Source organism: Cololabis saira, chromosome 10 (assembly GCF_033807715.1).
Source record: "Cololabis saira isolate AMF1-May2022 chromosome 10, fColSai1.1, whole genome shotgun sequence".
NCBI classification, from domain to species: Eukaryota; Metazoa; Chordata; class Actinopteri; order Beloniformes; family Belonidae; genus Cololabis; species Cololabis saira.
The window spans coordinates 241,789-487,090 of record NC_084596.1 but is presented as its reverse complement, the minus strand read 5'-3'; the positions used below and the strand labels follow the sequence as shown (position 1 = coordinate 487,090).

Sequence of the window (245,302 nt, the reverse complement as noted above, 5' to 3'; positions counted from 1 at the left end):
GTCGGGGTTCTGGGAGTAAACGGGTCGGGGAGTAAACGGGTCGGGGAGTAAACGGGTCGGGGAGTAAACGGGTCGGGGAGTAAACGGGTCGGGGTTCTGGGAGTAAACGGGTCGGGAGTAAACGGTTCTGGGAGTAAACGGGTCGGGGAGTAAACGGGTCGGGGAGTAAACGGTTCTGGGAGTAAACGGGTCGGGGAGTAAACGGGTCGGGGTTCTGGGAGTAAACGGGTCGGGGAGTAAACGGGTCGGGGAGTAAACGGGTCGGGGAGTAAACGGGTCGGGGTTCTGGGAGTAAACGGGTCGGGAGTAAACGGTTCTGGGAGTAAACGGGTCGGGGAGTAAACGGGTCTGGGAGTAAACGGGTCAGGGAGTAAACGGTTCTGGGAGTAAACGGGTCGGGGTTCTGGGAGTAAACGGGTCGGGGAGTAAACGGGTCGGGGAGTAAACGGGTCGGGGAGTAAACGGGTCGGGGAGTAAACGGGTCGGGGAGTAAACGGGTCTGGGAGTAAACGGGTCGGGGAGTAAACGGGTCTGGGAGTAAACGGGTCGGGGAGTAAACGGGTCTGGGAGTAAACGGGTCGGGGAGTAAACGGGTCGGGGAGTAAACGGGTCGGGGAGTAAACGGGTCGGGGAGTAAACGGGTCGGGGAGTAAACGGGTCGGGGTTCTGGGAGTAAACGGGTCGGGGAGTAAACGGGTCGGGGAGTAAACGGGTCGGGGAGTAAACGGGTCGGGGTTCTGGGAGTAAACGGGTCGGGGAGTAAACGGGTCGGGGTTCTGGGAGTAAACGGGTCGGGGAGTAAACGGGTCGGGGAGTAAACGGGTCGGGGAGTAAACGGGTCGGGGTTCTGGGAGTAAACGGGTCGGGGAGTAAACGGGTCGGGGAGTAAACGGGTCGGGGAGTAAACGGGTCGGGGAGTAAACGGGTCGGGGTTCTGGGAGTAAACGGGTCGGGAGTAAACGGTTCTGGGAGTAAACGGGTCGGGGAGTAAACGGGTCGGGGAGTAAACGGGTCGGGGAGTAAACGGGTCGGGGAGTAAACGGGTCGGGGAGTAAACGGGTCGGGGTTCTGGGAGTAAACGGGTCGGGAGTAAACGGTTCTGGGAGTAAACGGGTCGGGGAGTAAACGGTTCTGGGAGTAAACGGGTCGGGGAGTAAACGGGTCGGGGAGTAAACGGGTCGGGGAGTAAACGGGTCGGGGAGTAAACGGGTCGGGAGTAAACGGTTCTGGGAGTAAACGGGTCGGGGAGTAAACGGGTCGGGGAGTAAACGGGTCGGGGAGTAAACGGGTCGGGAGTAAACGGTTCTGGGAGTAAACGGGTCGGGGAGTAAACGGTTCTGGGAGTAAACGGGTCGGGGAGTAAACGGGTCGGGGAGTAAACGGGTCGGGGAGTAAACGGGTCGGGGAGTAAACGGGTCGGGGTTCTGGGAGTAAACGGATCGGGGAGTAAACGGGTCGGGGAGTAAACGGGTCGGGGAGTAAACGGGTCGGGGAGTAAACGGGTCGGGGAGTAAACGGGTCGGGGAGTAAACGGGTCGGGGAGTAAACGGGTCGGGGAGTAAACGGGTCGGGGAGTAAACGGGTCGGGGAGTAAACGGGTCGGGGAGTAAACGGGTCGGGGAGTAAACGGGTCGGGGTTCTGGGAGTAAACGGGTCGGGGAGTAAACGGGTCGGGGAGTAAACGGGTCGGGGAGTAAACGGGTCGGGGTTCTGGGAGTAAACGGGTCGGGGAGTAAACGGGTCGGGGTTCTGGGAGTAAACGGGTCGGGAGTAAACGGTTCTGGGAGTAAACGGGTCGGGGAGTAAACGGGTCGGGGTTCTGGGAGTAAACGGGTCGGGGAGTAAACGGGTCGGGGAGTAAACGGGTCGGGGAGTAAACGGGTCGGGGAGTAAACGGGTCGGGGAGTAAACGGGTCGGGGAGTAAACGGGTCGGGGTTCTGGGAGTAAACGGGTCGGGGAGTAAACGGGTCGGGGTTCTGGGAGTAAACGGGTCGGGGAGTAAACGGGTCGGGGTTCTGGGAGTAAACGGGTCTGGGAGTAAACGGGTCGGGGAGTAAACGGGTCGGGGAGTAAACGGGTCGGGGTTCTGGGAGTAAACGGGTCGGGGAGTAAACGGGTCGGGGTTCTGGGAGTAAACGGGTCGGGGAGTAAACGGGTCGGGGTTCTGGGAGTAAACGGGTCTGGGAGTAAACGGGTCGGGGAGTAAACGGGTCGGGGAGTAAACGGGTCGGGGAGTAAACGGGTCTGGGAGTAAACGGGTCGGGGAGTAAACGGGTCGGGGTTCTGGGAGTAAACGGGTCTGGGAGTAAACGGGTCGGGAGTAAACGGGTCAGGGTTCTGGGAGTAAACGGGTCTGGGAGTAAACGGGTCGGGGAGTAAACGGGTCGGGGAGTAAACGGGTCGGGGAGTAAACGGGTCGGGGAGTAAACGGGTCGGGGAGTAAACGGGTCGGGGAGTAAACGGGTCGGGGAGTAAACGGGTCAGGGTTCTGGGAGTAAACGGGTCTGGGAGTAAACGGGTCTGGGAGTAAACGGGTCGGGGTTCAGGGAGTAAACGGGTCGGGGAGTAAACGGGTCGGGGAGTAAACGGGTCGGGGAGTAAACGGGTCGGGGAGTAAACGGTTCTGGGAGTAAACGGGTCGGGGAGTAAACGGGTCGGGGTTCTGGGAGTAAACGGGTCGGGGAGTAAACGGGTCGGGGAGTAAACGGGTCGGGGTTCAGGGAGTAAACGGGTCGGGGAGTAAACGGGTCGGGGTTCTGGGAGTAAACGGGTCGGGGAGTAAACGGGTCGGGGAGTAAACGGGTCGGGGAGTAAACGGGTCGGGGAGTAAACGGGTCGGGGAGTAAACGGGTCGGGGAGTAAACGGGTCGGGGAGTAAACGGGTCGGGGAGTAAACGGGTCGGGGAGTAAACGGGTCTGGGAGTAAACGGGTCGGGGAGTAAACGGGTCGGGGGGTAAACGGGTCGGGGTTCTGGGAGTAAACGGGTCTGGGAGTAAACGGGTCGGGGAGTAAACGGGTCTGGGAGTAAACGGGTCGGGGAGTAAACGGGTCGGGGAGTAAACGGTTCTGGGAGTAAACGGGTCGGGGAGTAAACGGGTCGGGGTTCTGGGAGTAAACGGGTCGGGGTTCTGGGAGTAAACGGGTCAGGGAGTAAACGGGTCTGGGAGTAAACGGGTCTGGGAGTAAACGGGTCGGGGTTCTGGGAGTAAACGGGTCTGGGAGTAAACGGGTCGGGGAGTAAACGGGTCGGGAGTAAACGGGTCGGGGAGTAAACGGGTCGGGGAGTAAACGGGTCGGGGAGTAAACGGGTCGGGGAGTAAACGGGTCGGGGAGTAAACGGGTCGGGGAGTAAACGGGTCGGGGAGTAAACGGGTCGGGGAGTAAACGGGTCGGGGTTCTGGGAGTAAACGGGTCGGGGAGTAAACGGGTCGGGGAGTAAACGGGTCGGGGAGTAAACGGGTCGGGGAGTAAACGGGTCGGGGAGTAAACGGGTCGGGGTTCTGGGAGTAAACGGGTCGGGGAGTAAACGGGTCGGGGAGTAAACGGGTCGGGGAGTAAACGGGTCGGGGAGTAAACGGGTCGGGGTTCTGGGAGTAAACGGGTCGGGGAGTAAACGGGTCGGGGTTCTGGGAGTAAACGGGTCGGGGAGTAAACGGGTCGGGGAGTAAACGGGTCGGGGAGTAAACGGGTCGGGGAGTAAACGGGTCGGGGAGTAAACGGGTCGGGGAGTAAACGGGTCGGGGTTCTGGGAGTAAACGGGTCGGGGAGTAAACGGGTCGGGGAGTAAACGGGTCGGGGAGTAAACGGGTCGGGGAGTAAACGGGTCGGGGAGTAAACGGGTCGGGGAGTAAACGGGTCGGGGAGTAAACGGGTCGGGGTTCTGGGAGTAAACGGGTCTGGGAGTAAACGGGTCGGGGAGTAAACGGGTCGGGGGGTAAACGGGTCGGGGTTTCAGGGAGTAAACGGGTCGGGGAGTAAACGGGTCGGGAGTAAACGGGTCGGGGAGTAAACGGGTCTGGGAGTAAACGGGTCGGGAGTAAACGGGTCGGGGAGTAAACGGGTCGGGGAGTAAACGGGTCGGGGAGTAAACGGGTCGGGGAGTAAACGGGTCGGGGAGTAAACGGGTCGGGGAGTAAACGGGTCGGGGAGTAAACGGGTCGGGGAGTAAACGGGTCGGGGAGTAAACGGGTCGGGAGTAAACGGGTCTGGGAGTAAACGGGTCGGGGAGTAAACGGGTCGGGAGTAAACGGGTCGGGGAGTAAACGGGTCGGGGAGTAAACGGGTCGGGAGTAAACGGGTCGGGGAGTAAACGGGTCAGGGTTCTGGGAGTAAACGGGTCGGGGAGTAAACGGGTCAGGGAGTAAACGGGTCGGGGAGTAAACGGGTCGGGGAGTAAACGGGTCGGGGAGTAAACGGGTCGGGGAGTAAACGGGTCGGGGTTCTGGGAGTAAACGGGTCGGGGAGTAAACGGGTCGGGGAGTAAACGGGTCAGGGTTCTGGGAGTAAACGGGTCGGGAGTAAACGGGTCGGGGTTCTGGGAGTAAACGGGTCGGGGAGTAAACGGGTCGGGGAGTAAACGGGTCGGGGAGTAAACGGGTCGGGGAGTAAACGGGTCGGGAGTAAACGGGTCAGGGTTCTGGGAGTAAACGGGTCGGGAGTAAACGGGTCGGGAGTAAACGGGTCGGGGTTCTGGGAGTAAACGGGTCGGGGAGTAAACGGGTCGGGGAGTAAACGGGTCGGGGAGTAAACGGGTCGGGGAGTAAACGGGTCGGGGAGTAAACGGGTCGGGGAGTAAACGGGTCGGGGAGTAAACGGGTCGGGGAGTAAACGGGTCGGGGTTCTGGGAGTAAACGGGTCTGGGAGTAAACGGGTCGGGGAGTAAACGGGTCGGGGAGTAAACGGGTCGGGGAGTAAACGGGTCGGGGAGTAAACGGGTCGGGGTTCTGGGAGTAAACGGGTCGGGGAGTAAACGGGTCGGGGAGTAAACGGGTCGGGGTTCTGGGAGTAAACGGGTCGGGAGTAAACGGGTCAGGGAGTAAACGGGTCGGGGAGTAAACGGGTCGGGGAGTAAACGGGTCGGGGAGTAAACGGGTCGGGGAGTAAACGGGTCGGGGAGTAAACGGGTCGGGGAGTAAACGGGTCGGGGAGTAAACGGGTCTGGGAGTAAACGGGTCGGGGAGTAAACGGGTCGGGGAGTAAACGGGTCGGGGTTCTGGGAGTAAACGGGTCGGGGAGTAAACGGGTCGGGAGTAAACGGGTCAGGGTTCTGGGAGTAAACGGGTCGGGGTTCTGGGAGTAAACGGGTCGGGGAGTAAACAGGTCGGGGAGTAAACGGGTCGGGGAGTAAACGGGTCTGGGAGTAAACGGGTCGGGGAGTAAACGGGTCGGGGAGTAAACGGGTCGGGGAGTAAACGGGTCGGGGTTCTGGGAGTAAACGGGTCGGGGAGTAAACGGGTCGGGGTTCTGGGAGTAAACGGGTCGGGGAGTAAACGGGTCGGGGTTCTGGGAGTAAACGGGTCGGGGAGTAAACGGGTCGGGGTTCTGGGAGTAAACGGGTCGGGGAGTAAACGGGTCGGGGAGTAAACGGGTCGGGGTTCTGGGAGTAAACGGGTCGGGGAGTAAACGGGTCGGGGAGTAAACGGGTCGGGGAGTAAACGGGTCGGGGAGTAAACGGGTCGGGGTTCTGGGAGTAAACGGGTCGGGGAGTAAACGGGTCGGGAGTAAACGGGTCGGGGAGTAAACGGGTCTGGGAGTAAACGGGTCGGGGTTCTGGGAGTAAACGGGTCGGGGAGTAAACGGGTCGGGGAGTAAACGGGTCGGAGAGTAAACGGGTCGGGGAGTAAACGGGTCGGGGAGTAAACGGGTCGGGGTTCTGGGAGTAAACGGGTCGGGGAGTAAACGGGTCAGAGAGTAAACGGGTCGGGGAGTAAACGGGTCGGGGAGTAAACGGGTCTGGGAGTAAACGGGTCGGGGAGTAAACGGGTCGGGGAGTAAACGGGTCGGGGAGTAAACGGGTCAGAGAGTAAACGGGTCGGGGAGTAAACGGGTCAGAGAGTAAACGGGTCGGGGAGTAAACGGGTCGGGGAGTAAACGGGTCGGGGAGTAAACGGGTCTGGGAGTAAACGGGTCGGGGAGTAAACGGGTCGGGGAGTAAACGGGTCAGAGAGTAAACGGGTCGGGGAGTAAACGGGTCGGGGAGTAAACGGGTCGGGGAGTAAACGGGTCGGGGAGTAAACGGGTCGGGGTTCTGGGAGTAAACGGGTCGGGGAGTAAACGGGTCGGGGTTCTGGGAGTAAACGGGTCGGGGAGTAAACGGGTCGGGGAGTAAACGGGTCTGGGAGTAAACGGGTCGGGGTTCTGGGAGTAAACGGGTCGGGGAGTAAACGGGTCGGGGTTCTGGGAGTAAACGGGTCGGGGAGTAAACGGGTCGGGGAGTAAACGGGTCGGGAGTAAACGGGTCGGGGTTCTGGGAGTAAACGGGTCGGGGAGTAAACGGGTCGGGGAGTAAACGGGTCGGGGAGTAAACGGGTCGGGGAGTAAACGGGTCGGAGAGTAAACGGGTCGGGGAGTAAACGGGTCGGGGAGTAAACGGGTCGGGGTTCTGGGAGTAAACGGGTCGGGGTTCTGGGAGTAAACGGGTCGGGGAGTAAACGGGTCGGGGAGTAAACGGGTCGGGGAGTAAACGGGTCGGGGTTCTGGGAGTAAACGGGTCGGGGTTCTGGGAGTAAACGGGTCAGGGAGTAAACGGGTCGGGGAGTAAACGGGTCGGGGTTCTGGGAGTAAACGGGTCAGGGAGTAAACGGGTCAGGGTTCTGGGAGTAAACGGGTCGGGGAGTAAACGGTTCTGGGAGTAAACGGGTCGGGGAGTAAACGGGTCGGGGAGTAAACGGGTCTGGGAGTAAACGGGTCGGGGAGTAAACGGGTCGGGGTTCTGGGAGTAAACGGGTCGGGGAGTAAACGGGTCGGGGAGTAAACGGGTCGGGGAGTAAACGGGTCTGGGAGTAAACGGGTCTGGGAGTAAACGGGTCGGGGAGTAAACGGGTCTGGGAGTAAACGGGTCGGGGAGTAAACGGGTCGGGGAGTAAACGGGTCGGGGAGTAAACGGGTCGGGGAGTAAACGGGTCGGGGTTCTTGGAGTAAACGGGTCGGGGAGTAAACGGGTCGGGGAGTAAACGGGTCGGGAAGTAAACGGGTCGGGGAGTAAACGGGTCGGGGTTCTGGGAGTAAACGGGTCAGGGAGTAAACGGGTCGGGGAGTAAACGGTTCTGGGAGTAAACGGGTCGGGGAGTAAACGGGTCGGGGAGTAAACGGGTCTGGGAGTAAACGGGTCGGGGAGTAAACGGGTCGGGGTTCTGGGAGTAAACGGGTCGGGGAGTAAACGGGTCGGGGAGTAAACGGGTCGGGGAGTAAACGGGTCGGGGAGTAAACGGGTCGGGGAGTAAACGGGTCGGGGAGTAAACGGGTCGGGGAGTAAACGGGTCGGGGAGTAAACGGGTCTGGGAGTAAACGGGTCGGGGAGTAAACGGGTCTGGGAGTAAACGGGTCGGGGAGTAAACGGGTCGGGGTTCTGGGAGTAAACGGGTCGGGGAGTAAACGGGTCGGGGAGTAAACGGGTCGGGGAGTAAACGGGTCGGGGAGTAAACGGGTCGGGGAGTAAACGGGTCGGGGAGTAAACGGGTCGGGGAGTAAACGGGTCGGGGAGTAAACGGGTCGGGGAGTAAACGGGTCGGGGAGTAAACGGGTCGGGGAGTAAACGGGTCGGGGAGTAAACGGGTCGGGGAGTAAACGGGTCGGGGAGTAAACGGGTCGGGGAGTAAACGGGTCGGGGAGTAAACGGGTCGGGGAGTAAACGGGTCGGGGAGTAAACGGGTCGGGGAGTAAACGGGTCGGGGAGTAAACGGGTCGGGGAGTAAACGGGTCGGGGTTCTGGGAGTAAACGGGTCGGGGAGTAAACGGGTCGGGGAGTAAACGGGTCGGGGAGTAAACGGGTCGGGGAGTAAACGGGTCGGGGAGTAAACGGGTCGGGGAGTAAACGGGTCGGGGAGTAAACGGGTCGGGGTTCTGGGAGTAAACGGGTCTGGGAGTAAACGGGTCGGGGAGTAAACGGGTCGGGGAGTAAACGGGTCAGGGAGTAAACGGGTCGGGGAGTAAACGGGTCGGGGAGTAAACGGGTCGGGGTTCTGGGAGTAAACGGGTCTGGGAGTAAACGGGTCGGGGAGTAAACGGGTCTGGGAGTAAACGGGTCGGGGAGTAAACGGGTCGGGGAGTAAACGGGTCGGGGAGTAAACGGGTCGGGGAGTAAACGGGTCGGGGTTCTGGGAGTAAACGGGTCGGGGAGTAAACGGGTCGGGGAGTAAACGGGTCGGGGAGTAAACGGGTCGGGGAGTAAACGGGTCGGGAGTAAACGGGTCGGGAGTAAACGGGTCGGGGAGTAAACGGGTCGGGGAGTAAACGGGTCGGGAGTAAACGGGTCGGGAGTAAACGGGTCGGGGAGTAAACGGGTCAGGGTTCTGGGAGTAAACGGGTCGGGGAGTAAACGGGTCGGGGAGTAAACGGGTCGGGGTTTCAGGGAGTAAACGGGTCGGGGAGTAAACGGGTCGGGAGTAAACGGGTCGGGGAGTAAACGGGTCGGGAGTAAACGGGTCGGGAGTAAACGGGTCGGGGAGTAAACGGGTCGGGGAGTAAACGGGTCGGGGAGTAAACGGGTCGGGGAGTAAACGGGTCGGGGTTCTGGGAGTAAACGGGTCTGGGAGTAAACGGGTCGGGGAGTAAACGGGTCGGGGAGTAAACGGGTCGGGAGTAAACGGGTCTGGGAGTAAACGGGTCGGGGTTCTGGGAGTAAACGGGTCGGGGAGTAAACGGGTCGGGGAGTAAACGGGTCGGGGAGTAAACGGGTCGGGAGTAAACGGGTCTGGGAGTAAACGGGTCGGGGAGTAAACGGGTCGGGGAGTAAACGGGTCGGGAGTAAACGGGTCTGGGAGTAAACGGGTCGGGAGTAAACGGGTCGGGGTTCTGGGAGTAAACGGGTCGGGGAGTAAACGGGTCTGGGAGTAAACGGGTCGGGGAGTAAACGGGTCGGGGAGTAAACGGGTCGGGGAGTAAACGGGTCGGGGAGTAAACGGGTCGGGGAGTAAACGGGTCGGGGAGTAAACGGGTCGGGGAGTAAACGGGTCGGGAGTAAACGGGTCGGGGAGTAAACGGGTCGGGGAGTAAACGGGTCGGGGAGTAAACGGGTCGGGGAGTAAACGGGTCGGGAGTAAACGGGTCGGGGAGTAAACGGGTCAGAGAGTAAACGGGTCGGGGAGTAAACGGGTCTGGGAGTAAACGGGTCGGGGAGTAAACGGGTCTGGGAGTAAACGGGTCGGGGAGTAAACGGGTCAGGGTTCTGGGAGTAAACGGGTCGGGGAGTAAACGGGTCAGGGAGTAAACGGGTCGGGGAGTAAACGGGTCGGGGAGTAAACGGGTCGGGGTTCTGGGAGTAAACGGGTCGGGGAGTAAACGGGTCGGGGAGTAAACGGGTCTGGGAGTAAACGGGTCGGGGAGTAAACGGGTCGGGAGTAAACGGGTCTGGGAGTAAACGGGTCGGGGAGTAAACGGGTCGGGGAGTAAACGGGTCGGGGAGTAAACGGGTCGGGGAGTAAACGGGTCGGGGAGTAAACGGGTCGGGGAGTAAACGGGTCGGGGAGTAAACGGGTCGGGAGTAAACGGGTCGGGGAGTAAACGGGTCGGGGAGTAAACGGGTCGGGGTTCTGGGAGTAAACGGGTCGGGGTTCTGGGAGTAAACGGGTCAGAGAGTAAACGGGTCGGGGAGTAAACGGGTCGGGGAGTAAACGGGTCGGGGTTCTGGGAGTAAACGGGTCGGGGAGTAAACGGGTCGGGAGTAAACGGGTCGGGGAGTAAACGGGTCTGGGAGTAAACGGGTCGGGGAGTAAACGGGTCGGGGAGTAAACGGGTCGGGGAGTAAACGGGTCGGGGAGTAAACGGGTCGGGGGGTAAACGGGTCGGGGAGTAAACGGGTCGGGGTTCTGGGAGTAAACGGGTCTGGGAGTAAACGGTTCTGGGAGTAAACGGGTCGGGGAGTAAACGGGTCTGGGAGTAAACGGGTCGGGGAGTAAACGGGTCGGGGAGTAAACGGGTCGGGGAGTAAACGGGTCGGGGTTCTGGGAGTAAACGGGTCGGGGAGTAAACGGGTCGGGGTTCTGGGAGTAAACGGGTCGGGGAGTAAACGGGTCTGGGAGTAAACGGGTCGGGGAGTAAACGGGTCTGGGAGTAAACGGGTCGGGGTTCTGGGAGTAAACGGGTCGGGGAGTAAACGGGTCGGGGAGTAAACGGGTCGGGGAGTAAACGGGTCGGGGAGTAAACGGGTCGGGAGTAAACGGGTCTGGGAGTAAACGGGTCGGGGAGTAAACGGGTCGGGGAGTAAACGGGTCTGGGAGTAAACGGGTCGGGGTTCTGGGAGTAAACGGGTCGGGGAGTAAACGGGTCTGGGAGTAAACGGGTCGGGGAGTAAACGGGTCGGGGAGTAAACGGGTCGGGAGTAAACGGGTCGGGGAGTAAACGGGTCGGGGAGTAAACGGGTCGGGGAGTAAACGGGTCGGGGAGTAAACGGGTCGGGAGTAAACGGGTCGGGGAGTAAACGGGTCAGAGAGTAAACGGGTCGGGGAGTAAACGGGTCAGGGTTCTGGGAGTAAACGGGTCGGGGAGTAAACGGGTCTGGGAGTAAACGGGTCGGGGAGTAAACGGGTCGGGAGTAAACGGGTCGGGAGTAAACGGGTCGGGGAGTAAACGGGTCGGGGAGTAAACGGGTCGGGGAGTAAACGGGTCGGGGTTCTGGGAGTAAACGGGTCTGGGAGTAAACGGGTCGGGGAGTAAACGGGTCGGGGAGTAAACGGGTCGGGGAGTAAACGGGTCGGGGAGTAAACGGGTCGGGGAGTAAACGGGTCGGGGAGTAAACGGGTCTGGGAGTAAACGGGTCGGGGAGTAAACGGGTCGGGGAGTAAACGGGTCGGGGAGTAAACGGGTCGGGGAGTAAACGGGTCGGGGAGTAAACGGGTCGGGGAGTAAACGGGTCGGGGAGTAAACGGGTCGGGAGTAAACGGGTTGGGGAGTAAACGGGTCGGGGTTCTGGGAGTAAACGGGTCGGGAGTAAACGGGTCGGGGAGTAAACGGGTCGGGGAGTAAACGGGTCGGGGAGTAAACGGGTCGGGGAGTAAACGGGTCGGGGTTCTGGGAGTAAACGGGTCGGGGAGTAAACGGGTCGGGGAGTAAACGGGTTGGGGAGTAAACGGGTCGGGGTTCTGGGAGTAAACGGGTCGGGGAGTAAACGGGTCGGGGAGTAAACGGGTCGGGGAGTAAACGGGTCGGGGAGTAAACGGGTCGGGGAGTAAACGGGTCGGGGAGTAAACGGGTCGGGGTTCAGGGAGTAAACGGGTCTGGGAGTAAACGGGTCGGGGTTCTGGGAGTAAACGGGTCGGGGAGTAAACGGTTCAGAGAGTAAACGGGTCGGGGAGTAAACGGGTCGGGGAGTAAACGGGTCGGGGAGTAAACGGGTCGGGGAGTAAACGGGTCGGGGAGTAAACGGGTCGGGGAGTAAACGGGTCGGGAGTAAACGGGTCGGGGAGTAAACGGGTCGGGGAGTAAACGGGTCGGGGAGTAAACGGGTCAGGGTTCTGGGAGTAAACGGGTCGGGGAGTAAACGGGTCGGGGAGTAAACGGGTCGGGGAGTAAACGGGTCGGGGAGTAAACGGGTCGGGGAGTAAACGGGTCGGGGAGTAAACGGGTCGGGGTTCTGGGAGTAAACGGGTCGGGGAGTAAACGGGTCGGGAGTAAACGGGTCGGGGAGTAAACGGGTCGGGGTTCTGGGAGTAAACGGGTCGGGAGTAAACGGGTCGGGGAGTAAACGGGTCGGGGAGTAAACGGGTCGGGGAGTAAACGGGTCAGGGTTCTGGGAGTAAACGGGTCGGGGAGTAAACGGGTCGGGGAGTAAACGGGTCGGGGAGTAAACGGGTCGGGGAGTAAACGGGTCGGGGAGTAAACGGGTCGGGGTTCTGGGAGTAAACGGGTCGGGGAGTAAACGGGTCGGGAGTAAACGGGTCGGGGAGTAAACGGGTCAGGGAGTAAACGGGTCGGGGTTCTGGGAGTAAACGGGTCGGGGAGTAAACGGGTCGGGAGTAAACGGGTCGGGGAGTAAACGGGTCTGGGAGTAAACGGGTCGGGAGTAAACGGGTCGGGAGTAAACGGGTCGGGGAGTAAACGGGTCAGGGAGTAAACGGGTCGGGGTTCTGGGAGTAAACGGGTCTGGGAGTAAACGGGTCGGGAGTAAACGGGTCGGGGAGTAAACGGGTCTGGGAGTAAACGGGTCGGGGAGTAAACGGGTCGGGGAGTAAACGGGTCGGGGAGTAAACGGGTCGGGGTTCTGGGAGTAAACGGGTCGGGGAGTAAACGGGTCGGGGAGTAAACGGGTTGGGGAGTAAACGGGTCGGGGTTCTGGGAGTAAACGGGTCGGGGAGTAAACGGGTCGGGGAGTAAACGGGTCGGGGAGTAAACGGGTCGGGGAGTAAACGGGTCGGGGAGTAAACGGGTCGGGGAGTAAACGGGTCGGTGAGTAAACGGGTCGGGGTTCAGGGAGTAAACGGGTCTGGGAGTAAACGGGTCGGGGTTCTGGGAGTAAACGGGTCGGGGAGTAAACGGTTCAGAGAGTAAACGGGTCGGGGAGTAAACGGGTCGGGGAGTAAACGGGTCGGGGAGTAAACGGGTCGGGGAGTAAACGGGTCGGGAGTAAACGGGTCGGGGAGTAAACGGGTCGGGGAGTAAACGGGTCGGGGAGTAAACGGGTCAGGGTTCTGGGAGTAAACGGGTCGGGGAGTAAACGGGTCGGGGAGTAAACGGGTCGGGGAGTAAACGGGTCGGGGAGTAAACGGGTCGGGGAGTAAACGGGTCGGGGAGTAAACGGGTCGGGGTTCTGGGAGTAAACGGGTCGGGGAGTAAACGGGTCGGGAGTAAACGGGTCGGGGAGTAAACGGGTCGGGGTTCTGGGAGTAAACGGGTCGGGAGTAAACGGGTCGGGGAGTAAACGGGTCGGGGAGTAAACGGGTCGGGGAGTAAACGGGTCAGGGTTCTGGGAGTAAACGGGTCGGGGAGTAAACGGGTCGGGGAGTAAACGGGTCGGGGAGTAAACGGGTCGGGGAGTAAACGGGTCGGGGAGTAAACGGGTCGGGGTTCTGGGAGTAAACGGGTCGGGGAGTAAACGGGTCGGGAGTAAACGGGTCGGGGAGTAAACGGGTCAGGGAGTAAACGGGTCGGGGTTCTGGGAGTAAACGGGTCGGGGAGTAAACGGGTCGGGAGTAAACGGGTCGGGGAGTAAACGGGTCTGGGAGTAAACGGGTCGGGAGTAAACGGGTCGGGAGTAAACGGGTCGGGGAGTAAACGGGTCAGGGAGTAAACGGGTCGGGGTTCTGGGAGTAAACGGGTCTGGGAGTAAACGGGTCGGGAGTAAACGGGTCGGGGAGTAAACGGGTCTGGGAGTAAACGGGTCGGGGAGTAAACGGGTCAGAATCAGAAATACTTGAGCAGCAAAACGTTGAAGGTATCAAATAGGATGATAAAAAATAAAGATAAAATAAACAGAGAAGTGGGGCGTGTCTCATATGTACAAGAAATGTGCAAAGAAAGAATGTACAAAAAAGTACATAAATATAAGAATGTCAGAAAAATGTACAATAGAGTGACTGTGGTTTAAATAAAATATACAGTGTAAAGTGTAAATATACAGTGTAAAGTGTAAATATACAGTGTAAAGTGTGGACAGTGAAGTAAACAATTTAACAGAGTATAGAGTAGTCCGGGGGGGCGACTGTGGATGTGGGGGATGAGTTTAGCAGCTGAAATTAAAAAGCAGGGTAGCTTTGGGGACAAAAGTGTCTCTCCTCCTCTCAGTCCTGCAGGCGACGCAGCGCAGGCGCCTCCTGGAGGGGAGACACTGGAATGCAGGGTGGAGTATGTGGGAGGGTCCTTCATGATTTTATCTACCTGGCTGAGGGCCCGCTGGTTGAAAACCACAGACAGAGTTCTGACCGGCACGCCGGTGATTTTCGAGCACAGGGATGCTCTGCAGTCTGTTCCTGTTCTGGTGCTGAGGGAGTGGAACCAGCAGGAGAAGCTGAGGGAGAGGAACCAGCAGGAGAAGCTGAGGGAGAGGAACCAGCAGGAGAAGCTGAGGGAGAGGAACCAGCAGGAGAAGCTGAGGGAGAGGAACCAGCAGGAGAAGCTGAGGGAGAGGAACCAGCAGGAGAAGCTGAGGGAGAGGAACCAGCAGGAGAAGCTGAGGGAGAGGAACCAGCAGGAGAAGCTGAGGGATTGGAACCAGCAGGTCATGGAGAAGCTGAGGGTCTGCTGCATGTTCTCTGCTCAAGTGTCCTGCTGCAGACACGTTTAGCAGCATGTTCTCTGGACCTGGAGAAGACTTGAATGAATCCTGACCTGAGAGACTCCAGGTGACAGTGTGGACTCTCCAGTCCAGGACACAGCTGCTCCAGTCCAGAATCCTGCAGGTCGTTATTGCTCAGGTCCAGTTCTGTCAGACTGGAGGACTGAGAGCTGAGAACTGAGGACAGAAGTGGACAGATGTTCCCTGAGAGATTACAGAGACTCAACCTGCAGAGGAGATTAAAGAGAGATCATGAAGTCATTTAGGAAAGTTTGTGTATAACATTTCATGTACAAGACAACTCAAAGGGCTTAAAATAAAAACATTTAAAAAAATTACTTGAAATTTTAAGAATGTGAATGCAGTAATTAAAGACAGACAGACATAAGTCAATAAAAAGGTTTTCAACTTGACTTAAGGCTACAGATGTTTCAGCATCCCTGCACCAGACAAAACCAGAAACTCTACAGAAGATTATCATTCTTTTCATACACAGACAGTCATTTGTCGAGGCGAACATCATCAGGTCAGTTTCTGTTGCCTCCATGGAGAAGTAACTTAAAACAGAGGAAATTAATCACAGAGCGATGGCATTTAAATGCATTTATTTGCCCTCTAGTGGACATTAAAGTTACTGCATTTAGATGCATTTATTTGCCCTCTAGTGGACACATAAATTACTGCATTTAAATTATTTTATTTGCCCTCTAGTGGATACACGAATTACTGCATTAAAATTACTTATTTGCCCTCTAGTGGACACATACATTACTGTATTTAAATGTATTTATTTGCCCTCTAGAGGACACATAAATTACTGCATTTAGATGCATTTATTTGCCCTCTAGTGGACAATAAAGTTACTGCATTTAGATGCATTTATTTGCCCTCTAGTGGAAATATAAATTACTGCATTTAAATGCATTTATTTGCCCTCTAGTGGACATTAAAGTTACTGCATTTAAATGCATTCATTTGCCCTCTAGTGGACACAAATTACTGCATTTAAATGTTTTTATTTGCCCTCTAGTGGACACATAAATTACTGCATTTAAATGCATTTATTTGCCCTCTAGTGGACATTAAAGTTACTGCATTTAAATGCATTCATTTGCCCTCTAGTGGACACAAATTACTGCGTTTAAATGTTTTTATTTGCCCTCTAGTGAACACATAAATTACTGCATTTAAATACATTTATTTGCCCTCTAGTGGACACATAAATTACTGCATTTAAATGTATTTATTTGCCCTCTAGTGGACACATAAGTTACTGCATTTAAATGTTTTTTTTGCCCTCTAGTGGACACATAAATTACTGCATTTAAATGCAATTATTTGCCCTCTAGTGGACACATAAATTACTGCATTTAAATGTATTTATTTGCCCTCTAGTGGACACATAAATTACTGCATTTAAATGCATTTATTTGCCCTCTAGTGGACATTAAAGTTACTGCATTTAAATGCATTCATTTGCCCTCTAGTGGACACAAATTACTGCATTTAAATGTTTTTATTTGCCCTCTAGTGGACACATAAATTACTGCATTTAAATGCATTTATTTGCCCTCTAGTGGACATTAAAGTTACTGCATTTAAATGCATTCATTTGCCCTCTAGTGGACACAAATTACTGCGTTTAAATGTTTTTATTTGCCCTCTAGTGAACACATAAATTACTGCATTTAAATACATTTATTTGCCCTCTAGTGGACACATAAATTACTGCATTTAAATGTTTTTTTTGCCCTCTAGTGGACACATAAATTACTGCATTTAAATGCAATTATTTGCCCTCTAGTGGACACATAAATTACTGCATTTAAATGTATTTATTTGCCCTCTAGTGGACACATAAATTACTGCATTTAAATGCATTTATTTGCCCTCTAGTGGACATTAAAGTTACTGCATTTAAATGCATTCATTTGCCCTCTAGTGGACACGAATTACTGCATTTAAATGTATTTATTTGCCCTCAAGTGGACAAATGAATAATTGCATTTAAATGCATTTCTTTCCCTCTAGTGGACACATAGATTACTGCATTTAAATGATTTTATTTGCCCTCTAGTGGACATACAAGTTATTGCATTTAAATGCATTTATTTGCCCTCTAGTGGACACATAAATTACTGCATTTAAATTACTTATTTGCCCTCTAGTGCATAAACGAATTACTGCATTTAAATGCATTTATTTGCCCTCTAGTGGACATATAAATTACTGCATTTAAATTACTTATTTGCCCTCTAGTGGACATACAAGTTATTGCATTTAAATGCATTTATTTGCCCTCTAGTGGACACATAAATTACTGCATTTAAATTACTTATTTGCCCTCTAGTGGACACGTAAATTACGGCATTTAAATGCATTTATTTGCCCTCTAGTGGACACATAAATTACTGCATTTAAATGTTTTTATTTGCCCTCTAGTGGATACACGAATTACTGCATTTAATTGTATTTATTTGCCCTCAAGTGGACAAATGAACAATTGCATTTAAATGCATTTATTTGCCCTGGAGTGGACACATAAATTACTGCATTTGAATGCATTTATTTGCCCTCTAGTGGACATAAAAGTTACTGCATTTAAATGCATTTATTTGCCCTCTAGTGGACATAAACGTTACTGCATTTAAATGCATTTATTTGCCCTCTAGTGGACACATAAATTACTGCATTTAAATGCATTTATTTGCCCTCTAGTGGACATAAAAGTTACTGCATTTAAATGCATTTATTTGCCTTCTAGTGGACATAAAAGTTACTGCATTTAAATGCATTTATTTGCCCTCTAGTGGACACATAAATTACTGTATTTAAATTAATTTATTTGCCCTCTAGTGGACAAATAAATTACTGCATATAAATTAATTTATTTGCCCTCTAGTGGACACATAAATTACTGCATTTAAATGCATTTATTTGCCCTCTAGTGGACATTAAAGTTACTGCATTTAAATGCATTTATTTGCCCTCTAGTGGACATAAACGTTACTGCATTTAAATGCATTTATTTGCCCTCTAGTGGACACATAAATTACTGCATTTAAATGCATTTCTTTCCCTCCAGTGGACACATAAATTACTGCATTTAAATACATGTATTTGCCCTCTAGTGGACACATAGATTTTCTGCATTTAAATGATTTTATTTGCCCTCTAGTGGATAAACGAATTACTGCATTTAAATGCATTTATTTGCCCTCTAGTGGACACACAAATTACTGCATTTAAATTACTTATTTGCCCTCTAGTGGACATATAATTTACTGCATCTAAATGCATGTATTTGCCCTCTAGTGGACACGTAAATTACTGCATTTAAATGCATTTATTTGCCCTCTAGTGGACATAAAAGTTACTGCATTTAAATGCTTTTATTTGCCCTCTAGTGGACACGTAAATTACTGCATTTAAATGCATTTATTTGCCCTCTAGTGGACATAAAAGTTACTGCATTTAAATGCATTTATTTGCCCTCTAGTGGACATAAAAGTTACTGCATTTAAATGCATTTATTTGCCCTCTAGTGGACACATAAATTACTGTATTTAAATTAATTTATTTGCCCTCTAGTGGACACATAAATTACTGCATTTAAATTAATTTATTTTCCCTCTAGTGGACACATAAATTACTGCATTTAAATGCATTTATTTGCCCTCTAGTGGACATTAAAGTTACTGCATTTAAATGCATGTATTTGCCCTCTAGTGGACACATAAATTACTGCATTTAAATGCATTTCTTTCCCTCCAGTGGACACATAAATTACTGCATTTAAATACATGTATTTGCCCTCTAGTGGACACATAGATTACTGCATTTAAATTATTTTATTTGCCCTATAGTGGATAAACGAATTACTGCATTTAAATGCATTTATTTGCCCTCTAGTGGACACATAAATTACTGCATTTAAATTAATTATTTGCCCTCTAGTTGACATACAAGTTATTGCATTTAAATTCATTTATTTGCCCTCTAGTGGACATATAAATTACTGCATCTAAATGCATTTATTTGCCCTCTAGTGGACATTAAAGTTACTGCATTTAAATGCATTTATTTGCCCTCTAGTGGACACATAAACGTTACTGCATTTAAATGCTTTTATTTGCCCTCTAGTGGACATAAAAGTTACTGCATTTAAATGTTTTTATTTGCCCTCTAGTGGACACGTAAATTACTGCATTTAAATGCATTTATTTGCCCTCTAGTGGACACATAAATTACTGCATTTAAATGTTTTTATTTGCCCTCTAGTGGATACACGAATTACTGCATTTAAATGTATTTATTTTCCCTCAAGTGGACAAATGAATAATTGCATTTAAATGCATTTATTTGCCCTCGAGTGGACACATAAATTACTGCATTTAAAACCCTTTATTGCCCTCTAGTGAACACATAAATTACTGCATTTGAATGCATTTATTTGCCCCCTAGTGGACATAAAAATTACTGCATTTAAATGCATTTATTTGCCCTCTAGTGGACATAAAAGTTACTGCATTTAAATGTTTTTTTTTTGCCCTCTAGTGGACACATAAATTACGGCATTTAAATGCGTTTATTTGCCCTCTAGTGGACACATAAATTACTGCATTTAAATGCCTTTATTTGCCCTCTAGTGGACATAAAAGTTACTGCATTTAAATGCATTTATTTGCCCTCTAGTGGACATAAAAGTTACTGCATTTAAATGCATTTTTTTGCCCTCTAGTGGACACATAAATTACTGCATTTAAATGCCTTTATTTGCCCTCTAGTGGACATAAAAGTTACTGCATTTAAATGCATTTATTTGCCCTCTAGTGGACATAAAAGTTACTCAATTCAATTCAATTCAATTTTATTTATATAGCGTCTAATACAACATATGTTGTCTCTAGACGCTTTCCAGAGATCCAGAACATGAACATAAACATAAACATAAACATAAACATAAACCCCCGAGCAATTATTATATAAACAATGGCAGGTAAAAACTCCCTTAGTGGGAGAAAAGCCTTAAGCCAAACAGTGGCAAGAAAAACTCCCCTTTAGGAGGGAAGAAACCTTGAGCAGGACCAGGCTCATAAGGGGGGACCCTCCTGCCGAAGGCCAGACTGGGGGAGTCAGGGACGTCGACAGCACACAGCAGGCAGGTGGAATCAGCAGCGGGATGACCAGAGGTGGGGGGGGGGGGCGTCAGCAGCACACAGCAGGCAGGTGGAAGCAGCAGCGGGATGACCAGAGGGGAGGGGGGGGCGTCAGCAGCACACAACAGTCATGTGGAAGCAGCAGCGGGATGACCAGAGGGGGGGGGGGGTGCAGGCAGGCGGAAGCAGCAACAGCAGACATCCACGTAGGCAGGTGGAAGAAGCAATGGGATGACCAGAGGGGGGGGAGGGCCGGGAACACAGGCCAGAACGCAGCTCCTGAGGCTCCGGCCTGCAAACATACACAAAAGAGAAAAAAGGGGGGCCGGCACAAGAAACTACAGGAACAATGGACAAAAATGATAGCTATGAGATATTTATAATAAATAAAAATGGTAATGGAGAAGAGAGGCAGGGAAAAGGAGAGGAGAAGAAGGGTGAGAGGCACCGCCCAGCGGATCATGTCGGTGCCCCCTGCAGCATAAGCCTATAGCAGCATATTTACCGCGAAGCTATATTTGAGACTAACTATTATAGTCTTGTTCTATAGCTGCGACAATGACTACTGACTCTAACACACTAGAGTTTACACTACCTAGAGATTTACCAACACCAGCTAGAGGTTTACTTAACACTAACTATAAGCTTTACTAAACAGAAAGGTTTTAAGTTTAGTTTTAAAGGTGGAGGTGGTGTCAGCCTCCTTAACCCAGATTGGAAGTTGGTTCCAAAGTAATGGTGCCTGATAGCAGAACGCCCGCCCTCCAAATCTACATTTAGATACTCTAGGAACTACGAGTAAACCTGCACCCTGGGAGCGGAGAGCTCGGCCAGGAACATAAGGCACTATCAAATCTTGTAAATACTGCGGAGCTAAGCCGTTTTGGGCTTTATATGCAAGTAATAAAATTTTAAATTGAATTCTGAATTTTACAGGTAGCCAATGGAGCGACGCTAACACTGGAGAGACGTGGTCTCTCCTGCTAATTCCTGTCAGTACTCGTGCTGCTGCATTTTGGATCAGCTGGAGCCTATTCAGCAAATTACTTGGACATCCTGCTAACAACACATTACAGTAATCCAGTCTAGAAGATACAAACGCATGAACTAGTTTCTCTGCATCCCTCTGCGAGAGGATTTTCCTAATTTTTGCAATATTACGGAGATGGAAAAACGCTATTTTACAAACCTGATTAACATATGGTTTAAACGACAAATCCTGATCGAAAACAACACCAAGGTTTCTCACAGTTGCACTGGAAGCCATCGCAACACCATCTAATCCCTTCCTAAGATGCTCTGGACCAAGAATGATAACCTCTGTTTTATCTGAATTTAGAAGCAGGAAATTTCTGGACATCCAGTCCTTGATGTCCCTAAGACATGCCTGAAGTTTAACGGTTCTGTTTCATCCGGCTTCATAGACAAGTAGAGCTGCGTATCATCAGCATAACAATGAAAGTGTATGCCGTGATTCTGGATTATACTTCCCAACGGCTGCATGTATAAACTGAACAAGACTGGCCCTAGCACTGAACCCTGCGGAACACCATAACAGACCCTTGACTGTTCTGAAGAAACCTCATGTACATGAACAAACTGGAACCTGTCAGATAGATATGATTTAAACCAACGTAGAGCTGTCCCTTTAATCCCAACAACATGCTCTAACCTGTGCAGTAAAATGCCATGATCAACAGTGTCAAAAGCAGCACTGAGGTCCAGTAGAACCAGTATGGACACTAATCCCTTATCTGAGGTCCAGTAGAACCAATATGGACACTAATCCCTTATCTGAGGCCATAAGAAGGTCATTCGTAACTCGAACCAGTGCTGTCTCTGTGCTATGATGCATTCTGAACCCTGACTGAAAGACTTCAAACAGATCATTTCTATACAAATAGTCACATAACTGGCTTGAAACTGCCTTTTCCAGAATTTTAGATACAAATGGAAGGTTAGAAATTGGCCTATAATTAGCTAAGGTGTCTGGGTCAAGGGAAGGTTTTTTAAGTAAAGGTTTAATTACTGCCACTTTGAAAACCTGTGGTACATATCCTAAGCTTAGGGATAGGTTGATTTGGTCCAGTATTGTCACACCAATAAGAGAAAAAACATTTTTGAATAGTCGAGTCGGGATGGGGTCTAACATACATGTGGTAGACTTAGCTCTATTAACGAGTGAGGTCAGCTCAGGGAGGTCTATAGGATCAAAACAGTCTAGAGACAAGTCAGAGCCTAGGGAAGTCGCTAAAGCTGAAGAAACGCCCACAACCGGCTGGTTGATTTCTTCTCTAATTCTCGTGATTTTACTGTTAAAGAAGCTCATAAAGTCCTCACTACTGAGAGCTGCAGGAATACACGGCTCCACAGAGCTGTGACTCTTTGTCAGCCTGGCTACAGTGCTGAACAGAAAACGTGGGTTACTTTTGTTATCCTCTATCAACGTTGAATAATAAGCTGTTCTTGCTTTGCGAATGGCTTTTTTATATACTATTAGAATATCTTTCCATTCACGATAAGAGTCTACAGACCTACAAGAGTACCACTTCCTTTCCATTTTACGCACGCTTTGTTTCAACATGCGAATATCTGAATTGTACCAGGGAGTTAAGCTCCTGTGGCTAGAAACCCTCCTTTTCAAAGGAGCAACTTCATCTAAAGCTGAGTGCAACAGATCAGCAGTGTTACTAACAAGAAAATCAACATCAGAGGTAGAACCCAGGTCACTGGCCTCTATTGCTTCAGTAGAGGCTTCACTATTTTCCACTGTCGCAAGACGAGCAACGGTCTCCTTAAATTTAGCAATAGCTTCATCAGACAAACATCTGCTAAAATAATACCTCCTGCCCTGCACTTCAACATCAACAACATTCAATTCCAACGTTATTAAATAATGGTCGGATAAAAGGGAGTTAACAGGTGACACCAACAGACCATCAGTTTCAACACCGTAGGTGAGAACGAGATCGAGAGTATGACCAAAACAATGCGTCGGCCCGTCCACTTTTTGTGAGATACCCATTGATTCTAGAAGAGAATTGAAAGCTAATTTAAGATTATCGCTTTCAACATCCATATGAATATTAAAATCACCCACTATGATGAATTTATCTGTACTGATCAATAATCCAGAAAGGAAATCTGAAAATTCAGACAAAAACTCTAGATAAGCGCCAGCAGCGGGCCGATACACTACCACTAACACAACTGGCTTCTCTGATTTCCAGCTCGGAAATTTCAGACTAAGCGTGAGGCTTTCAAACGTATTATGATTGCACTTAGGTTCAATTTTTGTTTGGAGACCGGAGTTATAAATTGCTGCGACTCCTCCGCCCCGGCCCGTGTTTCTAGGAATGTGATGATTAAAGTAGCCGGGCGGAGTTGATTCATTCAAACTAACATACTCTTCATCCTGTAACCATGTTTCTGTTAAGCAGAAAACATCACTCCTGCTCTCTGTGATTATATCGTTTACTAACAGAGACTTGGAGCTTAATGATCGTATATTTAGTAGTCCGCATCTAATTTTTCGGTCTCTTATTGGTACCAAATGTGCATTGGTTTTAATTTTTACAAGATTATTTTGGTTAACGCCTCTATAACGCCGCACCTGGTGAACTAGTGGAGGGCGGGGAACTGCAACTACTTCTATTTTGCTAGGCACCTGGTTAGAGTTACCAGTTACATCATGTAATCTTATAGTTTTGTTGGCAGGCGTTGGTCCTCGAGAAGCAGCAGAGAAGTGTGTTAAACTACAGCTCTGCATCCTGGCCTGGACCCTGCGATGTCAGGGAGAGGGTCTAATGAAACAGGCCAAATTACTAGAGACAAGAGCAGCACCATCCCGGGTGGGATGAATGCCGTCTCTTCTAATCAGACCGGGCTTTCCCCAGAACGTTTCCCAATTGTCAATAAAGGCCACGTCGTTTTCTGAACACCACCGATACAACCAGCGACGGAGCGAGAGCATGCGACTAAACATGTCATCACTGGTCAAATTGGGGAGGGGGCCAGAGAAACCTACGGAGTCCGACATGGATTTAGCGAAGTTACACACCGAGACAATATTCATTCTGGTTACTTCCGACTGGCGAAGACGGGAGTCGTTAGCTCCGACATGGATGATAACTTTACCATATTTACGATTACCCTTTGCCAGTAGCTTCAAATTTGCTTCTATGTCGCCCGCTCTGGCCCCCGGGATACACCTAACTATGGTCTCTGGAGTCGGCTTCACATGTCTGACTATGGAGTCGCCAATCACCAGGGTCGGCTTCTCAACGGGTGTGTCGCTGAGTGGGGAAAATCGGTTAGACACGTGAAGCGGGTGGTGGTGTTCCGTGAGCCCTTTACTACGCTTCCCCCGAACCGTCACCCACCGGTCCTGACTGGCCGGCTGCTCGGGAGCTGCAGGGGAGCGGCTAGCCTCAGCTGCTATGGGCCGGTCCGCCGCTAGCTTAGCCTGGTTAGCTGAGGAGGCTATCGGACTATGGTCAAATTGGCAGAACCGGACCTCTAACTGACTGAGCCTCGCCTCCAGCCCTGTAAATAAACTACATTTTAAGCACTTACCGTCTTCACTAAAGGAGGCAGAGGAATAACTAAACATTTCACACACTGAGCAGCAAAGAGGTGAAACGGTGGGAGACGGAGAGCCCATGCTAAGATGCTAACGGAGGCTAACGGACAGAAAATGTATTGGTGATTGGTGACAGTGAAAGTTACGGAAGAGAAAATGAGCGAGTGTTGAAATAAAGACAGTAATGTACCAGATATAGTGCTATTTTACAGGAAACAGTCTAAGTTTAAGACAAAAAAGTCGGGAGAGATCTGTGCCCGCACGCCGTGCAGCAGCAACGGACCGCAACACCAGGAAGTGACGCGATGCGTGACGCAGTACGTTACCCAATCAGCAAGCACGCAACAGTTACTGCATTTAAATGCATTTATTTGCCCTCTAGTGGACACATAAATTACTGCATTTAAATGCATTTATTTGCCCTCTAGTGGACACATAAATTACTGTATTTAAATTAATTTATTTGCCCTCTAGTGGACACATAAATTACTGCATTTAAATTAATTTATTTGCCCTCTAGTGGACACATAAATTACTGCATTTAAATTAATGTATTTGCCCTCTAGTGGACACATGAATTACTGCATTTAAATTCCTTATTTGCCCTCTAGTGGACACATAAATTAGTGCATTGAAATTACTTATTTGCCCTCTGGTGGACACATTATTAATTATTATTATTATTATTATTATTATTATTATTATTATTATTATTATTATTATTTATTATTATTATTATTATTATTATTATTATTATTATTATTATTATTATTATTATTATTATTATTATTATTATTATTATTATTATTATCATTATTTTATTACATGACCAGAGAGACAGAGACGTTGCAGACGCAGCGTCAGCGAGACATCAGATGATCCAGATCATTATCTGCAGGAATTCTACACATCGTCTCCATCACCAGCACCAGGAGATCATGTGACCTCCACCCAGGAGTTGGAGGTCAGAGAGGAAGAGGAGTCACCACTTCATCTTCACTCTGTTTCTAACACCGATGGAGTTGGAGGTCAGAGAGGAAGAGGAGTCATCACTTCATCTTCAGTTTATTTCAAGAGTACTTGACTACTTTTACACATGTTGCTGATGTTTTACATGTTGGATGTTACATGAATATTTCCATCTTCTCACTTCATTTTTACATCAACCACTTTGAAAACTGAAGTAATCAAATTAAAACAATCAGATAAATCAATCAAATATTATACAAACTGGAAAAGTTGAATGTAAAATGTAAAGGTTTAGATTTGAAGCTAAAACTTTCTTTCAGGGAAGACACAAGACTTTAAGAATCTAAACGTGAAGTCAAACATGAAAACATTTAGAGACAGAATCCAGAATAAAACAAGAATCATTGTCATTATTATATTATACAAAGATGGTTATTATTATTATTATTAGTATTATTAGTATTATTATTATGTATAGTATATCATATTATTATTAGTATAGATATCGGATAGGTGAATGGATGAATGAACGGGATGCCTGGGTCTGGGGCCCTCCGTTGTCGGGCCTGCGCGGGTGTCGCCTTGTTGGGGGGTTCCCTCTCTCCGGGCCCGTCTCCGGTCCCCCCCGCTGCCTCTGCGGCGGGGCACCCCTCTGGTCTTGGAGGGCCACTTCGTGGGGGGCGGGTGCGCCTGCCCGCGTCGGCGGCCGGGGCGGCTCTGTCTCTCCGGGCAGGCTGGCCCCCTGCCGGGTGGGGGTCGTTGGCCTGAAGGGTGAGGGCCTCCTGGCCGCGTGTCCGGCCCGGACCGGGTGGCCGGGGATTGCCTGGGTTGCGGTCCGCCGCCGCGGGATCCATGGCTGCTTCTTCCCGCGCCGTGGGGGCCCCGCCCGCGGGCCCCCTCGGCCGCCGCCGGTGGGGGGGGGGTCCTCGCAGGCGGTGGGTTGCCTCCCTCCTACTTCTCCCCTATGTGGGGTTGCCGGTGGCCTGGGTTCCGGGCTCTTCCGTGTCGGCCTCTGGTCTCGCGGGTGGCGGGGTTGCTCCCCCCCCTCCCCCACTATAGATACACTTCAGGTGGAGCTTTGTTTGGTTTATTACACACACACACACACACACACACACACACACACACACACACACACACACACACACACACATACACACACACATATAGTCATTTAGTCACATGCATACACACACACACACACACACACACACACACACACACACACACACACACACACATGATCATATACATACACACACACACACATAGACATACACACTGGCATGTTCACCTGCATGCTGGCTCTCTAGTTTTTGGGTTTAGGTAGCGGTAGCGCTAGCTTAGCTCAGACTGCAATCAGATCTCAAGATTTAGGTCGATTGCTGTTATTGTTTTGGTTGGCTCCATGCCGGTTTCGTGCTTTGTTTGTGGTTTTTTGTTGCAGATTTCCATTTTTTGACGTGTGTTTCCGTGTGTTCCTGCTTCCTGGATTGGCAGTGGATGTCGTCACCCCCCCCCCCCCCCAAAAAAAAAAAAAAAATCACTGGGTTTGTATGTGTATATTTATGTATGTGTACGCATATGTACGCGTATATATATGTATATATATTAAATATAGTAATAATGCACATATATATATACTTTTGATTTCTACCGTCATGGTATCAATCATTAATATGTGTGCAGACAAGGAAAAAAAAAAAAAAAAAAGAAGAAAAAAGAATACAACAAGAATAATGAGATACAAATCTAATTCATGATCAAACATCAACAATCCAGTAAATGATTTAATGTTTAAATGTGAAAAAGATCAAATAAAAATACAATAAAGCAAAAAACTAAAGATAAACAGTGATCATCATCATCATCATCATCATCATCGTCATCATCATCTCCATCACCATCATCATCATCATCATCATCATCATCATCATCATCATCATCATCATCATCATCATCATCGTCATCATCATCTCCATCATCATCATCATCATCATCTCCATCATCATCATCATCATCATCATCATCATCATCATCATCATCTTCATCATACAATACAATACAATACAACTTTATTTATAAAGCACTTTAAAAACACCAACATGGTCCAAAGTACTGGACAGGCAAATGAAAGACAACACACCATAACGCACAGGGCACATAAATAAATCAATCATGATAAATGATAAAAAATAGATTTGACAACCACCCTGATCTGGCTGTCAAGCTTTAGAGCTGCATCCACTTTGGCCCCTAGGTTGGTGATGGTTGGCTTTACATGCTGGGCCAAGGGCCCCAGATCTGGAATGGGTGTTCCAGTGGTGCCACCAAAAACCATCACTTCAGTCTTTTTCTCATTGAAGTTTAAAAAGTTCAGAGACATCCAGGCCTTTATGACATCAAGACACTTAAGTAGGGCAGTAATTGAGTAATTGTCTTTCTTCTTAAGTGGGACATAAATCTGATTGTCATCTCCATAAAAATGATTTAAAAAAATCCCATGCTTCCTAAGTATGGAGCCAAGCGGGAGCAAATACAGGGAGAACAAGAGAGGGCCGAGGACCGAGCCCTGCGGAACCCCACAAGAGAGAGGAGCGGAGGAGGACACAGAGTCGCCAAGGCTGACACAGAAGGTTCGGTCTGCCAAGTATGACCTGAACCATTCCAGTGCTACGCCCCTGATGCCCACCCACTGCTCCAAGCGAGAAATTAAAACTTTACGGTCCACTGTGTCAAAAGCTGCCGTTAGATCTAAAAGCACAAGAATAGCACAGTCACCTGAATCTGTGGCTAAAAAGATATAATTAAAAACTCTTAAAAGGGCTGACTCGGTGCTGTGCAAAGATTTAAAACCGGATTGGAATACCTCAAGAATATTGTAGTCTTTCAAAAAGGCCATTAATTGACTGCAAACTATCTTCTCGAGGATTTTTGAGAGAAATGGTAGTTTGGAGATCGGCCTGAAATTGGCAAGAGCTGCAGGATCTAGTCCAGGTTTTTTAATCAGGGGTTGTACAACTGCATGTTTAAAATGTACAGGGACCACACCTGAGGACAGACTACTATTTATAACTGCAAGAACAGAGGTTCCAACAGTGGGGAAAACCTCTTTAAATAGTCGAGGAGGGAAAGCATCATTTGGAGAACCTGAGGGCTTCAACTGACCAACAATCACCTGTAAACCCATCATGGAGACACTGAGGAACCAGAACCAGAACTACAGTCCAAATTCAGGATCCAACAGAAACAGTTTCTCTGACAGGAGACTCTGGAGACTAAACTGGACACAGATACACTGAGGAATCAGAACCAGACCAGGGCGAGGTCCAGAATCCAAATCCAGCACAGAGAGGTTCGGTGAAGGTGGTGTTGAAGGTGTGGAGGTGGATCAGTCTGTCAGAGACGACTTCATAGAAGGACAGAGTTCCAGCAGGAACGTCCACGTACACTGCTGCTCTGCCAGAGCCTGGACATGGAGATGAGGAGGTGAATATTTGTCTGTTATTGTGACGGACATGGTACTGACCACGTGGATCACAGTCCAGACTCACGGAATGATCGTTTCTTCCAAACATACAGTCATCAGAGAATCCTATCCTGCTGATTCTTCTGTAACTCACTGATACAGAAACCTTTCCGCTCCACTCGACCTCCCAGTAACAGCGACCCGTCAGCTCTTCTCTACACAGCAGCTGAGGAAAATAACCATCAAACCTGTCTGGATGATCAGGATATGACTGAACCTCCTTCACACATGTCATCTCCCTGTTGTCATCATACAGTTTGATGTATTTGTGGACTGTGTTTGGGTCGATGTTGATTTGACAGGAATCTGATGGAGAGAACCAACAAGCAGCTGCAGTTATTATTGATCAGTTATTGATCACTGATGGACTCATGAACGAGTTAAGATGGTTGAATAAAAACACACTTACACTTCCTCAGACCTCCTGGTGTCATCCATCGTTGTCCAGCAGGCTCCACCCTGGAAGGAGGAGGGGGATCAGACCACCTACAGACCACTACACCCCCCCCCCCCCCATCACCTGTTGGACACTCCTGTATCCAATACATCACCCCCCCATCTGTCAGAAAAACCCCCACACCTGTGCCACCATAACTACCACAATATAACCCCTCTCCACCACCCAGCAGTGTGTCCTACCTGAGAGTGTCCTACCTGAGAGTGTCCTACCTGAGTGTGTCCTACCTGAGAGTGTCCTACCTGAGAGTGTCCTACCTGAGAGTGTCCTACCTGATTGTGTCCTACCTGAGAGTGTCCTACCCGAGTGTCCTACCTGAGAGTGTCCTACCCGAGTGTCCTACCTGAGAGTGTCCTACCTGAGAGTGTCCTACCTGAGAGTGTCCTACCTGAGAGTGTCCTACCTGAGAGTGTCCTACCTGAGTGTGTCCTACCTGAGAGTGTCCTACCTGAGTGTCCTACCTGAGAGTGTCCTACCTGAGAGTGTCCTACCTGATTGTGTCCTACCTGAGAGTGTCCTACCCGAGTGTCCTACCTGAGAGTGTCCTACCTGAGAGTGTCCTACCTGAGAGTGTCCTACCTGAGAGTGTCCTACCTGAGAGTGTCCTACCTGAGTGTGTCCTACCTGAGAGTGTCCTACCTGAGTGTCCTACCTGAGAGTGTCCTACCTGAGTGTGTCCTACCCGAGTGTCCTACCTGAGTGTGTCCTACCTGAGAGTGTCCTACCTGAGAGTGTCCTACCTGAGAGTGTCCTACCCGAGTGTCCTACCTGAGAGTGTCCTACCTGAGAGTGTCCTACCTGAGAGTGTTCTACCTGAGAGTGTCCTACCTGAGAGTGTCCTACCTGAGAGTGTCCTACCTGAGAGTGTCCTACCTGAGTGTGTCCTACCTGAGAGTGTCCTACCTGAGTGTCCTACCTGAGAGTGTCCTACCTGAGTGTGTCCTACCCGAGTGTCCTACCTGAGTGTGTCCTACCTGAGAGTGTCCTACCTGAGAGTGTCCTACCTGAGAGTGTCCTACCTGAGAGTGTCCTACCCGAGTGTCCTACCTGAGAGTGTCCTACCTGAGAGTGTCCTACCTGAGAGTGTCCTACCTGAGAGTGTCCTACCTGAGTGTGTCCTACCTGAGAGTGTCCTACCTGAGTGTCCTACCTGAGAGTGTCCTACCTGAGTGTGTCCTACCCGAGTGTCCTACCTGAGTGTGTCCTACCTGAGAGTGTCCTACCTGAGAGTGTCCTACCTGAGAGTGTCCTACCTCAGTGTGTCCTACCCGAGAGTGTCCTACCTGAGGGTGTCCTACCTGAGTGTGTCCTACGTGAGAGTGTCCTACCTGAGAGTGTCCTACCTGAGTGTGTCCTACGTGAGAGTGTCCTACCTGAGAGTGTCCTACCTGAGAGTCTCCAGTCTCCAGCGGGGATCCTCCAGTCTAGACAGAAGCGTCCCTGCTGACTCTCCTGGATGGTTGTAGCTCAGGTCCAGCTCTCTCAGGTGGGAGGGGTTGGAGGTCAGAGCTGAGACCAGAGAAGAACTTCCTTCCTCTGAGATCAGACAGCCTGACAGCCTGCAGACACAAAACACAAGTCTATGCATGTCCTCTGCTCAAGTGTCCTGCTGCAGACACGTTTAGCAGCATGTTCTCTGGACCTGGAGAAGACTTGAATGAATCCTGACCTGAGAGACTCCAGGTGACAGTGTGGACTCTCCAGTCCAGGACACAGCTGCTCCAGTCCAGAATCCTGCAGGTCGTTGTTACTCAGGTCCAGTTCTGTCAGACTGGAGGACTGAGAGCTGAGAACTGAGGACAGAAGTGGACAGATGTCCTCTGAGAGGTTACAGCCACTCAGTCTGCAGACGGAAGAAAAGAACAACCAGGTTACTTCACTGTGATGGAAGAAAATGTAGTTGTGTCTTCAACTGTTCTGCTGGTCTTCAGCTCATCCTGCCCCGCCAGGACAAACAGAAATGAAAGTGTTCCCTTGTCAGAGTTCATGTTTGTGTTTGATTTTAGGTCCAATGTGTCATTAAAGTCTCTGGAAATTAAAGACCCAGCGTAAACTCACTCATGTGAGATTGTGCTGAAAAAAAGACCAAAACAAGTGAAGAAAACATGACGTCTGGAGGTAAAACCAGACGTAGTCAGAAACTAGCCTCCACTCCAGAGGTCCAACATGTGTCTGTTGGTACTTACAGAACTTTCTTGGAGGCTTTGACCACCGGCAGCAGCCTCCGTAGAACCTTCTCTGAAGATGAGAACTTCTTCAGGTCAAACACCTCCAGATCTTCTTCTGATGACAGTAAGATGAAGACCAGAGCCGACCACTGAGCAGGAGACAGTTCATCTGTGGAAAGACCTCCAGACCTCAGGGACTGTTGGACTTCCTCCACCAGAGACCGATCGTTCAGTTCATTCAGACAGTGGAACAGGTTGATACTTCTCTCTGCAGACAGATCTTCACTGATCTTCTTCTTGATGTATTTAACTGTTTTCTGATTGTTCTGTGAACTTATTTGTTTTGGTTCCAACAGACCTCGTAGGAGGTTCTGATTGGTCTCCAGTGAAAGACCCAGGAGGAAGCGCAGGAACAAGTCCAGGTGTCCGTTGGGACTCTGTAAGGCCTTGTCCACAACACTCTGATGGAGCTTAGTCACGGCTCTTTTTTTAAACAACCTGAAGGTGTTTCTTTGTTCCTCCAGCAGGTTGACTTCAGAGCTGATGAAGGTCTGATGGACATGAAGAGCAGCCAGAAACTCCTGGACACTCAGATGGATGAAGCAGAAGACCTGGTCCTGGTCCTGGCTGCTCTCCTCTCTAAAGATCTGGGTGAACACTCCTGAGTACACTGAAGCCTCTTTGACATTGATGCCACACTCTCTCAGGTCTGATTCATAGAAGATCAGGTTTCTTTTCTGCAGCTGCTCAAAAGCCAGTTTTCCCAGAGACTCCACCATCTTCCTGCTCTCTGGACTCCAGTGTGGATCCGTCCCAGCTCCTCCATCATACTTGACCTTCTTCAGTTTGGCCTGGACCACCAGGAAGCGGATGTACATCTCAGTCAGGGTCTTGGGTAGCTCCCCTCCCTCTCTGGTTTCCAGGACTTTCTCCAGGACCGAAGCAGTGATCCAGCAGAAGACTGGGATGTGGCACATGATGTGGAGGCTCCGTGATGTCTTGATGTGGGAGATGATCCTGCTGGTCTGCTCCTTTTCTCTGAACCTCTTCCTGAAGTATTCCTCCTTCTGTGGGTCAGTGAACCCTCTGACTTCTGTCACTATGTCAACATAGTCATACTCAGGAGGGATCTGATTGGCTGCTGCGGGCCGTGTGGTGATCCAGAGACGAGCAGAAGGAAGCAGGTTCCCCCTGATGAGGTTTATCAGCAGCACGTCCACTGAGGTGAACCTTCTGGGGTCACTGATGATTGTAGAGTTGTGGAAGTCCAGAGGAAGTCGACACTCGTCCAGACCATCAAAGATGAACGCGACCTGGAACTCTTCAAAGCTGCAGATTCGTCTGGTTTCAGAGAAGAATCGATTAACTAGTTCCACCAAGCTTAACTTCTCCTCTCTCAGCACATTCAGCTCTCTGAAGGTGAATGGAAGCAGGAACTGGATGTCCTGGTTGGTTCTGCCTTCAGCCCAGTCCAGACTGAATTTCTGTGTTAGGACTGTTTTCCCGATGCCGGCCACTCCCTTCGTCATCACTGTTCTGATTGTTCCTCCTCTTCCAGGTGGGGGTTTAAAGATGTCTTCCTGTCTGATGGTTGTTTCTGCTCTGTGTGGTTTCCTGGAAGCTGCTTCAATCTGTCTGACTTCATGTTCATCGTTGACCTCTCCGGTCCCTCCCTCTGTGATGTAGAGCTCCGTATAGATCTGCTCCAGAAGGTTTTTCTTTCCTTCTTTAGCAATCCCCTCAGACACACACTCGTACTTCTTCTTCAGCTTAGACTTCAACTGCTTTTGACAAACTGCAACTATGTACGTTAATGAAAGAACGTAGACAGAGATTTAGTGTTTTATGAAGTTCACTAAACAACTTAATTCTAAAAACAATCAAGATCTGGGTGTCATCAGCAACGGGGACGAGACGGACTACAGGAGTGAGGTTAGCCACCATGTGGACCAGACTACAGGAGTGAGGCTAGCCACCATGTGGACCAGACTACAGGAGTGAGGTTAGCCACCATGTGGACCAGACTACAGGAGTGAGGTTAGCCACCATGTGGACCAGACTACAGGAGTGGGGTTAGCCACCATGTGGACCAGACAGACTACAGGAGTGAGTTTAGCCACCATGTGGACCAGACTACAGGAGTGAGATTAGCCACCATGTGGACCAGACGGACTACAGGAGTGAGGTTAGCCACCATGTGGACCAGACTACAGGAGTGAGGTTAGCCACCGTGTGGACCAGACTACAGGAGTGAGGTTAGCCACCATGTGGACCAGGCTACAGGAGTGAGGTTAGCCACCATGTGGACCAGACTACAGGAGTGTGGTTAGCCACCATGTGGACCAGACTACAGGAGTGAGTTTAGCCACCATGTGGATCAGACTACAGGAGTGAGGTTAGCCACCATGTGGACCAGACTACAGGAGTGAGGTTAGTCACCATGTGGACCAGACGGACTACAGGAGTGAGGTTAGTCACCATGTGGACCAGACTACAGGAGTGAGGTTAGCCACCATGTGGACCAGACTACAGGAGTGAGGTTAGTCACCTGTGGACCAGACGGACTACAGGAGTGAGGTTAGCCACCGTGTGGACCAGACTACAGGAGTGAGGTTAGTCACCATGTGGACCAGACAGACTACAGGAGTGAGGTTAGTCACCATGTGGACCAGATGGACTACAGGAGTGAGGTTAGACACCATGTGGACCAGACGGACTACAGGAGTGAGGTTAGTCACCATGTGGACCAGACAGACTACAGGAGTGAGGTTAGTCACCATGTGGACCAGACGGACTACAGGAGTGAGGTTAGCCACCATGTGGACCAGACTACAGGAGTGAGGTTAGCCACCATGTGGACCAGACTACAGGAGTGAGATTAGCCACCATGTGGACCAGACTACAGGAGTGAGGTTAGCCACCATGTGGACCAGACTACAGGAGTGAGGTTAGCCACCATGTGGACCAGACTACAGGAGTGAGGTTAGCCACCATGTGGACCAGACTACAGGAGTGAGGTTAGCCACCATGTGGACCAGACTACAGGAGTGAGATTAGCCACCATGTGGACCAGACTACAGGAGTGAGGTTAGCCACCATGTGGACCAGACTACAGGAGTGAGGTTAGCCACCATGTGGACCAGACTACAGGAGTGAGGTTAGCCACCATGTGGACCAGACGGACTACAGGAGTGAGGTTAGCCACCATGTGGACCAGACTACAGGAGTGAGGTTAGCCACCATGTGGACCAGACAGACTACAGGAGTGAGGTTAGCCACCATGTGGACCAGACGGACTACAGAAGTGAGGTTAGCCATAGCCACCATGTGGACCAGATGGACTACAGGAGTGAGGTTAGCCACCATGTAGTGCATACACAACCATCTCTCTGAATGTGGACAAAAGAGATTGTTGTGGACTTCAGGAGAGCTCACTCCCAGCATGCTCTTGTTTCTATCAATGGAGCAGCACCAAGTTACTGGGTTTACATGTCACCTCTCCTGGGACACCAACACGGCATCACTGGGCAAGAAGGCTCAAGAGCGCCTCTACTTCCTCCTGAAACTGAGAAAAACCAGAGCCCCATCAGGAGCAGCTTCTACAGAGGCTCCATCGAGAGCATCCTGACGGGAGGGAAACACACCCATTTCACAGGAGAGTTTTTGTGAAGTGAATCAATGCGACTGGAAACATTTACCTGTTGCACCAGCTGGAGAGACTGGACCGTACTGGAAATCGTTTTTTTCTGTTGGAGATCAATGAAACATATTATTATCAGTTATTGTTTAAACAGGATACAATCCTCATAGTAAGATGTTTTTTGTGTTTTTTCCTTCTCTACAACACACCTTTATCACTTTTCATCTTCTTTAAAATCGTCTTGGCCACCTCTCTCGTGTTTGAGGAGAACCTCTCCATCATCAGATTTACTGTGTCCAATCTGTCCGCCTTTTCCAGATAACACAGTGGGATCGGTTTGAAACCATCCTTTGATTGATCTGCATTATTCAGGTACCAGTGGAATTCCTTCAGCCCACTGGAGTCCAAATTCTTCAAAGTGTCCTTCAACCACATTTTTACCTTAAAGAAAGAAATCATCATAAATTAAGTCTTTAAATCTGAATTCTTTACAGAGAATCAGTTGGACTCAAACAAACTCAGGAACATCCAGAAATCTGAAAATGAGTTACAGACCAGTGTTTCCCAACTCTGGCCCTCATGAGTCGCTGCCCTGCATGTTTTAGATGTTTCCCTGCTCCAACAGCCCCACGTTTGGACCTGCAGGTCTCCTTGGCAGGAGCAGACTCCAACCAACCCAGTAAAACCAAAGATGAGTCTGGCAGTCAGCTGGACCAGTGACCCTGTTGCGTCCAGTCTGGTAGTAATGGGCTTCCGATCGTCTACATCCATGTCATATCACAACATAACAACTCTTGTGCCAACTGACTCGCATGATGAAGACGCTCATGAAAACTACTGACATAATCTAGCACATTGTGCTCAGTGTGAGATGTTTCCGTCCACCATTTTCCCTTGAGAAGCTGAAGAGGACGACCCGCCGCACAACCAAAGACTAAAGCTGCAGGACTAAATCCAAGAGATCCCTGTGTGGTCTCTCTGATGGCAAAGAGCAAAAGTGGAAGACCCTCGTCCGTCTCAAGACAGACCTGGACAACATAGACTTTAAAATCTGATGAAATCGTTCCCCCAAGACTCGGAGTGACAAGGACTCGATGTTTGATGCAAATACTGTGAAACTTCTCTGATGATTTCAGTGAACTGCTGTCTGTGATCTGTGTTGATTTAACCGTGGAATCATTGTTGCTGATTTTAACATCCATGTGGACAACAATCAGGACATGTGGACAACCCTCAGGACATGTGCACAATCCTCAGGACATGTGGACAACCCTCAGGGCAATCCCCAGGACAAGTGGACAACCCTCAGGACATGTTAGACCCTCCAGGAATCCGCGATTCCGTGATCGCGGAAATTTTCGCGGATTTCACGGCTGTCCGTGGATTTACAGACCTTCCGTGGATTTCAATGTCTGGTGCAGAAAAATCACTTTTACTGGGGTTAATATTGCATATGTCCGCGCTGAATATGCAAATTATGCGGGGCTCGCTTGATTCCACCGCATCATCGCCGCACATTTTCGCATAAAGTTTGGAAAAAGGGGGAAGTGTTGTGAGTGACATGTCGGGACGCCCGGTCGCGACGTGCGGGACCCGCCCGGGGACCTCCGCACCCCTTGCAGAAAACTGCCACCCCCCAAACAGCAGCTCTCACCCGCGGGGGTGAGAGGAAAAAGAGAGTGCCCTCTCCGTCCAGCCCCCCGCTTGCGTGGTGGGCGCGGCTGCCGGGGGACTCTGGATCCGCGCTGACCGCGTACCACTGCGCCTGCGAGGGCCGGCAGAGGCGGAGCTCCCATCCACTTGGGGGACGCGTGGGGTGACGGAGCTCTGTCTCGTCCCCCTCGTCGCGCCGGTGCGCCCGGCAATCACCCGAGCACTGAGCCGCGGGCTGGAGGGAGAGAGGTGGCCACCGCCCCTCTCCTCTCCACCCGCTCTCTCCTTTTTTTTTCTCCTACGAGCTCAGATCAGACGAGACAGTCCGCTGAATTTAAGAGGGAAGAGCTCAGCGCCGAATCTGCAACTTCCTGCATATTTCGCATATTTTGCAACTTTCCGCATATTCCACGACTTCACCGCATAAAAGCACATAAAAAACCCGCACATTTAATCGCATAATCAATGATTTTAGCCCGCAGAATCAATGATTTTAGCCCGCAGAATCAAGGATTTTAGCCCGCAGAATCAAGGATTTTTGCCCACGTTTTTCTGGAGGGTCTAACATGTGGACAACCCTCAGGACATGTGGACAACCCTCAGGGCATGTGGACAATCCTCAGGACATGTGGACAATCCTCAGGACATGTGGACAATCCTCAGGACATGTGGATAACCCTCAGGACAACCCTCAGAACATGTGGACAACCTTCAGGACATGTGGACAACCCTCAGGACAATCCTCAGGAAATGTGGACACCCTCAGGACATGTGGACAACACTCAGGACATGTGGACAACCCTCAGGACATGTGGACAATCCTCGGGACATGTGGACAACCCCCGGGACATGTGGACAACCCCCAGGACAACCCTCAGTACAATCCTCAGGACATGTGGACAATCCTCAGGACAATCCTCAGGACATGTGGGCAATCCTCAGGACATTTGGACAACCCTCAGGACAATCCTCAGGACAAAGGGACTAAAGACTTGGGAAAATCTGGACAACTTTGGGCCGACGCTGCATGTAACAGAGAGCAAACACAATAGGGGGCGGAGCTAGACCTGCTGGCTCTGACGGTCTGAGCATCTCAAAGGTTAGTGTGTCTGATGTGGACATGTCTGAAACAAACAGATCCCACACCACCAGGGATCGTAGAACTTTTCTCTTTTCTTATTAGAACAAGGCTTGCTGCAATCAGGTGTCTTTGGTTCATGGCAATGAAAACACTCACGGTCACCAATGGCGGAACATACATTTTTACACACCAATTTCGACGTGCGTCTCCGTTCAGCAGTTGGGGATTGTGTAACTTTAGAGGAAACACATTTTTATATGTTAGAATCAAGTTTCTAAAACCTTGTCCATTTCCTTCAGGGACAAGTTCTTAGGCGTGCAACACCGTTCTTTTCAAGTTAGCACTGCAACAGCAGACACCAAAACTAATTTATTGTAGTAGCCATGTGCTCAAAGGCACCAAAATAAGAGTCAACGTCTGACTCTTAAGATCCATAAGGTCCATAAGAAGTGTTGGGAACACTTAGAAATGTGTGGGAAATATACATATATGTAGAGGAACTGGTTTTAGTAAGTGGGGATGATTTGCTCTCCCAAATACTTGGAGATATATTTAATTTTAGTAAGGATCTGACTCGCTCTCCTTACATCAACAGGTGTTACGGCCCCCAGCCGTTAGTGTCTGTGATTTAGTGTGTAATTGTATTTATACTTTGGCTTCTGTATTTTTTGTACTTCCCACTGACAGTTCTGATTGACAGGTCCCGCCTCCTGCCGCAGCCATTGGTTCTCCGCAGCTGGGGCAGATGAGACTGACGAGCTGACAACAAGCTGCTGGTCCACCTCAAAAGCAGCACACCTCAGTCAGCATGGGAGGGCTGCTACTGTTCAGTGTGGCAATCCTCCTCGCTGGTTTCTGTGCATGTGTGATCTGTACCTGTGTTAGTCTGCTGTCTGCTTGTAGTCCTTAGTTTGTGCTCGAGAGTGTTGTAACTGGCTGTAGCTTGTATTTTATTTTATACCAAAGCAGTAAGGGTAAACCGCCATTTAATTTGATCCCCTTTTTGTCCTGTTTTTGTTAGTTTAGGAAGTTAGGCTCAGAGATTGTAATTTTGTTTGATCTTTTGTTTCCTCCCAGGGCTTAGGTAGTCTGGTTGAGAAGGTAGTTTATTTTGTTTGTTATTTTAGCCTAGGTTTACCCCAAAGTGAAGCTTCATTTTCATTTGGTCATTTTGTTTCTTTTGTGCTAACCCATTTAGCACTAATTTGAACTGGTATATTGAAAACCTTGAGCTGTGCAAAATAAATACAGCCTTTTTGTTGTGAACCATCTCTTGCTGCCTCAAATTTTATGTTGCGCCTCTGTTCCCCTAGCCTGGGACATAACAACAGGAATTATTTGTATCCTCTGAAGTAAACTGATGATCGGAAGAATTAGCAAGGGATTTGTGGGTAAAAGTAAGTGTAATTGAGTTTTTTTGAAAAACTAATGCTTGCCCAAGTGTCTCACTACACAGGTTGAGGGCAGAGAGGAGGATGCAGGGACAGAGGAACCAACCAAAGACATGGGCCAATGAATCATTCACACCACAACAAAGGCCACACGTCACACTTCTCAAACAAAGACAATGGGAACTGCTTCTATCATGGTGAGCCAAAGCATTGGATAAGGAATCGCCATTATAGAGCATCCCAACCTAATCTTACCCTGCCTACGGTAACTCCATCAAGTAAGCACATGGAAATCCGTCAAACATGTGTTTACCTGTCTCTTAGCCTACTATAGTGTCTATTACTGCATGTCAAACTAATCCTTAACCCTGCTACACTACTATCAATTGAAGATGATGGTGAACCCCATAACTGGATGTCACCTCATGTTCATCTAAACCTCGTCCTGACCTTTCTGAAACTCCTCTCTCTAACTCTGATCTTGTTTTCTTCACTGACGGCTCTGCTTAAAGAGAAAATGGAATACCATACGCAGGTTATGCAATTTGTGATAATTCTCAATTGTTGAAAGCGCCGCCCTGCCCTCCTCCAGCTACGCCCAAGAAGTTGAATTATATGCACTGATGAGAGCCTGTCAACTAGCAAAAGGTAAAACTGTTACAATCTATACAGATTTCAGATATGTTTTTGGTTGTGTACACGACTTTGTATATGTATATTGTGGGCGAACCGAGGATTCATCACATCCTCGGAGACACCCGTTAAAAATGGTGAGTTGATTGGTGAACTGTTAGAAGCATGTCAACTACCTTCATCTATTGCTGTTGTTAAATGTGAAGCCCATACCAATCCAAAGATCCTGTTTCACAAACCAATGCTTCGGCTGACCATGCAGCAAAAGAAGTTGCCAAATTTGGCTTACCTGTCCATGTAAGGCTCTCCCCTTCTATACCCGCTAACGACCTGGTTTCTCCTAATGATGTAGCCCTCTTAAAAGAGACTGCTGATGTGAAGGAGCACAGATTGGGGCTTTCCCATGGTTGTAAAAATGTAAATAATTTGTGGGTCAGCAACGACGGCCGCGTTGTGGCACCCACATCCTTGTACCCATGACTAGCACGCATGCCACATAGTTTGTCACATGTGAGCAAAGGGGGGATGTGTCGGATAGTGTTGAAAGACTGGTATGCTCCAAGATTTACATCCTATGCAAAAATATTGCGAACATTGTCAACATACACCCCCCCCCCCCCCCCCCCCCCCCCACGGGGACCTTTTGAAGCTCTACAAATAGACTTTATTCATATGCCAAAATGTATGAAAATGTTCTTGTATGTGTAGATATTTTTTTCAAACTGGACTTAAATGGGCAATGTTGTTGCCTTTGGCCCTAATGTCAATGTGGTCAACACCCATTAGGAAGCACAAACTCATACCTCATTAAATAATTACGGGTAGACCTATGACTATAGCAAGCAATTCAGTTCGATGTATGAAGAAGATGGACCTCCATGCCATGGATGAATCCATGATATAAATTTGCTCTACTTTAACCTCTGCCGTTCAGTTATTCCACAGCAAAGTAAAAGCTGTCCAGTCTCCTCCTAGTGGCAAACCATGCCATAATCTCCAACCCGGGGACTGGGTCTGTGTCAGAGAAAACCTCGCTGGTCCAAACCTCAACCCGTCCTGCTCACCACCGACACTGCAGTCAAGTGTGAGGGGCGTCTAACCTGGATCCACGCATCCCACTGTAAGAAAACAACTCCTCCGCCATGCACCAGAAACCGGCTGATTCCCTCTTCTTCCTGTGGCTCCTTGTCCTCACCACCATCGGAGCCATTGAAAGGAGCAATGCAGGCTACGAAAGCCCAGAAGTAGACGCACTCCAACACCCAAGACATCTACAACTGGCAGAGGAGCAGAGGAGCAGAGGAGCAGCGCACGCTGCAGAGGCCCAGAAGCAGACGCACTGTACACACCAAGACACTCACACCTGTCACAGGCACAAGACAGAGAACCCTACAAATACCACAAACGAGACCTATATATTACTTCATGTGACACCTGTTACATTTTGAACTTCAATTCCTCTTATGAGCACTGCACCTGTCACAAACCCCCACAAACGAGACAATTATACTGTGATAAACTTCACACCAAATGTTATTCCTGCAACACCCCTATTTACCCTCACCATGGTCCCAAAGATATTAAAGTGGTGTGTTGAAGGCAAAGGAACCATTCACCTAGGAACATCAAAATGTGACTCCACATACTCTCCTTCTGAAGAACCATTTGTTAAGCCTAAAACAAGCCAAAATCCACTGTCCGGTTCTATTGAGGATTATAGCTACCTTGCTACAATGGTTAATCACTGTTCTATACCTCTACCAAAAGGTATTTACTGGGGTTGTGGCATGAAGGCTTATGAACATCTACCAAAAAAGGTTGGTCTGGGGTTTGTGGTCTCGGCTATGTGGTACCAGCCATGAGAATCCTTACTGTACCACCAAAGGTTTGCATTGTTAAAAGATATTTTTACATACACACACACACACACACACACACACACACACACACACACACACACACACACACACACACACACACACACACACAAACACAATGGACAAGATTTTTTGGTGCCCTCGTTCCAAATTACGGAGTCACGGCAGCTTTTGACCAGATAAGAGACTTATCCCATGCAGTTGAAGACTTAGAAAACACTACTGCAAAAGGCATGTCTATGCTCTCACAAGAAATGACTGCTGTAAGGATGATGGCCTTACAAAATCGTGCTGCATTGTGCTACTTACTAGCCTCTCAAGGGGGAACTTGTGCTGTCATTAAAACTGACATACCCCTGTGATCACTGGTTTGTTTGACTGGTTTAAAGAACAGTTTGGACACATTGGTTACTTGATTTTTGACCTTGCTTTGCTTGGGTTTGGATTCCTAACTGTTATTTGGCTTCTGATCACATGTCTAAGGTTCACTTGCAAAATATGTATGACTCAAACTACCACTAAAATTATGTACTCCACTGTAACTCAACCTGTTCCATCAGTGGAAAATTCAGACTTTCGGTTCAACATTGAGATTAACTGTAATTAAATGACACCCAACAACAATTCAATTCAATTCAATTCAATTTTATTTATATAGCGTCTAATACAACAGAGTTGTCTCTAGACACTTTACAGAGACCCATACCCAGAACATGACCCCCGAGCAGTTATTACATAAACAATGGCAGGTAAAAACTCCCCTAGTGGGAGAAAAACCTTAAGCCAAACAGTGGCAAGGAAAAACTCCCCTTTAGGAGGGAAGAAACCTTGAGCAGGACCAGGCTCATAAGGGGGGACCCTCCTGCCGAGGGCCAGACTGGTGGGTCAGGGACGGCAACAGCACAGCAGGCAGGTGGAAGCAGCAACGGGATGACCGGGGGTGGGGGCCGCAGGCCAGCACGCAGCTCCCGAAGCTCCGGCCCAATCAGCAAGTCCCAGGTTGGGGTGCAGGGTCGGGGAAAGACTTGTGCTTCGTAATGCAAGCTACAAGCCACCCACGACCACCTGCAGGTTCCGGTGTCCGGCAAAGGATGCTGCAACATGGACAAAAGAGAGAAAAGGGAGGAGAAGGGGGGGCCAGCACAAGAAACTACAGGAGCGACTCTGACACACTAAAGTTTACACTACCTAGAGATTTACCAACACCAGCTAGAGGTTTACTAAACACTAACTATAGGCTTTACTAAACAGAAATGTTTTAAGTTTAGTTTTAAAGGTGGAGGTGGTGTCAGCCCCCTTAACCCAGATTGGAAGTTGGTTCCATAGTAGTGGTGCCTGATAGCAGAACGCCCGCCCTCCAAATCTACATTTAGATACTCTAGGAACTACGAGTAAACCTGCACTCTGAGAACGGAGAGCTCTGACAGGAACATAAGGCACTATCAGGTCTTGCAAATAATGCGGAGCTAAGCCGTTTTGGGCTTTATACGCAAGTAATAAAATTTTAAATTGGATTCTGAATTTTACGGGTAACCAATGGAGCAACGCTAACACTGGAGAGACGTGGTCTCTCCTGCTGATTCCTGTCAGCACTCGTGCTGCTGCATTCTGGATCAGCTGGAGCCTATTCAGCAAATTACTTGGACATCCTGCTAACAACACATTACAGTAATCTAGTCTAGAAGATACAAACGCATGAACTAGTTTTTCTGCATCACTCTGCGAGAGGATTTTCCTAATCTTTGCAATATTACGGAGATGGAAAAAGGCTATTTTACAAACCTGATTGACATATGGTTTAAACGACAAATCCTGATCGAAAATAACACCAAGGTTTCTCACAGTTGCACTGGAAGCCATCGCAACACCATCTAATCCCTTCCTAAGATGCTCTGGACCAAGAATGATAACCTCTGTTTTATCTGAATTTAGAAGCAGGAAATTTCTGGACATCCAGTCCTTGATGTCCCTCAGACATGCCTGAAGTTTAACTAACGGTTCTATTTCATCCGGCTTCATAGACAAGTAGAGCTGCGTATCATCAGCATAACAATGAAAGTGTATGCCGTGATTCTGGATTATACTTCCCAACGGCTGCATGTATAAACTGAACAAGATTGGCCCTAGCACTGAACCCTGCGGAACACCATAACAGACCCTTGACTGTTCTGAAGAAACCTCATGTACATGAACAAACTGGAACCTGTCAGATAGGTATGATTTAAACCAACATAGAGCTGTCCCTTTAATCCCAACAACATGCTCTAACCTGTGCAGTAAAATGCCATGATCTATAGTGTCAAAAGCAGCACTGAGGTCCAGTAGAACCAGTATGGACACTAGTCCCTTATCTGAGGCCATAAGGAGGTCATTCGTGACTCGAACCAGTGCTGTCTCTGTGCTATGATGCATTCTGAACCCTGACTGAAAGACTTCAAACAGATCATTTCTATACAAATAGTCACATAACTGGCTTGAAACTGCCTTTTCCAGAATTTTAGACACAAATGGAAGGTTGGAAATTGGCCTATAATTAGCTAAGGTGTCAGGGTCAAGAGAAGGTTTTTTAAGTAAAGGTTTATTTACTGCGACTTTGAAAACCTGTGGTACATATCCTAAACTTAGGGATAGGTTAATTTGGTCCAGTATTGTCGTACCAATAAGAGAAAAAATATGTTTGAATAGTCGAGTCGGGATGGGGTCTAACATACATGTGGTTGACTTAGCTCTATTGACGAGTGAGGTCAGCTCAGGGAGGTCTATAGGATCAAAATAGTCTAAAGACAAGTCAGAGCCTAGGGAAGTCGCTAAAGCTGAAGAAACACCTACAACCGGCTGGTTGATTTCTTCTCTAATTCTCGTGATTTTACTGTTAAAGAAGCTCATAAAGTCTTCACTACTGAGAGCTGCAGGAATGCATGGCTCAACAGAGTTGTGACTCTTTGTCAGCCTGGCTACAGTGCTGAACAGAAAACGTGGGTTACTTTTATTATCCTCTATCAACGTTGAATAATAAGCTGTTCTGGCTTTGCGAATGGCTTTTTTATATACTATTAGAATATCTTTCCATTCACGATAAGAGTCTACAGACCTACAAGAGTACCACTTCCTTTCCATTTTACGCACGTTTTGTTTCAACATGCGGATATCTGAATTATACCAGGGAGTTAAGCTCCTGTGGCTAGAAACCCTCCTTTTCAAAGGAGCAACTTCATCTAAAGCTGAGTGCAACAAATCAGCAGTGTTACTAGCAAGGAAATCAACATCTGCAGAGGTAGAACCCAGGTCACTGGCCTCAACTACATCACTATTTCGCACTGTCGTAAGATAAGCAATGGCCTCCCTAAATTTAACAATAACTTCATCAGACAAACATCTGCTAAAATAATACCTCCTATTTTGCACTTCAACATCAACAAAATTAAATTCAAACGTTATTAAGTAATGGTCGGATAAAAGGGAGTTTACAGGTGACACCAACAGACCATCAGTTTCAACACCGTAGGTGAGAACGAGATCGAGAGTATGATTAAAACAGTGCGTCGGTTTATTCACTTTTTGTGAGATACCCATTGATTCTAGAAGAGAATCGAAGGCTAATTTAAGATTATCGCTTTCAACATCTATATGAATATTAAAATCACCCACTATGATGAATTTATCTGTGCTGATCAATAATCCAGAAAGGAAATCTGAAAATTCAGACAAAAACTCTAGATACGCACCAGCAGGGGGCCGGTACACTACCACTAACACAACTGGCTTTTCTGATTTCCAGCTCGGAAATTTCAGACCAAGCATGAGGCTTTCAAATGTATTATAATTGCACTTAGGTTAAATTTTTGTTTGGAGACTGGAGTTATAAATTGCTGCGACTCCTCCGCCTCGGCCCGTGCTTCTAGGAATGTGATGATTAAAGTAGCCGGGCGGAGTTGATTCATTCAAACTAACATACTCTTCCTCCTGTAACCATGTTTCTGTTAAGCAGAAAATATCACTCCTGCTCTCTGTAATTATATCATTTACTAACAGAGACTTAGAGCTTAATGATCATATATTTAGTAATCCGCATCTAATTTTTCGGTCTGTAGTTGGTACCAAATGTACATTGGTTTTAATTTTTACAAGGTTATTTTGGTTAATGCCTCCAAAACGCCGCACCTGGTGAACTTTTGGAGGGTGGGGAACTGCAACCACTTCTATTTTGCTAGGCACCTGGCCAGAGTCGCCAATATCATGTAATCCTACAGTTTTAGAGTCGCTAATTTCATAATGCAATCTTACAGTTTGATTGGCAGGCGTTGGTCCTCGAGAAGCAGCAGAGAAGTGTGTTAAACTACAGCTCTGCATCCTGGCCTGGACCCTGCATTGTCAGGGGGAGTGTCTAATAACATTGGCCAGATTTCTAGACATAAGAGCTGCACCATCCCGGGTGGGATGAATGCCGTCCCTTCTAATCAGACCGGGCTTTCCCCAGAATGTCTCCCAGTTGTCAATAAAGTCCACGTCGTTTTCTGAACACCACTGAGACAACCAGCGGCGGAGCGAGAGCATGCGACTAAACATGTCATCGCTGGTCAGATTGGGGAGGGGGCCAGAAAAACCTACGGAGTCCGACATGGTTTTGGCGTAGTTACACACCGAGACAATATTCATTCTGGTTACTTCCGACTGGCGAAGACGGGAGTCATTAGCTCCGACATTGATGATAACTTTACCATATTTACGATTACCCTTTGCCAGTAGCTTCAAATTTGCTTCTATGTCGCCCGCTCTGGCCCCCGGGATACACCTAACTATGGTCTCTGGAGTCGGCCTCACATGTCTCACAATAGAGTCTCCAATCACCAGGGTCGGTTTCTCAACAGATGTGTCGCTGAGTGGGGAAAAACGGTTAGACACATGAAGCGGGTGGTGGTGTTCCGTGAGCCCTTTAAGACTACCCTTCCTCCGAACCGTCACCCAGCTGCCCTGCCTGGCCGGCTGCCGGGGAGCTGCAGGGGAGCGGCTACGCTCAGCTGCTACGGGCCGGTCCGCAGAGGATTCTATCGGACTATGGTCCAGTTGGCCGAACCGGACCTCTAACTGACTGAGCCTCGCCTCCAGCCCTGCAAATAAGCTACACTTTAAGCACTTACCGTCTTCACTAAAGGAGGCAGAGGAATAACTAAACATTTCACAGACTGAGCAGGAAAGAGGTGAAGCGGTGGGAGCCGGAGAGGCCATGCTAAGATGCTAACAGAGGCTAACGGACAGAAAATGTATCGGTGATTGGTGACAGTGAAAGTTACGGAAGAGAAAATGAGCGAGTGTTGAAATAAAGACAGTAATGTACCAGATATAGTGCTATTTTACCAGAAAACAGTCTAAGTTTTAGATAAAAAGTCGGGAGAGATCTGAGCCTGCAAACGCCGTGCAGTAGCACAGACCGCAAACACCAGGAAGTGACGCGATGCGTGACGCAATACGTTACCCAATCAGCAAGCAGCAAGCAGCATCTTACAACAACACACAAAAATAAAAATGTGAATATTGTTGAGGCATTGTCACACCATTGGTGACGTGAAGCTCCAGCTTCCTACCCCCTGCAGGGCCCACACCTTTGAACTGGCCTCAACACAGACTTGAACCACGGGAATGCCATATGACAAAGTTCCTCACTGATTGATATAAAGTCATTTGGCCACAGACTTGAACCACAAGAACACCCTATGGGGTAATTTACAACTTAGTGACATTCATGCCAAATGCCCGATAACGGCATTTGGCCACAGATCACATCTGACTGTAATTTGCTTTTTGTCTCTCACCTTTGGCTTGTTGATTCTCACCTTTTGTGCTTTGAACTTACTGTATAAAAAGCCATGATTCCAACCACTCTGGGTCAGCACACCAACCCAGACACGCTCCGAGTAGGTCTGCTCACCACCGGCTTCCTGAATAAAACTCACTACACCATGGCGGACTAAAACTCTCTACACCACAGCAGACTTCTGAACTGGATTTTATATTATTCTTCAACAATATGAAAGGGTTAAGCGGAAATCTTCGGGGGGACAGACCTGGTTGAGGTTCAGAAACTGGATCTAAGTCCACTCTGGATCACTGAACACTTGAGCAACCTCTGCTACCTTCGCATCCGCCCCGTCTACGGCGGTAGACGTTCCTAACAGCCTCTCAGACGTTAGCTGCTCTACTTCAGCTTTGTCACAGCGTTTGTCCGGTTCTTCCTCTACAGACTACGAGACTGCCTCACTTCTGGAGCCTCTGGTGGTCAAATTAGGAATTGCAAAAGTTGGCCCTTCTGCGTTAGCATCGACAGACAGGTCTGTTGGAATGATGATGTATTTGTTGTCTGTAACATAATTTGCTCTGAAAGAGAGAGATCTCTGCTTCCATCAGCTGAAGAAGCTGAAGAACAAGGAACTCTTGAGTTTCTCATTCAGGAACAAAGGAGGTTGTGATTTAAGACTGGAATCAGTTTGACTTACAGTATAGCTGTCATTCCTGGAGTCATCCTGTTCCTGACACGTCACATCTTCATGTGTTTGAGGCTGGCTGCTGCATAAATGGAGAGAAAAGAGGATTGGTCTGCAGATGCTTGACTGTGATTGGTTGACAGGTCCAAGTAACAGCTTCTGAAGTCTTGTTGTGAAGCGATAACACTCTATGTACAGACGGCTGCTTCAGTCATCCACTCAAACACGTCAGTCAAGGTTTGTGTTATTCACCTTGAACTCTGCATCACAGACGATCTCTGCTGCACCTTAACTGCTTTATTCACGTTCTGTCTCTTCCTCTATTGTTTGTGTTCTGAACAAATCATTACAAACCTCTGAAGTGGATTATTTTTGAATAATTAGCTCTGTTCTGAGCCTCAGCTGAGGATACGGAGTTTGCTAAAGCTACTGCAAGACCACAACAGCCAACGTTAGCTCAGGTTCTACAAAAGCAACAGACAATGGCAAGAGACAAGAGACAAGAGACAAGAGACGACGCACGGTGTTGGGACTCAGCGGGCTGTCGGCGCTTCCCGGGGGGCTAGCGCTGCTAGCGCTCCCAGCGCTCCCAGCGCCACCAGGCCACGGAGGAAAGCCCAGCTGGCTGAGTTTTGTTTATAATAGTTATTCTACTCATTTTATTTATTTTTATTAAATGTATCTGTTGCAAATAAAATCTGCCTTCCAATTCATTGCATTTTTCATTGTATTTTCCACCTAGTTATTTTTGTCATAGAAGTATCGTATCAGTACTTGGTATCGGCAAATACACAAGTTAAAATACTCGTACTCGTACTCAGTGTGATAAAATGGTATCGGGGCATCGCTACTCTCTGGTCTTGGTCTGGGTTTAGGCGGTCTTGTCTCACCTCTGAGCTCCTCGTCCTCTCATCTGTTCCGGAAGAACTGTCTCATCCTTCCTCTTCCACTCCCACTTCCACATGCTGCTGCCTTCACACACTTCCTGCCTTCATCTGCACAGGAAACAACATCAACTCACAATTAATTCATTTTCAATTCAATTTTAATTTCAATTGTATAGCGTCTAATACAACAGATGTCTCTAGACGCTTTCCAGAGGCGGGACCACAGGCAGGTGGAAGCAGCAACGGGATGACCGGGGTGGGGGGGGGACCGCTGCAGGTTTGATCGCAAGACCCATTGCCTCTATTTTAAATCTTAGTCTAAGCAGTGGTTTGATTCCCAGCTACTGGAAGTCAGCATTTGTTTTTCCATTATTAAAAGGTGGAGATTCTTCTGTCCTGGATAATTATCGCCCTTTTTCCAGACTGTTAGTTATAGCCAAAATCTTTGAATCCCTTGTAAATGAATAGCTAAAGCATTTTTTGACTGCAAATTATTATTTTTTTTTTTAAAGATTTTTTTGGGCTCTAGTGGCCCTTTATTGAAGATGCAGATATGAAAGGGGTAGAGAGAGAGAATGGGGACGACATGCAGCAAAGGTGCGCAGGCTGGGATTCGAACCTCAGTATATGAGCCGCTGCTTAACCCACTGCGCCACCGAGCGGCCCTGAAAATGATATTTTATGTCAAAATCAATCAGGTTTTAGGCAAGGGCATAGCACTATAACTGCAGCCACGTCAGTCACAGATGATATTATTACAGCTTTGGATGAAAAAAAATCATGTGCTGCACTTTTTATTGATCTTGCCAAAGCGTTTGACTCAGTGGATCATGGTCTTCTTCTGCATAGACTCAAATATATAGGTTTTAGTAACCCTGTACTGAATTGGTTCTCCAACTATCTGACTGGGAGAAGTCAGTGTGTGTCCATAGACAATTATAACTCTGCACCTCTAACTGTAAAGACAGGTGTTCCTCAAGGTTCTATCTTGGGACCAATTTTATTTTCTATTTATATAAATGATCTTAGGGTAGGACTAAATCCAGCAAAGGTACATCTCTATGCAGATGACACAATTATCTACGCTTTGGCACCATCTGTAAAAAAGGCAATGGATTCCTTGCAGTCTGCTTTTAATATATTGCAGGAGTCACTTCTTAAATTAAAACTGATTTTAAACTCTAAAAAGACTAAATACATGATTTTTACGCATTCCCGGTCATTAGATTCTGATTGTGAGATCTTAACAGTAGATGGCGCTCACCTTGAGAGGGTTACCTCGTACAAATATCTTGGGATCTGGTTGGATGATAAGTTGACCTTTGATGTTCATACTGATAGCCTCCTAAAAAAGCTCAGACCAAAGTTAGGTTTTTTTTTTTCGTGCAAAAAAATGTTTTCCTTTTGTTGCTAGAAAAAGATTGGTACAAAGTACCTTTTTGTCAGTATTAGACTATGGTGATGTCATTTACATGCATGCATCTTCATTTCTTTTGAAAAAACTGGATGTCATCTATCATGCTGCCTTGCGGTTTGTAACCGGTTCAAGTGCACGTACACATCATTGTACTTTGTATCAAATGGTTGAATGGACTTCACTGAGTCTAAGGAGAAAATCACATATGTTAATATTTATTGCAAAAGCATTACTGGGTAAACTACCGCTGTACATATCCAAATTATTAAAATATTACTCTAGTATATAACACCAGATCATCAGAAAAAAATCTCCTCAAGGTCTCAAGCACTCCAACAGAGTTGGGTAAATCAGCCTTTTCTTTTTTTTTATGCACCGCAAGCTTGGAATGAGCTACAACACATACTCAACCTTAAATATTTACCCTCTCTTAACATGTTCAAACACATGTTAAAATCAGTTTTTACAGAACAATGTCATTGTTTTTAATCAAGTGTCATTCTTGTCATGAATTCTTTTTAGCTTTCTGATCCTTGTATGTTTTATGTTTTTTTTGTTTTGATATTTTTTATTTTTTGTAAAGTTACTTGTCCTTGTATGTATTCTCTTTTACATGAAACTGAATTTATTTTTTGCTGCTATCTTGACCAGGACTCCCTGGCAGAAGAGATATTGTATCTCAATGGGACTTTCCTGAATAAATAAAGGATAAATAAAAAAACATGCTCTAACCTAAGGATAAAGGATAAGGATAATCTTTATTGTCTCTCTTGAGAGAAATTTGTCTTGGACAAACTAGAGACTCCAGGTACCACATATATAACAAAAAACATATAAAATCACAATAAGCAAAAACACATCGTCATATCCCCCCGCTCTTTGCATGCCCCCTCGCAATGTCCTGGAAAACACCTCTACACAAAAAAATACATTGCTACAGCAGCATTATTGCACATCCCTCTACACATACAGCAGCATACTCATTATTGCACATCCCTCTATTCATACAGCAGCACACGTTATTGCACATTCCGCCCTTCCCACACACACACACACACACACACACACACACACACACACACACACACACACACACACACACACACACACACACAAACACACCTCATTTCCTGTTATTGAGTATCTTGATTGATAATGGAATAAAAGAGAATTTAAATCTGTTGAGTTTACAGCTTGGCAACCTATACCTTCTGCCTGAAGGCATCAACTCATATTCCCTGTGCAGGATGTGATTTGGGTCTGAGATGATTTTTTGACCTTCCTTCATAAGGGTTTGTTCAAATATCTCCTGCAGGGATGATGGAGGCAGCATACCAATTATTTTCCCTGCCCTTTTAATCAGATTTTGGAGTTGTACTTTATATTTAATGGTCAGGTTGCCAAACCAAGTTGTAATGCCATAGCGGATGATAGTTTCTATGGCTGCTCTGTAGAACAACAACATGACATCTTTATCCACTCCATGAACCCTGAGCCTGCGCAAAAAGTACAGGCGCTGGCTGATCCTTGAACAAACATAATCTACATGATGAGCCCACTGTAACTTAGAATCAAAATAAATGCCCAAGTATTTATGTACTGTAACCTGTTCAACCCTCTCCTCATTCAGAAAGACGAGGCTGTGATCACCAACAGACCTGGGATCAAACAGCATTTCTTTTGTTTTCTTAGCATTTAAAATCAAATTATGCTTCTCGCACCACTGCACACATCTTTCTACCTCTGACTTGTACACAGCGATATCTGAGTCCACTGTCAGTAGACTCAGTATGGCCGTGTCGTCAGAGAATTTAAAAACATAATTATCCAGGTGATGGTTCCTACAATCATTAGTATATAATGTGAATAGAATCGGCGAACTGACGCAACCCTGTGGAGCGCCCGTGTTACAGTTTTTCTCAATCACTTTGGTACATTTTTCCAATCATTCTTACAATTTGCAGAAGATCAAGTGCATTTCTCAAAACAGTTTGAACAAATAGCAAAACACTGTGGATCACCTGCAAAAGCCAGTCTCTTGCTCAAAATCCTTAGTCCATCCCTCAAAAGCAAGTTTTTGTGTCAATATACTTGTCAGTGCCATCAGAATGTTTAATCATTGTGTCATTGTGTACAGATAAGACAGTCAAATTCATTAGTCATGTTGGCAATTGAAGGCACTTTGAAGGGACATGTTGATGTAAAATGTGGTTTAGGTGTGATGACAAGTGTTGTACATTTGACCTCATATAATGTATACGTGTAAGATTGATTGGAAAAGACAAGATTCACATTTACAGAATGACTTCTTCATTGGCAAACATTGACATTGCAGTCCGTAAAGAAAAAAAAAAGACAGCACTGCACATAACAAAGGTGAAATACAATACGTAAGTGTAAACATAGGTCAAAAATATAAACATAGGTCATACAGTAGGTAAACAAAAAAATATGAACAACTCCCCAAATTCTAATCTCAATCCTGATCTTCAGCTTCTTCCCGTTCCTGTCTGTTAGGCCACAAATTCTCATCCACGTCACACCTGATGTCCTCCCGTGCAAGGCAGCGTGGATAGTATCTTCTTGCATGCCTAATCCATGCTCTGCAGGAATCTGCAGTAATGTCTTGGCATGCTGCATCCATTGCAGCCAGAAGGGTCACTTGTGTGTGTGGCTCTCGGTCATACACCTTCCACCTCCAGGCTGAGAAAAATTCCTCAATGGGGTTGAGGAATGGGGAGTATGGTGGTAAGAACTCCATCACCATTCTGTTATGGTTTGCGTACCACTGCCTTACTAGGTTTGACTTGTGGAAGCTTACATTGTCCCATATTATGGCATATTTGGGCTGGGCCATATTCTCGGCTGGGCCACCTAGGATATGATCCCTGTACAAAGTGTCTAGGAATGCTATTAGACGTTCAGAGTTGTATGGAGGACCCATCAGTGGAATGTGTGTCAGCACACCGTTATCTGATATTGCGGCACACATAGTTATGTTGCCACCCCTTTGGCCTGGCACATCAATGGCTGGACAGTGTATAGCTGTTTCATGCGCATGTGTTGTTTTTTTAGCACTCTGTCAATGGTAGAGATACTGACTGTTTGGATGTTTGCAAATGTGTCATTGTCCTGCAAAATAGTAGTCTGTATCTCTCTCAGTGTAATGGCGTTGTTTTCAACAACAATGTTGCAGATAGCCATCTCCTGGTGTGGTGTGAAAATCCGCCCTCTACCACCCCTGTGTACTTGTCTTGCAGTCCTATGTGGGAAATAGAAATGTAAACCAAAACAAATTTGAGGAAGACACAATGGCATTGTATAGAGCATCAGTGGAATAGGCTACTGTAATTTTGTATGGGGCATTACTGTATTGACATGTAAATACAGTAACTCCATGTAATTCAGCACATACTGTTAGATTACACACCTGTTCTCTCTGCGGAAAGTTTGAATAATTGAGGACACAGTTGTCCTCATGATTCAAAACATGGTCTACAAGTGTTGCTCTGATTTCATCAGGAACACGCATGTGTCCGCCTCTTCTGCCTCTTCCTCTTCACTCCTCCACCACGCAGCCTCACCCCTCTTCCTCTCCTTCTTCTTGGCTGTTGTCCTTCCATTGTCAGACATTGTAACTTTCTATTGTGCTCTGGTTACCTATATACTCCCCAGTAGATTGTTCATGAGATGCTCCCTTGAGCTCATTCAGAAAACTGTCGATCATTGGTTGATCAACTCTTTTCATTAGAGAAAGTCTAGATTCACCTGGGAGGAATTTACCAATTTAGATCATATTTACAGACAAATGTCTTATGGAAATGTATATATGCTTGACATGTTATGATGGCTTGGTAAATCATTTTGCATGTGAAGACTTATATGATGAACTATAGCCTAAATGTTTTGGGGAAAGAGACTATTTGATAGATTCCTATAACAAAGCATTTTGATTAGCATGACAAAAGCAATTGATAATGTACGAAAAAACTGAGAATTGTACACAATCATTTGCATGGATGGACAAAAGCATTTGCAATTTGTTCAATGCAATGAGAAACTGCCTTTTTCATCTGCACAAACGGCACGATGATGTGAAAACTGAACAAGAACTTTTGAGAATTTCAATTCTGATGTGAGAAATGTACCAAACCAATTGAGAAAAACTGTAATCACCTGAACTTCGGAGAGGGTTGAATTGATTTTAACCTGCTGCTGCCTGCCTGTAAGAAAAGAAAAATACCATTTAATTATGTAAGGATTCACATTCATCTGTTCCAGCTTGTTTAAAAGGATGTGAGGAATTATGGTATTAAAAGCAGATGTAAAATCTATAAACAGAAGTCTTGCATGGGCTCTGGAGTTTTCGAGATGTTTAATAATTAAATGTAATATGGTGTTTAAAGCATCACCAGTGCCTAAGCCGTGCTTGTAAGCAAATTGGCAGGGATCTAAAAGGTGTTCAACCTCACCCTGTAGCTTCCCAACCACGATGCGTTCAAGTGCTTTCATCACAGTCGACGTTAATGCTACCGGTCTAAAATCATTATTCTCCTGTGGACAAGGTTTCTTAGGGACTGGGATAATTACAGCTTTTTTCCATATTATGGGAATGGTGTGTGTGTCGACAGAGAGTTGAAACAGAGGGCTCCAGGCTGGAGTCAACTCATCGGCAAAGGTTTTCAAAAGAAGTGCTGAGATGCCATCCGGCCCGCACGCCTTTTTAGTATGTAATGTTTTGAAAACCTTAGCCACACCACTGGGATCGATCACAATTCTGTCTGATTCATCACATGATGACATTAAAGTGTCACAACATACTTCTACATCATCACTCACCATACAGTCAAACCGTTTAAAAAAGTTGTTGAGTTCATTTGCTTTTTCCATCTCCCTCAATACCTGCATGCTTTCTCTCTTAGAATTCATGTCCATAGCTTCTTTCATACTGTCCCACAGCTGTTTAGAATTTTTATTCGAGAAAGCTTCTTTAATACGCAAACTATGTTGTTCTCGTGCTTCCTTCAGTTTGATTTTTAGTTCTTTCTGGATAGTCTTCAGTTCAATTGTGTTATTGTCCCGGAAAATTGAACCTGAGCAGTAAAATGCGGATCTACAGTGTCAAAAGCAGCACTGAGGTCCAGTAGAACCAGTATGGACACTAATCCCTTATCTGAGGTCCAGTAGAACCAGTATGGACACTAATCCCTTATCTGAGGTCCAGTAGAACCAGTATGGACACTAATCCCTTATCTGAGGTCCAGTAGAACCAGTATGGACACTAATCCCTTATCTGAGGTCCAGTAGAACCAGTATGGACACTGATCCCTTATCTGAGGTCCAGTAGAACCAGTATGGACACTAATCTCTTATCTGAGGTCCAGTAGAACCAGTATGGACACTAATCTCTTATCTGAGGTCCAGTAGAACCAGTATGGACACTAATCCCTTATCCGAGGTCCAGTAGAACCAGTATGGAAACTAATCCCTTATCTGAGGTCCAGTAGAACCAATATGGACACTAATCCCTTATCTGAGGTCCAGTAGAACCAGTATGGACACTAGTCCCTTATCTGAGGTCCAGTAGAACCAATATGGACACTAATCCCTTATCTGAGGTCCAGTAGAACCAATATGGACACTAATGGCGCTTTTGCATTAGGATCACCTTAGCTCGGTTCTACCCGTTTTGCGCTTTCGCACTAGGGCTGAGACGGGTAGAGGCGCTCCAAACCGATACTTTTTTCTGTAACCATTTCAGTGAGGTTCTGAAAGCGGGCTGAGAAGGGACTATTTCTGACGTCACCACCTCCTCGCCACCGATTGGTCGGGGGGCGGGGACGTCACCACCCTCCGCGCCTTTGATTGGTCGGGGGGCGGGGCCGTCAAACGTTTGAATCAGGAAGCGGGAGTCATAATACATCCATGGAGTCAGCGCGAGGGGACTCGCGGCTCGCGGCGATTTTGTTATACAGCGCAAAACGTCTGTTTGGTGATCCAACTCTGAAGTGCAGATGTTCATAAACCTGGTGGCTGTCGAGAAAAAATTAAAAAAGGGATGTAGACGGGCTGTTTTACTCTCAGCCGCTCCCGGCTCCAGCTGATTCATCAGCGCCGTCATGAACAAAGCGGTTGCGCAATCGAGTACGTCACAGCAGCTTCACCCAAACCTGCCCGCTTCTCCCCTGGCAGTGCGAAAACACATGTGTGGTACCGTGTAAAGCCGCGCCGAGCCGTGCCGGGCTGAGCCGATACTAGTGGAAAAGTGCCATAATCCCTTATCTGAGGTCCAGTAGAACCAGTATGGACACTAATCCCTTATCTGAGGTCCAGTAGAACCAGTATGGACACTAATCCCTTATCTGAAGTCCAGTAGAACCAGTATGGAAACTAATCCCTTATCTGAGGTCCAGTAGAACCAGTATGGACACTAATCCCTTATCTGAGGTCCAGTAGAACCAGTATGGACACTAATCCCTTATCTGAGGCCATAAGGAGGTCATTCGTGACTCGAACCAGTGCTGTCTCTGTGCTATGATGCATTCTGAACCCTGAATGAAAGACTTCAATCAGATAATTTCGATAAAAATAGTCACATAACTGGCTTGAAACTGCCTTTTCCAGAATTTTAGATACAAATGGAAGGTTGGAAATTGGTCTATAATTAACTAAGGTGTCTGGGTCAAGAGTTTTTTTAAGTAAAGGTTTAATTACTGCAAATTTGAAAACCTGTGGTACATATCTTAAGTTTAGGGATAGATTGATTTGGTCTAATATTGTCGCACCAATAAGAGAAAAAACATTTTTGAGTAGTCGAGTCGGGATGGGGTCTAACATACATGTGGTTGACTTAGCTCTATTAACGAGTGAAGTCAGCTCAGGGAGGTCTACAGGATCAAAACAGTCTAGAGTCAAGTCAGAGCCTAGGGAAGTCGTTAAAACTGAAGAAACGCCCACAACCGGCTGGTTGATTTCTTCTCTAATTCTCGTGATTTTACTGTTGAAGAAGCTCATAAAGTCCTCACTACTGAGAGCTGCAGGGATGCACGGCTCAACAGAGTTGTGACTCTTAGTCAGCCTGGCTACAGTGCTGAACAGAAAACGTGGGTTACTTTTGTTATCCTCTATCAACGTTGAATAATAAGCTGTTCTGGATTTGCGAATGGCTTTTTTATATACTATTAGAATATCTTTCCATTCACGATAAGAGTCTACAGACCTACAAGAGTGCCACTTCCTTTCCATTTTACGCATGTTTTGTTTCAACATGTGGATATCTGAATTATACCAGGGAGTTAAGCTCCTGTGGCTAGAAACCCTCCTTTTCAAAGGAGCAACTTCATCTAAAGCTGAGTGCAACAGATCAGCAGTGTTACTAGCAAGAAAATCAACATCAACATCAGAGGTAGAACCCAGGTCACTGGCCTCTATTGCTTCAGTAGAGGCTTCACTATTTTCCACTGTCGCAAGATGAGCAATGGCCTCCCTAAATTTAGCAATAGCTTCATCAGACAAACATCTGCTAAAGTAATACCTCCTGTTTTGCACTTCAACATCGACAATATTCAATATTCAAACGTTATTAAATAATGGTCAGATAAAAGGGAGTTTACAGGTGACACCAACAGACCATCAGTTTCAACACCGTAGGTGAGAACGAGATCGAGAGTATGATCAAAACAATGCGTTGGTTTGTCCACTTTTTGTGAGATACCCATTGATTCTAGAAGAGAATTGAAAGCTAATTTAAGATTATCGCTTTCAACATCCATATGAATGTTAAAATCACCCACTATGATGAATTTATCTGTATTAATCAATAATCCAGATAGGAAATATGAAAATTCAGACAGAAACTCTGGATAAGCACCAGCAGGGGGCCGGTACACTACCACTAACACAACTGGCTTCTCTGATTTCCAGCTCGGAAATTTCAGACTAAGCGTGAGGCTTTCAAATGTATTATAGTTGCACCTAGGTTCAGTTTTTGTTTGGAGACTGGAGTTATAAATTGCTGCGACTCCTCCGCCTCGGCCCGTGTTTCTAGGAATGTGATGATTAAAGTAGCCGGGCGGAGTTGATTCATTCAAACTAACATACTCTTCCTCCTGTAACCATGTTTCTGTTAAGCAGAAAATATCACTCCTGCTCTCTGTAATTATATCATTTACTAATAGAGACTTGGAGCTTAACGATCTTATATTTAATAGTCTGCATCTAATTGTACGGTCTCTTATTGGTACCAAATGTGCATTAGTTTTAATTTTTACAAGGTTATTTTGGTTTGGGCTGCAACCAGTTTTAAGCAGTTTTAAAGTCGCCAATTACATAATGCAATCCTACAGTTTTGTTGGCAGGCGTTGGTCCTCGAGAAGCAGAGAAAAGTGTGTTAAACTACAGCTTTGCATCCTGGCCTGGACCCTGCGTTTTCAGGGAAAGTGTCTAATAAAACTGGCCAAATTACTAGAGACAAGAGCAGCATCAACCCGGGTGGGATGAAAGCCGTCTCTTCTAATCAGACCGGGCTTTCCCCAAGACGTTTCCCAATTGTCAATGAAGGCCACGTCGTTTTCTGAACACCACCGATACAACCAGCGACGGAGCGAGAGCATGCGACTAAACATGTCATTGCTGGTCAGATTGGGGAGGGGACCAGAGAAACCTACGGAGTCCGACAGGGTTTTGGCGTAGTTACACACCGAGACAATATTCATTTTAGTGACTTCCGACTGGCGAAAATGGGAGTCATTAGCTCCGACATGGATGAAAACTTTACCATATTTACGATTACCCTTTGCCAGTAGCTTCAAATTTGCTTCAATGTCGCCTGCTCTGGCCCCCGGGATGCACCTAACTATGGTCGCTGGAGTCGCCTCACATGCCGGACTATGGAGTCGCCAATCACCAGGCTCGGCTTCTCAACGGGTGTGTCGCTGAGTGGGGAAAATCTGTTAGACACATGAAGCGAGTGGTGGTTTTACATGATACAAGCGGGACAAGTGGGGTGTAAAGCCTGGATTATGGTTCTGCGTTAAACCGTTGCCGCGCCGCTGTTGCCGCGCCGCTGTTGCCGCGACGCTGTTGCCGCGACGCTGTTGCCGCGACGCTGTTGCCGCGTCGCTGTTGCCGCGACGCTGTTGCCGCGACGCTGTTGCCGCGACGCTGTTGCCGCGACGCTGTTGCCGCGACGCTGTTGCCGCGACGCTGTTGCCGCGACGCTGTTGCTGCGACGCCGTTGCCGCGACGCCGTTGCCGCGACGGCGTTGCCGCGACGCCGTTGCCGTGATGCCGTTGCCGTGATGCCGTTGCCGTGATGCCGTTGCCGTGACGCCGTTGCCGTGACGCCGTTGCTGTCATGTGTTGCCGCGACATGGTTGCCGTGACGCCGTTGCCGCGACGCCGTTGCCGTGACGCCGTCGTGAACCTTCAGACTTCTCCATCACTCCATTTCTCCGTGGTGCAAAACCCCCCAGAGTGCTAGCTGATACTTTGTTTAGCTTCCAGCTCAAAGAGTCAAAGAGATAAGGCCAACTATTGTGCAACAAACCAAAAAAAAAAAAATCACACACACACAAAGAAAAGAGGCTGAAAGTTCACGACTGCTTCACCAACCAGAACCGGAAATGCGTTGCTACCAAGAACCAATCACAGCCTCTCGGTCTGCGTTGATCTGCGACCTCTTGACTCGTAGTTACAATTTTTGGGAGGTGCGTCAGGCACGGCGTGGCGTGCTCCGTGGGGTGCACGACACGGGGCAACCTGCGGCGCACGCTCGGCGTGGATTTAACGCAGAACCAGAATCCAGCCTTAAAAAAAAACCGAAACCAGTCGACCAATACTGCCCTCTGCAGGACGTTTGGCAGCACTGAATCAGGAAACTGCGTCCTGAAAAATGGAGGTAGATTTGTGTCTTAATTATTCAATCAGAAAATATATTTTCAATTAAAAAAAATCACTTCAATCAATAAAATTGATTTCAATCAAAGAAAAAAAGTGTTTGAATAAAAAAAAATATTTAAGACTCGAAAAAATGCATTTGAACACTGTTGTTCAAATTGGACATTTGTGTTTAATCAAAAAAGAAGTTGCTTCAAAAAGGCAAAAAATATGTTCAATTAAAAAAAATCAATACAATAAAAAAAACTTTTTTTTTTTTTTTTTTTTTTTTGGGGGGGGGGTGACGACATCCACTGCCAATCCAGGAAGCAGGAACACACGGAAACACACGTCAAGCACTGGAAATCTGCAACAAAAAACCACAAACAAAACACGAAACCGGCACGGAGCCGACCAAAACAATAACAGCAATCGACCTAAATCTTGAGATCTGATCGCAGTCTGAGCTAAGCTACCGCTACCGTTACCTAACCCCAAAAACTAGAGAGCCAGCATGCAGGTGAACAAGCCAGTGTGTATGTCTATGTGTGTGTGTGTGTGTGTATGTATATGATCATGCGTGTGTGTGTGTGTGTGTGTGTGTGTGTGTGTGTGTGTGTGTGTGTGTGTGTGTGTGACTAAGTGACTGTGTGTGTGTGTGTGTGTGTGTGTGTGTGTGTGTGTACACATGTCTTTGGGGCTGTGTGTGTGTGTGTGTGTGTGTGTGTGTGTGTGTGTGTGTGTGTGTGATAAACCAAACAAAGCTCTACCTGAAGTGTATCTATAGTGGGGGAGGGGGGGGGCAACCCCGCCACCCGCGAGACCAGAGGCCGACACGGAAGAGCCCGGAATCCAGGCCACCGGCAACCCCACAGAGGGGAGAAGTAGGAGGGAGGCAACCCACCGCCTGCTCGGCCCCCCCCCCCTCCGCGGGCGGGGCCCCCACGGCGCGGGAAGAAGCAGCCAGGGATCCCGCGGGAGCGGACCGCGACCCAGGCAATCCCCGGCCACCCGGTCCAGGCCGGACACGCGGCCAGGAGGCCCTCACCCTTCAGGCCAACGGCCCCCACCCAGCAGGGGGCCAGCCTGCCTGGAGAGACAGAGCCGCCCCGGCCGCCGACGTGGGCAGGCGCACCCGACCCCAGGAAAGTGGCCCTCCAAGACCAGAGGGGCGCCCCGCCGCGGAGGCAGCGGGGGGGACCGGGGACGGGCCCGGAGAGAGGGAACCCCCCAACAAGGCGACACCCGCGCAGGCCCGACAACGGAGGGCCCCAGACCCAGGCATCCCATTCAGTCATCCATTCACCTATCCGATACCTATACTAATAATAATATGATATACTATACATAATAATAATACTAATAATACTACTACTACTACTACTAATAATAATAATAATAATAATAATAATAATAATAATAACCATCTTTGTATAATATAATATTGATAAATTATTAAGTTTTGATGTCCTGCCAATGGAGGCCCAAATCCTCCATGGCAGGACCCTTCCATACCGCATTCTCACCGACACAGACATACAATCACGCACCGTTTCCAGCACCGCCAGAAGGCACCCCAGGCTGCACGGCGAGCCCCGCCGGGCCTGGGTACCCCGACCCACCTATCCCAGGCCGGTGAGGGAACGCGGGTGATGTGGATGTTTGACACCGCCCCCCCCCCCTCCCGAACTACGTGTCCTTGTCAAATGTATTTATTAAGTGTTGAATGTGCAGTGTCTATTTTGCTGTTAAAACCGTGAGGCGGGGAGTGCCGGGCCTCGCGGGACAATGCCCCCCACGACCCGGACCCCCCGCCCTTCACCTCTGTGCGTATGAATCGTGTAGGGGGGGAAGGAGGGGGAGCGGAGGCCGAAGCCAGGAGGCAGGACCAGCAAAGCCGGCCCTGATAAGACACCCGCGCCCCCCCACCGGCCATCCAGTAGACGGGGGCCGGCCCTCCGAGCCGGGCCAAGGCCCCACCGTACCTCCACGGGTGCCCCCGGCGCCGCCGGAGCCCCCAGACGGAGGGGGAAACGGTCCAACATCCTCCCATTCATACTGACAACATAAGACATAGACACCTATGGGCGTCCCACTCGGAGGGCCGGGCCCTCCGAGTGGGACGCCCACGTCCACGGCCCCCCCCGGGAGACCCGGAGATGCCCAAGCCACAGCCCCCCGCCCGAGCCCCCACCAGCCACCCCCCCCACCGCCATGAGGCAACCCCCCCCACAGGCCCCCAAGGCCCCCACCGGCCAGGGACAGGGCCCCACGCCCCCCCCCCACGCCCCCCAGGGGCCACCAGAGGCCGGCGCCCCAGACCCCCCAAGCCGACCCCCAACCCCAAGGGCTACGAGATCACCACCCCCCCGCCCCCACTAGGTAACGAAGCCAATAATCGGGGACCAGAGAGAGTGCAATTCACCCGAATGTTGTTCAGTGGAGGCAGACATTATCTCACTACTAATATGGTCTGATAAAAGATTCCTAAAATGGTTGATACATAAACTGGATTTTTGTTTCCAATTTACTAGAATGGTTTTCTTTGCGATACATAAGGCAGTGAGGACCCGGTGTGTCCAATTAGGTTCTATTTCAATGTCTCCCAGGTGACCTAATATACATACCGTGGGGCACATTTAATAGTCTGCGAATATTAGTAGACAAATGTCTACCTTTAATGAAGCCTGTTTGATCCGGATGTATAATAGAAGGGGTGACTCAGACGTTCAGTAAGGGCCTTGCTAATTATTTTAAGGTCTACATTTATCAATGAAATTGGGCGGTAGCTCGATGGGAGCAAGGGATCTTTGTCCGGTTTTAATAAAAGACTAAGGGGTAAATCCACAAAGAACAGATTGCGCCCGCAAATAGCGCTGTGAATTTCGCTGCATTAGCGCCCGCAATTTGCCCCGCTTTAAGGTCCTATTCACAAAAAATTTTGCTCTAATGATATACCGGAGCAAACACGCCCATAAAGTTTTGCGGCTGAGTGCAATTTGCACTTGTCTGAGTGAGCGGAGCTGTTTCCAGTGTTCTCCGTATTTCAGCACACAGATTGGTCCATAATGAAAACTGCAGAGAGCACAATAGCCTCAACTTTATTTGTACTTCTAGTATTTCGCATGCAGATAGATAGATAGATAGATAGATAGATAGATAGATAGATAGATAGATAGATAGATAGATAGATAGACAGACAGACAGACAGACAGACAGACAGACAGACAGACAGACAGACAGACAGACAGACAGACAGACAGACAGACAGACAGACAGACAGACAGACAGACAGACAGACAGACAGACAGACAGACAGACAGACAGACAGACAGACAGACAGACAGACAGACAGACAGACAGACAGATAGATAGATAGATAGATAGATAGATAGATAGATAGATAGATAGATAGATAGATAGATAGATAGAAAAGACCTCAGTGTCTGTATGACATAATGAAATGTCAAATGTTAAGAGGCTGTGCGCATTTACGCACAAGGCACAGCACCAGTAACTTCATTAACACTGGATCAGGATCAGATCAGGATCTAATGGTAATTCATGTTCTTTGTTTTGCTACACGTATGAAAGCTGTATGTGTACACTGTATGAAAGCGATACGAAAACGGCCCTGCAGCCCCGCTTCACCCCCACTCCCCCTCCTCCTCTCCCGTCTCCCCTCAGAGCTGCTCAGGGCGGGTTTATGGTTCTGCGTTCCTTTAACGCAGAGCCTACGGCGTAGGTGCGCGTCGCCGCGTACCCTACGCCGTAGGCTCTGCGCGGTTTTAACGCGGGACCCTAATTTAGGCACCATACACCTACACGTAAAGGTTTCACGCGCGCGTAAAACTCATAGCCTATATGAAAAAAAATCTGAGTCCCTTAAACGCAGCCCCTCATTTGTTCTGTCCTAAAGTGTGAGGAGGTTCCCCGCATGTCACCACGGCAGCAGCAGCAGCAGCACCAGAGTCCTGACTGACTGAGCTTCACACAGAGGGACACGATTAGCGCTATTTTATTTTATTATTTTATTATTTTAAGTCTGATATATGTTGTGATATGTGATGACATTATTAAGCTGTTAAACACACACATTCTAGATTATGTTTATATGGTGGAATTGTTTGTAATAAAGCAGCCCCTTACTGTATGGATGAATCCTGAGCTCCGTCCTGTTATTTTTATTTTTAAATCCGAGATAAGTCCACAACCCCACTTGATCTGACTGTTTACAGTCATGTCTGAATGTAGATTTCACCCTTAATATCATTCAGTATCACACAGGCTTGAGTGACATTGAAGAGAGAGAGAAACAGAGAGATGGGGAGTGAGGAGTTTGCGCGCAGTTTAACACACGCTTCTGAAAGACGGTATTTGCTCCACTATTTTTGCGTGTGGCAAATAGCCCTGGCCTTTGTGAATTAGACGGTTTTTGCAATGAGGCTTATTTGCATAGAAAGGGGGCAATTTTGCGCCGAATGTATGAATATTACCAAATTTGCATGCATGCAAATGGCACCGGCGCAGACTGCCACTATTTGCTTGGCAGAGCAGTTTGTGGAGCAATTCGCCCTTTGCGAGTGCTTTGTGAATTAGACGCTCTCTTTTTGTCTCATTTGCACCGGTTTAGCGGCCGCAAAAGCTGCGCAATCCTTTTGTGGATTTGGCCCTAATATTAGCAGAGTTCATATTTAAGGGTAAGCTTTTATTCTCCCTAATATTTAGAATAATTTTATAAAATGTTGGTGCTAATATGCTCCAGAATTCCTTATAAAATTCAGCTGGGAAACCATCTGGGCCCGGAGCTTTATTTTTGGGCATATGTTGAAGAGCTTCATGAAGTTCTCCTATTGAGAGCGGTGAATCTAAATTCGTTACCTGTAACCTGAGTTTCACAGTCACAGTCCGTGTTCTTCTTTCAAAGGTTTAGTGAAAAACTTTTCTTTCAACAACAAAAACAAAAAACTGTGCGATTATATCACAAATAATATCCTCGTGTAAGCACGGTCCAAAACTAGTGTGCTCTCTCGGTTCCAAAGCTTCACAAAAAAGAACAATAATACAAGTACATCACGTGACAAATATGCAACCAATAAGAAAGCTGCAGTTATTAATATTAGGCAAAAACCTTGCAAACTGATATTAAACTGCATATGATTCAAAATACACTTAAATCAAACATTGCAAAATTTAATTATTAATCACCTTCTATAAATGACAAATGGCTCTAACAGTGACGTTCTGAAGCCTAAATGTCCGTTTCTCTCTGTTTACAAGCAAACGTGAAGACAGAGTTTTTAAAAATCTCCACTTTGGCCGGAGTTTTCAGGAATGATGGTTTTTGGAGACTTTGAGCTCCGTTTTTGTGTAAATGAACGAATAAAACGCATGAAAACACCAGTGTTTCTGCCCTGAGAGAGCCTGAGACTCTCTGCATGACACTTCAGGCGGAAGTGCCCCCCCCCCACAGCCCCCCGCAGCTTTACCCGCTCTGGAGCTCCTTAATGTCTCCAACAGCTGGAAACAGCTGGAAACAGATGGAAACAAACAGCTGGACACAGCTGGAAATAGTTGGTAACAGCTGGAAACAGTTGAAAACAGCTGGAAACAGTTGAAAACAGCTGGAAACAGCTGGAAACAGCTGGAAACAGTTGAAAACAGCTGGAAACAGCTGGAAACAGTTGGAAACAAACAGCTGGAAACAGCTGGAAACAAACAGATGGAAACAGCTGGGAACAGTTGGAAACAGCTGGAAACAGTTGGAAACAGCTGGAAACAGCTGGATACAGTTGGAAACAGTTGGAAACAGTTGGAAACAGCTGGAAACCGCTGGAAACAGCTGGAAACAGTTGGAAACAAACAGCTGGAAACAGCTGGAAACAAACGGCTGGAAACAGCTGGGAACATCTGGAAACAGTTGGAAACAGCTGGAAACAAACAGCTAGAAACAGCTGGAATCAGCTGGAAACAGCTGGAAACAGCTGGAAACAGCTGCTCAGCTGCTCTAGAGGAGGATGAACACCTTACCTTCAGCTGGTGGACAGAATCCTCTTGAGACCCGGGACAGACCCGTTTCCTGCCCTGATTAAACCCTTTACAGTCGCTCACAGCAACTGAACAGCTTCACAATAGATGGGAGTGTAAAATAAACCAACCTGAGTTTCCTGAAGAAAACACTTCATCTGACCCTTGAACGCAGACGGACACTATCTAGATCTGTTTCCACACAAGCTCCTCCCTTCACCTTCTCCTGTTTTTACCTGCTAATTTATTCCTGCTGGACGTGGATGAACTCAGCAAAACAATCCCTTAAATGACCAAATGAAGAAGTGTGACAGCGAGCTAAGAAACAATATAATCAAGTTTGTTCCTTTAGCTTATGATAAAGGTTCATAAATTAGCCGGTGTCATAAATGAGCCGTAAAAGGGTTGGTCCGGGTGAGAAACAGCAGCTCCGTTTACAGGAAATCACGTCTTTATCAGAGTATTTATCTCAGTCAAAAGGGTTACCGTGGCGACGATAGACACCAAAAACGCACCCCCCCTTCAACTGATTGGTTCATATCTGATAGTTCACACAACTTTAGAATGGTTGGACATAAAGAGTCATGGTGGGAGGGCCCGTTCATTGCTGCTTGCAGCTTTAATTTTATTTTGTGTCTTTGGTATCCGTCAAATGATGGAAAGGGTTCCGAAGTAATGAGCCTGTCCTCCACCAAGTCAGTCCACCAGGACTATCATGCTAGCTAGCTGGAACAAGTGTGAAACAATGAGGGGATTCTGGAAACAGTTTTTACTGCAGAAACTTGAAAAACTTGTTACTGTAAGTGTGAGGAAGCTCAGAGGTTTATCTGCAGGGACAAAGGTTCAATGTGCAAATATAAGGAGATATTAGCATGCTGTATCCACTGCAAACAAGTAATAAATGTGATATGAGGTGTGATGATTGACAGAGTTCAGTCTTGATTAAGAAGTTCTTATGACCTGGAGAAGAAACTTCTTTTACGTCTCTCAGTAAAATGTTTCAGTTAATCAGCCTGTTGTTTCTGACCCGTCTGCATGAACCTCTGGGAGCTTCTGTGTCAACATTGATGCTATTGGAAGTTCAGTCAGAAATACTTCTGGATGAAGATACGCCGTCTTCAGTAGTTACACAAGCACCAAAGAACAACTTCTTCCAGGAACCAAACTGACTTTAATGCTGGAGACGACAGATTCATTCCAGGAAATAAAAACACCTCACAGTTTGATTGATGAAGAAAACTAATGATCATTGATCATCACTGTGTCTCTGATCTGTGCAGCAGCAGCTGCCTCACCAGCTCTGGACCAGAAAGGTTTTTACACGCAGCAAACTGATGACAGAAAGGAAAGGTCTTAACGCAAAGTTCTTCCTTTCTATGTTTGTCACAATAGGTAGGTTATTTTCAATCCCCCAATATACCTCAGAGGCAAGTGGAAGGTTACAACACTTTATTCAATAATGGTGAGCAACACAAGTAGTATATTTTCGGCTCACTGGAGTAAAAGAAACCTGGGGGTTAAGGTCTACAACCAATAATATTGTTAAATCAACAACGGGAGGAGAGGGCTCCAATTAAATAGTTTGGCCACCTGAATTAGACCGAGACCTAGATACACCACTGCACTGCAAGAAAGTAATTTCAAAACCAAATAAGGATCACAGCAAGGATTAAGGCATCAACCAATGGTAACTTAAATAATAAGTTCACAAAACACACGCATGCAACACCGTTGTAAGCAGGTCTCGAAGAAACGTCTATGGTGGCCCCAAACCCCTTCAACCCCCTACCTACTATCAAATCTCGTATCCCCCAGATAACGATGATGACAGTCAGTGGCCCCTAAAAATAAAGAATAGGAATTAAAATGCTCAGCCGAGGCAATATAGTAAAAAAAGGGCAATAAGTAAAACTCAGTAATAAAAGTCAGTGGTAAAAACCAGTGGCCATACGATGAGGCAACAGTCTCACTCAGTCTGTACTGGTCCGCCCAGGGCCTAGAGTATCTGTGTCTGCCTCAGAGGCTGCTGGGGGAGCTCTGATCAGGGAAGCAGACGTGGGATCAGTCCGGCAGGTGAGGGGGCGGGGTCAGTCCAGCAGTTGAGGGGGCGGGGTGAGTCCAGCAGGTGAGGGGGCGGGATCAGTCTGGCAGGTGAGGGGGCGGGGTCAGTCCAGCAGGTGAGGGGGCAGACTCTCGCTGTCAGGAGAGAAGCAGCGTCGGCCAGTCAAACCAGGCTGGAAGGCAGGAAAAGAGTGCGATCAGTGGACTGAATCATGAGAAGTTCAACTCCCTCGTTCTCCAGCTCCAGGGTAGACCGTCCCTCTATGTGGGAAAATAGAGAGCGATGTTCCCAAACAGATGAGGTGATCAGGGGGGGTTCTTCCTACGTCCGGGAAGGCGAGCAGGAACCTCCGTCTGCGTTCAGCCTCCAGCACCTTAGCCTCTCTGCCGTGTGTCGTTCCCCCTGCGCCGCATCCGTTTCCCCTTTTTATCACCGCTGTCTCCACCTGAGAGCCTTGATTGCAGGATTCGCTTCACCTGTGAACAGAGCACAACAATGGAAGAGACACCCGCCCCTGCGCAATTGACAGCCAAGTCCTGGTTCAATGCTCTCTCACACACACACACACACAAACACACACACACACACACACACACACACACACACACACACACACACACACACACACACACACACACACACACACACACACACACACACACACACACACACACACACACACAGTTCACTGTCCAGAATGTTTCCAATAAAAACAGTTAAAATCATAGTTAGGTCGCCGTCAGCCGCAACATGTTTACTCCAAAAACTGAAAAATCATGCAAAATACAGAACACAATCCTTAACTTTTCTAGATAAAATAAAGTATGCTAGTCAAAAGACTGTGTTGCTCAAAGGTCCAGGGACTCGTAAACTTTCACCGTATTTAGTTACAGTATATCTATTCTACATACAGCAGCCAATAGAAATGCAATATTCTACTTTGTGTCTAGTCACTGCTTAGAACAAACATGAAACCAAAGGAATTTTACAAAATGTATTAATCTTATTAAACATAAATCACATTTCTGCAAAACGGCTACAACAGATCGAAAATAAATCCAATTAAAGCTGCAAGCAGCGATGAACGGGCCCTCGCACTCATGGCCACCGCCCCCATAAGCATATCAGAAATGACACCACCCACGACTTCCTATGTCAAACCATTCAAAAGTTATAGCAGAAAAAAGGGACAACCAATCAGAAGAAGGGGCGGGGCTAATTCAGGCCAATGAAGGTCAAGGACTCCATACAGAATCTGATGACACCACCCACGACTCTCTATGTCAAAACATTCAAAAGTTATAACAGAAAATCGGGACAACCAATCAGAAGAAGTGGCGGGGCTAATTAAGGCCAACGAAGCTTAAGAACTCATTACAGAGTCCCATGACACCACCCACGACTTCCTATGTCAAACCATTCAAAACTTACAGCAGAAAAAAGGGACAACCAATCAGAAGAAGGGGCGGGGCTAATTCAGGCCAATGAAGGTCAAGGACTCCATAAAGAATCTGATGACACCACCCACGACTCCCTATGTCAAACCATTCCAAAGTTATAGCAGAAAATCGGGACAAACAATCAGAAGAAGGGGTGGGGCTAATTAAGGCCAACGAAGCTTAAGAACTCAGTACAAAGTTCCATGACATCACCCAGGACTCTCTATGTCAAACCATTCCAATGTTATAGCAGAAAATCGGGACAACCAATCAGAAGAAGGGGCGGGGCGTATTAAGGCCAACGAAGCTTAAGGACTCATTACAGAGTCCCATGACACCACCCACAACTTCCTATGTCAAACCATTCAAAAGTTATGGCAGATAAAAGTATTCTAGGGGGCGCTGTTAAGCCGTTAGGCCACGCCCATTAATGCAAACCATGAAATATCAAATTTATCGCCAAGCCTGGCTTGTGCGCCAAATTTTGATGTATAACACATCTGGGTTCACGATACGGTTCGGGCTGAATTAACTCTCGAAGGAATGGCATATATTGCTCCAAAATTACGCGATTAATTCAGAATGTTCGAACTGACTGTATCTCCAACCTCCTGCTAACTGACTGTATCTCCAACCTCCTGATGTCTAACTGACTGTATCTCCAACCTCCTGATTGCTAACTGACTATCTCCAACCTCCTGATTGCTAACTGACTGTATCTCCAACCTCCTGATTGCTAACTGACTGTATCTTCAACCTCCTGATTGCTAACTGACTGTATCTCCAACCTCCTGATTGCTAACTGACTGTATCTCCAACCTCCTGATGTCTAACTGACTGTATCTCCAACCTCCTGCTAACTGACTGTATCTCCAACCTCCTGATGTCTAACTGACTGTATCTCCAACCCCCTGATGTATAACTGACTGTATCTCCAACCTCCTGATGTCTAACTGACTGTATCTCCAACCTCCTGATGTGTAACTGACTGTATCTCCAACCTCCTGATGTCTAACTGACTGCATCTCCAACCTCCTGATGTCTAACTGACTGTATCTCCAACCTCCTGATGTCTAACTGACTGTATCTCCAACCTCCTGATGTCTAACTGACTGTATCTCCAACCTCCTGATGTCTAACTGACTGTATCTCCAACCTCCTGATTGCTAACTGACTGTATCTCCAACCTCCTGATTGCTAACTGACTGTATCTCCAACCTCCTGATGTCTAACTGACTGTATCTCCAACCAAAAATATCAGTTTCCTGCAGCAACAACAGCCTTTGAGTTTTCCAGAGATTCAGATACAAAGTGTCGACTCAGTGTTTATGGAAGTTCAGTTTTTATTCCCAGGGTGCCGCCCTTTTACATTTCTTCAAATTGCAATTTGATGCACAATATAGAAAAATCATCACTTTACAAACACAGATATTCACAAACATTAGTAAGCAGCTAAGCTGGTAAAACTCCATTAATGAAGACGTTTTGCCAAAGGATAAAAAATAAATAAAACACAATGCCAGTAATTCTCAATATTTTACACTCAGAGTTGTAAGAAAATCCTTCTGGTCCATTAAAAATGCTGCATCTGAGAAACAATTCCCGCTCTACACAGTTACACACTTGAATACTTGAGTTTATTTTATTTATCCGCTACTTCTGGATTTCTGGGTGAACTGGTAGCTCAGATTCAGTTATCGGTTTAGTGGAAAAGTCCGGAAATCTTTATCTACAAGACAACTCAGCCTGAACATCACAGTATAAACTTACAGCCACATTCCTGCATCATCAGCGTACAACAATCGGACACAAATCTATTTACATGAAAACACTTTCATTAACACTGATGCAAATGTACATGATCCAGTCCCGATCTAGGACCTGGACCCGGTCTAGGTCCCGGTCCCGGCCCAGGTCCCGTTCTAGGACCCGGTCTAGGACCTGGACCCGATCTAGGTCCAGGTCTAGGTCCCGGTCCAGGACCCGGTCCCGGTCCAGGACCCGGTCTAGGACCCGGTCTTCAGCCGGTACCTGAAGTCCACGTCATAGCTGGGCTGCAGGATCCCCAGGCCGGCCCGGGACTGGTCCAGAGGGGGGACCCTGGAGGCCGGGTCCAGCAGTTCCAGGTGGAAGTAGGCCAGGACCAGGGACAGGAACTGCTTGATCTCGTACAGGGCGAAGAACCGGCCGGGACACTTGGTGACGCCGGAGCCGAACGGCAGGAAGTAGTAGCGTAGCCGCCGGCCGCCGCGGTAGAACGTGGTCTTCTCCTGGTTCTGCTCGTCCAGGAACCGGTCAAACTTGAACTCCTGGAGGAGAGAAGAAGAAGAGGGGCATTATGGGTGAGAAGAGGGGCATTATGGGTAAGAAGAGGGGCATTATGGGTAGGAGAGAAGAGGGGCATTATGGGTAAGAAGAGGGGCATTATGGGTAAGAAGAGGGGCATTATGGGTAGGAGAGAAGAGGGGCATTATGGGTAGGAGAGAAGAGGGGCATTATGGGTAAGAAGAGGGGCATTATGGGTAGGAGAGAAGAGGGGCATTATGGGTAAGAAGAGGGGCATTATGGGTAGGAGAGAAGAGGGGCATTATGGGTAAGAAGAGGGGCATTATGGGTAAGATAGAAGAGGGGCATTATGGGTAGGAGAGAAGAGGGGCATTATGGGTAAGAAGAGAAGCATTATGGGTAGGAGAGAAGAGGGGCATTATGGGTAAGAAGAGGGGCATTATGGGTAAGAAGAGGGGCATTATGGGTAAGAAGAGGGGCATTATGGGTAGGAGAGAAGAGGGGCATTATGGGTAAGAAGAGGGGCATTATGGATAAGATAGAAGAGGGGCATTATGGGTAGGAGAGAAGAGGGGCATTATGGGTAAGAAGAGAAGCATTATGGGTAGGAGAGAAGAGGGGCATTATGGGTAAGAAGAGGGGCATTATGGGTAAGAAGAGGGGCATTATGGGTAAGAAGAGGGGCATTATGGATAAGATAGAAGAGGGGCATTATGGGTAGGAGAGAAGAGGGGCATTATGGGTAAGAAGAGGGGCATTATGGGTAAGAAGAGGGGCATTATGGGTAAGAAGAAGGGCATTATGGATAAGATAGAAGAGGGGCATTATGGGTAGGAGAGAAGAGGGGCATTATGGGTAAGAAGAGGGGCATTATGGGTAAGAAGAGGGGCATTATGGGTAAGAAGAGGGGCATTATGGGTAAGAAGAGGGGCATTATGGGTAAGAAGAAGGGCATTATGGATAAGATAGAAGAGGGGCATTATGGGTAGGAGAGAAGAGGGGCATTATGGGTAAGTTCTCCTGGCCCTTCTCGTCCAGTAACCGGTCAAACTTGAACTCCTGGAGGAGAGGAGAGGAGAAGAGGGGCATTATGGGTAAGAAGAGGGGCATTATGGGTAGGAGAGAAGAGGGGCATTATGGGTAGGAGAGAAGAGGGGCATTATGGGTAAGAAGAGGGGCATTATGGGTAGGAGAGAAGAGGGGCATTATGGGTAAGAAGAGGGGCATTATGGGTAGGAGAGAAGAGGGGCATTATGGGTAGGTTCTGCTGGAAACAACCAATCAGAAAAGCTGTGGTCAAACTTGAACTCCTGGAGGAGAAGAGAGGAGAAGAGGTGCATTATGGGTAAGAAGAGGGGCATTATGGGTAAGAAGAGGGGCATTATGGGTAGGAGAGAAGAGGGGCATTATGGGTAAGAAGAGGGGCATTATGGGTAAGAAGAGGGGCATTATGGCTAGGAGAGAAGAGGGGCATTATGCGTAGGAGAGAAGAGGGGCATTATGGGTAGGAGAGAAGAGGCGCATTATGGGTAGGAGAGAAGAGGGGCATTATGGGTAGGAGAGAAGAGGGGCATTATGGGTAGGAGAGAAGAGGGGCATTATGGGTAGGAGAGAAGAGGGGCATTATGGGTAGGAGAGAAGAGGGGCATTATGGGTAGGAGAGAAGAGGGGCATTATGGGTAGGAGAGAAGAGGCGCATTATGGGTAGGAGAGAAGAGGGGCATTATGGGTAGGAGAGAAGAGGCGCATTATGGGTAGGAGAGAAGAGGGGCATTATGGGTAGGAGAGAAGAGGGGCATTATGGGTAGGAGAGAAGAGGGGCATTATGGGTAAGAAGAGGGGCATTATGGGTAGGAGAGAAGAGGGGCATTATGGGTAAGAAGAGGGGCATTATGGGTAGGAGAGAAGAGGGGCATTATGGGTAAGAAGAGGGGCATTATGGGTAGGAGAGAAGAGGGGCATTATGGGTAAGAAGAGGGGCATTATGGGTAGGAGAGAAGAGGGGCATTATGGGTAAGAAGAGGGGCATTATGGGTAGGAGAGAAGAGGGGCATTATGGGTAGGTTCTGCTGGAAACAACCAATCAGAAAAGCTGTGGTCAAACTTGAACTCCTGGAGGAGAAGAGAGGAGAAGAGGTGCATTATGGGTAAGAAGAGGGGCATTATGGGTAAGAAGAGGGGCATTATGGGTAGGAGAGAAGAGGGGCATTATGGGTAAGAAGAGGGGCATTATGGGTAAGAAGAGGGGCATTATGGATAAGATAGAAGAGGGGCATTATGGGTAGGAGAGAAGAGGGGCATTATGGGTAAGAAGAGGGGCATTATGGGTAGGAGAGAAGAGGGGCATTATGGGTAAGAAGAGGGGCATTATGGGTAAGAAGAGGGGCATTATGGGTAGGAGAGAAGAGGGGCATTATGGGTAAGAAGAGGGGCATTATGGGTAAGAAGAGGGGCATTATGGGTAAGAAGAAGGGCATTATGGATAAGATAGAAGAGGGGCATTATGGGTAGGAGAGAAGAGGGGCATTATGGGTAAGTTCTCCTGGCCCTTCTCGTCCAGTAACCGGTCAAACTTGAACTCCTGGAGGAGAGGAGAGGAGAAGAGGGGCATTATGGGTAAGAAGAGGGGCATTATGGGTAGGTTATTTATCTTTATACTCCTAAAGGAGAGGAGAGGGGCATTATAGGTACGTTCTGCTGGAAACAAGTAATTTAGTTGGTTAGTTTAGTATATATATATATATATATATATATATATATATATATATATATATATATATATATATATATATATATATATATATATATATATATATATATATATATATATATATACATATGTAATTGTATTTTATATATAGTTGTATTATATACTACAAGACAATGTAAGGGGGGGCTGAACTTGATCAGCTTTGCTTCCTTTAGCTCCTTCTCCAACTTGCACTTCATCGTAATGTGCTATTTGTTTTATATCAATATGTATACTGTTTGTTTTATGCTTGTGCATATTTGAGACAAATAGAAATCAAATTAAAGCTGCAAGCAGCGATGAACGGGCCCTCGACCTCACGGCCACCGTCCCCCATAAGCATATCAGAAATGACACCACCCACGACTTCCTATGTCAAAACATTCAAAAGTTATAGCAGAAAAAAGGGACAACCAATCAGAAGAAAAGGTGGAGCTAATTCAGGCCAATTATGGTCAAGGACTCAATACCGAGTCCCATGACACCACCCACGACTCTCTATGTCAAACCATTCAAAAGTTATGGCAGAGAAAAATTTTCTAGGGGGCGCTGTTGAGCCGTTAGGCCACGCCCATTAATGCAAACCAAGAAATATCAAATTTATCACCAGGCCTGGCTTGGTGCAAAATTTGGTGACTTTTGGAGAACTATCAAATATGGACCAATCAGATGAAGGGGATGCGCGCTTTTTGGCGTCTAGCGTCGCCACGGTAACGCTTTTGACTGAGAAAAGTAATGCGCATCGTCGCAGGATGGAGACGCACGTTTTGATGTATAACACACCTGGGGGCACGTTACGGTTCGGGCCGTATTAACTGCCGAAGGAATGGCATAAATTGCGCCAAAATTACACAATTAATTCAAAATGTTCAAAATGGCCGACTTCCTGTTGAGTTTCGGCCATGGCGCCAAGAGACTTTTCTTTAAGTTGTGACATGATACAGGTGTGTAGCGATTTTCGTGCATGTACATCAAACCGTATTGTGGGGCTTGAGGCACAAAGTTTTCTAGGGGGCGCTGTTGAGCCGTTAGGCCACACACATTAATGCAAACCATTAAATATCACATTTTTCGCCAGGTCTGGCTTGCGTGCAAAATTTTGTGACTTTTTGGGCATGTTTAGGGGGAAAAGGGGCCCTCATTTCGTCAGAAGAATAAAGAAAGAAAGAAAAATTCCTACAGATCCCTAGCACTGTAAGTGCTTGGGCCTTAATTAATTCTTACGTATGGATCCTCGTAGATCTGGGGGTCGTAGTGCAGCATGGGCGGGTACAGCGCGATCACGTCGTCCTTCCTGATGTGATACGCCTCCTGGTTGTCCAGGTGGAGCAGGAAGTTCTCCTTGGCAACGCGAACGTTCATGGAGGCGCTGGAGAGACGCATGGCTTCCTTGATGATGCTGTCTGTGGACGGAAGAAGGAACATGAACCAGAAATACTGCACTAGTTTAGTTGTCTGTGGACGGAAAGAGGAACATGAACCAGAAATACTGCACTAGTTTAGTTGTCTGTGGACGGAAGAAGGAACATGAACCAGAAATACTGCACTAGTTTAGTTGTCTGTGGACGGAAGGAGGAACGTGAACCAGAAATACTGCACTAGTTTAGTTGTCTGTGGACAGAAAGAGCAACCTGAACCAGAAATACTGCACTAGTTTAGTTGTCTGTGGACAGAAAGAGGAACATGAACCAGAAATACTGCACTAGTTTAGTTGTCTGTGGACAGAAAGAGGAACATGAACCAGAAATACTGCACTAGTTTAGTTGTGTGTGGACAGAAAGAGGAACCTGAACCAGAAATACTACAGCAGTCGTTTAACCTGTGATGAGGCATTGTGACACCGTGGCTGACGTGAAACTCCAGCTTCCTACCAACTGCAGGGCCGACACCTTTGAACGGACTTGAACCACGGGAATGCCATATGACCAAGTTCCTGACTGACTGATATGTTAATACCAACTCATTAGGCCACAGACTTGAATCACGAGAACACCCTATGAGGTAATTTACAACTGAATGATATTCATGCCGAGTGCCCGATAACGGCATTTGGCCACAGATCACATCTGACTGTAAATACCCTTTAATTGCTTTTTGTCTTTCACCTTTGGCTTGTTGATTATTGCCTTTTGTGTTTTGAACTTACTGTATAAAAGTCATGATTCCAACCACTCAGGGTCAGCACACCAACCCAGACACGCTCTATGTAGGTCTGCTCACCGCCGGCTACTGAATAAAACTCACTACACCACAGAATAAAACTCACTACACCACAGCAGACTTCTCAACTGGATTTTATATTATTCTTCGACACCTGTTACCACTCATGTAGAATTTGCATAAAATGCCAGTCCAAGGCCAAAGCAAAAGTAAAGTGAAAGCTGCTCTTGAACCGTTTGAATACATGGATGTTTTTGGTCTCGTTTGAAAGGTAACACTGGCCACGGTTACATGATGTTTTTTAATTTGGAATTAATTATTCCGAATTAGATAATTCTGAATTAAACAATTTTCCTTCCAGTTTACATGGAAATAGTAATTCTGAATTGAGGTTTCCATGAAAACCACGTTTGATGGTCTTTCTCCAATTCCTCTCCAGGTCTGGGGGTTGGGAAGGTTCTGATTGGATAGGGGGGGACCGGAAGTTACGTCTACTGGAATAAACACTAACTTAACCGCTACAACTTTGAAAAGATCACCATTTCAACCATCGTTTCCTGTTTCAATCTGTTCTTTTAATTATTTCCAGGTCCTCCAAAATATTTATTAAATAAATGGTCTCTCTCTCTACTGGTGTAATCATGTATTTTAGACTAAATACTTTACTGGATTGGATCTACTGGACCTTTCTGACTGTAACCAGACCATTTTTGTGGGAATACTTTTGATCAGACGAGTTCTATGAGGCTTCATCGGTGAGTTGCGACAATTTTGTAAATATTTGTTCATTTGTTCGTGGTGTTGATATGATTCCATCCTGAAATGGTTTATATTGGTGGAAACACAGGAATCTCACCGAGGACCGGCATGTTGTCCAGCTGCTCCCGGCTCAGGTTCAGGTTGGGCTCGCTGGGGTCGACGGTCAAGCCGGAGTCCTGCAGAACCTTCTGGACCTCGTGAGAAGCTGCTTTCATGGCGTCTGGACTCCTGAGACAGAAGAGAAGAACCTCCGTCAGTTCTGGGTACCAGTGGTTTGTTCAGGTAAGAACTGCTTTTATAGATTCTCATTTCTACGCTGCAGGTCTATAACGAGCTTCACAGGTGACGGTTGGCTGCAGGTGAATCCGTTACTTATATCTACAATGTCTACATGGTTAAGAGTTGAGGACAGAATGATGCTGCACTTCTGTTTTCAATATGGAATATGGTTCAATCCAAAACTCCATTATATCAGTACAATCAGTTAAGACAGAGATAGAGTCGTCTGCATACGCCACTAGACGGGAAACAAAGGGCCGGTTTTCTACGGAAGAGTATCAGGGCAGGCAGGAGAAAAATAAACTAATATTTTAGAGGAGGAAGATTTCTTTTCATTATGCACTTCGAGAAAAAAGTCAAAATGTCGAGAAAAAAGTCTAATTGTTTGTTGAGAAAAAAGTTAAAAAAAACGTTCTCGACATTTTGACTTTTTTCTCCAAATTTTACTAGTACCTGATCATGTATTAGTACAAGGTCGTGTATTAGTACCTGATCATATACTAGTACCTGATTATGTACTAGTACCCGATCATGTAGTACCTGATCATGTACTAGTACCTGATCATGTACTAGTACCTGGTCGTGTATTAGTACCTGATCATGTATTAGTACCTGATCGTGTACTAGTACCTGATCATGTAGAAGAGGCTCCAGAACGTGGCCGGCAGCGTGTACTAGTACCTGGACATGTACTAGTAAATGATCATGTAGAAGTACATGTACTAGTACCTGGACGTGTACTAGTACTAGTACCTGATCATGTAGTACCTGGTGGTGTACTAGTACCTGGTCGTGTACTAGTACTCGTACCTGATCATGTAGAAGTACATGTACTAGTACCTGATCATGTAGAAGTACGTGTACTAGTACCTGATCATGTAGAAGAGGCTCCAGAACGTGGCTGGCAGCGTGTACTAGTACCTGGACGTGTACTAGTACCTGATCATGTAGAACAGGCTCCAGAATGTGGCCGGCAGCGTGTTGGCCTGCGACGCCCACAGCAGAGCCACGTGGGTCCGGGCCTTGCTGAGGTCGTTGAAGGTCGACAGGGAGTCGTTGAGGATCATCCTCATGGAGATCAGGTCCGACATGTTGGTCCTCTTGGACAGGACGTCGGCGTGCATCGTCCTCGCCAGGTTCTGGAGATGAAACACCACGGTTTCAATTTTCAATTCAATTTAAATTTATTTTATTTGGTAAGGAGGGACAGTGCATCATTATGCATTTACAAAATAAAAGCAGATGCACCCAAATGTAGCCTATTGGCTAATTCCCATTGGCAGTCCCCCCGGCTAGAATATAAAAACAAGCAAGTTTAAGAGCAATACAATGTTAATTGTATTGCTTAATTGTATTTAATGGGTTAGGGAGGGTCGGGTGAGGCAGGGGAACACCAGGGTTAGGGAGGGTCGGGTGAGGCAGGGGAACAGCACGTACCTCCCGGGCCGAGTAGGCGCTCTGGAAGACGTGGATGGGCAGCCCGGCCACCAGCGCCGGGAAGATCTTATCAAACTCCTTGAAGTTCTCCAGAGCGTTGAGGACCAGGGCCTTCTGGGCCTCCTGGCGAGCTGCTGTCTGGTCCTCGCCCAGCTCCTTCCCGAACAGAGTCAGGTAGCCCGACTCAAACATCACCTTTAGACGACAAGAATCACAACGATCACCTCAGTAACCCACACACCGGAGGAAGGAGCCTGCGGCGGTTTGAGTCCGGGTACCGACCTTGTAGCAGAAGGCGAAGATGCCGTCCACCTGCCAGCGTTCCTTGCTAGGACTAAGCGTGTCGGACTTGAGCAGGACGTCCTGCAGGTGTCCCATCATTGTCTCGATGAGGGACGGCAGCGCGTCGCCCTGCAGCGTCTTCAGGAAGGTCTGGTGCAGGTTCTCCGTGGTGTGACCGTGTCGCGGGTCGAAGCTGTCATGGCCAAACGCCTGCAGAACAAAAACCGGGTTCAGCGTCGTTGGTGTACCAGAAACAAAAGCCTTTACCACTAGGACGTCTCCCGTCCACGAGGACGTCTCCCACCTTGACGGACGTGGCGAAGTGGAACTTCCTCCAGTCCAGGTGCCGGCCTTGCCGGATCACCGAGTGGTAGGAGAACGGGTCGCACAGGAAGTGGATGAACTGGCCGGCGATCTTGCAGGTGAAGATGTGGCCATGCTTCTTCTGCCGGCTGAGCAGGAACTGCAGAGGGTTGGACCCGAACTGCAGCGCACAGCCCAGGAACGGGATGAAGCCGTTCTCCACGGCCGGCTCGTTGGGACGCCTGGGAGGTACAGAGGACAGAAATCAGGACAAATCAGGGACTAGGAGATGTTAGGACACGTCTGGACGAGGTAGGGGATGAAGCCGTCCTTCAAATGAAGAAGTTCAGATGAAGAAGTTCAAATGAACGTGTTCATTTAACACGTTCATTTCTGTGACAATGTTGAACTGAATGCAAGATATTTGCAAATAAAGAATTTACCAATTTAAATAATAGGACCTAAAAACCTTAACTTCAAATATTTCCTACAGATATATTTTATTTGAGTGTTTTTGAGACGGTTGCACGGAGCAGATGATGGAAACCCTGCAGCAGACGGACGGACGGAGGAATCTGCAACGACCTGCATGGAAACCCTGAGGAATCTGCACACGCTGCCTTTTGGTTGTTTTTAGACAAAGAATTTAATTTAAAACCACAAGCGTCTGAATGAGCGGATGGTGCAGCTCATCAGGAGATAATAACCCATGACAGCTGACTCATCATTGACTCGTCACTGACTCACAAACTTGTTCTCACTTCAGTTACTGGGGTTTTGTTTTTCTCACTCGGAGCTCGATGTTGTTTGTGAAACCTGAGAACTTTCTGGAGAACTTTCTGGAGAAACTCAGGTCCGTCCACCCGGGTGTTAGTTTAGAAGCATCAGTCTTTAAAAGAAATATATCCTATATATATATATATATATATATATATATATATATATATATACATATATATATATATAAAAAAAAATCTATATAGATATATATATTAATAAAATAAATATATATGATGTATTAAAATATATATTATATAATAAAGTATATATATTGTATAATAAAAAAAAAAAATATATATATATATATATATATATATATATATATATATATATATATATATACATTTTTATTATATAATATATATTTTAATACATCATATATATTTATTTTATTAATATATATATCTATATAGATTTTTTTTAAATATATATATATAAATATATGCAGACAAAAAAAGCATCATTCTGTTGTGGATCCTGCAGGAGTCAGGAGAGATAAAAGACAGAACCAGAACCCGACCAGAACCCCCCAGATCAGAACCAGGTGAATCTTTTACCTGTGTCTGATTCCCAGCGCCAACCAGAGTAGACAGCAGAACCCGACCAGAACCCCCCAGATCAGGGCCACGCTGAGCATCATCTTCCTGGGGGACCAGGGTCCGAGGACGGACACGGAGGACGGAGGACCAGAGGAAGCTCCAGACGGAGGTCAGACGGAGGTCCAGAGGTGATGGAGGTCCAGAGGTGACGGAGGTCCAGACGGAAGTCGGAGGTCCAGACGGAGGTCCAGACGGAGGTCCAGAGGTGACGGAGGTCCAGACGGAAGTCGGAGGTCCAGACGAAGGTCGGAGATCCGGACGGAGGTCCAGACGGAGGTCGGAGGTCCAGAGGTGACAGAGGTCCAGATGGAGGTCGGAGGTGGTGGGGGGGCAGAAACCTCCCGGACTGGACAGAATCAGCAAAAACCTTGTTTCATTAAAGTAAAAAATCCCAGAACTGATGAAGTTCCAGCTGAGAAACTGAAGCCTGAAGTTTCTGCAGACGCGGAGCTCCGTCTGACGGGTTTGTTCCTGACGGGTTTGTTCCTGACGGGTTTGTTCCTGACGGGTTTGTTCCTGACGGGTTTGTTCCTGACTGCAGATAGTTTAGCGAGTCTGACGCCTGCAGCTCCTGCAGGTTTATATTCTCCTCCTGCAGGGTTAATCTGAGGGAGGATCCCAACCCTCAACCCTCCCAGGCAGGAACGTCACACTCACTTCATGCTTCAATTCAAAAACACAATCTCAATTTCTCCCTGTTACTCTGGAGCGACACGCATGAACTCTTATCTGCAGTTCATCAGTTCATCTGCAGCAATAACACCAGTTCATCCGTTCATCTGCAGAAATAACACCAGTTCATCAGTTCATCTGCAGAAATAACACCAGTTCATCAGTTCATCTGCAGAAATAACACCAGTTCATCCGTTCATCTGCAGAAATAACACCAGTTCATCAGTTCATCTGCAGAAATAACACCAGTTCATCAGTTCATCTGCAGAAATAACACCAGTTCATCCGTTCATCTGCAGAAATAACACCAGTTCATCAGTTCATCTGCAGAAATAACACCAGTTCATCAGTTCATCTGCAGAAATAACACCAGTTCATCAGTTCATCTGCAGAAATAGCACTAGTTCATCTGCAGCAATAACACCAGTTCATCCGTTCATCTGCAGCAATAACACCAGTTCATCCGTTCATCTGCAGCAATAACACCAGTTCATCAGTTCATCTGCAGAAATAACACCAGTTCATCAGTTCATCTGCAGAAATAGCACTAGTTCATCTGCAGCAATAACACCAGTTCATCCGTTCATCTGCAGCAATAACACCAGTTCATCCGTTCATCTGCAGCAATAACACCAGTTCATCAGTTCATCTGCAGAAATAACACCAGTTCATCTGCAGAAATAACACCAGTTCATCAGTTCATCTGCAGAAATAACACCAGTTCATCAGTTCATCTGCAGAAATAACACCTCCAGGTTTCCAGGTGATTGTGACGTGAATCAGACCTGAATTCAGAAGGCAAGCCAAGTTTATTTGTACAGAACAATTCAACACAAAGTAATTCTAAGTGCTTTACATCAACATTAAAAGCAGCAAGACACAATTAAAACATAAATAACAAATAAAATGAAATAAAATGATGAGAAAAGAGGTAAAATAATCAAAAGTAAGGGCAGTAGAGACCAGCAGGTAGTATTTAATTAAACAGTAATGTTTTTATCTTGATTTAAAGGAGTCTCAGGTCTACAGGAAGAAGTTTGTTCCACCGGTGACGAGCAGAAGAACTGAACGCTGTTAGGGAACTAACAGATCAAGATGAACCTCAGGGGTCTGGGAAGTTTCATTGTTACATTAAGTTTAATCTCCTTCTAAAATCCCAAAAACTTGAGAATATGATAAAAAGGAAACAGCAGCAGGTGAATCTCTGGGAAACACAATTCCACATGTGAGCGGTGGCCTTGACCAGAGTCCAGGGCCGGAAACCTGATACCTGAGTCCTGATAACGGGTAAATACTGCCAAGGTCGTGTGTGTGTGTGTGTGTGTGTGTGTGTGTGTGTGTGTGTGTGTGTGTGTGTGTGTGTGTGTGTGTGTGTGTGTGTGTGTGTGTGTGTGTGTGTGTGTGTGTGTGTTTGGTCTAGAGTGACCTCTGTTATCGGAGGGAGTTATTATGAAGCAGCTGGAACACCTCGGCTCGTCGTGATTATTCAGCTCGTTTAAGAGTCGTCTGACAGGACGGAGCAGGAAGTTGCTGTAAAAACAAGTCACACACGAATAACCGCCGCTGTTCCCCAGACGAGCTCGACCAATCACACGCCTGCAGGACGACAACACGACCAATCACACGCCTGCAGGACGACAACACGACCAATCACACGCCTGCAGGACGACAACACGACCAATCACACGCCTGCAGGACGACAACACGACCAATCACATGCCTGCAGACGAGCTCGACCAATCACACGCCTGCAGGACGACAACACGACCAATCACACGCCTGCAGGACGACAGCACGACCAATCACACGCCTGCAGGACGACAACACGACCAATCACACGCCTGCAGGACGACAACACGACCAATCACACGCCTGCAGGACGACAACACGACCAATCACACCCCTGCAGGACGACAACACGACCAATCACACGCCTGCAGGGCAACAACACGACCAATCACACGCCTGCAGACGACAACACGACCAATCACACGCCTGCAGGACGACAACACGACCAATCACACGCCTGCAGATGACAACACGACCAATCACACGCCTGCAGGACGACAACACGACCAATCACACGCCTGCAGGACGACAACACGACCAATCACACGCCTGCAGGGCAACAACACGACCAATCACACGCCTGCAGGACGACAACACGACCAATCACACGCCTGCAGGACGACAACACGACCAATCACACGCCTGCAGATGACAACACGACCAATCACACGCCTGCAGGACGACAACACGACCAATCACACGCCTGCAGATGACAACACGACCAATCACACGCCTGCAGGACGATAACACGACCAATCACACGCCTGCAGGACGACAACACGACCAATCACACGCCTGCAGGTTAACACGACCAATCACACGCCTGCAGGACGACAACATGACCAATCACACGCCTGCAGGACGACAACACGACCAATCACACGCCTACAGGACGACAACACGACCAATCACACGCCTGCAGGACGACAACACGACCAATCACACGCCTGCAGGACGACAACACGACCAATCACACGCCTGCAGGACGACAACACGACCAATCACACGCCTGCAGGACGACAACACGACCAATCACACGCCTGCAGGACGACAACACGACCAATCACACGCCTGCAGGACGACAACACGACCAATCACACCCCTGCAGGACGACAACACGACCAATCCTGAGCAGGTTCAGGTGTTTTACCTGAGCAGGTTGAGGTTTGATCTGTTCAGACTCGCTGTTGGATCTGGTTGATCTGGAAAGACGAGCAGAACAAACACGAGAGTTCAGGTCCTGGTGATTCATCGAGATGATGAAAGTCTCAGTTATGCGTTTTTTTGTGCATGTGTGTGTTTTTTTGTGCGTGCGTGCGTTTGTGCATGCGTTTTTTGGTGTGTGGGTGCATGCGTGCGTGGGTTTTTTTGTGCATGCTTTTTTTGTGCGTGGATGCGTGCATGCGTTTTTTGTGTGTGCTGTTTTTGTGTGTGCGTTTTTTTGTGCGTGCGTGCATTTTTTTGTGCGTGCGTTTTTTTGTGCGTGCGTGCGTTTTTTTGTGCATGCGTTTTCGACATTTCGACTTTTTTCTCAAAATTTTGACTTTTTTCACAAAATTTTGACTTTTTTTCTTCTTTTTTTTCCTTTTTCTTTTTTTCTTTTTTCTCTTTTTTCTTCTTTTTTTCTTTTTTTTTTTTTAGTTTTTTCTCTTTTTTCTTCCTTTTTCCTTTCCTTTTTAATCTCAAAATTTGGACTTTTTTCACAAAATTTTTTTTTCTTCTTTTTTTCTTCTGCCTGGTGGCCCGGGAATCCTGCAGGACCAACCCGGGAATCCTGCAGGACCAACCCGGGTGTCCTGCAGGACCAACCCGGGAATCCTGCAGGACCGACCCGGGTTTCCTGCAGGACCGACCCGTGTTTCCTGCGGGACCGACCCGGGTTTCCTGCAGGACCAACCCGGGAATCCTGCAGGACCAACCCGGGAATCCTGCGGGACCGACCCGGGTTTCCTGCGGGACCGACCCGGGTTTCCTGCGGGACCGACCCGGGTTTCCTGCAGGACCGACCCAGGTTTCCTGCGGGACCGACCCGGGTTTATCATTAAATCATTAAGTGTCAGTAAAACCAAATTAATTGTTTTTGGCAATAAACTGATAAATGCTCCAATAAAGCTAATCATCAATAACATCAAATCTGAACAAACAAACTAAATTCTTAGGAATAATTACTGATGACAAACTCACATGGGAGCCAAACATTAATACCTTAAAAACTAAATGATCTAAAACAATAGCAATATTATATAAATGAAAGGTATAATAAATAAAAGATCATTACAAACACTAGATCACTAGAGTGTGGGGGAATAAATACGTATGAATCAATAATCCAACCCATCTATATCTTACAAAAAAATCTATTAAAATTGTTAACTTGTCTCACTATCTCACATTGAAAAACCCACTTTTCATTCAAAACAATACACTTAAATATAAAGATATAGTTAGTGTGAACACCCCTGTAATAATATATAAGGCTTATAATGATTAACATGACGTGGTAGATGTTTATCCGTTTTAGGAGTAAAACTGTGGAACTCTTTAGACAACGACCTTAAATTAGCAAACTCAATAAAAGCATATTAGCTGTTATTGAAAGCAAACGTGATAATACAGGACTGTCTCCCAAAATTAGAATATTGTGATTTTCTGCAATTACAAAAACCAAAATGTCATCCCTTCTGGATTCATTACAAATCAACTGAAATGTTGCAAGACTTTTATTATTTTAATATTGCTGATCTGATCTGAACTCAAATATCCTTTCTCGAAAAATTAGAATATTCAGGGAATCGTAATCTTAAACTGTTAGATCTCCTAGGATCCTGCAGGTCCATCCTGGTCCTCGACCTGGTCCTAGTCCTGGACCTGGACCTGGACCAGGACCAGGTCCAGGACCAGGATCTGGAACGGGACCAGGACCAGGACCAGGACCAGGTCCAGGACCAGGATCTGGACCTGGTCCAGGACCAGGACCAGGTCCAGGTCCTGGTTCAGGACCAGGTACAGGTTCATATCTCAGACTCTAAACTGATATGAAGTGTTTTTATCACAGTGTTTTTATCTGGACACATGAGGTTTTTCAAGGTCAGTCTTTTATCTGTCAGTCGTGCAGCAGTTTGACCTTTGACCCCGTCAGAAAACAGATGTGGATGATAAATAAATATATAAATGAACATCGTGTTCAGGGTTAAACGGCTCCGTTCACACAACACCAGCTTAAAGATTTTCATTTAGCAAAAAAGAGCCATAAGAATAATCAGTAGAAAATGATATAGAGATCCAACAAATCCATTATTCCTTCAGTTAAAACTGTTGAAATTTCATGAACTAATAGACAAATTATGTTTATAGCTCATATAAAAAGTTTACCAATCAACGTTCAGAAAAGATTTGAAAAAAGAGAAAGCATGTATAACTTAAAAGGAACAGAGATTAAAAAAAAAAAACAAGATTTAGGACTAAATTGATGGAACGTTGTGTTTCTGTGAAAGGAATCAGTTTATGGAACAATCTGAATAAAGAAACCAAAGAACATTACCTTCAAAAGAACAATTAAAGCCTGTATGTTAAGTAAATATAATGAAATATGTTAGTTAAGTTTGGTTCACATCCCCATAGATGGCGGTAATTTTATTTTATTTTTTTATTTACTTAGTAGTTGTGTGTGTTTTTTTTTTAATTTTTAATTTATGTTATTTGTGAATTTATTTCTTGGAAAAAGGGGCAGATTAGATAAGATTATTCTTCTTTCTTCTCCCTTTTCATTCACAATTTATGAACATATGCATTTGTATTTGTATTGAATTGTTTGTTTTATTTTTTTGAATGAAATAAAGAATAAAATGAAATGAAAGAAAATGTTATTAATTAAAGGCCCTTTTAAAGAGGATAAATAGTCTTAAAGTGTCATATCTGAGGTTTTCAGGGTCCTCTAAATGTCATTTTAAGATGTGAATCATTGATAAATCACTAAATAAAACACTGGCACGTTTGACCTCCACCAGCTTTAGTCCTGCCTGCTGATTGGTCCTCAGCCGGCCAATCACAGAGCAGCAGCTTCCACCAGCTTTAGTCCTGCCTGCTGATTGGTCCTCAGCCGGCCAATCACAGAGCAGCAGCTTCCACCAGCTTTAGTCCTGCCTGCTGATTGGTCCTCAGCCGGCCAATCACAGAGCAGCAGCTTCCACCAGCTTTAATCCTGCGCTGTGATTGGTCCTCAGCCGGCCAATCACAGAGCAGCAGCTTCCACCAGCTTTAGTCCTGCCTGCTGATTGTTCCTCAGCCGGCCAATCACAGCGCAGCTCTGCATCTATGCCCATACTGGGTTCTAGTAGTACCGGGTACTACAATCCAAGTACAAATACAAGCACTACTGTCTCTGTTGAGATTACAGAGAGAGATGTTTCCTGGGGACTTTTACTTCTTTCTTTATTTCATTCATTAAAAGAAAAACAAAACAGTTTAATATAATTACAACAAATCTCTTTCCTTGAATGAAAGGAAACAGAAAGAAGCTTATTTTATCTTTCCCTTTTTCCTAAGAAATCACATTTCAATTAATGTAATAATAAAAAACTAATTAAAAATTAAGCAATTTAAAAAAAAAAAACACTTTCCAATAAACATAATTCAAGTTATAATTATTATATAAATAAAATAAAATAACGCTTAATAATACTGCAACTTTTATGAACTATGGGGATGTCTAACAAACTATAAAACAGGTACTAACAAATGTCAGTTTTTGAAAATGAAGGTGACAAAGAAATTAAAAAGGCAAGGCAGGTTTATTTATATAGCACAATTCAACACAAGGTGATTCAAGGGGCTTTACATCGACATTAAAATCAATTCAATTCAATTCAATTCAATTTTATTTATATAGCGTCTAATACAACAGAGTTGTCTCTAGACGCTTTACAGAGACCCATACCCAGAACATGACCCCCGAGCAGTTATTACATAAACAATGGCAGGTAAAAACTCCCCTAGTGGGAGAAAAACCTTAAGCCAAACAGTGGCAAGGAAAAACTCCCCTTTAGGAGGGAAGAAACCTTGAGCAGGACCAGGCTCATCAGGGGGGGACCCTCCTGCCGAGGGCCAGACTGGTGGGTCAGGGACGGCAACAGCACAGCAGGCAGGTGGAAGCAGCAACGGGATGAAATCAGCGAGACATAGTTGTACAGTAAATAAAATTAGGGTTAGGGTAAGAAAATAAGTAAAAAAAAAAAGCACAAGCAGTTAAAAATAAGGGCAGTAGAGTACAGCAGGTAAGTATTTAAAAAAGATGTATTCCATATTTTTCTGAGCTGAAACGTGTTTCTCTGTTCCAGTCGGGAGTGGGAGGAGGACGACGGTCACATGACTGGGTCACATGACCGGGTCACATGTAGGTTCACCTGAGGTCGTCCTGCAGTAACCTTAACCTGCAGTAACCTGCAGTAACCGTAACCTGCAGTAACCCTAACCCTAACCTGCAGTAATCCTAACCCTAACCTGCAGTAACCCTAACCTGCAGTAACCCTAACCTGCAGTAGCCCTAACCTGCAGTAACCCTAACCCTAACCTGCAGTAACCCTAACCCTAACCTGCAGTAACATGCAGTAACCCTAACCTGCAGTAACCCTAACCCTAACCTGCAGTAACCCTAACCTGCAGTAACCCTAACCTGCAGTAACCCTAACCTGCAGTAACTCTAACCTGCAGTAACCCTAACCTGCAGTAACCCTAACCTGCAGTAACCCTAACCCTAACCTGCAGTAACCCTAACCCTAACCTGCAGTAACATGCAGTAACCCTAACCTGCAGTAACCCTAACCCTAACCTGCAGTAACCCTAACCCTAACCTGCAGTAACCGTAACCTGCAGTAACCGTAACCTGCAGTAACCCTAACCTGCAGTAACCCTAACCTGCAGTAACCCTAACCCTAACCTGCAGTAACCCTAACCTGCAGGAACCCTAACCTGCAGTAACCCTAACCCTAACCTGCAGTAACCTGCAGTAACCCTAACCCTAACCTGCAGTAACCTGCAGTAACCCTAACCCTAACCTGCAGTAACCCTAACCTGCAGTAACCCTAACCTGCAGTAACCCTAACCTGCAGTAACCCTAACCCTAACCTGCAGTAACCCTAACCCTAACCTGCAGTAACCTGCAGTAACCCTAACCCTAACCTGCAGTAACCCTAACCTGCAGTAATCCTAACCCTAACCTGCAGTAACCCTAACCCTAACCTGCAGTAACCCTAACCTGCAGTAACCCTAACCTGCAATAACCCTAACCTGCAATAACCCTAACCTGCAGTAACCCTAACCTGCAGTAACCTGCAGTAACCTGCAATAACCCTAACCTGCAGTAACCCTAACCCGAACCTGCAGTAACCCTAACCTGCAGTAACCCTAACCTGCAGTAACCCTAACCCTAACCTGCAGTAACCCTAACCTGCAGTAACTCTAACCCTAACCTGCAGTAACCCTAACCCTAACCTGCAGTAACCCTAACCTGCAGTAACCCTAACCTGCAGTAACCCTAACCCTAACCTGCAGTAACCATAACCTGCAGTAACCCTAACCCTAACCTGCAGTAACCCTAACCTGCAGTAACCCTAACCTGCAGTAACTCTAACCTGCAGTAATCCTAACCTGCAGTAACTCTAACCTGCAGTAACCCTAACCTGCAGTAACCCTAACCTGCAGTAACTCTAACCTGCAGTAATCCTAACCCTAACCTGCAGTAACCCTAACCTGCAGTAACGCTAACCCTAACCTGCAGTAACCCTAACCTGCAGTAACCTGCAGTAACTCTAACCCTAACCTGCAGTAACCCTAACCTGCAGTAACCCTAACCTGCAGTAACCTGCAGTAACTCTAACCCTAACCTGCAGTAACCCTAACCTGCAGTAACCCTAACCTGCAGTAACCCTAACCCTAACCTGCAGTAACCCTAACCTGCAATAACCCTAACCTGCAGTAACCCTAACCTGCAATAACCCTAACCTGCAGTAACCCTAACCTGCAGTAATCCTAACCTGCAGTAACCCTAACCCTAACCTGCAGTAACCCTAACCTGCAGTAACCCTAACCTGCAATAACCCTAACCTGCAATAACCCTAACCTGCAGTAACCCTAACCTGCAGTAACCTGCAGTAACCTGCAATAACCCTAACCTGCAGTAACCCTAACCCGAACCTGCAGTAACCCTAACCTGCAGTAACCCTAACCTGCAGTAACCCTAACCCTAACCTGCAGTAACCCTAACCTGCAGTAACTCTAACCCTAACCTGCAGTAGCCCTAACCCTAACCTGCAGTAACCCTAACCTGCAGTAACCCTAACCTGCAGTAACCCTAACCCTAACCTGCAGTAACCATAACCTGCAGTAACCCTAACCCTAACCTGCAGTAACCCTAACCTGCAGTAACCCTAACCTGCAGTAACTCTAACCTGCAGTAATCCTAACCTGCAGTAACTCTAACCTGCAGTAACCCTAACCTGCAGTAACCCTAACCTGCAGTAACTCTAACCTGCAGTAATCCTAACCCTAACCTGCAGTAACCCTAACCTGCAGTAACGCTAACCCTAACCTGCAGTAACCCTAACCTGCAGTAACCTGCAGTAACTCTAACCCTAACCTGCAGTAACCCTAACCTGCAGTAACCCTAACCTGCAGTAACCTGCAGTAACTCTAACCCTAACCTGCAGTAACCCTAACCTGCAGTAACCCTAACCTGCAGTAACCCTAACCCTAACCTGCAGTAACCCTAACCTGCAATAACCCTAACCTGCAGTAACCCTAACCTGCAATAACCCTAACCTGCAGTAACCCTAACCTGCAGTAATCCTAACCTGCAGTAACCCTAACCTGCAGTAACCCTAACCTGCAGTAACCCTAACCTGCAGCTGAATTCTCTCTGGAGTCGCTGGGGGACAAATCAAATACGTAAATAAAGAAATAATAAAGATAATCAGCTGCACAGCAAACGCCACAATCGTCACCTCACATGTAACGTTGTTTGAATGAATGAATGAATGAATGAATGAATGAATGAATGAATGAATGAATGAATGAATGAATGAATGAATGAATGAATGAATGAATGAATGAAGTTTATTCAGTCATGACAACAAAAAACAACACAGCACCAAAAAACATTCTGCAAAGCATTAACATTTCCCACAAAACCAATAATCATGTGTTTAACAACGACTGAAAAGGCAGAAGCTGCTGCTGATAAAAGCCTGAACTATATTATCTACTTTCTTTCTGTGGCTACCGACCTCCAGAAAACCAAAAAGAGAATACAAAAGCAAAGAAACGACAGAAAAGCAAAAAGAGAATAGAAAAGCAAAGAAATAACAGAAAAGCAGAGAAACGACAGAAAAGCAAAGAAACAACAAAAGCAAAGAAACGATAGAAGAGCAAAGAAACATTGTCAGATAGTCAATCGCACTTATAAGCTTCAAAAACAGCTTTACAATCATTGAAAATCATTGAAAATCATTGAAAAGGTCGTTTTCCAGCAAATCCATGCTTTTATGATGCAAAACAACCTCTTTAATGTATTTCAGTCTGGATTTCGGCCACACCACAGCACTGAAACTGTACTCATCAAAGTCTTAAATGATATTCATCTGAATAATGATGCAGGCAAATCCTCTGTTCTGGTATTATTGGATCTCAGTGCTGCATTCGAAACAGTTGATCATAACATTCTTCTCAGCAGACTGGAAAAGTGGGTGGGACTTACCGGCACTGTGCTTCAATGGTTTAAATCTTACTTACAAGATAGGGCCTTCTTTGTGTCAATAGGAAACCATGAGTCTGAGAGAACCAAGATCACATGTGGGGTTCCTCAAGGGTCTATTCTCGGACCGCTTCTATTCAACATCTATATGCTACCGCTAGCTATTCTCGGACCGCTTCTATTCAACATCTATATGCTACCCCTAGCTCAGATTATGGAACATCACAACATTTCCTACCATACTTATGCGGATGACACACAGCTCTATATTTCAGTGTCACCACATGACTACAGTCCCCTACTCTCATTGAGTAACTGTATTCACCAAATCAATGAGTGGATGTGCCAGAATTTTCTCCAGCTAAATGCAGAAAAGACAGAGGTTCATTTTTGGCCCTAAAAATGAAAGGGAAAAGATCAGCGCTCACCTTGGCTCCATGTCATTGACAGCTACAAATCAAGCCTTGGTGTAATTATTGACTCAGAACTGAACTTCAACAGCCATCTAAAGTTTATCACTAAATCTGCCTATTACCACCTAAAAAACATTGCTAGAATTAAGGGGATTCTGTCTAAACAAGACATGGAAAAACTTATTCATGCATTCATTTTCAGTAGGTTGGATTATTGCAATGGCATCTTTACAGGCCTTAACAAGAAATCAATCAGGCAGCTGCAGCTGATCCAGAACGCTGCCGCCAGAGTCCTTACAAACACCAGGAAACTGGACCATATTACACCGGTCATGAAATCACTACACTGGCTTCCAGTGAGTCAAAGGATAGAGTTTAAAATCTTACTGCTGGTCTACAAAGACCTGAATGGTCTTGGACCAAAATATATGCTGAATCTGTTAGTTCCTATGAAGCTCCCAGACCCCTGAGGTTCATCTGGATCTGTTAGTTCCTATGAAGCTCCCAGACCCCTGAGGTTCATCTGGATCTGTTAGTTCCTATGAAGCTCCCAGACTCCTGAGGTTCATCTGGATCTGTTAGTTCCTATGAAGCTCCCAGACCCCTGAGGTTCATCTGGATCTGTTAGTTCCTATGAAGCTCCCAGACGCCTGAGGTTCATCTGGATCTGTTAGTTCCTATGAAGCTCCCAGACCCCTGAGGTTCATCTGGATCTGTTAGTTCCTATGAAGCTCCCAGACCCCTGAGGTTCATCTGGATCTGTTAGTTCCTATGAAGCTCCCAGACCCCTGAGGTTCATCTGGATCTGTTAGTTCCTATGAAGCTCCCAGACCCCTGAGGTTCATCTGGATCTGTTAGTTCCTATGAAGCTCCCAGACCCCTGAGGTTCATCTGGATCTGTTAGTTCCTATGAAGCTCCCAGACCCCTTAGGTTCATCTGGATCTGTTAGTTCCTATGAAGCTCCCAGACCCCTGAGGTTCATCTGGATCTGTTAGTTCCTATGAAGCTCCCAGACTCCTGAGGTTCATCTGGATCTGTTAGTTCCTATGAAGCTCCCAGACCCCTGAGCTTCATCTGGATCTGTTAGTTCCTATGAAGCTCCCAGACCCCTGAGGTTCATCTGGATCTGTTAGTTCCTATGAAGCTCCCAGACCCCTGAGGTTCATCTGGATCTGTTAGTTCCTATGAAGCTCCCAGACCCCTGAGGTTCATCTGGATCTGTTAGTTCCTATGAAGCTCCCAGACCCCTGAGGTTCATCTGGATCTGTTAGTTCCTATGAAGCTCCCAGACCCCTGAGGTTCATCTGGATCTGTTAGTTCCTATGAAGCTCCCAGACCCCTGAGCTTCATCTGGATCTGTTAGTTCCTATGAAGCTCCCAGACCCCTGAGGTTCATCTGGATCTGTTAGTTCCTATGAAGCTCCCAGACCCCTTAGGTCTTCTGGATCTGGTTTTTTGTGGTTCCAGAACCAGAACCAAGCAAGGTTCATCAGCGTTCAGTTATTCTGCTCCTCACCGGTGGAACAAACTTCCTGTAGACCTGAGGTCTGCTCCAACTGTAGATCCTTTAAATCAGGATTAAAAACATTACTGTTTACTCAAGCGTACTCTTAAATTAAATTTACCTGCTGTATTCTACTGCCCTTATTTTTAACAGATTGTGCTTTTTATTATTTTACTTCTTTTCTTATCATCTTATTCAATCATATTTGTTATTTACTGTCTAATTATGTCTAATTATTTACTGTCTAATTATGTCTTGCCGCTTTTAATGTCAATGTAAAGCACTTTGAATTACCTTGTGTTGAATTGTGCTATATAAATAAATTTGCCTTGCCTTGCCTTGCCTACAAAACATTTTCTTAAAAACCAAAAGAGAATGACATGTTTTTAAATGTTTGCATCATTCCTGAATTTAACTCCAGTAACGGAGACACGTCTCCTTTTCAGACCTTTTTTAGCTTTTTGTTCAGTGAAATTGCAGACGCCTCTAAGATTATATGTTGTGTCTTAAATGAAGCTCCTTAACTGTAAATATTTAAAGAAATGGGTTTGGTGGATTCCATATTCATTTACAAGTTCCTCAAATGACAATTTATTCTCCTTGTACAGGATTTAAAATGTCCTTTGTTGTCCACATTTTAAAGCTTTCATTCCCCCATATTGGTGAAAAACCTGAAAGTGAAGAAGATTCACCTAAAAATGATTGCACATTATGCCAAACATGAATTGTGTTTCTCACAAAGGGGTTATCGGTGATTAAAGCCTCACACTGGTGTAAATAACTTCTGATTAACTTGAATGAGAAGGTTTTTTGTGTTTATTTGATTCATATTTGTCTCAGTTTGAAGGTCTGAGCTCCGACTCCTTCACTGCTATTATTATTACGTTATTCTGTAACTAAGTTTTGATGCTGAGTGTCATCTACAGTGTAGCCGACTACAAGAAACAAAATAATAAAATAGATCATTTATAAACCATTTACTGTAAAACATCTTATCTACTTTACTTTTGGTTTATAATAAACTTACTGCCACAGCGATGTGCAACAACAAAGTAGTACAAAAAACTAGAACTATAATTAAAATCACTCAACTTAGATAAACAGAACTTCGTCAATATGTTCTCCATATAAGAATAAATTCAAATGTACAAAAACGGACATTATTAAATAGAATAAACAAATAAAATCAAACAAATAGAGCCGAGAGGCAGCAGTCGTCTACTCTAGTCTGTTAACAGAATAATATTAATCATTGTGTTTTTCTACAATAACCTACCTTTGATAATGTATGAATCATCACTCACATGTAAAAAATAATGTTATTTATTTATGTATGTATGTATGTATGTATGTATGTGTGTGTGTGTGTGTGTGTGTGTGTGTGTGTGTGTGTGTGTGTGTGTGTGTGTGTGTGTGTGTGTGTGTGTGTGTGTGTGTGTGTGTGTGTGTGTGTGTGTGTGTGTGTGTGTGTGTGTGTGTGTGTGTGTGTGTGTGTGTGTGTGTGTGTATGTATGTATGTATGTATGTATGTATGTATGTATGTATGTATGTATGTATGTATTTATTTATTTATTTATTTATTTATTTATTTATATATTTATGTATTTATATATTTATTTATTTATATATTTATGTATTTATATATTTATTTATTTATATATGTATTATTATTATTATTAGTAGTAGTAGTAGTAGTAGTAGTAGTATTGTTATTATTATTATTATTATTATTATTATTATTATTAGTATTATTATAAAACACACATACCTACTTTAATAACTGTTTTATACAGTGATATAATACTCAATTATAAATATAGTCAAAATCAAAGCAAACAAAAGAAAACAAAACAAACACCAACATTTAGTTGTTACTATGTATGTGTGTAATAATAGAAGTAATTATAATGCATGGTATTACATTATCATTACTTTACTATAATACTACAATATAATAGAAAACAATAGACAGAAATGGTATAACAATAATAATAATAGAGATATAGATAAACAAATACTGTACGTATAATATAACTCAATATATCCATATAAATACCTACATATCTATATCCATAATATACATCCATATATCTACATATATTCATTATATTAATGATAGTATATACATTAATGATAGTATATACATTTATATATAAATAGTATATAACTTAATTATAGTTCTAGTTTTTGTACTACTTTGTTGTTCCACTTGAAATTGCTGTTGCAGTTTATTATAAACCAAAAATAAAGTAGATAAGATGTTTTACAGTAAATGGTTTATAAATGATCTATTTGATTATTTTGTTTCTTGTAGTCGGCTACACTGTAGATCAGTGATTCTTAACCATAGGGCCGCGGCCCACACTTGGGCCGCGAGCGCCATCTAGTGGGCCGCAAAAAGAATTCAGTTTTGTACGTGTGGGCCGCGGGGGCCGCGGGACTGCATAGCAACTCCCGACCAAATGAGGAGAAGAAGACCCTCAGCTAGCTGTACGTGTAATAGTAAGATAAATGGTGTGTCTTTACAGAGTAAATCCTTTATTTTGCACAGAGTAGGTTTAGATCCACCAGGATCAGGGATCGATTACTTGGGTCTGCGCCCAGAGCGAGCGAGCGCGGCGTGACCATTTATCCCGGCGCGTCCCCGCGGCCGGGGAGGTCGGCTGAGGCTGCCACTCGGGCGGCGACTCCGTCGTTACTGGTGAAAGATGGTAGATGTAGATGCGTGGGCTGTCGAGTCTGCTGGACTGGACTGTTCAGGCTTTCGAAAAAGCATCGGAAAGTGACTCTGCTGCAGCGGCCAGAGCTGCGGGCTCTGCCCGTCGCAGCTGATCAGACTCGGATGAAACCCCGACACACGCAGTCCTGACAACTTATTCATGTAAATAACTAAAGGAAAATCCAACTAAGTTTTATCCCCGCTCTATTTTTAAATATGCACACTTGTAAAGGAAAGTTCAACCCGGAATGGACAGATTCATCCTTGTTCAGTCTTCACACTGGGACAAAACCAGTGTCTCATACGTTCAGAGACCGTGGCGTTCAAAGTGCTAAAGTGAAACGCCACTGAAACAAAACACAAAGTTTTTCATCAAACAAATCCACTCAAGTCTGAACTGAAGTCACAGAAAATAAACTGACCATCTTAAAACATCCTGCCATGTTTGGCTCCACATACAGCTGTGAGGCAGCTTTCTCACAATGAACATAATTAAAACTAAATATCGTTCCAGGGTCATCAATGAGCTCCTTTACATGCATATGAGAACCTGACGCCATCCAGCCCAGATTTAAAGTCCTGACAGGAGAAATTAGAGCTCAGTTCTCTCACTGAACGACAGAAAGTGGGGGCATAAGATTATAAGAGGGGAAGAAAGAGAAACTGCAAAACTGTTAAATTGTTAAGATGTGTTTATATTAATTTATTATAAAAATGTGTTGAGACAATTAACAAAGAAAAGGGGAAATTCAAATTGCTGGTAGAGAAATAAAATAAGATAGCATTTGAAAAATAAAATAAAATCTATTTTATTTTTAAGAGAAAAAAATATGTTTAATTCAAGTTACACATGTTAAGTGGCAAATATGTACTTTTTTTAATATAACAGTCAGATGCAGATGTTGATACAACTATGAGGCTACTTGAATATATATATATATATATATATATATATATATATATATATATATATATATATATATATATATACATATATATATATATATATATATATATATATATATATATATATATATATATATATATATATATATATATATATATATATATATTATGATGGACCTTCACTTGAGTAAATTTTCTCTAAATGGACCTTGAATACCCCTGCTATACAGTGTTAATATTTAACGGGCCTCGGGCCACTCTGTACTGAAAAAATTGGGCCCCAAGGTCAGAAAGGTTAAGAACCCCTGCTGTAGATGACACTCAGTACCAGAACTTCGTTACAGAATAACGTAATAATAATAATAATAATAATAATAATAATAATAATAATAATAATAATAATAATAATAATAATAATAATAATAATAATAATAATAACAGTTATCTGATTGATCCCTGAAGGTCATCCTGGCTGATTATCTGATATCATTGATCCATGATTAGCGAGGTATTGCTGATCATAAATTACAGCTTAAGAAAACCCAAATATCTATCTCAAAAAATTAGAATATTCTGGGAATCTTAATCTTAAACTGTAAGCCATAATCAGCAATATTAAAATAATAAAAGGCTTGCAATATTTCAGTTGATTTGTAATGAATCCAGAATGGATGACACTTCTATATCTATCTATATATATATATATATATATATATATATATATATATATATATATATATATATATATATATATATATATATATATATATAGATATAGCAGTTATAACTGGAGACAGACGTTTACCCACAATCCTCTGGGTGTGGCTCCCCCTGCTGGACTAACGGCAGAACTACAGGAAGAACTGAAGGTTTTTCGGTTTGAGAAAGGGATATTTTTTGTCACTGATCTTCTAGATGATATTTGGAATGTGATTGATTTTGTTTCCTTCTTGAACAAATATGGTTTAAATTGTCATGCAGAATTTATGAAGGTTTGTAAAGCCGATCCCCGGCCACTTATTCACTAGATTAAAGGTGCTCTAATGTGTGGAGATATTGAGACACTTCCCGTGTTAGTTATTGAGGATTATTGGATAAGAAATGTAACAACAAGTTTATAAGTGCTGTCTCGTTATTCATGTATCCGATCATTTTTCTCTTGAGTAAATTCTTTGTGATTTTCATTTATTTCTATCATCTATAGATTTCTAACTGCTCATTTGTCTATTTTGTTTTGTATGATAATAAATGTGATGTTAACTACAGGGAACTGATAAGCTCTGTGAGTTTTCGCCTCTTCCTGCACTTTAATTTGTTACTTTTATTTGTGTAATTTTTAACTATGCAAATAAATCAATCTAAAATAAATCAATTAACTGCTTTATGGAGCTCCGGCCCCGTGCGCGTCCCCGCCAGCAGGGGGCGGCGGCGCGCTCCCGCGCTGTTCCTGCGCAGGCGCAGAAGAAGAAGAGCGGAGCAGGAAAGTGCAGAAGAAGAAGCAGCAGGAAGAGTCTCTGTCGGTCACTCGGATCAAACCGGATCAAACATGCTGCTGCGGCTCGGAGCGTCCGGACCGGGTCTGGTTCTGGTTCCGAGGCTGCTGCTCCGGTCCAGGGGTCCGGGTCCGGGTCCGGGTCCGGGTCTGGTTCTGGGACCGGGACCGGTTCTGTCCCCTGCAGGACCGCCGACCCGCGGGGCCGCGCATGCGCTGCACTCGCTGGCGTGGTGCACAGGCGCGCACGCGCACAGGAGAGCCGTGCTCAGCTGGAGACAGGTGAGGTTTTATACACACCTGTACACACCTGAGTTATTATCTACACACCTGAGTTATTATCTACACACCTGTACACACCTGAGTTATTATCTACACACCTGTACACACCTGAGTTATTATCTACACACCTGTACACACCTGAGTTATTATCTACACACCTGTACACACCTGAGTTATTATCTACACACCTGTACACACCTGGTTAATATCTACTAACACCTGTACACACCTGGGTTATTATCTACACACCTGGGTTATTATCTACACACCTGTACACACCTGAGTTATTATCTACACACCTGTACACACCTGGTTAATATCTACTAACACCTGTGCACACCTGGGTTATTATCTACACACCTGTACACACCTGAGTTATTATCTACACACCTGAGTTATTATCTACACACCTGTACACACCTGGGTTATTATCTACACACCTGTACACACCTGAGTTATTATCTACACACCTGTACACACCTGAGTTATTATCTACACACCTGAGTTATTATCTACACACCTGAGTTATTATCTACACACCTGAGTTATTATCTACACACCTGAGTTATTATCTACACACCTGTACACACCTGGGTTATTATCTACACACCTGGGTTATTATCTACACACCTGTACACACCTGGGTTATTATCTACACACCTGGGTTATTATCTACACACCTGTACACACCTGAGTTATTATCTACACACCTGTACACACCTGGGTTATTATCTACACACCTGTACACACCTGGGTTATTATCTACACACCTGAGTTATTATCTACACACCTGTACACAACTGGGTTAGTATCTACACACCTGGGTTATTATCTACACACCTGTACACACCTGAGTTATTATCTACACACCTGAGTTATTATCTACACACCTGGGTTATTATCTACACACCTGGGTTATTATCTACACACCTGTACACACCTGGGTTATTATCTACACACCTGGGTTATTATCTACACACCTGTACACACCTGAGTATGTACTGTATACTGCATCAGTATGTACTGTATACTGCATACTTTTTTTTTTTTTTTTTCTCGTCCCCTTGTCTGCACACATATTAATGATTGATACCATGATGGTAGAAACCAAAAGTATATATATGTGCATTATTACTATATTTAATATATATACATATATATATATATATATACGCATACATATGCGTACACATACATAAATATACACATACAAACCCAGTGATTTTTTTTTTTTTTTGGGGGGGGGGGGGGTGGCTGACGACATCCACTGCCAATCCAGGAAGCAGGAACACACGGAAACACACGTCAAGCACTGGAAATCTGCAACAAAAAACCACAAACAAAGCACGAAACCGGCACGGAGCCAACCAAAACAGTAATAGCAATCGACCTAAATCTTAAGATCTGATTGCAGTCTGAGCTAAGTCTGAGCTAAGCTATCGCTACCGCTACCTAAACCCAAAAACTAGAGAGCCAGCATGCAGGTGAACAAGCCAGTGTGTATGTCTGTGTGTGTGTGTGTATGTATATGATCATGTGTGTGTGTGTGTGTGTATATGCGTGTGTTAAGATTTTGGCCTTGAAGATTTAAAAAACTGATTAATTCATATTATATTCTTGATTAAAACCATTAACATTATAGTTTATTTAACGGGAGAACAAAAACAATATTCTAATCATGTGTTCAGAGGAGTGGTTTTGCTGCTTTTTGGCCGTGTGCAATGGATGCAGTGTGTGCGCGTGCGCAGTCTATGCTGAGCTGGTTATGAATGGAGTCCACGGTAGGCTATCATTGATGGACCGAACGTTGACATGACAGGAGCTCACAAGCCATCGGTATGTGTACTTGTTCTTACCTTTCCAAACTGCTGATTGCTCTCATAGCCTTGTAGCGTTTTGATCTGTATAATCCGTTTGAAAGGTGTTGTGATTGTTCCCGTTTGGTGTTGCATTGTTGCGCTGTCGGTGTTTGTAAACTTTCATTCATAACAGCGTTTGATTCTGCCTCCTTCCGGGGCTCGCGAGTAGCTCTGTGACGTCACCAACGCTAGGCATTGTGGGAAATGTAGTTTGGAATCGCCGCGCATGGAAACATGCAAGAAAGTTCAATTGTTTGACATGATTATTGCTATCATTGTTCAGCATGTAACATTTAAAATCAAATCGAATGATGATAATAATAATTATTACATATATATATATAAAATAAATAACTATGAAAATAAATAAATAATAACAATTGTAGTAAAAATAAATTGTTATGTTATGTTTGATTGGCATAGTATATAGTCTAAATTAAATAAAGTTTAAATGGATTTGCATTGATGAAATGTTACTAGGTTTCTAGGTTTCTGAATTAATGATTAATGGGTTTTCTAAAATAATACTGAGTTAAAATGTTTATCATTATTTAATTATTTAAAATGATTGAATGTTTGTTTGGGATAAAGAATATTTCTTTACATTAAGTAAATGCATAATAGGATACTTTATTGTGGGAAAGCCTTTATAATAGTTAAATACATTCTCATTTCTGATGATCTATTCTGATGAATTATTATATTCTTTATTATATTCTGATTATATTATTTGTTTCCTCAGGTTTATAACCTGTGCAATTTGTGGAAAATAAAAAACCAACAAATAGAAGCACGAGTTGTTGCCATTTGTGTGCTGCCTGCCGCCCATTCGGAGGGCAAACCTAAAACATCCGAACAGTTATAAACCGCGGCCCGGTCCTGTGGAGAGGACCAAGCCCGGACAGCCAGTCCTTCCCTGAGGACTGCTGCTCATCTGCTAACCTGCAAGACAAAATAAGCTACAGCCAAGAAGAGGAGAAACAGCCTGACAAGAGGACTGCCCAGTCGGCATAAAGCTTGAAAGTCAACGCAAGAGGAAACAAGATGGCGGACGCAGCCCAGGAGCTGGAGAAGCTGAAGCTGAAGCGTACTGCAGCCCAAACCGCTTTTACTAAAAGAGCTAATCATCTCATCTCCAGGGCAAATGCTCTTAGTGAAAATGAACTAAGGGGCGAATGGAGAACCCTTAAAGTGGAGTACACAAGAGTCCGAGATGCAGGGTTTGATTATGCCACAGCCCTGAGAGAAATGGAGGATGACGACGCTACAAAGAAAGCGGAGGATGTCGACGAGAAAACGACTCAGTGCGACCAGAAATTTGATGAAACCGAAGACGTACTCAAAAGAAGCTTCTGGACCAGGTTCGCAGAACAGGCTTTTAACACCCTCGTTGAAGAGGCTGAATTAGCCATGGACCAGGCCGAGGCATCAGACTACCAGCAGTTGAATCGGAGGGATCGCGAGCTGGGAATTAGAGAACTGGAACGGGAGATCTTTGAATGCACTAGATTAGTCAATGAATGGATGGACTGTGTTCCGAGACCCAAGTTGACTGAGGCAAGGAACCGAACCAGGAAACTGAAGAGAAGACAGGAAAACCTGTCAGACAGGTGGGCGTGGCGTGGCTGGAGTCGGGACGAGGACGACGAGGAGGAGGACAAAAAGCAGGCGGAGCCAGATGTTGAGGATAAAAACCAGGACAAAATGCAGGGCAACGCCATTGAGCAGCCCACGACGGCTCACCCAGACCCTGACCCGCCTGTCCAAACAGAGACTCAAACCCCTGTCCACGACATGCAGCCTCAAGGCTTTCAAACTATGCCCTCAAATCTGCCCCATGGTGCTCAGTCAAGCTCACGACTTACCATCTCAACCGCACTGCAAGCTGGTTCTGGCACGCCTCCTGGGGCCTACAACTTCAAGCCCCACATCACTCTAGAGAGAGCACGCCTACCCATGTTTTCCGGTAACTTAAGAGATTACTACCGGTGGAAAGCTGAGTGGGAGGATCTTCAGCAGCTTGGAAACCCATATGGGTTGGACAATGTGAGGAAATTCCATCTCCTAGGCAGCCTGGATGAGAAAGTCAAGAGAGACCTTGTGCTGTCAAGCTGCGGATCCACTGACGACGTGTTCAGACTACTAGACAACAAGTACGGGAACAAGCCTAGGATTGTGCTGCTCATCTCAAGAGAGGTTCACGGACTTCCTCCTGTAAAGGGCAACAACCCTAGGAAGACGATCGAATTGATCCAGGCTGTGGAGAGAGCGCTGCGTGATCTCCAAGTACTGGGGGAGGAAGATGCTGTGAAGACTCGGGTGGTGGCACAGTCTATTGAGAGCAAGCTGCCCGACTCCATGAAGGAAAAGTGGCTAACACATAAGAGTGACCCTGCGAGCGGGTTCTCATCACGCAACCACTTTGATTGCCTACTGCAGTACCTAAGAAAGCAGGAGGACATTCTCGAGGAGTTGGAGCAGCTGCAGCTTAGTTCACCTGAATATCCTGAGAAATGGAAGGAAAAGAATAAAGAGAGGAAAGCTTTTACCAAAGCTACGTCTGGAAACACCCCAAAAGACTCTCATCCAAGCTCGTGCATCGCTTGTGGAGACGAGGAGCATGGTGGGAGACTGTTTGCCTGCAAAGTCTTCAAGAAGATGAACTTGTCGAGCAAGAAGGCTCAGCTGAGAAGGTCTGGATCATGCTTCAAGTGTTTACGTGTGCATGGTGAAGACAGCAGCTGCACTCAAAGGTTTCTCTGCTCAAAGGAGGACTGCCGTAAAAGGGGATCTTCAGACCACAACTATTTGCTCTGCCCAATCCCACAGACCAACAAAGACAAGAAGAGTGGTGCAAAAGCAGAGAAAAAGGGACTGGGACTGACAGAGAAACAGGAGGAACTAATGTCAAAACTTCCCCCTGAAATGATAGCAGAGTTCAAAGAAGCTTTCTCGAACAAAATCTCGACGACCGTGTGCAGCAGCACCGAAAGTGAACCAAGAGAGTACCCAGTTGTTATGATGCTACTCAAGGCCACTACGAACTCAGGCCAACTGATCGGCACGTTGATTGATCTTGCATCAGATACAAATTACATCTCACACGAAGCAGCAGAACGTCTACAGCTAAAAGGTGAAAACATCAAGTTGTTTGTACAAGGTGTTGGAGGAATGGAGAAGACAGTCGCTACCAAAAGGTACTCCCTGAGACTACGAGTAAAGACTCCCAAAGGGACAGTGGCGGAGCACAAGCTCCTCTGTTATGGCTTGGAAAGCATTGCTCAGGTCAACCAGGCAGTCACGCCACAGCAACTGCAAAAATTCTTCCCAAATGTCAGAGCAAATGACTTGGTCCGCCCTGAGAAGATTGACCTGCTGATTAGTCATCGAGAGGGTCGCTTGGTTCCACAGCCTGTTCAAATCGAGGGAGATCTCGTCCTTTGGGACGGTCCCCTGGGGAAAACGGTCGGTGGAAGTCATCCTGACCTCTTCGAAGTGATAGACCTAGCAGTACACAGGTCTGAAACTCACTTCGCACGAACAATGAGGACCGCCTCAGGGGCCTACAGAGAGATCCTTGAGGCTCCTAACCATGTCCAGACAGGAGCTCGAGTGCCAGTTGTCCGCAGTACGGCAGCTGCTACGAACAAAGACCTGATTGACTGGTTCAAGTGGGACAGTGTCGGCGCTGCATGCGTCCCTCAATGTGGTGGATGCAAGTGCGGGAGATGTCCCCCTGGAGGCAAAGAAATGACTCTAGGAGAGGAAAGAGACCTTGAGAAGATCAAAGGATGCCTTACCTATGTCCAAGCAGACAAGCACAGTGAATCCCCTCATTGGGACGCATCCTACCCCTGGAAAGGAGACCCTGCAACGCTTCCTGACAACAGACGTGCAGTGGAGGCAACTTTCCGCAACACAGAGAAACGTCTTGAGAGGGATCCCGAGTGGAAGGCTGCGTACAAAGAGCAGATCCGCGAGATGGTATCAAGGGGAGCTGCCACTAAACTCACTGAAGAGGAACTCGACAACTGGGAGGGACCGCGCTGGTACATAAGCCATCTTGTCGCTCCAAATCCTCACTCTTCAACCACCCCCGTGAGAATCGTGTGGAACAGTAGCCAAGAGTTCCTGGGGGTGAGTTTGAATGACCTTCTACACAAGGGACCGGACGTCCTGAATCCAATAAGAGGAGTCCTTCTGAGGTTCAGAACTGGGTTGTGCGCTGCACTAGGTGACGTGCGCAAAATGTATAACTCAGTGTGGCTGAAAGACAAGGAAGTCCACCTACATCGATTCCTCTGGAGAGACAACCCAGAGGATGAAATCGAAGTCTTCGCCATTGTGAGAGTCAACATCGGTGATAAACCTGCTGGGTGCATTGCTCAGGTAGCCATGAGAGAAACGGCAAACCTGCCCCAGTTCACGGCCATGGAGGAAGAACGCAGAGTTTTGGTAGAAGACAGTTATGTCGATGACATATTGACATCCCACGATAACATCAAGACACTAGAGAAGATCACCACAGGGGTCGAAGAGATCTTAAAAGCTGGAGGCTTCTCCCTGAAACCGTGGCTCTTCTCTGGTCAAAGTGGGAGGTCAGGAACTGCAGCCAACTCCATTGACAAGACAATTGTGACTGCGCCCAAAACTCTGGTGCTACCCAACCAGATGAGTGAAGAGGAGAGCAAGGCGCTAGGAGTCGGTTACGAACCAGAGTCTGACACGCTTCGGATAATGACATCTATCAACTTCTCAAAGAAGCGAGGGAAGATGAGGACGGGAATTGATTTACATGAAGGTGAAGTCAGAAGTAACACTCCAGACCCCTTGACCCGTCGAGTCCTACTAAGCCAGGTCGCTGGGTTCTACGACCCCATTGGACTTGCCACGCCTGCTAAGCAGAAAGGAGCCATGCTCGTGAGGCAGTCCTACCAAGAAGCAAGCAACCCAACTAAAGACACCTGGGATGACCCACTCTCACCAAAACTGAGAGAGGCTTCCATTAGACTGTTCGAGGAGTACGTGCGACTTGGCCAAATCAAGTTTGAGAGAAGCCTCACACCTCTCGGAGCAAAAGGCCAACCAGTAGGAGTCACATTCTCAGATGGGAGTGAGGCTTCCTATGGTGCTGTGCTTTACCTTCGTTGGGAGACACAAGATGGGGTCATCATAAGGTTGGTTGAGTCAAAGGCCAAACTGACTCCCCTCGACCAGAAAGGGGACGTGATTAAAGCCGAGCTATGCGGCGCTGTCTTCGCAGTTCGTCTGAAGAAATACTTTGAAAAGCATTGCCGCATCAAAGTCACACACTGGGTCCACCTAGTGGATAGCCAAACTATCCTGGGAGCAATACAAAAGGATAGTTATGGCTATCAGACTTTTTTCGCCAACCGAATTGGAGAGATCCAAATGGCTGGACCAGTAGAAGACTGGAAGTGGGTTGATGGAAACCACAATATAGCAGACATCCTCACAAGGGGAGCAAGTCCCGAGGAGCTCGACCAAGAGTCAGAGTGGCAACAAGGTCCAGAATTCCTGAGATTGCCTGAATCTGAGTGGCCTGTGGAGATGGCCAGTGAAATCCTGACCAATGTCGCTGATGACATCAAAAGACTGCAGAGAAAGGCGTTCTCGGCTGTCGTCACAAGGGCTCAGTCACAGAAGGCCTCAGATCCCTCAAGCACTGACTCTGGAACAAACATGGGAGACATTTCATCACCAAAAGACCAAGGTCCCACTCCATCGGCAGAGAGACTGGAGAGGAAACCCTGGGCCTTGGGTCTTGTGCGACTTGTTGAGCCCAAACGGTTCAGTAGCTTGTCAAAACTATGTAGTACTGTAGCCTGGGTCAGAAGAGCGGCAGAATCCTGGCTGAATAAACTAGACCAAGCCTCAGAGTCTGCAAAGTGGGAGGCGAGGATGTCTGAACTCTCTGCACAAGAAAGATCACTGGCTTTCCAAGACCTGGCCATTGCAGCTCAAGCCGGTGTAGACTTTCGAGACACAACTCTGAACCGCCTAGTTGTGGCTAGAGACCGCAACACCGGTCTCCTCCATTGCGGCGGGAGAGTCCAGTCTTGGAATGAAGACAGAGTAGCCGTACCTTTGATTCCCTTCAAATCATGGCTAGGGACGTTGCTGGCTCGAGAAGCTCATGAGACAAATCATGAAGGCGTTGCAGCCACATTGCTGCGCACAAGAAGAAAAGCCTGGGTGGTACAAGGGAGAAGGACTGTCAAGAAGGTGGTTAATGAGTGCATCACTTGCAAAAAGCAAAGAGCCAAGCTGTGCCAGCAAGTAATGAGTGACCTCCCTCTAGAGCGTACCAGCAGAGCAAATCCTTTCGAATATACCACACTGGACCTTTTCGGCCCCTTCGAGGTGAGGGACGCCGTAAAGAAAAGAACCAAGAAAAAAGTCTGGGGAGTCGTGTATTGCTGCATGGCTTCCAGGGCTGTCCACGCTGATCTCGTTGACGACCTCTCTTCCGAGAGCTTCCTTCAGGCTTTCTCCCGATTCACTGCGCTGAGGGGGCACCCCAGGAAGTTATGGTCAGACAGAGGCACAAACTTTGTGGGTGCTAAGCCGGCACTAAAAGAACTACACAGGTACCTCGCCTGTCTACAGAGGGCATCGGTCAAGAATGTGGCAGGAAAAAACGGTACTGCATGGCAGTGGGACTTTCATCCAGCTGACTCGCCCCACAGGAATGGAGCAGCAGAGGCGGCTGTCAAACTGATCAAGAGAGCTCTTAACAGCCTTGGCGGAACAACAGGCTGCTACACCTGGGGGGAGTTCCAGACCCTCCTCTACTCAGCTGCCAACTTAACCAACGAGCGGCCCATCGATGCCAAGGCACAGGAGCAAGAGGACACAGTGGAGTACCTGACTCCCAACTCCCTTATCCTAGGACGCACCGGTCAAGGAGGAGACATGCACGGGATCGACGTGGAAACCCACCCCTGGCGCAGGTTGAGGGCTGTCCAAGCTGGTGTTGACAAGTTCTGGGCAAAGTGGAGCGAGCTAGCAGGCCCAAACTTGTTTATCCGGCACAAGTGGCATCGAACAGAGCGGAGCGTCAAGATTGGAGATCTGGTTTGGATCGCAGACCAGAACGCCCTGAGAGGACAATTCCGGCTCGGACGCATCGTCTCAACGTATCCGGACGCGAAAGGGGTTGTCCGGGACGCAGATGTGACAACCTGCCTAGGACTTCCTGCCCCCTATGTATCCAGAGCCCGGGAGACAGACTGTACTCTACCCACGACCATCGTCCTTCGGAGAGATGTACGACGGCTGGTGGTACTGATTCCTGTTGAAGACCAGAAAGAGGTAAACTAAGTCCTCACCACGGGTACCCAAAAGACTCTGTGAACTGTTTAGTTAGCGGGTAACCCTGGGAGGCGGCTGAGTGGTTCAAGGGAAAACCTACACTCAGTGGGAGGAAAGGTGGTGGAATCTACCTCCCTAGTTAAGTTGTGCTTGAGACTTTGAAAAAAAAAAAAAAAAAAAAAAAAAAAAAAAGATTCTTAGTTTAGCTTATACCTATGAAGGTTGGACTTTAAGTTGAAGTTCCGCAAGTATGGTTATGTGGCCTCTTTGGATCTTTGATCACTCGGCCAAGTGGGAGGTGTTAAGATTTTGGCCTTGAAGATTTAAAAAACTGATTAATTCATATTATATTCTTGATTAAAACCATTAACATTATAGTTTATTTAACGGGAGAACAAAAACAATATTCTAATCATGTGTTCAGAGGAGTGGTTTTGCTGCTTTTTGGCCGTGTGCAATGGATGCAGTGTGTGCGCGTGCGCAGTCTATGCTGAGCTGGTTATGAATGGAGTCCACGGTAGGCTATCATTGATGGACCGAACGTTGACATGACAGGAGCTCACAAGCCATCGGTATGTGTACTTGTTCTTACCTTTCCAAACTGCTGATTGCTCTCATAGCCTTGTAGCGTTTTGATCTGTATAATCCGTTTGAAAGGTGTTGTGATTGTTCCCGTTTGGTGTTGCATTGTTGCGCTGTCGGTGTTTGTAAACTTTCATTCATAACAGCGTTTGATTCTGCCTCCTTCCGGGGCTCGCGAGTAGCTCTGTGACGTCACCAACGCTAGGCATTGTGGGAAATGTAGTTTGGAATCGCCGCGCATGGAAACATGCAAGAAAGTTCAATTGTTTGACATGATTATTGCTATCATTGTTCAGCATGTAACATTTAAAATCAAATCGAATGATGATAATAATAATTATTACATATATATATATAAAATAAATAACTATGAAAATAAATAAATAATAACAATTGTAGTAAAAATAAATTGTTATGTTATGTTTGATTGGCATAGTATATAGTCTAAATTAAATAAAGTTTAAATGGATTTGCATTGATGAAATGTTACTAGGTTTCTAGGTTTCTGAATTAATGATTAATGGGTTTTCTAAAATAATACTGAGTTAAAATGTTTATCATTATTTAATTATTTAAAATGATTGAATGTTTGTTTGGGATAAAGAATATTTCTTTACATTAAGTAAATGCATAATAGGATACTTTATTGTGGGAAAGCCTTTATAATAGTTAAATACATTCTCATTTCTGATGATCTATTCTGATGAATTATTATATTCTTTATTATATTCTGATTATATTATTTGTTTCCTCAGGTTTATAACCTGTGCAATTTGTGGAAAATAAAAAACCAACAAATAGAAGCACGAGTTGTTGCCATTTGTGTGCTGCCTGCCGCCCATTCGGAGGGCAAACCTAAAACATCCGAACAGCGTGTGACTTAAGGCTGAATTATGCTTCTGCGTCAAAACGACGCCGTGTCTACGGCGTGTGGTTTTTGTACACGCAGAGGACACGCCGTCACATGCGCCGTCAGTGACGTGCACCTCCCGAAAATTGTAACTACGCGTCGAGGAGACGCCGACCACACGCAGACCGAGAGGGCTGTGATTGGTTCGTTTGAAAGCGAAGCATTTCCGGTTTCCGGTTTGAAGCAGTAGTGAACTTCCAGGGCTTTTTTCTTCGTTTATGTGTGATTTTTTTTGTTTTTGTTTTTTGCACAATAGTTGTCCTTATCTCTTTGATTTACTATGACCGGAAAAATTCGGATAAACCATTCAGAAAAAGATCGCTAACTAGTGGCCGCGGGGGGTACTGCACCGCGACCAAATGGAGAGACGGAGAACTCTGAACGATTCGTGACGGCGTCACGGGTGCGCCGTGTGCTCTGCGTGTGTGTGACGCAGAACCATACCCGCACCATAAGTGTGTGTGTGTGTGTGTGTGTGTGTGTGTGTGTGTGTGTGTGTGTGTGTGTGTGTGTGTGTGTGTGTGTGTGTGTGTGTGTGTGTAATAAACCAAACAAAGCTCTACCTGAAGTGTATCTATAGTGGGGGAGGGGGGGGAGCAACCCCGCCACCCGCGAGACCAGAGGCCGACACGGAAGAGCCCGGAACCCAGGCCACCAGCAACCCCACAGAGGGGAGAAGTAGGAGGGAGGCAACCCACCGCCTGCGAGGACCCCCCTCCCCGGCGGCGGCCGAGGGGGCCCGCGGGCGGGGCCCCCACGGCGCGGGAAGAAGCAGCCAGGGATCCCGCGGCGGCGGACCGCGACCCAGGCAATCCCCGGCCACCCGGTCCGGGCCGGACACGCGGCCAGGAGGCCCCCACCCTTCAGGCCAACGACCCCCACCCGGCAGGGGGCCAACCTGCCCGGAGAGACAGAGCCGCCCCGGCCGCCGACGCGGGCAGGCGCACCCGCCCCCCACGAAGTGGCCCTCCAAGACCAGAGGGGCGCCCAGACACACAATCACGCACCGTTTCCCCCTCCCCGGGGGGGTCCAGCACCGCCAGAAGGCACCCCAGGCTGCACGGCGAGCCCCGCCAGGCCCGGGAATCCCGACCCACCTATCCCAGGCCGGTGAGGGAGCGCGGGTGATGTGGGACCCCCTCCCGCCCCTGGTGTTGAGTGCATGTGATTAATGCCATAAAAACAGGGATATACTGCATACTAAATTATTATTATTATTATTATTATTATTATTCTTACAGTCCTGTATTTATGTTTATGTTCCAGGTCCCGTCTGTCCGTCCGTCTGTCCGTCCAACTCCTCGTCTTCTGTCCTCAACGTCCAACGGAGACGACGGGAACCTGATCTACACCGGGAACCTGGCAGGCAGCGTCCGAGGTCCGTAGGGGTTCCTGGTCCGTTAGGGGTCCGTTAGGTCCGTAGGGGTCCATTAGGGGTTCCTGGTCCCCAGGAGGGTTCCAGTCTGGGTTCCTGGTCCTAGGTTTTAACAGGGTTTCCTGTGGTGTTTCCAGGGGTTTTAACAGAGTTTTAACGGGGTTTTAACAGGGTTTCCCCCCTCGTCTCCAGGGGTGAAGCTGTTCTCTGGTTTTAACAGGGTTTTAACGGGGTTTCCCTTCCTGTTTCCAGGGGTTTTAACAGGGTTTTAACGGGGTTTCCCCCTCGTCTCCAGGGGTGAAGCTGTTCTCTGGTTTTAACGGGGTTTCCTGTGGTGTTTCCAGGGGTTTTAACGGGGTTTTAACGGGGTTTCATGTCCTGTTTTCAGGGGTTTTAACGGGGTTTCCCCCCTTTCTCCAGGGGTGAAGCTGTTCTCTGGTTTTAACGGGGTTTCCTGTGCTGTTTCCAGGGGTTTTAACAGGGTTTCCTGTGGTGTTTCCAGGGGTTTTAACGGGGTTTCCCACCTTGTCTCCAGGGGTTTTAACGGGGTTTCCTGTCCTGTTTCCAGTGCTGTTTCCAGGGGTTTCCTGTGCTGTTTCCAGGGGTTTTAACGGGTTTCTCCCCTTTCCCCCCCGTCTCCAGGGGTGAAGCTGTTCTCCTACTCCACCAGCGCCGCCAGCCTGGCCCTGCTGCCCCAGATCCTGCTGCAGACGGGTCTGGGGGTCCAGAGTCCGGCCCTGCAGGCCACCTTCATCACCGTCGTGGGCTTCTTCACCTTCCTGACGCCGGTGCTGCTGCACCTGGTGACGCGCGGCTACGTGCTGCGTCTGTACCACCACCCGGCCCGCGACACCTACACCGCCGTCACCTGCAGCGTGCTGCTGACGGAGCGCCGCCGCGTCTTCCACCAAGACCGGGTCCGGGTCCCGGCCGTCAGCCGCATGTTCACCAGCTTCTACGCCGGCGGGGCGGGCTACCTGGTGAACCCGGACCTGTTCCAGCTCCCCCAGGACTACAACCACCTGATGGGCTACGACAAGCCCTTCAGCTTCCCCCCCGAGGACCTGGAGCCCCCGGAGAGGAGCTGAGGGGCTCTGCTGGTCGCCACGGCAACCTGGAGCCCCCGGAGAGGAGCTGAGGGGCTCTGCTGGTCGCCACGGCAACCTGGAGCCCCCGGAGAGGAGCTGAGGGGCTCTGCTGGTCGCCACGGCAACCTGGGGCTCTGCTGGTCGCCATGGCAACCTGGGGCTCTGCTGGTCGCCACGGCAACCTGGAGGTGGTCGCCACGGCAACCCGGACCTGTTCCAGCTCCCCCAGGACTACAACCACCTGATGGGCTGCGACAAGCCCTTCAGCTTCCCCCCCGAGGACCTGGAGCCCCCGGAGAGGAGCTGAGGGGGCTCTGCTGGTCGCCACGGCAACCTGGGGGTGGTCGCCACGGCCACCTGGGGCCGCCGGAGCTGAGGGGTTCTGCTGGTCGCCATGGCAACCTGAAGGTGGCGCTGCCGTGAGGTGGTCGCCACGGCAACCTGAAGGTGGCGCTGCCGCGGAGGCCGAGGCGGTCGCCATGGCAACCTGGACTTCTTTCTGCACAGGCGGATGTTTGTCAGCTGTTTTTGTGTTAATAAAGACTTGATATCAACGTTTCCACCTGTTTTTCATCCAGACGTTGAGAAGCTTTTTTTTTTTTTTTTTTTTTTTACCTTGTCTGCACACATTAATGATTGATACCATGACGGTAGAAACCAAAGGGGTATATATGTGCATTATTACTATATGTAATATATATACATATATATACGCATACATATGCGTACACATACATAAATATACACATACAAAGGGGGGGGGGGGTGACGACATCCACTGCCAATCCAGGAAGCAGGAACACACGGAGACACACGTCAAGCACTGGAAATCTGCAACAAAAAACCACAAACAAAACACGAAACCGGCACGGAGCCAACCAAAACACGAACAGCAATCGTGTGTGTGCGGAGGCAGTGGGGGGGACCGGAGACAGGCCCGGAGAGAGAGAACCCCCCAACAGGGCGAAACCCGTGCAGGCCCGACAACGGAGGGCCCCAGACCCAGGCATCCCATTCATTCATCCATTCACCTATCCGATACCTATACTAATAATAAGATATACTATACATAAGACGTTGAGAAACTTAATATATAAGTGTCATGTTTGGAGCAGGAAGCTCCAGCGTTGCCACGGCAACCAGGATCTCGCTGGAATATGTTTGTGACGTCAAATCTTCCATTTCACTTTGAAAGTTTATAAACGGCTTCAAAAGTAGGAAGAGAACGAGATTTATTCATCGACGTAACAAAGCAATTAATGAAGCATTTACACTTAAATAGACTCCAACTGAAATGTACAAAAAAGTGGCGATTAATATTAATAATTTATAATAATTTATACGCGGGGGTGTGTATAATAATAATGATTATATTAATAATATATACACGGGGGTGTGTATAATATTAATAATATATACACGGGGGGCGTGTATAATATTAATAATAATAAAATATACACGGAGGGCGTGTATATTAATAATTGATAATAATATATACACGGGGGGCATGTATAATATGAATAATATATACACGGGGGCTTGTATAATATTAATAATAATAATATATACACGGGGGTGTGTATAATATCAATAATAATATATACATGGGGGCGTGTATAATATTAATAATAATAATAATATATACACGGGGGGCATGTATAATATCAATAATAATATTAATAATAATATATACATGGGGGGCGTGTATAATATCAATAATAATATTAATAATAATATATACACGAGGGCGTGTATAATATTAATAATATTAATAATAATATATACACACGGGGCGTGTATAATATTAATAATATATACACGGGGGGCGTGTATATAATATTAATAATAATAATAATAATAATAATAATAATAATAATAATAATAATAATAATAATATTTACACGGGGGGCGTGTATATTAATAATAATATTAATAATAATATATACACGGAGGGCGTGTATAATATTAATAATAATAATAATAATAATAATATATACACGGGGGGCATGTATATTAATAATAATATTAATAATAATATATACACGGAGGGCGTGTATAATATTAATAATACTATATACACGGGGGGCGTGTATAATATTAATAATAATAATAATAATATTAATAATATATACACGGGGGGTGTATAATATTAATAATAATAATAATAATATTAATAATATATACACGGGGGGTGTATAATATTAATAATAATAATATTAATAATAATATATACATGTGGGGCGTGTATGTTAATAATTGATAATATTAATAATAATATATACACGCGGGGCGTGTATGTTAATAATTTATAATATTAATAATAATATATACAGGGGGGGCGTGTACCTGTATTGCCCCCCGACAGTCACATCAGTATTCATCAGAAAAATGGTTACAAACTTTCACATCTGAACATAAATACAAACACGTGTTGATACTTTTACACATATGTTTATATACTTGTACACATATATGTTTATGTACTTTTACACATATGTTTATATACTTGTACACATATATGTTTATGTACTTTTACACATATGTTTTTATACTTGTACACATATACGTTTATAATAATAATAATTAATAATTAATTTTATTTAGCGGCGCCTTTCATGTCACCCAAGGTCACCTTACAGAATAAATACAAAACAATAAAATACAGGAAATACAATAGAAATACAATAGAAATTATAATACATACACACATACACAATACATACAATAGACAACCGAACAGAACAGATAGATAACAGAACAGTATGGTGGGAAGTAGTGTGTGGTGACCGGTCAAAGTGAATGGGCAAGTTTAACCCTCCGGGACACCTAGGCGCATTTTACGCGCTTTTCACTTTTCATTTTTGGATAATTTTGGCTGAGTTCATCCATATGGCATGAATTTTGGTGAGAACGTGTATTTTTATATGATCTTTATATTTCCAGCTCAGTTCCTACAGTAAGTCTAAAATACACTCTGTAAAATACAATTGTTACACTCTGACCCCTTAGCGCAAAAAACGCGCCATTGAAACCCATTCAAACTTCAATTTTTGATCTCGCTTCCATTAAAGCATAATAAATGCATTTTATTATATCTAGGTGTCAATCTGGTCTTTTGCCTTGGAATTGATCATATTTACTACTCTGAACCAGATTACCTCATTTTTACCATATTTGGCATATGGAGAAAAAACATGCTATTTCCACTGGATGGCACCGTCACAATTCACCCCTCCCCCTCCCTTAATGTGTGTGTGTGTGTGTGTATGTTTGCATGTACAGTTAGTATATGTGTGTGTGTGTATGTGTGTGTGTTTGTGTGTGTGTGCGTGTTTGTGTGTGTGGTGTGTGTGTGTGTGTGTGTGTGTGTGACCTTATGACATTATGAGCAAAGGCTTTCAAGTGCCACTGTTTTCATTCATTCACATGGTTTTTGTGCAGAAGTTCAAAGCCCGTCTAAGATTATTTTGTATAAATGCACACCACACACACTTACACAAGAGGTCCATAAACACAAATAAATCCAAACATGGGGCATTTTGAATCACATGAAAGGTGCAGCCATAGAGAGAATCATGCTTTTTGTTGAGTCGTTTACACAGCTGCGACTGCAGCCAAAGTTTATAAAAATGCAACCTGTGGAACTAGTCATTTCTTATTTGGCAAGATGGAGAGAGCCTATTGAGTGCACAACGCTTTGGACATAGCGATGGAGTCTGATTCTGATCGCGGGCAAGAGGAATCTGACACAGAGAACACAGATACTACAGACGAGGAACCGGTGTCTGAATCGTCTTCTGAGAGCTTGGATGTTCCTCTGACAGTGAGGAAGAAGAGACTTCCAGAAGTGGGGAAATTCAGTAGCAGTGAAATTTGCTTTCATCCTTTGGACCACCGTGGATCCGTCATGGCAACGGGGAAAAAGTTAGCGGAGGAGGCTGTTCATTGAGGAGCTGGGGAAGACTCTTGTAGCTCCACAAATGGCAAGGAGACGCCACCTCCCCGCACACCAGCTGCTGCGGCCTTGGTGTTGGTGCTGAATTCAAAGGAGACCCAGGTCCAAGCTCAAGTGCAAGCCCATCCCCAGACACCACCCAGAGGAGGAGGCAGTGTGTTTTGAGCACCAGCAACAAACTCCTACGTGTACTCCACCTGCAGAAAGTGCGACAGTCCCATCTGCAAGGAGCACTACCAAATTGTTTGCAGCTCCTGCCTCACCTGAACTGACTCACACACACTCACACTCACACACACACACACACACACGCGCACACACACACACACGCACACGCGCACACACACACACACACACATGCGCACGCGCACACGCACACGCACACGCACACACACACACAGTCTATTTCTCTCTGTCACAATTTTGTTGCTGTTATTGAATGTTATTGAATGTTATTTAGTCAGTTTTGATGTTCCTGGCTCACTGTTCCTGGTTCATTGTTCATTGTTTCACTTCTGGGTAAAAAAGTATGTGTTATAGCTACCTTTTGAAATGCATAAAAAATAATAATGCATGAAGATCAATGTTGCTGCTCTGTGTTCCCTGTGTTGTTCATCTAAAAACATGGCATCATGACAAAAACCTGGCATTTAAAGGGTTAAATCTTTAAAAAATAATGAATATTTGATATTAATACTTAGGTCAGATATTGGTGAAACAAATTAGCTCAATAAAAGTGGAATATAATATTAATGTATAATATGTTTTATAGCTACCTTATGAAAAGCGCATTTTTTGCGCTAAGGGGTCAAAGTGTGAGTATTTGACACTGCACAAAAAATAATAATGCATGAAAATCAATATTGCTACTCATCATTGACATATACCAGGCTGTAATAACCCAAAACAAAAAAATCTACTTTGCATGTAGTATATTGAAAATAATTCAATTTTTCTGTTTTTTTCATCTAAAAACATGGTGGCATCGTGACAAAAACCTGGCATTTAAAGGGTTAAATCTTTAAAAAATCATGAATATTTGATATCAATACTTAGGTCAGATATTGGTGAAAGAAATTAGCTCAATTAAAGTGGAATATAATATTAATGTATAATATGTTTTATAGCTACCTTATGAAAAGCGCGTTTTCTGCGCGAAGGGGTCAGAGTGTAACTATTTGACACTGCACAAAAAATAATAATGCATGAAAATCAATGTTGCTACTCATCATTGACATATCCCAGGCTGTAATAACCCAAAACAAAAAAATCTACTTTGCATGTAGTATATTGAAAATAATTCAATTTTTCTGTTTTTTTCATCTAAAAACATGGTGGCATCGTGACAAAAACCTGGCATTTAAAGGGTTAAATCTTTAAAAAATCATGAATATTTGATATCAATACTTAGGTCAGATATTGGTGAAAGAAATTAGCTCAATTAAAGTAGAATATAATATTAATGTATAATATGTTTTATAGCTACCTTATGAAAAGCGCGTTTTCTGCGCGAAGGGGTCAGAGTGTAACTATTTGATACTGCACAAAAAATAATAATGCATGAAAATCAATGTTGCTACTCATCATTGACATATCCCAGGCTGTAATAACCCAAAACAAAAAAATCTACTTTGCATGTAGTATATTGAAAATAATTCAATTTTTCAGTTTTTTTCATCTAAAAACATGGTGGCATCGTGACAAAAACCTGGCATTTAAAGGGTTAAATCTTTAAAAAATCATGAATATTTGATATCAATACTTAGGTCAGATATTGGTGAAAGAAATTAGCTCAATTAAAGTAGAATATAATATTAATGTATAATATGTTTTATAGCTACCTTATGAAAAGCGCGTTTTCTGCGCGAAGGGGTCAGAGTGTAACTATTTGACACTGCACAAAAAATAATAATGCATGAAAATCAATGTTGCTACTCATCATTGACATATCCCAGGCTGTAATAACCCAAAACAAAAAAATCTACTTTGCATGTAGTATATTGAAAATAATTCAATTTTTCTGTTTTTTTCATCTAAAAACATGGTGGCATCGTGACAAAAACCTGGCATTTAAAGGGTTAAATCTTTAAAATATCATTAATATTTGATATCAACACTTAGGTCAGATATTGGTGAAAGAAATTAGCTCAATTAAAGTGGAATATAATATTAATTTATAATATGTTTTATAGCTACCTTATGAAAAGCGCGTTTTCTGCGCGAAGGGGTCAGAGTGTAACAATTATTAAAGGTGTCCCGGACAGGTGAGTCTTGAGTTGCGTTTTGAAGGTGGTGATGGAGTCTATTTGTCTTATGTGTGGGGGGAGGGAGTTCCAGAGTCTGGGTGCCGTGCAACTGAAAGCTCGGGCACCCATGCTGCTGAGGTGTGAGGTGGGAGTGAAAAGAAGTCCAGCAGAGGTTGAGCGGAGGGTGCGGGAGGGGGTGTATGCTTTCAGTAAGTCACAGAGGTAGGTGGGGGCTAGGTTGTGAAGGGCTTTGTGGGTGAGGAGGAGGTTTTTGTAAATGATACGATATTGGACTGGGAGCCAGTGGAGTTGGATAAAGACGGGGGTGATGTGGTCAGATGACTTGGTGCGGGTGATGATCCGGGCGGCCGAGTTCTGAATGAGTTGTAGTTTGTCGGTGAGTTTGGTTGGGAGGCCAGTGAGGAGAGCATTACAGTAATCGATACGGGATGTGACGAATGAGTGGACCAGGATTTCGGTGCTGGATTGGGACAGTGCTGGACGGAGTCTGGAGATGTTGCGGAGGTGGAAGAATGCAGTCCGGGTGATGTTATGGATGTGAGGTGCAAATGAGAGTGTATTGTCCAGAATGACGCCGAGGCTCTTGACGTGGGGGGAAAAGGGTACCGGGAAGCCGTCAATGATGATGGGAGGGGCGGGAGCGGGTTGTGACTTGGTGAGGGTGGATTTGGAGCAGATGAGAAGAGCCTCAGTTTTATTGCCGTTGAGTTTGAGGAAGTTATTGCTCATCCAGGTATTGATGTCGTGTAGGCAGGTGGTGAGGGAAGCGGGAGGAATGGCAGCGGTGGGGTTGGAGGAGATATATATCTGAGTGTCATCGACGTAAGTGTGAAAATGGACCCCATGGTGACGGAGAATTGAACCTAGGGGTAGGAGGTAGATGGTGAAGAGAAGTGGACCCAGTACTGACCCCTGGGGGACACCCATTGTGACATCCGTGCACCCAGATTTATGGTTCTGTAGTTGGACAAACTGTTGACGGTCAGTGAGGTATGATGAAAGCCAGGAGAGTGCAACACCAGTGATCCCAATGCCAGCCAGGCGGTCCAGGAGTATTGGGTGAGAAATGGTGTCGAAAGCTGCGCTGAGGTCCAGGAGGATGAGGATGGTGAGTAGGCCGGAGTCAGCTGCACGGAGGAGGTCGTTAGTGATTTTAACCAGGGCTGTTTATGTACTTTTACACATATGTTTATATACTTGTACACATATACGTTTATGTACTTTTACACATATGTTTATATACTTGTACACATATACGTTTATGTACTTTAACACATACGTTTACAGCACTTCATATAAAAGTTCACAGATCCACCAACATGTTCCAAACGGAGTAGGATTGAAGTAAACACACATATATATATATATATATATATATATATATATATATATATATATATATATATATATATATATATATATATATATATATACATGGTAGAAATGGTGTAACAATATACTTTATTAACTATATAAGAGTAGATATGCTATATATACTGGTTCATATATTTACTTACAATTATATACATGGAAATTACTATAAATCTCTATATCCACATATCTACATTTAACTATAAATCAATATATATTAATAGAGATATAGATACAAATACACAAATTCTGTACGTATAATATAACTCAATATATCCATATACATACCTACATATAACATATCTATATCCATAATATACGTCTATATATCTACATATATTAATAAATGTTCTTATCTACAGGTTTATTCATCTGTATTTGGAATAGAAAGTTTCTTTTTTAAAGGGAGATGAAGCAGATTGCAGTAGGTGGATCGTCTGGACCGAGTCTGAGCAGCGTAAAAATAATAATAATAGTAATAATTATAATTATGATAATAATAATAGTAATAATAATAATTATGATAATAATAATAACAGTAATAATAATAATGATAATAATAATAATTATTATAATAATGATAATAATAATAGTAATAATGATAATAATACTAATAATAATGCACTGATGTAAATTGTAACCTGAAATCTCATTGTGAGGATCTCTGTGCCTTATATGATGGTATTGTGGGGTCTGTATATGAGGCCAGTAAAAAGTACTGTACCAACTCTGAGAGAAGACACACTATTAAGCCAGGGTGGAACAAACATGTGTCTCACCATCATGCAGAAGCCAAGCGTGCATGTAGGGCTTGGGTCCAGGCAGGCAGACCAAGAGAAGGATCTGTTCTTGATTACAAAAAAGCCACTACTGCTAGATATAAATATGCAGCTCGTTATGTCAATAGAAATGAACAATTGATGAGAGCAGATTCCATGGCTGAAAAGCTCCTTGGTAACGATGTCACTGGGTTCTGGAAAGGGGTGAAAGCTATTAACAGGGACAATACATCACTACCTTGTACCATAGAGTAGGCTTGCCACCCGTCCCTTAAAATACGGAATTGTTCCGTAATTGGGAATTAAAAGTTGCATTCCGTATTGAACCAATACGGACACATATTATGCTCTTATTTATTTATGTAATAATCTACAGGTGAAGGTCGGAAAATGTGAATATATTGCAAAACTTCATTCTTAATAAATTCATCTAAAGGTGAAACAAATATATTATTTCCCACTACATTCAAAGTGAGATATTTCAAGCCTTTATTTGTTATAATTTTGGTGATTATGGCTCACAGTTTATGAAAACCCCAAATGAAAAAATCTCTATATTATGAAATCAATAAACAATTCAATCATCAAAATAATAACAAATAAAGGTTTAACATATCTTGCTTTGCATGTAATGACACTATGTAATATATATTAGTTTCACCTTTTAAGTTGAATTATTGAAATAAATTAACTTTTACACCATATTCTAATGTTCCTGTAGGTTATTCTACATCTGGGCTGATGGACGTACACATCATAGGAGGATATTTCAGTTGCTAGTATGGTTGGATGTCTGTACAGTCATGCAAGTTAAATGCTATTAAAGCACTTTAAACTCTAAATCAAAGCATTTAGTTGTTTCATATAAAATAAATACATTTCTATGCAGTTTAGAAGTTTTGGGGATGTCCCTTTTTTTGGGGTCTGCGTTGCTGAAATCGGAGCGTCCCTTATTTCTATTTCTGAAAGGTGGCAACCCTACCATAGAGGGGGTTTCTGGTTGTGACAATATAGCTGAACTGTGGAGGCAGCACTATTCAGAGCTTTTTAATTGTGTTAAAAGTGACCCCTACATCTTAGGTAAGATTCCCAGTGGTGATAATGTGCAAATCACCGCCAAAGAAGTGCTACTAGCTATTGCACAGTTAACTGACAACAAGGCATGTGGCTCAGATAAAATTTCAGCAGAACATTTTAAATATGCGAGCCCAAGAGCAGCAATTCTTTTAGTCGTCTGTTTTACTGGTTTTATGACCCATGGAGTCCTACCAGACTCCATGTTATCTGTAACTCTGGTCCCTGTCATTAAGAATAAAGCTGGCAAGGTGGGCAGCATGGACAACTACCGACCAATTGCTTTAGCCAGTGTGCTGTCCAAAGTTTTAGAGAGTATTTTATTAAACAGAGTGTCTGCTTATGTTTCATTTCATTTAATTTATTCTTTATTTCATTCAAAAAACAAAACAATTCAATACAAACACAAATACAAATGTTCCTAACTTATGAATGAAAAGGGAGCAGAAAGAAGAAGAATCTTATCTGATCTGCCCCTTTCACAAATAACATCATTTAATAATAATTAAAAAAAAAAAAAAAAACTAAGTGAATAAAAACAACTAAAATAAAATTAAAATAACATTAAATGAAATTACCACCGCCTACGGGTATGTCAATCAAACTCAACATTTTTCGTTATATTTCCTTAACATACAGGTTTTAATTGTTCTTTTAAATGTAATGTTTGATTTGGATTCTTTGTTTTCTTTGTTCAGATTGTTCCATAAATTGATTCCTTTCACAGAAACACAACGTTCCATCAATTTTGTCCTGCATCTTGGTTTTATAAAAATCTCTGTTCCTTTTAAGTTATACTTGCTGTATCACCTGTACAGTTGCAGCTCAGTTCTGTCTCCATCTCGTCACCGTTGTGTATGTACACACTTCTGATAACCAGTTTGGATTTAAGGCTAAACATGGTACTGATCTTTGTATTTATGCTTTAAAAGAGATTGCTGATAGATATAGAAGACATCATTCTTCTGTTTTAATTGGGTTTATAGACGCATCCAAGGCATTTGATCGCATAAACCATCATAAACTGTTTTTAAAATTGAGTCAGAGGGGTGTGCCTGACAGTATCCTTAGGATTCTGTTTTTTTGGTATGCCAATCAGTGCATGCAAATAAAATGGGGGGATGTAGTCTCTGCTCCATTTGGGGTGAGTAATGGAGTCCGTCAGGGCGGCCTATTTAATGTGTATATGGACGCTCTATCAGACCAGTTGAAAAGCTGTAAAACAGGTTGTGTGATAGGAAATACTATTATTAATCATCTTATGTATGCGGATGATCTGGCAATCATTTCGCCTTCTAGTGCTGGGTTTCAGGAGCTGCTCAACATGTTCTGAATATGGGGTGGAATTCAATGTTAGCTATAATGCTAAAAAGAGCTCGGTTATGATTTGTAGAACTAATGGTGATAAGGAACTGGTATTCCCATCATTTTATTTGTCAGGGAATGTGTTACCTTTTTGTCACACTGCCAAGTATTTGGGCCACATCATCACTGAGGATTTTTCGGATGATGAGGATATGTATAGGCAACGGCGTGTTTTATATACACAAGCAAATGTGCTGAAAAGTAAATTTTCCTGGTGTTCTGATGAAGTTAAAATGAATCTCTTCAGAGCATACTGTACCCCACTCTACACTGCCCCCTTGTGGGTTAAGTTTAAAAAGGCAAGCATCCGCAAATTGCAGGTTGCCTATAATGATAACGATATAATGATTGCCTACGTATTTTGATGGGAAAACCCAGGTGGTGTAGTGCGAGTGAGTTATTCTGCCAAATGCGTATAAACACTTTTCACGCTCTGTTGAGAAAACTAATGTATAGGTTCATTTGTCGACTGAATGACACACAAAACTCTGTTTTAATGCTGTTGACCAATCCTGGACTGAGTTCTGTGAGATATCAATCAGCAATGTGGAAACACTGGCATGACTGTCTTTTTTTAAATTTGTATGTGTGTTTGTCTTTTTTAAATGGACCCTGAGTCTATTAAAAAAGTCAAAAAAAAAAAAAAAATGTGTCGTTTAAAAAATATGTTAATCAGGTTTGTAAAATAGCGTTTTTCCATCTCCGTAATATTGTAAAGATTAGGGAAATCCTCTCGCAGAGTGATGCAGAAAAACTAGTTCATGCGTTTGTATCTTCTAGACTGGATTACTGTAATGTGTTGTTAGCAGGATGTCAAATTCAGAATCCAATTTAAAATTGTATTACTTGCATATAAAGCCCAAAACGGCTTAGCTCCGCATTATTTGCAAGACCTGATAGTGCCTTATGTTCCTGGCACAGCTCTCCGTTCTCAGAGTGCAGGTTTACTCGTAGTTCCTAGAGTATCTAAATGTAGATTTGGAGGGCGGGCGTTCTGCTATCAGGCACCATTACTATGGAACCAACTTCCAATCTGGGTTAAGGAGGCTGACACCACCTCCACCTTTAAAACTAAACTTAAAACCTTTCTGTTTAGTAAAGCCTATAGTTAGTGTTTAGTAAACCTCTAGCTGGTGTTGGTAAATCTCTAGGTAGTGTAAACTCTAGTGTGTTAGAGTCGCTCCTGTAGTTTCTTGTGCTGGCCCCCCTTTCTCTCCTCTTTTTTCTCTTTTGTGCATGGTGCAGCATCCTCTACCGGTGGCGAAGAGCATCTCTGAATGCACAACACCGGAACCTGCAGCGTGGGAGTGAGGGGGGCAGGGTTAGGGTTATGTTCATGTTCTGGATCTCTGGAAAGCGTCTAGAGACAACTTTTGTTGTATTAGACGCTATATAAATAAAATGTAATTGAATTGAATTGTATTTATTGCTAACTCGGCATGACTTCCGTCGGGGATGTGTGAGTGTGCGAGAGTGTGTTTGTATTATTCACTTAATAATGGTAGGGTCAATTCTATCCCTACAACATTTGGGAAGACAATCTAAATTACCTTTATATCTGAACTCATTATATAATACAAATAAGATTGCTTAAAAGTTGGTGGGGACAATTTGATCCCCCTGAAAAGTTGGTAGTGTTATGTCCCTACCGTCCCTAATCCCAGATCCTGGTCCTGGTCCTGGTCCTGGTCCTGGACTGGGGTCTGGTCCTGGTCCTGGTCCTGGTCCTGGTCCAGGTCCTGGTCCTGGTCCTGGTCCTGGTCCTGGTCCTGGTCCTGGTCCTGGTCCAGGTCCTGGTCCTGGTCCTGGTCCTGGTCCTGGTCCTGGTCCTGGTCCTGGTCCTGGTCCAGGTCCTGGCCCTGGTCCTGGTCCTGGTCCTGGTCCTGGTCCTGGACTGCCCCCCCCCCCCCCCCCCCCCCCCCCCCAGACTGGAGTCATGATCATCTCCTTCTACCAAATGTTGGTGGAATTAAAATCTTCCTGGAGCTCAGAGGAGCTGAATGGAGCTGTCAGTCATGGGGGCTGAAGAATGGATGGGGGGGGGGCTGGTCCTCCGGGGAGGGGGTGGAGGTGTGGGGGGACGGGGGGGGGGTGGCTGGTCCTCCGGATGGGGGACAGTCCTGCCAGGGGGGGGGCAGACACCAGAGACAAACGGTGCAGGAGAAGAAAGGACTTCCTGTCACCTCTGAGCCGGTGATGTTCGGTGTCAGCGTGTCAGACCTGCAGGTCTGGATCTGGACCTGCAGGTCCAGATCCAGACCTGCAGGTCCACTAGGGTCCAGATCCAGACCTGCAGGTCCAGATCCAGACCTGCAGGTCCAGATCCAGACCTGCAGGTCCAGATCCAGACCTGCAGGTCCAGATCCAGACCTGCAGGTCCACTAGGGTCCAGATCCAGACCTGCAGCCAGGGTTAGGGTTGACACTCGTCTGGATGCTGCTGTCAGGACAGACAAACGCCGGAGAAGAAAGAAAGGACTTCCTGTCACCTCTGAGCCGGTGATGTTCGGTGTCAGCGTGTCAGCGGCTTTTGTCATCCTCTCATTCTCAATGCATGACTTCCCCGCGGTCGCTGAGAGATCATCCTGCAGCTCCAACAAAGTTCAATGTCCCTGGAAGCCTTGAGAGTGTCATTGTTGCCCCAGGCAGGTTTAACTTTTGTGTCCCGGGGGAAACTCGGGGCCCCAGGAAGTCCCACTGTGACGGGGCCAGAGTTCAGGGACTTAAAACCTGCAAATCTCCCGGCTGACGGGCTGGAAGCCGTGACATCGTCCTCTGTGATTCAGAGCAGGTCAAACGCTGCTGAAAGGCTGGGATCTGGGGGGGGACGGGACCTGGAGGGGGACGGGACCTGGAGGGGGACGGGATCTGGAGGGGGACGGGATCAAGGTTCCAGGAACACAAAGGCCCAGGTGGAGGAGGAGTCAGAACTGTCCAGAAACTCCGGCTCCAGCTCACTGTTACTCCTGATCAGGCCAGCTGACAGTCCTGCCGGGGCCCCGGACAAAATAATCTAAGATGGGCCCCCCTGCGCCCGGATCTCTCCTTCTGTCTCTTCCTCTCCTCTCCCTCTCCCTCTGCTCTCCCTCTCCTCTTCCTCTGCTCTTCAGGTTTTTATACAAGCTAATGGACGTTAACATTAGAGCTAGCCAGTTAGGTTAAGTTACAAGGTTGGTAAACGTTGTAACTGTTTCTTATCCTGCTCTACGCTGACTTTATTAATTCCAGCTTCACCGTCACCACCTTTTTAAAATATTTGTGTAGAGAATCTCTGAGGCCTCTATTTTCTTCTTCTCTTCTTCTCTTTTCTCTTCTTTTCTGAGCCCCGGACTTGTGCTGACCGGACATTTTGACCATTCTAATGGTTGAATTAAATGATAACATCAAATTTTGATCAGCGGCCAAACCATTTTTGTGTTTGGTGTTCTTGACCACAAGGAAAATTAGGATGAAAACTAATAACAAGCTTTTATGTAACTCAAATACTACATATTTGTTCCACAAATAGGCATATTTTGAAACATTTTGAAAAAATGATTCCATAATTTAATGAGAATAAAAAAAATAAAAAAATAAAATAAATAAAAATAAAAATAATGAGGGCCCAGTTCTGGGCCCCCCTCCTACCCTGGGCCCGGGACAACAGACCCGTTTGGTCCCCCTATCGGCGGGCGTGCTCCTGATTCTCACCACTTTACTCCGGGATGTTCATCAGAACATTCCGGTTCTGCGGTCCAGCTGCTGCCAGAGTTCTGAGTCCTGATGTTTCAGCTCCTAGAGCTCATGCAGCAAAGTTCACAATCACAATCAGTTTTATTCTCCAAGTTTGAACATTTGCCCAACAAGGAATTTGACTCTGGTTATTTCACTCACAGTACCCAGATTCAAAAATAGGAAACAGTAAATAAACAAATGTGGCACTTATTAACATATATACAATTAAAAAAGTGAAAGGTGCAGCATTATGAGGTAGACATGGTAATGATGGCTCTAAATAACATATATACAATGTTTAAAAAGTGAAAGGTGCAGCATTATGAGGCAGACATGATTATTGTTACAGCATGTGATAGTGTTATTATTAATAGGGCCCGAGCACTTACAATGCTAGGGCCCTATTGTATCTGTAGGAATTATTCTTATTATTATTGATGTTCTGACGAAAGGAGGGTCTTTTTTCCCCCTAAACGTGCCCCAAAAGTCACCAAATTTTGCACCAAGCCAGGCCTGGTGATAAATTTTATATTTAATGGTTTGCATTAAAGCAGCACAATGTAACTTTCAGCTTTTGTTGAGTTTGGCGGCTCCTTTGGACAAAAGCGGTAGTGCTTTACCAGAAAGAACTACATTTCCCATGAGCACCAGCGCGTACTGCTGGAAAACTCCCGTCCCCGTCGCTGCATTTGATAATGCGCTCTGGTTTGGTTTTACGGCACATTTTTCCTGTCACGACTTTTAGAGGGACTTCGTCATAAATTAGTAGTCCAACATACTTACTGACAAAATAAAAAAAAATACTTTATAACCTGTGAATAACTGAATGTTTTGCAGATCAGCCCTGCACAATTTTACAGTTATCAGGAAAAATAGTAGAAATGTTCTATACATTTTCTTTGCATTGCATCCTTTCCTCTAGTGCTGTAATCCTATTCAATTGTATTATTATTTTATAAAGCTTCCTCATTGCCAATTACACAATTTTATGATCACTATTATTATTATGTGTCTGTTGTTGATATTGTCAGTAATTTTAGAATTACCAAAACCCAAGACGAATGTGAAAACATTCTAATTTTGATTGTTATTGAACATAGAACTCTACATTTACATTTGTATCATAACAATTCTGTGTCTTGTTTTATCCCCATGAATCCCCATCGGTCGGACTTCCCTCCTCGTCTTACAGCTCACGCCAGCAAGTGAACGCCGGTGTCGTTCCAAAAAGTGATTGCCTGCCAGAATCTGATTTCTCCCCTGAAAATGGGTCTTTTTACCTGCTAAAAATTGATTGAAGGCCAAATACAGTTAATGAAAAGTTGTTTCTGCCTAAATATGACTTAATCTCATTCTTGAGCTTCATAATCTGAAAATCTGACGTTTAAACGCTACTGCTCAACGGGCTGCTGTGCGCGCTCCCGCGGCCGCAAATCAGATTCTGGCAGGAATCACTTTTTGGCACAACACCGGGCCATTGTGTATTGCTGTCCGGGGATTTAGCTTGTTACTGTCCCTCTTTCTTTTTTTCACCTCCTCAGATAAAACTTTTTTTTTCTTCGGATTTTTCGCTGCTTCGGCCCAAGGACGGATTATCATGACCACGGGCCCTGGACACAAACTCGCTATGGGCCCCTACCTACAATAATATCCTACGTGCACGGTGCATGCCCTCCCCAATCACTCAGTTTGGTCACACAATGGCGCAGAGAATCCACAATCACACCGTGTGATTGTGGATGGCGGAGTGGCGGAGCGCGGGTCTCAGTACCGAGGGGGCGGAGCATTCTCCATGGGCCCTTATGATAGTCATTTTAACGTTCAACAACACCTCATCCTACCCACCAAACAACATTTATTCTCACTTTTATTGAGCTAAGCAAGCCTATAGGCCTACGCTGCAGAAAGCAGAGTAAGGTCACAAACTTGTTCAGAAGCACACACACACACACACACACACACACACACGCACACACACACACACACACACACACACACACACACACACACACACACACACACACACACACACACACACACACACCGGCCTGACAGCTGTCAATCACGTTGCGCTGAAAACTCAGATAGTCACGGACTGACTCAGTTCCATCTTTGATACAGTTTAAATACAAAAAAAAAACATTACACAATATATTTAGATAGATATAGACACAGCGGTCTGTAACATAATTTCTGACCTCTATAACAGAGAATAGACTCGGTGGTATAGTTGACAACATCACAAAGCTCATTCAAATAGGCAGCTGGTCAAAGCTACCACAACATTATGGTAAAGAAATTATTTATGAAGGTTCCACTGACTCACCAATGGTAGTTGACTCTTCCATAAAACTTTGTACATGCTTAGTCCTCTTTTAAAGTTTAGCGCTCATCTCCTTCATGGCCGCAAATTTGTCGAGTCGGCAAATTGGCTCCAACTGTTAAGGCTGATTTATGGTCCGCGTTACACCAACGCAGCGCCTACGGCGTAGGATACGCGGCGATGCGCGGAGGCTCTGCGTCGATTTAATGCGGAACCATAAATCAGGCTTTCCAGCCAATCAGCGTTGGCTCACGGCCCTAATGCGTTCAGGACAGTTGTAAAGTAAGAATTAGTCTACACTGACTGCACAATGCACATTTTATCGTAATTACAGCCTACAATTTACGATTATATATGAACGTATCACACAAAACGGGGCCCTATCATTCGGCCCTATGAGCTTGTAAATTTATTTTAATTTACACATAAAAAAAAAACCAAAATGTTTGAAAGCCGAGGGCCCCCATTGGCTCCAGGGCCCTGGGCACACGCCCACTTTGCCCATGTGGTAATCCGTCTATGCTTCGGCCATGTTACCAGCTCCTAGTGAACTCTGCGCTCCACACCCCGCCCAGCTTTGGTGTCCACTACGAATCGGGAAGGAGGGGGCAGTGACGTATGCCGTAAAGCAGTCAAAGTCGTAAAAATGTGTAGTTTTTTAGTGTGACAGGGTTCCTACCATGCTCCTCAAAGTTACATAGTGCCAGTGAAGGCGATACAGACCCCCTCAGACCATGACAGAGGTTCATTAAACCTGTTGGAAGTTGATGTACCATCACAATGATGATGATGAAATATTAGATTAAGGTGGAAAAGTTACACAGTGCTGCTTTAATGGGCGTGGCCTAAAGGCTCAACAGCGCCCCCTAGAAAACTTTTCTCTGCCATAACTTTTGAACGGGTTGTGATAAAGACATGTGGGTGGTGTCATCGGACTCGGTATTGAGTCCTTGACCTTCATTGGCCTGAATTAGCCCCGCCCCTTCTTCTGATTGGTCAATATTTGATAGTCCCTATTTTCTGGCATAACTTTTGAATGGTTTGACATAAAGACTTGTGGGTGGTGTCATCGGACATTGTTTTGAGTCCTTGACCATAATTGGTGCAAATTAGCCCCGCCCCTTCTTCTGATTGGTCGATATTTTTTCATAGTTCCTATTTTCTGCTATAACTTTTGAATGGTTTGACATAGGAAGTCGTGGGTGGTGTCATTTCTGATGCTAATGGGGGGACGGTGGCCATGAGTGCGAGGGCCCGTTCATCGCTGCTTGCAGCTTCAATTATTATTATTATTATTATTATTATTATTATTATTATTATTATTATTATTATTATTCCGAGAAATGAATTGCCTTTTTGGAGGCCTTAAAATGCTCGAAAACTCACCAAATTTTGCACACGCTTCCAGAGTCGAGGAAGATTACGTATTTTATGGGCGACAGGCATGGGTCGTCAAGAATAGGCTCCATAGCGCCACCTATTTTATGTTTTTTGACAAGCCCCACAATATGGTTTGGCTTACAGCAATAACCTTTATGTGTCTATTGTATCAGACAAAGCTCTACGAAAAAGTGTCTTGGACCCATGCTCTAAGTTACACAGGAAGTCCAGCATTTTGAACAGAAAATGTCATTTTTCATGAATTCTGATCATTTCTAGGCCTCGTATTTTAACAAACTTATAAGAAACTGCCAGGTCATGTTCCTTCCTCTCCACTAGGAGGAGACACCCAGTGGTGGCTCAGTATCTGTTTTGGTACCTCCCACCTTTATAAATAGAGGTCTGATGATCACTTCCTCCTCTTTGTCTCCAAACATTCACACCTTGATTGAGTGTTTGAGGGGTTTTCAGGTATTTGCCATGAGTCTTTTGGTTTTACCTCCAATGTAAGTAGTTTCTTTATATTCTTTAGTTAAAGTGTCTCTGACTTCAAAAATGGATAGATTTGATCCAATTAGTTTGTCATTGAGAATCATGTTTTGGTTATTGGAGAGATTTGTGGTAATTTTTCAACATGCTTTAAGAGTGAATTGATTTTATTTGTCAAGGTAATTGAATTGGTTCTTTCTTTATTTTAGAACCATGGCAATCATCCTGAAACTTCACTAAACCAACATTCACCTTGTGAATTTCAAATAAACTCGACAATTGATTGACTGCAATCCTGTTTCCTGGTGGTTGTGTGACTCCAGTCAGAACATTCATTCACTACAAAACTCCTTCTAGAGATTTTATTGGATTGGCTCACAACTTGGTTTGTACAATCTATACACATGGCCGACGCTAAATTGCGAAGCTTTGAAGTTTTTACCTGAGGGCGTGACCGTAGTGATCCGGCGAAGTTTGAGGTCATTTTTAAGGCTCGCCATGAAACATCAATTGACTGTAACCCAGCCAATTTTTTATTAATTTAATTTTATTGATTTAATTTGCCTGAAGATGATTATTTTGTACTTTTTTCTGTTTGAATGGTTGTGTTAAAAAATAAATCAGACGTTACTCAACAGTCACTCAGTACTTGAGTAGTTTTTTCACCAAGTACTTTTACTTTTACTTGAGTTTACTTTTACTCAAGTAATTATTTGGATGATACTTTTTACTTCTACTTGAGTCATATTATTCTGAAGTAACAGTACTTTTACTTGAGTACAATTTTTGGCTCCTCTACCAGCTCTGGCTATGATGCATCTGAACTCTGAACTGAAAAACAGATCTACGTCATAATCTGGTTAATATGAGCATGTGCTCATATTAACCAGATTATTATTATATTATATTATTATTATGCTCGTATTGGGTTAGGGTTAGTTAATATTGCAATCGTCCAGAACGGCCCAAAGGACAATGTTGCATTTTACATGTTGGTTTTTATTTTGGTTTTTACAGCAACATGAACCACTGCAGTCCGACCAGCTACTGCTGACCGAGTTCTGGTCGGGGTCTGACCCGGACCCGGGTGGGCTGACCCGTCACCAGGAAGCAGGTGTGGATGCTTCCATCCAGGGTTCTGGTGGTTCTGGTTCCATCCAGAGTTCTGGTGGTTCTGGTTCCATCCAGGGTTCTGGTGGTTCTGGTTCCATCCAGGGTTCTGGTGGTTCTGGTTCCATCCAGAGTTCTGGTGGTTCTGGTTCCATCCAGGGTTCTGGTGGTTCTGGTTCCATCCAGGGTTCTTGTGGTTCTGGTTCCATCCAGGGTTCTGGTGGTTCTGGTTCCATCCAGAGTTCTGGTGGTTCTGGTTCCATCCAGGGTTCTGGTGGTTCTGGTTCCATCCAGGGTTCTTGTGGTTCTGGTTCCATCCAGGGTTCTGGTGGTTCTGGTTCCATCCAGGGTTCTGGTGGTTCTGCCGGAGTCCCTTGCTGCACTTGGCAGGAGGTTCTGATCCCTGATTTTAATTCACCTACTCGCCATCAGGTTTGCCCACTATGGTATTCTTACTATTGTGCTATGGTATTCTTTAATAAGGCTTTAATGCCTTAAATAATATAACTACTTCCATAATGCTTGTACAATATCAGGTGGTCTCAGGTTTGAATCCCAGATTAACTCAACTCATCCCAATCTCCGTTGGTCCCCTGCACACCCACAGAACTAGACACAAACGGCTTATTACAGGAAAACAAGGTAAACTTGTGGAACCAGTATGAGTGTTGTGTGTCGGGGAAACAGATCTGGAATGAGCTGAATGATAAAAGCCTTAAAAAGTGACAGTCCCATCTCCATATTCAAACGGCAGTTAAAGAATCAATTGTTAAGCTCATATATATAAACGTACACTCCGGGATCACAAAATGTTTCATGTTAAGTGTTTGTAATGCGATATGTTGTATGTAAGTGGCAGTCTAGTGTAATGTGCATGTTTTATGTGTATTAAGTGTATAAGTGTATGTGTGTTTTTCCTGTCTAATGTGTTAATGTTCATTGGCTCCATAAGCTTTTGATTCTCCAGGAGAACAATTCACATGTGTGAGTGTGAATAAATCAAATCAAATCAATCCCAGATGTATTTACCTCCAGCAGCCACCAGGAGGCGCCAGACTTCACCTGGAGCCTGGAGAACCTGCTGATGCAGCTACAGGATCAGCAGTTCACCTGGACAGGTGTTGGACCATCACCTGCATACCCCCCCCCCTACTGGACCTGATCCTGACCCCCCCCCCCCCCCCCCCCCCCCCCCCCTACTGGACCAGGACCCGATCCAGACCCCCTCCCCCCGATCCTGAATGTTAGGCGTTTTACACACTGGATGACTCTGACTTATAAGGCTCTTCTTGGCTTGGGTTCCTGTTTATTTCTCCAGAGAACTAAAAGCAGTTCTGCTTTAAGGTCGAATGACACTTTGCACCTGGCTGTTCCTCGTGTTCGAACTAACTCGGGAAAATAAGCTTTTAGTTTCTCTGCACCGTCTGCGTGGAATACCTTACAAAATGAACTGAAAATGCCTGAACTTGTTTCTTTTGAAGCCTTTCGCTCACTTCTGAAAAAAACGACAACGGTCGGGAATCCTTTCGGCAGTGCCTGTGTTTTTAAACTACATGTGCCCGTGTTCTTAAATTTTAAATTATCTCTGAAGTTGTTTTTTACATATTGAAGTCACCACTATTGCACTTTATTCGCTAACAGTTTGCACTCTCATTTTAATGTTTATTACGTGATTGCTGTTATTTGTGTGTGGACGTGTGCTGCTGCCTTCCTTGGCCAGGTCACCCTTGGAAAAGAGGTCTGGACCTCAATGGGTTTATCTGGATAAATAAAGGTGAAAAAAAAAAATCCATTTGATTCTCTCAGCATCGCTTACCCCACATCAAATCCAAATTCTTACACTTATCAAATAATTTTTAACGCAGCTCATGATACAGAGGACAATAAAATAAATGGAACTCATTTTCAGTGTCATTAATGTCAGTAAGGACAAATCCTCTCTTTTTCTGGGACCCCTCGATAAAGTCCTGTCTCAAGGTGCAGAGGAAAGATTCCACAACGGATTTGGGCACATATTGATCGTTGTCTTTTAGATAACGAGGCACAAACATACTTTTCACAGCTATAACAACTTTTTATCATACTAAATATTCTTAATTTTGGTTTATACAATATGTCCTGTGACCATTTGATCTGATACACATTAAACAAGCTTCCTTAGCCAAAGAGACATTCACAACGCTCCCATTCTGAAATGCATGCAATGCACCAATCCTCATAAATATATCCTCTACTTCACTTGCACCTTTTATTGTGACATCCCATTTTAATATTTTCTTGGCAATTCTATTCTCTGGCATCTTCACTATTCTCTTCCATAAAGCTAACGTAGCACCTTTCCAACGTAGCTCACATGGCTCCCATCCCATATCTCCCGTTATAGCTAGTATGGGTGCGAATTTATGAACCCCTAAAAAATATGGGATTGCCCTATTCAATTAAATTTTTTTATTTATATAGCGTCTAATACAACAGATGTTGTCTCTAGACGCTTTCCAGAGATCCAGAACATGAACATAAACATAAACATAAACCCCCGAGCAATTATTATATAAACAATGGCAGGTAAAAACTCCCACAGTGGGAGAAAAGCCTTAAGCCAAACAGTGGCAAGAAAAACTCCCCTTTAGGAGGAAGAAACCTTGAGCAGGACCAGGCTCATAAGGGGGGACCCTCCTGCCGAAGGCCAGACTGGGGGAGTCAGGGACGTCGACAGCACACAGCAGGCAGGTGGAATCAGCAGCGGGATGACCAGAGGTGGGGGGGGGGGCGTCAGCAGCACACAACAGTCATGTGGAAGCAGCAGCGGGATGACCAGAGGGGGGGGGGGGGGGGCGTCAGCAGCACACAACAGTCATGTGGAAGCAGCAGCGGGATGACCAGAGGGGGGGGGGGGGGGGGGGGGGCGTCAGCAGCACACAACAGTCATGTGGAAGCAGCAGCGGGATGACCAGAGGGGGGGGGGGGGGGGGGGGGGCTGGGAACACAGGCCAGAACGCAGCTCCCGAGGCTCCGGCCTGCAAACATACACAAAAGAGAAAAAAGGGGGGCCGGCACAAGAAACTACAGGAACGATGGACAAAAATGATAGCTATGAGATATTTGTAATAAATAAAAATGGTAATGGAGAAGAGAGGAAGGGAAAAGGAGAGGAGAAGAAGGGTGAGAGGCACCGCCCAGCGGATCATGTCGGTGCCCCCCTGCAGCATAGGCCTATAGCAGCATATCTACCGCGAAGCTATATTTGAGACTAACTATTATAGTGTTGTTCTATAGCTGCAACTATGACTACTGACTCTAACACACTAGAGTTTACACTACCTAGAGATTTACCAACACCAGCTAGAGGTTTACTAAACACTAACTATAGGCTTTACTAAACAGAAAGGTTTTAAGTTTAGTTTTAAAGGTGGAGGTGGTGTCAGCCTCCTTAACCCAGATTGGAAGTTGGTTCCAAAGTAATGGTGCCTGATAGCAGAACTATTCTGTTCCCTTTGTCCTTTCATGTTTTCCTTTAAGCCCCAAACTCCTGCCATATAGTCAATAACAGGACAGACGCACGTCTGAAATAATTTGGAATAGGAAGCATATCCCAAATCGCCCAGCTTTTTGGTCTTTCCTATTACACTACCAAGTGCCAAACTTGCAGATTCAGCTAACAGAAATGTACCATATTCAAAATGTAATTCAATGTAATTCAAGATGTTTATCCAAATTAAAACGTAGGTATTTGTAGTTTCCTACGTACTCACATTTTTGTTCCACAAAATAAAACCGTATGTCACTCCTTTTAGTCCCAATCTGTCTAAAATGCATAATCTGAGTTTTGCAATGATTAACTGTCAGTCTCCACTTTGTGTGTGTGTGTGTGTGTGTGTGTGTGTGTGTGTGTGTGTGTGTGTGTGTGTGTGTGTGTGTGTGTGTGTGTGTGTGTGTGTGTGTGTGTGTGTGCGTGTGTGCGTGTGTGTGTGTGTGTGTGTGTGCGCGCGCGGGGTCACGTGATCCCAGCTGTACTGGTGGGAGGCACGTGCAGTGTGACGTCACTCAGAGTCCTGCAGCCAATCACAAACAATTTCCAAAATGCTGCTGAAATGATGCAGGTTTGGGGTGGGGGGGGGGGGGGGGGCACCACTAGGAACGGATCCCCCTAAACCCGGGGATGCTCCGATGCCCCCCTCCCTCCCCGATGCCCCCCCTCCCCTCACCGCCCACACCCCCTACTCCCCACCAGGACCCGGTCCCCGCTTTAGAGGGGCCAGCAGGACCATGGAGGAGAACGTCCCCCCGGAGTCCAGCCGCCCCCCCCGGACCCCCCGGACCCCCCGGACCACCAACTTCTGCATCGACAACATCTCCGGCCGGACTTTGGACGGAACCCTCGGGACCGGGACGGGGGCTCCGCGGGGGGCCGCGCCGTCCGGACCGTGACCGGCGGAGGCCGACCGGCCCGGCGGGAGCGGCCCGGCTTGGCCCGGCCCGGCCCCGGGGCCCCGGCGGGCCCGCAGGCCGAGCCTCCGCCCCGCTCTGGCCCGCCTGGGTCTACTGCACCGCTACTCGGACCGGCCGTCCTCAGGTTGGTCCCCCCGGAATGATGGAGAACTGGACAAATGCAAGTTCGGCTTTAAACTCGGCAAAAGAAAAAGTTTTTACTCTTTATTGATTTAATGATACAATAAAGGCGGGTAGATTAGATTTAGTTCCGACTCGTTTTATACAAACAAAGTTGTATTAAACGGAAAAACCTAACGTTCATCTTTTTCATCTGCTTTTTAAAAAAGGTAATATTTTTGCCGTTTCTGCCCTTTTCATTTTTTATTTTTTAACGAGCGTTTAATCCGAATTTCTGTAGTTTTTCGATCGACCGTAGTTTTCCTTTGAATAACTGTAGTATTTTATTTCGCGTAAAAGTGTTTGTTTTAATATTTGGATGCTTTTTGAGGAAAAAGGAAAAGCGACTTTAAGTCTTTGTTCGAGCTTTTCTTTGTTAATATTTCATTTGCATATTTGTGTTTTTGACAAAGCGGTGGGGGCGGGGACAAACACGTTTATTATTTAATAAAAAAAACTCACGATATCAAATGATGTTTTAGTAAATTATTATAAAACGCAATTGAATATATTTATCACGCATTTCCAGAATGAGCGGCTCGTTCTTAACGGAACCAAACTGAACGAACCTCATTTCATTATTGATGATCATAAACGTGTGGAAATATTGGTTTTATTCAGAAAAAAAACTGGCGGATTTTAGTTCTTAACAAGTAAAAAAAGTGGAATAAATCAAAGCAACGTCCTGACGGAGATCGAACGTTTCCCTGATCGATCATCTGTGTGATGAAGAGACAGAAAAACCCTCCAAAACCTTTTATATGCTAGTCGTCGTAAAGATGTTAATTTCGTTGAAACCATCTCATTATTTTACAGAACATGACGCTGAAACTTTAGATGCGTCTTTAGTTTTTATGTTTGTTTTTGGCTTTTCTTGTAAAATATGAAGGACATTTCCTGATTCACGTCTTTATTTCCGTTTAAACGAAGTTTGGTCTCGCATGAACGGGATGGGGGTGCGTTTCCCAGCAAATGCTCGCTGTGTTTGACGAGAATTTAATATTCTAGTAATTGATCAGCTTTGGAAGTTTGATTTAAATGTGGTTTCAAACGCACGAAAATTAAGAATGATTTAATCCAAAAATGATCTGAAGGGCAGACAATCTGTTGTCTTTACTAATGTAGAGGCAATAGAAGCGTCTCATCTTTAAATTTAATGTTTTATTTTGATATAAACTTCTGTTTCAGTTGATAAAAATAATTTAGTTATTTTTAGATCCCAAACGTGTATTTTAAATTATAAAAGAAAATTGATCTCGGATCAAACATTGTTCTTTTAGATTTTAAATCTTACATATATTTCTTTCAGATTGAATTTTCACAACTAAAGCCATCAGAACGATTTTTAAATGTTCACATTTGACTTTTCCAAAGTTTTGTAAAAACTGGATTTTATGGTTTTATTAAACTAGAAGTTTAGATTGATCACCTGCTTCTGTGTTCGATCAGAAAATGAATTCAGCAAGAAGTCACCGTTACAGACACACTTCAGTCAGGTTCCAGGGTTTTCCAGGGTTTTCCAGGGGACCGTAGCAGGACCTTGGTTTTCCCGTAGCAGGACCTTGGTTTTCCTGTAGTTTTGTCGATCAGAATCGTCCCCATAGATGCGTCACGTGTCTGAAACAAACCAAACAAAGAATGGGGAGGATGAACGAGCGCAAAAAGCTCCAATTGTTTCTAAATTACATTAAACTGTTTCTGATGCTTCACATTTAAGAAAATCACCTTCTCGTTAAATGGCCTCAGATATTTGACGTTGTGTCGCCATGGAAACCATCAGCAACCTATTGTCGGGATTTGTCAGGAATCATTCATTTTTATTAGTTCCATTTATCTTTAGTTTATTTTACTTTTTTTTATGCATTTTGGTGTCATTTGTATGCATTTCCTAATACTTTTCTTTTAGATTATATTTATCCTATTTCATTATGATTATTTTCTTTAACCAGTTTTTTCATGCCCCACCTCCAACCGGATCAGTCCTTTTTCCTTTTACAAAATGATTTTTGAAAGAAGATGAAGTCCCGCCCCCAACCCGCCACGTCATGACACCGCCCCCGCCATGACCCCGCCCCCGACCCACCACGTCATGACCCCGCCCCCAACCCGCCACGTCATGACCCCGCCCCACGTCATGACCCCGCCCCCGCCGCCATGACCCCGCCCCCCCGTCAGTCACAGATCTAATAACAAACACCACTGATACAATGGGGTCCTGCACTCTCAGTGCTCGGGCCTAATAATCTCCTTCACCCCTGACGGCAGAAATACAGCCCTGAAACTGATCCAGAACAGAGTCTGGATCAGTTTCAGAGCTTTATTTCTGTTCTGGATCAATTGTAGAGCTTTATTTCTGCTGAAATAAAGCTCTAAAACTGATCCAGTTTTAGAACAGAGTCTGGATCAGTTTTAGAGCTTTATTTCTGCTGAAATAAAGCTCTAAAACTGATCCAGAACAGAGTCTGGATCAAGAACAGAGTGTGGATCAGTTTCAGGGTTTTATTTCAGCAGAAATAAAGCTCTGAAACGGATCCAGAACAGTCTGGATCCATTTGACACGCAGACGGAGAGAAAAGCTACAAAGAACTAAACTACAACCGAGTCTGGGTTCAAATACCAAATAGCTAGTGGACATAACAAGGGCTAGTGGACATAACGAGGGCTAGTGGACATAAGGAGGGCTAGTGGACATATCGAGGGCTAGTGGACATAATGAGGGCTAGTGGACATAATGAAGGCTAGTGGACATAACGAGGGCTAGTGGACATAATGAGGGCTAGTGGACATAAGGAGGGCTAGTTGCTATAATGAGGGCTAGTTGCTATAACGAGGGCTAGTGGACATAACGAGGGCTAGTGGACATAACGAGGGCTAGTGGACATAATGAGGGCTAGTGGACATAAGGAGGGCTAGTTGCTATAACGAGGGCTAGTTGCTATAACGAGGGCTAGTGGACATATCGAGGGCTAGTGGACATAAGGAGGGCTAGTTGCTATAACGAGGGCTAGTGGACATAACGAGGGCTAGTGGACATAACGAGGGCTAGTGGACATAAGGAGGGCTAGTTGCTATAACGAGGGCTAGTTGCTATAACGAGGGCTAGTGGACATAACGAGGGCTAGTGGACATAACAAGGGCTAGTGGACATAATGAGGGCTAGTGGACATAAGGAGGGCTAGTTGCTATAACGAGGGCTAGTTGCTATAACGAGGGCTAGTGGACATAATGAGGGCTAGTGGACATAACGAGGGCTAGTGGACATATCGAGGGCTAGTTGCTATAACGAGGGCTAGTGGACATAATGAGGGCTAGTGGACATAATGAGGGCTAGTGGACATAAGGAGGGCTAGTTGCTATAACGAGGGCTAGTTGCTATAACGAGGGCTAGTGGACATAATGAGGGCTAGTGGACATAAGGAGGGCTAGTTGCTATAACGAGGGCTAGTTGCTATAACGAGGGCTAGTTGCTATAACGAGGGCTAGTGGACATAACGAGAGCTAGTGGACATAATGAGGGCTAGTGGCCATAACGAGGGTTAGTGGACATATCGAGGACTAGTGGACATAACGAGGGCTAGTGGACATATCGAGGGCTAGTGGACATAACGAGGGCTAGTGGACATAACGAGGGCTAGTGGACATAATGAGGGCTAGTGGACATAACGAGGGCTAGTGGACATAACGAGGGCTAGTAGACATAAGGAGGGCTAGTGGGCATAACGAGGGCTAGTGGACATATCGAGGGCTAGTGGACATATCGAGGGCTAGTGGACATAACGAGGGCTAGTAGACATAAGGAGGGCTAGTGGACATAATGGGGGCTAGTTGCTATAACGAGGGCTAGTTGCTATAACGAGGGCTAGTGGACATAATGAGAGCTAGTGGACATAACGAGGGCTAGTGGCCATAACGAGGGTTAGGGGTTATGAATCCAGCCCTTCACAGCGAGGGATTTCAGACTTCGCAACCGAGGGCCAGAAAAATTTCCCAGAATATTTCCAATTTTCAGACTGAATCAAACAAAAAAACATGGCGGACATTTCTAATTTTTAGTGAATAAAATCAATATTTTGAGTTAGTTTCTGCATAAAAATGCGTTTGGATTACATTTCTAGCGAGAAATATATATTTTACTTTAATAATATTCACTCAGTGAATGTACATAATCACTCGCTTGGTCGTTGTTGCGAAGATCACGCCAGAATAAAGGCTGATTTATGGTTCCGCGTTACACCAACGCAGAGCTACGGCGTAGGTTACGCGGACCCATAAATCAGCTCCGGAGCCGGCGGCTCTTCCCGTCTCCGAAAACATCCCAGCAAATTTCTTAACAGGCGTTATTTGGATAAACTGAGCCCAGGTTGGGTATCTGAACGGTTACTTTTACGCCTGAAAAAACATTAAAACTTAATAAAGTGGCATATTAACAGAGCTACAACGGAAATTAAAACAGCTTTTAGCTCTGGGCTCTCTGATATGGTGTGACGTTTGTGCAAACGTAACTATGCAGTCGGTTACGTACCCGAACGTAAACCACGCAGAGACGTAGCAAGTGGTGTCCCAATCCCTAGGGAACATTACAAGGCCCTAAAGTTTGTGACTTCATTTTTAGGGCTAGTGGTAGAAAGTAGGGGGGGATTGGGATTGGCCCTTAATCTTACTCGTCAGTTAAGGTTCCAGTTAAGGAACAGTTGTAAAGTTCTGCCATGATAGACAAGTCATACTAGTCAGAGGTGCTGGTCTCATGTGGTTCTGGTCTCATGTGGTGCTGGTCTCATGTGGTCTCATGTGGTTCTGGTCTTTGCAGGTCCCAGATCCCGTAAATTGAAGAGAGACCCGGTCCCCCCCCGGGAGGACAAGCGTCCCCGGACGGCCTTCACGGCCGAGCAGCTGCAGCGGCTCCGGGGAGAGTTCCAGAAGAACCAGTACCTGACGGAGACGCGGCGCCAGAGTCTGGCCCGGGACCTGGACCTGAACCAGAGCCAGATCAAGATCTGGTTCCAGAACAAGCGGGCCAAGATCAAGAAGGAAGCAGGGAGCAGGAACTCTCTGGCTTCCCAGCTGATGGAGCAAGGACTCTACGACCATTCTACCGCTAAGGGGGGCCCCTCGGACTCAGACTAGACCTGGACCTGGTCCTGGTCCTGGACCTGGTCCAGGTCTCACGGTCTTGGACCTGGTCCCAGCCCGGGACTCTGGTCTCGCAGCTGATGGAGCAAGGACTCTACGACCATTCTACCGCTAAGGGGGGCCCCTCGGACTCAGACTAGACCTGAACCTGGACCTGGTCCTGGTCTCACGGTCCTGGACCTGGTCCCAGCCCGGGACTCTGGTCTCGCAGCTGATGGAGCAAGGACTCTACGACCATTCTACCGCTAAGGGGGGGCTCTCGGACTCAGACTAGACCTGAACCAGCTCCTGGTCTCAGGGCCCGGACCTGGACCTGAACCAGTCCCAGATCAAGATCTGGTTCCAGAACAAGCGGGCCAAGATCAAGAATGCACTTCTCTCCGGTCTACCTGCAAAATCCATCCACTGCCTCCAACTGGTTCAGAACAGCTGCAAGATTGCTCACCGGTACCAAAAAGTCAGCACACATAACCCCTGTTCTGGCCGAACTCCCCTGGCTCCCGGTCCACTACAGGATCCAGTTCAAGGTCCTCCTCCTGACCTTCAAGGCTCCCGGTCCACTACAGGATCCAGTTCAAGGTCGTCCTCCTGACCTTCAAGGCTCCCGGTCCACTACAGGATCCAGTTCAAGGTCGTCCTCCTGACCTTCAAGGCTCCCGGTCCACTACAGGATCCAGTTCAAGGTCGTCCTCCTGACCTTCAAGGCCATCCATCAAAAAAGCCCCAGCTACCTAAGTGATCTAACCACTATCCATAAACCAGCACGCACCCTTGGCTCCAACCACGCCACTCTCCTTCATGTCCCCTCTCCTTCATGTCCCTTCTCCTTCATGTCCCCTCTCCACGGCTCGTGACGATGGGACACCGTCCTTCATGTCCCCTCTCCTTCATGTCCCCTCTCCACGGCTCGTGACGATGGGACACCGTGCCTTCTCTGACTATGGAACTCTTCCTGACGACCTCAGGAATGCACCTTCTGGAGTCCTTTAAAACGGGCCTTAAAACACTCTTCTACAAGCAGGCTTTCCCCTGAACTCTTCCCTTGACTCCTTTTATTCACATATTTTTTTTTGCTGCCACAACTTTTTATCTTATTTAGTAGCTAGGCTTTGTCTTAGTCTCTTAGTCTTGTTTTTAGTCTTCTTTGTAAAGCGCTCTGAGATCTGTTGCTTCAGGTGAAAAGCGCTATATAAATTGAAATTATTATTATTATTATTAAGAAGGCTTCTGGGAGCAGGAACTCTCTGGCTGCCCAGCTGGTGGAGCAATGACTCTACGACCATTCTACCGCTAAGGGGGGGCCCTCGGACTCAGACTAGACCTGGACCAGGTCCTGGACCAGACCAAGAACCAAAGTCCATCAGACAAAGATCAAAGCACCTGCAGTCGAATAAACTCTACCCCCCCATGGGTGTGCATGAGTGTGTGTGTGTGTGTGTGTGTGTGTGTGTGTGTGTGTGTGTGTGTTGTATGGAAACCCACAAGGGTCAAAAAATGAATTGATGTGATATAAAATGTGGAAAAGCGGAATTTTAAACGCCGCATAACAGCCTTCAAATGTATCATGTGGTCTTTAAAAAAAGTTTATAGAGAACAAAGTATAAGGTTATATGCAGATTTACACAAAGATGTCACCATGTTAACGTTTCGTAGCGTTTCACATTAACACGTGGAAACGCCAGACGGGTCGGACTAAAACTCTTCAGTTCTGCTAAAGAGTCTCCAGAGAGTTCGACCTCCACATATTTAGTTTTATGTAGGAAACCCGTCTGTTGCAGCCGCGGATCCGTTTAATAAACCTGTTTATTCAGGTTCCTTCATAAGAAACCAGCTTTAAAAACTTCTAATTTATAACAAATTGCAGTTTATTTATTTTACTACAAGAATGTTTACTGCTCCTCTTAAGAGGTTCTGACACCGATTCTGATGTGGTTCTGCTTTTATATTTAAGACTTGTGAACTTTTCTTGTTCTCAGTTGGATTTTACAGATTGTTTTTTAATGTTTGGAAATAAAAAGGAAGTTAAAACTTATTTGATTCTCTTCTTTTTTAAGAAAGTTTATTTCATGAGACAAAGCAGGAAAATGTTCCATCTGAAATAAAACATTTCATCATTGTAAGCAACCTGCAACTTTTGAATGCATTCCTTCTTTAATTTACTCCATAAAGGAGCAGTATTATATATTATATATTATACAGAGCGGGGTACAGTTTCCTCTAAAGAGACAGATCTTCACCTGGTCAGAACACATGTTAAATTTCCTTCTTAGCATGTTTGCCTGAGCATAAAGGACTCGTCTATTAATATCCTCGTCATCAGTTAATTGGTCTGTGATGAAATGACCGAGGCATTTAATTTTAGTACAGATATTCACCTTTTGTCCTGTAAGATAAAAATTTGGAAATGTGAAGTGTCTGTCTTCTTTAGTAAGACACATCATAACCATTATACAGTATATCATGGTTAATTCCATACTCAGTACATTTATTAAACAACTGTTCCAAATCATCTGCATACATGAGATGGTTTAAAATAGTGTCTCCAATTACACATCCTGTTCTACACGCTCCCAGTTGGTGAGAAAGATCATCCATATAGACGTTAAAAAGGGCTGGAGAAAGTAGCGCCCCCTGGCGGACGCCGTTACTAACAAGCCGTTACTAACAAGCCGTTACTAACACGCCGTTACTAACACCAAAGCAGGTGGAAAGGCTGCTGCCCCATCGAACCTGCTCTGGTTAACAGACCAACACGCCTTTGGCTCAGATTAATAAACAACTTTTCATGATTGACTCGATCAAGAGCCTTGGAGGCGTCTATGAAGCAGATTAGTACTGAGGAGTTTTGCCTTCTGTATCGATCAACAACCTCCTTTAGGGCATAAATGTCAGTGCCGTGCTTAGGCTTAAAACCAAATTGGTTATGTGTGGTGGGGACAAATTCACCTAAATGTTCTAATATGATCTTTTCTAGAACCTTGGAAACCACACTGGCTAATGCAGTAGGACGATAATTGTCCAAACTCCCAATGTTGCTGCTTTATCCTTATGACCGGGGGCCTCATTTAAAATGGACTGCGTAGGATTCATACTAAAAGTGCACGTACGCCCAAAAGCCGAAAATGGCGGGCGCAAAAAAAAATCCGGATCTATAAAACCGCGTGCACGCAGACTTCCATGCAATATTCCCTTTATGAATCACAGTCCACCTGGAAAGCTGCGCAGCTGAATCCGCCCCATATCCCGCCCTCAACACGCCCATAAATCCATATGGATGAGCCTACTGAGCATGCGCAGTGGCTTCCTGCAGCCTGTTAGGGATGGATGCTTGAATGAACGTGTCGAGCCACCGTGCCACTGAATTTCGCTGAGATCTGAGATCTAGATGTTGTGGATGATGTGGAGAGAGGACAGTGAAACGAGATTATATGGTGGTCACAATAAAAAGTAGAAAAAGTATATAAATAGTATAAAATAAAGCGAGTGAGTGGCAGCACGTCGTTGCTGCCCGTTAGTGCCACGATCGCACGACGCAATTTCTACTGGGGGCAGGGGGACATGTCCCCCCCACTTTTCAAAATCATGTATTTGTCCCCCCCACTTTTTACAATTTAAAAACTAACGGTAGGCTCAGCAAATCATCAAGACACTCGGGATGGCGGCCCGGCACACCCGCTCTCCCTCCTCCCTCCCGTCTCCCCTCAGAGCTGCTCTAGGCTGAATTATGGTTCCGCGTTACACCAACGCAGAGCCTACGGCGTAGGGTACGCCGGACCCTACGGCGTAGGCTCTGCGTTGGTGTGACGCAGAACCATAAATCAGGTTTAAACGTAAACAACATGAGCGCACGTACCCGTGCATGACAGGCAGACACACACGGGGAGAAGAGACTATTTCTTAAATTTTTATCTTTTTAAAAACTTTATCCTTATGAACGCAATTGTTATATAGTCCAACTTTCCTTATTTTAATCAGAACACTTTCTTTTTTCCTCTTCAGCGTGGAGTAGTGGGCTCGGGGCGGCAGTCATCCCCCCCCCGCTGCCTGCTCCGTCATCAGCACTATTTTATTATAAGTCTGATATATGTTGTGATGTGTGATGACATTATTAAGAGTATGACATGAATCTGGCTTCATTTCACCACCTCACAGCCTGCCTCCTCAGTTCCCCGTGTCTTAAGTAAGTTCCTACGGGAGGGTGAGGGTTGCCGTAAAGATAAGCAGATTTTTCGGTTAATTCAATTCAATTCAATTTTATTTATATAGCGTCTAATACAACAGAGTTGTCTCTAGACGCTTTACAGAGACCCATACACAGAACATGACCCCCGAGCAGTTATTACATAAACAATGGCAGGTAAAAACTCCCCTAGTGGGAGAAAAACCTTAAGCCAAACAGTGGCAAGGAAAAACTCCCCTTTAGGAGGGAAGAAACCTTGAGCAGGACCAGGCTCATAAGGGGGGACCCTCCTGCCGAGGGCCAGACTGGTGGGTCAGGGACGTCAACAGCACAGCAGGCAGGTGGAAGCAGCAACGGGATGACCAGGGGTGGGGACCGCAGGCCGGCACGCAGCTCCTGAAGCTCCGGCCCAATCAGCAAGTCCCAGGTTGGGGTGCAGGGTCGGGGAAAGACTTGTGCTCCGTAATGCAAGCTACAAGCCACCCATGACCACCTGCAGGACAAAAGAGAGAAAAGGGAGGAGAAGGGGGGGCCAGCAACGGGATGACCAGGGGTGGGGACCGCAGGCCAGCATGCAGCTCCCGAAGCTCCGGCCCAATCAGCAAGTCCCAGTTTGGGGTGCAGGGTCAGGGAAAGACTTGTGCTCCGTAATGCAAGCTACAAGTCACCCACGACCACCTGCAGGACAAAAGAGAGAAAAGGGAGGAGAAGGGGGGGCCAGCAACGAGATGACCAGGGGTGGGGACCGCAGGCCAGCACGCAGCTCCCGAAGCTCCGGCCCAATCAGCAAGTCCCAGGTTGGGGTGCAGGGTCAGGGAAAGACTTGTGCTCCGTAATGCAAGCTACAAGCCACCCACGACCACCTGCAGGTTCCGGTGTCCGGCAAAGGAAGCTGCAACATGGACAAAAGAGAGAAAAGGGAGGAGAAGGGGGGGCCAGCACAAGAAACTACAGGAGCGACTCTGACACACTAAAGTTTACACTACCTAGAGATTTACCAACACCAGCTAGAGGTTTACTAAACACTAACTATAGGCTTTACTAAACAGAAAGGTTTTAAGTTTAGTTTTAAAGGTGGAGGTGGTGTCAGCCTCCTTAACCCAGATTGGAAGTTGGTTCCATAGTAATGGTGCCTGATAGCAGAACGCCCGCCCTCCAAATCTACATTTAGATACTCTAGGAACTACGAGTAAACCTGCACTCTGAGAACGGAGAGCTCTGACAGGAACATAAGGCACTATCAGGTCTTGCAAATAATGCGGAGCTAAGCCGTTTTGGGCTTTATACGCAAGTAATAAAATTTTAAATTGGATTCTGAATTTTACGGGTAACCAATGGAGCGACGCTAACACTGGAGAGACGTGGTCTCTCCTGCTAATTCCTGTCAGTACTCGTGCTGCTGCATTTTGGATCAGCTGGAGCCTATTCAGCAAATTACTTGGACATCCTGCTAACAACACATTACAGTAATCTAGTCTAGAAGATACAAACGCATGAACTAGTTTTTCTGCATCACTCTGCGAGAGGATTTTCCTAATCTTTGCAATATTACTGAGATGGAAAAAGGCTATTTTACAAACCTGATTGACATATGGTTTAAACGACAAATCCTGATCGAAAATAACACCAAGGTTTCTCACAGTTGCACTGGAAGCCATCGCAACACCATCTAATCCCTTCCTAAGATGCTCTGGACCAAGAATGATAACCTCTGTTTTATCTGAATTTAGAAGCAAGAAATTTCTGGACATCCAGTCCTTGATGTCCCTAAGACATGCCTGAAGTTTAACTAACGGTTCTGTTTCATCCGGCTTCATAGACAAGTAGAGCTGCGTATCATCAGCATAACAATGAAAGTGTATGCCGTGATTCTGGATTATACTTCCCAACGGCTGCATGTATAAACTGAACAAGATTGGCCCTAGCACTGAACCCTGCGGAACACCATAACAGACCCTTGACTGTTCTGAAGAAACCTCATGTACATGAACAAACTGGAACCTGTCAGATAGATATGATTTAAACCAACATAGAGCTGTCCCTTTAATCCCAACAACATGCTCTAACCTGTGCAGTAAAATGCCATGATCTATAGTGTCAAAAGCAGCACTGAGGTCCAGTAGAACCAGTATGGACACTAATCCCTTATCTGAGGCCATAAGGAGGTCATTCGTGACTCGAACCAGTGCTGTCTCTGTGCTATGATGCATTCTGAACCCTGACTGAAAGACTTCAAACAGATCATTTCTATACAAATAGTCACATAACTGGCTTGAAACTGCCTTTTCCAGAATTTTAGACACAAATGGAAGGTTGGAAATTGGTCTATAATTAGCTAAGGTGTCTGGGTCAAGAGAAGGTTTTTTAAGTAAAGGTTTAATTACTGCCACTTTGAAAACCTGTGGTACATATCCTAAACTTAGGGATAGGTTAATTTGGTCCAGTATTGTCGTACCAATAAGAGAAAAAATATGTTTGAATAGTGGAGTCGGGATGGGGTCTAACATACATGTGGTTGACTTAGCTCTATTAACGAGTGAAGTCAGCTCAGGGAGGTCTATAGGATCAAAACAGTCTAGAGACAAGTCAGAGCCTAGGGAAGTCGCTAAAGCTGAAGAAACACCTACAACCGGCTGGTTGATTTCTTCTCTAATTCTCGCGATTTTACTGTTGAAGAAGCTCATAAAGTCTTCACTACTGAGAGCTGCAGGAATGCACGGCTCAACAGAGTTGTGACTCTTTGTCAGCCTGGCTACAGTGCTGAACAGAAAACATGGGTTACTTTTGTTATCCTCTATCAACGTTGAATAATAAGCTGTTCTGGCTTTGCGAATTGCTTTTTTATATACTATTAGAATATCTTTCCATTCACGATAAGAGTCTACAGACCTACAAGAGTACCACTTCCTTTCCATTTTACGCACGCTTTGTTTCAACATGCGAATATCTGAATTGTACCAGGGAGTTAAGCTCCTGTGGCTAGAAACCCTCCTTTTCAAAGGAGCAACTTCATCTAAAGCTGAGTGCAACAGATCAGCAGTGTTACTAACAAGAAAATCAACATTAACATCAGAGGTAGAACCCAGGTCACTGGCCTCGATTACATCACTATTTCGCACTGTCGTAAGATAAGCAATGGCCTCCCTAAATTTAACAATAACTTCATCAGACAAACATCTGCTAAAATAATACCTCCTATTTTGCACTTCAACATCAACAAAATTAAATTCAAACGTTATTAAGTAATGGTCGGATAAAAGGGAGTTTACAGGTGACACCAACAGACCATCAGTTTCAACACCGTAGGTGAGAACGAGATCGAGAGTATGATTAAAACAGTGCGTCGGTTTATCCACTTTTTGTGAGATACCCATTGATTCTAGAAGAGAATCGAAGGCTAATTTAAGATTATCGCTTTCAACATCCATATGAATGTTAAAATCACCCACTATGATGAATTTATCTGTACTGATCAATAATCCAGAAAGGAAATCTGAAAATTCAGACAAAAACTCTAGATACGCACCAGCAGGGGGCCGGTACACTACCACTAACACAACTGGCTTCTCTGATTTCCAGCTCGGAAATTTCAGACCAAGCATGAGGCTTTCAAATGTATTATAGTTGCACTTAGGTTCAATTTTTGTTTGGAGACCGGAGTTATAAATTGCTGCGACTCCTCCGCCTCGGCCCGTGCTTCTAGGAATGTGATGATTAAAGTAGCCGGGCGGAGTTGATTCATTCAAACTAACATACTCTTCCTCCTGTAACCATGTTTCTGTTAAGCAGAAAATATCACTCCTGCTCTCTGTAATTATATCATTTACTAACAGAGACTTAGAGCTTAATGATCGTATATTTAGTAGTCCGCATCTAATTTTTCGGTCTGTAATTGGTACCAAATGTACATTGGTTTTAATTTTTACAAGGTTATCTTGGTTAACGCCTCTATAACGCTGCACCTGGTGAACTTTTGGAGGGCGGGGAACTGCAACCACTTCTATTTTGCTAGGCACCTGGCCAGAGTCGCCAATATCATGTAGGTTAGTTTTTTCTTTTTAGATCCGAGGCTTTGTTGATGGACCTGCATCCAGATGTTGATGGACCTGCATCCAGATTTTGATGGACCCGCATCCAGATGTTTATGGACCCGCATCCAGATGTTGATGGACCTGCATCCAGATGTTGATGACGATGGACCCGCATCCAGATGTTGATGGACCTGCATCCAGATGTTGATGACGATGGACCCGCATCCAGATGTTGATGGACCCGCATCCAGATGTTTATGGACCCGCATCCAGATGTTGATGGACCTGCATCCACATGTTGATGACGATGGACCCGCATCCAGATGTTGATGGACCCGCATCCAGATGTTGATGACGATGGACCCGCATCCAGATGTTGATGGACCCGCATCCAGATGTTGATGGACCTGCATCCAGATGTTGATGGACCCGCATCCAGATGTTGATGACGATGGACCCGCATCCAGATGTTGATGGACCCACATCCAGATGTTGATGGACCCACATCCAGATGTTGATGGACCTGCATCCAGATGTTGATGGACCTGCATCCAGATGTTGATGGACCCACATCCAGATGTTGATGACGATGGACCCGCATCCAGATGTTGATGGACCCACATCCAGATGTTGATGGACCCACATCCAGATGTTGATGGACCTGCATCCAGATGTTGATGGACCCACATCCAGATGTTGATGGACCCACATCCAGATGTTGATGGACCTGCATCCAGATGTTGATGGACCCGCATCCAGATGTTGATGGACCCGCATCCAGATGTTGATGGACCCGCATCCAGATGTTGATGGACCCACATCCAGATGTTGATGGACCCACATCCAGATGTTGATGGACCTGCATCCAGATGTTGATGGACCCGCATCCAGATGTTGATGGACCCGCATCCAGATGTTGATGGACCCGCATCCAGATGTTGATGGACCCACATCCAGATGTTGATGGACCCACATCCAGATGTTGATGGACCTGCATCCAGATGTTGATGACGATGGACCCTCATCCAGATGTTGATGGACCCACATCCAGATGTTGATGGACCCACATCCAGATGTTGATGATGATGGACCCGCATCCAGATGTTGATGATGATGGACCCGCATCCAGATGTTGATGGTATTCTCCCTGATCCGGAAGAGCTAGCAAGAATTTTGAAAGAGGCACCTCTAAGCCCCGCCCACTCGGTCCGAATGATACGGATTGGTCCAGGTCCAGGAAGGGAAAGAACCAATCAGATGCCTTCATTTTAAACCACGCCCCCCCGCCCTGTCCCATGCGCGCACTCGCTTCCAGCCTCCCGTGTCCACATCACACGGTCCTCCTGGGCTCACAGTGTCCCAGTGTAACCCCCCTCCCTCCCCTCTGCCACGGAGCCCAGTAGTTATTTCCAGAGCGGCTCGGCCCCGCTGTGTGTGAGAGCGGGGAGCAGAGCGTCGGTCCGGGCTGCTGCTGCAGCAGCTCCTGCTGCAGCAGCAGCCCGCGGGGACACGAAGAGCCGCCGCAGCGCCGGCTCGGAAGCTGTATGGGGTCCGTGGGGATGTAGGTGTCTCCATCACGGCGAGAGCGGAGAGCGCCGGTGCACGGCAGCGCTGCGGTGCCGTGCAGGCTATTTTGCCGCAGCTAGAGCCTGCAGCCTGCTTTAGAGCCTGCAGCGCACCGCAGCGCAGCGGGGGGGGGGGGGGGGGGGGGGCGGGGCTTAGAGGAAGCGCCACTTTCAAATCTTGCTAGCTCTAGGAAGTTGCATAGAATAACTTTAACCTGCATCCAACCACCATCCAACCAGATATAACCTGCATCCAACCACATCCAACTACATCCAACCACCATCCAACTACATACTAACCTCAGACAATTACATCCAACCATCATCCAACCACATTTAACCTGCATCCAACCACCATCCAACCACATTTAACCTGCATCCAACCACAATCCAACCACATTTAAAGGAGCATGAGGCTCCTTTTAAGAAATGAGACTCTCTAGCGCCACCTTCGCCACGACGGCCGTTGGGGGTACTGCAGCCAACAGCGAAGCCGGCACGGGAGAACGGGGAGAACGTGCATGCAGCGTCATGTGACGTCACATCCGCAGGACAGCGCGGGAAACCCGGCCCCAGCACTGCAGCACATTTTGCAGCACACAGCCTGTTCAAGGCAATGGAGAGCCGTGATTCCCAACCCCCGGTCCCCGGACCGGTACCGGGCCGTAGAGCTGTTACTACTGGGCCGTGAAATGGCTTGTGTTCCGATCATAATTAGGGCTGCAACGATTTGCCGACGTTGTCGACAAAAATCGATAATCAAAATTGTCGACAATTGTCACCAGACGTTTTTTTTCCAATGGAGTGAGGCATCTTACTTCACTTCACCTCATACAATCTCTGCCGAGAGCCGCGCAGCAGACAGTGTCTCAGCGCAGCTTTTTTTTTTTTGCGTCCCAGTGCAGCTGTGGGTAACAAAACTTCAAAAGTTCGGGAGCATTTTAGCCTGGATACGGCGAATAAAAAGATAAAAAGATGACTTGCAAGGTTTGCAAAGCAGACCTTGCTTATCACGGGAGCAGGTCGGTAATGCACGAGCATTTGAAGAGAAAGCACGTCGGATATGGAGTAAGATAACTTCCAAAAAGATGTGTCCGTGTTATAACTATTCGTATTCGTAATGATAAACATTTGTATGTAAATAAAAAAGTTGTACCCCAAATTCTGCTGTCACACACATGAGTCTGATAAATGATTAGGGTTAGGATTGTTTTTATGTGAGTAAGAAAATAGGTAAGAAACGTACCTTTTACGTCTCATTTATTCATTCACACACGCACTAATATACTTGGGAAACAGTTAGGCACCAAATATAATATATTTAATTTTCTCAGATGGTAAAAATAAGAACTAATTGATCCCACATAGGAGTATTTCATGTCATATTAGAGAACAAGGTAATGCCGAAACACAATATATAGCCTATCCCCCCTCACAAAATATATTTTCTCACCAACAACGCATATTTTACATGAACATATTTTAATATGTTCAAGTAACAAAATAACATATTTGAACAATTCTTCAGATTTTTTCAGTTCTTTTATTGTCTGAAAAATGGTTCAAATGTGTTATTTTGTTATTTGAAAAAATTTAAATTTGTTTTGTTGATGAGAAAATATGTTTCTCTATTCTTATTTTTGTGAGGGGGGATAGATTATTGTTTTTTTTCGGCACTACCTTGTTCTTTATAGCTGATATAACATGAATTACTCCTATGTGGGATCAATAAAGTTCTTATTTTTTCCATCTGAGAAAATTAAATATATTATATTTGGTGCCTAACTGTTTCCCAAGTATATTAGTGCGTGTGTGAATGAATAAATGAGACGTAAAAGGTACATTTCTTACCTAATTTCTTACTCACATAAAAACAATCCTAACCCTAATAATGTATCAGACTCATGTGTGTGACAGCAGAATTTTGGGTACAACTTTTTTATTTACATACAAATGTTTATCATTACGAATAAGAACAGTTAGAACATGGACACATCTTTTTGGAAGTGATCTTACTCCATAGTCGGACAGTTGAACGAAACGGACTCGCCTTGGTAAGATATTAAGCGTATTTTGGCTTTAAAAGAGAGCTTTGACGTTATGCCTGATTGTGCCTGACACAAGTATTTTAAATTAAATGCATGCAGTCCAGAGAAGAGCCACCATGGACCCCTTTCAGCAAAAGAAGCAGACGTGTTCCTGCAACAGGCGACTGCCCTCACTGATCAATAAATGCAGATGCTGATCTGTGATATGAGGCTCTCCATGGTTGATGGTGACGGGTTTCAACAAATGATACACCAGTTCAACCCAGATACCTGCTGCCATCCAGAACCCATTTACCCACTTGATGAAGAAAAAATGAGACGTTTTATTTTATTTTATCATTTATTTTTTATATAACACAATTGCCTGTCCTTAAAAAAATGAAAAATAATGGACAGAGGTTTATTTATTTATGGATTTATATCTATACTGACTGATTACTGTGCCTGTCCTTGGTTTTTTTATTTACTTTTTGTATGAACAGCAGCAAAGTTGAATAAAATATCTATTTTTCATTTAGGAACCCATCTTTCTCGTGTTTATTATCATTTGCCACATAATTAAAGCAATCTCATGCTAAATTTAAGAAAACATTACTAATTATCCGATTAGTTGACTAATCGTTTCAATAATCGGTGATAATAGTTGACTATTAAAATAGTCGTTAGTTGCATCCAACCACCATCCAACCACATTTAACCTGCATCCAACCACATTTAACCTGCATCCAACCACCATCCAACCACATTTAACCTGCATCCAACCACATTTAACCTGCATCCAACCACATTTAACCTGCATCCAACCACCATCCAATCACATTTAACCTGCATCCAACCACCATCCAACCACATTTAACCTGCATCCAACCACATTTAACCTGCATCCAACCACCATCCAACCACATTTAACCTGCATCCAACCACCATCCAACCACCATCCAACCACATTTAACCTGCATCCAACCACATTTAACCTGCATCCAACCACATTTAACCTGCATCCAACCACCATCCAACCACATTTAACCTGCATCCAACCACCATCCAACCACATTTAACCTGCATCCAACCACCATCCAATCACATTTAACCTGCATCCAACCACCATCCAACCACATTTGACCTGCATCCAACCACATTTAACCTGCATCCAACCACATTTAACCTGCATCCAACCACCATCCAATCACATTTAACCTGCATCCAACCACCATCCAACCACATTTGACCTGCATCCAACCACATTTAACCTGCATCCAACCACATTTAACCTGCATCCAACCACCATCCAATCACATTTAACCTGCATCCAACCACCATCCAACCACATTTGACCTGCATCCAACCACATTTAACCTGCATCCAACCACATTTAACCTGCATCCAACCACCATCCAACCACATTTAACCTGCATCCAACCTCCATCCAACTACATCCAACCTCCATCCAACTACATCCAACCTCCATCCAACTACATACTAAACATCTGCCAGAACATCAGCCTGCTGGGCAAGTAGGTGGAGCATCCAACCGCGTCCAACCGGCATCCAACCTGTATCCAACCACATTTAAACTGCATTCAACCACCATCCAACTACATTTAACCTGCATCCAACTACATCCAACCTCATATTACATACTACATACTAAACATCTGCCAGGACATCGGCCTGCTGAGCATGTAGGTGGAGCATCCAACCACGTCCAACCTACATCCAACCGCATCCAACCTGCACAGTAGTCCACTACTACAGTACGGTAGTACTATACACCTGCCTGCTGTGCTGTTGCCGTCCCTGACCCACCAGTCTGGCCCTCGGCAGGAGGGTCCCCCCTGATGAGCCTGGTCCTGCTCAAGGTTTCTTCCCTCCTAAAGGGGAGTTTTTCCTTGCCACTGTTTGGCTTAAGGTTTTTCTCCCACTAGGGGAGTTTTTTACCTGCCATTGTTTATGTAATATCTGCTCGGGGGTCATGTTCTGGGTATGGGTCTCTGTAAAGCGTCTAGAGACAACTCTGTTGTATTAGACGCTATATAAATAAAATTGAATTGAAAATTGAATTGAAACTATAGTACTGTAGTACTATAATACTGTAGTACTATAGCACTGTAGTACAATAGCACTGTAGCACTACAATATTATAGTACTCCAGTACTACAGCACTACAGTATTATAGTACTACAGTAGTCCAATACTACAGTGCTACAGTACTGCAGTAGTCCAATACTACAGTACTACAGTAATCCAGTACTACAGTAGTCCAGTACTCAAGTACTGGACTATTGTAATACTGTAGTACTTGAGTACTGGACTACTGTAGTACTACAGTACTATATAATATAGTAATACAGTACTAAAAAACTCCAGTACTACAGTGTTATAGTACTACAGTACTACAGTAGTCCAGTACTCAAGTACTACAGTACTACAATACTCCAGTACTGGAGTACTATAGTACTATAGTACTATATTACTACAGTACTATATTACTACAGTACTATATTACTACAGTACTATAGTACTACAGTGCTATAGTACTACAGTACTATAGTACTACAGTGCTATAGTACTACAGTATTATAGTACTACAATACTACAGTAGACCAGTACTACAGTACTACAGTAGTCCGATACTAAAGTAGTCCAGTACTACAGTACTATAGTACTACACTCGTCCAGTACTACAGTAGTCCGGTACTACAGTACTACAGTACTACAACCAGTAGTCCAATACTCCAGTACTGGAGTATTGGACTACTGGAGTACTATAGTACTACAGTACTACTGGACTATAGTACTATAATACTCCAGTACTACAGTACTATAGTACTACAGTACTATAGTACTACAGTACTATAGTAGTACAGTACTATAGTAGTCCAGTACTCCAGTACTACTAAATTACTGCATTACAATTATTTACTTGTGGTACGTGTGTATACTCTAGTGGACACATAAATTACTGGATTAAAATGACTGTATTTCTTTATTTCTTACATCTGCTGTTTTTAAATGTTTTTTTTACGTTTTTAAATGTGTATCTATTATTATTACATTACCAGCGAGAGAGACGTTGCGTCAGCGAGAGGTCAGATGATCCTGATCATTTTCTGCAGGAATTTTACACATCGTCTCCCTCACCAGCACCAGGAGATCATGTGACCTCCACCCAGGAGTTGGAGGTCAGAGGAAGAGGAGTCATCGCTTCATCTTCACTCTGTTTCTAACACCGATGGAGTTGGAGGTCAGAGAGGAAGAGGAGTCATAACTTCATCTTCACTCTAACACCGATGGAGTTGGAGGTCAGAGAGGAAGAGGAGTCACCACTTCATCTTCAGTTTATTTCAAGAGTACTTGACTACTTTTAGACCTGTTTTTACATGTTTGATGTTACATCAATATTTCCATCTTCTCAATTCCTTTTTACATCAACCACTTTTAAAACTGAAGGAATCAAATTAAAACAATCAGATAAATCAATCAAATATTATACAAACTGGAAAAGTTGAATGTAAAATGAATCTAAAAGTGATGTCAAACATGAAAACATTTAATGACAGAATCAAGAATAAAACACGAATAATGAGATACAAATCTAAATGATCAAACATCAACAATCTAGTAAATTATCTAATGTTTAAATGTGGAAAAGATCAAATAAAAATACAATAAACCAAAAAACTAAGGATAAACAGTGATCATCATCATCATCATCATCATCATCATCATCATCATCATTATCATCATCATCATGGAGACACTCAGGAACCAGAACCAGAGTCCAAGTCCAGGATCCAACAGAGACAGTTTCTCTGACTGGAGACTCTGGAGACTAAACTGGACACAGAGACACTGAAGAATCAAGCCAGAACAATAACCCAGACAAGGACATGGAACTAAACAATAACCAAAGAAAGGACCTGGCCCTATACCATAACCCAGGCACGGACAGGCGCCATTTCTTGAACAAGTTAGACGAGATCCAGAGTCCAAATCCAGCATACAGAGGTTCAGTGAAGGTGGTGTTGAAGGTGTGGATGTGGATCAGTCTGTCAGAGATGACGTCATAGAAGGACAGAGTTCCAGCAGGAACGTCCACGTACACTGCTACTCTGCCAGAGTTTGAAAATGGAGATGTGGAGCGGATGGATGTTTCTGTGTTATTGTGCCGGACACGGTACTGATAACCTGGAGAACAGTCCAGAGTCCAGGAATGATCGTTTCCTCCAAACTTACAGTCATCAGAGTTTCCTTTCCTGTTGATTCTTCTGTAACTCACTGATACAGAAACATGTCCCCTCCACTGGACCTCCCAGTAACAGCGATCCGTTGGAACTTTTCCACACAGCAGCTGATTCCAGGAAACAAACCTGTCTGCATGATCAGGATATGACCGATACTTCTTCACAAACGTCATCCTCCTGTTCTCATCAGACAGTTTGATGTTTTTGTTGACTGTGTTTGTGTCGATGGTGAGTTGGCAGGAATCTGATGGAGAGAACAAACAAGCAGCTGCAGTTATTATTGAGTATCAGTTATTGATCACTGACGGACTCATGAACGAGTGAAGATGGTTGAATAAAAACACACTTACATTTCCTCAGACCTGGTGTCAGCCACTGTTGTCCAGCAGGCTCCACCCTGGAAGGAGGAGGAGGATCAGACCAGGAGGATCAGTCTCTCTCAGGGGTGGGATGTTATTTAGAGGACCAGGGTCCTCTAAATAACATCCCACCCCTGACAGGAGGAGGAGGGGGGGGGCGCGACCAGTTCAGTCTCTCTCAGAGGAAGCAGAGATGTCAGAGCCCTCCCCATCACCTGTTGGACACTCCCGTATCCACTACACCCCCCCCTACCTGAGTGTCCTACCTGAGAGTGTCCTACCTGAGTGTCCTACCTGAGAGTGTCCTACCTGAGTGTCCTACCTGAGAGTGTCCTACCTGAGTGTCCTACCTGAGAGTGTCCTACCTGAGAGTGTCCAGTCTAGACAGAAGCTTCCCAGCTGACTCTCCTGCATGGTTGTAGCTCAGGTCCAGCTCTCTCAGGTGGGAGGGGTTGGAGGTCAGAGCTGAGACCAGAGAAGAACTTCCTTCCTCTGAGATCAGACAGCCTGACAGCCTGCAGACACACAACACAGTTCTGCTGCATGTTCTCTGCTCAAGTGTCCTGCTGCAGACACACAACACAGGTCTGCTGCATGTTCTCTGCTCAAGTTGTCACGTCTGGGGGTAAGGTGTGGACAAAAACGCCGAGAGAGCAGGAGGCAGGAGTTGGCAAAAAATAGGATTTATTTTAACAAAGGCAAAAACTAAGCGGGCAGGATCAAGACAAACTAAAAAAAGGGATCAGACAAGACCAGATATACTGAGGGGATAACGAGACATGACGAGACACAGGTGCAGACACAATCAGGGCAGATGGGACACAGGCGGGGCAAGACAGAAACTGAAAGCTGGGGGGAATGTCAACCTTGACACAAGTGTCCTGCTGCAGACACGTTTAGCAGCATGTTCTCTGGACCTGGGGAAGACTTGAATGAATCCTGACCTGAGAGACTCCAGTTTACAGTGTCGACTCTCCAGTCCAGGACGCAGCTTCTTCAGTCCAGAATCCTGCAGGTCGTTGTTGCTCAGGTCCAGTTCTGTCAGACTGGAGGACTGAGAGCTGAGAATTGAGGACAGATCTGCACAGATGTCCTCTGAGAGGTTACAGCCACTCAGTCTGCAGACGGAAGAAAAGAACAACAACCTGGTTATTTCACTGTGATGGAAGAAAATGTAGTTGTGTCTCCAACTGTTCTGCTGGTCTTCAGCTCATCCTGCCCCCCCAGTACAAACAGAAATGAAAGTGTTTCCTTGTCAGAGTTCATGTTTGTGTGTGATTTTAGGTCCAATGTGTCATTAAAGTCTCTGGGAATGAAAGAACCAACGTAAACTCACTCATGTGAGGTTGTGCTGAAAAAAAGACCCAAACAAGTGAAGAAAACATGAAATGTGGAGGTAAAACGAGACGTAGTGCAATGGGAAATTTTGGTATAACAATGTTTTTTGCTTTTACACAAATCCTGTTTTCAAGTGAAAATTCCTTGGCAAGGTCATGCTCCTTTGACACAGAGACTAGCACGGTTGCCATGGGCGATATTTTGTCTAGTTGTTCCCAGCCTGCCCACTATGAGACAGCGTGTCTCTAAACATCTTCAGCTCACTCAGGACTGACTGTTCGTCTGACCAGTTGTACTGTGTGACTCCATTCATTGAATGTTTCTCTTTTCATTAAAACTCAAGAAAGACAGCTGATGTGTCAGGACATTCTTTTTTGAACAACAATTTTTGCCACCTCAGAAACTAGCCTCCACTCCAGAGGTCCAACATGTGTCTGTTGGTACTTACAGAACTTTCTTGGAGGCTTTGACCACCGGCAGCAGCCTCCGTAGAGCCCACTCTGAAGCTGAGAACTTCTTCAGGTCAAACACCTCCAGATCTTCTTCTGATGACAGTAAGATGAAGACCAGAGCTGACCACTGAGCAGGAGACAGTTTATCTGTGGAGAGACGTCCTGACCTCAGGGACTGTTGGACCTCCTCCACCAGAGAACGATCGTTCAGTTCATTCAGACAGTGGAACAGGTTGATGCTTCTCTCTGCAGACAGATCCTCACTGATCTTCTTCTTGATGTATTTAACTGTTTTCTGATTGTTCTGTGAACTTCTTTGTTTTGGTTCCATCAGACCTCTTAGGAGATTCTGATTGGTCTCCAGTGAAAGACCCAGGAGGAAGCGCAGGAACAAGTCCAGGTGTCCATTTGGACTCTGTAAGGCCTTGTCCACAGCTGTCCGATACAAACTGGTTGAAGAACGGTGAGTTGTTTGTTGATCTTCCAGCAGGTTGACTCCAGAGCTGATAAAGGTCAGATGGACATGAAGAGCAGCCAGAAACTCCTGGACACTCAGATGGATGAAGCAGAAGACCTGGTCCTGGTACAGGCCGCGCTCCTCTCTAAAGATCTGGGTGAACACTCCTGAATACACTGAAGCCTCTGTGACATCGAAGCCACACTCTCTCAGGTCTGCTTCATAGAAGATCAGGTTTCCTTTCTGCAGCTGCTCAAAAGCAAATTTTCCCAGAGACTCCACCATCTTCCTGGTCTCTGGACTCCAGTGTGGATCCGTCACAGCTCCTCCGTCATACTTGACCTTCTTCAGTTTGGCCTGGACCACCAGGAAGTGGATGTACATCTCAGTCAGGGTCTTGGGCAGCTCCCCTCCCTCTCTGGTTTCCAGGACGTTCTCCAGGACGTTCTCCAGGACCGTAGCAGTGATCCAGCAGAAGACTGGGATGTGGCACATAATGTGGAGGCTCCGTGATGTCTTGATGTGGGAGATGATCGTGGTCTGCTCCTCATCTCTGATCCTCTTCCTGAAGTATTCCTCCTTCTGTGGGTCAGTGAACCCTCTGACCTCTGTAACTATGTCAACATAGTCACACTCAGGAGGGATCTGATTGGCTGCTGCGGGCCGTGTGGTGATCCAGAGACGAGCAGAAGGAAGCAGGTTCCCCCTGATGAGGTTTGTCAGCAGCACGTCCACTGAGGTGGACTCTGTAACATCAGTCAGGTCCTCATTGTTGTGGAAGTTCAGAGGAAGTCGACTCTCATCCAGACCGTCAAAGATGAACACGACCTGGAACTCTTCAAAGTTGCAGATTCCTCTGGTTTCAGTGAAGAAGTGATGAACTAGTTCCACCAAGCTGAACTTTCTCTCTTTCAGCCCATTCAGCTGTCTGAAGGTGAATGGAAGCAGTAACTGGATGTCCTGGTTGGTTCTGCCTTCAGCCCAGTCCAGACTGAACTTCTGTGTTAGGACTGTTTTCCCGATGCCGGCCACTCCCTTCGTCATCACCGTTCTGATTGGTTCATCTCTTCCAGGTGGGGGTTTAAAGATGTCTTCCTGTCTGATGGTTGTTTCTGCTCTGTGTGGTTTCCTGGAAGCTGCTTCCATCTGTATGACTTCATGTTCTTTGTTGACCTCTCCGGTCCCTCCCTCTGTGATGTAGAGCTCCGTGTAGAACTGCTTCAGAAGGATTTTCTTTCCTGCTTTATCAATCCCCTCAGACACATCCTGGTACTTCTTCTGCAGCTTAGACTTCAGCTGCTTTTTACAAACTGCAACTAACGTACCTAAATGAAAGAACATAAAGACAGGGATTTAGTGTTTTATGAACTTCACTCAACAACTTAATTCTAAAAACAATCAATATCTGAACATCCGCTGATCAGCTGTAACTTTACGACGAGCTGTCCAATATTGAGTAGATTGCTTTTAAAACACCTCTGAACATTCAGGACGTGGAAGGGACAAGAACATCTGGGTTTCTAGTACCAGGATGTTAGAAGTACCGCCCTGATGGGCTGTGGGTTGAAGTGGAAAGTCCAGGTTTAAGATTTGGAGTGGAATTGGTCCCCACAGTTGCTATCAGAGCACATAAGGTCGGTATCTCAGAAGTCTGGAGGATGGATGAACACCTCAGATCCTTAATTGTGTTCTTAGACACCTTCCTAAGCAAGGTGTGACCAGAGACCTGTCTGCAGAAATGTTTAGGTGGGTGCTAAGATAAATTAATATTAAAACTGCTCAAATCTGTCTCAGCATCGCCGTTTCAGGTGTCGCTACCCAAATAACATATGAATATCCCTGACAGCTCTGGAGCTCCATCACCTCTCCTGGTGATCAAGAAGGCTCAAGAGCGCCTCTACTTCCTCCTTAAACTGAGGAAAGCCAGAGCCCCATCAGGAGCAGCTTCTACAGAGGCTCCATCGAGAGCATCCTGACGGGAGGGAAACACACCCGTTTCACAGTAGAGTTGTTGTGAAGTGAATCAATGCGACTGACCGGGACCATTTACCTGTTGCACCAGCTGCAGAGACTGGATCGTCCTGGACAACATGTTTTTCTGTTGGACATCAATGAAACATATTATTATCAGTTATTGTTTAAACAGGATAAAATCTTCATAGTAAGATGGTTTTGTGTTTTTTCCTTCTCTACAACAGACCTTTATCACTTTTCATGTTCTTTAAAATCGTCTTGGCCACCTCTCTGGTCTTTGAGGAGAACCTCTGCATCATCAGATTTACTGTGTCCAACACGTCCGCATGCTCCAGATGACACAGTTCTATCGGGTTGAAACCATCCTTTGATTGATCTGCATTATTCAGGTACCAGTGGAATTCCTTCAGCTCACTGGATTTCAAATTCTTCAAAGTGCCCTTCAACCACATTTTTACCTTAAAGAAAGAAATCATCATAAATTAAGTCTTAAAGGACTGAACAAGGAGAACAAAGTCAGAGAGAAACTGCAGTGTCATCATCATCATCATCATCATCATCATCATCATCATCATCATCATCATCATCATCATCATCATCATCATCATCATCATCATCACTCCAACAGGGGGAGTCTCCCCCAGCCCCAACAGGAAACACCAAACACTCACCCCCCCAGAGCCCACCCAGCTCTCCAGGGAGTCAGGAGTCCCCACTTCTGGAATTTACTGACAGGATGAACAACTTGGTGAATATTGGATTACAACTAACACTACGCCAAAATCCTTTGTTTAACCCCCCACATCACCCAACCCCTCCCAAACCACAACCCCGGAAACAGCGGTCAACCAAAAGTCACTGCCCCCCCCCACCTCCTGTGAACTACCATATTAGTGATGTCTGATATGGGCCGGGTCCAGGTTGTGATGTCAATATTAAAATTGTTCTGTCCCAGGAAAAGTCTGGGCCCCATGGAGTTAAATCAGCTTTATCTATCCCTGTGATGATAGGTAACAGAAAACGTATCAAACTGGTGAGAAATGAAAAAGGTTCAGTTAAATCTGCTAATCTGTTGAGTATAGCGTGTCATCCTCGAATCTCACCAGAGTCTACTGGGGATTTATATTTAGCCCTTTTAAATATCAGGTCTCTGGTAGGAAAATCTTTCTTAATCAATGATTTTATTAACGAGCACAACCTTGACTATGTTTTTAACTGAAACTTGGTTAAGTCAGGATAATAGTGCAGCAGTTCTTATTGAGTCAACACCGCAGAATTTTAGTTTCTTTAGTGAAGCAAGAATACATAGGAGAGGAGGCGGAGTTGCCACTCTGTTCGAGGACAGCTTCCAATGTAAGAAAATGTCTTATGGTCAATTTGATTCCTTTGAATATGTTGCCATTCAGTTAAAATCCCCCTGTCGAGCAATCTAAGCGACCATCTACAGACCCCCCAAATATGATGCAATGTTTTTTGATGAGTTTGACAAACTACTGTCAATTATGTGCATGGATTTTGATTGTGTTGTTTTAGTGTGTGATTTTAACATTCATGTTGATAATCCCAAAGATGGATGTGCTAAGGAACTTTTAAATATTCTGGATAATTTTGGGCTTTCTCAGCATGTCAAAGATTCAATGCATAACCGATGACATGTTTTAGATTAAATTATTTCCAAAGGTCTTAATATCTCAGAGGTTGTTGTGAACGATGTTGCTCTGTCTGATCACTACTGTGTATTGTTTATAATGACCCCTGTTGCCAATCCTATGAAAGGTGAAGCAGAGGTAATCAGAAAGCGTTATATAAATGATAACACCTGTGCATTATTCATCCAGGGTTTTACACCATCACAAACTCATTCCTCAGTTCTAGTTGATGACCTTGTTAACAGTTTCAGTTCCAATGTTATGACTGTTATTGATTCGATCGCCCCAAATAAGACCAAAGTTCTGTCCGGAAGGAAAAAGTCACCCTGGAGAAACGCCACAATGGTTAAGGCACAGAGAAGGACATGTAGACAAGCAGAACGCAAGTGGCGCAAAAACAAACTTCAGGTATATTACAACATTTATAAAGAGAGTCTTCGCAACTATAACCAGAAGCTGAAGAATGCAAGGCAATCGTATTTTTCAGAGATTATCAATAGAAACAGTAATAAGTAGTAATAAGTAATAAGAAACAGTCAGTTAGAGGTCCGGTTCGGCCAACTAAACCATAGTCCGAGAGCCTCCTCAGCTAACCAGGCTAAGCTAGCGGCGGACCGGCCCGTAGCAGCTGAGCGTAGCCGCTCCCCTGCAGCTCCCGAGCAGCCGGCCAGGCAGGGCAGCTGGGTGACGGTTCGGAGGAAGACTAGTCTTAAAGGGCTCACGGAACACCACCACCCGCTTCATGTGTCTAACAGATTTTCCCCACTTAGCGACACATCTGTTGAGAAACCGACCCTGGTGATTGGAGACTCCATAGTCAGACATGTGAAGCCGACTCCAGAGACCTTAGTTAGGTGCATCCCGGGGGCCAGAGCGGGCGACATAGAAGCAAATTTGAAGCTACTGGCAAAGGGTAATCGTAAATATGGTAAAGTTATCATCAATGTCGGAGCTAATGACTCCCGTCTTCGCCAGTCGGAAGTAACCAGAATGAATATTGTCTCGGTGTGTAACTTCGCCAAGACCATGTCGGACTCTGTAGGTTTTTCTGGCCCCCTCCCCAATCTGGCCAGCGATGACATGTTTAGTCGCATGCTCTCGCTCCGCCGCTGGTTGTCTCAGTGGTGTTCAGAAAACGACGTGGACTTTATTGACAACTGGGAGACATTCTGGGGAAAGCCCGGTCTGATTAGAAGGGACGGCATTCATCCCACCCGGGATGGTGCAGCTCTTATGTCTAGAAATCTGGCCAATGTTATTAGACACTCCCCCTGACAATGCAGGGTCCAGGCCAGGATGCAGAGCTGTAGTTTAACAGGGCTGGAGGCGAGGCTTAGTCAGTTAGAGGTCCGGTTTGGCCAACTAGACCATAGTCCGATAGAATCCTCTGCGGACCGGCCCGTAGCAGCTGAGCGTAACCGCTCCCCTGCAGCTCCCCGGCAGCTGGCCAGGCAGGGCAGCTGGGTGACGGTTCGGAGGAAGGGTAGTCTTAAAGGGCTCAGCGACACATCTGTTGCTTCTCAAGGACCAACGCCTGCCAACAAAACTGTAGGATTGCATTATGTAATTAGCGACTCTAAAACTGTAGGATTACATGATATTGGCGACTCTGGCCAGGTGCCTAGCAAAATAGAGGTGGTTGCAGTTCCCCGCCCTCCAAAAGTTCACCAGGTGCAGCGTTATAGAGGCGTTAACCAAGATAACCTTGTAAAAATTAAAACCAATGCACATTTGGTACCAATTACAGACCGAAAAATTAGATGCGGACTACTAAATATACGATCATTAAGCTCTAAGTCTCTGTTAGTAAATGATATAATTACAGAGAGCAGGAGTGATATTTTCTGCTTAACAGAAACATGGTTACAGGAGGAAGAGTATGTTAGTTTGAATGAATCAACTCCGCCCGGCTACTTTAATCATCACATTCCTAGAAGCACGGGCCGAGGCGGAGGAGTCGCAGCAATTTATAACTCCGGTCTCCAAACAAAAATTGAACCCAAGTGCAACTATAATACATTTGAAAGCCTCATGCTTGGTCTGAAATTTCCGAGCCGGAAATCAGAGAAGCCAGTTGTGTTAGTGGTAGTGTACCGGCCCCCTGCTGGTGCGTATCTGGAGTTTTTGTCTGAATTTTCAGATTTCCTTTCTGGATTATTGATCAGCACAGATAAATTCATCATAGTGGGTGATTTTAACATTCATATGGATGTTGAAAGCGATAATCTTAAATTAGCCTTCGATTCTCTTCTAGAATCAATGGGTATCTCACAAAAAGTGGATAAACCGACGCACTGTTTTAATCATACTCTCGATCTCGTTCTCACCTACGGTGTTGAAACTGATGGTCTGTTGGTGTCACCTGTAAACTCCCTCCTTTTATCCGACCATTACTTAATAACGTTTGAATTTAATTTTGTTGATGTTGAAGTGCAAAATAGGAGGTATTATTTTAGCAGATGTTTGTCTGATGAAGTTATTGTTAAATTTAGGGAGGCCATTGCTTATCTTACGACAGTGCGAAATAGTGATGTAGTCGAGGCCAGTGACCTGGGTTCTACCTCTGCAGATGTTGATTTCCTTGCTAGTAACACTGCTGATTTGTTGCATTCAGCTTTAGATGAAGTTGCTCCTTTGAAAAGGAGGGTTTCTAGCCACAGGAGCTTAACTCCCTGGTATAATTCAGATATCCGCATGTTGAAACAAAACGTGCGTAAAATGGAAAGGAAGTGGTACTCTTGTAGGTCTGTAGACTCTTATCGTGAATGGAAAGATATTTTAATAGTATATAAAAAAGCCATTCGCAAAGCCAGAACAGCTTATTATTCAACGTTGATAGAGGATAACAAAAGTAACCCACGTTTTCTGTTCAGCACTGTAGCCAGGCTGACAAAGAGTCACAACTCTGTTGAGCCGTGCATTCCTGCAGCTCTCAGTAGTGAGGACTTTATGGGCTTCTTCAACAGTAAAATCGCGAGAATTAGAGAAGAAATCAACCAGCCGGTTGTAGGTGTTTCTTCAGCTTTAGCGACTTCCCTAGGCTCTGACTTGTCTCTAGACTATTTTGATCCTATAGACCTCCCTGAGCTGACTTCACTCGTTAATAGAGCTAAGTCAACCACTTGTATGTTAGACCCCATCCCGACTCGTCTATTCAAACATATTTTTTCTCTTATTGGTACGACAATACTGGACCAAATTAACTTATCCCTAAGTTTAGGATATGTACCACAGGTTTTCAAAGTCGCAGTAATTAAACCTTTACTTAAAAAACCTTCTCTTGACCCAGACACCTTAGCTAATTATAGACCAATTTCCAACCTTCCATTTGTGTCTAAAATTCTGGAAAAGGCAGTTTCAAGCCAGTTATGTGACTATTTGTATAGAAATGATCTGTTTGAAGTCTTTCAGTCAGGGTTCAGAATGCATCATAGCACAGAGACAGCACTTGTTCGAGTCACGAATGACCTCCTTATGGCCTCAGATAAGGGATTAGTGTCCATACTGGTTCTACTGGACCTCAGTGCCGCTTTTGACACTATAGATCATGGCATTTTACTGCACAGGTTAGAGCATGTTGTTGGGATTAAAGGGACAGCTCTATGTTGGTTTAAATCATACCTATCTGACAGGTTCCAGTTTGTTCATGTACATGAGGTTTCTTCAGAACAGTCAAGGGTCTGTTATGGTGTTCCGCAGGGTTCAGTGCTAGGGCCAATCTTGTTCAGTTTATACATGCAGCCGTTGGGAAGTATAATCCAGAATCACGGCATACACTTTCATTGTTATGCTGATGATACGCAGCTCTATTTGTCTATGAAGCCGGATGAAACAGAACCGTTAGTTAAACTTCAGGCATGTCTTAGGGACATCAAGGACTGGATGTCCAGAAATTTCCTGCTTCTAAATTCAGATAAAACAGAGGTTATCATTCTTGGTCCAGAGCATCTTAGGAAGGGATTAGATGGTGTTGCGATGGCTTCCAGTGCAACTGTGAGAAATCTTGGTGTTATTTTCGATCAGGATTTGTCGTTTAAACCATATGTCAATCAGGTTTGTAAAATAGCCTTTTTCCATCTCCGTAATATTGCAAAGATTAGGAAAATCCTCTCACAGAGTGATGCAGAAAAACTAGTTCATGCGTTTGTATCTTCTAGACTAGATTACTGTAATGTGTTGTTAGCAGGATGTCCAAGTAATTTGCTGAATAGGCTCCAGCTGATCCAAAATGCAGCAGCACGAGTACTGACAGGAATTAGCAGGAGAGACCACGTCTCTCCAGTATTAGCGTCGCTCCATTGGTTACCCGTAAAATTCAGAATCCAATTTAAAATTTTATTACTTGCGTATAAAGCCCAAAACGGCTTAGCTCCGCATTATTTGCAAGACCTGATAGTGCCTTATGTTCCTGTCAGAGCTCTCCGTTCTCAGAGTGCAGGTTTACTTGTAGTTCCTAGAGTATCTAAATGTAGATTTGGAGGGCGGGCGTTCTGCTATCAGGCGCCACTACTATGGAACCAACTTCCAATCTGGGTTAAGGGGGCTGACACCACCTCCACCTTTAAAACTAAACTTAAAACATTTCTGTTTAGTAAAGCCTATAGTTAGTGTTTAGTAAACCTCTAGCTGGTGTTGGTAAATCTCTAGGTAGTGTAAACTTTAGTGTGTCAGAGTCGCTCCTGTGGTTTCTTGTGCTGGCCCCCCCCTTCTCCTCCCTTTTCTCTCTTTTGTCCATGTTGCAGCATCCTTTGCCGGACACCGGAACCTGCAGGTGGTCGTGGGTGGCTTGTAGCTTGCATTACGGAGCACAAGTCTTTCCCCGACCCTGCACCCCAACCTGGGACTTGCTGATTGGGCCGGAGCTTCGGGAGCTGCGTGCTGGCCTGCGGTCCCCACCCCTGGTCATCCCGTTGCTGCCCCCCCCTTCTCCTCCCTTTTCTCTCTTTTGTCCTGCAGGTGGCCATGGGTGGCTTGTAGCTTGCATTACGGAGCACAAGTCTTTTCCTGACCCTGCACCCCAACCTGGGACTTGCTGATTGGGCCGGAGCTTCGGGAGCTGTGTGCTGGCCTGCGGTCCCCACCCCCGGTCATCCCGTTGCTGCTTCCACCTGCCTGCTGTGCTGTTGCCGTCCCTGACCCACCAGTCTGGCCCTCGGCAGGAGGGTCCCCCCTGATGAGCCTGGTCCTGCTCAAGGTTTCTTCCCTCCTAAAGGGGAGTTTTTCCTTGCCACTGTTTGGCTTAAGGTTTTTCTCCCACTAGGGGAGTTTTTACCTGCCATTGTTTATGTAATAACTGCTCGGGGGTCATGTTCTGGGTATGGGTCTCTGTAAAGCGTCTAGAGACAACTCTGTTGTATTAGACGCTATATAAATAAAATTGAATTGAATTGAATTGAATAATACTCGCACACTGTTTTCTGTGGTAGAAAGACTGACAAACCCCGCAGCCTCAATCCCACCTGAACTGATGTCAAAAAAGACCTGTAATGACTTTACTGACTTTTTCACAAACAAAATATTACAGATAAGACAAAAAATGTGCTCCAGCTCAGGAACGATAACACTCTGGCCTTCCTATCCTGTAGTAAAGCTGGGACAGTTCAGCATATTAGATAATACAACCCTAACGGAAACAGTTTCAAAATTAAAGCCCACAACATGCTGTCTTGATATTCTGCCTTCAAACTTTTTTAAAACAGTTTTTAACTGCATAGTGCCGGATGTATTGCACATAATAAATACTTATCTTCAAACAGGCCAGTTTCCCCAGGCCTTGAAAACTGCAGTAATAAAACCTCTTCTAAAAAAATAAAATCTGGATGCTACAATACTTAGTAACTATAGGCCAATATCAAATCTGCCATTTTTGGGGAAAATCATTGAAAAGGTGGTTTTCCAGCAAATCCATGCTTTTATAATGCAAAACAACCTCTTTAATGTATTTCAGTCTGGACTTCGGCCTCACCACAGCACTGAGACTGTACTCATCAAAGTCCTAAATGATATTCATCTGAATAATGATGCAGACAAATCCTCTGTTCTGGTATTATTGGATCTGAGTGCTGCCTTTGACACAGTTGATCATAACATTCTTCTCAGCAGACTGGAAAAGTGGGTGGGACTTACCGGCACTGTGCTTCAATGGTTTAAATCTTACTTACAAGATAGGGCCTTCTTTGTGTCAATAGGAAACCATGAGTCTAAGAGAACCAAGATCACATGTGGGGTTCCTCAAGGGTCTATTCTCGGACCGCTTCTATTCAACATCTATATGCTACCGCTAGCTCAGATTATGGAACATCACAACATTTCCTACCATACTTATGCGGATGACACACAGCTCTATATTTCAATGTCACCACATGACTACAGGCCCCTACTCTCATTGAGTAACTGTATTCACCAAATCAATGAGTGGATGTGCCAGAATTTTCTCCAGCTAAATGCAGAAAAGACAGAGGTGATCATTTTTGGCCCTAAAAATGAAAGGGAAAAGCTCAGCGCTCACCTTGGCTCCATGTCATTGACAGCTACAAATCAAGACAGAAATCTGGGTGTAATTATTGACTCAGACCTGAACTTCAACAGCCAACTAAAGTTTATCACCAAATCTGCCTATTACCACCTAAAAAACATTGCTAGAATTAAGGGGATTCTGTCTAAACAAGACATGGAAAAACTTATTCATGCATTCATTTTCAGTAGGTTGGATTATTGCAATGGCATCTTTACAGGCCTTAACAAGAAATCTATCAGGCAGCTGCAGCTGATCCAGAACGCTGAAGAATCCTTACAAACACCAGGAAACTGGACCACATTACACCGGTCAAGAAATCACTACACTGGCTTCCAGTGAGTCAAAGGATAGAGTTTAAAATCTTACTGCTGGTCTAAAAGCACTGAATGGTCTTGGACCAAAATACATGGTTGATCTGTTAGTTCCTATGAAGCTCCCAGACCCCTGAGGTTCATCTGGATCTGTTAGTTCCTATGAAGCTCCCAGACCCCTGAGGTTCATCTGGATCTGTTAGTTCCTATGAAGCTCCCAGACCCCTGAGGTTCATCTGGATCTGTTAGTTCCTATGAAGCTCCCAGACCCCTGAGCTTCATCTGGATCTGTTAGTTCCTATGAAGCTCCCAGACCCCTGAGGTTCATCTGGATCTGTTAGTTCCTATGAAGCTCCCAGACCCCTGATGTTCATCTGGATCTGTTAGTTCCTATGAAGCTCCCAGACCCCTGAGCTTCATCTGGATCTGTTAGTTCCTATGAAGCTCCCAGACCCCTGAGGTTCATCTGGATCTGTTAGTTCCTATGAAGCTCCCAGACCCCTGAGGTTCATCTGGATCTGTTAGTTCCTATGAAGCTCCCAGACCCCTGAGGTTCATCTGGATCTGTTAGTTCCTATGAAGCTCCCAGACCCCTGAGGTTCATCTGGATCTGTTAGTTCCTATGAAGCTCCCAGACCCCTGAGGTTCATCTGGATCTCTTAGTTCCTATGAAGCTCCCAGACCCCTGAGGTTCATCTGGATCTGTTAGTTCCTATGAAGCTGTTACATCCCTGTAAATTTGCTATTTTTATTTACTATTTTTGTTTATTTATTATTTATGAGTATCTGCTACTGGGGTGCAGAGGTTTGGTTGGGCGAGTGTGTTTACTGTTGGAGGTGGCCTTTACTAATTCACCTGTGAGCTCAGGTCCACTGGTGTGGGAGGAGTTGGAGCTGCTGCAGGTCTGATGGAGAGCGACGCCCACCTCTACCGGAAGCCAACCAGAGGAAACTTCTCCCCTACAAAGCTGCTGCTGGAGCAGTGCTCTTTGGCAGTCGTCTCACACCACCTCATGTGTGAAGACGTGCTGTCCGTTCTGTCTGATGTTGTGAGAGCTTTGGGGGCCAAATGTTTGGTTTCCCTCAGCCATTCTGCCCAAGCAGTTTGTGGCCCTGCTGAATCTTGTTGATTGAATAACTTGTGAAAGTAATGGAAAACAGTAAGGTAAATATTAGATAGCTCCAACGCTTGAGTTGTATGTAAAAGCCTACTTTGATGAGGATTGGTTTAGAGTAGTTAGTATAGTTAATATTATTGTAATTTTGTTTTGGTTAAAGGTTAGGTTTAGTTAGTGGATTTATTATTTTAAGGTTAGGGTCCAGGGGCCTCATTTAAAATGGAGTGCGTAGAATTCATACTAAAAGTGCACGTACGCCCAAAAGCCGAAAATGGCGGGCGCAAAAAAAAATCTGGATTTATAAACCCGCGTGCACGCAGACTTCCACGCAATGTTCCCTTTATGAATCACAGTCCACCTGGAAAGCTGCGCAGCTGAATCCGCCCCATATCCCGCCCTCAACACGCCCATAAATCCATATGGATGAGCCTACTGAGCATACGCAGTGGCTTCCTGCAGCCTGTTAGGGATGAATGCGTCAGAATGAATGAACGTGTCGAGCCACCGTGCCACTGAATTTCGCTGAGATCTGAGATCTAGATGTTGTGGATGATGTGGAGAGAGGACAGTGAAACGAGATTATTTAGTGGTCACAGTAAAAGTAGAAAAAGTATATAAATAGTATAAAATAAAGCGAGTGAGTGGCAGCACGTCGTTGCTGCCCGTTAGTGCCACGATCGCACAACGCAATTTCCACTGGGGACAGGGGGGACATGTCCCCCCCACTTTTCAAAAGGATGTATTTGTCCCCCCCACTTTTTACAGTTTAAAAACTAACGGTAGGCTCAGCAAATCATCAAGACACTCGGGACGGCGGCCCGGCAGCCCCCGCTCCCCCTCCTCCCTCCCGTCTCCCCTCAGAGCTGCTCTAGGCTGATTTATGGTTCCGCGTTACACCAACGCAGAGCCTACGGCGTAGGGTACGCAGCGACGCGCACCTACGCTGTACCCTACGGCGTAGGCTCTGCGTTGGTGTGACGCAGAACCATAATTCCAGCTTAAAAGTAAACAACATGAGCGCACGTACCCGTGCATGACAGGCAGACACACACGGGGAGAAGAGACTATTTCTTTAATTTATATTTTTTTTAAAACTTTATCCTTATGAACGCAATTGTTATATAGTCCAACTTTCCTTATTTTAATCAGAACACTTTCTTTTTTCCTCTTCGGCGTGGAGTAGTGCTCGGAGCGGCAGCCCCCCCCCCCCCGCCGCCTGCTCCGTTATCAGCACTATTTTATTATAAGTGTGATATATGTTGTGATATGTGATGACATTATTAAGAGTATGACATGAATCTGGCTTCATTTCACCACCTCACAGCCTGCGTCGCCAGTTCCCCGTGTCTTAAGTAAATTCTTACGGGAGGGTGAGGGTTGCCGTAAAGATACGCAGATTTTTCGGTTAGTTTTTTCTTTTTAGATCCGAGGCTTTGCGTAGAAGGTGGCTTCCGCAACTTTCAGGCGCTTTTTCTGCGCAAGCAAGCTTTATAGATGAGGCCCCAGTTCTTTATGCTTATTTCTTTGGTTTATGTTGGAGTTATTTTCTTTATATAAACTTTTGTTCTTGGGTTTAAATTGTAAACTGTTTTCCATGCTGTTGCACTTCAACTTGAACAAAAGAACCATTTGGTCAAAATAAAAACATATCTTTACTCGCAAAACCTGCCTTTCATTTGCGTATTCTGTGATCCCTAGTAGCAGAGTACGTAATATAAGCTCCCAGACCCCTGAGGTTCATCTGGATCTGTTAGTTCCTATGAAGCTCCCAGACCCCTGAGGTTCATCTGGATCTGTTAGTTCCTATGAAGCTCCCAGACCCCTGAGGTTCATCTGGATCTGTTAGTTCCTATGAAGCTCCCAGACCCCTGAGGTTCATCTGGATCTGTTAGTTCCTATGAAGCTCCCAGACCCCTGAGGTTCATCTGGATCTGTTAGTTCCTATGAAGCTCCCAGACCCCTGAGGTTCATCTGGATCTGTTAGTTCCTATGAAGCTCCCAGACCCCTGAGCTTCATCTGGATCTGTTAGTTCCTATGAAGCTCCCAGACCCCTGAGGTTCATCTGGATCTGTTAGTTCCTATGAAGCTCCCAGACCCCTGAGGTTCATCTGGATCTGTTAGTTCCTATGAAGCTCCCAGACCCCTGAGGTTCATCTGGATCTGTTAGTTCCTATGAAGCTCCCAGACCCCTGAGCTTCATCTGGATCTGTTAGTTCCTATGAAGCTCCCAGACCCCTGAGGTTCTTCTGGATCTGGTTTGTTGTGTGTCCCAAGAACCAGAACCAAGCAATGTGAGGCAGCGTCCAGTTATTCTGCTCCTCAGCGGTGGAACAAACTTCCTGTAGACCTGAGGTCTGCTCCAACTGTAGATCCTTTAAATCAGGATAAAAAACATTACTGTTTACTCAAGCGTACTCTTAAATTAAACTTACCTGCTGTATTCTACTGCCCTTATTTTTAACAGCTTGTGGTTTTTATTATTTTCCTTCTTTTCTTATTCTTACCTATTTGTTATTTACTGTCTAATTATGTCTTGCCGCTTTTAATGTCAATGTAAAGCACTTTGAATTACCTCGTGTTGAATTGTGCTATATAAATACATTTGCCTTGGCTTGCCTTCAGCTGAAGGAGCTGAAGAACAAGGAACTCTTGAGTTTCTCATTCAGGAACAAAGGAGGTTGTGATTTAAGACTAAGACCAGTTTGACTTACAGTATAGCTGTCATTCCTGGAGATCATCCCTTTCCTGGAGTCATCCTGGTCCTGAGACGTCACATTGTCACGTGTTTGAGGCTGATTGCTGCAGAAATGGAGAGAAAAGAGGATTGGTCTGCAGATACTTGACTGTGATTGGTTGACAGGTCCATGTAACAGCTTCTGAAGTCTTGTTGTGAAGCGATAACACTCTATGTACAGACGGCTGCTTCAGTCATCCACTCAAACGCGTCAGTCAAGGTTTGTGTTATTCACCTTGAACTCTGCATCACAGACGATCCCTGCTGCACTTTAACTGCTTTATTCACGTTCTGTCTCTTCCTCTATTGTTTGTGTTCTGAACGATCATTACAAACTTCTGAAGTGGATTATTTTTGAATAATTATCTCTGTTCTGAGCCTCAGCTGAGGATACGGAGTTTGCTAAAGCTACTGCAAGACCACAGCAGCCAACATTAGCTCAGGTTCTGCAAAAGCAACAGACAACGACAAGAGGCAAGAGACAAGAGACGACCCACGGTGTTGGGACTGAGTGGGCTGTCGGCGCGGTGCTAGCCGGGGGGCTAACCGGTCGGAGGAAAGCCCAGCCGGCTGAGTTTTGTTTATAATACTTATTCTACTCATTTTATTTATTTTTATTACATTTATCTGTTGCAAATAAAACCTGCCTTCCAATTCATTGCATTTTTCATTGCATTTTTAGACTAGTTATTTTTGTGGTAGAAGTATCGTATCGGTACTTGGTATCGGCAAGTACACAAGTTAAAATACTCGTACTCGGTGTGATAAAATTGTATCGGGTCATCCCTACTCTCTGGTCCTGGTCTAGATTTAGGTGGTCGTGTCTCACCTCTGAGCTTCTCGTCCTCTCTTCTGTTCCAGAGGAACTGTCTCGTCCTCCCCCTGATCCATGCTGCTGCCTTCACACACTTCCTGCCTTCATCTGCAGAGGAAACAACATCAACTCACCTTTACCTGATACAAGCAGGACAAATGTGGTGTAAAGCCTGGATTATGGTTCTGCTTTAAACCAATGCAGAGCCTACACCGCTGCCACGACGCCGTTGCCGCGACGCCATTGCCGCAACGCTGTTGCCGCGACGCCGTTGCCGTGAACCTTCGTTCTTCTCCGTCTCTCCATTTCTCCGTGGTGCCAAACCCCCCAGAGCGCTAGCTGAGACTTTGTTTAAATTCCGGCTTTTCTGGTCACAGTGAATCAAAGATATAAGGAAAATTAAAGCTGCAAGCAGCGATGAACGGGCCCTCGCACTCACGTCCACCGCCCCCCATAAGCATATCAGAAATGACAGCACCCTAAACTCTCTATGTCAAACCCTTAAAAAGTTATAGCAGAAAATAGGGACAACCAATCAGAAGAAGGGGCGGGGCTAATTCAGGCCAACGAAGCTTAAGGACTCATTACAGAGTCCCATGACACCACCCACAACTCTCTATGTCAAACCATTCAAAAGTTATGGCAGAGAAAAGTATTCTAGGGGGCGCTGTTGAGCCGTTAGGCCACGCCCATTAATGCAAACCATGAAATATCAAATTTATCGCCAAGTCTGCCTTGCATGCAAAATTTGGTGACTTTTGGAGAACTATCAAATATGGACCAATCACATGAAGGGGGGGCGCGCCTTTTGGCGTCTAGCGTCGTCACGGTAACACTTTTGAAAGAGAAAAGTAATGCGTGGTGTCGCAGGATGGAGACGCATATTTTGATGTATAACACACCTGGGTGCACATTACGGTTCGGGCTGAATTAACTGCCGAAGGAATGGCATACATTTCGCCAAAATGACACAATTTATTCAAAATAGCCGACATCCTGTTCGGTTTCAGCCATGGCTCCAAGAGACTTTTCTTTTAGTTGTGCCATGATAGAGGTGTGTAGCGATTTTCGTGCATGTACGTCAAACCGTATTGTGGGGCTTGAGGCACAAAGTTTTCCGGGGGGCGCTGTTGAGCCATTTTGCCACGCCCATTAATGCAAACCATGAAATATCAAATTTATCGCCAGGCCTGGCTTGCATGCCAAATTTGGTGCCTTTTGGGGAACTATCAAATATGGACCAATCAGATGAAGGGGGGGTGCGCTTGTTGGCGTCTAGCGTCGCCACGGTAACACTTTTGAAAGAGAAAAGTAATGCGTGTAGTCGCAGGATGGAGACGCACATTTTGATGTATAACACATCTGGGTTCACGATACGGTTCGGGCTGAATTAACTCTCGAAGGAATGGCATATATTGCTCCAAAACTACGCAATTAATTCAGAATGTTCAAAATGGCCGACTTCCTGTTCGGTTTCGCCCATGGCGCCAAGAGACTTTTCTTTTAGTTGCGACATGATACAGGAGTGTACCAATTTTCGTTCATGTACGTCAAACCGTATTATGGGGCTTGAGGCGCAAAGTTTTTTTCTGTCTGAACCAACCAGATGAAGGGTGGCCGCGCATTTTGGCGTCTAGCGTCGCCACGGTAACGCTTTTGAAAGAGAAAAGTAATGCGTGTAGTCGCAGGATGGAGACGCACATTTTGATGTATAACACACTTGGGTGCACGTTACGGTTCGGGCTGAATTAACTTTCGAAGGAATGGCATAAATTTCGCCAAAATGACACAACTAATTCAAAATGGCCGACTTCCTGTTTGGTTTCGGGCATGACGCCAAGAGACTTTTCTTTCAGTTGCGCCATGATGCAGGTGTGTACCGATTTTCGTGCGTGTACGTCAAACCGTATCGTGGGGCTTGAGGCACAAAGTTTTCAAGGGGGCGCTGTTGAGCCATTTTGCCACGCCCATTAATGCAAACCATTAAATATCAAATTTTTCGCCAGGCCTGGCTTGGTGCAAAATTTGGTGACTTTTTGGGCACGTTTAGGGGGGCAAAAAGGCCCTCCTTTCGTCAGAAGAAAGAAACAAAGAAAGAAAGAAAAAAAAAATCCTACAGATACAATAGGGCCTTCGCACTGAAGGTGCTCGGGCCCTAACTATTCGTTTTACTCTAAAACATCTCATGAAAACACCACCAATATTGCTACGTGAAAACGGGGCCTGAGACTCTCTGCTGGCATTTCCGACTTCAGGCGGGTTTTTCTCGGTGCATTGAAGGTGTAAGTACGTTTCTATCATGTAAAAGTCCCCCCCCACGCAGCTTTACCCGCTCTGGAGCTCCTTAATGTCTCCAACAGCTGGAAACAGCTTGAAAAAGCTGGAAAAAAGCTTGAACAACAGCTGGAAACAGCTGGAAACAGCTGCTCAGCTGCTCTAGAGGCGGATAAACACCTTACCTTCAGTTGGTGGACAGAATCCTCTTGAGACCCGGGAAAAACCTGTTTCCTGTCCTGATTAAACTATTTAAAGTCGCTCACAGCAACTGAACAGCTTCACAATAGATGGAAGTGACGGACACTATTTACATCCGTTTCCACATAAGCTCCTCCCTTCACTTCCTGTTTTTACCTCCTAATTTATTCCTGCTGGACGTGGATGAACTCAGCAAAACAATCCCTGGAATGACCAAATGAAGAAGTCTGACAGCGAGCTAAGAAACAACGATATAATCAAAGTTTGTTCCTTTAGCTCATAATAAGCGGTAACCCTGGAAACCACCCGGGGTCATAAATGAGCCGTAAAAGGGTTGGTCCGGGGGAGAGGCAGCAGCTCCGTTTACAGGAAATCACATGAGTCTTTATCAGAGTAGAAGGAAACTGCATGAAGGAGGAACCAAAGAGAAAACTCTGACCCACGACCACCAAGTCAGGACGATCCGTTCACGTCTAAATACACACTCAGGGGAGAATCAGGGCCAGGCAGGAGAAAGATGAAAATAATATTTTAGAGGAGGAAGATTTTTTTTCCTTATGCACTTCGAGAAAAAAGTAGAAATGTCGAAAAAAAAAGTCGAAATGTTGAGAAAAAAGTCGAATCGTGAATAAAGTTGAACAATAAGGTTCAGAATACAAGAATTGGCTTTACGATATTGATTTGAAAACATATTACACATATGCAGTTGCATAACTTCAGAAACTTACCCTTAACGTTCCACTCCAAGGATGTTGTTAGGAATTCTGTCCTCGGACCCAAGCGCACGACACCAGACAGGTTTAGGATTTAGCCCAAAAAAGGAATAGTTTATTTTCTCCAAAAACTGCCTCCTTAAATGGCAGGGGAAAAGAAAACTCACTGTAACGAATTACAGGAAAAAAAATCCTCAACAAAAATCCACAAATGTAATCAAAGACTCCAGAGAAACCACGACCAAGCACACGAGTGAGAACAATGAACTCACAAGCTGCAGCTGCGTCCAGGCACGCTCCCGTATCGGCTCGGCTGCGTCGCCGGGCGCGTCGCCAGGGGCGTCGCCGGGCGCGCAGATCTCTGGCTGCGTTGACTGATTTCTGCAGCAAGATCTGGCTGCGGGGAAACCTCTGCTGGCCGAAACCTAATAGCTGGGAGGGAATATGTCAAAAATCATAAAGATTGTGCACTTAGTGAAAGGTTTTTGATATGTGGCATGTTAGTTATGGACATGAGGTTTTCAAAAACCACCGTAAACAAATTGGGACGCCCCCTAGTGGCCGGATTACAAAAGATTGCCCTCTAGTGGACATCAAAAATACTGCATTTAAATTACTTATTGGAACTTTAGTGCACACAAATATTACTGCATTAAACATTTTTATTTGCCCTCTAGTGGACATATAAGTTATTGCATTTAAATGCATTTATTTACCCTCTAGTGGACACATAAATTACTGCATTAAAAGTACTTATTTGCCTTCTAGTGGACACATAAGTTACTGCATTTAAATGCATTTATTTTCCCTATAGTGGACACATAAATTACTGCATTAGAATTACTTATTTGCCCATTAGTGGAAATAATATTTACTGCATTAAAATTACTTTTTTGCCCTCTAGTGGACATAATAATTACTGCATTTAAATTGATTTATTTGCCCTCTAGTGGACACATACATTACTGCATTAAAAGTACTTTTTTTCCCTTTAGTGGAAAGATACATTGCTGCATTAAAATTACTTATTTGCCCTCTAGTGGACATATAAATTGCTGCATTAAAATTACTTATTTGCCCTCTAGTGGACACATAGGTTACAGCATTTAAATGCATTTATTTGCCCTCTAGTGGACATATAAATTACTGCATTTAAATGGATTAATTTGCCCTCTAGTGGACATATACATTACTGCATTAAAATTGATTTATTTGCCCTCTAGTGGACACATAAATTACTGCATTTAAATGCATTTATTTGCCCTCTATTGGACACATAAATTACTGCATTTAAATGGATTTATTTTCCATCTAGTGGACATATAAAATACTGCATTTAAATCCATTTATTTTTCCTCTAGTGGACACATAAATTACTGCATTAGAATTACTTATTTGCCCATTAGTGGAAATAATATTTACTGCATTAAAATTACTTTTTTGCCCTCTAGTGGACATAATTACTGCATTAAAATTACTTATTTGCCCTCTAGTGGACATATAATTTACTTCATTTAAATGCATTTATTTGCCCTCTAGTGGACACATAAATTACTGCATTTAAATTGATTTATTTGCCCTCTAGGGGACACATAAATTACTGCATTAAAAGTACTTTTTTCCCTTTAGTGGAAAGATAAATTACTGCATTGAATTAATTTATTTGCCCTCTAGTGGACACATAATTTACGGCATTCAAATGCATGTATTTGCCCTCTAGTGGACACACTTAAATTATTGCATTTAAATGCATTTATTTTCCCTCTAGTGGACGCATACATTTCTGCATTAAAATTACTTATTTTCCCTCTATAGACATATAACTTACTGCATTTATATGCATTTATTTGCCCTCTAGTGGACACATAAATTACTGCATTTAAATGCATTTATTTTTCCTGTAGTGGACATATACAGAAAGATATCCAGAAAGATATCCGAGCTAAGCGCAGCCCTTCTGGATACAGCTGTGTGGGACCCCTCCACCTGTCCACGGCCCTCTTCCTGCTCTACACCCAACCGCGAACCACCCTGGTCTGAAGTGGTGATTCGCGGTCGCAAGAAGCACTCAGACAGGGCCACCTCTCCTCCTCCTCCCCTGAGCCTCTCCAACCGCTACACGGCTTTGTCTGCGGATGAAAACCCGGTCCATCCGGCTGATGTCCCCTCACCTGCGGTTCCACCTCTGCACCTGAAAACGGCGCCGGCCGACACCCAAGCCCCTCCACTGTCAGCTGGCGACACCCAGGAGCCCCCGGTCTACGACCTACTCTGCCCGACGGAAAATCTTGAAGGAGGCCGTGCTCCGAGGCTCCGGTGGTCCTCCTCGTCCTCGCCCGGAGCCGGCAGGGAATCCCCCTCCCTCGTCTGATGCCGTAGCAGCAGCCTCACCACCTCACCCGTCTACCCGGGAACTCAGCGTGGACCTTGCATCCCCCAATCTTGAGTCCCCACAACCTTGTTCTCCTCGCCCCCTCTTCTCCCGAACTACACTGATCGTGGGAGACTCAATATTCTGGAATATTCGGTTCTCCAACGCAGTCACACATTCCTTCCCTGGAGCCACAGTCCCGGTGATTCTGGGTAAACTCCCTGCTCTGCTGCAGTCTCTTCCATCCTCCATAACTCGCATCATCGTACATGTGGGATCCAATGATTCCTCCAAACCGCCCTCTGAGCTTTTAAAAAAGGATTTTAATGAACTGTTCACCTTCCTGAAAAACTGTGGGAAGTCCATTTTTATTAGCGGTCCCCTTCCAACGCTGTCTCGGGGAGCATGGTGCTTCAGCAGACTGCTGTATCTGAGCTCTTGGCTACAGAACACCTGCAGAGCTCTTAACATTGGTTTTATCGACAATTTTAATCTTTTCTGGAATCGTCCCTCTTTTTACAGACCCGACGGAGTTCACCCAAACAGGTTGGGCAGCCGCATGTTAGCTGCAAACATTCAGCACACTGTTCTGTCTGCTCCACGTGAGTGACTATTTTCCTGTCACACCCACACTTCCAGCTCGGACCCGGAGTCTTCTTCTCCACCTGTGGAGCCAGCTGCTCACAGCACTGCCCCCCTCTCCAGCTGCCCCCACAGGTCACAGTCATCACTGCCACCCCCACCAGATAATTTTTCCAGAAAGCCAGCTACATCTGGCGTTACTCACACACCAGATCCTCAACTGATCCATCCCCTGGTCACCACCCGTTTCCTCAGATCCACAGACCCACTGGTTTTAACAGAGACAATCTTGTTTTTATCATCCCGGTACATTGTGGTCATGAGCGCACGTTCAGCGCAGACATTGACTTGGCTGTGCTGAACGCGCGCTCTCTTTTAAACAAAACCTTTATTTTAAATGATCTTATTGTACATCATAAACTTGATGGTATTCTTTTAACAGAGACATGGCTTGGCACGGACACTGCATTTTCCCTCATCCAGGCTTCTCCACCAAATTTTAATTTTTTATTTACTACACGGGGTGTTAGAAAGGGAGGCGGCACAGCTTCAATTTTTAAAAACACATTGGCTGCAAGGGAGGTCTCTTTTAACAACTACTCCTCATTTGAACACCTTGCTTTTGTTTTCCGCAGTCCTCCTATTCTTTGTTTAACTGTATATAAACCACCCCATCACTCCAGTGTTTTTATCAGTGAATTTTCTGAGCTTTTATCAATCATACATACCACTTACAACATAATTTTAATAACTGGTGATTTTAATCTGCACATTGACAATACCTCCGACCCACTGTCGAGAGATTTTTTAAACCTTTTAAACTGCATGGATTTTACCCAACATGTCACACAGCCAACAGAGGACACACCCTGGACCTGGTCATAACCTATGGCCTGTCCACAGGTGTGTCCTCTGTTGTCGACCTGGCTGTGTCTGACCATTACTGCGTGTTTTTTAACATCACCAGTCTTAATCATCAGGAAGCCTCGATGAGAACGGTGAGGAAACGCTACCTAACTTCTGAAGTGGCTGCAAATTGTATTGAGATTTTACAGAGCACTCATGCTGATGTTTTACCTGCATCATGTGATTTTATTGTTAATAATTTTAATAGGAAACTGGAATCCACTCTGAACTCAGTTGCTCCACTTTTAACAAAAACCATAAAAACTAAGCCTACACCCCCATGGAGAACTGAGGAAGTCAAAAAATCAAAAAGAAAATTCAGGGGTGCTGAGAGAAGGTGGAGAAAAAGTAAACTTACAATACATTATCAAATATTTCGTGAACAACTCAAATCCTACAATAAAACTGTCAAACAGGCAATAATTGCTCATTTCTCAAAACTCATTACAGACAATAAAAACAATCCTAAATTTATTTTCTCCACCTTCAATCTTTTAACCAATGTACATTTTAAGAAATCCTCACAAACACCAACAGACAATTGTGAGGATTTTGCAGACCACTTTGGAAGTAAAATTGAGAACATTAGGTCCCGTCTTTTAACACATCAAAATGTCATTTTTAACACATCTGGACAGTTGCTTTTATCCGAGGAAACACTGGAGAGTTTTGCCCTGGTTGATGCGAGGACCCTTGGTTGAGTTTTCTCCCAGGTAAACCCAACAACCTGCCTTTTAGACCCTATTCCCACATCACTTTTAAAGACATTTCATGAATTCTTTGAGGAACAGATTTTAAATATAGTAAATTACTCTCTTCAGACGGGTGTCTTCCCTGCTGCCTTTAAAATGGCAATGATGAAGCCCCTTCTGAAGAATAGCAATTTAGATCACAGCATTTTTAATAACTACAGACCTGTATCCAACTTACCCTTTTTAAGTAAGATTTTAGAAAAGCTGGTTTTTAACCAAGTAAATTATTTTTTAATAAGAAACAATATTTTAGAGAAATTTCAGTCTGGCTTTAGGATGAACCACAGCACCGAGACAGCCCTTTTAAAGATTTTAAATGACATCAGGTGCAATTTAGATAACCGCAAACTGACAGTCTTGGTTCTAGTGGATCTTAGTGCCGCCTTCGATGCAGTAGACCATCACATTTTATTAAACAGACTGAAGCACCTGGTGGGCCTCTCTGGTACTGTTTTTAACTGGTTCCGCTCCTATCTCACAGATCGATCTTTCTTCGCAAGTTTGGATACATGTTCCTCCAGAATGCATGAAATTAAGTGTGGGGTCCCCCAAGGGTCAATTTTAGGTCCACTTCTTTTTAACCTTTACATGCTTCCCTTGGGGGACGTCATCAGGAGACACAGCATCAGCTTCCACAGCTACGCTGATGACACACAGCTGTACATCGCGTCTCCTGATGACACAGGGCCACTTGACGCCCTTTTTAACTGTATTTTAGATATTAAGTCATGGATGGCAGATAATTTCCTACAGCTCAACCAGGAAAAAACAGAGGTTTTAGTTATTGGTCCTGAAGGCCAGAGAGAGAAACTTTTACCAAAACTACAAGATTTTAAACCTTCGCAATGTGTAAAGAACCTGGGTGTTATTTTTGACTCTGAGCTCACTTTTATTCCACACATAAAGAATATTACGAAGATAGGTTTTTACCATGTCAAGAATATAGCCAGAGTCCGCCCGTTTCTCTCTCAGGTCAGCACGGAGGTGCTGATGCTTTTATCTCTAGTCGTTTAGATTATTGTAATGCCCTGGGGCCTCATTTAAAATGGACTGCGTAGGATTCATACTAAAAGTGCACGTACGCCCAAAAGCCGAAAATGGCGGGCGCAAAAAAAAATCCGGATCTATAAAACCGCGTGCACGCACACTTCCACGCAATATTCCCTTTATGAATCACAGTCCACCTGGAAAGCTGCGCAGCTGAATCCGCCCCATATCCCGCCCTCAACACGCCCATAAATCCATATGGATGAGCCTACTGAGCATGCGCAGTGGCTTCCTGCAGCCTGTTAGGGATGAATGCGTCAGAATGAATGAACGTGTCGAGCCACCGTGCCACTGAATTTCGCTGAGATCTGAGATCTAGATGTTGTGGAGGATGTGGAGAGAGGACAGTGAAACGAGATTATTTGGTGGTCACAGTAAAAGTAGGAAAAGTATATAAATAGTATAAAATAAAGCGAGTGAGTGGCAGCACGTCGTTGCTGCCCGTTAGGGCCACGATCGCACAACGCAATTTCCACTGGGGGCAGGGGGGACATGTCCCCCCCACTTTTCAAAATCATGTATTTGTCCCCCCCACTTTTTACAATTTAAAAACTAACGGTAGGCTCAGCAAATCATCAAGACACTCGGGATGGCGGCCCGGCACACCCGCTCCCCCTCCTCCCTCCCGTCTCCCCTCAGAGCTGCTCTAGGCTGAATTATGGTTCCGCGTTATACCAACGCAGAGCTTACGGCGTAGGGTACGCGGCGACGCGCACCTATGCCGGACCCTACGGCGTAGGCTCTGCGTTGGTGTGACGCAGAACCATAATTCCAGCTTAAAAGTAAACAACATGAGCGCACGTACCCGTGCATGACAGGCAGACACACACAGGGAGAAGGGACTATTTATTTAATTTTTATTAGGGCCCGAGCACCTTCAGTGCGAAGGCCCTATTGTTTCTGTAGGAATTTTTATTATGGGCATGCCAAGTAGTGGCATGACCATATTGCAATCGTCCAGAATGGCCCAAAAGGCAATGTTGCTAGCATTTTGCTAACAAGCTAAAGTCGCAAAAGTCCCACAGCGCACCAGCGGGTGTACAGCATGACCTTGCTCTGATGTGGGAAAAAAAAATCCCCCAAAAATACAACACGGCCCAAAAAACCTGAAAAATGAAGGCGATATATTAGTATACAGAAAGGTTTCCCTTTTCTTATTCTTATTATTCCGCACTCTTTTTTCGTCCGTTAATACGGCCCGAACCGCAACGTGCACCCATGCTTGGCATACATCGTTGGATGCGTCTCCATCGTGATTTGATGGGTATTACTTTTCTCAGTAATAGGGGTTACCGTGGCAACGCTAGTTGCCAAAAAGCAAAAAAAAAGGCGAAAATTCCCGCGCTTATTGCTCGGCCGAACTTTATCGTAGAGACATCGTTCAAACTTTGAAACACTCGGCCCGATAGTCTTTAAAGGACCATACAGCTTCATCATGCTAGTTATTACGGTTTTTGCGATATTTAACTTTCAATTTAAAAAAAAAATCCCTTTTATTTTGGACGTTTGTTGCTAGGCAACCGTTTATCGTACAGACATCATTACAACATTGACAAACCCGGGACGCTTTGTACTGCAACATATTTTAGTCTCATCATGCTTGCTATTACGGTTTTTGAGGTATTCCACTTTGCTCATTTTGATGCTAACGGAATTTCGGACGCTTGTTGCGCGGCAACACGATATCGTAGAGACTTTAATTTAACGTTAAAAGACTCGGGTTGCTGTGGACTACAACATACTGAGGTTTCATTACGCTGTCGTTTACAGCTTTTGAGATATTGAAGCCTAATTGTCCCATTCTATCCTATGGAGCTTGTTACCATGGCAACAAAAACCTATGCATTTGTATGGGGGAGCATGTGAATAAACAATCTGTTATTATGGCCCGAACCGGAACGTGCACCCATGCATGGCATACATCGTTGGATGCGTCTCCATCGTGCCTCGATGGGCATTACTTTTCTCAGTCGAAAGTGTTACCGTGGCAACGCTAGATGCCAAAAAGCAAAAAAAAAGGCAAAAATTTGAACGTTTATTGCTCGGCCAGACTTTATCATAGAGACATCGTTCAAACTTTCAAACACTCGGCCCGATTGGCACTAACGGACCGTACAAGCTCATTAAGCCAATTATTACACTTTTTGCGATAATGACCTTTCATTTTTTTCTTTATTTCCGTTTGACTTTGGACGCTTGTTGCTAGGCAACAGTTTATCATAGAGACATCCTACAAATGTTCCCCGACTCAGCACGCTGTGGACTTCGACATATTCAAATTTCATGAAGCTGTTATTTAAGGAAATTTTATGTCAAAATCCAGGCCAAATGGCCCCATTCATTCGGATGGTTTTTTTTTACCACGGTGAAACAAAAACCTATCCATTAATGTAGCCTGAACCGCAACGTGCACCCATGCATGGCATACATCGTTAGATGCGTCTCCATGTTGCCTCGATGGGCATTACTTTTTTCAGTCAAAAGTGTCACCGTGAGGGGCGCTAGACGCTAAAAAGCGCACGCCTTTAATAACTATTGGGAGCACAGGAATGAATGCAATACAACTGTAAACACCTCAAACTGACATAGAACCACCCCGAACACAACCACTACAGCCCCAAACCAAAGCAGCGAGAGGGGTCGAATGGGCCGTAGGGCATGCCCATATCAAAATTTCATGAAATTTTCTAGTTATTATTATTATTATTAGGGCCCGAGCACCTTCAGTGCGAAGGCCCTATTGTATCTGTAGGAATTCTTCGCGTTATTATTATTATTTTTCTGACAAAAGGAAGGCCTTTTTGCCCCCCTAAACGTGCCCAAAAAGTCACCAAATTTTGCACCCTAGTCAGGCCTGGCGAAAAATTTGATATTTAAAGGTTTGCATTAATGGGCGTGGCAAAATGGCTCAACAGCGCCCCCTTGAAAATTTTGTGCCTCAAGCCCCACGATACGGTTTGACGTACATGCACGAAAATCGGTACACACCTGTATCATGGGGCAACTTAAAGAAAAGTCTCTTGGCGTCATGCCCGAAACCAAACAGGAAGTCGGCCATTTTGAATTAATCGTGTCACTTTGGCGCAATTTATGCCATTCCTTCGAAAGTTAATTCAGCCCGAACCGTAACGTGCCCCCAAGTGTGTTATACATCAAAATGTGCGTCTCCATCCTGCGACAACACGCATTACTTTTCTCTTTCAAAAACGTTACCGTGGCGACGCTAGACGCCAAAAAGCGCGCCCACCCTTCATCTGATTGGTTCGACAGAAAAAACTTTGTGCCTCAAGCCCCATAATACGGTTTGAGCCCCATAATACGGTTTGACGTACATGAACGAAAATCGGTACACACCTGTATCATGTCGCAACTAAAAGAAAAGTCTCTTGGCGCCATGGCCGAAACCGAACAGGAAGTCGGCCATTTTGAACATTCTGAATTAATTGCGTAATTTTGGAGCAATATATGCCATTCCTTCGAGAGTTAATTCAGCCCGAACCGTATCGTGAACCCAGATGTGTTATACATCAAAATGTGCGTCTCCATCCTGCGACTACACGCATTACTTTTCTCTTTCAAAAGTGTTACCGTGGCGATGCTAGACGCCAACAAGCGCACCCCCCCTTCATCTGATTGGTCCATATTTGATAGTTCCCCAAAAGGCACCAAATTTGGCATGCCAGCCAGGCCTGGCGATAAATTTGATATTTCATGGTTTGCATTAATGGGCGTGGCAAAATGGCTCAACAGCGCCCCCCGGAAAACTTTGTGCCTCAAGCCCCACAATACGGTTTGACGTACATGCACGAAAATCGCTACACACCTGTATCATGGCACAACTTAAAGAAAAGTCTCTTGGAGCCATGGCCGAAACCGAACAGGATGTCGGCCATTTTGAATACATTGTGTCATTTTGGCGAAATTTATGCCATTCCTTCGTCAGTTAATTCAGCCCGAACCGTAATGTGCCCCCAGGTGTGTTATACATCAAAATGTGCGTCTACATCCTGTGACACCACGCATTACTTTTCTCTTTCAAAAGTGTTACCGTGGCGACGCTAGACGCCAAAAGGCGCGCCCCCCCTTCATGTGATTGGTCCGTATTTGATAGTTCTCCAAAAGTCACCAAATTTTGCATGCAAGCCAGACTTGGCGATAAATTTGATATTTCATGGTTTGCATTAATGGGCGTGGCCTAACGGCTCAACGGCGCCCCCTAGAATACTTTTCTCTGCCATAATTTTGAATGGTTTGACATAGAGAGTTGTGGGTGGTGTCAGGGGACTCTGTAATGAGTCCTTAGCCCCGCCCCTTCTTCTGATTGGTTGTCCCTTTTTTCTGCTATAACTTTTGAATGGTTTGACATAGGAAGTCATGGGTGGTATCATGGGACTCTGTAATGAGTACTTAAGCTTCGTTGGCCTTAATTAGCCCCGCCCCTTGTTCTGATTGGTTGTCCCGATTTTCTGCTATAATTTTGGAATGGTTTGACATAGAGAGTCCTGGGTGGTGTCATAAGATTCTGTATGGAGTCCTTGACCTTCATTGGCCGGAATTAGCCCCGCCCCTTCTTGTCATTGGTTGTCCCTTTTTTCTGCTATAACATTTTAATTGTTTGACATAGGAAGTCGTGGGTGGTGTCATGGGAATCTGTAATGAGTCCTCAAGCTTCGTTGGCCTTAATTAGCCCCGCCCCTTCTTCTGATTGGTTGTCCCTTTTTTCTGCTATAACTTTTGAATGGTTTGACATAGGAAGTCGTGGGTGGTGTCATGGGACTCTGTAATGAGTCCTTAAGCTTCGTTGGCCTTAATTAGCCCCGCCCCTTCTTCTGATTGGTTGTCCCGATTTTCTGCTATAACTTTGGAATGGTTTGACATAGAGAGTCGTGGGTGGTGTAATCAGAATCTGTATGGAGTCCTTGACCTTCATTGGCTTGAATTACCCCCGCCCCTTCTTCTGATTGGTTGTCCCTTTTTTCTGCTATAACTTTTCAATGGTTTGACATAGCCGCTCCCCTGCAGCTCCCGAGCAGCCGGCCAGGCAGGGCAGCTGGGTGACGGTTCGGAGGAAGACTAGTCTTAAAGGGCTCACGGAACACCACCACCCGCTTCATGTGTCTAACCGTTTTTCCCCACTCAGCGACACATCTGTTGAGAAACCGACCCTGGTGATTGGAGACTCTATTGTGAGACATGTGAGGCCGACTCCAGAGACCTTAGTTAGGTGCATCCCGGGGGCCAGAGCGGGCGAAATAGAAGCAAATTTGAAGCTACTGGCAAAGGGTAATCGTAAATATGGTAAAGTTATCATCAATGTCGGAGCTAACGACTCCCGTCTTCGCCAGTCGGAAGTAACCAGAATGAATATTGTCTCGGTGTGTAACTACGCCAAGTCCATGTCGGACTCTGTAGGTTTTTCTGGCCCCCTCCCCAATCTGACCAGCGATGACATGTTTTTTTTTTTTTTTTTTTTTTTTTTTTTTTTTTACCTTGTCTGCACACATATTATTGATTGATACCATGACGGTAGAAACCAAAAGTGTATATATGTGCATTATTACTACATGTAATATATACATATATATACGCACACATATGCGTACACATACATAAATATACACATACAAACCCAGTGTTTTTTTTTTTTTTTTTTTTTTTTTGGGGGGGGGGGGGGGGGGGTGGGGGGGGGGGGTGGTGACGACATCCACTGCCAATCCAGGAAGCAGGAACACACGGAGACACACGTCAAGCACTGGAAATCTGCAACAAAAAAAAACCACAAACAAAGCACGAAACCGGCACGGAGCCATCCAAAACACGAACAGCAATCGACCTAAATCTTGAGATCTGATCGCAGTCTGAGCTAAGCTATCGCTACCGCTACCTAAACCCAAAAACTAGAGAGCCAGCATGCAGGTGAACAAGCCAGTGTGTATGTCTATGTCAAATGTATTTATTAAGTGTTGAATGTGCAGTGTCTATTTTGCTGTTAAAACCGTGAGGCGGGGAGTGCCAGGCCCCGCGGGACAGTGCCCCCCACGACCTGGACCCCCCGCCTTTCGCCTATGTGCGTATGAATCGTGTAGGTGGGGCAAGAGGGGGAGCGGAGGCCGAAGCCAGGAAGCAGGACCAGCAAAGCCGGCCCTGATAAGACACCCGCGTCCCCCCACCGGCCGTCCAGTAGACGGGGGCCGGCCCCCCGAGCCGGGCAAGGGCCCCACCGTACCTCCAAGGGCGCCCCCGGCGCCGCCGGAGCACCCAGACGGAGGGGGAAACGGTCCAACATCCTCCCATTCATACTGACAACATAAGACATAGATACCTGGGAATGGTGCCACCCCGCCGTCGCGCCCGCCCGTGCACCCCCCGGTCAGGGGAGGCCCGCTCCCCGGACCCGGCCCCACCCCCCCCCGAGGCCACCCCGGCGGACACCCCAAGGGTCCCGGAGTCCCCACATCCGCAGGGGCACTTGGCCCCCGCCCAGCGACGGAGGACCAAGGCAGCAATGCCCCCCCAGCGCAGACAGCCACCCCCCACCCAGGCAGGGCCGGGCCCTCCGGGTGGGACCCCCACGTCCACGGCCCCGCCCCCCCGGGAGGCCCGGAGACGCCCCAGCCACAGCCCCCCGCCCGAGCCCTCCCCAGCCACCCCCCCCCACCGCCATGAGGTAACCCCCCCCACAGGCCCCCAAGGCCCCCACCGGCTAGGGACAGGGCCCCGCGGCCCCCCCCACCAGCGATGACATGTTTAGTCGCATGCTCTCGCTCCGCCGCTGGTTGTCTCAGTGGTGTTCAGAAAACGACGTGGACTTTATTGACAACTGGGAGACATTCTGGGGAAAGCCTGGTCTGATTAGAAGGGACGGCATTCATCCCACCCGGGATGGTGCAGCTCTTATGTCTAGAAATCTGGCCAATGTTATTAGACACTCCCCCTGACAATGCAGGGTCCAGGCCAGGATGCAGAGCTGTAGTTTAACACACTTCTCTGCTGCTTCTCGAGGACCAACGCCTGCCAACAAAACTATAGGATTGCATTATGTAATTAGCGACTCTAAAACTGTAGGATTACATGATATTGGCGACTCTGGCCAGGTGCCTAGCAAAATAGAAGTGGTTGCAGTTCCCCGCCCTCCAAAAGCTCACCAGGTGCAGCGTTATAGAGGCGTTAACCAAGATAACCTTGTAAAAATTAAAACCAATGTACATTTGGTACCAATTACAGACCGAAAAATTAGATGCTGACTACTAAATATACGATCATTAAGCTCCAAGTCTCTGTTAGTAAATGATATAATTACAGAGAGCAGGAGTGATATTTTCTGCTTAACAGAAACATGGTTACAGGAGGAAGAGTATGTTAGTTTGAATGAATCAACTCCGCCCGGCTACTTTAATCATCACATTCCTAGAAGCACGGGCCGAGGCGGAGGAGTCGCAGCAATTTATAACTCCGGTCTCCAAACAAAAATTGAACCTAAGTGCAACTATAATACATTTGAAAGCCTCATGCTTGGTCTGAAATTTCCGAGCTGGAAATCAGAGAAGCCAGTTGTGTTAGTGGTAGTGTACCGGCCCCCTGCTGGTGCGTATCTAGAGTTTTTGTCTGAATTTTCAGATTTCCTTTCTGGATTATTGATCAGCACAGATAAATTCATCATAGTGGGTGATTTTAACATTCATATGGATGTTGAAAGCGATAATCTTAAATTAGCCTTCGATTCTCTTCTAGAATCAATGGGTATCTCACAAAAAGTGGATAAACCGACGCACTGTTTTAATCATACTCTCGATCTCGTTCTCACCTACGGTGAGTCACCTGTAAACTCCCTTTTATCCGACCATTACTTAATAACGTTTGAATTTAATTTTGTTGATGTTGAAGTGCAAAATAGGAGGTATTATTTTAGCAGATGTTTGTCTGATGAAGTTATTGTTAAATTTAGGGAGGCCATTGCTTATCTTACGACAGTGCGAAATAGTGATGTAGTCGAGGCCAGTGACCTGGGTTCTACCTCTGCAGATGTTGATTTCCTTGCTAGTAACACTGCTGATTTGTTACATTCAGCTTTAGATGAAGTCGCTCCTTTGAAAAGGAGGGTTTCTAGCCACAGGAGCTTAACTCCCTGGTATAATTCAGATATCCGCATGTTGAAACAAAACGTGCGTAAAATGGAAAGGAAGTGGTACTCTTGTAGGTCTGTAGACTCTTATCGTGAATGGAAAGATATTCTAATAGTATATAAAAAAGCCATTCGCAAAGCCAGAACAGCTTATTATTCAACGTTGATAGAGGATAACAAAAGTAACCCACGTTTTCTGTTCAGCACTGTAGCCAGGCTGACAAAGAGTCACAACTCTGTTGAGCCGTGCATTCCTGCAGCTCTCAGTAGTGAGGACTTTATGGGCTTCTTCAACAGTAAAATCGCGAGAATTAGAGAAGAAATCAACCAGCCGGTTGTGGGCGTTTCTTCAGCTTTAGCGACTTCCCTAGGCTCTGACTTGTCTCTAGACTGTTTTGATCCTATAGACCTCCCTGAGCTGACCTCACTCGTCAATAGAGCTAAGTCAACCACATGTATGTTAGACCCCATCCCGACTCGACTATTCAAGCATATTTTTTCTCTTATTGGTACGACAATACTGGACCAAATTAACCTATCCCTAAGTTTAGGATATGTACCACAGGTTTTCAAAGTGGCAGTAATTAAACCTTTACTTAAAAAACCTTCTCTTGACCCAGACACCTTAGCTAATTATAGACCAATTTCCAACCTTCCATTTGTGTCTAAAATTCTGGAAAAGGCAGTTTCAAGCCAGTTATGTGACTATTTGTATAGAAATGATCTGTTTGAAGTCTTTCAGTCAGGGTTCAGAATGCATCATAGCACAGAGACAGCACTTGTTCGAGTCACGAATGACCTCCTTATGGCCTCAGATAAGGGATTAGTGTCCATACTGGTTCTACTGGACCTCAGTGCTGCTTTTGACACTATAGATCATAGATCATGGCATTTTACTGCACAGGTTAGAGCATGTTGTTGGGATTAAAGGGACAGCTCTATGTTGGTTTAAATCATACCTATCTGACAGGTTCCAGTTTGTTCATGTACATGAGGTTTCTTCAGAACAGTCAAGGGTCTGTTATGGTGTTCCGCAGGGTTCAGTGCTAGGGCCAATCTTGTTCAGTTTATACATGCAGCCGTTGGGAAGTATAATCCAGAATCACGGCATACACTTTCATTGTTATGCTGATGATACGCAGCTCTACTTGTCTATGAAGCCGGATGAAACAGAACCGTTAGTTAAACTTCAGGCATGTCTTAGGGACATCAAGGACTGGATGTCCAGAAATTTCTTGCTTCTAAATTCAGATAAAACAGAGGTTATCATTCTTGGTCCAGAGCATCTTAGGAAGGGATTAGATGGTGTTGCGATGGCTTCCAGTGCAACTGTGAGAAACCTTGGTGTTATTTTCGATCAGGATTTGTCGTTTAAACCATATGTCAATCAGGTTTGTAAAATAGCCTTTTTCCATCTCCGTAATATTGCAAAGATTAGGAAAATCCTCTCGCAGAGTGATGCAGAAAAACTAGTTCATGCGTTTGTATCTTCTAGACTAGATTACTGTAATGTGTTGTTAGCAGGATGTCCAAGTAATTTGCTGAATAGGCTCCAGCTGATCCAGAATGCAGCAGCACGAGTACTGACAGGAATCAGCAGGAGAGACCACGTCTCCCCAGTGTTAGCGTCGCTCCATTGGTTACCCGTAAAATTCAGAATCCAGTTTAAAATTCTATTACTTGCGTATAAAGCCCAAAACGGCTTAGCTCCGCATTATTTGCAAGACCTGATAGTGCCTTATGTTCCTGTCAGAGCTCTCCGTTCTCAGAGTGCAGGTTTACTCGTAGTTCCTAGAGTATCTAAATGTAGATTTGGAGGGCGGGCGTTCTGCTATCAGGCACCACTACTATGGAACCAACTTCCAATCTGGGTTAGGGAGGCTGACACCACCTCCACCTTTAAAACTAAACTTAAAACATTTCTGTTTAGTAAAGCCTATAGTTAGTGTTTAGTAAACCTCTAGCTGGTGTTGGTAAATCTCTAGGTAGTGTAAACTTTAGTGTGTCAGAGTCGCTCCTGTAGTTTCTTGTGCTGGCCCCCCCTTCTCCTCCCTTTTCTCTCTTTTGTCCATGTTGCAGCATCCTTTGCCGGACACCGGAACCTGCAGGTGGTCGTGGGTGGCTTGTAGCTTGCATTACGGAGCACAAGTCTTTCCCTGACCCTGCACCCCAAACTGGGACTTGCTGATTGGGCCGGAGCTTCGGGAGCTGCATGCTGGCCTGCGGTCCCCACCCCTGGTCATCCCGTTGCTGGCCCCCCCTTCTCCTCCCTTTTCTCTCTTTTGTCCTGCAGGTGGTTGTGGGTGGCTTGTAGCTTGCATTACGGAGCACAAGTCTTTCCCCGACCCTGCACCCCAACCTGGGACTTGCTGATTGGGCCGGAGCTTCGGGAGCTGCGTGCTGGCCTGCGGTCCCCACCCCTGGTCATCCCGTTGCTGCTTCCACCTGCCTGCTGTGCTGTTGCCGTCCCTGACCCACCAGTCTGGCCCTCGGCAGGAGGGTCCCCCCTTATGAGCCTGGTCCTGCTCAAGGTTTCTTCCCTCCTAAAGGGGAGTTTTTCCTTGCCACTGTTTGGCTTAAGGTTTTTCTCCCACTAGGGGAGTTTTTACCTGCCATTGTTTATGTAATAACTGCTCGGGGGTTTATGTTCTGGGTATGGGTCTCTGGAAAGCGTCTAGAGACAACTCTGTTGTATTAGACGCTATATAAATAAAATTGAATTGAATTGAATTGAACATAGGAAGTCGTGGGTGGTGTCATTTCTGATACTTATGGGGGGCGGTGGCCGTGAGTGTGAGGGCCCGTTCATTGCTGCTTGCAGCTTTAATTAGGGCTCGAGCACCTTCAGTGCGAAGGCCCTATTGTATCTGTAGGAATTTTTATTATTATTATTATTAGGGCCCGAGCACCTTCAGTGCGAAGGCCCTATTGTATCTGTAGGAATTCTTCGCGTTATTATTAGGGCCCGAGCACCTTCAGTGCGAAGGCCCTATTGTATCTGTAGGAATTCTTCGCGTTATTATTAGGGCCCGAGCACCTTCAGAGCGAAGGCCCTATTGTATTTGCAGGAATTTTTATTAGGGCCCGAGCACCTTCAGTGCGAAGGCCCTATTGTATCTGTAGGAATTCTTCGCATTATTATTAGGGCCCGAGCACCTTCAGTGCGAAGGCCCTATTGTATCTGTAGGAATTATTTGTATTTTTTTTATTATTATTAGGGCTCGAGCACTTGCAGTGCGAAGGCCCTATTGTATTTGCAGGAATTTTTATTAGGGCCCGAGCACCTTCAGTGCGAAGGCCCTATTGTATCTGTAGGAATTTTTATTAGGGCCCGAGCACCTTCAGTGCGAAGGCCCTATTGTATCTGTAGGAATTCTTCGCGTTATTATTATTATTTTTCTGACGAAAGGAGGGCCTTTTTGCCCCCCTAAACGTGCCCAAAAAGTCACCAAATTTTGCACGCAAGCCAGGCCTGGCGAAAAATTTGATATTTAATGGTTTGCATTAATGGGCGTAGCAAAATGGCTCAACAGCGCCCCCTTGAAAACTTTGTGCCTCAAGCCCCATAATACGGTTTGATGTACATGAACAAAAATCGGTACACACCTGTATCATGTCGCACCTTAAAGAAAAGTCTCTTGGCGCCATGGCCGAAACCGAACAGGAAGTCGGCCATTTTGAACATTCTGAATTAATCACGTAATTTTTGAGCAATTTATGCCATTCCTTCGGCAATTAATACCGCCCAAACCGTAACGTGCACCCAGGTGTGTTATACATCAAAATGTGCGTCTTCACCCTGCGACTACACGCATTACTTTTCTCTTTCAAAAGTGTTACCGTGGCGACGCTAGACGCCAAAAAGCGCGCCCCCCCCCTTCATCTGATTGGTCCATAGTTGATAGTTCTCCAAAAGTCATCAAATTTTGCATGCAAGCCAGGCCTGGTGATAAATTTGATATTTCATGGTTTGCATTAATGGGCGTGGCCTAACGGCTCAACAGCGCCCCCTAGAATACTTTTCTGTGCCATAACTTTTGAATGGTTTGACATAAAGAGTCGTGGGTGGTGTCATGGGACTCGGTATAGAGTCCTTGACCATAATTAGTGAAAATTAGCCCCGCCCCTTCTTTTGATTGGTTGTCCCTATTTCCTGCTATAACTTTTGAATGGTTTGACATAGAGAGTCTTGGGTGGTGTCATCAGACTCTGTATGGAGTCCTTGACCTTCATTGGCTTAAATTAGCCCCGCCCCTACTTCTGATTGCTTGTCCCTTTTTTCTGCTATATCTTTTGAATGGTTTGACATAGGAAGTCGTGGGTGGTGTCAGGTCTGATATGCTTATGGGGGGCAGTGGCCGTGAGTGCGAGGGCCCGTTCATCGCTGCTTGCAGCTTTAATTATTATTATTATTTTTTTCCTGACAAAAGGAAGGCCTTTTTGCCCCCCTAAACGTGCCAAAAAAGTCACCAAATTTTGCATGCAAGTCAGGCCTGGCGAAAAATTTGATATTTAATGGTTTGCATTAATGGGCGTGGCAAAATGGCTCAACAGCGCCCCCTTGAAAACTTTGTGCCTCAAGCCCCACGACACGGTTTGACGTACATGCACGAAAATCGGTACACACCTGTATCATGGCGAAACTTAAAGAAAAGTCTCGGGGCGTCATGTCGAGAAAACGAACAGGAAGTCGGCCATTTTGAATTAGTCGTGTCATTTTGGCGAAATTTATGCCATTCCTTCCAAAGTTAATTCAGCCCGAACCGTAACGTGCACCCAGGTGTGTTATACATCAAAATGTGCGTCTCCATCCTCCGACACCACGCATTACTTTTCTCTTTCAAAAGCGTTACCGTGGCGACGCTAGACGCCAAAAAGCGTGCCCACCCTTCATCTGATTGGTTCAGACAGAAAAAACTTTGCGCCTCAAGCCCCATAATACGCTTTGACGTACATGAATGAAAATCGGTACACACCTGTATCATGTCGCAACTTAAAGAAAAGTCTCTTGGCGCCATGGCCGAAACCGAACAGGAAGTCGGCCATTTTGAACATTCTGAATTAATCGCGTAATTTTGGAGCAATATGAGCCATTCCTTCGAGAGTTAATTCAGCCCGAACCGTATCGTGAACCCAGATGTGTTATACATCAAAATATGTGTCTCCATCCTGCGACTACACGCATTACTTTTCTCTTTCGAAAGTGTTACCGTGGCGACGCTAGACGCCAACAAGCGCACCCCCCCTTCATCTGATTGGTCCATATTTGATAGTTCCCCAAAAGGCACCAAATTTGGCATGCAAGTCAGGCCTGGCGATAAATTTGATATTTCATGGTTTGCATTAATGAGCGTGGCAAAATGGCTCAACAGCGCCCCCTAGAATACTTTTCTCTGCCATAACTTTTGAATGGTTTGACATAGAGAGTTGTGGGTGGTGTCATGGGACTCTGTAATGAGTCATTAAGCTTCGTTGGCCTTAATTAGCCCCGCCCCTTCTTCTGATTGGTTGGCCCGATTTTCTGCTATAACATTGGAATGGTTTGACATAGAGAGTCCTGGGTGGTGTCATCAGATTCTTTATGGAGTCCTTGACCTTCATTGGCCAGAATTAGCCCCGCCCCTTCTTCTGATTGGTTGTCTCTTTTTTCTGCTATAAATTTTGAATGGTTTGACATAGAAAGTCATGGGTGGTGTCATAAGATTCTGTATGGAGTCCTTGACCTTCATTGGCCTGAATTAGCCCCGCCCCTTCTTCTGATTGGTTGTCCCTATTTCCTGCTATAACTTTTGAATGTTTTGACATAGAGAGTAGTGGGTGGTGTCATCAGATTCTGTATGGAGTCCTTGACCTTCATTGGCCTGAACTAGCCCCGCCCCTTCTTCTGATTGGTTGTCCCTTTTTTCTGCTATAACTTTTGAATGGTTTGACATAGGAAGTCGTGGGTGCTGTCATTTCTGATATGCTTATGGGGGGCGGTGGACGTGAGTGCGAGGGCCCGTTCATCGCTGCTTGCAGCTTTAATTATTATTATTCTTATTAATTTTCTGACGAAAGGAGGGCCTTTTTGCCCCCCTAAACGTGCCCAAAAAGTCACCAAATTTTGCACCCAAGCCAGGCCTGGCGAAAAATTTGATATTTAATGGTTTTCATTAATGGGCGTGGCAAAATGGCTTTTGGCGAAATTTATGCCATTCCTTCGGCAGTTAATACGGCCCGAACCGTAACGAGCCCCCAAGTGTGTTATACATCAAAATGTGCGTCTCCATCCTCCGACCCCACGCATTACTTTTCTCTCTCAAAAGCGTTACCGTGGCGACGCTAGACGCCAAAAAGCGCGCCCACCCTTCATCTGATTGGTTCAGACAGAAAAAACTTTGCGCCTCAAGCCCCATAATACGCTTTGACGTACATGAAGCCACTACTATGGAACCAACTTCCAATCTGGGTTAAGGGGGCTGACACCACCTCCACCTTTAAAACTAAACTTAAAACATTTCTGTTTAGTAAAGCCTATAGTTAGTGTTTAGTAAACCTCTAGCTGGTGTTGGTAAATCTCTAGGTAGTGTAAACTTTAGTGTGTCAGAGTCGCTCCTGTGGTTTCTTGTGCTGGCCCCCCCTTCTCCTCCCTTTTCTCTCTTTTGTCCATGTTGCAGCATCCTTTGCCGGACACCGGAACCTGCAGTGTGGGAGTGAGGGGGGCAGGGTAACGGCCCCTTTTGGGCGGGGGAGAATGTTCGTCCCTCAAGACTCCTCTCCCTGGCCCTGCCCCTTCTCAACCTTTCCCCGACCCTGCACCCCAACCTGGGACTTGATGATTGGGCCGGAGCTTCGGGAGATGCGTGCTGGCCTGCGGTCCCCACCCCTGGTCATCCCGTTGCTGGCCCCCCCTTCTCCTCCCTTTTCTCTCTTTTGTCCTGCAGGTGGCCGTGGGTGGCTTGTAGCTTGCATTACGGAGCACAAGTCTTTTCCTGACCCTGCACCCCAACCTGGGACTTGCTGATTGGGCCGGAGCTTCGGGAGCTGTGTGCTGGCCTGCGGTCCCCACCCCCGGTCATCCCGTTGCTGCTTCCACCTGCCTGCTGTGCTGTTGCCGTCCCTGACCCACCAGTCTGGCCCTCGGCAGGAGGGTCCCCCCTGATGAGCCTGGTCCTGCTCAAGGTTTCTTCCCTCCTAAAGGGGAGTTTTTCCTTGCCACTGTTTGGCTTAAGGTTTTTCTCCCACTAGGGGAGTTTTTACCTGCCATTGTTTATGTAATAACTGCTCGGGGGTCATGTTCTGGGTATGGGTCTCTGTAAAGCGTCTAGAGACAACTCTGTTGTATTAGACGCTATATAAATAAAATTGAATTGAATTGAATTGAATGAACGAAAATCGGTACACTTATTTATCATGTCTTTACTTAAAGAAAAGTCTCTTGGCGCCATGGCCGAAACCGAACAGGAAGTCGGCCATTTTGAACATTCTGAATTAATTGCGTAATTTTGGAGCAATATATGCCATTCCTTCGAGAGTTAATTCAGCCCGAACCGTATTGTGAACCCAGATGTGTTATACATCAAAATGTGCGTCTCCATCCTGCGACTACACGCATTACTTTTCTCTTTCAAAAGTGTTACCGTGGCGACGCTAGAAGCCAACAAGCGCACCCCCCCTTCATCTGATTGGTCCATATTTGATAGTTCCCCAAAAGGCACCAAATTTGGCATGCAAGCCAGGCCTGGCGATAAATGTGATATTTCATGGTTTGCATTAATGGGCGTGGCAAAATGGCTCAACAGCGCCCCCCAGAAAACTTTGTGCCTCAAGCCCCACAATACGGTTTGACGTACATGCACGAAAATCGCTACACACCTGTATCATGGCACAACTTAAAGAAAAGTCTCTTGGAGCCATGGCCTAAACCGAACAGGATGTCGGCCATTTTGAATAAATTGTGTCATTTTGGCGAAATTTATGCCATTCCTTCGGCAGTTAATTCAGCCCGAACCGTAATGTGCACCCAGGTGTGTTATACATCAAAATGTGCGTCTACATCCTGCGACTACACGCATTACTTTTCTCTTTCAAAAGTGTTACCGTGGCGATGCTAGACGCCAAAAGGCGCGCCGCCCCCTTCATGTGATTGGTCCATATTTGATAGTTCTCCAAAAGTCACAACATTTTGCATGCAAGCCAGACTTGGCGATAAATTTGATATTTCATGGTTTGCATTAATGGGCGTGGCCTAAGGGCTCAACAGCGCCCCCTAGAATACTTTTATCTGCCATAACTTTTGAATGGTTTGACATAGGAAGTTGTGGGTGGTGTCATGGGACTCTGTAATGAGTCCTTAAGCTTCGTTGGCCTTAATTAGCCCCACCCCTTCTTCTGATTGGTTGTCCCGATTTTCTGCTATAACATTGGAATGGTTTGACATAGAGAGTCCTGGGTGGTGTCATCAGATTCTTTATGGAGTCCTTGACCTTCATTGGCCAGAATTAGCCCCGCCCCTTCTTCTGATTGGTTGTCCCTTTTTTCTGCTATAACTTTTTAATGGTTTGACATAGGGAGTCGTAGGTGGTATCATGGGACTCTGTAATGAGTTCTTAAGCTCCGTTGGCCTTAATTAGCCCCGCCCCTTCTTCTGATTGGTTGTCCCGATTTTCTGCTATAACTTTGGAATGGTTTGACATAGAGAGTCGTGGGTGGTGTCATCAGATTCTGTATGGAGTCCTTGACCTTCATTGGCCTGAATTAGCCCCGCCCCTTCTTCTGATTGGTTGTCCCTTTTTCTGCTATAACTTTTGAATGGTTTGACATAGGAAGTCGTGGGTGGTGTCTTTTCTGATATGCTTATGGGGGGCGGTGGCTGTGAGTGCGAGGGCCCGTTAATCGCTGCTTGCAGCTTTAATTATTATTATTATTATTAGGGCCCGAGCACCTTCAGAGCGAAGGCCCTATTGTATTTGCAGGAATTTTTATTATTATTATTTTCCTGACAAAGTGAAGGCCTTTTTGCCCCCCTTAACATGCCCAAAAAGTCACCAAATTTTGCACCCTAGTCAGGCCTGGCGAAAAATTTGATATTTAAAGGTTTGCATTAATGGGCGTAGCAAAATGGCTCAACAGCGCCCCCTTGAAAACTTTGTGCCTCAAGCCCCACGATACGGTTTGACGTACATGCACGAAAATCGGTACACACCTGTATCATGGGACAACTTAAACAAAAGTCTCTTGGGGTCATGCCCGAAACCGAACAGGATGTCGGCCATTTTGAATTAGTCGTGTCATTTTGGCGAAATTTATGCCATTCCTTCAAAAGTTAATTCAGCTCGAACCGTAACGTGCACCCGGTGTGTTATACATCAAAATGTGCGTCTCCCTCCTGCGACCACACGCATTACTTTTCTCTTTCAAAAGCGTTACCGTGGCGACGCTAGACGCCAAAAAGCGCGCCCCCCCTTCATCTGGTTGGTTCAGACAGAAAATACTTTGCGCCTCAAGCCCCATAATACGGTTTGACGTACATGAACGAAAATCGGTACACACCTGTATCATGTTGCAACTAAAAGAAAAGTCTCTTGGCGCCATGGCCGAAACCGAACAGGAAGTCGGCCATTTTGAACATTCTGAATTAATCGCGTAATTTTCGAGCAATATATGCCATTCCTTCGAGAGTTAATTCAGCCCGAACCGTATCGTGAACCCAGATGTGTTATACATCAAAATGTGCGTCTCCATCCTGCGACTACGCGCATTACTTTTCTCTTTCAAAAGTGTTACCGTGGCGACGCTAGACGCCAACAAGCGCACCCCCCCTTCATCTGATTGGTCCATATTTGATAGTTCCCCAAATGGCACCAAATTTGGCATGCAAGCCAGGCCTGGTGATAAATTTGATATTTCATGGTTTGCATTAATGGGCGTGGCAAAATGGCTCAACAGCGCCCCCCAGAAAACTTTGTGCCTCAAGCCCCACAATACGGTTAGACGTACATGCACGAAAATCGCTACACACCTGTATCATGGCACAACTTAAAGAAAAGTCTCTTGGAGCCATGGCCGAAACCAAACAGGATGTCGGCCATTTTGAATAAATTGTGTCATTTTGGCGAAATTTATGCCATTCCTTCGGCAGTTAATTCAGCCCGAACCGTAACGTGCACCCAAGTGTGTTATACATCAAAATGTGCGTCTACATCCTGCGACAGCACGCATTACTTTTCTCTTTCAAAAGTGTTACCGTGGCGACGCTAGACGCCAAAAGGCGCACCCCCCTTCAGGTGATTGGTCCATATTTGATAGTTCTCCAAAAGTCACCAAATTTTGCATGCAAGCCAGACTTGGCGATAAATTTGATATTGCATGGTTTACATTAATGGGCGTGGCCTAACGGCTCAACAGCGCCCCCTAGAATACTTTTCTCTGCCATAACTTTTGAATGGTTTGACATAGGAAGTCGTGGGTGGTGTCATGGGACTCTGTAATGAGTCCTTGAGCTTCGTTGGCCTTAATTAGCCCCGCCCCTTCTTCTGATTGGTTGTCCCTTTTTTCTGTTATAACTTTTTAATGGTTTGACATAGGAAGTCGTGGGTGGTGTCATGGGACTCTGTAATGAGTCCTTGAGCTTCGTTGGCCTTAATTAGCCCCGCCCCTTCTTCTGATTGGTTGTCCCGATTTTCTGCTATAACTTTGGAATAGTTTGACATAGGGAGTCGTGGGTGGGGTCATCAGATTCTTTATGGAGTCCTTGACCTTCATTGGCCTGAATTAGCCCCGCCCCTTCTTCTGATTGGTTGTCCCTTTTTTCTGCTATAACTTTTTAATGGTTTGACATAGGAAGTCGTGGGTGGTGTCATGGGACTCTGTAATGAGTTCTTAAGCTTCGTTGGCCTTAATTAGCCCCGCCCCTTCTTCTGATTGGTTGTCCCGATTTTCTGCTATAACGGAATGGTTTGACATAGAGAGTCCCGCTTCCTGATTCAAACGTCTGCCGGCCCCGCCCCCCGACCAATCAGTGGCGAGTAGGGTGATGACGGCCCCGCCCCCCGACCAATCAGTGGCGAGTAGGGTGATGACGGCCCCGCCCCCCGACCAATCAGTGGCGAGTAGGGTGATGACGGCCCCGCCCCCCCGACCGATCAGTGGCGCGGAGGGTGGTGACGGCCCCGCTCCCCGACCAATCAGCTGCCTGTAATGTGGTGCCGTCAGAAATAGACCCGTGCTCAGCCCGGTTAGAACCTCAGCAGAATGGTTACAGAAAAAGTAATAAAAATAGTAGTGTTTTACTAATATTTATACCTTACAAATATTTAAAAAATCAGGAAAAAAAAGTCTATACATTTTATCGCTATGTTGGCCTCTCTTAAGCCAGTAATTCAAAGTGAAATGAATAGCTGAGACTTAGCTCAGCCACAGCATTGTGGTCTTTGGTGCCAGAGGTCGGGAGTTCGAGCCTGGCTGTATGACGAAATATTTTGTCAGCAATTTTTGTGGTTTTTTTACATCAAAATGTGCGTCTCTGTCATGCGACGACGCACATTACTTTCCTCTTTCAAAACTGTTGCCGTGGCGAAGCTAGACGTGAAAAAGCGCGTGTCCCCTTCATCTGATTGGTCCATATTTGATAGTTCTCCAAAAGTCACCAAATTTTGCATGCAAGCCAGGCCTTTGATATTTCATGGTTTGCATTAATGGGCGTGGCCTAACGGCTCAACAGCGCCCCCTAGAATACTTTTCTCTGCCATAACTTTTGAATGGTTTGACATAGAGAGTCGTGGGTGGTGTCATCAGACTCTGTATGGAGTCCTTGGCCTTCATTGGCCTGAATTAGCCCCGCCCCTTCTTCTGATTGGTTGTTCCTTTTTTCTGCTATAACTTTTGAATGGTTTAACATAGAGAGCCGTGGGTAGTGTCATTTCTGATATGCTTATGGGGGCGGTGGCCGTGAGTGCGAGGGCCCGTTCATCGCTGCTTGCAGCTTTAATTATTATTATTATTTTTTTCCTGACAAAGTGAAGGCCTTTTTGCCCCCCTTAACATGCCCAAAAAGTCACCAAATTTTGCACCCTAGTCAGGCCTGGCGAAAAATTTGATATTTAAAGGTTTGCATTAATGGGCGTGGCAAAATGGCTCAACAGCGCCCCCTTGAAAACTTTGTGCCTCAAGCCTCATAATACGGTTTGACGTACATGCACAAAAATCGGTACACACCTGTATCATGTCGCAACTTAAAGAAAAGTCTCATGGCGCCATGGCCGAAACCGAACAGGAAGTCAGCCATTTTGAAATAATTGTGTAAATTTGGCGCAATTTATGCCATTCCTTCGGCAATTAATACGGCCCGAACCGTAACGTGCACCCAGGTGTGTTATACATCAAAATGTCCGTCTCCATCTTGCGACTATGCGCATTACTTTTGTCTTTCAAAAGTGTTACTGTGACGACGCTAGACGCCAAAAAGCGTGCCTCCCCTTCATCTGATTGGTCCATATTTGATAGTTCTCCAAAAGTCACCAAATTTTGCATGCAAGCCAGGCCTGGTGATAAATTTGATATTTCATGGTTTGCATTAATGGGCGTGGCCTAACGGCTCAACAGCGCCCCCTAGAATACTTTTCTCTGCCATAACTTTGGAAAGGTTTGACATAAAGAGTCGTGGGTGGTGTCATGGGACTCGGTATTGAGTCCTTGACCATAATTAGTGAAAATTAGCCCCGCCCCTTCTTCTGATTGGTTGTCCCGATTTTCTGCTATAACTTTTGAATGGTTTGACATCGGAAGTCGTGGGTGGTGTCATTTCTGATATGCTTATGGGGGGCGGTGGCCGTGAGTGCGAGGGCCCGTTCATCGCTGCTTGCAGCTTTAATTATTATTATGGGCATGCCAAGTAATGGCATGACCATATTGCAATCGTCCAGAATGGCCCAAAAGGCAATGTTGCTAGCTAAAGTCGCAAAAGTCCCACTGCGCACCAGCGGGTGTACAGCATGACCCCGCTCGGATGTGGAAAAAAAAAATCCCCAAAAACTAAAACACGGCCGGAAAAACGAGGAAAAACATGAAAATGAAGGCGATATATTAGTATCTAGAAAAGGTTTCCCTTTTCTTATTATTATTCTTATTCTGCACTTTTTTTCGTCCGTTAATACGGCCCGAACCAGAACGTGCACCCATGCATGGCATACATCGTTGGATGCGTCTCCATCATGCCTCGATGGGCATTACTTTTCTCCGTAATAGGGGTTACCGTGGCAACGCTAGTTGCCAAAAAGCAAAAAAAAAGGCAAAAATTCCCACGCTTATTGCTCGGCCGAACTTTATCGTAGAGACATCGTTCAAACTTTCAAACACTCGGCCCGATTGTCCCTAATGGTACGTACAATCTCATTATGCCAAGTATTACAGTTTCTGTGATATTGACCTTTCATTTTTTTTTTTTTTTCCGTTTGAATTTGGACGCTTGTTGCTAGGCAACAGGTCATCGTAGAGACATCGTACAAATGTTTCCCGACTCGGCACGCTGTGGACTTCAACATACTCAAATTTCATGAAGCTGGGATTTAAGGAAATTTTATGTCAAAATCCAGGCCACATGGCCCCATTCATTCGGATGGGGTTTTGTACCATGGTGAAAAAAAAACCTATCCTTTAACATAGCCTGAACCGGAACATGCACCCATACATGGCATACATCGTTGGATGCGTCTCCATCGTTCCTCGATGGGCATTACTTTTCTCAGTAAAAAGTGTTACCGTGGCAACGCTAGACGCCAAAAAGCAAAAAAAAAGGCAAAAATTCGGACGCTTATTGCTCGGCCGGACTTTATCGTAGAGACATCGTTGAAACTTTCAAACACTCGGCCCGATTGGCACTAACAGACCCTACAACCTCATTATGCTAATTATTACAGTTTTTGCGATATTGGCCTTTCATTTTCTTTTTTATTTCTGTTTGAATTTGGACGCTTGTTGCTAGGCAACAGGTTATCGTAGAGACATCGTACAAATGTCCCCTGACTCGGCACGCTGTGGACTTCAACATACTCAAATTTCATGAAGCTGGGATTTAAGGAAATTTTATGTCAAAATCCAGGCCAAATGGCCCCATTCATTCGGATGGGGTTTTGTACCACGGTGAAAAAAAAAACCTATCCGTTAACATAGCCTGAACCGGAACGTGCACCCATGCACGGCATACATCGTTAGATGCGTCTCCATCTTGCCTCGATGGGCATTACTATTCTCAGTCAAAAGCGTTACCGTGGCAACGCTAGATGCCAAAAAGCGCGCCCCATTAATAACTATTGGGAGCACAGGAATGAATGAAATACAAGCGTAAAAACACCTCAAACTGACATAGAACCACCCCGAACACAACCACTACAGCCCCAAACCAAAGCAGCAAGAGGGGACGAATGGGCGGTAGGGCATGCCCATATCAAAATTTCCAGAAATTTTCTAGTTATTATTATTTTTCTGACGAAAGGAGGGCCTTTTTGCCCCCCTAAACGTGCCCAAAAAGTCACCAAATTTTGCACGCAAACCAGGCCTGGCGAAAAATTTGATATTTAATGGTTTGCATTAATGGGCGTGGCAAAATGGCTCAACAGCGCCCCCCGGAAAACTTTGTGCCTCAAGCCCCACGATACGGTTTGACCTACATGCACGAAAATCAGTACACACCTGTATCATTGCACAACTTAAAGAAAAGTCTCTTGGAGTCATGCCCGAAACCGAACAGGATGTCGGCCATTTTGAATTAGTCGTGTCATTTTGGCGAAATTTATGCCATTCCTTCGGCAGTTAATACGGCCCGAACCGTAACGAGCACCCAGGTGTGTTATACATCAAAATGTGCGTCTCCATCCTGCGACACAACGCATTACTTTTCTCTCTCAAAAGCATTACCGTGGCGACGCTAGACGCCAAAAAGCGCGCCCACCCTTCATCTGATTGGTTCAGACAGAAAAAACTTTGCGCCTCAAGCCCCATAATACGGTTTGACGTACATGAACGAAAGTCGGTACACACTTGTATCATGTTGCAACTTACAGAAAAGTCTCTTGGCACCATGGTCGAAACCGAACAGGAAGTCGGCCATTTTGAACATTCTGAATGAATCACGTAATTTTGGAGCAATATATGCCATTCCTTCGAGAATTAATACGGCCCGAACCGTAATGTGCACCCAGATTTGTTATACATCAAAATGTGCGTCTCCATCCTGCGACTACACGCATTACTTTTCTCTTTCAAAAGTGTTACCGTGGCGACGCTAGACGCCAACAAGCGCACCCCCCCTTCATCTGATTGGTCCATACTTGATAGTTCCCCAAAAGGCACCAAATTTGGCACGCAAGCCAGGCCTGGCGATAAATTTAATATTTCATGGTTTGCATTAATGGGCGTGGCAAAATGGCTCAACAGCGCCCCCCGGAAAACTTTGTGCCTCAAGCCCCACAATACGGTTTGATGTACATGCACAAAAATGGGTACACGCCTGTATCATGACGTAACTTAAAGAAAAGTCTCTTGGCGTCATGGCCGAAACCGAACAGGAAGTCGGCCATTTTGAAATCTGATTGGTCCATATTTGATAGTTCTCCAAAAGTCACCAAATTTTACATGCAAGGCAGACTTGGCGATAAATTTGATATTTCATGGTTTGCATTAATGGGCGTGGCCTAACGGCTCAACAGCGCCCCCTAGAATACTTTTCTCTGCCATAACTTTTGAATGGTTTGACATAGGAAGTTGTGGGTGGTGTCATGGGACTCTGTATGGAGTCCTTGAGCTTCGTTGGCCTTAATTAGCCCCGCCCCTTCTTCTGATTGGTTGTCCCGATTTTCTGCTATAACTTTTGAATGGTTTGACATAGAGAGTCGTGGGTGGTGTCATCAGATTCGTTATGGAGTCCTTGAGCTTCGTTGGCCTTAATTAGCCCCGCCCCTTCTTCTGATTGGTTGTCCCGATTTTCTGCTATAACTTTGGAATGGTTTGACATAGAGAGTGGTGGCTGGTGTCATCAGATTCTTTATGGAGTCCTTGACCTTCATTGGCTGAATTAGCCCCGCCCCTTCTTCTGATTGGTTGTCCCTTTTTTCTGCTATAACTTTTTAATGGTTTGTCATAGGAAGTCGTGGGTGGTGTCATGGGACTCTTTAATGAGTTCTTAAGCTTCGTTGGCCTTCATTAGCCCCGCCCCTTCTTCTGATTGGTTGTCCCTTTTTTCTGCTATAACTTTTGAATGGTTTGACATAGAGAGTCGTGGGTGGTGTCATTTCTGATATGCTTATGGGGGGCGGTGGCCGTGAGTGCGAGGGCCCGTTCATCGCTGCTTGCAGCTTTAATTATTATTATTTTTCTGACGAAAGGAGGGCCTTTTTGCCCCCCTAAACGTGCCCAAAAAGTCACCAAATTTTGCAGCCAAGCCAGGCCTGGCGAAAAATTTGATATTTAATGGTTTGCATAAATGGGCGTGGTAAAATGGCTCAACAGCGCCCCCTTGAAAACTTTGTGCCTCAAGCCCCACGATACGGTTTGACGTACATGCACGAAAATCAGTACACACCTGTATCATGACGCAACTTAAAGAAAAGTCTCTTGTAGTCATGCCCGAAACCGAACAGGATGTCGGCCATTTTGAATTGGTCGTGTCATTTTGGCGAAATTTATGCCATTCCTTCGGCAGTTAATACGGCCCGAACCGTAACGAGCCCCCAAGTGTGTTATACATCAAAATGTGCGTCTCCATCCTCCGACACCACGCATTACTTTTCTCTCTCAAAAGCGTTACCGTGGCGACGCTAGACGCCAAAAAGCGCGCCCACCCTTCATCTGATTGGTTCAGACAGAAAAAACTTTGCGCCTCAAGCCCCATAATACGCTTTGACGTACATGAACGAAAATCGGTACACTTATTTATCATGTCTTTACTTAAAGAAAAGTCTCTTGGCGCCATGGCCGAAACCAAACAGGAAGTCAGCCATTTTGAACATTCTTAATTAATCGCGTAATTTTGGAGCAATATATGCCATTCCTTCGAGAATTAATACGGCCCGAACCGTATCATGAACCCAGATGTGTTATACATCAAAATGTGCGTCTCCATCCTGCGACTACGCGCATTACTTTTCTCTTTCAAAAGTGTTACCGTGGCGACGCTAAACGCCAACAAGCGCACCCCCCTTCATCTGATTGGTCCATATTTGATAGTTCCCCAAAAGGCACCAAATTTTGCATGCAAGCCAGGCATGGTGATAAATTTGATATTTCATGGTTTGGATTAATGGGCGTGGCAAAATGGCTCAACAGCGCCCCCCGGAAAACTTTGTGCCTCAAGCCCCATAATACGGTTTGACGTACATGCACGAAAATCGCTACACACCTGTATCATGGCACAACTTAAAGAAAAGTCTCTTGGAGCCATGGCCGAAACCGAACAGGAAGTCGGCCATTTTGAAATCTGATTGGTCCATATTTGATAGTTCTCCAAAAGTCACAAAATTTTGCATGCAAGATAGACTTGGCGATAAATTTGATATTTCATGGTTTGCATTAATGGGCGTGGCCTAACGGCTCAACAGCGCCCCCTAGAATACTTTTCTCTGCCATAACTTTTGAAAGGTTTGACATAGGAAGTTGTGGGTGGTATCATGGGATTCTGTAATGAGTCCTTAAGCTTCGTTGGCCTTAATTAGCCCCGCCCCTTCTTCTGATTGGTTGTTCCTTTTTTCTGCTATAACTTTGGAATGGTTTGACATAGAGAGTCGTGGCTGGTGTCATCACATTCTGTATGGAGTCCTTGACCTTCATTGGCCTGAATTAGCCCCGCCCCTTCTTGTCATTGGTTGTCCCTTTTTTCTGAAATAACATTTCAATTGTTTGACATAGGAAGTCGTGGGTGGTGTCATGGGACTGTGTAATGAGTTCTTAAGCTTCGTTGGCCTTAATTAGCCCCGCCCCTTCTTCTGATTGGTTGTACCGATTTTCTGCTATAACTTTGGAATGGTTTGACATAGAGAGTCGTGGGTGGTATCATCATATTCTGTATGGAGTCCTTGACCTTCATTGGCCTGAATTAGCCCCGCCCCTTCTTCTGATTGGTTGTCCCTTTTTTCTGCTATAACTTTTGAATGGTTTGACATAGGAAGTCGTGGGTGGTGTCATTTCTGATATGCTTATGGGGGGCGGTGGCCGTGAGTGCGAGGGCCCGTTCATCGCTGCTTGCAGCTTTAATTAGGGCCCGAGCACCTTCAGTGCGAAGGCCCTATTGTATCTGTAGGAATTATTTGTATTTTTTTTATTAGGGCCCGAGCACCTTCAGTGCGAAGGCCCTATTGTATCTGTAGGAATTTTTTTTCTTTCTTTCTTTCTTTCTTTTTTCTTCTGACCAAAGGAGGGCCTTTTTGCCCCCCTAAACGTGCCCAAAAAGTCACCAAATTTTGCATGCAAGTCAGGCCTGGCGAAAAATTTGATATTTAATGGTTTGCATTAATGGGCGTGCCAAAATGGCTCAACAGCGCCCCCCGGAAAACTTTGTGCCTCAAGCCCCAGAATGCGGTATGTCGTACACGCACGAAAATCGGTACACACCTGTATCATGGCGCAACTGAAAGAAAAGTCTCTTGGCGTCATGCCCGAAACCGAACAGGGAGTCGGCCATTTTGAATTAGTTGTGTCATTTTGGCGAAATTTATGCCATTCCTTCGAAAGTTAATTCAGCCCGAACCGTAACGTGCACCCAAGTGTGTTATACATCAAAATGTGCGTCTCCATCCTGCGACTACACGCATTACTTTTCTCTTTCAAAAGCGTTACCGTGGCGACGCTAGACGCCAAAAGGCGCGCCCCCCCTTCATCTGATTGGTCCATATTTGATAGTTCTCCAAAAGTAATCAAATTTTGCATGCAAGTCAGACTTGGCGATACATTTGATATTTCATGGTTTGCATTAATGGGCGTGGCCTAACGGCTCAACAGCGCCCCCTAGAATACTTTTATCTGCCATAACTTTTGAATGGTTTGACATAGGAAGTTGTGGATGGTGTCATGGGACTCAGTAATGAGTCCTTAAGCTTCGTTGGCCTTAATTAGCCCCGCTCCTTCTTCTGATTGGTTGTCCCTTTTTTCTGCTATAACTTTTTAATGGTTTGACTCCCGCTTCCTCATTCAAACGTCTGCCGGCCCCGCCCCCCGACCAATCAGTGGCGAGTAGGGTGATGACGGCCCCGACCAATCAGTGGCGAGTAGGGTGATGACGGCCCCGCACCCCGACCAATCAGCTGTTGTAATGTGGTGACGTTAGAAATAGTCCCGTGCTCAGCCCGATTACAACCTCGGTAGAATGGTTACAGAAAAAGTAATAATAAAATAGTAGTGTTTTACTAATATTTATACCTTACAAATATTTTAAAAATTAGGAAAAAAAAGTTCCAGACATTATATCGCTATCTTGGTCTGTCCTAACCCAGTAGGTCAAAGTGAGGTATCAGCTGAGATATAGCTCAACCAGATCATTGCGTCTTTGGGGCCGGTGGTTGGGAGTTCGAGCCTGGCAGGATGCTGAAATTTTTGTAAGCAAATTTTGTGTTTTTTTTACATCAAGATGTGCGTCTCTTTCCTGCGACGACGCACATTACTTTTCTCTTTCAAAAGTGTTACCGTGGCGACGCTAGACGTGAAAAAGCGCTCGTCCCCTTCATCTGATTGGTCCATATTTGATAGTTCTCCAAAAGTCACCAAATTTTGCATGCAAGCCAGGCCTGGTGATACATTTGATAATTAATGGTTTGCATTAATGCGCGTGGCCTAACGGCTCAACAGCGCCCCCTAGAATACTTTTCTCTGCCATAACTTTTGAATGGTTTGACATAGGAAGTTGTGGGTGGTGTCATGGGACTCTGTAATGAGTCCTTGACCTTCATTGGCCTGAATTAGCCCCGCCCCTTCCTCTGATTGGTTGTTCCTTTTTTCTGCTATAACTTTGGAATGGTTTGACATAGAGAGTCGTGGCTGGTGTCATCACATTCTGTATGGAGTCCTTGACCTTCATTGGCCTGAATTAGCCCCGCCCCTTCTTCTGATTGGTTGTCCCTTTTTTCTGCTATAACTTTTGAATGGTTTGACATAGGAAGTCGTGGGTGGTATCGTTTCTGATATGCTTATGGGGGGCGGTGGCCGTGAGTGCGAGGGCCCGTTCATCGCTGCTTGCAGCTTTAATTATTATTATTATTATTATTATTATTTTTCTGACGAAAGGAGGGCCTTTTTGCCCCCCTAAACGTGCCCAAAAAGTCACCAAATTTTGCACGCAAACCAGGCCTGGCGAAAAATTTGATATTTTATGGTTTGCATTAATGGGCGTGGCAAAATGGCTCAACAGCGCCCCCCGGAAAACTTTGTGCCTCAAGCCCCACGATACGGTTTGACCTACATGCACGAAAATCAGTACACACCTGTATCATTGCACAACTTCAAGAAAAGTCTCTTGGAGTCATGCCCGAAACCGAACAGGATGTCGGCCATTTTGAATTAATCGTGTCATTTTGGCGAAATTTATGCCATTCCTTCGGCAGTTAATAGGGCCCGAACCGTAACGAGCCCCCATGTGTGTTATACATCAAAATGTGCGTCTCCATCCTCCGACACCACGAATTACTTTTCTCTCTCAAAAGCGTTACCGTGGCGACGCTAGACGCCAAAAAGCGCGCCCACCCATTATCTGATTGGTTCAGACAGAAAAAACTTTGCGCCTCAAGCCCCAGAATACGGTTTGACGTACATGAACGAAAATCGGTACACTTCTATATCATGTCGCTACTTAAAGAAAAGTCTCTTGGCGCCATGGCCTAAACCGAACAGGAAGTCGGCCATTTTGAACATTCTTAATTAATCACGTAATTTTGGAGCAATATATGCCATTCCTTCGAGAATTAATACGGCCCGAACCGTATCGTGAACCCAGATGTGTTATACATCAAAATGTGCGTCTCCATCCTGCGACTATGCGCATTACTTTTCTCTTTCAAAAGTGTTACCGTGGCGGCGCTAGACGCCAAAAAGCGCGCCCCCCCTTCATCTGATTGGTCCATATTTGATAGTTTCCCAAAAGTCACCAAATTTTGCATGCAAGCCAGACTTGGTGATAAATGTGATATTTCATGGTTTGCATTAATGGGCGTGGCCTAACGGCTCAACAGCGCCCCCTAGAAAACTTTTCTCTGCCATAACTTTTGAATGGTTTGACATAAGAAGTCGTGGGTGGTGTCATCAGATTCTTTATGGAGTCCTTGACCTTCATTGGCCTGAATTAGCCCCGCCCCTTCTTCTGATTGGTTGTCCCTTTTTTCTGCTATAACTTTTTAATGGTTTGACATAGGAAGTCGTGGGTGGTGTCAAGGGACTCTGTAATGAGTTCTTAAGCTTCGTTGGCCTGAATTAGCCCCTCCCCTTCTTCTGATTGGTTGTCCATATTTTCTGACTATAACTTTTGAATGGTTTGACATATTTGAAATATGATGGTAATGTGTCAGCCAACCACAAAAATCTCTGGAATTTTGGTGGAATCATTTATTTTTTGTCCTTGCCCGGTGCAAATGACATAAATAAAGTGCGTGGTTTGGTTGTGAAAAAATGAAAGTAATGTTACGTGAACAATAAATCAAACGCTCCCTTCCATGCAGTGTGTGTGTCTAGGAAGTAAAGACTGGAACATGCTATTCACAAAAGAACAAATAGTGGGGTTTTACTAATATTTATATCTTACAAATATTTTAAAAATTACGAAAAAACAATTCGGGACTCAGATTACATCGCTATGTTGGTATCTCCTAACTCAGTCAGTCAGAAAATAGCCAAGCTGATTCGTGGCTCAGCGGTAATGTTGCCGTCTTTCGTGTGGGAGATCGTGGGATCGATCCCAGCTCAATGCAAAGATTATTTTCAGCAATTTGTGTGTTTTTTTTTTACATCAACATGTGCGTCTCCTTCCTGCGACGACGCGCATTACTTTTCTCATTCAAAAGCGTTAACGTGGCAACACTCGACGCCAAAAAGTGCGCCCCCTTCATCTGATTGGTCCATATTTGATAGTTCTTCAAAAGTCACCAAATTTTGCACCAAGCCAGGCCTGGTGATAAATTTGATATTTCATGGTTTGCATGAATGGGCGTGGCCTAATGGCTCAACAGCGCCCCCTAGAATACTTTTTTCTGCTATAACTTTTGAATGGTTTGACATAGAGAGTCGTGGGTGGTGTCATCGGACTCGGTATTGAGTCCTTGACCATAATTGGTGCAAATTAGCCCCGCCCCTTCTTCTGATTGGTTGTCCCGATTTTCTGCTATAACTTTGGAATGGTTTGACATAGAGAGTCGTGGGTGGTGTCATCAGATTCTGTATGGAGTCCTTGACCTTCATTGGCCTGAATTAGCCCCACCCCTTCTTCTGATTGGTTGTCCCTTTTTCTGCTATAACTTTTGAATGGTTTGACATAGGAAGTCGTGGGTGGTTCGTTTCTGATATGCTTATGGGGGGCGGTGGCCGTGAGTGCGAGGGCCCGTTCATCGCTGCTTGCAGCTTTAATTATTAGGGCCCGAGCACCTTCAGTGCGAAGGCCCTATTGTATCTGTAGGAATTTTTTTTTTTCTTTTTCTTTTTCTTTTTCTTTTTCTTTTTCTTTTTCTTCTGACGAAAGGAGGGCCTTTTTGCCCCCCTAAACGTGCCCAAAAAGTCACCAAATTTTGCATGCAAGTCAGGCCTGGTGAAAAATTTGATATTTAATGGTTTACATTAATGGGCGTGGCAAAATGGCTCAACAGCGCCCCCTTGAAAACTTTGTGCCTCAAGCCCCACGATACGGTTTGACGTACATGCACGAAAATCGGTACACACCTGTATCATGGGACAACTTAAAGAAAAGTCTCTTGGCGTCATGCCCGAAACCAAACAGGAAGTCGGCCATTTTGAATTAATCGTGTCACTTTGGTGCAATTTATGCCATTCCTTCGGCAGTTAATACGGCCCGAACCGTAACGTGCCCCCAAGTGTGTTATAGATCAAAATGTGCGTCTCTATCCTGCGACAACACGCATTACTTTTCTCTTTCAAAAGCGTTACCGTGGCGACGCTAGACGCCAAAAAGCGCGGCCACCCTTCATCTGATTCGTTCAGACAGAAAAAACTTTGCGCCTCAAGCCCCATAATACGGTTTGACGTACATGAACGAAAATTGGTACACACCTGTATCATGTCGCAACTTAAAGAAAAGTCTCTTGGCGCTATGGCCGAAACCGAACAGGAAGTCGGCCATTTTGAACATTCTGAATTAATCACGTAATTTTGGAGCAATATGAGCCATTCCTTTGAGAATTAATACGGCCCGAACCGTAACGTGCAACCAGGTGTGTTATACATCAAAATATGCGTCTCCATCCTGCAACTACGCGCATTACTTTTCTCTTTCAAAAGTGTTACCGTGGCAACGCTAGACGCCAACAAGCGCACCCCCCCTTCATCTGATTAGTCCATATTTGATAGTTCCCCAAAAGGCACCAAATTTGGCATGCAAGCCAGACTTGGCGATAAATTTGATATTTCATGGTTTGCATTAATGGACGTGGCAAAATGGCTCAACAGCGCCCCCCTGAAAACTTTGTGCCTCAAGCCCCACAATACGGTTTGACGTACATGCACGGAAATCACTACACACCTGTATCATGGCACAACTTAAAGAAAAGTCTCTTGGAGCCATGGCCGAAACCGAACAGGAAGTCGGCCATTTTGAAATCTGATTGGTCCATATTTGATAGTTCTCCAAAAGTCAGCAAATTTTCCATGCAAGACAGACTTGGCGATAAATTTGATATTTCATGGTTTGCATTAATGGGCGTGGCCTAACGGCTCAACAGCGCCCCCTAGAATACTTTTCTCTGCCATAACTTTTGAATGGTTTGACATAGGAAGTTGTGGGTGGTGTCATGGGACTCTGTAATGAGTCCTTAAGCTTCGTTGGCCTTAATTAGCCCCGCCCCTTCTTCTGATTGGTTGTCCCGATTTTCTGCTATAACTTTGGAATGGTTTGACATAGAGAGTCGTGGCTGGTGTCATCAGATTCTTTATGGAGTCCTTGACCTTCATTCGCCTGAATTAGCCCCGCCCCTTCTTCTGATTGGTTGTCCCGATTTTCTGCTATAACTTTGGAATGGTTTGACATAGAGAGTCGTGGCTGGTGTCATCAGATTCTTTATAGAGTCCTTGTCCTTCATTGCCCTGAATTAGCCCCGCCCCTTTTTCTGATTGGTTGTCCCGATTTTCTGCTATAACTTTGGAATGGTTTGACGTAGAGAGTCGTGGGTGGTGTCATCAGATTCTGTATGGAGTCCTTGACCTTCATTGGCCTGAATTAGCCCTGCCCCTTCTTCTGATTGGTTGTTCCTTTTTTCTGCTATAACTTTTGAATGGTTTGACATAGGAAGTCGTGGGTGGTGTCATTTCTGATATGCTTATGGGGGGCGGTGGACGTGAGTGCGAGGGCCCGTTCATCGCTGCTTGCAGCTTTAATTAGGGCCCGAGCACCTTCAGTGCAAAGGCCCTATTGTATCTGTAGGAATTTTTATTAGGGCCCGAGCACCTTCAGTGCGAAGGCCCTATTGTATCTGTAGGAATTCTTCGCGTTATTATTAGGGCCCGAGCACTTGCAGTGCGAAGGCCCTATTGTATCTGTAGGAATTATTCTTCTTCTTAATGTTCTGACAAAAGGAAGGCCATTTTGCCCCCCTAAACGTGCCCAAAAAGTCACCAAATTTTGCATGTGTTACGGCCCCTAACAGGCTCAATAAAGAGGTCGAACATAACTACCAAAAGTCAAGTAGTTGCATTATAAAAAAATTAGTTTATTCATAAACAAACAAAAATGAACTCCAAATCACAAAACAACCATTCCTAACAAATGATGATAAGCCAGCAAAAGAAACAAAGGAAGGGAAAGAGACACAGACCAACCCACAAAGGGCCGTCAGATCTGGGCTCTTCCCTCTACCCTAACCAAGTAAACAACCAACTAAACCTATCAGAAACAAAACCGGAAAAAAACATGACAACTGGACCCATCAGAATTAAAGTAGAAATTATAACAAACAACACAGGCTGCTGCTGCTGCCGGATGGTGGCAGAGAGCGTGAACCAGGCTCCAACCTCCTCATTTTAAAGCCTCCCCCAATCAGCCTGACTGAGTTCACCTGTGGGGGAAAAACACACAGATTGTTAACATCACTTATGACCAACAGGGGGGGGAGGATGTAACAGCATGCAAGCCAGGCCTGGCGAAAAATTTGATATTTAATGGTTTGCATTAATGGGCGTGGCCTAACGGCTCAACAGCGCCCCCCGGAAAACTTTGTGCCTCAAGCCCCACGATACGGTTTGACGTACATGCACGAAAATCGGTACACACCTGTATCATGGCGCAAGTTAAAGAAAAGTCTCTTGGCGTCATGGCCGAAACCGAACAGGATGTCGGCCATTTTGAATTAGTCGTGTCATTTTGGCAAAATTTATGCCATTCCTTCGGCAGTTAATACGGCCCGAACCGTAACGTGCCCCCAAGTGTGTTATACATCAAAATGTGCGTCTCCATCCTCCGACACCACGCATTACTTTTCTCTTTCAAAAGCGTTACCGTGGCGACGCTAGACGCCAAAAAGCGCGCCCACCCTTCATCTGATTGGTTCAGACAGAAAAAACTTTGCGCCTCAAGCCCCATAATACGGTTTGACATACATGAACAAAAATCGGTACACTCCTGTAACATGTCGCAACTTAAAGAAAAGTCTCTTGGCGGCATGGCCGAAACCGAACAGGAAGTCGGCCATTTTGAACATTCTGAATTGATCGCATAATTTTGGAGCAATATATGCCATTCCTTCGAGAATTAATACGGCCCGAACCGTATCGTGAACCCAGGTGTGTTATACATCAAAATGTGCATCTCCATCCTGCGACTACACGCATTACTTTTCTCTTTCAAAAGTGTTACCGTGGCGACGCTAGACACCAAAAAGCGCTCCCCCCCTTCATCTGATTGGTCCATATTTGATGGTTCCCCAAAAGTCACCAAATTTTGCATGCAAGCCAGGCCTGGCGAAAAATTTGATATTTCATGGTTGGCATTAATGGGCGTGGCAAAATGGCTCAACAGCGCCCCCCGGAAAACTTTGTGCCTCAAGCCCCACAATACGGTTTGACGTAGATGCACGGAAATCGCTACACACCTGTATCATGGCACAACTTAAAGAAAAGTCTCTTGGCGCCATGGCCGAAACCGAACAGGAAGTCGGCCATTTTGAATTAATCGTGTCATTTTGGCGAAATTTATGCCATTCCTTCGGCAGTTAATTCAGCCCGAACCGTAATGTGCACCCAGGTGTGTTATACATCAAAATGTGCGTCTCCATCCTGCGATACCACGCATTACTTTTCTCTTTCAAAAGTGTTACCGTGGCGACGCTAGACGCCAAAAAGCGTGCCCACCCTTCATCTGATTGGTCCATATTTGATAGTCACCAAATTTTGCATGCAAGCCAGACTTGGCGATACATTTGATATTTTATGGTTTGCATTAATGGGCGTGGCCTAACGGCTCAACAGCGCCCCCTAGAATACTTTTATCTGCCATAACTTTTGAAAGGTTTGACATAAGGAGTCGTGGGTGGTGTCATGGGACTCGATATTGAGTCCTTGACCATAATTGGTGAAAATTAGCTCCGCCCCTTCTTCTGATTGGTTGTCCATATTTCCTGCTATAAATTTTGAATGTTTTGACATAGAGAGTCGTGGGTGGTGTCACCTGAATCGGTATTGAGTCCTTGAGCTTCATTGGCCTGAATTAGCCCCGCCCCTTCTTCTGATTGGTTCTCCCTTTTTTCTGCTATAACTTTTGAATGGTTTGACATAATGAGTCGTGGGTGGTGTCATCAGATTCTGTATGGAGTTCTTGACCTTCATTGGCCTGAATTAGCACCGCCCCTTCTTCTGATTGGTTGTCCCGATTTTCTACTATAACTTTTGAATGGTTTAACATAGGAAGTCGTGGGTGGTGTCATTTCTGATATGCTTATGGGGGGCGGTGGCCGTGAGTGCGAGGGCCCGTTCATCGCTGCTTGCAGCTTTAATTATTATTATTAGGGCCCGAGCACTTGCAGTGCGAAGGCCCTATTGTAATTGCAGGAATTATTCTTCTTCTTATTGTTCTGACAAAAGGAAGGCCTTTTTGCCCCCCTAAACGTGCCCAAAAAGTCACCAAATTTTGCATGCAAGCCAGGTCTGGCGAAAAATTTGATATTTAATGGTTTACATTAATGGGCGTGGCAAAATGGCTCAACAGCGCCCCCTTGAAAACTTTGTGCCTCAAGCCCCACAATGCGGTTTGTCGTACATGCACGAAAATCGGTACACACCTGTATCAGTACACAACTTAAAGAAAAGTGTCTGGGCGTCATGTCGAGAAACCGAACAGGAAGTCGGCCATTTTGAATTAATCGCGTCATTTTGGCGAAATTGATGCCTTCCTTCGGCAGTTAATACGGCCCGAACCGTAACGTGGACCCAGGTGTGTTATACATCAAAATGTGCGTCTCCATCCTGCGACTACGCGCATTACTTTTCTCTTTCAAAAGCCTTACCGTGGCGACGCTAGATGCCAAAAAGTGCGCCCACCCTTCATCTGATCGGTTCAGATAGAAAAAACTTTGCGCCTCAAGCCCCACAATACGGTTTGACGTACATGAACGAAAATCGGTACACACCTGTATCATGTCGCAACTTAAAGAAAAGTCTCTTGGTGCCATGGCCGAAACCGAACAGGAAGTCGGCCATTTTGAACATTCTGAATTAATCGCGTAATTTTGGAGCAATATATGCCATTCCTTCGAGAATTAATACGGCCCGAACCGTATCGTGAACCCAGATGTGTTATACATCAAAATGTGCGTCTCCATCCTGCGACTACGCGCATTACTTTTCTCTTTCAAAAGTGTTACCGTGGCGACGCTAGACGCCAACAAGCGCACCCCCCCTTCATCTGATTAGTCCATATTTGATAGTTCCCCAAAAGGCACCAAATTTGGCACGCAAGCCAGGCCTGGCGATAAATTTGATATTTCATGGTTTGCATTAATGGGCGTGGCAAAATGGCTCAACAGCGCCCCCCGGAAAAATTTGTGCCTCAAGCCCCACAATACGGTTTGACGTACATGCACGAAAATCGCTACACACCTGTATCATGGCACAACTCAAAGAAAAGTCTCTTGGAGCCATGGCCGAAACCGAACAGGAAGTCGGCCATTTTGAAATCTGATTGGTCCATATTTGATAGTTCTCCAAAAGTCACCAAATTTTGCATGCAAGACAGACTTGGCGATAAATTGGATATTTCATGGTTTGCATTAATGGGCGTGGCCTAACGGCTCAACAGCGCCCCCTAGAATACTTTTCTCTGCCATAACTTTTGAATGGTTTGACATAGAGAGTCGTGGGTGGTGTCATCAGATTCTGTATGGAGTCCTTGACCTTCATTGGCCTGAATTAGCCCCGCCCCTTCTTCTGATTGGTTGTCCCTTTTTTCTGCTATAACTTTTGAATGGTTTGACATAGGAAGTCGTGGGTGGTGTCATTTCTGATATGCTTATGGGGGGCGGTGGCCGTGAGTGCGAGGGCCCGTTCATCGCTGCTTGCAGCTTTAATTATTATTATTATTATTTTCCTGACAAAGTGAAGGCCTTTTTGCCCCCCTTAACATGCCCAAAAAGTCACCAAATTTTGCATCCTAGTCAGGCCTGGCGAAAAATTTTATATTTAAAGGTTTGCATTAATGGGCGTGGCAAAATGGCTCAGCAGCGCCCCCTTGAAAACTTTGTGCCTCAAGCCCCACGATACGGTTTGACGTACATGCACGAAAATCGGTACACACCTGTATCATCGGACAACTTAAACAAAAGTCTCTGGGCGTCATGTCGAGAAACCGAACAGGAAGTCGGCCATTTTGAATTAGTCGTGTCATTTTGGCGAAACTATGCCATTCCTTCGAAAGTGAATTCAGCCCGAACCGTAACGTGCCCCCAAGTGTGTTATACATCAAAATGTGCGTCTCCATCCTGCGACAACACGCGTTACTTTTCTCTTTCAAAAGCGTTACCGTGGCGACGCTAGACGCCAAAAAGCGCGCCCAACCTTCATCTGATTGGTTCGACAGAAAAAACTTTGTGCCTCATGTCCCATAATACGGTTTGACGTACATGAACGAAAATCGGTACACACCTGTATCATGTCGCAACTAAAAGAAAAGTCTCTTGGCGCCATGGCCGAAACCCAACAGGAAGTCGGCCATTTTGAACATTCTGAATTAATTGCGTAATTTTGGAGCAATATATGCCATTCCTTCGAGAGTTAATTCAGCCCGAACCGTATCGTGAACCCAGATGTGTTATACATCAAAATCTGCATCTCCATCCTGCGACTACACGCATTACTTTTCTCTTTCAAAAGTGTTACCGTGGCGACGCTAGACGCCAACAAGCGCACCCCCCCTTCATCTGATTGGTCCATATTTGATAGTTCCCCAAAAGGCACCAAATTTTGCATGCAAGCCAGGCCTGGCGATACATTTGATATTTTATGGTTTGCATTAATGGGCGTGGCCTAACGGCTCAACAGCGCCCCCTAGAATACTATTATCTGCCATAACTTTTGAAAGGTTTGACATAAGGAGTCGTGGGTGGTGTCATGGGACTCGATATTGAGTCCTTGACCATAATTGGTGAAAATTAGCTCCGCCCCTTCTTCTGATTGGTTGTCCATATTTCCTGCTATAAATTTTGAATGTTTTGACATAGAGAGTCGTGGGTGGTGTCACCTGAATCGGTATTGAGTCCTTGAGCTTCATTGGCCTGAATTAGCCCCGCCCCTTCTTCTGATTGGTTCTCCCTTTTTTCTGCTATAACTTTTGAATGGTTTGACATAATGAGTCGTGGGTGGTGTCATCAGATTCTGTATGGAGTTCTTGACCTTCATTGGCCTGAATTAGCCCCGCCCCTTCTTCTGATTGGTTGTCCCGATTTTCTACTATAACTTTTGAATGGTTTAACATAGGAAGTCGTGGGTGGTGTCATTTCTGATATGCTTATGGGGGGCGGTGGCCGTGAGTGCGAGGGCCCGTTCATCGCTGCTTGCAGCTTTAATTATTATTATTAGGGCCCGAGCACTTGCAGTGCGAAGGCCCTATTGTAATTGCAGGAATTATTCTTCTTCTTATTGTTCTGACAAAAGGAAGGCCTTTTTGCCCCCCTAAACGTGCCCAAAAAGTCACCAAATTTTGCATGCAAGCCAGGTCTGGCGAAAAATTTGATATTTAATGGTTTACATTAATGGGCGTGGCAAAATGGCTCAACAGCGCCCCCTTGAAAACTTTGTGCCTCAAGCCCCACAATGCGGTTTGACGTACATGCACGAAAATCGGTACACACCTGTATCATGGGACAACTTAAAGAAAAGTCTCTTGCCGTCATGCCCGAAACCGAACAGGAAGTCGGCCATTTTGAATTAATCGTGTCATTTTGGCGAAATTTATGCCATTCCTTCGGCAGTTAATTCAGCCCGAACCGTAACGTACACCCAGGTGTATTATACATCAAAATGTGCGTCTCCCTCTTGCGACCACACGCATTACTTTTCTCTTTCAAAAGCGTTACCGTGGCGACGCTAGACGCCAAAAAGCGCGCCCACCCTTCATCTGATTGGTTCAGACCGAAAAAACTTTGCGCCTCAAGCCCCATAATACGGTTTGATGTACATGAACGAAAATTGGTACACTCCTGTATCATGTCGCAACTTAAAGAAAAGTCTCTTAGCGCCATGGCCGAAACCGAACAGGAAGTCGGCCATTTTGAACATTCTGAATTAATTGCGTAATTTTGGAGCAATATATGCCATTCCTTCGAGAGTTAATTCAGCCCGAACCGTATTGTGAACCCAGATGTGTTATACATCAAAATGTGCGTCTCCATCCTGCGACTACGCGCATTACTTTTCTCTTTCAAAAGTGTTAACGTGGCGACGCTAGACGGCAAAAAGCGCGGCCCCCTTCATCTGATTGGTCCATATTTGATAGTTCCCCAAAAGTCACCAAATTTTGCACGCAAGCCAGGCCTGGCGAAAAATTTGATATTTAATGGTTTGCATTCATGGGCGTGGCCTAACGGCTCAACAGCGCCCCCCGGAAAACTTTGTGCCTCAAGCCCCACGATACGGTTTGACGTACATGCATGAAAATCGGTACACAACTGTATCATCTTGCAACTTAAAGAAAAGTCTCTTGGCGCCATGGCCGAAACCGAACAGAAAGTCAGCCATTTTTAATTGATTGTGTAATTTTGGCGCAATTTATGCTATTCCTTCGGCAATTGATACGGCCCGAACCGTAACGTGCACCCAGGTGTGTTATACCTCAAAATGTGCGTCTCCATCTTGCGACTACGCGCATTACTTTTCTCTTTCAAAAGTGTTACCGTGGCGACGCTGGATGCGAAAAAGCGCGCGTCCCCTTCATCTGATTGGTCCATATTTGATAGTTCTCCAAAAGTCACCAAATTTTACATGCAAGCCAGGCTTCGCGATACATTTGATATTTAATGGTTTGCATTAATGGGCGTGGCTTAACGGCTCAACAGCGCCCCCTAGAATACTTTTCTCTGCCATAACTTTTGAATGGTTTGACATAGGGAGTTGTGGGTGGTGTCATGGGACTCTGTAATGAGTCCTTAATCTTCGTTGGCCTTAATTAGCCCCGCCGCTTCTTCTGATTGGTTGTCCCGATTTTCTACTATAACTTTTGAATGGTTTGACATAGAGAGTCGTGGGTGGTGTCATCAGACTCTGTATGGAGTCCTTGACCTTCATTGGCCTGAATTAGCCCCGCCCCTTCTTCTGATTGGTTTTCCCTTTTTTCTGCTATAACTTTTGAATGGTTTGACATAGGAAGTCGTGGGTGGTGTCTTTTCTGATATGCTTATGGGGGGCGGAGGCCGTGAGTGCGAGGGCCCGTTCATCGCTGCTTGCAGCTTTAATTATTCTTATTATTTTTCTGACGAAAGGAGGGCCTTTTTGCCCCCCTAAACGTGCCCAAAAAGTCACCAAATTTTGCACCCAAGTCAGGCCTGGCGAAAAATTTGATATTTAATGGTTTGCATTAATGGGCGTGGTAAAATGGCTCAACAGCGCCCCCCGGAAAACTTTGTGCCTCAAGCCCCACGATACGGTTTGACGTACATGCACGAAAATCGGTACACGCCTGTATCATGACGTAACTTAAAGAAAAGTCTCTTGGCGTCATGCCCGAAACCGAACAGGATGTCGGCCATTTTGAATTAGTCGTGTCATTTTGGCGAAATTTATGCCATTCCTTCGGCAGTTAATACAGCCCGAACCGTAACGAGCCCCCAAGTGTGTTATACATCAAAATGTGCGTCTCAATCATCTGACACCACGCATTACTTTTCTCTCTCAAAAGCTTTACCGTGGCGACGCTAGACGCCAAAAAGCGCGCCCACCCTTCATCTGATTGGTTCAGACAGAAAAAACTTTGCGCCTCAAGCCCCATAATACGGTTTGACGTACATGAACGAAAATCGGTACACACTTGTATCATGTCGCAACTTAAAGAAAAGTCTCTTGGCACCATGGTCGAAACCAAACAGGAAGTCGGCCATTTTGAACATTCTGAATTAATCACGTAATTTTGGAGCAATATATGCCATTCCTTCGAGAATTAATACGGCCCGAACCGTATCATGAACCCAGATGTGTTATACATCAAAATGTGCGTCTCCATCCTGCGACTACGCGCATTACTTTTCTCTTTCAAAAATGTTACCGTGGCGACGCTAGATGCCAAAAAGCGCGCCCCCCCTTCATCTGATTGGTCCATATTTGATAGTTCCCCAAAAGTCACCAAATTTTGCATGCAAGTCAGGCCTGGCAATATATTTGAAATTTAATGGTTTGCATTAATGGATGTGGCAAAATGGCTCAACAGCGCCCCCCGGAAAAACTTTGTGCCTCAAGCCCCACAATACGATTTGACGTACATGAACGAAAATCACTAAACACCTGTATCATGTCGCAACTTAAAGAAAAGTCTCTTAGCGCCATGGCCGCAACCGAACAGGAAGTCAGCCATTTTGAATTAATTGTGTAATTTTGGCGCAATTTATGCCATTCCTTCGGCAATTAATACGGCCCAAACCGTAACGTGCACCCAGGTGTGTTATACATCAAAATGTGCGTCTACATCCTGCGACTACGCGCATTATTTTTCTCTTTCAAAAGTGTTACCGTGGCGACGCTAGACGCCAAAAGGCGCGCCCCCCCTTCATCTGATTGGTCCATATTTGATAGTTCTCCAAAAGTCACCAAATTTTGCATGCAAGCCATGCCTGGTGATAAATGCGATATTTCATGGCTTGCATTAATGGGCGTGGCCTAACGGCTCAACAGCGCCCCCTAGAATACTTTTCTCTGCCATAACTTTTGAATGGTTTGACATAGAGAGTCATGGGTGGTGTCATGGGACTCTGTAATGAGTCCTCAAGCTTCGTTGGCCTTAATTAGCCCCGCCCCTTCTTCTGATTGGTTGTCCCGATTTTCTGCTATAACTTTGGAATGGTTTGACATAGAGAGTCGTGGGTGGTGTCATCAGATTCTGTATGGAGTCCTTGACCTTCATTGGCCTGAATTAGCCCCGCCCCTTCTTCTGATTGGTTGTCCCTTTTTTCTGCTATAACTTTTGAATGGTTTGACATAGGAAGTCGTGGGTGGTGTCATTTCTGATATGCTTATGGGGGGCGGTGGCTGTGAGTGCGAGGGCCCGTTCATTGCTGCTTGCAGCTTTAATTATTATTAGGGCCCGAGCACCTTCAGAGCGAAGGCCCTATTGTATTTGCAGGAATTTTTATTATTATTATTATTATTATTATTATTTTCCTGACAAAGTGAAGGCCTTTTTGCCCCCCTTAACATGCCCAAAAAGTCACCAAATTTTGCACCCTAGTCAGGCCTGGCGAAAAATTTGATATTTAAAGGTTTGCATTAATGGGCGTGGCAAAATGGCTCAACAGCGCCCCCTTGAAAACTTTGTGCCTCAAGCCCCACGATACGGTTTGACGTACATGCACGAAAATCGGTACACACCTGTATCAGTACACAACTTAAACAAAAGTCTCTTGGGATCATGCCCGAAACCGAACAGGATGTCGGCCATTTTGAATTAGTCGTGTCATTTTGGCGAAATTTATGCCATTCCTTCGAAAGTTAATTCAGCCCGAACCGTAACGTGCCCCCAAGTGTGTTATACATCAAAATGTGCGTCTTCATCCTGCGACAACACGCATTACTTTTCTCTTTGAAAAGCGTTACCGTGGCGGCGCTAGACGCCAAAAAGCGCGCCCACCCTTCATCTGGTTGGTTCGACAGAAAAAACTTTGTGCCTCAAGCCCCATAATACGGTTTGACGTACATGAACGAAAATCGGTACACACCTGTATCATGTCGCAACTAAAAGAAAAGTCTCTTGGCGCCATGGCCGAAACCGAACAGGAAGTCGGCCATTTTGAACATTCTGAATTAATTGCGTAATTTTGGAGCAATATATGCCATTCCTTCGAGAGTTAATTCAGCCCGAACCGTATCGTGAACCCAGGTGTGTTATACATCAAAATGTGCGTCTCCATCCTGCGACTACACGCATTACTTTTCTCTTTCGAAAGTGTTACCGTGGCGACGCTAGACGCCAACAAGCGCACCCCCCCTTCATCTGATTGGTCCATATTTGATAGTTCCCCAAAAGGCACCAAATTTGGCATGCAAGCCATGCCTGGCGATAAATTTGATATTGCATGGTTTGCATTAATGGGCGTGGCAAAATGGCTCAACAGCGCCCCCTAGAATACTTTTCTCTGCCATAACTTTTGAATGGTTTGACATAGGAAGTTGTGGGTGGTGTCATGGGACTCTGTAATGAGTCCTTAAGCTTCGTTGGCCTTAATTAGTCCCGCCCCTTCTTCTGATTGGTTGTCCCGATTTTCTGCTATAACTTTGGAATGGTTTGACATAGAGAGTCGTGGGTGGGGTCATCAGATTCTTTATGGAGTCCTTGACCTTCATTGGCCTGAAGTAGCCCCGCCCCTTCTTCTGATTGGTTGTCCCTTTTTTCTGCTATAACTTTTGAATGGTTTGACATAGAGACTCGTGGGTGGTGTCATTTCTGATATGCTTATGGGGGGCGGTGGCCGTGAGTGCGAGGGCCCGTTCATCGCTGCTTGCAGCTTTAATTATTATTATTTTCCTGACAAAGTGAAGGCCTTTTTGCCCCCCTTAACATGCCCAAAAAGTCACCAAATTTTGCACCCTAGTCAGGCCTGGCGAAAAATTTGATATTTAAAGGTTTGCATTAATGGGCGTGGCAAAATGGCTCAACAGCGCCCCCTTGAAAACTTTGTGCCTCAAGCCCCACGATACGGTTTGACGTACATGCACGAAAATCGGTACACACCTGTATCATGGGACAACCTAAACAAAAGTCTCTTAGCGTCATGCCCGAAACCGAACAGGATGTCGGCCATTTTGAAGTAGTCGTGTCATTTTGGCGAAATTTATGCCATTCCTTCGAAAGTTAATTCAGCCCGAACCGTAACGTGCCCCCAAGTGTGTTATACGTCAAAATGTGCGTCTCCATCCTGCGACAACACGCATTACTTTTCTCTTTCAAAAGCGTTACTGTGGCGACGCTAGACGCCAAAAAGCGTGCCCACCCTTCATCTGATTGGTTCAGACAGAAAAAACTTTGAGCCTCAAGCCCCATAATACGGTTTGACGTACATGAATGAAAATCGGTACACACCTGTATCATGTCGCAACTAAAAGAAAAGTTTCTTGGCGCCATGGCCGAAACCGAACAGGAAGTCGGCCATTTTGAATACATTGTGTCATTTTGGCGAAATTTATGCCATTCCTTCGGCAGTTAATTCAGCCCGAACCGTAACGTGCACCCAAGTGTGTTATACATCAAAATGTGCGTCTACATCCTGCGACACCACGCATTACTTTTCTCTTTCAAAAGTGTTACCGTGGCAACGCTAGACGCCAAAAGGCGCGCCCCCCCCTTCATGTGATTGGTCCATATTTGATAGTTCTCCAAAAGTCACCAAATTTTGCATGCAAGACAGACTTGGCGATACATTTGATATTTCATGGTTTGCATTAATGGGCGTGGCCTAACGGCTCAACAGCACCCCCTAGAATACTTTTATCTGCCATAACTTTTGAATGGTTTGACATAGGAAGTCGTGGGTGGTGTCATGGGATTCTGTAATGAGTCCTTAAGCTTAGTTGGCCTTAATTAGCCCCGCCCCTTCTTCTGATTGGTTGTCCCGATTTTCTGCTATAACTTTGGAATGGTTTGACATAGAGAGTCGTGGGTGGTGTCATGGGACTCTGTAATGAGTACTTAAGCTTCGTTGGCCTTAATTAGCCCCGCCCCTTCTTCTGATTGGTTGTCCCTTTTTTCTGCTATAACTTTTGAATGGTTTGACATAGAGAGTCCTGGGTAGTGTCATAAGATTCTGTATGGAGTCCTTGACCTTTATTGGCCTGAATTAGCCCCGCCCCTTCTTGTCATTGGTTGTCCCTTTTTTCTGCTATAACATTTTAATTGTTTGACATAGGAAGTCGTGGGTGGTGTCATTTCTGATACTTATGGGGGGCGGTGGCCGTGAGTGCGAGGGCCCGTTCATTGCTGCTTGCAGCTTTAATTTTTTTTAAAACTTTATCCTTATGAACGCAATTGTTATATAGTCCAACTTTCCTTATTTTAATCAGAACACTTTCTTTTTTCCTCTTCGGCTTGGAGTAGTGGGTTCGGAGCGGCAGTCATCCCCGCCCCCCCCGCCGCCTGCTCCGTTATCAGCACTATTTTATTATAAGTCTGATATATGTTGTGATATGTGATGACATTATTAAGGGTATGACATGAATCTGGCTTCATTTCACCACCTCAAACCCTGCGTCGTCAGTTCCCCGTGTCTTACAGTTTTTCACAATTGTTTAAACACATTTATTGGAACATCAGACACAATGTGAACAACCTGAAACTCATGTTTCAGGTGGCTGAACCAATCCTGCTGAACTCCAAGCACATTTACTGCTCTAGACTCAAATTCCCATTCCATACCACACATTTCTCACAACACTACACACAATTCCCAATACCCTGCACACTCTTCCTGAATTCCCTCTCTTGCTGTTCACTCAGAACACACAGTCAATCACATTTCTAAACTCCAAAGGCTGTTGTGCAATATGCAATCAGCAATTTGCCATTGAATTCATATTCATTGATGAAGCGGGGTTCAACCTTGTAAAAAGAAGGCGCCGAGGGAGGAATATCATCGGCCAGCGTGCCATCACAGAGGTCCCTGGCCAACGTGGAGGGAACATAATGTGTGCTGCCATCAATCACCACGGCATCCTCCATCACCATGCCACCCATGGCCCCTACAACACTGCACTTCTTCTACCATCCCTGGACCAGCTCTACAATATCATTGTCCAGTCAGACCAGATGGAGGACACAGAGGTGGTCAGGTTGGTTGTTATCTGCGACAATGTCAGTTTCCACCGGGCTGCTCTGGTCCGTGAGTGGTTCAGGGTCCATCCAGAAGTTGATGTCCTATATCTCCCTCCATACTCTCCCTTCCTTAACCCAATTGAGGAGTTTTTCTCTGCCTGGAGATGGAAGGTATAGTAGAGAAATCCTCAGACACGGATCCCACTGCTGCAGGCCATGGAGGACGCATGTGGCGATGTCACTGCTGAGGCCTGTCCAGGCTTCATGCAGCATTGTAGGAAATTGTTCCCCCTCTGCTCGGCCAGGGAGAACATCGCCTGCGACGTGGACGAGGTCCTGTGGCCAGCCAGGGATGAGGGGCAGGATGCAGCCTAATGCTTTTGTTCTGTTTCTATTTTCTGTCAAGTTTTCATCCACAGCTTGCTGTGATGTCCAGTGGACTGCACATTTTGAGTCCAAATATACTGTAAAATATTATTTGTTGTTACAGTAAAGAATTGTGTGTTGTTTTCTATTTGAGTAGCCTATACATAAGAATACTATATGGTGATACATTACAACAGCTGAAGGTGTAACACTGAACACACTGAAGTGTTTTCCATTCATACTATAGTGTCTTCCATTCTGCACATCAGTGTTCAGTGGGTGCTTAGAAATGTCTACTCAAAAGATGTATGTGTTTGGCATTTGAGAAGGAAATACCATTTAGTGAAGAGTTAACACTGTTTTGAGGGTAGAGTGTGCTTTTGCAAGAGAAGTGTAGGATTTTGCATTTTGTGTGTGAGTTTTGTAATTTTTGTTTAGAGTTTTGAGAAAGTGAGGTGGTCTATCAGGAAATGTGTTTAAACAATTGTGAAAAACTGTAAGTAAATTCTTACGGGAGGGTCCTGGTTGCTGTAAAGATAAGCAGATTTTTCGGTTAATTTTTTCTTTTTAGATCCGAGGCTTTGCGTAGATGGCGGCTTCCGCAACTTTCAGGCGCTTTTTCTGCGCAAGCAAGCTTTATAGATGAGGCCCCTGCTCTCTGGTCTTCCTAAAAAGAGTATTAAGAACCTACAACTACTACAGAATTCAGCCGCTCGGGTGCTGACGAGGACCAGAGGGCGGGAAGACATTACACCTGTTTTAAAATCGCTGCATTGGCTCCCCGTGCACTTCAGGATTGATTTTAAGGTTCTTTTACTGGTTTTTAAGTGTCTTAACGGTCTTGGGCCATCTTATTTATCTGACCTGCTTTTACCGTATCAACCTTCACGGACCCTGAGGTCCTCTGGCACCGGCCTTTTAACCATTCCCCGAACCGGGACAAAAACCCACGGTGAGGCTGCATTCAGCCAATATGGCCCTTCTTTATGGAACAGCCTGCCAGAGAACCTCAGGGTTAGTTAGTTAGTGAGTGAGTGAGTGAGTGAGTGAGTGAGTGAGTGAGTGAGTGAGTGAGTGAGTGAGTGAGTGAGTGAGTGAGTGAGTGAGTGAGTGAGTGAGTGAGTGAGTGAGTGAGTGAGTGAGTGAGTGAGTGAGTGAGTGAGTGAGTGAGTGAAGTTAGTTAGTTAGTTAGTTAGTTAGTTAGTTAGTTAGTTAGTTAGTTAGTTAGTTAGTTATCTATGGAACAGCCTTCCAGAGAACCTCAGGACCACAGAGAACGTTGATATTTTTAAAAGGAGGCTCAAGGCACACCTTTTTAGTTTGGCTTTTATCTGATCTCATTTACCTAGTCTTTTCAGCTATTTATTGTATTTACGTCTTTAGCTTTGGACATAACGAGGGCTAGTGGACATAACGAGGGCTAGTGGACATAATGAGGGGTAGTGGACATAACGAGGGCTAGTGGACATAACGAGGGCTAGTGGACATATCGAGGGCTATTGGACATAACGAGGGCTAGTGGACATAACGAGGGCTAGTGGACATAACTAGGGGTAGTGGACATAACGAGGGCTAGTGGACATAACGAGGGCTAGTGGACATAACTAGGGGTAGTGGACATAATGAGGGCTAGTGGACATAACGAGGGCTAGTGGACATAACGAGGGGTAGTGGACATATCGAGGGCTAGTGGACATATCGAGGGCTAGTGGACATAACGAGGGCTAGTGGACATAACGAGGGCTAGTGGACATAACGAGGGCTAGTGGACATAACGAGGGCTAGTGGACATAACGAGGGCTAGTGGACATAACGAGGGCTAGTGGACATAACGAGGGCTAGTGGACATAACGAGGGCTAGTGGACATAACGAGGGCTAGTGGACATAACGAGGGCTAGTGGCCATAACGAGGGTTAGGGGTTATGAATCTAGCCCTTCACAGCGAGGGATTTCAGACTTCGCGACCGAGGGCCAGAAAAATTTCCCAGAATATTTCCCATTTGCAGACTGAATCAAATAAAAAAACATGGCGCACATTTCTAATTTTTAGTGAATAAAATCAATATTTTGAGTTAGTTTCTGCATAAAAATGCGTTTGGATTACATTTCTAGCGAGAAATATATATTTTACTTTTATAATATTCAATCAGTGAATGTACATAATCACTCGCTTGGTCGTTGCCAAGATCACGCCAGAATAAAGGCTGATTTATGGTTCCGCGTTACACCAACGCAGAGCTACGGCGTAGGTTACGCGGACCCATAAATCAGCTCCGGAGCCGGCGGCTCTTCCCGTCTCCGAAAACATCCCAGCAAATTTCTTAACAGGCGTTATTTGGATAAACTGAGCCCAGGTTGGGGATCTTAACGGTTACTTTTACGCCTGAAAAAACATTAAAACTTAATAAAGTGGCATATTAACAGAGCTACAGCGGAAATTAAAACAGCTTTTAGCTCTGGGCTCTCTGATATGGTGTGACGTTTGTGCAAACGTAACTACGCAGTCGCTTATGTGGTAAGACGCACTTAAGTGCTTATTTGTGAGTGCGCAGCCTTGACCAATGGCATGCGTCGCCGGCCTATTTAAGGGGAGGTGATGGCGAACCCCGAAACAAAGCGCGACTCTTCGCCCCCGTCCACTGCGGGTTCCGGTCGGTTCCTGTCTCGTTCCTCATCCACCTGTGGCTTTGGCCGGCTCGTGTCAGAAGCGGATCTTGTGGCAAGAATTCATGCAACTGGTACGTAGTCGGCTGGTTACAGCATGCTGTGACGGCCCTCTTTGGTTATTTTTTTTTTTTCTAATTTACTGCCGACCTGCATCTGATCACTTTTCTAGCACGTCCGTTGTTCAGCGTCCTTTCAGTCGGTCGCAGCTGCGACTTCTGAGGATGATTGGCTCGCTGGGAGCGTCTGCAGCGCAGACGACTCGTGAAATGCAGAGAGCCGCTTTAGAATAACTAAGAAGCCTTACATCGCCTGGTATGTGTCTTTTTTTATGAATCCCGGTCTTGCTGCAGTTATTAGTGGCATCAATTAAGTGTTGTGTACGTCCCCAGGTGTTGCTGATTTTTGCCCCACTGCCGTTCTTGCCAGCGTTCTTATCTACGGGAAAAAATCCAGAGCCGTGGTCTGGCTGGACTGACGCGGCCGCTCATGTGAAGAGGCTGCAAGACCTTCGAGCATCCAAGACTTCTTGATACTTAGTTTTTAGCGCGTGTGCGTTCGTGTGCGTGTGTGTGTGTGTGTGTGTGTGTGTGTGTGTGTGTGTGCGTGTGTGTGCGTGTGTGTGTGTGTGTGTGCGTGTGTGTGTGTGTGCGTGTGTGTGTGTGTGTGTGTGTGTGTGTTTGGAGCGTGGTGTGAGGGATATTCTTCTTTTGGGTTAATTTGTTCTTTTTGTTGCCCCTGCTTTAAACCTATTGGCAGGAGGTCCATTTGTATAACCGCAGATAACCAATAAGGTTTTTGGGCCGGGTTTATTGTGTTCTTTTTCTTTCCATATCTGTTATTTGTTTTGGGGCTCGAGAGCTTGTTGAGTTCGTGCGTGGTTGGTAACCACATTGGTTAATTTCTTTATTTTTCTTTCTATTACTTTTGTGCTGTTTTGTATGTTTGTTCATCTCCTAATACCCTTTTTTTTTGGTTTCTTTGCTTTCCAGGTGCTGAGCGTCCACGGCAGGGTGGCGAGCCAATCCTTGGGTGATGGTGCTTTATTTTCCGTGTGTGTGAATTTCACGTATGCTTAGTTTTCCTTAGTTTGCTGTGCCTCTTGATTTATATTATCCTACGTTTGCAGTTCTTGGTTTATTTAACTTACTTTTGGTTTATAGTTAGTGTGACACGTGTGTCTGCATGGTGTGAATCTCTGGACCATTGATCCATTTCTTTGGTAACCCCCCCTGCTGGTGGGCCTCAGCCCTATCCTTAGCGAGGATCCCCTCATCCCTGCCCCAAAATACGGGGATGTGATTGTGTCATATATTTATTTATATATTGTTTTAAAAGGAATCCTGGTTTTTATAGAAATTAAATAAAATAAGAATTTTTATTTTCACAACCGTTTCTCTGGTGTATTAGTCATCCGTTTGAAATCTTACGTGCGCCCTTAAAGTCTATAAGGTCACACTTACGTACCCGAACGTAAACCACAGTGACGTAGCAAGTGGTGTCCCAATCCCTAGGGAACATTACAAGGCCCTAAAGTTTGTGACTTCATTTTTAGGGCTAGTGGTAGAAAGTAGGGGGGGATTGGGATTGGCCCTTAGTCTTACTAGTCAGTTAAGGTTCCAGTTAAGGAACAGTTGTAAAGTTCTTCCATGATAGACAAGTCGTACTAGTCAGAGGTGCTGGTCTCATGTGGTCTCATGTGGTTCTGGTCTCATGTGGTTCTGGTCTCATGTGGTGCTGGTCTCATGTGGTTCTGGTCTCATGTGGTTCTGGTCTCATGTGGTGCTGATCTCATGTGGTGCTTGTCTCATGTGGTTCTGGTCTCATGTGGTGCTGATCTCATGTGGTGCTTGTCTCATGTGGTTCTGGTCTCATGTGGTGCTGGTCTCATGTGGTTCTGGTCTCATGTGGTCTCATGTGGTTCTGGTCTCATGTGGTGCTGGTCTCATGTGGTCTCATGTGGTTCTGGTCTCATGTGGTGCTGGTCTCATGTGGTCTCATGTGGTTCTGGTCTTTGCAGGTCCCAGATCCCGTAAATTGAAGAGAGACCCGGTCCCCCCCCGGGAGGACAAGCGTCCCCGGACGGCCTTCACGGCCGAGCAGCTGCAGCGGCTCCGGGGAGAGTTCCAGAAGAACCAGTACCTGACAGAGACGCGGCGCCAGAGTCTGGCCCGGGACCTGAACCTGAACCGGAGCCAGATCAAGATCTGGTTCCAGAACAAGCGGGCCAAGATCAAGAAGGAAGCAGGGAGTAGGAACTCTCTGGCTGCCCAACTGATGGAGCAAGGACTCTACGACCATTCTACCGCCAAGGGGGGCCCCTCGGACTCAGACTAGACCTGAACCAGGTCCTGGACCTGGTCCTAGTCTCACGGTCCTTGACCTGGTCCCAGGCCGGGACTCTGGTCTCGCAGCTGATGGAGCAAGGACTCTACGACCATTCTGCCGCTAAGGGGGGGCTCTCGGACTCAGGCTAGACCTGGACCAGCTCCTGGTCTCAGGACCTGGTCTCAGAGCCCGGACCTGGACCTGAACCAGTCCCAGATCAAGATCTGGTTCCAGAACAAGCGGGCCAAGATCGAGAATGCACTTCTCTCCGGTCTACCTGCAAAAACCATCCACTGCCTCCAACTGGTTCAGAACAGCTGCAAGATTGCTCACCGGTACCAAAAAGTCAGCACACATAACCCCTGTTCTGGCCGAACTCCCCTGGCTCCCGGTCCACTACAGGATCCAGTTCAAGGTCGTCCTCCTGACCTTCAAGGCCATCCATCAAAAAAGCCCCAGCTACCTAAGTGATCTAACCACTATCCATAAACCAGCACGCACCCTTGGCTCCAACCACGCCACTCTCCTTCATGTCCCCTCTCCTTCATGTCCCCTCTCCACGGCTCGGGACGATGGGACACCGTCCTTCATGTCCCCTCTCCACAGCTCGTGACGATGGGACACCGTCCTTCATGTCCCCTCTCCACGGCTCGTGACGATGGGACACCATCCTTCATGTCCCCTCTCCACAGCTCGTGACGATGGGACACCGTCCTTCATGTCCCCTCTCCACGGCTCGTGACGATGGGACACCGTCCTTCATGTCCCCTCTCCACGGCTCGTGACGATGGGACACCGTCCTTCATGTCCCCTCTCCACGGCTCGTGACGATGGGACACCGTCCTTCATGTCCCCTCTCCACGGCTCGTGACGATGGGACACCGTCCTTCATGTCCCCTCTCCACGGCTCGTGACGATGGGACACCGTCCTTCATGTCCCCTCTCCTTCATGTCCCCTCTCCACAGCTCGTGACGATGGGACACCGTCCTTCATGTCCCCTCTCCACAGCTCGTGACGATGGGACACCGTCCTTCATGTCCCCTCTCCTTCATGTCCCCTCTCCACAGCTCGTGACGATGGGACACCATCCTTCATGTCCCCTCTCCTTCATGTCCCCTCTCCACAGCTCGTGACGATGGGACACCGTCCTTCATGTCCCCTCTCCACGGCTCGTGACGATGGGACACCGTCCTTCATGTCCCCTCTCCACAGCTCGTGACGATGGGACACCGTGCCTTCTCTGACTATGGAACTCTTCCTGACGACCTCAGGAATGCACCTTCTGGAGTCCTTTAAAACGGGCCTTAAAACACAAGCAGGCTTTCCCCTGAACTCTTCCCTTGACCCCTTTTATTCACATATTTTTTTTTGCTGCCCACAACTTTGTATCTTATTTAGTAGCTAGGCTTTGTCTTAGTCTCTTAGTCTTGTTTTTAGTCTTCTTTGTAAAGCGCTCTGAGATCTGTTGCTTCAGGTGAAAAGCGCTATATAAATTGAAATTATTATTATTATTATTAAGAAGGCTTCTGGGAGCAGGAACTCTCTGGCTGCCCAGCCGGTGGAGCAAGGACTCTACAACCATTCTACCCCTAAGGGGGGGCCCTCGGACTCAGACTATACCTGGACCAGGTCCTGGACCAGACCAAGAACCAAAGTCCATCAGACAAAGATCAAAGCACCAGCAGTCGAATAAACTCTACCCCCCCATGGGTGTGCATAAGTGTGTGTGTGTGTGTGTGTGTGTGTGTGTGTGTGTGTGTGTGTGTGTGTGTGTGTGTGTGTGTGTGTGTGTGTGTGTGTGTGTTGTATGGAAACCCACAAGGGTCAAAAAATGAATTGATGTGATATATAATGTGGAAAAGCGGAATTTTAAACGCCGCATAACAGCGTTCAAATGTATCATGTGGTCTTTAAAAAAAGTTTATAGAGAACAAAGTATAAGTTTATATGCAGATTTACACAAAGATGTCACCATGGTAACCAGCGTTTCACATTAACACGTGAAAACGCCAGACGGGTCGGACTAAAACTCTTCAGTTCTGCTAAAGAGTCTCCAGAGAGTTTGACCTCCACATATTTAGTTTTATGTAGGAAACCCGTCTGTTGCAGCCGCGGATCCGTTTAATAAACCTGTTTATTCAGGTTCCTTCATAAGAAACCAGCTTTAAAAACTTGATCTAATTTATAACAAATCTGCAGTTTATTTATTTTACTACAAGAATGTTTACTGCTCCTCTTAAGAGGTTCTGACCCAGATTCTGATGTGGTTTTGCTTTTATATTTAAGACTTGTGAACTTTTATTGTTCTCAGTTGGATTTTACAGATTGTTTTTTAATGTTTGGAAATAAAAACAAAGCTAAAACTTATTTGACTCTCTTCTTTTTTAAGAAAGTTTACTTCATGAGAGAAAGCAGGAAAATGTTCCATCTGAAATAAAACATTTCATCATTGTAAGCAACCTGCAACTTATGAATGCTTGCCTTCTTAAATTTACTCCATAAAGGAGCAGAATCATATCTCACCCAGGCCAACACACTGCCAAAGTTCTGGGGGCCGTCCTGGGGACCAAGTGGAGACAATCGAGACAACACGGACTGAAATGTGGCTGGCGACATTATTTATGTTAGTCAGTCCTTATTACTGGGATCTAAGCATGAGTTCATGAGTATGAGGGCAAAGTCAGGTGATTCTGTGTATTCAGGTAGAAAATGATTCTCATCTCTCCTGGAACGTTTCATAGCACCAGATCTCCACCGGCATCATATGGGAGGTGTTCAGTTTAGAGAATAAACCCCTTCAACACATCAACCATCCTGCTCTCTCACTCTTTAGAGAATAAACCCCTTCATCACATCAACAATTCTGCTTTCTCACTCTTCAGTTAAGAGAATAAACCCCTTCATCACATCAACCATCCTGCTCTCTCACTCTTCAGTTTAGAGAATAACTCCCTTCAACACATCAACCATCCTGCTCTCTCACTCTTCAGTTAGAGAATAAACCCCTTCAACACATCAACCATCCTGCTCTCTCACTCTTCAGTTTAGAGAATAAACCCCTTCAACACATCAACCATCCTGCTCTCTCACTCTTTAGAGAATAAACCCCTTCAACACATCAACCATCCTTCTCTCTCACTCTTCAGTTTAGAGAATAAACCCCTTCAACACATCAACCATCCTGCTCTCTCACTCTTTAGATAATAACTCCCTTCAACACATCAACCATCCTGCTCTCTCACTCTTCAGTTTAGAGAATAAACCCCTTCAACACATCAACCATCCTGCTCTCTCACTCTTCATTTAGAGAATAAACCCCTTCAACACATCAACCATCCTGCTCTCTCACTCTTTAGAGAATAAACTCCTTCAACACATCAACCATCCTGCTCTCTCACTCTTCAGTTTAGAGAATAAACTCCTTCAACACATCAACCATCCTGCTCTCTTACTCTTCAGTTTAGAGAATAAACTCCTTCAACACATCAACCATCCTGCTCTCTCACTCTTCAGTTTAGAGAATAAACTCCTTCAACACATCAACCATCCTGCTCTCTCACTCTTCAGTTTAGATAATAAACCCCTTCAACACATCAACCATCCTGCTCTCTTACTCTTTAGAGAATAAACCCCTTCAACACATCAACCATCCTGCTCTCTCACTCTTCAGTTTAGAGAATAAACTCCTTCAACACATCAACCATCCTGCTCTCTCACTCTTCAGTTTAGAGAATAAACCCCTTCAACACATCAACCATCCTGCTCTCTCACTCTTTAGAGAATAACTCCCTTCATCACATCAACCATCCTGCTCTCTTACTCTTTAGAGAATAAACTCCTTCAACACATCAACCATCCTGCTCTCTCACTCTTCAGTTTAGAGAATAAACCCCTTCATCACATCAACCATCCTGCTCTCTCACTCTTCAGTTTAGAGAATAAACTCCTTCATCACATCAACCATCCTGCTCTCTCACTCTTTAGAGAATAAACTCCTTCAACACATCAACCATCCTGCTCTCTCACTCTTCAGTTTAGAGAATAAACTCCTTCAACACATCAACCATCCTGCTCTCTCACTCTTCAGTTTAGATAATAAACCCCTTCAACACATCAACCATCCTGCTCTCTTACTCTTTAGAGAATAAACCCCTTCAACACATCAACCATCCTGCTCTCTCACTCTTCAGTTTAGAGAATAAACTCCTTCAACACATCAACCATCCTGCTCTCTCACTCTTCAGTTTAGAGAATAAACCCCTTCAACACATCAACCATCCTGCTCTCTCACTCTTTAGAGAATAACTCCCTTCATCACATCAACCATCCTGCTCTCTTACTCTTTAGAGAATAAACTCCTTCAACACATCAACCATCCTGCTCTCTCACTCTTCAGTTTAGAGAATAAACCCCTTCAACACATCAACCATCCTGCTCTCTCACTCTTCAGTTTAGAAAATAAACCCCTTCATCACATCAACCATCCTGCTCTCTCACTCGTCAGTTTAGAGAATAAACCCCTTCAACACATCAACCATCCTGCTCTCTCACTCTTTAGATAATAACTCCCTTCAACACATCAACCATCCTGCTCTCTCACTCTTTAGAGAATAAACCCCTTCAACACATCAACCATCCTGCTCTCTCACTCTTTAGAGAATAAACTCCTTCAACACATCAACCATCCTGCTCTCTCACTCTTCAGTTTAGAGAATAAACCCCTTCAACACATCAACCATTCTGCTTTCTCACTCTTCAGTTAAGAGAATAAACCCCTTCAACACATCAACCATCCTGCTCTCTCACTCTTCAGCTTAGAGAATAACTCCCTTCAACACATCAACCATCCTGCTCTCTCACTCTTCAGTTTAGAGAATAAACCCCTTCAACACATCAACCATCCTGCTCTCTCACTCTTCAGTTTAGAGAATAAACCCCTTCAACACATCAACCATCCTGCTCTCTCACTCTTCAGTTTAGATAATAAACCCCTTCATCACATCAACCATCCTGCTCTCTCACTCTTCAGTTTAGAGAATAAACCCCTTCAACACATCAACCATCCTGCTCTCTCACTCTTTAGAGAATAAACCCCTTCATCACATCAACCATCCTGCTCTCTCACTCTTTAGACAATAAACCCCTTCAACACATCAACCATCCTGCTCTCTCACTCTTCAGTTTAGATAATAAACCCCTTCAACACATCAACCATCCTGCTCTCTCACTCTTCAGTTTAGATAATATACCCCTTCAACACATCAACCATCCTGCTCTCTAATTCTTCAGTTTAGAGAATAAACCCCTTCAACACATCCACCATCCTGCTCTCTCACTCTTTAGATAATAACTCCCTTCAACACATCCACCATCCTGCTCTCTCACTCTTCAGTTTAGATAATAAACCCCTTCAACACATCAACCATCCTGCTCTCTTACTCTTCAGTTAAGAGAATAACTCCCTTCAACACATCAACCATCCTGCTCTCTCACTCTTTAGAGAATAAACCCCTTCAACACATCCACCATCCTGCTCTCTCACTCTTCAGCTTAGAGAATAACTCCCTTCAACACATCAACCATCCTGCTCTCTGTTAGGGTTTGGCACACCCTTCCTCCACCAGATGGCGCCAAAGTCTGGTCAGGCTTGGCCAGAGCACCACAGCTGATCCCTATCTTCGTCCCCACACCTGACACCACTCAGCCTCGTCACCCAGTCTGCTCTTAAGCCTGCCTCCCACAAGCTGTGGCGTTGGATTATTTTCTCCAGCTCAGAGCCCTGTATGCTGCCCGTTTTCCTGGTCTTCCTGGTCTTCCTGGTCTTCCTGGTCTCCTGTTCGTGGGCCTTCCCTTCCTGGGTCCTTGGGGTTACTTTTTCCAGCCGTGAGTTTCCCTCCGGTCTGCACCTTTTGTTTGGATTTTCCAGCCGTGAGTTTCCCTCCGGTCTGCGCCTTTTTTTTGGATCTTCCAGCCGTGAGTTTCCCTCCGGTCTGCGCTTTTAGTTGGACTTTCCAGCCGCGTTTTTTCGGTCTGTGATTTTGTGTTTGCATTCCTTCCCTCCTGTGGAGCGCCTTTTGTTAAATAAACTTTATTATACCTGAACCTTGCTCGTGTTGTCCTGCATTTGGGTCCGCCCTCCTTCCCTCGAGCCTAACACTCTTTCACTCATCACATTCCTTCAAACTCAAAATAAAAGAGACCAACAACACAGACTAGAGGGTGATGATATGTAGCGTCCTCTCACTGCTGTCTCCGTTTGTCCTTGAATGGAGCAGTTTTGGAGGAGAGTGTTGGACCTGATTCATATCTGGACCGTTCTGTCCTCTTGTCCTCTGAGCTGGTGGAAATAGTTTACTGACAGACAGACAGGCGAGTCCTGTCAGTGGAAACTGGATGAAGCGTCCCAGTCGAGATTAAACCAAGCCTGGACTGATGGTCTTAAGTCGTTTATTTTGCCTTTTCTTAACTTCAACTTAAAATCTGTTAGCACCATAGATCGAAATAACAACTCAATAATAAACTTAAAACTTTTAGAGGCAAATAAATAAAATACCTTGTTTCCTTCTGGACTGGAGCTTTAACTCCTGCTATACTCTCCCTTTTCGTACTTCTTTTATCTCGTTTATCTTATTGAGCTCTGTATGTTAGATGCTGCTGCACTGTTTACCACTTTTCATCGATTTCCATTTTTTTTTGTCTTTTCAAAATAAGAGCACATTCAAGTTAAGGAAAAAACAAAATAAAAGCAGATTAACAATATAAAAACAAACTGCACACGCGAACTACTGTATACTGTGCGTTGGGATCATTTACACTGGAACTGGAATCTTTTGCTGATGGTGATGTTTCACTTCATCTTGCACTTCTGCATTCAAGTGCAGGATCAGTTTTGTGTTTTATGTGGAAACATGTAAACAGGGCCTTAGGTAATCTAGGGATAATGGAAACTACATCCTCCTCACTGGTCCTTAGTGCAGGCAGGGGGTGTGATGCATCTGACCACCATCTTTCTTGGTCTGCAGACACGTCCTCACGTCCATGTAAGATGTCACGGTGTCAGTATTGAGGTCTGGAGCTTCACAAGCGCTCCAGTCGCTGCAGTCAAAGCAGGTCTGTAACACAAGTGCAGGTCTGTAACACAAGTGCAGGTCTGTAACACAAGCTTTGACTCATCAGCTCATCGGCCTTCACTGTCCTCACCACAGGCTTAGGAGTTTCTGCTTGGAGGTCGGGATGAGATGAAGCAGACAGTGATCAGATTCTGCACCAGGGACAGAGAGACAAGCGTCCTTCATGACTGTGTAGCAGCGGTCCAGAGTGTTTGTGTGTTGGGAGTTTATCAGTGAGATTTGCTCGGTTAAAGTCGCCCAGAAGGATCAGCAAGGAGTGTGGCTGTTTCCTCTCTCCTTCCTGTCCTCCTCTTTAAGTCAGGAAGAAAAAGTCAACAAAAAGGGATTGAATGAAACTATGACGAAAGGAATAAAGATTCTGTTGATTCATCAAATACAGTTATTCCTTGTTCCCCTTATCGTCCTCTTTCAGTCTCAACTCACAGTTCTTGACCTTTGGTAAGAACAGGAACTTGGATCATTTCTGAGTTGGGGCCTCATGTACTAAGAGTGCATGGATTTCAAAGTGAAACCGTGCGTGGAATTTACACGAATGCAAACATTCAGATGTGGAAAAACCCTGTATACGCCCAAATCCACGCAGGTTTCTCTGTATATCCCAATCAGCGTGGATTTGAGCACACATGCGCATGCACAACACTCCGCCCTGTCTCTTCCCTCAAATACATATGTTTGAATATGATAATGAAGATAATTATCCATTAAAAACCGCTGCATGTGCAAAAAAAGGTAAAACAAATAAAAAAAATGTGGGGGCAGTTCTTCCGATTTCGGCTGCATTGCATTATGGGTAATGCTGTTCTTTGCTTTGCATTGCGGTCTGTGAAGAGTTTTGGTTTTATTACGATTGTAAGGATTCGTGAATGTTTATGGGCAGCGTTAGTTCATCATTACACTCTGCTTTTCTTGTTTGTATTTTAAGAACCGACATCATAACTTAAATTGGTGGATGAAAAACGGCTCCTCGTTCAGCTTTACTGTCACGCGTATATACTGACGGATTAAGCCCAATGTACACGTTTATTAAGTCTTACACATTGTGGATGTCCGCGATCACCTCTCTCATAAGTATAACAATATGAATATAAACTTATATTTAAAACATGAAGCATCACGATCTGATTCCTCTGCTCCAGAAATAAGGACAACTTGTGCCGACGGGATTATCGAGGTGCAAACATGAGAAATAAAGAGCAAAGTTGCTGTAACTCGGAGTGTTGCATCCGCAGGAGGAGAAACCGGTCTTAATCCCGGTCCATCACCGGAGAAACACTTCCTGGATCCTGCAGCACCTGCAGCCGACTCGATATCAGACTCTGAAAGTCGCCTAAACATCCAATAAAAACGTTCGTACCAACCAACTTTTCCGTGACATCTTAGTTTTATTTTAAAAGACAACTTTACAGAACGTTTTTTTTGCTGCAAAATGTATTTTAATGTTTTTCTGTCCAGACACAGTTATGGGATGTTTTAGGATCTGGCTTTAATCTCCAGTCCTCGTCCCATACGGTCGTCATGGTGACAGAGATGTCCTACCTGTAGCAGCTCCAGCTGAAAGATCATGTTGGTCTGAACCGGAGCAGCTGGTCCAGTTCAGGGCAGAGATCCAGGATGATCCTCTTGGTACCTAAACCAGCTGATGGTCCAGTCTTAGTCCTGGACCAGCAGATCCAGACTAAACCAGCTGATAGTCCAGTCTTTATCCTGGACCAGCAGATCAGTCTGGCCCTTGAAGACTCGCTCCTGATCCTGCCATCAGCACGGTCCTCTAACGGACCCAGGGCTGCCATCGGGATTTGCAGGTTCCATCGTTGAGCTCCTTTTGTTGTTTGTTCAGATCATGTGGTTGATTGTGAGATTGTTGCAGCTCCACTCTTGTGTAACTTATCTGGTGATGTCGGGACTGTAGTGTCCTTCATGTGGTCGTGAATTTATTGTTGACGTCACGTTTTCTCATATTCTGCACTTCACTACATCACCAGTGAGTGTCG

At 45.4% G+C, this 245,302-nt stretch overlaps 5 protein-coding genes and 1 pseudogene across 6 annotated transcripts; 4 read left to right on the top strand and 2 right to left on the bottom strand.

The window, feature by feature from the left end:
• Window positions 1-28,415: 28,415 nt before the first annotated feature.
• Window positions 28,416-163,504, bottom strand: LOC133451729 (NACHT, LRR and PYD domains-containing protein 3-like). Its single transcript, XM_061730872.1, has 7 exons — window positions 163,279-163,504; window positions 160,618-162,403; window positions 159,776-159,949; window positions 30,793-30,966; window positions 30,512-30,682; window positions 29,076-29,125; window positions 28,416-28,972 (listed from the first exon to the last, which is right to left on the bottom strand). Exons 1-7 carry the CDS (start codon window positions 163,502-163,504, stop codon window positions 28,416-28,418), a joined length of 3,138 nt encoding a protein of 1,045 aa, XP_061586856.1.
• LOC133452283 (cytochrome P450 7A1) lies at window positions 71,733-81,509 on the bottom strand. Its single transcript, XM_061731502.1, has 8 exons — window positions 81,346-81,509; window positions 80,010-80,250; window positions 79,706-79,915; window positions 79,424-79,618; window positions 78,926-79,125; window positions 77,805-77,935; window positions 76,013-76,191; window positions 71,733-72,062 (listed from the first exon to the last, which is right to left on the bottom strand). The coding sequence occupies exons 1-8, from the start codon at window positions 81,426-81,428 to the stop codon at window positions 71,760-71,762; spliced, it is 1,542 nt and encodes a 513-aa protein (XP_061587486.1). The 5' UTR covers window positions 81,429-81,509; the 3' UTR covers window positions 71,733-71,759.
• Window positions 99,391-113,398, top strand: tmem70 (transmembrane protein 70). 2 transcript variants are annotated; one of them, XR_009783210.1, is made up of 4 exons: window positions 99,391-99,691; window positions 111,644-111,755; window positions 112,395-112,916; window positions 112,995-113,398. XR_009783210.1 is itself a non-coding variant. In XM_061730909.1 (3 exons), exons 1-3 carry the CDS (start codon window positions 99,464-99,466, stop codon window positions 112,838-112,840), a joined length of 786 nt encoding a protein of 261 aa, XP_061586893.1. In that variant the 5' UTR covers window positions 99,391-99,463; the 3' UTR covers window positions 112,841-113,398. The 2 variants fall into 2 exon arrangements, 1 of the variants encoding a protein (XP_061586893.1); XM_061730909.1 differs by having other exon boundaries at window positions 112,395-113,398.
• Window positions 136,834-142,398, top strand: LOC133452392 (homeobox protein engrailed-1-B-like; annotated as a pseudogene).
• A 30,730-nt stretch (window positions 163,505-194,234) lies between the features above and the next one.
• LOC133451766 (uncharacterized) lies at window positions 194,235-195,110 on the top strand (the record flags this gene model as incomplete). Its single annotated transcript, XM_061730908.1, has 1 exon — window positions 194,235-195,110. A coding segment is annotated over one exon (876 nt), but the record flags the coding sequence as incomplete, so codon positions are not given.
• A 38,674-nt stretch (window positions 195,111-233,784) lies between these two features.
• Window positions 233,785-236,189, top strand: LOC133451728 (homeobox protein Ht-En-like). Its single transcript, XM_061730871.1, has 2 exons — window positions 233,785-233,926; window positions 235,873-236,189. Exons 1-2 carry the CDS (start codon window positions 233,785-233,787, stop codon window positions 236,187-236,189), a joined length of 459 nt encoding a protein of 152 aa, XP_061586855.1.
• Window positions 236,190-245,302: the final 9,113 nt, after the last annotated feature.

Bases quoted from the DNA above. Each gene is read 5' to 3' on its own strand.
- LOC133451729 (XM_061730872.1), bottom strand. From the start codon at position 163,504: ATGTGGTTGAAGGGCACTTTGAAGAATTTGAAATCCAGTGAGCTGAAG. The intron at 159,950-160,617 runs GTAAGTACCAAC...TTCCGTCTGCAG, and splicing joins AAAGCCTCCAAGAAAGTTCT to ACTGAGTGGCTGTAACCTCT. The intron at 28,973-29,075 runs GTAAGTGTGTTT...TCTCTCCATCAG, and splicing joins ACCAGGAGGTCTGAGGAAGT to ATTCCTGTCAAATCAACATC.
- LOC133451728 (XM_061730871.1), top strand. From the start codon at position 233,785: ATGGCGAACCCCGAAACAAAGCGCGACTCTTCGCCCCCGTCCACTGCG. The intron at 233,927-235,872 runs GTACGTAGTCGG...TGGTCTTTGCAG, and splicing joins GGCAAGAATTCATGCAACTG to GTCCCAGATCCCGTAAATTG.
- tmem70 (XM_061730909.1), top strand. From the start codon at position 99,464: ATGCTGCTGCGGCTCGGAGCGTCCGGACCGGGTCTGGTTCTGGTTCCG. The intron at 99,692-111,643 runs GTGAGGTTTTAT...TTTATGTTCCAG, and splicing joins CCGTGCTCAGCTGGAGACAG to GTCCCGTCTGTCCGTCCGTC. The intron at 111,756-112,394 runs GTCCGTAGGGGT...CCCCGTCTCCAG, and splicing joins CCTGGCAGGCAGCGTCCGAG to GGGTGAAGCTGTTCTCCTAC.
- LOC133452283 (XM_061731502.1), bottom strand. From the start codon at position 81,428: ATGATGCTCAGCGTGGCCCTGATCTGGGGGGTTCTGGTCGGGTTCTGC. The intron at 80,251-81,345 runs GTAAAAGATTCA...TGTACCTCCCAG, and splicing joins GCGCTGGGAATCAGACACAG to GCGTCCCAACGAGCCGGCCG. The intron at 79,619-79,705 runs GTCGGTACCCGG...TGTCGTCTAAAG, and splicing joins TCTTCGCCTTCTGCTACAAG to GTGATGTTTGAGTCGGGCTA.